Source organism: Pongo pygmaeus, chromosome 14, assembly GCF_028885625.2.
Source record: "Pongo pygmaeus isolate AG05252 chromosome 14, NHGRI_mPonPyg2-v2.0_pri, whole genome shotgun sequence".
NCBI lineage: Eukaryota > Metazoa > Chordata > Mammalia > Primates > Hominidae > Pongo > Pongo pygmaeus.
Genome location: NC_072387.2, coordinates 49,510,892 through 49,796,708, shown reverse-complemented (window position 1 = coordinate 49,796,708; position 285,817 = coordinate 49,510,892). Strand labels below are relative to the sequence as shown.

At 39.5% G+C, this 285,817-nt stretch overlaps 4 protein-coding genes, 2 non-coding genes and 2 pseudogenes across 11 annotated transcripts; 7 read left to right on the top strand and 1 right to left on the bottom strand.

Moving 5' to 3' along the window:
• The first annotated feature begins 21,399 nt into the window (after positions 1 to 21,399).
• On the top strand, positions 21,400 to 25,841 carry LOC129011524 (kelch repeat and BTB domain-containing protein 7). Its single transcript, XM_054446578.2, has one exon. The coding sequence runs from the start codon at positions 21,411 to 21,413 to the stop codon at positions 23,463 to 23,465; it is 2,055 nt and encodes a 684-aa protein (XP_054302553.1). The 5' UTR covers positions 21,400 to 21,410; the 3' UTR covers positions 23,466 to 25,841.
• A 9,961-nt stretch (positions 25,842 to 35,802) lies between these two features.
• Positions 35,803 to 35,909, top strand: LOC129012012 (small nucleolar RNA U13). The gene has a single exon (XR_008493520.1). It is a non-coding gene; the product is annotated as a small nucleolar RNA U13 (small nucleolar RNA).
• An 8,834-nt stretch (positions 35,910 to 44,743) lies between these two features.
• On the top strand, positions 44,744 to 45,323 carry LOC129011527 (calmodulin-1-like; annotated as a pseudogene).
• A 37,232-nt stretch (positions 45,324 to 82,555) lies between these two features.
• KBTBD6 (kelch repeat and BTB domain containing 6) lies at positions 82,556 to 87,904 on the top strand. The gene has a single exon (XM_054446579.1). The coding sequence runs from the start codon at positions 82,973 to 82,975 to the stop codon at positions 84,995 to 84,997; it is 2,025 nt and encodes a 674-aa protein (XP_054302554.1). The 5' UTR covers positions 82,556 to 82,972; the 3' UTR covers positions 84,998 to 87,904.
• A 45,782-nt stretch (positions 87,905 to 133,686) lies between these two features.
• WBP4 (WW domain binding protein 4) lies at positions 133,687 to 156,306 on the bottom strand. Its single transcript, XM_054446573.2, has 10 exons — positions 155,681 to 156,306; positions 154,638 to 154,710; positions 152,280 to 152,342; positions 152,071 to 152,194; positions 148,614 to 148,787; positions 145,806 to 145,852; positions 144,519 to 144,594; positions 141,455 to 141,648; positions 136,908 to 137,071; positions 133,687 to 134,998 (listed from the first exon to the last, which is right to left on the bottom strand). Coding segments are annotated over exons 1-10 (1,128 nt in total). The 5' UTR covers positions 155,683 to 156,306; the 3' UTR covers positions 133,687 to 134,787.
• On the top strand, positions 155,925 to 282,282 carry ELF1 (E74 like ETS transcription factor 1). Of its 6 annotated transcripts, XM_054446572.2 has the most exons (10): positions 197,953 to 198,053; positions 199,495 to 199,776; positions 234,958 to 235,257; positions 258,370 to 258,550; positions 262,893 to 263,000; positions 264,365 to 264,532; positions 270,406 to 270,489; positions 271,187 to 271,379; positions 272,958 to 273,407; positions 280,284 to 282,282. In XM_054446572.2, the coding sequence occupies exons 3-10, from the start codon at positions 235,186 to 235,188 to the stop codon at positions 280,885 to 280,887; spliced, it is 1,860 nt and encodes a 619-aa protein (XP_054302547.1). In that variant the 5' UTR covers positions 197,953 to 198,053; positions 199,495 to 199,776; positions 234,958 to 235,185; the 3' UTR covers positions 280,888 to 282,282. The 6 variants fall into 6 exon arrangements, with proteins under 6 accessions (XP_054302543.1, XP_054302542.1, XP_054302547.1 ...); XM_054446568.2 differs by lacking the exons at positions 197,953 to 198,053; positions 199,495 to 199,776 and adding an exon at positions 155,925 to 156,498; XM_054446567.2 differs by lacking the exon at positions 199,495 to 199,776 and having other exon boundaries at positions 197,909 to 198,053.
• On the top strand, positions 156,530 to 156,601 carry TRNAE-UUC (transfer RNA glutamic acid (anticodon UUC)). The gene has a single exon. It is a non-coding gene; the product is annotated as a tRNA-Glu (tRNA).
• On the top strand, positions 223,840 to 225,779 carry LOC129011520 (regulator of G-protein signaling 17-like; annotated as a pseudogene).
• Positions 282,283 to 285,817: the final 3,535 nt, after the last annotated feature.

Below are 285,817 nucleotides of genomic sequence, written 5' to 3'. Positions count from 1 at the left end.
CTAGTTAAGAGTTTTAAGGCCAATGGAATTGTTTGTATGTAAACATTAGAGAGGAATGTTTTCCCTAATTTTTATTTTGAAATATTCAAGCATAATGAAAAGTCTAAAATAAATTATTTATTTATTTATTTTTGAGATAGAGTCTCGCTCTGTCACCCAGGGTGGAGGGCAGTGGCATGATCTCGGCTCACTGCAACCTCCGCCTCCCGAGTTTAAGAAATTCTCTGCCTCAGCCTCCCGAATAGCTGAGATTACAGGCACGTGCCACCACGCCCAGTTAATTTTCTTGTATTTTTAGTAGAGATGAGGTTTCACCATCTTGGCCAGGCTGGTCTTGAACTCCTGACCTCGTGATCCACCCACCTCAGCCTCCCAAAGTGCTGGGATTACAGGTGTGAGCCACTGCGCCCAGCCAAATTATTTTTTTAGAGACAAGGTGACACTCTTGCCCAGGCTGGAGTGCAGTGGCATGATCATAGCTGACTGTAACCTTGAACTCCTGAGCTCAAGCAATCCTCCCACCTTAGCTTCCCAAGTAGCTGGGACTACAGGCATGCATCACCATGCCCAGATAATTTTTTTATTGTTGTAGAGATGGGGTCTTGCTATGTTACGCAGGCTGGTCTTGAACTCCTGGCCTTAAGTGATCATCCTGCCTCAGCCTTTCAAAGTGCTGGGATTACACATGTGAGCCTTTGTGCCCAGCCACAATAATTTTTAAGAAATAGTTCAATCAGGAGAGGCCTGAGCAAGATGGCTGAATGTAGAAACCTTTACCAATTGTCCCCCAATGCAGCAACACTGATTTAACAACTATTTACACATACAAAAAGCACCTTCATAAGAACCAAAAATCAGGTGAGCAATCACAGTACCTGATTTTAACTTCATATCACTGCAAGAAGGTAGGGAAGATAGTCTTGAATTGGTAACGCTGCTCCTTTCCCGTTCCCCTAGCAGCAGCAGGTGCTGTGCCCTTGAGAGAGGGAAAGCACAGCAATTGTGGGACCCTGCGTTGAACTCAGTGCTGCCTGGTCACAGCAGAAAGCAAAACTGAGTTAAACTCAGCAGATGCCCATCCACAGAGGGAGCATCTAGACCAGCCCTAGCCAGAGGGGAATTGCCCATCCCAGCGGTCAGAACCTGAGTTTCAGCAAGCCTCAACACTCTGCTAAAGTGTTCTAAGGTCCTAAATAAACTTGAAAGGCAGTCTAGGCCACAAGGACTGTAGTTCCTAGGTAAATCCTTGTTCTGTGCTGAGTGCAGAGCCAGTGGACATGGGACACCAGTTGGGTGGCTAAGGAAGGGCTTGTGCCACCCCTCCCCAACCCCAGGCAGTGCAGCTCACAGCAATAAAAGTGACTCCCTTCTGCTTGAGGAGAGGAGAGGGAAGAGTAAGGACTTTGTCTTGCATCTTGGATACCAGCTCAACCACAATAGGACAGGGCACCTGGCAGAATTGGGAGGCCCCCATCCTAGGCCCTAGCTCCCAGACAACATTTCTAGACACCCTGGGCCAGAAGGGAACCCTCTGCTTTGAAGGGAAGTACTCAGTCTTGCAGGTTTCATCACCTGCTGACTAAAGAGCCCATGGGCCCTGAGTAACCAACAGTGATGCACAGGCAGTATGCTGTGGGCCTTGAGTGAGACTCCGACATGCCAGCCTCAGGTATCAGCTTGGCTATAGTGGTGTAGAGCACCAACGGGCTCTTGGGGTCCCCAGGTCCAGGCTCTTGGATAGCATTTCTGGACCTGCACTGTGCCAGCGGGGATTTCACTACCCTGAGGGGTGAGTTACAGGCCTCGCAACATTTGTCACAGCTGACTGAAGAGCCCTTGGGCCTTAAGTGAACACTGGTGGTGGTCTGACGGAATTTGCCATGGGTCAGTGGTGGCAGAGGCCATAGGGAGAGGCCCCTCTGCTTGTGGAAAGGGGAGGGAAGAGTGTGAAGGATTTTGTCTTGTGGTTTGGATGCCAGCCTAGTCACAGTAGAATAAGACACAAGGTAGACTTGTAAGGTTTTTACTGCAATCCCTGGCTCCCAGACAGCATCTCTGGACCTGCCTGGGGCCTGGGAGAACTCATCATCCTGAAGAGGACACAAGCCTGGCTGGCTTCACCACCTGCTTATTGTAGAGCCTTACAGCCTGTGCAAACATAGGCAGTAGCCAGGTGGTGGTTACAATGGGCTTTGGGCAAGACCCAGTGCTATGCTGGTTTCAGGTCTGCCTCAGGGCAGTTACACTGGTGGTGGCCACATGGGTGTTTGCATCACCTCACCCCCAGTTCCAGGCGGCTCAGCACAGAGAGACTCTGTTTGGGAGAAAATAAGGAAGAAAACAAGAGTTTCTGCGTGGTAATCCAGAGAATTCTTCATAATCTTATCCAAGACCACCAAGGTAGGACTTCTATGAGTCTGCAAGAACCGTAGCATTACTGAGCTTGGGGCCCTAGTCCCTCTGTATACCAGGAAAGCCTTCTCAAGAAGGGCAGGCACAGATTGCAAAGCCCAGATGGCAAAGACTATAATAAATTCCTAACTCTTTATTGCCCAAACATCTACAAGCATCAGCACCAGCCAGGAAAACATGATCTCACCAAATGAACTAAATAAGGCACCAAGGACCAATCCCAAAGAAACAGAGATGTGACCCTTCAGACAGAGAATTCAAAACAGCTGTTTTGAGGAAACTCAAAGAAATTTGAGATAACACAGAGAAGGATTTCAGAATTCCGTGAGATAAACTTAACAAAGAGATTGAAATAATTAAAAAGAATCAAGCAGAAATTCTAGAGTCAAAAATGCAACTGACATACTGAAGAATGCATCAGAGTCCAGTCCCTTAATAGCAGAATTGAACAAACATGAATTAGTGAGACTGATAACAGTCTATTTGAAAATACACAGAGGAGGCCGGGCACTGTAGCTCATGCCTGTAATCCCAGCACTTTGGGAGGCCGAGGTGGGTGGGTCATCTGCAGTCAGGAGTTCAAGACCAGACTGACCAACTTGGTGAAACCCTGTCTCTCCTAAAAATACAAAAATTAGCCAAGTGTAGTGGCGCATGCCTGTAATCCCAGCTACTTGGGAGGCTGAGGCAGGAGAATCACTTGAACCCGGGAGGCAGAGGTTGCAGTGAGCCAAGATCACACCACTGCACTCTAGCCTGGGTAACAAGAGTGAAACTCTGTCACACACACACATACACACACAATACACAGAGGAGAGGAAAAAAGAATCAGAAAGAATGAAGCACAACTACAAGATCCAGAAAATAGCCTGAAAAGGGCAAATCTAAGAGTGGCCTTAAGGAGGAGGTAGAGAAAGAGATGGGGGTAGAAAGTTTCTTCAAAGCGATAATATCACAGAACTTCCCAAACCTAGAGGAAGATACTGATATTCAATACAAAAAGGCTATAGAACACCACGCCAATCTAACCCAAAGACGACTACCTCAAAGCATTTAATAACCAAACTTCCAAAGCTCAAGGATAAAGAAAGGATCTTAAAAGCAGCAAGAGAAAAGAAACAACATACAATGGAGCTCCAGTATGTCTGGCAGCAAACTTTTCAGTGGAAACTTTACAGACCAGAGAGAGAGTGGCATGACATATATAAAGTGCTGAAGGAAAAAACTTTTATTCTAGAATAGTATGTCCAGCAAAAATATCCTTCAAGCATGAAGGAAAAATAAAGACAGAAAAACAAAAGCCAAGAGATTTCATCAACACCAGACCTGTCCTAAAAAAAAAGCTAAAGGGAGTCCTTCAATCTGAAATAAAAGGAGGTTAATGGGGCCGGGCACGGTGGCTCATACCTGTAATCCCAGCACTTTGGGAGGCCAAGGCGCGCAGATCACCTGAGGTCAGGAGTTCAAGACCAGCCTGATCAACATGGAGAAACCCTGAATCTACTAAAAAAAATAAAAAATTAGCCAGGCATGGTAGCCCATGCCTATAATCCCAGCTATTTGGGAGGCTGAGGCAGGGGAATCACTTGAACCCAGGAGGCAGAGGTTGCGGTGAGCCGAGATTGCGCCATTGCACTACCGCCTGGGCAACAAGAATGAAACTTCGTCTCAAAAAAAAAAAATCATCTGAAGGTATAAATCTCACTGGCAATAGTAAACACATCAGAAAACACAGAATATTATAATGCTGTATTTGTGGGGTGTAAATTACTCAAGTAGAAAGACTAAATGATGAAGCAGTCAAAAATAATAACTACAACAACATTTCAAGACATAGTGCAATAGGACATAAAGAGAAACAAAAAAAAGTTGAAAAGTGAAGGAAGACAGGAAGGAAGGAAAGAAAGAAGGGAAGACCACAAAACACCAGAAAACAAATCACAAAATGGCAGAAGTAAGTCCTTACTTATTAATAATAACATTAAATATAAATGGCCTAAACTCTCCAACAAAAACACGTAGAGTGGCTAAATGTATGAAAAAATAAGACCCAATGATCTGTTGCCAACAAGAAGCACTTTTCACCTATAAAGATACATATAGACTGAAAATAAATGGATCCTATAAAGATACATATAGACTGAAAATAAATGGATGGAAAAAGATATTTCATACCAATTGAAACAAAAAAGAGCATGAATAGTCTGGGCGCGGTGGCTCACGTCTGTAATCCCAGCACTTTGGGAGGCTGAGGCAGGCAGATCACAAGGCCAGGAGATTGAGACCATCTTGGCTAACATGGTGAAACCCTGTCTACTAAAAATACAAAAAATTAGCCGGGCATGATGGCGGGTGCCTGTAGTCCCAGCTACTCAGGAGGCTAAGTCAGGAGAATGGTGTGAACCCAGGAGGCGGAGCTTGCAGTGAGCCGAGATCGTGCCACTGCACTCCAGCCTGGGCAACAAAGTGAGACTCCATCTCAAGAAAAAAAAAAAAAAAAAACCAGCATGAATAGTTATATCAGACAAAATAGATTTCAAGAAAAAAACTATAAGAAGAGACAAGGTTATATAATGATAAAGAAAGGGGTCAATTCAGCAAGAGGACATGATGATTGTAAATTTGTATGCATCCAACACTGGAGCACCCAGACATATAAAGCAAATATTATTAGAGCTAAAACGAGATAGAGGCTGGACATGGTGGCCCACACCTGTAATCCTAGCACTTTGGGAGACCAAGGCAGGAGGATCACTTGAGCCCAGGATTTCAAGAACAGCCTGGGCAATATAGCAAGACCCTGTCTTTACAAAGAAAAAAAATTTTAAGAGAGATAGACATCAATACAATAATAGCTGGAGACTTTAACACCCCACTTTAAGCATTAGACAAATCTTCCACACAGAAAACCAGCAAACATTAGACGTAATGCTTCAGTATGTCAGTTGCATTTTTCAACTCTAGAATTTCTGCTTGATTCATTTAGAAATAAATGGAACTAATAGATATTTACAGAGCCTTTCATATAATGGCTGAAGAATAGACATTCTTTTCCTCAGCACATGGATCATTCTCAAGGATAGACCGCGTATGTTAGGTCACAAAACAAGTCCTAAAACATTCAAAAAAAGAAGTGAAATAAAATCAAGCATCTTACCTCAATGGAATAAAACTGGAAATCAATAATGAGGAATTTTGGAAACTATACAAATGCATGGAAATTAATATGCTCCTGAATGACCAATGAGTCAATGAAGAAATTAAGAAAGTAATTGGAAAATATCTTGAAACAGATGATAATGGAAACACAGCATACCAAATCCTATGGGATACAGTGAAAACAGTACTAAGAGGGGATTTTATAGCTACAAGTACCTACACCATAAAAAAAGAAAAACTTCAAATAAATAACCTAGCGGGGCATCTTAAAGAACTAGAAAAGCAAGAGCAAACCAAACCCAAAATTAGTAGAAGAAAAGAAATAATAAAAATTAGAGCACAAATAAATGAAATTGAAATGAAGAAAACAATACAAAAGATTAATGAAATGAAACGTTGGTTTCTTGAAAAGATAAAATTGGACAGACCTTTAGCCAGACTAACTAAGACAAAAGAGAGAAGACCCAGATAAATAAAATCAGAGAATAAAACGGTCACATTACAACTGATACTGCAGAAATTCAAAGGATCATTACTGGTTACTATAAGCAACTATATGCCAGTAAGTTGGAAAATTTAGAGGAAATGGATAAATCCTTAAACACATACAATCTACTAAGATTGAACCATGAAGAAATCCAAAACCTCAACAGACCAATAACAAGTAACAAGATCAAAGCTGTAAAAAGAAAAAAAAAAGTCTCCCAGTAAAGAAAAGCCTGGGGCCTGATGGCTTCACCGCTGAATTCTACCAAACGTTTAAAGAATGGACACCAATCCTATTCAAACAATTCTGAAAAACAGAGGAGGAGGGAATACTTCCAAACTCATTCTGTGGGGCCAGTATTACCCTGATAACAAAATCAGACAAAGACACATTAAAAAAAAAAAAACAACACAGGCCAATATCCCTGATGAATATTGATGCAAGCATCCTCAACAAAATACTAACAAACTGGATTCAGCAACACATTTTAAAACATCATTCATCATGACCAAGTGAGACTTGTCCCAAGGATTCAAGGATAGTTCAACATATGCAAATCAATCAATGTGATACATCATATTAACAGAATGGAGGACAAAAAACATATGATCATTTCAATTAGTGCTGAAAAAGCATCAATAAAATTAATAAAATTCAACATCCCTTCATGTTAAAAAAAAAACCCTCAGAAAACTGGGTACAGAAGGAATATACCTCAACATAAAAGCCATGTATGACAGACCCACAGCTAGTATCATACTCAATGGGGAAAAACTGAAAGTCTTTCCTCTAAGATCTGGAGCACAACAAGGATGTCCACTGTCACCACTGTTATTCAACATAGTACTGGAAGTCCTGGCTAGAGCAGTCAGACAAGAGAAAGAAATAAAGGGCATCCAAATTAGAAAGGGAGAAGTCAAATTGTCCTTGTTTGCAGATATGATTTTATATATGGAAAAATGTAAAGACTTCACCAAAAAACTATTAGAACTGATAAAAAAAAATTCCGTAAAGTTGCAGGATACAAAATCAGTAGCATTTGTTTTTTTCTATTTCTGTGAAGAATACCACAAGTGAACAATCTGAAAAAGAAATCAAGAAAGTAATCCAATTTATAATGTCTACAAATAAAATATCTTGGAATTAACCAAAGCAGTAAAAGATCTCTATAATGAGAACTATAAAACACTGATGAAAGAAATTGAAGAGGACACCAAAAAAATGGAAACATATTCCATGTTCGTAGATTGAAAGAATGAATATTGTTAAAGTGGCCATACTACGCAAAGCAATCTACGGATTCAATGCAATCCCTATCACAATACCAGTGACATTCTTCACAGAAATAGAGAAAGCAATTCTAAACATTATATAGAACTACAAAAGACCCATAATAGCCAAAGCTATCCTGAGCCAAATGAACAAGACTGGAGGAATCACATTACCTGGCTTCAAATTATATTATAGAGCTATAGTAACCGAAACAGCATGGTACTGGCATAAAAGCAGACACATAGACCAATGGAGCAGAATAGAGAACCCAGAAACAAATCCATACATCTGTAGTGAACTTATTTTTGGCAATGGTGCGAAGAACATGCACTGGGGAAAAGACAGTCTCTTCGATAAACAGTGCTGGGAAAATTGGATATCCATATGCAGAAGAATGAAACTAGACTCCTACCTCTCATCATGTACAAAAATCATATCAAAATGGATTAAAGGCTTAAACCTAAGACCTCAAGCTATGAAACTAGAAAAAGAAAACATTGGGTAAACTCTCCAGGACATAGGAGTGGGCAAAGATTTATTGAGTAATACCCCATAAGCACAGGCAACCAAATAAAAAACTGATAAATGGGATTATATCAAGTTAAAAAGCTTCTGCAAAGCAAAGGAAACAACAAAGTGAAGAGAGAACCCACAGAATGGGAGAAAATATTTGCAAAATACCCATCTGACAAGGGATTAATAACCAGAATATATAAGGAGCTCACACAACTCTATAGGAAAAAAATGAATAGTCTAATTTAAAAATGAGCAAAAGATCTGAATAGACTTTTCTCAAAAGAAGACATATAAATGGCAAACAGGTATATGACAAAGTGCTCAACATCATTGATCATCAGAGAAATACAAAACAAAACCACAGTGAAATATCTCATCCCAGTTAAAATGGCTTTTATTCAAAAGACAGGCAATAACAAATGCTGGTGAGAGTATGGAGAAAAGGGAACCCTTGTACAGTGTTGTTGGGAATGTAAATTAGTACAACCACTATGGAGAACAGTGTCCAAAGTGTCCATCAACAGCTGAATGGACGAAGAAAATGTGGTACATATACACAATGGTGTATTCACCCATAAAAAAGAATGAGATTCAGTCACTCGCAACAACATGGATGGAACTGGAGATCATTATTTTAAGTGAAATAGGCCAGGCACAGAGACAAACTTATGTTCTCACTTACTTATGGGAGCTAAAAATTAAAACAATTGAACTCATGGAGATAGAAGAAGGATAATTACCTGGGAAGGGTAGTGGGGGTTAGGTGAGGGGAGTGGGGATGGTTAATGGGTACAAAAAATAGAGAGAATGAATAAGAAAAAGTATTTGATAGCAAAACAGAGTGACTACAGTCAATAATAATTGTAAATTTAAAAATAACTACAATAGTATAAATGGATTTTAACATGAAGGATAAGTGCTTGAGGCGATGGATATCCCATTTACCCTGATGTAATTATTATGCATTGCATGTGTGTATCAAAATGTCATGTGCCCCATAAATATATATACCTACTATGTACCCAGAAAAATTAAAAATTAATATTTCAATCAACACCATATACTCGAGATTCAACTACTATTCCCATTTTGCTGCATTTGGCTTTTTTCTGTCTGCACACACACACACTTCTGTGGTGGTGGTTGGATGATTGAAGAGTTAATTGCAGACCTCAGCAAAATATTTCAGAATGCATCTCCTAAGAATAAGGACATTCTCCTCCAAAACCAACACCATTATAACACCTAATAAAATTAACAATCATATAATAGACCTAATAGCTCTTATATATTAAAATTTCTTCAGTTTTCCCCCAATATGTCTTTTTTAGCTGTTTTTGTTTTGTCTAATTCAGGATCCAACTAAGATTCACACATTGCATTTGAATGTCTGTTTAGATTCTAGATTAATACCCTGTCTTAGTCTGTTTTCTGTTACTATAACAGACTATCTGAGAATAAGTAATTTATGAAAACACATTATTTCTTATAGTTCTGCAGGCTGGAAAGCTGAAGGGACTGGCACTGGCATCTGGTGAGGGCCTTCCTGCTGTGTCACAACATGGTGGAAGGCATCACATAGAGAACAAGAGCGTGTAGCTCAGGTCTCTCTTCCTCTTCATATAAAGCCACCAGTCCCATCATGGGGATCCCAACCTGATAACCTTATCTAATCCCAATTACCCCTCAAACACCCTACCTCCAAATGCAATCAACAGATGAATTTGGGAATTAGGTTTCCAACACATGAAATTTGGGGGACACATTTGAAGCGTAACATCCCCGTACCTTTTTTTCCCATGTGACGTTGACTTTTTGGAGTCCAACAAAGTTGTTTTGTAGAATGACCTATATTCTGGATTTGTCTGGCTATTTCCTTATGATATTGGTAACTTTCATCCATCCACTTAATTTAATGTATTTGGTTAAATCAATATACTTGTATTAGGCTGTTTTTGCATTGCTATAAGGAAATGCCTGAGGCTCAGTAATTTATAAAGAAAAGATGTTTAACTAGCTCACAGATCTGCAGGCTGTAAAAGGATGCCACTGGCATCTGCTTTTCTTCTTGGGAGGCCTCAGGGAGCTTTTTACTCATGGCACAGGTGAAGCAGAAACAGGGACATCTGAAGAGCAAGAGGCAGGGGAAGGGGTGCCACATAGTTTTAAACAACTAGATCTCCTGAGAACTCACTGTCGCAAAGACAGCACCAAGTTGGCTGGGTGTGGTAGCTCACACCTGTAATCCCAGCACTTTGAGAGGCCGAGGCGGGCGGATCATTACTGAGGTCAGGAGTTCGAGACTAGCCTGACCAACATGGAGAAACCCCGTCTCTACTAAAAATACAAAATTAGCTGGGTGTGGTGGTGCATGCCTGTAATCCCAGCTACTCGGGAGGCTGAGGCAGGAGAACCGCTTGAACCCGGGAGGCAGAAGTTGTAGTGAGCCGAGATTATGCCATTGCACTCTAGCCTGGGCAACAAGAGCAAAACTCCATCTCAAAAAAAAAAAAAAAAAAAAAAAAAGCACCAAGCCATGCAGGATTTGCCTCCATGACCCAAGCACCTCCCACCAGGCTCCACCTTTAACACTGGGGATTACATTTCAACATGAGATTTGTGGGGACAAATATCCAAACTACATCAGTACTATAAAGTAAAATTAAGTTTAAGACTAATGAAATTCAGATTAAACACACCTGGCAAGACTATCTTTTAGGTGATGTGAAATTCAAATTGCATCATATGAAGAGGTTCCACTATTAGTGATACTAAGTTTTGAGAACTGCAGAACTCTTGGCACATGACAGCTGCATACAAACCTCTGCACTAAGAGACTTGACCAAACTCTAGCACGGAACCTAGCAGCATGAGACTGGGTCCCTAGGATGACCCCCAACCCCTTTGTAAAATGCCTGTCTGAGAAAGCTCAATGTTGCCAGGAAAATGTACTATTTGTTCTGGCCAACACACATTTGACGATAGGCCCATGACCTCCCTTTCTTAGAGGATTTGTTATAAAGGGTTTGCAATTGTTATTGTGTATCTCTTGCAACTCAGAAGCATCTCTCTCAAGGATCTGAAAGTTAGTCCTTTGAAATAGAATCACCAGGAAGGATAGGCCCTCTATCTCCCCGTCTCTGGGAATCCTATCTTCGATAACTAGCAGCTAGTAGACTCAGCTGGCCTAAGCACATTACACTGACCAACCCTTTGTACTATTTCACTTCTCTGACTCTGCTGAGTCCCTGCACTCTCACCTCTCATCCTCCCTTTAAAACACCCAAATCACCGCTGTAAAAATCAGAAAGGAGCTACGCTCTTTCCGCTACTGTCAGATCACTAAATAAAATCTGTTTTCACCACTTTAACTAATGTCCAGCTGTGTTTATCTTTGACAGTATGGGTACTAATATAATGATACTAGTACATGTTCTCCTTAATAATTAGTATGAAATCTGTAGGGTAATACTTTGGCATCATATAAACATTGGTTCCTCATTGGGCTAGGCAGCTTCTGAGAGGACCCCAGTGATGCCCACTGCTGGCATTCATCTGCTGCTGTAATCTCCCTTTGAATGTGGACTGGATCTATCAACTCTTCTAACAAGTAGAATACAACAGAAGTGGTGGGATTGTCACCTCCAATATTAGGTTATAAAAATACTATTGTTTCTGGCTTGGCCTGTGTTTCTCCTTCTCACACTTGTGCTGGTGGAAGCAAGACTGATGTATCTCTATGGAGCGGCCTACATAGTGTGGCAAATCTGAGGCCCTTAGTCCAAAAGCCCTCAGAGAACTGAGGCCTGCCAAGAAGCACAAGTGAACTTGGAAGCAAATCACTCCACCCCAGTCATGTTTTGCAGCGACTTTGTCTCCGGCCAACAGTTTAACTGTAATTTTGTGGGGAGAGACCTTGAGCCAGCAGTAACTCCCTAAGCTGCTCCACGATAACCTGGACCCTTGGAAACTATGAGTTGATTAATGTTTGTTGTTTCCAGCTGCTAAATAGTTAGGCCACAATACATAACTGTTACACCTAATGAACTTTTATATCATGGATTTAACATCAATTAATGATTCTTGCTTTGCCTGAGTCAGCTGTTGTATTGGGAGTTACAAAATGGTGATGTTCTTGGTGTGGTGGTTCACGCCTATAATACCAACACTTTGGGAGGCCAAGGCGGGCGAATCACCTGAGATCAGGAGTTTGAGGCCAGTCTGGGCAACATAGTGAGATTCCATCTCCACAAAAAAATTTAAAAACCAGCTGGGTGTGATGGTGTGTCCCAGCTACTTGAGAGGCTGAGGTGGGAAGACCACTTGAGCCCAGAGGTTGAGGCTGCAGTGAGCTATGATGGCACCACTGCACTCCAGCTTGAGTGACAAAGTGGGACTCTGTATAAAAAAAAAAGGGCCAGGCGCGGTGGTGCACGCCTGTAATCCCAACACTTTGGGAGGTTGAGGCTGGTGGATCACGAGGTCAGGAGTTCAAGACCAGCTTGGCCAATATGGTGAAACCCCCATCTCTACTAAAAATACAAAAATTAGCCAGGCATGGTGGCATGTGCCTGGAATCCTAGCTACGCAGGAGGCTGAGGCAGGAGACTTGCTCAAACCCGGGAGGCGGAGGTTGCAGTGAGCTGAGATCATGCCATTGCAGCACTCCAGTCTGGGTGACAGAGCGAGACTCTGTGTCAAAAAAAAAAAAAAAAAGAAAGAAAGAAGCAGAATGAGAAAGAGATCTGGGGCCTGGCTGGGGTCTGTGATTCTGCATTTCTAACAAGCTCCCAGATAAGAGTGGATACTGCTGACCCACAAACAACACTTGGAGTAGCAAGAATCCAGGACATCTATTACTCAATTAGTACGTATTTTTAATTGTTCTACACGATTTCATACAGTGAAACTTGATTAAACGCATAATCCTGCTTCACTAAGATAGACCTATTAGTCTCCCAAAGTATGGAAATCAACTTGACATCTTTTAACTGTTAATAGAAAAATGTTAAGAAATGAAGTAGAAGCCAAAACTACGTCAGGATTCTTGTTAAAAATCTGGAAAGCCAAAATTTATTGTTTCTTATGCATAACATCTTTAGAATATCAAGGAATAACAAACTTTATATCAAAGTATACTTTAGATATATTTTAAATTGAATTTGAAATTGAGTCAAGCAACTTAGGATCAACAAACTACTACTGACAGTCAAAAAGTTAAAAGAAATTATTTTTTAAAGTGTGACTCTCATTTTGTGATGCACAATGGCAATTAGGGGCACTTGGGTTGGAGCTGGGGAAGTGGAGCCTCTGGGATGCTGATAATGTTCTATTTCTTGACCTGAGCGGAGGTTACACAGGTGTATTTATTTTGTGATAATTCACTGCATTTACAATTTTTATTTGTCCCATTTTCTGTGTATATACGTATGCTATACTTCATCTTTTTTTTCTTTTGAGACAGGGTCTCGCTTTGTTGCCCAGGCTAAAGTGCAGTGGCATGATCTCAGCTCACTGCAACCTCCGTCCCTCAGGCTCAAGCAATCCTCCCACCTCAGCCTCCTGAGTAGCTGGGACTAGAGGCCTGCGCCACCATGTCCAGATAGTGTATGCTATACTTCAATACAAGTTTTTAAATAATAAAATTAAAAGTTAAGAGGCTGAGGTGGGATAATCGCTTGAGTTCAGGAATTTGAGACCAGCCTGGGGAACATAATGAGACCCTATCTCTTAAAAAAAAAAAAAAAAAAAAAAAAGTCCGGGTGCAGTGGCTCACGCCCGTAATCCCAACACTTTGGGAGGCCGAGGCAGGCGGATTACGAGGTCGGGAGATGGAGACCATCCTGGCTAACACAGTGAAATGCCATCTCTACTAAAAATACAAAAAAAAAAAAAAACTAGCCGGGCATGGTGGCGGGCGCCTGTAGTCCCAGCTACTTGGGAGGCTGAGGCAGGAGAATGGCGTGAACCTGGGAGGTGGAGCTTGCAGTGAGCCAAGATAGCGCCGCTGCACTCCAGCCTGGGCGACAGAGCGAGACTCAGTCTCAAACAAACAAACAAAAATGGTGTATAACAGGTTTGAAACAAGTTAGCTGCTATGAAATAATGTGGAACAGAAGTCACTCCCTAAGGCAACCCGCTCACTAGGTACCCTCCAACTCAGGTAGGGGAGGGTGGACCCATAAAAACTCTCATGGTAGCCAATGACTAAAGGCAGTGTGGAGTTGTATTAGTCCATTTTCTCTTGCACATACCAGAATACCTGTAACTGGGTAACTTACCCAGAAAAGGAATTTGGCCAGGCGTGGTGGCTAATACCTGTAATCCCAGTACTTTGGGAGGCCGAGATGGGCAGATCACTTGAGGCCAGGAGTTCGAGACCAGACCGGTCAATATTGCGACATCTCTACTAAAAATACAAAAAATTAGCTGGGCATGGTGGTGCACCCCTGTAATCCCAGCTACTCAGGAGGCTGAGGCAGGACAATCGCTTGAACCCGTGAGGTGGAGGTTGCAGTGAGCCAAGATAACACCACTACACTCCAGCCTGGATGACAGAGCAAGGCTGTCTCAAAACAACAACAACAACAACAACAACAAGAAAAGGAATTTATTTCTTACAGTTCTGGAAGCTGAGAAATCCAAGGTCAAGGGGCCATGTTTGGTGAGGGCCTTCTTGCTGGTGGGTAATTTGCAAAGTCCCGAGGCAGTACAAGGTATCACATGAGAGGGGGAGTTGAGCCTGCTAGCTCAGGTCTCTCTTCTTATAAAGCCACCAGTTCCTTTCCCACAATAACTCATTAATCCATTAACCCATTATTCCATTAATCCATTAACCTGTTAACCCATTAATCCATGAGTGGATTAGTCCATTCACGAGGGCAGAGCCCTGTGATTCAATCACCTACTAAAGGCCCCATCTCTCAATACTGCCACATTGGGGATTATGTTTCAACATCAGTTTTGGAGGGGACAGTCAAACCATAGCAGAAATCATTTTGAATACAGAAATAAAAGCGTGAATAGTTTGTAGACTCTACTTAAAAATCAAAGTAAAAACAATACTGATGGGCCCAGGCTGTACAGCTGGCAGTGCCTGACAGCCTACCTGACGCTGAGTTGGTTGGGGTACAGCATAGGGAGCAGTATCTGGGCGAGGTAGGAGAAGGGAGTCGGGGTTATAACTTACAAATGGCACTGAAACCTAAACTCTGAAGTGAGTAGGTGCTGTGCTTTCATGGGCCTCTTTATGAAGCAAAGTATGTAAAAGTTGCCATCGAGGACAAACAAGTGAAATACTTTATACATTACGGTGGTTAGGATGAAAATTGGAATGAATGGGCTCCAAAAAGTAGAGTACTCAGGTACATGAACACCAATCTGTAGAAACAGGGAGAACTTTGAGAAGGAAATCAGGAACAAAATTCACAGGGGAAGAGGAGACGGGCTGCCCCAGCAAAGAAGACATCTGGTCTGCAAGGGAAAAATGTTGAAATCATGTGGAAATAGAAATGGAGCAGTACCAATGAGATACTTCAGCCTCCTCAGAGGAGCCCCAGTAGATGCCGCTGTTGAAAACATTCATGAAGAGAGTTGAAGTTAAAGATTTCTGAAGAATTAAAACCATGTTTTGTTGATGAGTGAGACATAATGACCAAACAAAAACAGCTTTATCTTCCTGCCAGGAAAAATGTGGATTCTATTGTAGAGGATTATGTAAATTAACAAGAAAACTTGAGGGACCACAGATAATAAGGAGTATGTTATTAATACAGTTGTGGCAACAATGGAAAATACTTGAATATAATGTTAGGCACTCAGATACTTTACAAATTTGAAAGACTGCAGCATGCTGAAATCCTTGATTACCCAGAGGTACTCAAGTTCAGGTGTATGGAAGACCACATCTGTTGATATAATTTGTATGAATTGGACCAATGTTGGCCCAAACACCTCTAGAGGAGAAGAACCTTGCTTTATGACTGAACTATCTTCATAATAACTTCCTGGTAAAGAATTCTGCAATTTTATTTAATGCCAACAATTATGAAGTGGCTGTTCCTGAGAGGATAATTACAGTACATAAAATGCACAGATCTGAAGAGTACAGTTTATTGAGTTCAGCAATTGCATTCACCCATGTAACCACCAGCCCAGTCTAGAAGAACACATTTGCATCAGCCCTAGACATTTCCTCATGTTCCTTTCTAGTCAGTCTAGCAATTTGCCACCTCCCCACTACCCCTTACCCAAGAGAGGAAGCCTGTATTATGATTTTTATTCATCAAAGCTTATTTTCAGCGTTCTGGAACTTCACACGAATGGTCATACAGTATGTACTCTTGTGTATCTGGCTTCTTTTGCTCAAATAAAATTTTTAAGAACCATTCACATTATTATATATCAGAGGTTGTTTCTTTCTTACTTCTGAGTACTTTTACACTGTAGGAATATGCCGATATGGTTTGGCTGTGTCCTCACCCAATTCTTATCTTGAATTGTAGCTCCCATAATTCCCACATGTTATAGGAGGTACCCGGTGGGAGATAATTGAATCATGGGGCAGTTTCCTCCATACTGTTGTTGTGGTAGTGAAAAAGTTTCATGAGATCTGATGGTTTTATAAGGGGTTTTCCCTTTTTGCTTGACCCACTATTTTTTCTCATTCTCTCTTGCCAGCTGCCATGTAAGATATGCCTTTCAACTTCTGCCACGATTGTGAGGCCTCCCTAGCCACGTGGAACTGTGAGTCCATTAAACCTTTTCTCTATAAATTACCCAGTCTTTATCAGCCGCATGAAATGTCTTTATCAGCCGCATGAAAACGAACTAATACATATACTACATTTTTTTTCATTCTCCTGTTGATGTATATTTGGATTGTTTCTACTTTTGGGTACTATGGATAAAGCTACTGTTACGCAGCATAATGCTTAGTGACCTAAGTGAATTTCTACTCTACCTTAACTCTGCTTATGCCTGAGATCAGAAGTTCCCCATTGTGACCAAACTGGCAAAGACTGGTGGGATCCAAGATGTCAGCTCACTTGACCTCTGAAGAACTTCTAACTTCGTTATGATCTAATCTCTATGTTAAATGACACTCCTGCCAGCTGCATGACAGTTGACAATCACCATGACAATGATCAGAAGAAACCATAAAAGGACAAAAAGTATTGTGGCACTCTGGTTTCCAAGTTCTTCACACATGCCAAGAAAAAACATGAATATTCCTCCCCTTGCTTTTTCTTTTTTGAGATGGAGTCTCACTCAGTCACCCAGGCTGGAGTCCAGTGGTGTGATCTGGGCTCACTGCAACCTCCGCCTCCCGGATTCAAGTGATTCTCCTTCCTCAGCCTCCTGAGTAGCTGGGATTACAGGTGTCCGTCAACACATCCAGCTAATTTTTGTATTTTAGTAGAGACAGGGTTTCACCATGTTCCCCAGGCTGATCTGGAACTCCTGGGCTCAAGCGATCTGTCTGCCTCGGCCTCCCCAAGTGCTGGAATTACAGGGGTAAGCCACTGTGCCCAGCCCCACCCCTTGCTTTTAATACCCATCCCCTTCATTAAAGATGCCCTATATCTGTGACTTCCCAGCTCTCAGAAGCTGAGAAATTGATTTGTGAGCCATGCTCCTGCTTCTCAAATCCATGGCCATGGAATAAAACCTGCACTGCTTGATGCTCACTTTCAGTTTCACGTCTTGGCTTCATGACATAGAACAGGGAAAAATCTCATCTTCACAGGACCAGCTTTGTCAGTAACAGTTATACAGGTGTTTTTGTGGATACATGTTTTCATTTCCCTGGGGCAACTGCCTGGGAGTGAAATTACAGGGCGTTTAACATTAAAAGAAACTACAAAAGAGTTTTCTAATGTGGTTATACCAATTTATATTCCTATTATTAGCATATGAGAGTTCCAATGGCTCAGTATCTCCACCATAGTATCATTGATGTTTTTAAATTTAGCCATTCTAGGGGGTAGTCAGTGTTTTCTTGTTGTGAATTTAATGTGCATTGGCCACCGGGTATACATGTTACCAATATTTTTTCCCAGTCTATGGTTTATCTTTTGTTGTTTTCACTGCCTTTCCACAGGCAGCAGCTTGTAATTTTGTTGAAATTCACTTTTTTTTTTTTTTATGATCTATGTTTTTGGTGTCCCAAGAAAACTTTGCCAACCGCAAAGCTATAGTCTTCTATGTTTTCTTCTCTTTTTTTTTTTTGAGATGGAGTCTCACTCTGTCGCCCAGGCTGGAGTGCAGTGGCGCGATCTTAGCTCACTGCAAGCTCCGCCTCCCAGATTCATGCCATTCTCCTGCCTTAGCCTCCCGAGTAGCTGGGACTACAGGCGTCCACCACCACGCCCAGCTAATTTTTTGTATTTTTAGTAGAGACAGGGTTTCACCGTGTTAGCGAGGATGGTCTCAATCTCCTGACCTCATGATCTGCCCGCCTCAGCCTCCCAAAGTGCTGGGATTAGAGGCGTGAGCCACAATGCCCAGCCCTATGTTTTCTTTTTGAAGCTTTATAGTTTCCACTTTTCCATTTAGTATTAAGAGAAATTTTGAATTAATTTTTTGCTTATGGTGTAAGGTAGGGGCAAGGGCAACTTTCTGTCTTACATTCTTGATCCATTTGTTCCAATAACATTTGTTGAAAAGAATTTTCTTTCTTCATTGAATTGCATTGGTATCATGCTGTATTTCTAAAATTTTAAATTTAAGTCCTCAGTTGCACTAGCCACATTTCACGTACCCAAGAGCTACATGTGGCTTCTGGCTACTGTATCAGCCAGCACAAATATAAAATATTGCCAAGTTTTATGGGACAGCACATAGTTCTAGACCTTAGGGAACAGTGCCTAATACATATCTTCAATTGTGTGACAGGTAACCTAAACCAAATTAACACAACAAGAGCAGATATATATGAGGTACCTAGAATAGTCAAAAGTCATAGAGACAAAGAGTAGAATGGCAGTTGCCAGAAGTAGGGGCTAGAGAGTTACTGTTTAATGGGTACAGAGCTTCAGTTTTGTGATAGTGGCAAAACCGTGTGAATATATTTAATGCTAAAGAACTATACATTGAAAATGTTTAAATGGTAAATTTATGTTATGTATATTTTACCAGTATTTTAAGAAGTTTTTTAAAATGGCCATTCCTGCGCTGGGCATGTGGCTCATGCCTGTAATTGCAGCAACTCAGAGGCTCAGGCAGGAAGAGTGCTTAACACCAAGATTTCCAGACCAGGCTGGCAACACAGTGAGACCCTGTCTATAATTTTTTTTTTAATTAACTGGGTGTGGTGGCGTGCATCTATAGCCCTAGTTACTTGGGAGGCTGAGGCCAAAGTATTGCTTGAGCACTGGAGTTTGAGGCTGCAGTGAGCTATTATGGTGCCACTGCGCTCCAGCCTGGTTGACAGCGCAAGACCCCATCTCAAAAAAGAAAACAAAAGAAAAAAAAAAGGCTTTTTTCCCCAGCTGGTATTCACTGCAAGTCAGGAAACAATCATTGTTACTGATAATGACTGACTTAATTCTCTCTGGTGTATCTGAGGGATATCTAACATCTCTTTTTATTTACAGAGGAGGTATTGGAGCCCAGAGGCTGAATTAATTTAATGTGTCTACCCTAGAGTATTTCCAGTGGACTTCAGCTGATAAGTTGAAGTTATCTTCAGCTGATAAGAGAAAAACAATTTGAAAGTTATTCTCTTGTAATGTGTTATCCATACATGCATGTAATACTGATGGTTTTCTTTATTAGGTTATGGTAACATAACAAACTAGCAGCAGGAGCAGTCACTGGTTTTGTAATAAAAGTTATCTGAAAAAGTCTGTTACTGGTGGAGGGTGTCCAGGTTCTTGGCAAAAAATTGGACAAAAAATTGGACAAAACACATAAAGCAAGGAAACAATGAAACAACAAAAGCAGAGATTTATTGAAAATGAAAGTACACTCCAGTGTGGGAGCAGGCCTGAGCATAGGGGCTCAAGGGCCCTGTTACAGAATTTCTGGAGGTTTAAATACCCTCTAGAGGATTCCACTGGTTACTTGGTGTACACCCTATGTAAATGAAGAGAATGAAGTAAAGTTACAAACTCATTTACTCAGCATACACCCTATGGAGAGGATATTTCCTGTTATAGCTAAAGTGTGAATCAGCCTTATGTTCCCTGCCTCAGACCCTATTTTCCTGCCTCAAATCTCCAATACTTGATTTTGATGATTTAATTGTTCCCAATGCAAATATAAAAGACTTTGTAAAGCATAGACTATACTATATATTAATTCAAGGAATGTCAGGGCATCTACTGATGCTGAATTCTGAGAATCATGTGCTTTTGTACAGAACAAAGTCTGTTTGTTGAAATATTTTGAGTTAAAATACTCCCTAAAACTCCTTAATAAAGGGAGTTACATAATCTGTTAATTGATTTGTGGAACGGCAGTGAAAGAGGCTGTATTAGACGACTTGAAAACACTTATACTTGGAGCTTAATGAAAATACTCCTGCTCCCCAGAGATGAAATGTTAGTGAGAGCAGCAAATAATCTATTTTTATATTCCCGATTTGCATATTTGAGGCCATCTATTAATACTGTTCTTTAGGACCTCAACCTAGTCGTCTAAGACATCCTTATTAAACGAGACCAATAGATATCATTTAATATTGAAAATATTGTTAATGCCCTTCAAAATCTTTCGAAGGAATAAACATTAAAAATTAGAAGTTCTTTGTAAAATTTTGCGGTTTAAAATAATACTCGGTTTCAATTTAGTGGGTGCCTCATTTATCATAAATTATAAAAGAGAATCTAACAATTATTGGCTACATTCTAGGCACGGGGTAACGCTTTATTATTATTCTAACCAAAAACATACATGTATCTAAGTATCCAATGTAAGGTAACATTCAACTGCACAAAACCCTATGAAATGCTGGCAGGGCGCGGTGGCTCACGCCTGTCATCCCAGCACATTGAGAGGCCGAGGCAGGAGGATAATTTGAGCCCTCAGGAGTTCAAGACCAGCGTAAGCAACAATAGTGAGACCTCGTCTCTTCACCATCAAATCCAGGAGAATTAATTTCTACTGTTAGAGCAGTCAACGAAAGGACAGCTCGCGATATTACACAAACTACTACTCCCGATATGCAAAGCGGTTTCTTTCCCTCTGTCCCCGCCCGGCCGTCCGAAAGCCCCAGCAGGCCTCGGGGCGCGAAAGGCAACCTGGGAACAGTAGTTCTCCTGGGCGCCTAGCGGGATCGCCAGCGCGGCAGTGGGGGCTTCCGCGGCTCCAAGCCAGCGGGTCCTGTGAGGGCGAGCGGAGGCGGAGAAAGGGCGCGGGAGTGAGAGAGGGTGAGTCAGCCACTGTCTACGCAATAAAGGGAGGCCTCACCGCGGGATAGGGCTGAATTCAGAAGTGCGGCCCGTGCCGCAGTCTGTTCCAGGACGCGGCTTGTCTTAGCGTCAGCGAGGGAAGGTTGAGGAGGAGCCAGAGCCTGGTCCTGCAGCCTTTCTCGCCGTCAGCGCCCGTCGCCATCTCCACCATGCAGTCCCGGGAAGACGCCCCGCGCTCTCGCCGCCTCGCCAGTCCCCGTGGTGGGAGGCGGCCCAAGAGGATTTCCAAGCCCTCGGTTTCGGCCTTTTTCACGGGTCCAGAGGAGTTAAAGGACACGGCCCATTCTGCAGCCCTGCTGGCACAGCTCAAGTCCTTCTACGACGCGCGGCTGCTGTGTGATGTGACCATCGAAGTGGTGACGCCTGGCAGCGGGCCTGGCACGGGTCGCCTCTTTTCCTGCAATCGCAACGTGCTAGCAGCTGCGTGTCCCTACTTCAAGAGCATGTTCACAGGTGGCATGTACGAGAGCCAGCAGGCCAGCGTGACCATGCACGATGTGGACGCCGAGTCCTTCGAGGTGTTGGTCGACTACTGCTACACGGGTCGTGTGTCTCTCAGTGAGGCCAATGTGCAGCGCCTATACGCGGCCTCCGACATGCTCCAGCTGGAATATGTGCGGGAAGCCTGTGCCTCCTTCTTAGCCCGACGTCTTGACCTGACCAACTGCACTGCCATCCTCAAGTTTGCAGACGCCTTCGACCATCACAAGCTTCGATCTCAGGCCCAGTCCTATATAGCTCACAACTTCAAGCAGCTCAGCCGAATGGGTTCAATTCGGGAGGAGACTCTAGCAGATCTAACCCTGGCCCAGCTGCTGGCTGTCCTACGCCTGGATAGTCTGGACATAGAGAGTGAGCGGACTGTATGCCATGTAGCTGTGCAGTGGCTGGAGGCCGCTCCCAAAGAGCGGGGTCCCAGTGCTGCAGAAGTCTTCAAGTGCGTGCGCTGGATGCACTTCACTGAAGAAGATCAGGACTACTTAGAAGGGCTGCTGACCAAGCCCATCGTGAAGAAGTACTGCCTGGACGTTATTGAAGGGGCCCTGCAGATGCGCTATGGTGACCTGTTGTACAAGTCTCTGGTGCCAGTGCCAAACAGCAGCAGCAGCAGTAGCAGCAGCAACTCTCTTGTATCTGCAGCAGAAAATCCACCCCAGAGACTGGGTATGTGTGCCAAGGAGATGGTGATCTTCTTTGGACACCCTAGAGATCCCTTTCTCTGCTATGACCCTTACTCAGGGGACATTTACACAATGCCATCACCTTTGACCAGCTTTGCTCACACTAAGACTGTCACCTCCTCAGCTGTCTGTGTCTCCCCAGACCATGACATCTATCTAGCTGCTCAGCCCAGGAAAGACCTCTGGGTGTATAAACCAGCTCAGAATAGTTGGCAGCAACTTGCAGATCGCTTGCTGTGTCGTGAGGGCATGGATGTGGCATATCTCAATGGCTACATCTACATTTTGGGAGGGCGAGACCCTATTACTGGAGTTAAGTTGAAGGAAGTGGAATGCTATAGTGTTCAGAGAAACCAGTGGGCATTGGTGGCTCCTGTCCCTCATTCCTTCTATTCCTTTGAACTCATAGTGGTTCAGAACTATCTTTATGCTGTTAACAGTAAGCGCATGCTTTGCTATGATCCTAGCCACAATATGTGGCTGAACTGTGCTTCTCTTAAACGTAGTGACTTTCAGGAAGCATGTGTCTTCAATGATGAAATCTATTGTATCTGTGACATCCCAGTCATGAAGGTCTACAACCCAGCTAGGGGAGAATGGAGGCGGATTAGTAATATTCCTTTGGATTCAGAGACCCACAACTACCAGATTGTCAATCATGACCAAAAGTTGCTTCTCATCACTTCTACAACCCCACAATGGAAAAAGAACCGAGTGACAGTGTATGAGTATGATACTAGGGAAGATCAGTGGATTAATATAGGTACCATGTTAGGCCTTTTGCAGTTTGACTCTGGCTTTATCTGCCTTTGTGCTCGTGTTTATCCTTCCTGCCTTGAACCTGGTCAGAGTTTTATTACTGAGGAAGATGATGCACGGAGTGAGTCTAGTACTGAATGGGACTTAGATGGATTCAGTGAGCTGGACTCTGAGTCAGGAAGTTCAAGTTCTTTTTCAGATGATGAAGTCTGGGTGCAGGTAGCACCTCAGCGAAATGCACAGGATCAGCAGGGTTCTTTGTAAATAGTATTTTGAGATACTAAGATGTTTCTACTGCTACGGAATGTATTTTAAACACATATCCTTTCTCTTTCTTGGAAAAAAAAAAAGTTGATTAGGACCACAGATTTGGTTTAGAAAGGGTAATATTTTGAAATACTACAAGGTTTAAACAGTCCATGAAATCGACCTGTGTAATAATTTAACATGCTGAAAGTCCAGAATTAAAATATGGAAGCAAGAACTATATAATTGATTGGGATGCTTGGTAGGTTTTTTTCATTGTTCAAATATTCATTGCACAGTGGATTGTTTTGATTAGTTAGTATGCTTTTTTTTTTATTATTAATTCAGTCTTCTGTTAAATTTTAAGTTTTGGTTAGTGCCACAAGGAATTTAACTTTTTAATTTGTATAATAGAAAACTGAACTAGGAATTGTTGGCGGGGTTTTGAAGGATGTGTACTTTCCTTCAAAATAAAGTGGTAGATTTTCAAAATTTTACTAGAATATAAAGAACTAGTCAGTTCTTTATATTCTAAGTTAAATGTAGTTTGTAAAATTATTTTGGTTTTCTTCTACAAAGGAAAAAATTGGATTTATATATATAATGATTTGAATAATGATTTCATTTTGATAATGTGCAGAATGGCCTCACAAGCTCACAGAAAGTAAAAAAAAAAAAAAAAAAAAATCAGGATTCCACTGTTTTAAAAGAAATCTCAGTTTTTATTTTGGAATATAAAATGTGTATTTGGTGTATGTGACCAATTTTCTATCCCAAAAAACACCCATTCTTAGTAATGTCATGAAGTAAACACCCTTCTAAACCAAAAAAAAAAAAAAAAGGTAACTTGCTTTTTACGTTTGTGTTTTTAATTTATGCCCAATACATGCTTTATTGACTCAGAGGAACAATTCCTGGACATATAATTGGGTAATGAAAATTTTTATCCACTGGTCATGACTTGTCTTAAAATGTTTACTTGCCTCCCTAAAATATTTTGGCTGTATAGGTTTGGTGTTTGTCCTAGAGGATTCTTCAACAGAAAGTGATTTATTCTTTACTGTTCTGTGAGGTAATATGGTTTAGAACATATGTATAAGCTAAAAACAGTATTTTACTCAGATCAGTAGTTATCGTGTCTATCAGCTATAAAAAAAATCAAGTGCCAGCCAAGAACTTTAAAACTTTAAGCTGTGTATTATAGAACCGTTTTGTGTAGCATTGGAATATTGTCCATTTTGTTAGTCACTGTGAATGTTCTTAATTATCAGCTTGAAGGTATTTTTGTATTAAAAGTTGACATTGAAGAACCTAAGTGGATGATGGGATTTGGGGCCAGTAGTGAAAGTATGTTTCCTCTAAGATATTTCCCTAAACAGTGGTATACATGGTTATTTTATTACGAGATTTGTATATGTTCTGTTTCTCTGTGAACCATGTTTCAGTCTCTCTGTCACCATATGTAAGGGAAAGTCCATAAATATAGACTAAATTGCACAAAACTAAAATTGTTAATTACAAGAAAATATAGGTGCTTACCTTTTGAAGGTTTATTAATACATATGGTTGTCACAATACGTATATATGATAAATGGTGTACATATACAGATGTTTATGGTGTATAAATTTTTCTATACCCAATTAGAATTATCTTCCTGATTCTTTATTCAATAACATGCTAATTCCTCTTCTATGTTTTGTAGTGACAGAATGCTAGCTTTTCTTATACCCTGGCAGAGGACAGAGGAGTTGGTCTAGGATGGGGAACTGAATTTTTGAACGAAAAGGAAAGAGAAAGGATAAAGAAACAAACAAACAAAAAAACGCACGATAATGTTTCTTAGTCATTTTGATTGGCCATTTGAACAGTCTACAAGTTTAACCTTATTTCTAGTGAAGTAAGATGCCTGCCCTAGCAATACATGTTTCTTCAAAAGGGTAAACATGCTTTAGTGACCTAAAGCTAAATTTTGTTCATTTGACATCAGGGATGTTATAAGTACTGCACTTAATACAAAGCTATTTCTCAATTGTGTTATTTTTGAGCCAAATTTTTCTTCACCATTAACTTCTTGTTGGTAGCTTTTTGTTTTGTAAAAATTGAGAGATGGCAATGCTTATCTCAACCAGATTATCCATCTGCAGAATTAAGGTATGCAACTGGTAAATAAAAGACAAATGTTCCAGTTTGTCTTTCTCAACCTTTGAGTTCTTAACCTTTGAGTTAAAACCTAGTCTAAATAGTGGGAATGTCTTGGTTTACAGTAAGGTTTTCTTGGGAAGGATCTTGGTTTTGTGATCTATTTGTGAATTAAGGAGTAGATGTTAACCATTATTTTATAGATAAGTGATTTGTACATGGTTAGTTATAAATAAAACTGGTACTAGAACCCAGGTTTCCTGACTTTCTAATTCAATGGTTCTGCTAAATGTACAAAATTCTTGCTGTGCAGTGAACTAGCAGTGTTGAAATATCTTCATGACAAGAACCCTTTTCTAAGTTTTCCAATTAATCAGCACATCGTTTAACAAATGCTTTCTATAATGTCATTTGTAGGACTGCCATTGGTAAGATTTAGTTTTATTTCATATGTTTTTAAATTCAAACAGTAAGTAATACTGGTGTTTTCAAAAAGGTAAAATAGAAGACTAATTTAGCAAATAACTTGTTTAAATTTAGTTTTAGGATTAAGTTATAATAGCCCCTCATATCTGCTCTAGTTGAGCAGTGTTGTTCTGTTTTGGTGCCTGGATCTTAATAGAGAATATGATGAAAACTTTTGACCCATTCTTCAGGAAAATGCATATGTTCATAATTTCATAATTTTAAGGGTATAATGACATTTCTGAAGTTCATCCACACACCCAGGGTAAAAACTCTTGTGACAAGGTCTCAAGAACATGTCTACAAAAGGAAATTTGCATTTTTCACAAGACACATAGCTCAAATGTTTGTAGGGTGAAAGAGTAATTCCCCAAATAGGGTGAAAGAAATAATATACGTCCAGGCGTGGTGGCTCACGCCTGTAATCCCAGCACTTTGGGAGGCCAAGGTGGGCAGATCACGAGGTCAAGAGATTGAGACCATCCTGGCCAACATGGTGAAACCCCGTCTCTACTAAAAATACAAAAATTAGCAGGGCATGGTGGCATGCGCCTGTAGTCCCAGCTACTTCGGAGGCTAAGGCAGGAGAATCACTTGAACCCGGGAGGCAGAGGTTGCAGTGAGCTGAGATCGTGCCACTGCACTCCAGCCTGGCGATAGAGCGAGACTCCATCTCCAAAAAAAAAAAAAAACAAATAAAAAAAGAAATAATATACATGATCATCTGAAAGAAATGTGAAAATCAGTACCTCAGAATGAAGGCAAAGTTCACATTTCTGAAATTCTAATTTCCTCATGATGAGTAATGCAAGAATGAGTAACGAAATGTAAACTATTCAAAGGATAAAGTGCACTAGTGTATATGAAAGCTTTGAAACTTAAGTGTTATACAAATGTAAGTGATACGATTATTGTCCAAGAAGGCTATGTATATATTAGGATTTAAAGCAAAATACGTGGTTCAGATGTTTCAAACTACTGGCACCATGGCTCATTACTAGAAATATATCTTAGTAGCAAAAGTTCATTGTCTCTTCATAAATAGGAAAACAAGTGGTTGGAAAAGTGCATCTACCTGAAAGGGATCTATAGTAAATGTAGTCAAAAAATATAATCAATCTGTTAAACCCCGCTCATTAAACCAGGAACCAGTGCTTTGCCTGATGTTGTTTTTACCAATTTGTGCTGAAGTGAAAAACTATAAAACACAATGAATGAGTTGTGAAGATAAAAATTATTCTATTATATTTGTTTTATTGTTCATTAATTGGAAATGTAAAAATTTTTCAGCCTTATATCAGTCCCCTAAACACTAAAAGAAAATTGACTGGTCTTTGAAATCCAAAAATCTGATAACCAGAATGTAAATATCCTTTCTTCAAATCTCTACTTCCCATATCTATTTGAAACTTCAACACTGTTTCATCTTTATATCTAATTTTAAAAGAATATTTGTTATAGCAAATATAATAAAGCAGAAAGTATTAGGAGGCAAAATTATAGAAAAGGTGACTAGCAATCCCAAGAGAATTAATTGATAATCTATTTGAGAACCATAGAGTTGATTATATACAAGACAGCTTTTAAATGAAAAACAACAACAAAAAGGTACCGTTCAGAGAAGTTGCCAAATTTTAGAGGAGTACCTTACAGGCAATAGGTTTTATGCCCTTTTCTTAACTCTGGGCTATTTTGTCACCTAGACCTTTGCCAACAGCTTCTGTTTCTCAGTTTACCCTTATGGACTCAACATGGTCCAAGGCACAGGGCAGGCAGGGAACAAATATTGTTGCATATTATTCTCTCCATATCTGAGACATTTTCTCCTACTCTGTGGGGAGTCTCTCCAATGGAGATCTTTCACACTGTCACTGCCAAAGCAATTTTGGCTACTTGGATCCACCATATTTTGTTTTTTTTTTTTTTTTGAGATGGAGTCTCACTCTGTCGCCCAGGCTGGAATGCAGTGGCATAATCTCGGCTCACTGCAACCTCTGCCTCCCAGGCTCAAGCAATTCTCCTGCCTCAGCCTCCCGAGTAGCTGGGACTACAGGCGCGGTGCCACCATGCCTGGCTAATTTTTTTAGTAGAGACGGGGTTTCACCATATTGGCCAGGCTGGTCTCGAACTCCTGACCTCGTAATCCACCCACCTCGGCCTCCCAAAGTGCTGGGATTACAGGCGTAAGCCACTGCACCCAGCCAGACCCACCATATCTTAATCAAGAATATTCTTTTAGGGACAAATTATTCGTTAATTTTGGGGAACCTAGCAAATAGCAATGGTTCTCACCTCAAGGCACAGCCTGATCCAGAGTGTCAATGTCTTCAAGGCTTTATTAGTACAGAGAATATGTCATAGGACGAGGTTTTCTCTCACTTTATACATTAGTTAGCACATAAGTTGGTTGTATGCAAGAGAGACCTTATAGATCTTTAAAAGGATTTCTCCTATAAAAGTCCAATCTTTTATGTGGATCCTGATCTATAAAGTTATCTGAGACCCAGGCTTGTTGTCTTCCTGTTCTACTGCCCTTGGGGTGTTACCCTGTTTCACATGGTCCAAGGTGGTTCACCCTCATGTCCATATTCCAGCCATCAGGATGGGAGTGTTGGAAGGGCATGACCCTGTTCTGTAAGGGAAATTGTACATATCACTTCTGGTCACATGACATTGGCCAGATGTTAACTACATGGCCACACCTAGCTGCAAGGAAAAGGTAGTCTTTATTCTGTCAACATGTATCCAGTTAAAATTCAGTGGTTCCTTCTTGAAGAATGCTGAGAAAGAACATTGGGATACAAACAGCAATCTCTACTACATCATCTATCAGGCTAGATTTTTATCACCTGACAGCTAAAATGACTGCCAGGAGTCCCAAGAACTGCAGTGTACCAACTTAGAAACCCCATTGGTATGCTTCTCTCTTTATATTAGTAATTTAGATAGTAATACTTTTTTTTAAAAACCCAGTGGAAAGCAGCAATATTTTATGTATTCTCTGGCAGAAAATTCCCTGTGGGTTCTAGAACTCTGACCACTTGTAAGAGATAAAGTTGGGAAATGTTGAGGAAAACCAATAGGTAAGCAAATAACCTCAATAAAGGTTATAGTTCCTATTGTGGCAGATTCTACAGAGACTGCAGAGTTGCAAAGGTGGGAATGTTCAGAGTACGGCATGTATTTTGATGTAACCTGATCCTAGGATGGAAGGGGAAGCTTGGCATAAGAACAAGCTGGAAAAGTTGGTAGGCATCAGCTCTTGAAGGTCTTATATGCCGTCAAGGAGTTTGGACTTTTTGATTTTTTTGCATACAATGTGAATTCATTGAGAATTTTAAAATAGGGATTTGACAAAATTGGATTTGTTTTATTGAGACCCTTCTGGATGTACTGACAGTGCAAGATTGTGGCAGCAAGAAGAACATTTAAAGGGATGTGTTGTTATAGTCCAGACAGTGACATAATGTGGTTCTCAACAGGGGGAGTAGTTATGGAATTGATGAGGAAGGAACAGATAAGTCAGTTAAATTGATCTGGACCTATAATTATATGTTTGGAGATGAGGGAGCTGTAGGGAGTACGACTAAAGTGATTTTCCATTTCTTGCTTGGATGTTGTGTTAGAGTACAGGCCAAACTTCCATATCAAAGAGGCCCTGGAATGTAAGGTAGAAACCTTTTTGTATACATTCAGTCCAGAAGTGAACAGCCAAGTGTTGCAGGCTAGTTCTGCCCCATGGGGTTGTTCACAGGCCCAGGTTCTTTTATCGTTTATCCTCCCAACCCCCAGTGAGTTGTCTGTCCTCATGAGCAAAGCACATTCACCAGAATTGTATCTGTGTTTTCAGCCTGTGAAAAAGGGGAAAGAGGAAATGGAAGGCAAAAAATCTTTTCATTTTAAAAGACTTTTACATCACTTTTGCTATTTTTTTTATTGGGGAGAACTTAATCATATCACCATGCCCAGTTGCAAGATGAACTGGGAAATATTGTCACTAAATGGATGTGCCTTGCTAAAACTCACGGAGCTCTATTAATAAATAGTGTTAATAAATGAATATATTTTAATATAAACGTGTTCAGTTTTCTGTATTCAAATGCAGGTGGTTCACAATGTCATGCAGGCGTTATTGTTATCATGGTCATTTCAGATATCCCTACAATTATCCTTCTACAATAAATTCACAGCCAAAAGTTAAATTTCATATCATGCTGAATAATGATTTTTTAATAAACAAATGGGCGCCTGCATACCTTTAACACAGAGAGACACAAACTTGCCTCATATTTTTGCTATTAGGTCTAGTATTCCTAGGAGTGGCAGAAATTAAGCCTCCAAGGTGCCCAGGGTTCTCTCCTTTAATCTCTAAACTTTTTCCAATCCCCTTGCTTTCTCCTCTAGGAACTTACTGGCTTAGCCTTCTCACTTATCCCATATCCCAAAAGCTCTATTACTAAAAGGAAGGAGAATGGATGAGGGCACAATTAGCAATCTCCATCACAGTTGACTAAATGGATGGTGCTGCTGTTTAATGGATTTGGGAACATGGGAATCTTGAATTTGGAGACATTAGTAGATGTATTTGGTGTCCCATATCACAGGCCTTTGGCCCACCTCTGATTTAAGCTGCAGCTATGGCAGAAGGGAAAGGTTGATGGAGATGAATTTCTGGGTATGGCTTTGGACTTCAGGTAGCTTATACCTCTAATGTTTTCTTTCTTTGAATTAGAATGCAAGAATTTCTGCTGAAAGGGGAGCCCCATGGGCAAGGGTGCTTGAAGAGAGGGTGAACCTACTAACTGGTAAGCTTCCTGAGATCAGGGGATAAGGTTTATTTCATCTTTTTAGCCCTCATAACACTAATCAAAGAGCCTTGAACAGAGTTGAAGAAACATTTAAGATTGGAAGTGTTACTGTAAAATAGAACCACTCATATTCTAGATCTTAACAATATAAGATATATATAATATAAATTTATGTTTTTACATAATCCTTTAGTGGCTTGAATTTCTGTGTATTGTTCTTCATCATAAGTTGATTCTTAATTTTTTGTCTGTTAGAATCATGAATAGTAGAAACCAATTTTCTTTTTTTTTTTTTTTAATTGAGACAGGGTCTCACTCTGTTGCCCAGGCTGGTGTCTAGTGGTGCGATCACAGCTCACTGAAGCCTCAACCTCCCTGGTAGAGCCCAGTTTTCCTATATAAACCCAAGGAACTTTAAATAATTTACCAAGGCTTGTACTGCTAGTTATTCATAAAACTGGAATTAGAACTGTGTTTCCTATCTCTTAAAGCACTTTCTAGTACACAATCTTGCCTGCTGAGTAGCACTACCTCAAACAGGACTCAGTAAAATCACTATTTTTCTTTTTTTTGTAGAGACAGGATTTTATCATGTTGCTCAGGCTGGTCTTGAACTCCTAAGCTCACGGGATCAGCCTGCCTTGGCCTCCCAAAGTGCTGGAATTACAGACGTGAGCCACCACGCCTGGACTATTGTTCTGCTTGAGATTTATTTGGTCCTCCAGTCTAGTCCTGATGCACCTTAGGGCATGTGGTCTGGAATTTCTGACTCCTTACTCAGAACTCTGAATCGAAAGAGGGACCAACTAAAAGTCATCTTAGAACAATGGAGAAAGAGTGTGAAAAATTGGCTTTAATTGAAAACAAAACCCAACCAAACCCTTCAGTGATGATAAGTTTTAAAGTATTAAAACACAGTATTATTTTTAGTATTATATTATGCTTATATTTTAGTATTCTATTTAGTACTTTTTTTTTTGTATTTTATTTTGACCATGTCAGTTCAGATAATCTCAATGAGAGCATTTAGCTAATTTAATAAATATTAAATTATTTTTATATTTAAATTCACAGTTATGATATAATTATATCAAGGTAATAATAAGATGTACCTTCCCAAATACTACCTATGTTCTGTGTATTCACTGAATAAGAATTGAATGAATGCTTAAGGAGCAATAAAATCATTTCTAAATCTAAACAATTTGCACAGCATTACAGTAAAAATTTAAAGATATCACATCATATTTATTTCAAAATGCAATGTAAATTTTTCAAAAGCCTTTTTGCGTTTAGTATCATGAGATATTTAATTATAGCTGGAATCAACCTTAAAGTTACCATGCTGATAATAACGCTTGAGATCTCTGAAATACCAAGGACTCTTAATACCTGTGTAGCCAGTTCACAATTTTCTAAGAACTTAAGTCCTCTCTTTTTCTCATGTCAGCTCTGTTTGTTAATGTTAAAGAAGGGAGAAATGTTGGGAGGCCAAGGTGGGTGGATTGCCTGAGGTCAGGAGTTCAAGACCAGCCTGGGCAACATGATGAAACCCTGTCTCTACTAAAATACAAAAAATTAGCCAGGTGTGGTGGCATGCGCCTGTAGTCCTTGCTACTCAGGAGGCTGAGACAGGAGAATTGCTTGAATCTGGGAAGAGGAGGTTGCAGTGAGCCAAGATCACGCCACTGCACTCCAGTCTGGATGACAGAGTGAGACTCCATCTCCAAAAAAAAAAAGAAGTGAGAAATGACAGAAAACTAGAATCAGCCAACTGTACAACTTGTCAGGAAACCCGGAAGATTTGGAAAGGGGAGGCATACCCTAGTGTTTAAAATGAGATCTGTGGAGGTGAGGCTTTAATGGATTTCACATCTTTTTGATGAAGACATACCAATAATATATCTAAAACAAGAATTCCTCTAAATATGTAAAGTCCTCAAATCTTACTATAGCTAAAACATTTTATCAACATAGAAGGGTTCCATTTTGCCTTGAAAGTAAATATGACAAAATTAAATTGAAGTCTTTGGAATAGCATGCTGGGGACACATTTTATGAGCGATACCTTGAAATTTCTTCAGATTAGATATTAGACACCAGAATATGCCATTTTTAGGCTGAGCACGGTGGCTTATGCCTGTAATCCCAGCACCTTGGGAGGCCTAGGCAGGATTGCTTGAGGTCAGGCATTCACGATAAGCCTCAGCAACATAGTGAGACCCTGCCTCTACAAAATAAAAATTAAAAAAAAAAATTAGGTATGGTTGTGCATACCTGTTGTCCTAGCTACTTGGGAGGCTGAGGAGAGATGATCACTTGAGCCCATGAGTTTGAGGCTGCAATGAGCTATGATCATGCCATTGCATTCCCGCCTGAGTGACAGAGTGAGACCCTGTCTCTAAAATATCTATCTATATCTATATATATAGATATATATATATATATTTATGAATTTTTTTTAGTTATATGAGGGATAAGAAATATACCATATTCAGTTTTAACTCAGTTCTAGCATGTTCCAAGCATCTTGGTGGAGCTTTGTCTTGTTTAGCTTACTACAGAATCATTCATGCCTGTACTTGTTGAAACACCTACGATTCTGCAATTCTATTTTAAATGAATCACACATATGAATGTTTTAGGAAGGGGCACCTCACCAAAGTTAGGCTACAGAGCATTTTCTGTGCCTGAATCATTTTTGCAGTGGCATATGGAGTAATCTACTTATCTGCCCTTCTATTGAAGCCCACCTCATTAGCCATAATAATCTATTCAGAACTTAGTTGCTCACTCAGTTCTTGTGCTGTCTTTATCTTAATCAGGGTATACTAGTATTAATACATTCAAGATATATTTACAGTATCATTTTGTGTGTTTATAAAAACCTCAAAACAGCTGCCAGAGAATATTTTGAATTGCTTCTCTCAACTATGTAATATAATTTTCCTTATATAATTTCTATTATGAGCTATGAGACTCCTTTTTCTGTTTTATAAACAAAAATTTGAGACTATTGTAAATTCACATGCAGTTGTAAGAAATAATAGAGAGATCCTGTATATCCTTCACTTGTTTTTCCCAATGGTAACACTTTGCACAACTATAGTAAAATATCACAACCAAGAAAATGACATTGATACAAATCATTAAAATTCACATTTTACCACTTTTACATGCATGCGTTTGGTGTGTGTATATTTAAATCTATGAAGTTTATTAACATGTAGATTCATGAGAACATCAACACAGTCAAGATATAAAATAGTTCTATTACAAATATCCCTCGTGCCATGCCTTTTTTTTTTTTTTTAGACGGAGTTTTGCTCTTGTTGCCCAGGCTGGAGTGCAATGGGGCAATCTCAGCTCACCGCAACCTCCAACTCCCGGGTTCAAGTGATTCTCCTGCCTCAGCCTCTCGAGTAGCTGGGATTACAGGCATGCTCCACCACGCCTGGCTAATTTTGTATTTTCAGTAGAGACAGAATTTCTCTGTGTTGGTCAGGCTGGTCTTGAACTTCCGACCTCAGGTGATCCGCCTGCCTTGGCCTCCCAAAGTGCTGAGATTATAGGCGTGAGCCACTGTGCCCAGCCAGTGCCTTGCTTTTATAGCCACAGGCTTTTCCCTCCTCATCTCCCTAGTCAACCCCTAATCTGTAATTCATCTCTGTAATTTTGTCATTTTAAATTTGTTATATAGGGTGGGCATGGTGACTTATGCCTGTAATCCCAGTGCTTTGGAAGGCTGAGGCAGGAGGATCATGTGTGGTCAGGAGTTTCAAACCAGCCTGGGCAGCATAGCAAGACCCCATCTCTACAAAAAAATTTTAAAATTAGCCAGGTGTGGTAGCTGTAGTTCTAGCTACTCGGGAGGTTGAGACAGAAGGATCACTTGAGCCCAGGAGTTTGAGATTACAGTGAGCTATGATTGTGCTGCTGCACTCCAGCCTGGGCAACAGAGCAAGACCCCGTCTCAAAGAAAAAAAAGTTATATAAATGGAATCATACTGTATTTAACCTTTTGAGATCATGTTTTCACTCAGCATAATTCTCTTGAGATTTATCCAAGTTATCATGTATATCAGTAGACATTCCGAATGGTACAGTAATGTCGCACCGAAAATCTGCTCCTCCATAAAAGCAATGAGGACATTAGCAAAAACTGTTGACATAAACTTATTAGAATTGTGGAAATTAACTAAAGGCTTGCCACATTCCAAGGAATGTTTACCTAAGAAAAATAGCTGAATCTCAGTAAGAACAGAAAGCCTATGGTGTTTTAACTTGCTCTAATCCTATACACCTCTCCCCAGCTCCATGGAAGCCTTGAAACTCAATAGCTTCACATTTATAGTACTTGTGGAAAGTACAGCTTAGCAGCCACTAGAGGGAAAAGCACAGATTTGAAGCCCAAAAAGGCTTAGTCCCAGAGAATTAGCACAAGTTGACTTAACAGCTCACTGAAAATCTCCATAATCAGGACTTCTTTTAATTTGACCTATTTCAGAGTACACTCTGCATACAGCTTGATGTACAGGGCGTTTATTTTTTAAAAAACAATCAGTAGTTCAACAAAAGAAATTAGACTTAACCAAAATTAAACTTTTGTGCTTCAAATTATAACATCAACATACATAATGTGAGTGAAAAAAAAAGTAAAAAAACAACTCACACACTGGGAGAAAATATTTGCAAATCATATATCTGATAAGTGACATGTGTCTAGAATATGTAAAGAACTGATACAATTCAACAATAAAAAGACAAATGACCCAACTGAAAAATTGAGAAAAGATTTGAACAGACATTGCTTCAAACAAGATAGACAAATGACCAACAAGCACATGAAAAGATACTCAACACATTAGGGAAATGCAAATGAAACCACAACGAAATACCACTTTACACCTACTTGGATGGCTATAATAAAAAACAAAAGCAGATCCTTTTGTAGTTTATAAGCGTGATGACTGGGGTTTCACGTGCATGTGTGAAATGTGCCTTCCCCAAGCCTTGTTACGACCTCATTGGAACATTACCCCTTTGACATGAAAATTCAAAAAAAGACAAAAGCAAGGATGGCAAGGATGTGGAAAAACTGAAATCCTCATACCTGCTGGTAGGAGTGTAAAATGGTACAATGGCTTTGGAAAACAGTTTTCTGTTCCTCAGAAAGTTAACAGAGATACCATATGACCCAGCAATTCCACTCCTAGGTACATAACCAGGAGAACTGGAAACATATGTACAGAAAAAACTGGTACACTAATGTTCATAGCAGCATTATTCATAACCGACAAAAAGGAGAAAAAACCCGAATGCTCATCAACTGACAAATAGTTGAGCAAAAGGTCAATATCAGTGCAATGGAATCTTATTTATCCATAAAAAAAATAGAGTTCTGATGCATGCTATAACAGAGATGACTGTTGAGTATATTAAGCTAAAGAAGCCAGAAACAGAAGGAAACATATGTATGATTCCATTTATATGAGAGATCCAGAATCAGCAAATCCATAGAGACAGAGTATAGATTAAGGGTTGCTTAGGTCTGGGGCGTGAACATATGGACAATAAGGTGGAAATGGGGAGTAACTGCTAATAGATATGGAGATTCTTTTGGGAGTAATGACAGTGTTTTGGAATTACTGGTGATTTTTGCACAATTATCTAAGTAGTGTTTGTATTGTCAGTGTTCTAAAAACAACTGAACTGTAAACTTTAAAAAGATGAACTTAATGGTATGTGAATTATATCTCAATAAAGCTTTTATTCTTTAAAAAAAGTTCATTTCCTTTTTATTGTCAGAGTATTCCATGGTATGTATATAACAGTTTGTTTAATCATTCATCCACTGAAGGACATTTGGTTTTATTTGCTTGTTTCCAGTTTTTGGCTATTATGAATAAAGCTGAAATAAAACAATACTTTTTTTTTTTTTTTTTCTGTCGCCCAGGCTGGAGTGCAGTGACGCAATCTCGGCTCACTGCAACCTCTGCCTCTTGGGTTAAAGCGATTGCCCTGCCTCAGCCCCCCGAGTAGCTGGGACTACAGTCATGTGCCACCACGCTCGACTAATTTTTGTATTTTTAGTAGAGACGGGGTTTCACCATGTTGGCCAGGCTGGTCTTGAACTCCTGACCTCAGATGATCCGCTTGCCTTGGCCTCCCGGCCTCCTAAAGTGTTGGGATTATAGGTGTGAGCCACCACGCCCAGCCCAAAACAATACTGTTTTAAAACACACAAATAACTCTTATTTTAATGTTGAATCCTAATTCAAGAATTCTGGGAATTTACGTGTTAAACCTTTCTAGTAAAAAATGATCATGCTTCAGTTAGCAGTTTCTTCCCTTAAATTATTTTTACTAATAAAGACTGTAAGACTCCATTCTTTTTTTCCTTCACTTTACTAGAGCTCATATAGCCTTAAAGGCAAGATTTATGATATGACCAGGTGCTTCTCCATGTCCCATACTGGAGCAACCCTTCTCTGCTTGTCCAGTTTCAGAGACCACTGCTTTCTCTACCGAAGGGCCTTAAACATGCTGAAATTATTCCGTTTATCTTTTTTTTTTTTTAACTCTTTATTATCGGTCTTCTCCATTAGATTGTTCACTCCATCACGGGAGGGACCATGTCTGTTTCACCAGTTCCTAGCATAGTGCCAGGCATGGAGTCAGTGCTCATGAAAGAAATAAATGAATGTATTTGGTTCTTGTTTGAATTCATATGACAAACACTTGCATCTGTAGCTCTCATCATTTAGTGAGTTCTCCAGCTTTCAGGGAGAGCTGTTATTACACCATTGTTTTTCTGGTTGTTATAGCAACCCACTGGCCTCTAAAACTACAAGTTAATTCTGATGTGCTCATTTTCCCAGACAATGAAACAGTATTTTCAATTATGAAATAATGTTATTATAAATCATGTTTCTCACACTATAGAGGGACGCTGAGAGGTCTTCTTATCTTTCATGAAGATGGCAGAGAATCAGCAAAGCAACAAATCTATTTGAACCAATAAATGCTAGGAAACAAAACCAAAGCAGTAGGACACACATATTCACTCCCAAATCTTTTTTATTTCTTTCAAATTCTCTAACCTTTCCACAGGCATCTGTAAATTCGACTGGGTTTGTCTGTCAAAGTTGTTAGGGAAGTTTTGAAAGGTGATTGTTGCAAAACAAAGAACTCTGAAGAGCTCTGTTACAGTCTAAGTATTTCCTCTATTTTTCCTCATTGCCGGTTGCTTAAATTTCATGTCAAATTAGCAAATGATAATAGTACAAAAATTGAGATTTCTACAGAAAAGGTCCAGTATAAGGTACTTTCCCAACTTTTCCCACCTCCCCATCCCCTCACATTGTAGGTACAGAAACTGAGAAGAGTTTTATCCAACTGAATTAGTCATTCTAAGGGTTACTTGTATATTACACTGCATTTTCTCTTCCGTAGGTTTTGCTCACAAGCACTACTAAGAGTCATGTTCCTGGCCAGGCATGGTGGCTCACACCTGTAATCCCAACACTTTGGGAGGCTGAGGCAGGTGGATCACGAGGTCAGGAGTTCAAGACCAGCCTGGCCAAGATGGTGAAACCCCGTCTCTACTAAAAATACAAAAATTAGCCAGGCGTGGTGGCGGGTGCCTATAATCCCAGCTACTTGGTAGGCTGAGGCAGAGAAGTGCTTGAACCCGGGAGGTGGAAGTTGCAGTGAGCCGAGATCACATCACTCCATTCCAGCCAGGGTGACACGGCGAGACTCTCCGTCTCAAAAAAAAAAAAAAAAAAAAAAAAGAGTCATGTTCCATGGCCTATCTTGGAATATGCCAGCTCCAAGATATATCCTATAATAAATAGTTTACTACACCTTCCCCTATGCAGTTCTGAATGCTTTTCTCATAAACAGGGTTGTGATACCCACCAGTTAACAGTCCCATAACCTTATGGTTATGGCTTTGACATTATAATGGCTTTGACATTATAAAAGCAGTATCTACTTCAATACATTCAGCCATCTTCACAAATATACAGTGGGGATACTGTCAAGAGAACAATAAAGAAGGGCATTATAGAGTGCAGTGTCAATATTGCAGATTTTCAGATGGGCATGGTGGCGTGCATCCGTAATTCCAGCTACTCAAGAGGCTGAGGTGGGAGGATCACGTGAGCCCAGTTCAAGTCCAGTCCGGGCAATATAGCGAGACCCTGTCTCTAAAAATAAGATTGAAGATGTTGGTGTCATAACTCCTGCTGTATTTTGATTTATGTACTTGTAAGAACTTCATTTTAATCTTATAAAAGTCTCCAAGCTTATTTATGTGTGTATGTATTTTTGCTTATTGCGAACCTGTCTTTGGACTTTTCTATTCTTTTAAATAAACACTGAATACTATACAACCCTAAGTCATATATCAAACATTTGAGACAGTTAAACCTAGATATCTGCCTACTGTTAAAAATTGAAAATGAAAAAAAATATTGATGATGATCCAATGAAATAGAATATTTGCCAGGGGAGAATCAGGTGTCCAGCCACACAGGTCTGGTAACAATTTCTTGGTAGAGTGACCATGTTCCAGGTTTATTTCTCTGCTTTAGAAGTTTAGATATTCAGGTATTGCTACACCTTGATGTGATGGGGTTTGGGTACTGAATCAGGTTAACCTGTTGCGGGAAGTCAGGGACCCCGAATAGAGGGACAGGCTGAAGGAATGGCAGAAGAACACAAATTGTGAAGATTTCATGGACATTTATTAGTTCCCCAAATTAATACTTTTATAATTTCTTATGCCTGTCTTTACTGCAATATCTGAACATAAATTGTGAAGATTTCATGGACATTTATCACTTCCCTAATCAATACTCTTATGATTTCCTATGCCTGTCTTTACTTTAATCTCTTAATCCCGTCATCTTCATAAGCTGAGGATGTACATCGCCTCAGGACCCTGTGATGATTGCGTTAACTGCACAAATTGTTTGTAAAGCGTGTGTGTTTAAACAATATGAAATCTGGGCACCTTGAAAAAAGAACAGGGTAACGGTGATGTTCAGGGAACAAGGGAGATAACCATTAGGTCTGACTGCCTGAGAGCTAGGTGGAACAAAGCCATATTTCTCTTCTTACAAAAGTGAACAGGAGAAATATTGCTGAATTCTTTTTCTCAGCAAGGAACAGCCCTGAGAAAGAGAATGCATTCCCAGTGGTAGGTCTCTAAAATGGCCACTCTGGGAGTGTCTGTCTTATACCGTTGTAGATAAGGGATGAAATAAGCCCTGGTCTCCTGTAGCACTCCCAGGCCTATTAGGACGAGGAAATTCCTGCCTAGTAAATTTTAGTCAGACCAGTTGTCTGCTCTCAAACCCTGTCTCCCGGTAAGATGTTATCAATGACAATGTGTGCTCAAAACTTCATTAGCAATTTTAATTTTGCCCCGGTCCTGTGATCTCGCTCTGCCCCCATTTGCCTTGTGATATTTTATTGCCTTGTGAAGCATGTGATCTCTGTGACCCACACCCTATTCATACACTCCCTCCTCTTTGAAAATCACTAATCAAAACTTGCTGGTTTTGCGGCTTGAGGGGCATCACGGAACCTGCCGACATGTGATGTCTCCCCTGGACACCCAGTTTTAAAATCTCTCTCTTTTGTACTCTTTCCCTTTATTTCTCAGACTGGCCGACACTTAGGGAAAATAGAAAAGAACCTATGTTGAATTATTGGGGGCTGGTTCCCCCAATATTAACCAAATCAGTAAGAATCAAATATACAAAAAATATGATACTGATACATTAATTTACAATTATAAAATAAAACTTTCATATCAATCAGCTAGATACTGGTGATCCCTGATTAGCACATATTCTTGTGGCCTAATTTTCATGAGAGATGAGTTACTGTCAGAAGCTTGCTGGGTGGACATGGACATAGGATTCACAGAGCAATTTGGATGACCTTAATGACCATTGTCAAGGTGGTGTGAGAAGCAGGTTCATTTGTCTTCACTGTAGGGGGAGACCCGAATGGACAGTTTTTCTGGACAGAGCCAGATCTAAAGGTCCATAATTGCATGGCCAAGTCTTTCCTAGGCTTCTGTGCTGGAGCTCCTCCTACCCTCCTCTGGTTGCTACATACTTTCTTGTACGCTTTTTTTTCCTTTGCATTATGTCTGTGGTTACATCATTTCTTCAATCAGATTAATATAAAGTGGAACCCATTTTTCCTTTTCAAGATTACATATCTCAGCTAGGCACAGTGGCTCATGTCTGCAATCCCAGCATTTTAGGAGTCCAAGGCAGGAGGATCACATGAGAAAGGAGTGCAAGAACAGCCTGGGCAATATAGCAAGACCCCATGTCTATAACAAAACTTAAAATTAGCTGGGCATGGTGGTGCATGCCTGTAGTCCCAACTAGTCTGGAGGCTGAGGTGGAAGGATCTCTTGACCCCAGGAGGTAGAGATTACACTGAACTATGATTCCATCACTGCACTCCAGTTTGGGCAACAGAGCAAGACCGTTTCTCTAGAAGAAAAAAAAGATTACATATCTGCTCTGATTTGTATTTATTTCCTTTGGAAATGAATTTTTTAAAGGCTGTCATACATATTCCAATGTTTAATTTTGTGTGTATTTGGTGGGGATCTGCATGTGCCTCTGGCCTCCGTGTGCTACTGTGTCTTTATTTATTTATTTTTTTTGAGACAGAGTTTCACTCTTATTGCCCAGGCTGGTGTGCAATGGCATGATCTCGGCTCACCACAATGTCCGCCTCCTGGGTTCAAGCGATTCTCCTGCCTGAGCCTCCCGAGTAGCTGGGATTACAGGCCTGCACCACCATGCCTGGCTAATTTTGTATTTTTAGTAGAGACAGGTTTTCTCCATGTTGGTCAGGCTGATCTCGAACTCCCAACCTCAGGTGATCCTCTCACCTCAGCCTCCCAAAGTGCTGGGATTATAGGCATGAGCCACCACGCCCAGCCCTACTGTGTCTTTAAACTGTCAGCATATCATTAACTATGTATCACTGGTGTGGATGTCTAAGTACTGTTCATTTTTATGAAATGACAATGTGCAGAGAGCACAGGAAGAGACATTTATGATGCGTTTATGATGAATTTCATAGATTTGAGGATGATCAACTATGTTATTTTTATTATAAATGTAATGAAATATTGAACATAATGTCTACTATAATATCATATATTACTTTCCAGATTTCATTTTGCTCAGTATTTCTCAAAGGCTCATAAGTTTCAGATGAGTATATTTTATTTAAAAAAAGAACTCAAGGAAAATAGACATGTGTGGCATTGCACCAAGTCAAACAATTCAGTAATGGATTCTGTCCTATACTTCTCATGCTTGGAACATGTAATTATTGAATGATTAACTAATATGCTCAGCTGTATATTAAATGGAAATCCTAAAACACACTGTTGGTAGAAAAGTGTAAACCAAAAATTATTATTTTTGTAGAAATGCAGTAATTGTGCAAATCTCAGCAAAATATATTTTCAGAGATCTTAGTTTCATTAAAATAATGTAAGATAGCACATAATACAATGTTTAGCATAAACTAGATGATCAAAAAAATTACTGTCTCCTAATATTACAAAGAAAATGTCCAACATATAATAAAAAGTATCAGTCATACCAAGAACCAAGAAAGTCACAACTTGAATGAGAAAAAGACAATCAACTGATACCAATACCGATGAATCAGGTATTGGAATTATTTGACAAGTACTTCAAAACAGCCTTCATAAAAATGCTTTAATAGCCTATTAAAAATTCTCTAAAAATGATGGGAAAAAAAGTGAAAAATCTCAGCAAATAAATTGAAGTAATAAAAAAGAACTAAGTGGAACCTATAACGCTGAAAAATAGAGCTGGGTGTGGTGGCATGCACCTGTGTCCTAGCTATTCAGGAGGCTGATGCAGGAGGATCATTTTAACCCAGGAGTTTGAAGCTGTAGTGTACTATAATCATGCCTGTGAATAGCCACTACACTCCAGCCTGGGCAACATAGTGAGACCTCATCTCTAAAACAAAAACAAAACCAGAAGATAAACTAACAAATAAATAGCAATAGTAGAATGGACAAAACAGAGGATAGCATCAGAGTCTTTCAGGACAATCAGTGGAATTCACTCAAATTGAACAACAGAGGGAAAAACAGACTGAGAGAAAAATGAACACAGGCTCAGAGACTTGTAGGATAATAACAAAATAGCCAACATTTGCATCACCAAAGTTCCACGAGAGTGGTGGTGGAAGAGAGTGAAACTGAAGGAATACTTGAAAAAATAATTGCTGAAACTTCCCAAATTTGTTGAAAAACAGAAAACTACAGATTCAAGAATCTGAGCAAATCCCAACAGGTTAAACCCAAAGAAATCCATTCCAAGACACATCAAAATTAACTTCTTGGCCGGGCGCGGTGGCTCATGCCTGTAATCCCAGCACTTTGGGAGGCCGAGGCGGGCAGATCACGAGGTCAGGAGATCAAGACCATCCTGGCTAACACGGTGAAACCCCGTCTCTACTAAAAATACAAAAAATTAGCTGGGCATGGTGGCGGGTGCCTGTAGTCCCAGCTACTCGGGAGGCTGAGGCAGGAGAATGGCATGAACCCAGGAGGCAGAGCTTGCAGTGGAGCCGAGATTCCACCACCGCACTCCAGCCTTGGCGACAGAGCGAGACTCCATCTCAAAAAAAAAAAAAAAAAAAAAAAAAATACTTCTTAAAAACTAAGTGCAAATTTAATCAGTCAAACTTCTTAAAGAAAAGATCTTAAAAACCAAAGAAAAATGACACATTATTTGTAGGGTAATATCTATTTGAATGACAGTTTCTCATCTGAAACCATGGAGACCAGAAGGAAGTGGCACAGCTATTTTTTTTTTTAAACAAAGTGGGTCTCACTCTGTCACCCAGGCTGGAGTGAAGTGGCTCAATCATGCCTCACTGCAGCCTCCAACTTCTGGGCTCAAGTGATCCTCCCACCTCAGCTTCCTGAGTAGCTGGGACTACAGGTGAGCACCACCATGCCCAACTAAGTTTCCCTCTCCCCCTCCTTGAGACGGGATCTTGCTATGTTGCACAGGCTGGCCTCAAACTCCTGGCCTTAAATGATTTTCCCACCTTGGACTGTGGAGTCACTGGGATTACAGGCCTGAGCCACCTCGCCCAGCTGGTACAGCATTTTTTAATTGCTAAAAGAAAATAACTTTCTACTGAAAAGTTCACATTTACCAAAATTATTCTCTAGGAATGAATTCTCAGATGAATGAAAAATAAAAGAATTTGTTGCTTGCAGACTTATCCTTAAAGATTGGCTACAGAAAGTTCTTTAAATAGAAAATAAATGATCAAATATCTCAGAGGATTAGGAAGGAAAAAGGAACAACAGAAAGAGCAGAAATACAAACATAAACAAAAGCATGTTTTATAAATCATACAATGGTATGTTTCATAAACCATGAATTTTATAAATCATATTTGATTATTGAAACAAAAATTATAGGCCAGGCATGGTGGCTCACGCCTATAATCCCAGCACTTTGGGAGGCTGAGGCAGGTGGATTACCTGAGGTCAGAGTTCGAGACCAACCTGACCAACCTGGTGAAACCCCATCTCTACTAAAAAAATACAAAATTAGCCTGGCATGATGGCACATGCCTGTAATCCCAGCTACTTGGGGAGGCTGAAGCAGGAGAATTGCTTGAACCTGAGAGGCAGAGATTGCAGTGAGCTGAGATTGCACCACTGCACTCCAGCCTGTGCAACAAGAGCAAAACTCCGACTCAAAAAAAAAAATGTATAGGAATTAGTCCGAGTGGAGCGAGCAAGTGAGCTGAGCGGCTGCGTGGTCACATCTCAGAAACCGGTAGCACTTGCAGCATGGCTGACCAACTGACTGAAAGGCAGATTGCAGAATTCAAAGAAGCTTTTTCACTATTTGACAAAGATGGTGATGGAACTGTAACAACAAGGAATCAGGAACTGTAATGAGGTCTCTTGGGCAGAATCCCACAGAAGCAGAGTTACAGGACATGATTAATGAAGTAGATGCTGATGGTAATGGCACAGTTGACTTCCCTAATTTCTGACAATGATGGCAAGAAAAATGAAAGACACAGACAGTGAAAAAGAAATTAGAGATGCATTCAGTGTGTTCAATAAGGATGGCAATGGCTATATTAGTGCAACAGAACTTCACCATGTGATGACAAGCCTTGGAGAGAATTTAACAGATGACGAGGTCGATGAAATGATCAGGTAATCAGATATTGATGGTGATGGTCAAATGATCTATGAAGAGTTGTACAAATGATGACGGCAAAGTGAACAACTTGTACAGAATGTGTTAAATTTCTTGTACAAAATTGTTTATTTGCCTTTTCTTTGTTTGTAATTTATCTGTAAAAGGTTTCTCCCTACTGTCTAAAAAATATGCAAGTGGTGGGGCTCGGTGGCTCACGCCTGTAATCCCAGCACTTTGGGAGGCCGAGGTGGGCGGATCACGAGGTCAGGAGTTCGAGACCAGCCTGGCCAATATGGTGAAAGCCCGTCTCTACTAAAAATACAAAAACTAGCTGGGCATGGTAGTGGGCACCTGTAGTCCCAGCTACTCGGGAGGCTGAGACAGGAGAATCGCTTGAACCCAGGAGGCAGAGGTTGCAGTGAGCCGAGATCACGCCACTGCACTCCAGCCTAGGAAACAGAGCAAGACTCCATCTCAAAAAAAAATTTAAAAATAGATAAATAAATAAATAAATAAAAGCAAAAAAAAAAAAAACCTACTAGAGATGACAGAGAGAGATAATACATGTTAATGAAAAGTTCAATTGACAAGGAAGACATAATGATCTCAAATGTGTATAAACCAAAAAACAGAGCCTTAAAATACATGAAGCAAAACTGATAGACTTAAAAGGAAAAACAGACAACTTCACAATTATTATTGGAAAATGCAACATGATCTCTCAGCAAGTGACAAAGCTACTAGACAGTAAATTAGCGAGAATGTAGAAGATCTGACTAATATAATCAACCAATCATGGAGTGACACATCACTCCACCCAATAAGCAGAGTACACTTTTTTTTTCAATTGTTCATGGAAGATTCATCAAGATAGACCATGTCCTGAGCCATAAAACAACTTCAACAAATGCAAAATAAATGAAAGTATATGTAGCATGTTTTCTGACAATACTGGAATCAAACAGGTAATCAATAACAAAGACAACAGGAAACTCTTTAAACACAAAGAAACTGAACAACATAAATTTTAAATAATTGTTGGGACAAAGAGGAAAATCTCAAGTTAAAAATGAAACTTAAGGAATATGAAAATACAACATACCAAAACATGTTGGATACAGCTAAAGGATTTCTGAGAGCAAAACTGTAGCACTAAATGTTTACATTAAACATGAGAAAAGGACTCAAGTCAATCTAAGCTCCTACCATAAGGCACTAGAGAAAGCAGAGGAAAATAAACCCAAAGCAATCAAGAAGGATGAGGTCAGGCTTGGTGGCTCACACCTATTATCCCAGCACTTATGAAAGCCAAGGCAGGGAGGATCACTTGAGCCAGGATTTCAAGACCAGCTTGGGCAGCATAGCGAGACCTCATTTCTACAAAACATTTTAAAAATTAGGCATGGTGGTGTGTCCTGTAGTCCCAGCTACTCTGAGATAGGAGAACTGCTTGAGCCCAGGAGTTCAAGACTGCAGTGAGCTATGATCGCACCACTGCACTCCAGCCTGGGTGACAGAGTGAGAGTCTCTCTTTCTTAAAAAAAAGGAAGGAAATACTATAGAGATCAGAACAATAATTAATAAAATTAGAAATAAGAAATAGCAGAGGAGAAAAATTTAATGAAATAACAGACTATTTCTTTCTTTTTTTTCTTTTTTTTTTTGAGACAGAGTCTTGCTCTGTCACCCATACTGGAATGGAGTGGCACGATCTTGGCTCACTGCAAGCTCCGCCTCCCAGGTTCACGCCATTCTCCTGCCTCAGCCTCCCGAGTAGCTGGGACTACAGGCGCCTGCCACCATGCCTGGCTAATTTTTTGTATTTTTAGTAGAGATGGGGTTTCACCGTGTTAGCCAGGATGGTCTTGATCTCCTGACCTCGTGATCCGCCCGCCTCGGCCTCCCAAAGTGCTGGGATTACAGGCGTGAGCCACCGCACCCGGCCTGTTTCTTTTTTAAATCAATAAAATGTATAAACTTCTTTCAAGAGTCACAAAAATTAAGAGAAAACAGATATCACCAATATGAGGAATAAAACAGGGGATGTCACTTCATATCCTGTAGCCACTAAGATAATAAGAAAATATTACACAAAGTTTTATACTCTAAAACAGTTTTTTACTGAAAACGCAGAAGTAATGAAGCATTTTGAGGAACCACAAACTACCAAACACAACCAAGATGAAACAGATAATTTAGGTAGCCCTATATTAACCATTAAAGAAACTGAATTTATTTTTAAAAATCTCCTAAAAAATCCCAGGCCCAGATGGTTTCACTGGAGAATTCTACAAAACATTTAAAGAGATAACAATGCATTTTCACAATCTTTTCCAGAAAGAGAGAACAGTCCCCAACTCATTGTGAGGCTAGTGTCCCCCGAATATCAAAACCAGTACAAAAAAATAAAAACAACAACAAAAAAACAAAAAACTACATACTAATAGCTTTCATGAACATAGATTCAAAGGTCCTCCACAAAATATTAGCAAACTGAATAAAATAACAAAACATTATGCACTGTGACTATCTTAATTCAGGCTGCTGTACAAGAATATCAAATGTTGGGTGACATAAAGAACAAACATTTATTTCTCATAGTTCTGGAGGTTGGGAAATTCAAGATCAAAGTGTTAGAAGTTCCAGTGTCTGGGGAGGGCACTCTTCTGGGTTTCAGATCACCCTCTTCTCACTGTATCCTCTCATGGCTGAAAGAGATATAAACTCTCTCATGTTTTGTCTTATAAGGGCACTATTCCCATTCATGAGGGCTCCACCCTCATTACCTCCCAAAGGTCCTACCTCCTAACACTGGGGAGTTAGAGTTTCAGCATATAAATTTTGAGGGGACACAAACATGCAGTTCATAGCCTTGACCAATAGGGATTTATTCCAGGCATCCAAGGCTAGTTCAACATTTGAGAAATCAATGTAATACACCAGCTCAACAAAGCTAAAAAGTCATATGATCATATCAGTTGACACAGATAAAGCATGTGACAAATTCCAACACACATTCATGGTTTTTAAAAAAGGGCGGGGTGCTGGCCGGGTGCAGTGGCTCACGCCCGTAATCCCAGAAATTTGGGAGGCCGAGGCGGGTGGATCACTTGAGGTCAGAAGTTTGAGATCAGCCTGGCCAACATGGCGAAACCCCATCTCTACTAAAAATACAAAAATTAGCCGGGTGTGGTGATGTATGCCTGTAGTCCCAGCTACTCGGGAGGTTGAGGCAGAAGAATCGCTTGAACCCCGGAGGCAGAGGTTGCAGTAAGCCGAGATCACACCACTGCACTCCAGCCTGGGAAACAGAGCTAGACTTTGTCAAAAAAAAAAGAAAGAAAGAAAAGGGTGTGGTCGGGGGTGGCATGGTGGCTCATGCCTGCAGTGGCCCAATCTCGGCTCTCTGCAGCCTCTGACTGCCGGGTTTCAGCAATTCTCCTGCCTCGGCCTCCCGAGTAGCTGGGATTACAGGTGCCGCCACCACACCCAGCTAATTTTTTTATTTTTAGTAGAGATGGGGTTTCACCATGTTGGCCAGGCTGGTCTCAAACTCCTGACCTCATGATCCGCCCGCCTCGGCCTCTCAAAGTGCTGGGATTACAGGCGTGAGCCACTGAGTCCGGCCTCCTATATCTTTATTTTCTAATTTCTTCTTTTTTTTTTAGACAGGTTCTCAATCTGTCAGCCAGGCTGGAGTGCAGTAGTAGCACAATCACAGCTCACTGCAGCCTCAAACCCCTGGGCTCAAGTGATCTTCTGACCTCAGCCTCCCAAGTAGCTGGGACTACAGGTACACACCACCATGTTCTGCTAATTTTTTTTTTTTTTTTTTTTTTTTTTTTGTAGAAATGGGGGTCTTGCTATGTTGCCTAGGCTGGACTTGAACTCCTGGCCTCAAGTGATCCTCCTGCTTTGGCCTCCCAAATTACTGGGATTGCAGTTGTAAGCCCAGTCTGTACCCTATTGTTTCCTATGTTATTTGAGAGACAAATGTAGAAAACAGTAATTATAAAGTATGCTAATGGGCACACAATGTATAAAAGATGCAATTTGTGACAATAACAAAGCTGTATAGGAATAGATTTTGTGTATGCTACTAAAACTTAGTTGATACCAATTCAAACTGTATTTTTATATATTTAGGATGTTTTTTGTAATCACCAGAGTACTCACAAAAAAATAATTAAAATATATACAGAAAAGACACTGAGGAAGGAATCAGAATCGTACACTTTAAAAAACATGAAAGACACAAACACAAAAAGACAGTATTTGGGGAACAAAAAGTGTATGAAACTTGTAGAAAACAATAGCAAATGATAGAAGTAATTGCTTTCTTATCAGTCATCACTTTTAATGTTAAAAAATTAAACTCACCATTAAAAGACAGAGATTGGCAGAATGGATTTAAAAAATACATTTTGAGTTCAAAAAGACAAATATATTGAAAGTAAAATATATTGAAATAAAATATATTGAAAGTAAAATAATGGAAAAAGATATTCCACACAAATGGTAACAAAAGGAGAACTGGGGTGGCTATGCTAATATCAGTCCAAATAGACTTTAAAATGAGGGATATTATTATATATTCATAAAAGGGTCAATTCACTACCAAGATGTAACAATTATAAATATATATTCACCAAACAGCAGAGCCCCATAATATGTGAAGAAAACATTAACAGAAATAAAGGAGAACTAGTTCTACAACAATCATTGGAGATTTTAATAACCCACTTTCAATAATAGATAGAACAAAACAAAAAAAGAAAAGTAAAAATAATAGAACATCTAAATAGCACATGAATAAGTAAATAGAGGACTTGAACACTGTAAATTAGACCTACTAGGCACATATAGAACACTCTACCAGCAGAGCAGAGTCCTCACTGTTCTCACACATGGAACATTCTACAGAATAGATCATACTTTAGGCCACAAAATAACTATAAATACACTTAAAATACTTAAATCATAGAAAGTATCTTCTCTGACCACGATGAAGTGAAGCTAGAAATCAACAACCAAAGGAAAATGGAAAATTCACAAATGTATGGAAATTAAACAACACACTCTTAAACAACCAATGGATCAAAGAAAAAAATCAACAAGGGAAATATGAAAGTACTATATAAATTAAATGCAAAACACAACCTACCAAAACTTACAGGATGCAGCAAAAGCAGTGCTCATAGGGAAATCATAGTTGTAACCGCCTACATTAAAAAAGAAGAAAGATCACAAATCAATAACCTAACCCTATTCCTTAAAGAACAGGGGAAAAAGAAAAGTAAACTAAGGACAAAACTGGTAGAAAGAACAGTCTCTTCAATAAAAGGTACAGGACAACTGGATATGCACATGCAAATGAATGGAATTAGACCCCCATCTCATACCATATACAAAAATTAAGTTGCAATGGCCAATGACCTAAATATAAGAACTAAAACTATAAACTCTCAGAAGAGTTAGGGGTAAATCTTCATAACTTTGAATTTGGCCATGGAGTCTTACATGTGACACTGAAAACACAAGCAACAAAATAAAAAATAAATTGGACTTTCTCAAAATTAAAAACTTTTGTTTGTCAAAGGATATTCTCAAGAAAGTGAAAAGACAACAACAGAATGGAAGAACATATTTGCAAATTATATATCTCATAAGGGTCTAACATCCAGAATATGTAAAGAATTCTTACAACTCAACAACAAAAAGACAACCCAATTTAAAAATGGGCAAAGGACTTAGACATTTTTCCAAAGATGATAAACAAATGGACAAGTACATGAAAAGATGCTCAAGATCATTAGTCATTGGGGAAATGTAAATCAAAACCACAATGAAATACAGCTTCATACCCACTAGAAATGGGTATAATTACACAACTATGGCTATTAAAAAGGATGAGATGGGGAAATAGCAAGTGTTGGTGAAGATGTCGAGAAATTCAAACCTTTGTACATTCCTGGTGGGAATGTAAAATGGTTCGGCCTCTAAGGAAAACAATTTGTTAGTTCCTCAGTAAATTATATATATATATAATTACCATATAATATACCATATATATATAATATACCATATAATATACCATATAATATATACCATATAATATACCATATATATATAATATACCATATATATATAATTACCATATAACCCAGCAATTTCACTTCTAAGTATATATCCCAAAGAATTGGCAACAGGTATTTTAACAAATACTTGTACACGAATGAATGTTCATAGCAGCCCTATTTGCAATAGCCAAAAGGAGGTGGAAACATCCCAAGTGACCATCAATTGATGAGTGAAAAAAAACAAAATGTGGCATATTTATTCCATAGAATATTATTCAGCCATAAAAACAAATGAAGTACTGATACACTCTACAACAAGGATTAACCTCAAAGGCAAATAAAATGTTCACTTCAAAATTGTTAATTTTACATTATGTGAAATTCACCTCAATCACCAGTTCCACACGGTGGAATTTCACAGTGAGCAAGCCTATGCAAACCAACCACTAAAATTCCAAGGAAGCTGAGAATTCAAAGAAAGAGCCTTACATATCCAGTTTCTCAGGAAGAAACTTTCCTTCCTTCCTTCCTTCCTCCCTTCCTTCCTTTTCTTTTTCTCCTTCTCCTTCTTCTCTCTCTCTTTCTTGTTTTTTGAGACAGAGTCTCACTCTGTCACCAGGCTGGAGTACAGTGGCATGATCTCAGCTCACTGCAACCTCCAATTCCCTAGTTCAAGCAATTCTCCTGCCTCAGCCTCCCGAGTAGCTGGGATTACAGGCATGTGCCACCACGCCCAGCTAATTTTTGTATTTTTTGTAGAGACGGGGTTGCACCATGTTGGCCAGTATGATCTCGATCTCCTGACCTCATGATCCACCCGCCTCGGCCTCCCAAAGTGCTGGGATTACAGGCATGAGCCACCATGCTCGGCCTCTTCCCTTCTCTTGTCATCTCTTCTCTTCTCTCTCTCTTTCTCTCTTTCTTTCCCTCCCTCCCTCCCTTCCTTCCCTCCTTCCTTCCTCTCTCTCTTTCTTTTCTTTCTTTCTCTCTTTCCTTCCAGACAGGGTCTCACTCTGTCACCTAGGCTGGAGTGCAGTGGCATGATCACAGCTCACTGCACCCTTGAACTCCTGGCTCAAGCAATCCTCATGCCTCAGCCTCTGCAGCTAGGACTAGAGACATGTGTCTCCATGCCCAGCTAACATTTTTGTGTTTTGTAAAGGGAGGAGGGGGGTCTCACTATGTTGCTCAGGCTGGTCTTGAACTCCTGGCCTCAAGTGTTCCTCCTGCTTTGCCTCCCAAAGTGCTGGGATTACAGGCGTGAGCCACTGCACCTGACAGAAATATTTAATAGTGACTTACGAATAGAAACCATGTCTGTGTCTCAGGTAGTGTCGAGACAGGTTGGTGGATCCCCACGCCATTACACCCAGAACCAAGGCTTATATACCATGGGGAAAGGGTATATGTGATACAGAAGTGATGTGTAGGACAATTATTCAAGGGCAGGACTTAAGGTAAGTACATGATCTTACACAAGGAACAGTAAGCAAAATAAATAATTAAAAAAAAACCTTAGAGGCCTTTTTGGAAATGGGGTTAATCAGAATTCAATATGGCAGATCAACATCCAAGATGGAGTTGCTTTAGCCCCCACACTCCATCCCTCTTAATCTCACACACCCTCCTCCTCTTCTGGGCCTTTAGGGAAAGTGCTTGATATTGTGCAACCTTAGCAGCAGTGGGTTGGCAGGGAAAACAGATCAGACCCAGTAGCATTCCAAATTAGGGAGATTCACAGGCTTTGTTTTGTCATCTCTAGTCATTGGAATACCGTGACTTTGGTTTTCTTGGAAGAAGTAAAAGGAGAGATATAACATTAATAATTTGAATAGTAGAAATATAATGCACACAAAGATTATAATCAAAAAGGGCATGAAGACAATTAAATCTCAGTTTTTCTTTAGAAATCTGTAGCCAAGAAATAATTCAGGGTTCAGTTTGAATTATAGGCAAATAATAAAACTCAGAAACGATGATTAAGGCTACAGTCTAATAATGAGCATACTATAGTTTTCTTCTGAAACATAGTTTTTCTCAACAGTTTTCCCATTTCTACTAAGGATAAATCAAAGTAGGACCAATTTACTTGTGAAATAAATTTAGTCTCATTAACTTGACCTGACTATTTGCATAAAGTGCAGGGATTGGCCATATTGGCTCCTTTTAAGATGGCTTCACTGGGACACTTTTCATAAGGAATCTCAGATTAGACTTCTATAAGCCCTGAGGCTAACCAAGTCAAGGATTCACTATCCGATTGTGCCTGTCATACCTGTATGAATGGGTGTATTCCTCTCTTCTTGAGGCCCAAAAATAACTTGAGGTTCCTGGGCCTGCCAGAAAGTGACATTTTTTACTTACCAGAGGTAGGCTGGCCTTTCCGTGGGGGTTTTATCAGCTCTACAACATCAACCTCATTTCCTCAAAGCAATGTGGTCATATCTGAAAATATGCCATTCCAGTCAAGGCCTTGATAAAAGAACCTGTGTCTCCAATTGTGTCCTGTTACAAAAGAAAACAGATTCTTACTGAACTTATGCAAATAACTGTATTCCCATATCATACGAATATATGAATAGTTTCCAGTTTTGGAGATATCAGGTAGAGAGACAGGTAAATTTTGTTCACAATAGTATACTTTACAATTAGAGTAGCAGCCTTCCAAACAGGATATTGTCCTTTCACCTTGGAACTGCCATCCACAAACCAAGCAGCTCTTTGTCAGTCAGGTGAGAGCTGTTTATTGGGCACTGTAGAATCCAGCAGCCCCTCACACAGTTTCAGAGTCACTCCTAGGGAAAAAGAGACTCCCTGCTCATATCTCCTCCTTGCATTCTTCAAATAGCATGATCCTACACAAACCATTCCCATTTTATTAGTGGAACCCTTTTGGGTGCTGCTATCCTCATTAAAGTGTTTCTCTGACATTCAGACATTATTATTTCAGGTGTCAAGGCCATTTTATGCCCTTCAATCATAGCAGTAGCTTCAGCTAACATCTAATTACAAGGCAGCAAATACCCCCAAATGAAAATTCTCTAGTGAAGGTGCTCATAGACTTTTGCCATAAGCCCCAATAAAAATTCTACAAGGAGCTATCCAGTGGATAATTTGTTCCCTACCAGCACTTCGGCTTCTACTCTACACTTTGTGGGCTTGGTCAGTCTTACTGGTTCCCACTGAGCATGTCCAATTAATATTGCTCAAAGGGAAGATTTACATGCTTTCTGCTTTACAGTACTAGGAAGGGGAATCATCCTCCAGTCATATACAATGTCCATTCCCAGAAAACATTTAGGTAAAGGAGACACAGCTACTTTACATAAAGCCTGTTCAAACATTTTAACTCTTAAAATCCTATCGACCCTTACATTTTATGTTGTAGTCCCAGGAAACTTTTTCTCCACCCCTAGACCATTTTACCCTTTCTTGTGAAAAAGGATTTGAGTTCCCAGCAGGGAGTTGAGCCAAGACACTTGGGCTCATTGGTCAATCTTTATCTTGATTAACTGCCTCAACATTGCCCCAGACAATTTTTGGTTGGCTTTCTCATTGTAATCTTTACCTTCTGATTTTTTTCTTAAATTTCACAAATCTGGGGCAAATACAGAAAACTGATTTGAGCTCTGTAATGTTTGTAGATAGGCAGGGCTCCCTCTGGTCTACCCAGTCTTTGATAGTGTTGTATTAAGACCTTTGTTTTAACCCCATCAATTTCTGTTTTATTTATCCCATTTTTAATAACTATTTAAACATGTTTACCCTGCTGGGTTGAGTCCCATGACTCTCCCCTTTCTTTTTCCTTTCAGTTTCACCCTTATCAATGCTCTCTGTATTCTTTTTTTTTTTTTTCTGACATGGAGTCTTGCTCTTGTCGCCCAGGCTGGAGTGCAATGACGTGATCTTGGCTCACTGCAACCTCCACCACCCGGGTTCAAGCGATTCTCCTGCCTCAGCCTCCTGAGTAGCTGGATTACAGGCGCCTGTCACCACGCCCGGCTAATTTTTGTATTTTTGTAGAGACGCGGTTTCGCCATGTTAGCCAGGCTGGTCTCTAACTCCTGACCTCGTGATCCACCTGCCTCAGCCTCCCAAAGTGCTGGGATTACAGGCGTGAGCCACTGTGCCCAGGCTATTCATCTTATTTCTTAATAAACATTTAAAAATTTACACCCTTCTGGGATAAGTCCTTTGACTCTGTCCTCTAACCTTCATCATGTTCTTGTTAATTAACCTAACTTTTTAAATTAATATCCGTAAGACTCATCAAGGAAAGCTGAGACAAGTTTGATAAGGCTTCTAGGACTCTTGTTCCATTTTTCAGGAGTGATGTCATTACATGTGGTACCCATGTAGAAGGGGTCCCCTTAACCACAGCATTTACCATAACCTGGGTAACAGGCATATTCAGTGGGTGAATATCCTGGTCCTCATAAAGCCAATCCCGCCTGGCTTGCACATGCTTCATCTGAATTACCCAACTTGGCATTTATAGGGGGAGTTGAACAGACCCCCTTTTCAGGGTAAAAAGATCTTACAGTGGCTTTTATCCAGTCCACCAGCCCAGTTCTTCTCTCAGGAATAACCTCCTATGTGTCTGGATCATATATATGAATCTGCAATTGTTCTATAGTGACCTGTGGGTCCTGCATCACCCAAACATGTTTTTCCACTGTGCAGCATTTCAAACCAAAGCCACTGCTTCCAAATTAGTTACTCTCACAATCCATTTTGGTAAAAGTTCCTCAGGGAGCTGCTGATACTGTTGTACAAAATGGGATGATTCTTTCATACTATACCCTATGGTTTCAACTGTTGCTTGCTTTTGCCCTTCTGCCACATTGACTACCCACAAGTATCACAGGTACTTTCTGTTGTGCTGGCATACTTTTTCTCCCTTGTGGGTAGATTTGAGGCTAAGAACCTGAGCTCAGACAGACCCGTATCTGAGGTTGGTCCAGGCTCAAGGCCCAACCAGGCACTCTCTTTTACTTTCATTTTAGCTTTTATAGATAACAATAACTAAAAGGAAAATAAAATCTTAAGTACCCCACATCACGATGCCAAAGGTAAATATAAAGCTTGGGAACAGATTCATGCAAAAATGGCCTTCCTTTTGTTCCTAAACAGAAAGCTGCAATGATAGAAGGCCACATCTCTCTCCAGGTGGCCTCCCTCACAAATTTCTCACAAGGAAATTCCTTGTGGGCCCCCAAATCGCTCAGAATAAATATCCCTTCAATAAATTAACCCTAAAACAATAAATTAACCCTAAAACCCTCAATGCCACACGAAGCACCTAAAAAAAAAAGTATCAAGTATCATAGGATAGAACATGGGCCTAGAACCCCTGTATGCTCACTGTTCAAGCTGGCCCTGCAGACTGGTCAGTTCTGCAGTTCGGACTATACCAAGTATCTGTTAAGACAAACTTTGCTGTGGACCCCTGAAATAAAAACTGGATGAGGTTTCCTTCTCATTTTGTTTTATGTCCTTGAAAGCTTGACTTTCTCACCAAGTGGGGGTACTCTCTTAGTCTCCACTATCTGGAGGGCAGGAATTTTCAGGTTCACATCAAGAAGCCAGTCTGCAAAGATTGGGAATCCAAGACATCTAATATTTTAAGCAGTACACTTTTTGTTTCAAATATGTCAACTTCTTAGGGAAGTTTTTTCTTAAAAGATCTTATCCCTATGGGGTTTTTGTCATCTTTTGCTGTCTTAAATCTATTTCTAAGAGTGAATTTTTAGGGATCATGGGGACTGCCTCCCTTCTGCCCTCTCCAGGAATGTAAAAACTTTTTCTAAGCCTAGAAAATTATGACCTGGGCTTTACACAGAGAGATTTTTGGATTGAGTTGCTAGGGAAAACCAAATTTTAAAAAGGACACATAACAGTGTCATGGCTAGTCTTGAGAATTCGCTTGAGCAAAATCTAACATAAAAAAAAGTTTAAAATCTTTAAAAGCTCAAAATTGCTCTAGATTCCCTCTAGGAAAAACAATGGAACACCACCCCATGCTGTAGTTCAGTAGCTAAGGTTCTTCCCTTTTCACCTTGGTGACCTGGGTTTGTTTTCCAGCCAGAGAATGAGTCCTTTCTGGTTTGATATTTGTATGACTTTTCAAATACCAGCTGTTTGTTATGGCAAAAATCTGGTGATAAGAGAGTTTAAAAGTTGTTTTTTTTTTTTAAAAAAAGAGCTCAATAGTCAAAAGTAGACTTAACTAAAACTGTTATCTAGGGTATATATGTACACACTCACACACACACACACACACACACACACACTAGTTTTAAGCTTCTGTCCTCTCTTTGTAAAAACTTTTTGTCGGCTAAATTGTTTCTCCGTTTACTTCTGCCTGTCCCTCCTTTCTCTTGCCACCTTCAATGCCACATGAAGCACCTAAAAAAAAAAAAAAAGAAGGAAAAATGGAATTTCTGACAGCCTGGGATCCACTGGGGAAACAGAAAAGGCACCAAAGACTTCTCTGTTTGAAAGAAATCTGTTTTTCTTCATGTCATCCCAGGAGTTGTAAGCAGACCAGTTCACTCACATCTAATAAAACTCTATTCTCTTTTGCATTGTGTTACCTGATTTTGTTTTACTTTTGGGGATACCTAAAATTACTTTGCATCATGAGAAAATAACTTTGGTGTATACAATAGGTAGATAAGAAATACACTTTTAGAAATGGCTGATGGCAGAGGCTTACAGTGAATAGTTATGACCACATTGTTTTACTCATTTCCTTGTGCATGTATATGAGAAAAGTGAGCTTTGGGGCATGTAGAAGCTGTGGAAACATCCCCACTCCTGACTGAGAGATAAGTCTCCTGTGGGGGATAAGATGATCACAGAGTCAGCCGACTGGCATTGGGTCACCCACCATCCTTGGGAGAACAGAATATCCTTGCAGCGAGGAGCACTGTAAAAGCTTTGAACTATCTTGTCCCATGGTGTTCCCCTCTCTTTGGGAACCACAGATGGAGTGTAAAAATGGTATCCTTGGTTTTGGAGGATCTGTTCTGCCTTCCAGCTATGCTTGCTTCACACGTATTTAAATATCAGGCCATAAAAACTGCGTATTTTCCTTCTCATATTCATTAAAGGGCTCCACCCTAAAGCCAATAATCTAATTGAGAACAAGTTAAGTTTAAAAAGCCAAAATACAACTTTCAGGCATGTAGCTGGCTATCTGAAAACTCTTTCATAAAGTAAATTTACATCTTCAAGGAAATTTGTATTTGTAATGGTATCTCCCTATGTACATTAGAAACTCTTCCCATTGCTTTAAATTCACAAGTCATACCTTTGTTTAAAGTACTTTTCCAGGCCATCTTAACTAAAATTTACTTACACCATTGTTTTTCCCTTGGCTTGAGCAAATGATGGTACAATATTTAGGCCTACTGTGTTAGCTCTGTGCTTTTAAAATGCAAACTGTCTATTTTGCTTCATCTAAGAGTTGTTTGTTTAGAAATGCAAATTTTGAGCTGTCTAGCTGACAATTGTCCAGGGCAATGAAACAGGTTATCAAGAGAACTGATAGTCTAAAGTTGGGGAGAGATATTTTGAAAGCTGACAAATGAACAATCATATAAATCTATAAGATCTGCTTCTGTCTATGTCTGCATGTCTGTGTGTTTACACAAGTCATGTGTATGTGATGTTTCACTACCAAAATATATAAAAGAGCTCTAATTAATTGGCCTAAAGAAAAAAGTAAGTGCTTAAATAAAATTTTTCACCAGAAAAATAGAAACTTTAACTCAAATGCCTTTTAGTTCATGTAACTTTAGCAATATTTGGTAAATAAAACTAGTTTTTAAATTATTGATAAAAACATCTCCAGAATTTAATTTAGACTTTTGATCTAAACTAGTTAGGCAGGTTAAATACTGTGCTAAATGCTTAAAGACATAAAACTTTGCTTCTACTTGTCTATAAACTTATGAACCTCCTAGGTTTATCACCAAAAATAAGAGTTACTAAGAGGTAACATTATAATTAATGTATTTAATTAAAACTACTAGATACATACAAAGTGTTTTAAAAGCAGAATATGTTTCGGTTAAAAATATGGTTTATAAGAAGGCATGGGAATGTGGATTTTTTAAGGGAACATAATTTTTGTCTAGAAGTTCTAAGGATGAATTTGTTTATAAGATTTTATTAAAAATAGCTTTTGCATTAATAATATCGTATGCAAAGGTAAAATTTGGTTTTCTCTTTTGAATAAGATTTTCATGTAATATTAAGATATAATGGGCTGGGCGCAGTGGCTTACACTTGTAATCCCAGCACTTTGGAAGGCCGGCGCGGGCGGATCACCTGAGGTCGGGAGTTCCAGACCAGCCTGACCAACGTGAAGAAACCCCGTTTCTACTAAAAATACAAAATTAGCCGGACGTGGTGGCACATGCCTGTAATCCCAGCTACTCGGGAAGCTGAGGCAGGAGAATAGTTTGAACCTGGGAGGTGGAGGTTGCGGTGAGCCAAGATCGCGCCATTGCACCCAGCCTGAGCAACAAGAGCAAAATTCCGTCTCAAAAAATAAAAAACAACAAAAAAAGATATAGTAAAATATTTTTGTTTGCCTTTTGAATAAACTGCAAAAGAAAAAAAAAGAGAGGGAGAGGAGAGCTAGATTCAGTTGGCCTCACGCTGACTTTACTAGGTCTTATTGTTTGAGAAACTGAGTCTCCTCTCTATCAGAGTAAAGGTTTTTGCTTTTTAAAAATCTTTGAATTATCATTTTGGCCAAATGAATGACTTATTTTACAGTAACCTAACATCCGGATTTGTAACATCATGTGTTTTTTTTGTTTTGTTTTGTTTTTGTTTTTTTTCTGAGATGGAGTCTTGCTCTGTCACCCAGGCTGGAGTGCAGTGGCGCGATCTCGGCTTACTGCAACCTCCACCTCCCAGATTCAAGCAATTCTCCTACCTCAGCCTCCTGAGTAGCTGGGATTACAGGCATGTGCCACCACGCCTGGCTAATTTTTTTGTATTTTTAGTAGAGACGGGGTTTCACCATATTGGCCAGGCTGGTCTCGAACTCCTGACCTTGTGATCCACCTGCCTCAACCTCCCAAAGTGCTGGGATTACAGGCATGAGCCACCACGCCCGGCCCTGACATCATGTGTTTTAAACCTTTGATATTTGACAAACTTTCCAAAATCAAGTTTCAAATTCAGTCATTAAACCTCATTTCTTTTTTGATATTAGGTCCCCTGCAGTCCAAAAGAGACATATCTGGCTTATTTGATATGTTCAATCACACAAGAACCATTGTCAAATATAAAGTGGTGTTTAATTTTCTTTGGGTTATGTTTATATAAATGTGTTATTAGTAAATGTTCCAAAAGTGTATGAGATTCCTATAATTCTGATATGTTTTAGTACATATTATCAATAATAATAATAATCATTATATGTAATTGTTGTATGCCATAGTACTAACCAAATATCTTGGTCAGTTGTGTCTTTAACCATGGCTGTTCTAAGACTTTTGTCATCCACAATTATTTGTTTCACCTTGATTCTTCTCAAAAAGTGGTTTCTAAAAAGCAACAATCTAAAATTTGCTTCTTGGCCTGGTGTAGTGACTCATGCCTATAATCCTAGCACTTTGGGAGGGCAAGGCAGGTGGATCACTTGAGGCCAGGTGTTAGAGACCAGCCTGGCAAACATGGCAAAACCCTGTCTCTACTGAAAATACAAAAATTAGGCACAGTGGCATGCACCTGTAGTCCCAGACACTTGGGAGGCTGAGGCACCAGAATCATTTGAACCCCGATGGCAGAAGTTGCCATGAGTCAAGATCATGCCACTGCACTCCAGCCTGGGTGAGTTTTAGCGAGACTCTGTTTTAGAAAAAAAAAAAAAAAAAAAAAAAAAGGTCATAAAACTTGCTTCTTTAAGGGAATTCATGGAAAGGACTGATGGGTGCTCTTAAATGGAAGTTTCAGATAACCTTGGAGACTGTGTCATTGTACTAAAGAATAAAAAACTTCCAGGACTCTCATTAAAAAGAGCTAATGTGTTCATGAGGATTGCTGACTCAGTATCAAGCAGGACAGGGGTTAACTGCATGGACTGAACTGATGGAAGGCTGAAATAATTTTTCAATGATTTTTTTGTTTGAAACATTGTTGATTTTTTTTATCAGAATCAAGAAAACTTTTTTTCTTTTGAGCTATTTACAGCTTTTAACAATTGAGTAAAGTACAGTCTTATAAGCAAAATTTGAAGCATATTTCTTTGTCTCTCCCTGATTTCTAAAAAAATTTGGAAGCTATCTGTGAATATTCTTAATTTGTGGCAATGCAGTTATTTGCATAAATTCAATGAGAATCTGTTTTCTCTTGTAACAGGACACAAATCATTCACCTCCTCGTTCACCCTTCCCCACTCTTCCCCTCCTTCCTCTGCTGCTTGCTCTTTTTCCTTTAAATATTGAAGTGCTCAAGACTCTAGAAAAAGCACAGGCCACAGATCCTACTGTGACTTGTGTCTTTTTTTTCCCTTGTGTGTCCTCAACATTTGCAAAATAAAGTTCTAAATTAATTGAGGTTTTTCTCAGACACTTTTTGGTTTACAATAACCAACAGATTTAATATTTCACATTTTGGTTATTAGTTTGCATTTCCTTATGTATCCATTGGCCCAACTCTCTAGGAGTTGAATTCATCTCTAAATTCCACTGGTAACTTTTACATTTAGTAACTGAATGCAGTGCAGCAGCTCTATGCCATGGGTGATCACATGGGCACCCGGGAATCAAAGTTTCCTCATTCCTCATCTATTTATCCTTTTCCTTTTTATGCATTAACTTTTATCTACATCATTTATTTCCTTCATTTTGAAACATTTAACCTCTAAATTAGACAAAATTAGTTCTCCTTTACCAAAACCGTATCTTCACGTCTTTTTAAAATAAACTTCCTGACCAAAACCACATATTTTTTATACACTCTGTATATAGAATTATTTTTCTTGTATCTAGTAGTTTTATTATTTTTTATTTTTATAAAAAATATTTTTATAAAATCATGGCTCACTGTAACCTCAATCTCCCAGACTTAAGCAATGCTTCCACCTCAGCCTCTTGAGTAGCTGGAACTACAGGCATGAGCCACCATACCCAGCTAATAGTAGTTTTTAATTACACATATTAACAACTATTCTAACTCTTAGTAACCCTAATTTCAGTGAAAAACCTAGGATTACTTAATTTAACATAATATGACTTTAAGATTTTAAATTACTGAAGAGAATTTTGAAATTGAAACCACTTTTATGAAATTTTAAAAGGCCACAAGATTAAAGTTATGGTGGGGGCTGAATTTTGTTAAGATATTTATCTTTCTCTCAGATCTCTTCCTCCTCCATGCATGATTGCTTGCACATAGTCATTTCAATAGACACTAATAATTTACTACCTCCTTGTCTTACCCCAGGCAGGCTGCTCACAAGATTAATGAAGTTTTTTCTTCAAAGACTAATGATCCTTAGATTATGCATATCCTCCCTATGGCTTCCAGAAGTTGGACTGACCAGAGAGAAGGCTGAGCAGCTTTGATCACCAGGGATTTCACCTTACGCAAACTTTTCTACTAAGCTATAGTCATGGTTAAATAATAATCCACCATTGTTTCCCAGCTTGCTTTTCCATAGTAACCAGCAGTCACAAACACTATTGTGAAACCTAAGACTGGTCTTTGAGATATTTTACAGACTTTGCCTCTAACAGCCTGGACCAACTGATGCCAACTGTACCTGTGGCCCATGAGGGTAACTAAGGAACTGACTTGACTTGTATTGTGACTTCTCCATGGCCGAATAACTGATTTAGCACATGAAGACAGCTCTGGCACCCCTATGGTTTCGTCCCAGACCAATTAGCAACACCCATCCCTTAACCCCCTTCCCACCAAATTATCCTTAAAACCCTAGCCTCTGAATTCTCAGGGAGGCAGCTTTGAGAAATCTCCCATTCTCCTTCCTCAGTTCCCTTGTGATAATTAAAGTCTTTCTTTACTACCACACCTGCTGTCTCAGTGTTTGGCTCTATCTCGGCAGTGGACAAGAACCTGGTTAAATGGTAACAAAACTAGTTTTATTTATCAATGATTACTAAAGTCATGTGAACTAAAAGTCATTTGAGTCTAGTGGCCAATGCCATTTGGCCCCTTGGAGGTTCATTGAAAAATCACTGACATGAGGTAGATGAATGGGAGAAAAGGCATATACATTTATTTAACATGTATACACAGGATCCTTCAGAATGAAGGCCCAACTCCCCAGTGAGTTTTACAAGCTTATATACCATCCTGGCAAAAACAAGTTAAGGAAGGGGAGAGAAAAGAAATGCTGTTGAGAGGATTACTAGGGAGAATGATTTACTTGTAAATAGTTCTTTTTGACAGTGAAAAGATCTGTTCAGGTGTGGTTGCATTCTTGGTCTTACAGGGAGGGAAGAAAAAAAATTTTTTTTTTACCATCATGCTTTATGTCCATGTAAAGAAAAAACAATTTTTTTCTCTGCTGGGTCTGGACTTTAGGCAGATAAAGGAACTTCAGCTTCTTTGAGAGAGACCGTGGGTGGTGGGGAGGTCAGAGAGGCCTTGATCAAGGTTTCTTCAGTTCAGCATGGCAATGCACCATATTTTGGGTATTTGTTTCTGAGCCCCAACATGAGCTAGCTTTTATTTTTCTGACAAAGTATTTTATTTAAGCACTTACTTTTCTATAAGCCAACTGATTAAAGCACTTTCATATATTTTGGTAGTGTAATATCTCATACAAGTGATACATACATATAGACATAAACACACACAGAGGCAGATCTTATAGATTTATAAGATTCTTCACTCATCAATTTTCAAATAGTTTCTTTCCCACTGTTAGACTATCAATCATTCTTAAAGACATGACTCAGGTGAAACAAGGTAGAAAATTTACATATCAAAGACCCAGAACTTAGACTTAAACACCATTATCTGAAGACAAGATTTTGAGGGAAAGTGTCTTTTCAACTTAGCTTGTTTCTTAACTAGATTACTGACTTGAGGTTGGAGCCTTTTAATGAATAGGGCAAAGAAAGCATGCAGTTTTTAGGGCCTAAACCTTGCTCTTCTCAAATGCCCAAAGAAATAAGTAGGCCCCTGTAGTAATAACCAGTTACTATAAGGAACTGTCTCTCAGCTACCTCTAATGCTGTAACTCTCACCTGTGACTCACCAGTCATTACACGTGGCAAGATCAAGTCCTCAAACTTAAAAAGTAATTTCTTGTATCCTCAAAATTCAAAGAGATCAAGTAATGCAATACAAAAGAGAACAGGGTTTTATACCTGAGAGGAATCTGTCTGCTTACAATTCTTGGGGTTCCATAAGAAAAAACAGAGGTTCAGCCCCAAAAAGAAGTCTTTGATACCTTTTCTGTTTTCCTTAAGTGATCCCAGATTGTTAGAAATCCTTTTAAGATCTACCCATGTGGCATCAAGGATGGCAAGGAGGGACAGACAGAAGTAAATGGACAAACACCGAGAAATCAGTCAACTGAGTTGTTTTACAAAGCGAGAGCAGAAGCGTTAAAAATGTATACATATGCATACACACATTGCCCAAAAAACAGGTTTAACCAAATATCAGGTTTAACCAATTTGACTATAGAGTCTTTGACTTTTGACTATAGAGGTCTTTTAAAAAATATATCTCTCCTAATGGTAATTCCTCCTCAAGCTGTTTTATTTTGCTTCTGCTGCTGAGAGAGGAGGAAGGAAGAAACTGGTCAGGCAGACAGTTAGGGTGTCTGCTTGGTTAAACTCCTTCAAAGAACAGCCTGAAAATCACTACAGGCCCCACATCCTTGAATGGAAATGTCTACTTTATGAAACAAGATGAACAAATTCCACTCGTTTTTTGGCTCTGACTTTTCACCTACTTTACATATGCCTACCTTTCTGTGATTGGCCACAGGCCAAGTCTTCATTTACATATGGCGAATCATCACTTCAGCCCCTGATTGGTCCTGGGCCAAGCCTTCACCTCTACCTCCAACTGGTTCTCCAAGACAGCCTACAGATCAGTCAGCACATTCCTCCCCTTCCAGTCCATAAAAACCTGGGACTCAGTCTCATAGCTGGCAACCCTCTCAGGTCCCACTCTCCACTGTGGAGAGCTTTCTTCTTTGGCTTTTTAAACTTTCGCTCCAACCTCACCACTGGTGTCCACGCTCCTTAATTTTATTGGTCATGAGACAAAGAACTCCGGGTAATACCTCAGACGAAAAGACTGCAACACTGCTAGGTGGGCTCCCCCATCACCAAACAGGCAGCCTATAGAAGCAGACATCTTACTGCAGTGGCTACTCACCACCCTTCCTTACAGCAGTATGATAGATGGTTATCAGTTAACAATTGCTCTAAACCCATCAGCGTTTTCAGGGCATCCTCATTCTCATGCAGTGGTCCACAAATGTCTAAAAGGTGATCCACACCACTCCATATGGAGTGGATGGCCATGCTGGGATTTCCCCCATGAATGCTACATACCTTTTTCCCATTTATTGATCTCTCAGCTTCTGGCCTGGCTCACCACATGTTCCATGGTGGGCAGATCTGTATAAATCTGCCCCCAATAGTCTAAGGACACTGAGAGGCTGAAGAAAAAGGCTAACATATCAGTTTTCTCAGAAAGAAACATTTAATAGGAACTTAGGAAAAGAAGTCATGTCTGTGCCTCAGGCAGCAGCAAGAAAAGATGGTGGGCCCCTGAACCATTACCCTCCATACCGCTAGGTTATATATCATAGGCAAAGAGTATATCTGATTCAAAAGGGATGTGTAGGACAATTGCTCAAGGGCAGGACTTATCGTAAGTACAATAATATCAAGATTCTTTTGGTCTAATGGCAGGATTTATGGTAAATACATGCTGTTACACAAGGAGTAGTAGACAAAATAGAAATCTTGGCAGCATTCCAGGGAGTGGGTTTAATTAGAAGTCAACAAGGCAGATTAAGCATCCAAGATGAAGTTGCTTTTCCCTCTACACTCAATTTTCTTAATGCAAAAGAAAAAGAAGAAAATGTTTAGCAAACTAGGATTAGAAGGGAATTATCTCAACTGGATGAATTTGATGAGCATCTACAACAAAATCCTACAGCTAACATTAGACTCAATGACAAAAGACTGAATGCTTTTCCTCTATGATCCTGAACAAGGAAGGGATGTTCTCTTTACTATCTTTCATCTTTTTTCTTTTTGAGACGGGGTCTCACTCTATTGCCCAGGCTGGAGTGCAGTGGTGAAAACACCACACACTGTAGCCTTGACTGTCATGGGAATCAGGAGACTGGAGAGACCAATAGGTGGAACAGGAGGATTTTTTTGAGTGCACTCAGACCCAGTGGATTTACAACCAAAATTCGGGCCCAGAACAAAGACAGCACTTGACTTTTACACACACTTCTAAAAGAGGGTGGGCTAGCTTGAAACAAGCTTACAGTGGCATGAAGCATAGTGGCATGAAAGCAAGGATACAGAGGCAGAACAAAGGCAGTTAATCAAATTGTGACAGGTGCATAACTCAGGATTACATGCAACTCTTGCTATGTGGCCCAGATGGCTGTTATCTAGGCTTGCTCTAGTGCCTTGCACGGGCTTATCTCATAACTCTCACTATGGCACCTAGATGGCTGCAGCCCAGGCCTGCTGAGGCATGTCTTATAAACTTCAATGTGCTGCTCAGATAAAAACAGAACACTTGAAGTTATTAGTTACAGAAAACAGGAATCTATAACATTATAAAACCTGCAGAGCAAGGTACAATCACAAGGAGGGGGGTAGGATTCAAGAGGGAAGTTTCCTTATACTAAATGAGAGAGGAAAATGTATTTTCCTTATCCTTATGTTGAGAGAGTGCTGAGAGAGTCTCCAGATCACATTCTTTTGAGCTCTGGCTTCTTAGATAATGTTATTGAGACTTCACCTGGGTCCAGGCTTTGCCTGTTACTGCCTTTAGGACGAGTCAGCCTAATATAGAAAGCTTGTTTTTCTCTTTTTAATTTTATTTTTCTTTCTTTAATTTCCTGCCTCATGACCTCCTGGGCTCAAGCAGTCCTTCTGTCTCAGCCTCCCAAGTAGCTGGGACCACAGGGGTGCATCAGAACACCTGGCTAGTTTTTTTAATTTTTATTTTTTGTAGAGATGGGGTCTTGCCTCAACATAGTACTGAAAGTTCTAACTACTGTAACAAATCAAGAAAAATAAATAAAGCATAAAGTTTGAAGTGCAGAAAATAAAACTATTTCCAGATGACATAATTATCTACATAGAAAATCTCTAGGCATCTTTAAAAATTTCCTAGAAGTAATAAATGAATTTAGCAAAGTCACACACAAAAATCAATCACATTTCTATCTACTAAAAATGGACAGGCAGAATCAAAATAAAAAACACAAAACTGTTATCATAATAGGTATATTGCAAGATGCCCACAGCAAGTCAATACACAAAGACACCAGGTGGCTTCTGAGAAAGAGGTTTAATCCTAGGGCTGCCAAATGAGAAGACGAGAGGAAATCTCAAATCTGTCTCCCTGGGGCGTATGGAGATAGGGTTCCTAAGGGTTTTGGAGTGGGACAAAGTGTGGAGATTGAAGAGTGCAGGGTGAGGTCATAGGACAGAGAGATGAAGAAACTGTGTTTTCATGCTGATTAGTTTCCTCTGTGGGGGTCTTCAAACTGGTTGGCATCAGCTGTTTTGCTGGAGTTTAGAATGTGAAAAACATCTTAAGCAACACTTAAACAAAAGCTTTATGATTCTAGGGTCAGAAATCCTATCTATAGGAACAATGGGGATGCAAATGGTCAGTGTCTAGTGACTTTCAGTTACAAGGAAGTGGGTCAAAGTACAGAGTGATTAATGCTTAATTATAACTATATTTCTGTCCAGAATTCTTGGTAACCCTGGCCAGGTGCAGTGGCTCACGCCTGTAATCTCAGCACTTTCGGAGGCCGAGGTGGGTGGATCACGAGGTCAGAAGTTTGAGACCAGCCTGGGCAACATGGTGAAACCCCATCTCTGCTAAAAATACAAAAATTAGCTGGGTGTGGTGGTGCACATCTGTAATCCCAGCTACTCAGGAGGCTGAGGCAGGAGAATTGCTTGAACCCAGGAGGCGGAGGTTGCAGTGAGCCGAGACAGCATCACTGCACTCCAGCCTGGGTGACGGTACGAGACCATCTCAAAAAAAAAAAAAAAAAAAAATTCTCGGTAATCCTGTGAGGATGGCTTCAAAGCCATTTACAATCGCTCCAAACAAAATAAAATACTTAAGTACAAGCTTAACAAAATATTTTAACTATGCTGAAAAGTACAAAATGGTAATGAAAGGAATTAAAGAAAACCAAAGTTAAATGGAAGGACATGCTGTGCTCATAGATTGGAAGACAATGTATTAAAGATTTCAATTCTCCCTAAGTTAATCTATAGTTTTAATGCAATGCCTATCAAAATGTGAGCAAGATTTTTTGAAGACATAAACAACCTTTATTCTAAAATTTGTATGGAAAGGCACATGCACTAAAATAGGTAAAACAATCTTGACAATGAAGAATAAAGTGGGAAGAATTACTCTGTTTGATTTTAAGGTTTATTTCATTGCTATGTAGTCAACCCAGTGTAGTACTGGAAAAGGAACAGACACATAGATCAATGGAACAGAAGAGAGATCCACAGAATGGAAACACATCCACATCAATATACTCAACTGGTTTTTGACAAAGCTTCAAATGCGACTGAGTAGAAGAACGATGGTCTTTTCACCAATTGGTGCTGGAGCAATTGGATACCTATCAGGAGAAAAAAAAAATGGACCTCAATCTAACCTTCACATCTTATACAATAATTAATCTGAAAATAATCAAAGACTTAAATGTAAAATGTAAAACTGTAATAATTTTAGCAAAAATAGGTAAAAATCTTTAGCATCTAGGGCTAGTGATATAATTCTTAGCCCTAACATGGAAAACACATGTCAAAAATGCAAAAATTGATAAATTTGACCTTATCAAAATTTAAAACTTTGCTCTGTGAAAGCTCACATGAAGAGAATTAAAAGACAAGTTATAGATGAGGGAAATATTTTAAAATCACGTATCTGACAAAGGACTAGTATCTAAAATATATAAAGAACTGTCAAGACTCAACAATGAGTCAAACAATCCAATTGACACAGAATTTTTGTTCCTTAGTTCAGCTGAAACTGTGTTCTTGTCATATGACAGGAAAGATTAAGCACATGGACACACTGAAAGGTGAGGGGAGCAGAATGTATTGGGCGAAAAGGAAAAAACAAAAAAAAAAAACTCAGCAAAGTGAGAAGAAGTCTTGTCAATAGGCTCCCACCTCACAGATTGGATACCAGGCCACCTCACAGACTGGATACCAGGCCACCTCACAGATTGGATACCAGGCCACCACACATGAGCTGAAGAGGCCAGGTTCCTCCCCACTGCACAGGGCGCAAACTTCCTATGGCTCCACCCCATCTTCCCAGTGCACAGGCGAGTACACAGACCATTGCGGGCATGCCCAGACAAAACGCTAGGCAGGTTCTCTCATCTGCACAAAAGCATCTGGTGTAAACACTTGTGGGGCAGGTGGGAGGGTCTCCCGGGACCTCCCTTATCTGTCTCCTGCATCTATGACAATTAGAAATGGGCAAAACATATGAAGAGACATTTCACCAGAGGTGATATACAGATGAAAATACCTTCAACATCATTAGCCAGCAGGGGAATGCAAATAGATATCACTATACATCTATCTGAATGGCTAAAATTTCACAACTGACAACATCAAATTTTGGCAAAGACGTGCAGAAACTGCATTACTTACACATTGCTGGTGGAATGTAAAATGATATAGCCACTCTGAAAAAATGTTTGGAATTTTCTTACAAAACTAAACATGTAATTACCATATAACCCAGCAAATGTACTCTTGATTATTTATCCCAGAGAAATAACAACTTAGGTTCACATTAAAAACTTGTACATGAATGTTATTTCATAATTTTTTGAGACAGAGTCAGGCTGGAATGCAGTGGTGTGATCTCAGCTCACTGCAACCTCCACCTCCTGGGTTCAAGCAATTCTTGTGCCTCAGCCTCCCAAGAAGCTGGGACTACAGACATGTGCCACCACATACAGCTAATTTTTGTATTTTCAGTAGAGATGGCTTTCACCATGTTGGCCAGGCTGGTCTTGAACTCCTGGACTCAAGTGATCCACTGGTCTTGGCCTCCCAAAGGATTACAGGTGTGAGCCACTGCACCCAGCCTGCAATTTTAAAATAATAGCTGAAAACTGGAACTAACTAGCCCAGATACCTTCAACAGCTGCTACTCATTCTCTGTTGGTCTCTGGTCTCTGTAGATAGATAAAACTAGTTTTTTAAAAAAGCATTTCTCAATTCATTCCACATGACCTGTGCACTGGATTACAACCATCTGTCCATCAAACTCTTTGTTGCCTCACCAAACGAAAATGAAGCTAGATCCACTTGTGAAAAAGGTACCAGGCAGGAGTAACTTTGGCAGAGAAGAGTGTTTTGTTGGACAAGTTCTTAGAGACAGACTGCAATTTTTCAACCACATAGAAATGATCCAGTCCTCCTCTAGTGTTCTGTTGACACCAAGCAATAGATGAAGGTCTCTTTTATTTAAAGTCATGATCCCAGGGAGGTTATCTGTACTCCGTGTGTGCTACTCCTGGAAGACACAAAAAGCTGGGGTGATACTACCACTAAAAGTCAAGTGCTGGCCAGGTGTGGTGGCTCACACCTGTAATCCCAGCACTTTGGGAGGCTGAGGTGGGCAGATCACCTGAGATCAGGAGTTCAAGACCAGCCTGGCCAACATGGTGAAACCCCATCTTTACTAAAAATACAAAAATGTGCTGGGCATGGTGGCTTGCACCTGTAATCCCAGCTACTTGGGAGGCTGAGGCAGAAGAATCACTTGAACCCGGGAGACAGAGGTTGCAGTGAGCCGAGATCTTGCCACTGCACTCCAGAATGGGCAACAAGAGCAAATCTCCACCTCAAAAAAAAAAAGTCGTGTCGGCATAAACAATATACTGACTATATATGTAATTATATATAATAATAAATATATAGTACATCAATATAGTAATACATTGTATATCAATGTTTTTATATCATTCTATTCTATTTATATTATATATTATATAATACATATAATTATATAAATCTATGATTTATGTTATACATATTGTATAATACTATATAATATTCTATTGCACAATATCATATATTGTATATATAATTTATTCACATGATAGATTGATCACACTATAATTAAATACATAATACTGAGTGATATATGAAGGCTCTGGTATTAATAGTTGGGAGGTTTACTGTTTAGTCAGGTTTTTTGAGCCCCTCCTGTGTACTATGTATTATAGGAACTATCATTTCTGCTTTGGGTTTATAGTGAAGTTGGAATTCCACCAGGTTTGGGTAATCAAACTACAAAAAACTGATTTAAAAAACAGACTGCTAATTTAAACAATTTAAGAAAGGGTATGATTTCATTTGTTCTTTTTGACCTTTTTATTTTGTATAAAGAGGCTCTACAAACAGAGAATCCTTTCCAAATTATCAGTTGTGTTCATTATATTAAAAACCCACATTATTATTAATCCTTTGTGGCTATAAAGTAGTAGCAGTTAAAAACATGAAATAAATATACACTTGTTTTTTTAATAGCTCTTTTGCCAGGAATTTTTTTTTTTTTTTTGTGGTGAGAAGCCACAAGGATCTGCTAGTTCAGAGACTTCTTCAATCAGCAGACAGAAGAAGCGATCGGTGAACTTCTAGATGACAACCTTAAATCCACGAAACAAAGCAAAGGAAATGGGCCTATACTAAGACCGAGGCATGGCAATCCTTACGAATTTTGATAAAGTGTAGCTAAAAGTAATAGGACTAGCAAGTATATTTTTTTGATGAATCAAACCACATTTCTTGACCTGAACAGTTTATGTTAGGTTTCCTGTAAAGGATAGTTCAACTCTCCAAACAGAAAATAAGCACATCCCATTGGAAAGAGAAACACAGTACTGACGATTGAGTTAGGACTGGTCACTTGATCCTTCTATGAGCCTTTTTAAAAAACCATACACAAATTAAATTAAACACTTTTTTTTTGGCCAGGCACAGTGGCTCACGCCTGTAATGCCAGCACTTTGGGAGGCTGAGACAGGCAGATCACCTGAGGTGAGGAGTTCAAGACCAGCCTGGCCAACATGGTGAAACCCCGTCTCTACTAAAAATACAAAAATTAGCCGGGCATGGTGGCAGGCGCCTGTAATCCCAGCTGCTTGGGAGGCTGAGGCAGGAGAATCACTTGAATCCAGGAAACAGAGGCTGCAGTGAGCCAAGACTGCACCATTGCACTCCAACCTGGGGGACAAGAGTGAGACTTCGTCTCAAAAAAAAAAAAAAAGTTAAACATTTTTTTCATCTACTACTTCAGAAAAATTGTAGTAAAACTGAGTGATGTAAGACTTATAAGTGACTTTAATATCCCTTGTTTAAAAACAAAGTATTATTAACCATGTGAAAGTTAGGACTGTGGGTGCTACTTTTATTTTTAAGCAAATGTGAATATTAAACTTTGTGCAAAACAGCGAAAAATGAAGACAGTCTATTCTCATAGTACGTCAAGAATAAGAACATACGTCATTGAAACAACTTTACCTTTCAAAAAGAAAGGTAGATCAAAAATCTGAAACAGTGAGACAGTGTTTTTCTCAAACTTTAGTATACACAGGAATCACCAGGAGCTCTTTTTAAAATGCAGATTTTGACTCAGTATTTCTGGGGCCATTTTTTTTAACTAGCTCCTAGGCAATGCCAGATGCTGCTGGTCCAGAGACCACACTTAAGTAGCAAGAATCTCAGACATCTATTATTCAACTAATTAAGTGATTTCATATGTTATACTCTTTGATACAATGAGATTCAATGAAACCACATCATTCAGCTAGACCTATTAGTCTCCCAAAGTACAAAGATAAATTTGACGGCTTTTAAATGTTAATGGAAAAATGTTAAGAAATGGACATATAAACTGAAAATATTTCAGGGTTTTTATAAAACTTCTGGAAAACCCAAGTTTATTACCTCATATACACAAAATCTTTAGAATAACAATGAAGAAAAAACTTTATTTCAAAAATATAATTTAGATTTAAAAAATTAAATTGAAATTGAGAGCACCATAGGATCAATAAAGTACCAACAGTCAAAAACAATTAAAAGGAATCATGAAAATAAATTCTTTTCAAAACTCTATGACAGGTTTTAAACAGGTGAGCTGCCACTAAATAATATGGAAAAGATGTCATTCAGCAGGCAGGCTCACTCACTAGGCACTCCAGCTGAGGGACAGAGGACCCATAAAAACTCTTGTGGTAGCCCATAAGTAAAGTGCAGACTATGGTGGGGATATTCACTTTGGCTATAGAGAAAGAGGACTGCCCAGTTTCAAGACTCGATTTAAAAATCAGATTATTGTAATCAAGACATCTTTCATATTTTGAAGGCTTCAGATGCTCATACTTACATGAGGTGTTTAGTATACTCAGTGAGATAGTCTGGATGTTTGTCCCTCCAAATCTCATGTTGAAATGTGATTCCCCATGCTGAAGGTGGGGCCTGGTGGGATGTGATTGGATCATGGGGGTGGATCCCTCATGAATGGCTTAGCACCATCTCCTTGGTGATGAGTGAGTTCTTGCTCAGTTAGCTCACAGGAGAGCTGGTTGTTTAAAAGAGTCGGGCCCTCCCCATCATTCTCTTGCTCCCACTCTAGCTATGTGACATGCTGGCTCCCCTTCACCTTCCACCATAATTGTAAGCTCACCAGGAGCTGAGCAGATGTTGGCACAGTGCTTCTCATACAGCCTGCAGAACTGTGCGCCAATTAAAACTCTTTTCTTTATAAATTACCCAGCCTCAGGTCTTCCTTTATAGTGATCCAATAATGTCCTAATACACATGTGTTCATGTCTCTAGTTTACATGTTGATTGCTCCAAACCAATGGTCTCACATATATGCATTAGTGTACTACCAATGAATAAAGTTTTATCATCAATTTAGAATTTTGTAAATTGGCATTTTTCATTTTTTCAGATATGTTCTTAACATATAAAATCATATTTTTAATTATCTATGTTATCTAAAATAGAACGCTGAAATGAGAAAAACTTTACTATACATTATGTATGGTTGTTATCACCATACTGTGGATATCCATGTCTACGGAAACAATGACACAAATGAATTCATCTAACCCTCTTTAAAAATATATAGTTTTCCATTTTAATACCACTAACTGTGGTACAGGATTTAGTTTACAGTGTTTGTAGGTCTGGGGAGGTATTAAGGACTCCACACTCAGATAATCAAACAGACTATTCAATTTAGATGGGACTTTGTATACCATCTCTAGATTATACACAGCCCTTGCTCTAAAACATATTAGGACAGAATGACATGCTTATTTCTATTCCTGGACCAGAGTTTCATTTTTAAGTGCAGAAAAGAAGAGGGAATTCAGAGTTTAAAAATTTGAGAGGTAGAGGGTAAGATCTAAACCAAAGTACTCAAATACCTTAGGCAGCAGATCAGTCAATAAGGCTTCTTGGTTGCACTTGGTTATTTCAGAGAAAATAGAACAGGTAGTATATATAGTTAATTTTGACTGTATGTGTAATCATAAAGGAAATAATTTACTAAAAACTCATTGTATGCCAGGCACTACTCCAAATAATTTCAATTTATTTCATTTAACCCTTTAATCACCCTGTGCACTAGGAATTGCTGTCATTTGCTATATGAAGAATAGTGTTGGCTTTAAATTCCTAATCACCCTAACAATATATATATTATAAACTATTGAGAAAAATAATAAAATTTACACTAAGAACAATTTTTGCAAATTGATGTATTCTTTTATTGAGGTATAATCTACAGTAAATAAAATGCATAGATATGAAGAATACATTTCAGTGGGTTTGGCAATTGTGTACACTATGTAACTGCCAGCCCAATTAAGAAAAGAACATTCCCATCACTTCTGAAAGTTTCCTCATGTTCCCTTCCAGTCGATCCAGCAATCCATCCCCCTACTTGCTGCCCCAATAGTGACAGACTCTATTATTATTTTTATTTACCGTACCTTATTTTCCCTGTTCTGAAATTTCACATACGTACAGTAAGTACTCTTGTACATCTGGCTTCTTTCGCTTAGTATAAAATGTTTGAAGCTCATTTACATTTCGTATGAGTCAAAAGTTCTTTCATTTTCTTTCTTAATAGTATTGTACTGCATGAATATACCACAATTTATTTATTCATTCTTCTGTTTATGGGTATTTAATAGTTTCCAGCTTCTAGCTATCATGAATAAAGCTACTGTGAACATTCTTGTATGAGTCATTTTATGGACATATATTTTTATTTTCTTTGGGCAAATCCTAAGGTTGAAATTGTTGACTAACTGTAAAAGAACTGCCAGGCCATTTTCTATTGTGAACATACCAATTATACTCTGACTATTAATGTACAAGAATTCCCGTTGCTTCACATAATCAAGTATTATTCACGTAATCAAGTATTATTCACATAATCAAGTAGTATTGTTAGTCTGTAAAATTTTCCCCATTCTAATGAGAGTGAAATGGTATTTCATTGTGATTTGAATTAGCTTTCCCCTGATGACTAACAATGTTGAGACCTTTTCATGTTTTTTAGCAGTGCATATATCTTCTTTGAGGAAATGTCTTTTCAAGTCTTTTGCCCATTTCACATGACAAATGGCTATTTGGAATACATATTTTAAATTATATATATTTATATATATTTAAAATATATATTATATTCTTTGAGGTAAAATATTTCAAAATAAATATTTCGGATAGTCATTTGTCATGTGCATATATAGAGTAAAAATTTTTCCCAGTCTGTCATTTATGTTTTCCTTTTATATCAGTGTCTTTTGATAGAAGATTTTAGTTCTGATGAAATTCAGTTTGTCAAGTTTTTTTCTCTTATGATTAGTGGTTTGTTGGTTTGTTTCCTACAGAATCTCTGCTTACCCTCAAGTCACAGAAATAGTATTCTGTGTTATCTTTTAGAAGCTTCACAGTTTTAGCTTTTCTGTTCAGTAGTTTTGGGAAAACCCTCAAACCATGTTTTTCCTCTGCTCGCATACCACAACAACAATCATCAACACAAAAGAAAACTTCTGTGACCAAATGTGTGGAGGTTTTCCCCCACACGCCAAGCAGCACACACCAGCTGGGTGTCCTCCAATTCAGTTCTGACACTGTCTACCTGGAGATAGTGTCACATCCCACAGGTTGAGGATCAGTCCTCAAGACTGCCTACTGCCAGCCCCTGCGACCCTCACTCCCGCCGCAAGTTCAGGCCTCTGGAACTTCTTTTTAATTAATTTATTTTTTTGAGACAGAGTCTCGCTCTGTCACCTAGGCTGGAGCGCAGTGGCGTGATCTTGGCTCACTGCAACCCCCATCTCCCAGGTTCCAGCGATTCTCATGCCTCAGCCTGGGATTACTCAGTAGCTGGGATTACTGGCATGCACTACCACGCCCCGCTAAGTTTTTGTTTTTTTTAGTAGAGATGGGGTTTCGCTATGTTGGCCAGGCTGGTCTCAAACTCCTGGCCTCAAGTGACCTGCCTGCTTCGGCCTCCCAAAGTGCTGGGATTACAGGCATGAGCCACTGTACCCGGCCTGGAACAGATCAGCTTCAAGTTGGGGTTCCCACGACCCTCTCTTTGGGTTCGGTTAATTTGCTGGAGCAGTTCACAAAACTCAGATAAACGCATTCAGTGGTTCATTATAAATGATATTACAAAGGATACAGTTGAAGAGACACGCAGAGCAAGGTACAAGGGAAGGGGCGCGGAGTTTCCATGCCCTCTCTAGGCAGGACACCCTCTAGGAACTTCCATGTGTTCAGCTACCTGGAAGCTCTCTGAACCCAGTCCTCTTGGGTTTTTATGGAAGCCTCATGACATCAGCATTTCTTCCCCCAGAGTACAAGGCAGGATTCTCTCTGGAATGAAGGTCTTATGACCCACAATCAGAAAGGTGAGGGAAAATTAGAGTCCTGCCTTGGGGCAGGTGAAAGGAAAGTTAGAGAAAGTCAGAGAGATTCTGTTTCCTGAGGCCTGCCCCTGAGGCCTAACACACTCAAGATTATAACAAAATCTGTAACAAGGGCTATGGAAGTTATGAACCAGGACCATGGATGAAAACATATATACGTATAATAACACCACAGTACTGATATTCACCTTGACTTAATTTTTGCATATGGTATAAAGTAAGCATTATCAACCAAACAAGCAAATAAATTGATTTTATTCAGGCTATTGCAATAAGGAGAGCACCCCACATTCAAAGATTAGAGTGCTTGGCAAGATGCTTTTACCTTATGGTTTATAGGGAGAAGTAGACTTGTTTTAAATGGAATGATTTCTAGTTGGGATTGTTTTTGTAAACAGGGGACATCTCAGTCAGCTGCACAGAAAATGTTTATCTCTCTGTCTAGATAGTTTGGGGTTGACGGGGGCATGTGGTGTACTAATAGCTCTAATTTCAGCTAATGATTCATGAGATAAATGACAGGAAGTGGGAGACTCGTGTCTGGTCTTGCCAGCAAGTTCAGGCAAAAATGAAAAGGCTGTGTTTGGCCTTTTCACAGGTAAACAAGGTAAGGAGGTCATCAGTGAGTCTTATGGTAGGCATGAGAAAAAGCAGACAGAAAGTCATCTACGTCATACAGGAAGGATGGTTCGTTGTGTAAGCCATTTCCCAGAGCACAAAAGAGTTGGGAGATTTAGGAAAACAAAACTTTGTGGAATTTAACTCCATGATCTTGATCTCCATGGGTAAAACTGTCAGTTCAGATTGAAATTCTGTCTGGGAAGTCAGTTGGAAGCAGAGTCACCCTTTGGTCTACCAGATCATGATACATTGTTGAATAATAATTTGTGAAGACAGATAGCTGTGTAGTAGTATTTAAGACTAGGCATGATGTACTGCCCAATTGCAAGGTATAAGACTACAAACAGGAAAATAATTAGTGTATTAGGCCATTCTTTCATTGCTATAAAGAAATACCCGAGACTGGGTAATTTATAAAGAAAAGAGGTTTAATTGGCTCACGGTTCTGCAGGCTTTACAGGAAGCATGGTACTGGTACCTGCTCAGTTTCTAGGGAAGCCTCAGGAAGCTTAAAATCATGGTGGAAGGTGAAGAGGAAGCAGGCATGTCACATGGTGAAAGCAGAAGCAAGAGAGGGAGGAAGAGAGAGTGAGAGAGAATGGGTGGAGGAGGTACCACATATTTTTAAACAAGCAGATCTTGTGGGAACTCAAAGCGGGAGCTCACTTATCACCAAGTGGACAGACAACACAAGTCATTCATGAGGGATCCGCCCCCATGATCCAAACACCTCCCACCAGGCCCCACCTCCAACACTGGGGATCACACTTCAACATGAGATTTGAGCGAGGACAAATATCCAAACTATGTCAATTGGTAATGTTTGTAATACAGCTCAAAACCGGGTCTTCTATTTCTAAATCTTGCCCAGGAGAACATGTCTCAGGCTATTTGAATTTACCTTAGAAAGCCAACTAGCCTTTTCCTTGAGTTTAGTAACTAAGCATCCACTTGTCCTGTTGTGTTTATTCAAGTGCAAAAAGAGATTTTGGCTATGGCACAGATACCTCCCTGTCTAGCTAGAAGGAAGTTGAAAGTTGTAGGATTGGCCATAACAATTTGGGCCTGTGCGTTTAAACTTATTTTCTGTACTTCTAGGGCCAAAGTGGTATAATTTTCTTCTTCTACAAAGGTTAAGGAGAGGCTTGAACTAACTTTTCTTTTTTTTTTGAACTACCCTTTTTAACTGTATTAATGCATAGTGGGTGTCAAGGACCCTCATGGTGCATATGAAAAGAGAATCATTGATATCCCTAGGAGGTTTTCCCCAATTCCCTGTAGTTGCCTCAATTTGGAGGTAATTCCAGAAGGACACACCATTGACAGGTGGGATAGCAGCTTTAAATATTTTGAAGTCCCAGACAATCAGTCCAAATGCCCTTGGGGAAGGCATGAAAAGTGGTATCCTATGGGGAAACAGGTGGGGTCTGAGGTATAGTAATTATTAACGATTACTAGGATTAACAACTGGGTAGATCCCTCAGAAGAGCAGAGTCTTTGTGTGGAACTGAACGCAGTTTGTAAGGCTGGTTAGGAAGTGGTGGAAGAGAAAATGGTTATTATTGGGGATAAAAGTGCTCCTACATTTTTTCCTACACTTGATCCTGAAAAAGTGGAGTCATTGAGTTTGGAGATTTCAAGAGACTCATTAATCATGTTAAGAATTAAGTTTCATTTAGTACATGCTGAGAAATTGGGGATAATAGAAGAGTCAGGCCATAAGGCATCAGACTCTGGGCAGGTTGAGTTCCTTAAAGAGTTTGGCTAGTTTGAATATAAGAGTACCACTGGCCTGCTTGTTTCATTTTTCCAGAGGACTGGTAAGGAGACTGCAGTTTTTGTAACATTGGAAGAACTTGTTGAAGATCCTGAATAACCTTATACTGAAGTGAGTTCCTCCACTGTTATTAAAAAAAACAGAGATCCCTAAGAGGAGAAAATTCTTTCTGGTATCAGGTTAAATTCAGTGGTGATAGTAGCTTGTTTACAGAGAAAAGCTTTTAACCATGCTGAAAACATGCCACCTATGGTTAGAACATATTTGTACCCATAAGACTTTGAGAGTTGATATATTTTCCAATGAAAACAAGGACTAGAGAGAGTTGACTCTCATGCTTGTCCCACTTTACATATTGACTAGGATTGTGTTTCTGGCAGATGGGGCAAGTTGAAGTTAACTGCTCAATATTAGGGCATCCCCAACAATATTTGTGGAGAAAGATTTTCTTTGCCATAATGTGTAATCTCATGGAGGCTGCAGAACAAATTTTGAGTGAGGGACCAAGAGAAATCAAACAGTTGTCTAGGTGTCTCCAAAGCCCATCTGAGTAGATAAAACATCCAGCTTGTTGCTTTTTTGCTTTTTCAGTCTCAGGTGCTAGCAGCTGTTATATCTTAAGTTTCTTAAGAGTTTCTGTCTTTAGAGTAGGTTGAGCAAGGAGAAGTATACACGTGATTCAGGAGGTGTTTTCTTGGGAAGCAGCAACCTTAGCATATTTTCAGCCAGTTAAGTTTCCTTTAGCTTTGTTAGTCCAGCCACTAGTGTGAGCTTTGATTTTTGAGAATAGCTAATTTCTGGATAGCTGTAAAGACTTAAATAGGGGGGCTGGGCGGTGGTTCACGCTTGTAATCCCAGCGCTGTGGGAGGCCGAGGCGGGTGGATTACCTGAGGTCAGGAGTTTGAGACCAGCCTGGCCAACATGGCAAAACCCCATCTCAACTAAAAGTAAAAAAAAAAAAAAAAAATTAGCCGGTCATGGTGGTGGGCGCCTGTAATCCTAGTTACTCAGGAGGCTGAGGCAGGAGAATTGCTTGAACCCGGGAGGCAGAGGTTGCAGTGAGCCAAGACTGCGCCACTGCAACTCCAGCCTGTGTGACAAGAGCGAGACTCCATCTCAAAAAAAAAAAAAAGACTTAAATAGGTTAGTGAGTTGGGTTCTGATTGGTACTCCTCAGTTGTCATAAACCTCTTTCTTTCCATAGCATACCAAAATAACGTACAATTCCAAAAGTAAACTGGCTGTCTGTATAAATGTTAGTTCCCTTATCTTGTGCTAACATGCAAGTTTGGGTGAGTGCTTAAGAATTCAATGATTTGGGCCACGTTAACTTAGGTGGAGATTTCAACTTAATAGGCTGTTGAAAATCTGCAATAGTGTATCCTGCTTAAAATTCCCCATTTGTACTCCTGAGGTAAGAATCATCTACAAAGAAGGTGATATCAAGGTCTCTGAGAGGAGTTCTGGTGATGTCAGAGTGAGGAAATGTGAATGACTGTGTGCCGGTGATTCAGTCACAAGGTTGTCCTTCAGAGGGAATGGGAAGAAGACTGGCTTGGTTGTTTTGACTACTGTGGACAGTGATGAGAGAGGAAGACAGTGGCAGGGTTTCACAGGAGGTGAGTCCAAAGTGGAAACGTGTTAGGTGTTCTCAGTGACTTCTAATGTTTGAACTGCATAGGTAAGTAAAGGTTGAGTGAATGACTAAAAATAAAGTCAGCTCTGATGGAGCAGCAACTTCATACAAGCAAGGGGAGAAATGCTTGAGCCATTGGGTCTAAAAGGATGCTAAATTACCAACCAGGCCTCTGGCTTCCATTGTGTTTTGGGGTGAGGACCCCCTAAAGCATGTCTCTTCTTTTGTGTAAAAAAGGGAAAGGGGTACTGAATATTGGAGAGACCAAGTGGGAGAAGTGGCTACAGAGGACTTCACGTCTGGAAGGAAAGTCTCAAAGTCAGGTGACTGGAGGTGGTCTCCTTTTAGTCATGGCAAGTAAGGACAGGCAATTGTGAAAAAGCCAGGGATCTAATTCCAGCAATAGCCAACCAATCCTACAAACCCTGAGTTATCTTTTGGTACCAGGGAGAGGCATAGTGAGTAAAAAAAAAAAAAAAAAAATCATTTCTAATGGATGCATACACTAATACAAGATGTTAATAATAAGGGAACTGTGAAGTGGGGAGAGATATATGCAAGTTCCCTGTCCCTGCTGCTCAATTTTTCCGTAAACCTAAAAATAAAATCTAGTTTACACACACACCCACACGCCCCTAAAAAGGGATCTCTACTGGAACTTGCAAGGTTTTCTGTTTTGGGGGGTTTTTTGTTTTCCTACAGGCTCATAATTTCAAATTAGTGATGCTTCCTTTTTTTTTTTTTTATAAAGGCTGGAAGAAAACTTATCGAACCTTTACATTCTAAGAACTGAGTAATTATTCTACAAACCAACAAATATTTATTAACAGCGTCCTATAACCAACTCATGTAATCTTCACACAATCCTATGAAATACTACTGTTCACATTTTACAAAAGAAGAAACAGTTCAAAGAGATAAGTCAAACAATACATACTAGAACGAGGCGACTACTCTGGATTCCAAAAACCACACTTCCAAACCACAAAATCGAATCTAGGAAAATTGGCGCTCTCGAGTGTCGTCAGCTAAAACAAGGAACACCAGAGAAGGATCGCGATATTACACCAACTACTACTCCCAACATGCAAAGCGGACTCTTTCCCTCGGTCTCCGCCCGGGAGTCTGAGAGCCCCAGCAGCCCTCGGGGCGCGAAAGGCAACCTGGGAGCGGGAGTTCTCCCGGGCGCCTAGTATTGTCGCCCACGCTGCAGTAGCGGCTTCTGCGGCTCCAAGCCAGCGGGTCTTGTGAAGGCGAGCAGACGCGGAGAAAGGACGCGGGAGTGAGAGAGGGTGAGTCAGCCACTGTCTAAACGATAAAGGGAGGCGGCTCCTCGGGGTAGGGCTGAATTCAGTAAATGGGCTCGTGCTGCGGTCTCTTCGGAGACGCTGCTATCTTAGCGTCAGCGAGGGAAGGTTGAGGAGGAGCCAGAGCCGGGTCCTGCAGCCTTTCTCGCCATCAGCGCCCGTCGCCATCTCCACCATGCAGTCCCGGGAAGACGCCCCGCGCTCTCGCCGCCTCGCCAGTCCCCGTGGTGGGAAGCGGCCCAAGAAGATTCACAAACCCACAGTTTCGGCCTTTTTCACGGGTCCAGAGGAATTAAAGGACACGGCCCATTCTGCAGCCCTGCTGGCACAGCTCAAGTCCTTCTATGATGCGCGGCTGCTGTGCGATGTGACCATCGAGGTGGTGACGCCTGGCAGCGGGCCTGGCACGGGTCGCCTGTTCCCCTGCAACCGCAATGTGCTGGCCGCGGCATGTCCCTACTTCAAGAGTATGTTCACAGGTGGCATGTACGAGAGCCAGCAGGCCAGCGTGACCATGCACGATGTGGACGCTGAGTCCTTCGAGGTATTGGTCGACTACTGCTACACGGGTCGTGTGTCTCTCAGTGAGGCCAACGTGGAGCGCCTATACGCGGCCTCCGACATGCTCCAGCTGGAATATGTGCGGGAAGCCTGTGCCTCCTTCTTAGCCCGACGTCTTGACCTGACCAACTGCACCGCCATCCTCAAGTTTGCAGACGCCTTTGGCCATCGCAAGCTGCGATCCCAGGCCCAGTCCTATATAGCTCAGAACTTCAAGCAACTCAGCCACATGGGTTCAATTCGGGAGGAGAGTCTAGCAGATCTGACCCTGGCCCAGCTGCTGGCTGTCCTGCGCTTGGATAGTCTGGACGTGGAGAGTGAGCAGACAGTGTGTCATGTGGCAGTGCAGTGGCTGGAGGCTGCTCCCAAAGAGCGGGGTCCCAGTGCTGCAGAAGTCTTCAAGTGCGTGCGCTGGATGCACTTCACTGAAGAAGATCAGGACTACTTAGAAGGGCTGCTGACCAAGCCCATCGTGAAGAAGTACTGCCTGGACGTTATTGAAGGGGCCCTGCAGATGCGCTATGGTGACCTGTTGTACAAGTCTCTGGCGCCAGTGCCAAACAGCAGCAGCAGCAGTAGCAGCAGCAACTCTCTTGTATCTGCAGCAGAAAATCCACCCCAGAGACTGGGTATGTGTGCCAAGGAGATGGTGATCTTCTTTGGACACCCCAGAGATCCCTTTCTGTGCTGTGATCCATACTCGGGGGACCTTTACAAAGTGCCGTCACCTTTGACCTGTCTGGCTCACACTAGGACTGTCACCACTTTAGCTGTCTGTATCTCTCCTGACCATGACATCTATCTAGCTGCTCAGCCCAGGACAGACCTCTGGGTGTACAAACCAGCTCAGAATAGTTGGCAGCAACTTGCAGATCGCTTGCTGTGTCGTGAGGGCATGGATGTGGCATATCTCAATGGCTACATCTACATTTTGGGGGGGCGAGACCCTATTACTGGAGTTAAGTTGAAGGAAGTGGAATGCTACAATGTTAAGAGAAACCAGTGGGCATTGGTGGCTCCACTGCCCCATTCTTTTTTATCCTTTGACCTAATGGTAATTCGAGACTATCTCTATGCTCTCAACAGTAAGCGCATGTTCTGTTATGATCCTAGCCATAATATGTGGCTGAAGTGCGTTTCTCTGAAGCGCAATGACTTTCAGGAAGCCTGTGTCTTCAATGAGGAGATCTATTGTATCTGTGATATCCCAGTCATGAAGGTCTACAACCCAGTTAGGGCAGAATGGAGGCAAATGAATAATATTCCCTTAGTCTCAGAGACCAACAACTACAGGATTATCAAGCATGGCCAAAAATTGTTGCTCATCACCTCTCGCACCCCACAGTGGAAAAAGAACCGGGTGACTGTGTATGAATACGATATTAGGGGAGACCAATGGATTAATATAGGTACCACATTAGGCCTCTTGCAGTTTGATTCTAACTTTTTTTGCCTCTCTGCTCGTGTTTATCCTTCCTGCCTTGAACCTGGTCAGAGTTTCCTCACTGAAGAAGAAGAAATACCAAGTGAGTCTAGCACTGAATGGGACTTAGGTGGATTCAGTGAGCCAGACTCTGAGTCAGGAAGTTCAAGTTCTCTTTCTGATGATGATTTTTGGGTGCGTGTAGCGCCTCAGTGAAATGCACAGGATCAACAGGGTTTGTTGTAACTAAATTGAAACACTAAGTTGTTTTTACTGTTTTGGAAAATATCTTAAATATCCTTTTTGTTCCTAAAGGAGAGGAAAAGTTGATTAACTTCTGGTTTGGTTTAGAAAAAGTAATGTTTGAAATACGAAGGTAATTTAATGTTACAAATTTTAACACTCAAATCAACCTTTTAATAATTTTCTGTGCTAAGGGTCCAGTATTTATTTTATTATTTAGTGTGTTTATGTTTCATGACACTAATTTAGTCTTTTGATAAATTTTACACTCTGTTTACTGCCACAAGCACTGTGGCAATAATTTTTCAATTTTAATTTTTATAATAGAAAAATGATTAGGAATTGCTAGATAGTGTTTTGAAAGCGTATCTTTTTCTTCAGGACAATGTAGATTTCCGAAATGGTTAACCTAAGGGGTCTTTACAAAATATGTTATAAGTTAAACATAATTTGGGAAGTTTTACTTTTGTTTTCTTCTATGAAGAAAAAAATGCAGGCTGGGCGCGGTGGCTCACGCCTGTAATCCTAGCACTTTGGGAGGCCGGGGCGGGTGGATCACCTGAGGTCAGGAGTTCAAGACCAGCCTGGCCAACATGGTGAAACCCCATCTCTACTAAAAATACAAAAATTAGCTGGGCATGGTGGCATGCGCCTGTAATCCCAGCTGCCCAGGAGGCCAAGGCAGGAGAATTGCTGAAACCCGGGAGTCAGAGGCTGCAGAGAGCCAAGATTGGGCCACTGCACTCCAGCCTGGATGACAGAGTGAGACTCCGTCTCAAAAAAAAAAAAAAAAAACAAGAAAAACAAACAAAAAAAAAAGCATATATGTATTAGGGTGACTGAGTGGTGATTTCATTTATAATAATACAGAGAATAGCTATAAGCTCATTGACAGTAAAAACAAACCAGGATTCTACTGGTTTCGTTTTAATTTTGGAATTTAGAATGTATATTTGCAAAGTCACCAATTTTCATCTAAAAGATTATATTCTAGTTGTGTCACCAAATTATCAAAAAACCTTAAAAAAGAAGTAACTTGCTTTGTAGGTTTGTATTGTTGATCTCAACCTGATACATGCTTCATTTAATCAGGAATAATTCTTTTTTCTGCTGGACATGTATAAATTTCACTGGATTGTATAAATTTTTATCTATTGCCTTAAACATTTATGTGATTCTCAATATGTTTTAGCTGCACAGTTTTGGTGTTCATCTTAGAGGATTCTTCAGCAGAAGTGATATTTCTTTACTGTTTTGTGAGGTAATAATGATTTTGAAAATATATATAAGCTAAAAACAGTATTTCGTTGATATCAGTAGTCGTTGTGTTAACTATAAAGTCAAGTGCCAGCAAAGAACTTTAAAACTGTAAAGCTGTGTATAGAACTGTTTTGTGTAGCATGGAAATATTCTGTCAGCTTTTTAAAGTCACTAAATGTTCTTGATTATCAGCTTGAAGGTATTTTTGTTTTACAAGTTGACAGTTGCTGGGTGTAGTGGCTCATGCCTGTAATCCTAGCAACTCAGGGGGCTGAGGTGGGAGGATTGCATCAGCCCAGGAGTTTGAGACCAGCCTGGGCAACATAGCAAAACCCCATGTCTACAAAAATAAAAAATATGTCTGGGCATGGTGGCCCAAGTCTGAGTCCCAGCTACTTGGGAGGATCACTTGAATGTAGGATCACTTCAGTCTAGGAGTTCGGGGCTGCAGCTGTCATCTGCAGCTATAATCATAGCTCGCTGCAGCTATGATCATGTCTCTGCACTCCAGCTTTGGCAACAGAACGAGATCCCATCTCTTAGAAAAACAAAGTTGATAGTTAAAGAACATAAGTGGATGATGGCATTTGAGGCCACTAGTGAAAGTATGTTTTCTCTAAAATATTTCTCTAATAGTGATATAAATGGCTATTTTATTATGATGTTTGTATGTGTTTTGTATTTCTCTGTTAAACCATGCTCCAGTCTTTTGTTTTTCTGTTACCGTAATGTAAGAGAAAGTCTTGGAATGGAGACTAAATCCCACGAAACTGACATTGTTAAACACACTAAAACAAAAGTACTTACCTCTTGAAGATTTAATATATAATGGTTGACATGATACATGTACATGATAAATGACCACATGCTTATGGTCTATATTTTCCTTTATCCTGTTAGTATTACCTTCCTTAATCTTTGTTCATTAACATGCTAATTCCTCTTCAGTGTTTATTTTCTAGTGACAGAATGCTAACATTTCTTACACCCTGGCAGAAGGGAGAGAAATGTGTTTTGGGGTGGGTAACTAAATTTTGGAGTGAAATATCATAAGATGAGAATGGAAAGAGGGAGACACAAAAAGAGTTATAACAAAAAAAAATGGTTTTTTTAGCCATTTGACTGGCTCTTTAAATAGTCTACAAGACATTCATGTTTAACATCACTTTCAGTGAAATAAAATGTGCCGTACTAGTATGTGCTTCAAAAGGGCAAATGTGCTTTAGTGCCCTAAGGCTAAATTTTGGTCATTTGACATCAGAGATGTTATAAGTATTGCACTTAATACACGCCTATTTCTCAATAGTGTTATTTTTTGGCTAGCATTTTCTTTACCATTATATTGTTGATAGCTTTTTGTTCTCTAAGGTTGAAACATGACAGTGCTTATCTCAAACAGATTACCCATCTGCAGAATTAAGGAAAGCAATTTATGTATGAAAGAAATTCTCGAATTCGTCATTCTCAACCTTTGAATTAAAGCTTAGACTAAATAGTAATATATCGTGGGAAGGATTTTGGTTTTGTGATATTTCTGTGAATTAAGGAATAGATGTTAACCATTATTTTGTAGAAAAGTGATTTGTATGTGGTTAATTATAAATAAAACTGGTACCAGAACTTATGCTTCCTGACTTTTTACTTCAGTGATTCCACTAAATGTATAAAACTTTTGCGTGTGCAGTTAATCAGGGGTCCCCAGCCCCCAGGCTGCAGACCTGTACCAGTCTGTGGCCTGTTAGGAACTGGACTCACACAGTGAGCTGCAGGCAAGCAAGCATTAGCTCTGCCTCCTATTAGATCAGCAGTGGCATTAGGTTCTCATAGGAGTGTAAACTCTATTGTGAACTGCATGTGCAAGGGATCTATGTTACATGTTCCTAATGAGAATCTAATTAATGCCTGATGATCTGAGGTGGGACAGTTTCATCCTGAAACTATCCCCTTACCCCTAGTCATGGAAACTGGTCCCTGGTGCCCAAAAAGGTTGGGGATCACTGTAGTGAATGATAAAACTAGCAGTGCTGAAATCCCTTCATGACAAGAAAATGTAACTGTCTAATTTTCCAATTAAGCCACACATATTTTAGCAAACGCTTAATAGAATGTCATTTGTCAGACTACCATCTGTAAGATTTAGAATGACATTAATTATCTTTTGTATTTATGTCCTTGTAGTCTGAAAAGCTGAGAACCCAAATTATTGCAAATTCTTTTAAATGCAAACGATAGGTAGTATTAGAGTTTTCAAAAGGATAAAATAGAAACAAATTTAGCCACTAACTGTTCTAAATATGGATTAAAGATTGAAATTAAGTTGTAATAGCTCTTTTTCATCATTTTTAATTGAGCAGGGATTTATTTTTTAATTTTTATATCTTGTTGAGAATCTGAGGAAAGCTTTTGATCCATTCCCAAGCAAAAGGCACATAATTTATAATTTCAAGGATGTTTCACTTTTCTGAAGCTCATCAGACCCAAGGTAAGAGCACTTGTAATAGGATCTCTTTTGCCATACCTGCTTAAAAATTTCAATACCCCTTTTATTATTCTAAATAACCTGATTTGTTTTGTTTTTAAATAGAGATAGGGTCTGTATTAGTCTGTTCTCATGCTGCTAATAAAGACACAAGAGACTGGGTAATTTATAAGGAAAAGGAGGTTTAATGGACTCACAGTTCCATGTGGCTGGGGAGGCCTCACAATCATGGTGGAAGGCAAAGGAAGAGCAAAGTCACGTCTTACAGGCCAAGCAAGGTGGCTAACACCTGTAATCCCAGCACTCTGGGAGGCCAGGGTGGGCAGGATCACATGAGAGCAGGAGTTCAAGACCAGCCTGGCCAACATGCAAAACCCTGTCTCTACTTAAAAAATACAAAAATTAGCTGGGCGTGATGACAGTCACCTATAGTCCCAGCTACTGTGGAGGCTGAGGCAGGAGAATTACTTGAACCCAGGAGGCAGAGGTTGCAGTGAGCTGAGGTCATACCACTGCACTCCAGCCTGGGCAACAGAGTGAGACTCTATTTCAAAAAAAAAAAAAAGGGTCACACCTTACATGGCGGCAGGCAAGAGAGAGCAAGTGCAGGGGAGCTCGCTTTATAAAACCATCAGATTTCATGAGACTTATTCACTATCAGGAGAACAACACAGAAAAGACTCACCCTCGTGATTCAATTACCTCCCACCGGGTCCCTCCCATGATGTGGGAATTATGGGAGCTACAATTTGAGATTTGGGTGGGGACACAGACAAACCATATTAGAGTCTCATTATTCTGCCTAGGCTGGAGTGCAGTGGCACAATCATAGCTCACTGTAAACTTGAACTCCTGGACTCAAGCCATCCTCCCACCTTAGCCTCCTGAGTAGCTAGGACTACAGGCACACACCACCATTACCAGCTAATTTGTTAAATTTTTTGTTGAAATGATAAACTCCTGGCCTCAAGTTTTATCCTCCAGCCTCAGCCTCCCAGAGTGCTGGGATTACATGTATAAGCCATGATGTCCAGCCTTATTTATTTTTATTTTTATTTTTATTGAGACAGAGTCTTGCTCTGTCTCCCAGGCTGGAATGCAGTGGTGCAATCTCAGCTCACTGCACACCCCCCCCCGCCCCCCCCACCACCCGGTTCCTGGGTTCAAGCAATTCTCCTGCTTCAGCCTCCTGAGTAGCTGGGATTATAGGCACCTGCCACTACACCCAGCTAATTTTGGGTTCAAGCAATTCTCCTGCTTCAGCCTCCTGAGTAGCTGGGATTATAGGCACCTGCCACTACACCCAGCTAATTTTTGTATTTTTAGTAGAGACGGTGTTTCACCATGTCGGCCAGACTGCTCTCTTTTAACCATGTAAGGTCTTCCACGGCTGCATCCCAAGTCTGCATTAAGATTTCAGATGCCCAGGTTGGTCTCAAAATCCTGGGCTCAAGCCATTCACCCGCCTCTGCCTCCCAAACTGCTGGGATTACAGGCATGAGCCACTGTGCCCAGTACCTTTAAGTTTATGGGAGATAAGTAGAAATGAAATATAGAATGGAGTCACATACTTGACAGAAGTAGTTATCCTAAATGTTTTCTGAAAGCTGTTTTGAAGTTTTCACAAACCGAAAAAAAATGACACTATATGTATATATTGACTAAAGCACAATTTACCTGAACTTAGTACAAGAAATGGGCAAGAAACTAAGTTTTGAATAAACTATTGTGGCTAATGGTCTGAACTTCAACAAAGGGGGAAATAAGTAGATTACTTTCACACTGCACTGCAAAGATGATTCAGGCACAGAAAATGCTGTAATGTTGCTAGATAGCCTAGTTAGCTGTAAGAAATTTCCAGTTTTCGGCCGGGTGCGGTGGCTGACGCCTGTAATTCCAGCACTTTGGGAGGCCAAGGCAGGCAGATTATGAGGTCAGGAGTTCAAGACCAGCCTGGCCAACATAGTGAAACCCATCTCTACTAAAAATACAAAAATTAGCCAGGCATGGTGGCATGCATCTGTAGTCCCAGCTGCTTGGGAGGCTGAGGCAGGAGAATCACTTGAACCCAGGAGGCAGAGGTTGTGGTGAGCCGAGATTGCACCACTGCACTCCAGCCTGGGCAGCAGAGTGAGACTCCATCTCAAAAAAATAAATAATTAAAAAATAATAATAATAAAAATAGCCTTTCTCCCCTATCCTACAAGGAGCAATGGCTAAATTCTAACTAGATACATGTTGATCCAGAATAGAGACTACCTCTCCCAGGCATCCCTGCAGCTAGATGTGGCCATGTAGTTAAGATCTGGCCAATTTCATGCGACCCGAAGCAATATGCACAACTTCTCTTACAGGGACAGTCATGCCCTCTCCTTCCCTTTCTTTCTTGATGGCTGGAACATGGACATGAGGATGAACCACCTTGGACCATGTGGGTCAGGGCAACACCCTAAGTAAGGATAGCAGAACAGGAAGACAGAAATGCCTGGGTCTCAGATGACTTCGTAGATTAGGATCCACACAACAGACTGGACTTTTATATAAGGAACTCATTTAAAGGACTAGGGAGTCTCAGCCTGAGCAACATAGTGAGACCTTATCTCTAATTAAAAAAAAAAAAAAAATTAAGGCCAGGTGTGGTGGCTCACGCCTGTAATCCCAGCACTTTGGGAGGCTGAGACAGGCGGATCACCTGAGGTCAGGAGTTCAAGACCAGCCTGACCAACATAGAGAAACCCTGTCTCTACTAAAAATACAAAACTAGCCGGGCGTGGTGGTGCATGCCTGTAATCCCAGCTACTTGGAAGGCTGAGACAGCAGAATCGCTTGAACCCGGGGGGCGGAGATTGCGGTAAACCAGAGCCGAGATCACGCCATTGCACTCCAGCCTGGGCAACCAAAGCAAAACTCCGTCCAAAAAAAAATTAACCAAGCATGGTGGTGCATGCCTATGGGCCAGCCACATGGAAGGCTGAGTTGGAAGGATCACCTGGGCCCAGGCGATTGAGGCTGCAGTGAGCTATGATCATGCCACTGCACTCCAGCCTGGGTGACAGAGATTCTGTATCTAAAAAAAGAAAAAAGAATTATAGGGTCTCTATTACATATGACCAACCTATGTGCTAACTAATGCATAAAGTGAGAGAAAACATTGTCCCATGATATAGTCTCTGTATTATATATATATTTATTTCTCTGTATACAGAGAAAGCCCTGTAAACATTGAGACTCTGGATTAGGCTGTGTTTGAAGTGAGTGCCATTGCTGGATTTTCTCATGATAGGCAAAAAATCCTATTTTGTTTTCTTAAGATTATCTAAATTAAGGTTCTGTTGCTTATAATTGAGATTCCTGACTCCTCTCCTTCTTTAAGGCATATTCGTTTTAGAAGAATATTTTGGCCCCACTTACAAAAATTGGATTTGGCTAGTTTTCCAAGAATTAAGGATTAGTTTGCCCCAAAAGAATATTCCTGATTGAGACATAGCAGTTCCAAGCAGCAATTTTAGCTTTGGAGGTAAGAATGTAAAAGCTTGACTCCATTGGAGAAAGGTGGCTCCATACTAACTACGGTTTTTTGTTGTTTTTTATGAGACAGGGTCTTGCTCTGAAACCCAGGCTGGAGTGCAGTAGCATGATCACAGCTCACTGTAGCCTTGACCTCCAGGATTCAAGCAATCCTCCCACTGCAGTCTTCCAAGTAAGCATGTGCAACCACACCCAGCTAATTTTTTTTTCAAATGAATCATAGCCAATTTATTCCAGTTCTTCAAAATGTATACTCAATATGTTGTTTTTAAAATGTACATCATCCTTTATATAATAGTTCTTTCTTTCTTTCTCTCCTTGTTTCGAGTCTTGTTTTGTCACCCAAGCTAGAGTGCAGTGGCGTGATTTCAGCTCACTGCAACCTCCGCCTCCTGGATTCAAGTGATTCTCCTGCCTCAGCACCCCAAGTAGCTGGGATTACAGGTGCCCGCCACCACACTCAGCTAATTTTTGTATTTTTAGTAGACGGGGTTTCGCCATGTTGGCTGGGCTGGTCTCAAACTCCTGACCTCAGGTGACCCACTCTGGCCTCCCAAAGTGCTGGGATTACAGGTGCGAGCCATCGCACCTGGCCTGTAGTTTTTTCTTCTTTTCTTTATAGTTCTTCAGTAGAAGCCAGAATCTTGAGTTGCCCAGTTAGGAGCCTGTGACCTGCTATTCTGATTAAGTTTCTTTTCAATATTCACGGACAACATCTGACTTCTAAAAGAAAAGCTTTTGGTCTTTTCAATCACTTGCTGATAGGGTGAGACTGCATTGTTATCCATACCTACATGATCTAATTTAGAATCAATCTTGGCATCCAGTCTTACATGTCTAATCAAATTTACAGTCCACCTTTCAGCTTCTTCTGGAGTCATGTTCAGTTTGTCTGCCAACATGTTAACGCTGATATACTGATAGCTGTGACAGAAAGTCTCAAATGTGAAGAGACGGGCATTATCAGTGAAATCCTCAAGACAAGCCACCAAGAAGAAGTCATTCACAAACACTGACTCACATTCCCTCAACTTGTAAAACCCTAGGGCAACTTGGTAAAACCCTACCTCTACAAAAAATAGGAAAATTAACCAGGAATAGTGGATGTGCCTGTGGTCCCAGCTACTTGGGAGGCTGAGGTAGGAGGATCACTTAAGCCTAGAAGGTCAAAGCTGCAGTGAGAGCCGTGATCATGCCACTGCACTCCAGCCTGGGTGACAGAGTGAGACCCTTTCTCAAAAAACAGAAAGTAGGGTCAGGTGTGGTGGCTCACGCCTGTAATCCCAGCACTTTGGGAGGCTGATCACCTGAGGTCAGGAGTTCGAGACCAGCCTGACCAACATGGTGAAGGCCTGTCTCAACTAAAAATACAAAAATTAGCCAGGTGTGTGGTGCACACCTGTAGTCCCAGTTCAGTTTAGTTTAAACTTAAAAGTTTTAATTTACACTTAAAAGTTTTTAACTTAAAAGTAAAAACTTAAAGACAATTTTTTTTTTTTTTGAGATGGAGTTTTGCTGTTGTCGCCTAGGCTGGAATACAGTGTCGCGACCTCAGCTCACTGCAACCTCCGCCTCCTGGGTTCAAGCGATTCTCCTGCCTCAGCCTTCCAAGTTGCTGGGATTACAGATGCCTGCCACCACGCTGGCAAATTTTTGTATTTTTAGTAGAGACGGTGTTTCCCATCATGGCCAGGCTGGTCTCCAACTCCTGACCTCAGGTGGTCCACTTGCCTCTACCTCCCAAAGTGCTGGGATTACAGGTGTGATTCACGGTGAAGACAAGATTTTTTATATATGCTATGACCGGACTCTTCTCCATATTTTACACTAGTTAGTACTTGTTTGGTATCATGATCCCATTGCTTGCTTTACGGTAGGGCTCTTCTCATGCTGCAAGCATTCAGTTTATCGATCTGTTCATTCTTTATTATGTGTCTCCTCCATTAGAGTATATACGAGGCTGGGCACAGTGGCTCATGCCTGTAAATCTCAGCACTTTGGGAGGCCAAGGCATTGGATGGCTTGAGTCCAGGAGTTCGAGACCAGCCTGGACAACATGGCAAAACCCTGTATCTACTAAAAATCCAAAAATTAGCCAAGCGTGTGGTGTGCACCTGTTGTCACCAAAAAAGAAGAATGTATATGCCGTCATGTCATGGACCATATTTATCTTTTTTGAAGTTCCTAGCAATAGGACCAGGTGCGGCATTGGCACTCAATGAATATTTGTTGAAATAAATGTGTTTGGTACTTGTTCACATTTATATGACAAACACCTACATTTATAGCTCTCATCTTTTTGTCAATTTTCCAGCTTTGCGGTAGAGCTATTATTAAACTGTTTTGTCTGGTTGTTATAGCAACCCAGAGGCTTCCAGAACTACAGGTTGTTTCTGATGTGCATATTCTACCAGACAACCAAACACACACAGTGTTTTCAATCATGGAATAATGATGTTATTATAAATCACATTTCTCTCACACTATATGTTTTTCTCTTTTATGAACATGGTGGAGAATTAGAATGGAAACCCAAATCTGTTTAAACGAATAAAAGCTAGGGGGAAAAACAAAGCAAAGTGACACACACCTCCACTCCCAACACATTGTTTCCTGCTAGTTTCTCCACCTTTCCACGAGCACGCGTGAGTTTAGTCAGGTTTTCTGTCCAAGTTGTTAAAGGAGTTTTGAAAGGTAATTGCTGCGGAACAAACTCTGAAAAGCTCTGTTACAGCCTAAACATTTCCTCTTTTTATCTTGTTTGCCTATTGCTTAAATTTCATATTAAATTAGCAAAATGGTAATAGTTTTCTAAAATTGAGACTTGCTCTGAAAAACCCCAAATCAGGTACTTGCCCACCCCTATCCCTCCACTCACATTTTAGGGGCAGGAACTAAGAAGAATTTTCTAGAAATTTTTTTTAATTAATTAAAAATATTTTTTACAGACAGAGTCTCACTCTGTTGCCCAGGCTGGAGTACAGTAGCACAATCGTAGCTCACTGCAGGCTTGAACTCCTGGACTCAGGGGATCCTCTCACCTCAGCCTCCCAAATAACTGGAACTACAGGTGCAGCCCACCATAGCCAGCTAACTTTGTTTTTTTTGTTTGTTTGTTTTTGTTTTTTTTTTTGGTAGAGACAGGGTCTCACTATGTTGCACAGGCTGGTCTCAAACTACTGTCTCAGCTTCCCACAGTACTGGGATCACATGTATGAGCTATCACGCTAAGCCTAATTGTTTTAAATTTTTTTTTTTAAGAGACTGGGTCTTGTGTTGCCTAGGCTGGAGTGCAGTGGCTATTCACAGGTGTGATTCCACTACTGATCAGCATGGGAGGTTTGACTTGCTCCATTTCCGTGCTGGGCCAGTTCACTCCTCCTTAGGCAACCTGGTGGTCTCCTGCTCTTGCAAGATCACCATATTGATGCCTAACTTAGTGCAGACACTCAATCAGCATAGTGCATTACCGCCCAGAACTCCTGGACTCAAGCGATCCTCCTGCCTCAACCTCCCAAGTGCTGGGACTACAGGTGCGTGTCACCGTGCTTAGCCAGAAGGGTTTTATTAAACTAGGTTAGGTTATCATAGAACACTCATCATTAGTTCAACTGACAAGGTTTATCTGAGCCAACCCATCAACCATGTATATAGTTTTTAAAAGGCAGAGTTTATTTTGTAATGGTAGATACCCTACGGGGAGTTTATGGAGTTTACATGAATTTTCTTTTCTGTAGGTTTGGGCCATGCATACAAAAGAAAGCCAGGCAGGCTGAGCACGGTGGCTCACACCTGTAATCCCAGCACTTTGGGAGGCTGAGGCAGGCGGATCACGAGGTCCGGAGATCAAAACCAGCCTGGCCAATATGGTGAAACTCTGTCTCTACTAAAAATACAAAAATTAGCCGGGCATGGTGGCAGGTGCCTGTAGTCCCAGCTACTCAGGAGGCTGAGGCAAGAGAATAGCTTAAACCCGGGAGGCAGAGGTTGTAGTAAGCTGAGATTGCGCCACTGCACTCCAGCCTGGGTGACAGAGCGAGACTCCGTCTCAAAAAAAAGAAAGTCAGGCACAACCCAGATTCAATACTCACCAGTGAACAGCCCCATAACCTTATCTAAAAGAAGTTATATTGCAATTAGCTTACTTGCTGGACAGTTTTGGCATTATAAAACTAGTATCCACTTCAGTACATCCAGCCATCTTCAATAATACACTGGTGGCACTCTCAAGAGGACAAAGTGAAAGATAAGAAGGGGCAATATAAAGAGTGGTATCAAGATTTCAGATTCCAATGTCAGAACCCCTGGCTATTTTGAGTTGTATATGTGTAAGAACTTCATTTTAGTCTTCTGGAAAACTCCATGCCTTTTTATTCTTTTAAGTAAGCACTGAATGCTACACAACACTAGGTCAGAAATCAAACTTTTGAGAAAGCTAAATCTAGATATCTGCTCACTGTTAGAGACTGAAAGTGGTCCAGGGAAATGGAAGGTTCGCCAGAGGAAGGTCAGGTGTCCAGCCCACAGATGTTGGAAAGATCTCCTGTCAGAGAGCCACTGTATCTCAGGTCTAGTTCTCTTCTTTAGAAGTTTGGATATCCAATTGCTACTACACCTTGATGTGGTTGGGTTCAAGTACAGAATCATATAAACCAAACCATCAAGAATCAAAAATATAAAAGCCATAATACTGATATATTAATTTACAGTTACAAAATACAACTTTTGGCCAGGCGGTGGCTCATGTCTGTAATCCCAGCACTTTGGGAGGCCAAGGTGGGTGGATCACTTCAGAGCAGGAGTCATGACCAGCCTGGCCAACATGGTGAAATCTGTCTCTACTAAAAATACAAAAATTACTAGGGCATGGTGGCACATGTTGTAATCCCAGCTACTCGGGAGGCAGAGGCACAAGAATCATTTGAACCCAAGAGGCAGAGGTTGCAGTGAGCCAAGATCATACCACTGCACTCTATCCCCAGGAATAAATAAAATAAAACTTTTCTTTTCTTTTTTTTTTTTGAGACAGAGTCTTGCTCTGTCGTCTAGGCTGGAGTGCAGTGACGCGGTCTCAGCTTACTGCAACCTCCGACTCCCAGGTTCAAGCAATTCTCCTGCCTCGACCTCTTGAATATCTGGGATTACAGGTGCATGCCACCACGCCTGGCTAATTTTTTTTGTATTTTTACTAGAGACAGGGTTTCACAGTGTTGGTCAGGCTGGTCTCGAACTCTTGACCTCATGATCTGCCCACTCCAGCCTCCCAAAGTGCTGGGATTACAGGCATGAGCCACCACGCCTGGCCAAAATAAAACTTTCAAACAGACTAAATACATGCTGGTTTTCCCTGATCATCACATATTCTTGTTGCCCAGTCTTCATAAAAGACAAAATCTCACATTTCCTGATATTAAAACTTATTACAAAACTATAGTAATCCAGATATTGTGGTACTAGCATAACCTCTTACTGTCATAAGAGGTTTCATGTAGACCAATAAACTAGAACTGTTAGTCCAGAAATAAACGCATAGATCTGTGGCCAGTTGATTTTGGTTAAGAGCGCCAGGGCATTCAATGGGGAAAAATAGTCTCCTCAGCAGATGGTGCTGGAATAACTGCATGTTCACATGCAAAAGAATGAAGGTGGGCCAGGCACGGTGGCTCATGCCTGTAATCTCAGCACTTTGGGAGGCCGAGGCGGGTGGATCACCTGAGGTCAGGAGTTCAAGACCAGCCTGACCAACATGGTGAAATCCCATCTCTACTAAAATACAAAAAATTAGCTGGAGGTGGTGGCGCTTTCCTGTAATCCCAGCTACTTGGGAGGCTGAGGCAGGAGAGTCGCTTGAATCCAGGAGATGGAGGTTGCAGTGAGCCAAGATCAAGCCACTGCACTCCAGCCTGGGCAACAAGAGTGAAACCCCATCTCAAAAAAAAAAGAGAGAGAATGAAGGTGGAGGCCGGGCACAGTGGCTCATGCCTATAATCCCATCACTTTAGGAAGCTGAGGCAGGTGGATCACTTGAGGTCAGGAGTTTGAGACCAGCCTGGCCAACATGGTGAAACCCTGTTTCTACTAAAAATACAAAAAAATTAGCTGGGCATGGTGGTACGTGTCTGTAATCCCAGCTATTCAGGAGGCTGAAGCAGAAGAATTGCTTGAACCCTGGAGGCAGAGGTTGAGGTGAGCTGAGATCATGCCACTGAATTCCATTCTGGGTGATAGAGCAAGACTCCATCTCAAAAAAAAGAAAAAAAAAAGAAAAAAAAAAAAGAATGAAGGTGGAAAAAATAACATTGGACACTGATTTAATAGTCTGTTTCTCCAAAGAAGATACACAAATGGCCAAGAAACACATGAAAAGATGCCCAACTCATCATTAGTCATTAGGGAAATGCAAATCAAAACCACAGTGAAATACCACTTTGTACCTACTAAGATCGCAGTAATAATAATAATAATAAAAGGAAAAGAGCATGTGTTGGTGAGGAATTAGAACCCTCATACGTTGTTGGGGGGAATGTAAAACAGTGCAGCTGCAGTGGCAAACAGTTTGGCAGATTGTATAAAAGCTAAACGTAATATTACCATATGTTAATATGGCAACTCCACTCCTAAGTATATGCCCGAAATAATTGAAAACAGGGACTCAGATACTAGTACTCCAATGCCCATTTCAGCAAATCACAATAGCCAAAAGATGCAAACAACCCCATGTCCATCAAATGGTGAACAGCTAAAGAAAACGTGGTATTTATGGGGCTGGGTGCAGTAATCCCAGCACTCTGGGAGGCCGAGGCAGGCGGATCACGTGACATCAGGAGTTTGAGACCAGCCTGCCAAACATGGTGAAACCTGGTCTCTACCAAAAAGTACAAAAATTAGCAGGGCATGGTGGCACATGCCTGTAGTCCCAGCTACTCAGGAGGCTGAGGTGGGAGGATCGCTTGAACCCAGGAGGTGAAAGGTGCAGTGAGCCAAGATCGTGCCACTCACTGCACTTCAGCCTGGGTGACAGAGTAAGACTCTGTCTCAAAAAATAAATAAATAAATAAAAATAAAGAAAACATGGTATATGTTCACAATGGACTATTATTCAGCTATAAGAAGAAATAAGGTACTGATACGTGCTAAAACATGGGTGAACTTTGTTGTGAGGGCTAAAGCAATTCCATCTTGAATGCCAATCCACCATGTGGACTTCTGATTAAACCCAATTCCTGGAATGCCTCTAAGATTTCTATTTTATGTACTGTTCCTTGTGTAAGAGCATGTACTTACCATAAATCCTACTGTTAGGTCGACAACCTTGATGTTATTATACTTACTACAAATTCTGCCCATAGGCAATTGTCTTATACATCCCTTCTGAGTCACCTATACCCTTTCCCTACCATAAGCCCTGGGTCTGGCGAGTAATGTCACAGGGATCCACCATCTTGTCTTGCTGCCCTTGGAGACTATGGCTTCTGTTTTTAAGTCCCTATTAAATGTTTCTTTCTGAGGAGCTGGTTATATCAGCCTCCATGGCCTCTCAGCTTTCTCAGACTTTGGGGGTAGGTTTGCTTAGCCCTGCCCACTGCAGAACACTTGTAATCATCATTCTGGGTGAAATAAGCCAGACACAAAAGGATAAATATTGTATGATTCCACTTGTATGAAATGGAGTCATATGACTATTGTTATGAATTATATGAATATCTAGAATAGGCAAATTCATAGAGACAAAGTAGATTAGAGGTTTTCAGGGGCTGGGGATAGGAAGGAATGGAAAGTTACTCCTCAAATGGTTATAGATCTTCTGTTTGCGGTAACAAAGATGTTTTGGAAATAGTAGTGATTGTTGTATAACACTGTAAATATAATTAATGCCACTAAATTTTAAGGGCATTATATGCCCTTAAATGCCTTTAAATGCCTTTATTATTATTATATTATATGCCCTTATATTATTAAGGGCATTATATGCCCTTAAATGCCTTTAAATGCCTTTATTATTATTATATTATATGCCCTTATATTATTAAGGGCATTATATGCCCTTAATAATAATATAGGCATTTAAATGCCTATATTATTTAAATGCCTTTATTATTATATTTAAATGCCTTCATATTTAAATGCCTTTATTATTATTATATTATATGCCCTTATATTATTAAGGGCATTATATGCCCTTAAATGCCTTTATATGCCCTTAAAATTGTTAAAATGGTCAATTTTATTGTTGGGTGCAGTGTGGTCCCAGCTACTCATGAGGCTGAGGTGAGAGGATTGCTTGAGCCTGGGAGTTGGAGTTCAGTCTAGGCAACATAGCAAGACCCCCATTTATAAGACAAATAAATAAATGAATAAATACAAATTTTTTAAAAATGGTAAATTTTATGTTATTTATATTTTACCACAAGAAAAATAAATAATTTGTCAAGTGGTAACTTTTAAATGAAGACTTTTTGTGTTTTTTAAAAGTCAGAGACGAAATAAGAGAAAATAGCTTCTTGGAATCAGTTAATAGAGTGCAATTTTTTGTTTTTTTAATTGAGACAGAGTCTCACTCTGTCATGTCACTGGAGTACAGTGAGGTGATCTCAGCTCACTTCAACCTCCACCTCCTGAGCTCAAGTGATCCTTCCACCTCAGCCTCCTGAGAACCTGGGACCACAGGTACACACCATCACACCCGGTAATTTTTTGTATTTTTGGTGGAGATGGGTTTTCGCCATGTTGCCTAGGCTGGTCTCCAGCTCTGTAGCTCAAGTAATCTGCCCTCCTCAGCCTTCCAAAGTGCTGGAATTATAGGCGTGAGCCACCACGCCTGGCCTATTTTTAAATTTTAGTTTTAAGCTTGGTAAGTATAACAGCACACATTATAAAAGTGCACATCATATGATCCCAAAGCACAGTATGTTACAAAGTACGTGTATAAAATGATTGTATAATTTTGTAGGTGAGCCCTGCATCTCTCTGGTGCTAGGAATCAACTCTCCTGGCTTTCCTCCTCCTTCTCTGATTCTGCTCCATCTCCAACATCTATTCTGCCTTCTAGTCAATCTTCTCTTCCCTTGAACGTTTCTGACCCTCTAGCTCCTGCTTTGGCCATCTTCTTTCTCTATATTTCTCCTTCTCTCTGTGCCACTGCATTAAAGCGTGGTTGATGTTGATGACTTCCAAATCTGTATCTCTAGTTCATCTTTTCTTCTGAGCTCCAGAACCATATATTCAGTTATCTTGTTCCACAGCTCTACCTGTACTAAGATTATTCCAAACAGATCTCTTTTTCTTCACCTAGTCTCACTTCCGAAAAGCTGCTTCTCTTTCCATGCTTGCTGTTGTGATGGAGGTCCACTCAGATACATGGCAGGAGCCCAGACATCATCTTTCCCTCCATCTGCCTCACTGTCCACATCCATTCAATTACTAAACTCTACTTACTTGGCTCCCAAAATACAGCTACATGTTCCCCACTTCTCTCTATCCCTGCTGTCTTCACGCTAGCCCACATATATTCTGGCTTGGGCTTCTATAATAACCTTCTATCTGGTTTCTTCTTTAATTCAGGGTTTATTACATGGAGTGTGAAGACCCCCCCCACACCAAAGAATGTAGGTAGAATTCAGAGAGCTCATGAACTTTGGTGAGAAAAAATATACATTTATTTTCACTAATCTATAACTAAAACTTAGTATTTCCTTTTTATGAATGTAAGCAATAAGCCACAATAATATTAGCACTACCTGTAACTTTACTAACAATAGAAATTATAAATATTTCAAGTCCGGGTGCAGTGGCTCACACCTGTAATCCCAGCACTTTGGGAGGCCGAGGTGGGTGGATCACTCGAGGTCAGGAGTTCAAGACCAGCCTGGCCAATATGGTGAAACCTCATCTCCACTAAAAATAGAAAAATTAGCTGGGTGTGGTGGCGGGTGCCTGTAGCACCCACCACCCTACTTGGGAAGCTGAGGCTGGAGAATTGCTTGAATCTGGGAGGGGGAGGCAGAGGCTGTAGTGAGCCGAGATCAAGCCACTGCACTCCAGCCTGGGTGAGAGTACGACTCCATCTCAAAAAAAAATGAAGAAATTGTAAATATTTTATATCATGTTGCAGTTGTTGCAAATATCTCAAATTATCATTTATACTCATTAGTTGTCTGAAATATGGTAGTTATTGATAAGACCTACTGCTAGATCTAGATCTTCCTGTGTATAAAGAAGCACATATAATACTATCTTTTTTTTTTTTTTTTTTTGAGACAGAGTTTCACTCTTTTTGCCCAGGCTGGAGTGCAATGGTGCGATGTTGGCTCATTGCAACCTCCACCTCCCAGGTTCAAGTGATTCTCCTTGCTCAGCCTCCCCAGTAGCTGGGATTACAAGCGCCCACCACCACGTCCAGCTAATATTTTGTATTTTTAGTAGAGATGGGATTTCACCATGTTGGCTGGGCTGGTTTTGAACTCCTGACCTCAGGTGATCCACCCGCCTCAGCCTCCCAAAGTGCTGGTATTACAGGCATGTAATCCCATGAGCCACCACTCCTGGCTCAATACTATCTTATGCTTTTAAAATATTTTAGGCTGGGCATGGTGGCTCATGTGTATAATCCCAGCAGTTTGGGAGGCCGAGGCAGGCAGATCACCTGAGGTCAGGAGTTCGAGACCAGCCTGGCCAATAAGGTGAAACCCCATCTCTACTAAAAAAATATATACAAAAAAAATTAACCAGGCCTAGTGGCGGGTGCCTATAATCCCAGCTACTTGGGAGGCTGAGGCAGGAGAATTGCTTGGAGGCAGAGGTTGCAGTGAGCCGAGATTGCACCATTGCACTCCAGCCTGGACAACAGAGTGGGACTCCATCTCAAAAAAAAAAATTTTTTTTGAAACCTGTATTTTAAAATAATTGGATTTGTTTGTAATCCTATGTATTTTTAATAGCTTTATTGAGATACAATTGACATATCATATAATTCCCCATTTAAAGTATATAGTTCAATGTTTTGTATATTCACAGAGTTGTACAACTATCACAACAATTAAACATTTTTTTCATCACTCCCAAAGAAACCCTGTACACATTAGCAGTCACCTCCCATTTCTTCTCAGCTTCACCCGTCTCCCTCAGACTGAAGCAACCACTAATCTACTCTTTGTCTCTATAGACATTTTATATAAGTTGAATTATAGAATATCATACAATATATGATCTTTTGTATCTGGCTTCTTTTACTTAGCATAATGTTTTCAAGGTTCATCTATGCTTTGGCATGTATCAATATTTCATTCCTTTGTATGGTCTAATATTCCATTGCATGGATATACCATATTTAATTTACACATCTTCGTTTGGTGGAAATGAAGGAAACTCTAACCCCAGTACAAATGTGACGGTATTAGGAGATACCTTTAAGGAGGTAATTAAGTTAAAATGAAGCCAGTAGGGTATCCTTATAAGAAGAGGAGGCCGGTCATGTTGGCTCACGCCTGTAATCCCAGCACTTTGGGAGGAGTTCAAGACCAACTGGCCAACATGGTGAAACCCCATCTCTACTAAAAACACAAAAATTAGCTGGGTGTGATGGTGGGCGCCTGTAATCCCAGCTACTCAGGAAGCTGAGGCAGAATTGCTTGAACTGGCAGAGCAGAGGTTGCGGTGAGCAGTGCGCCGCTTCACTCCAGCCTGGGCGAGAGAGGGAGACCCTGTTTCAAAAAAAAAAAAAAAAAAAAAAAAGAGGAGATTAGGACACACAAGAAACACCAAGAATGCACTGGCACAGAGGAAAGGCCATGTGAGAACACAGAGATAAGGTGGCCATCTGCAAGCCAAGGAGAAAGGCCTCAGAGGAAAACACACCTGCTGGTACCTTGGTCTTGGTCTTCTAGCTTCCAGAACTGTGAGGAAATAACTTTCTGTTATTTAGGCCATCCAGTCTGTGACATTTTGTTATGGCAGGCCCAGCTGACTAATACACTGTGCATTTTCACTTTCTTTATTGTATTCTTTGAAGCACAAACTTTTTTTATTTTGATGAAGTCCAATATATTTTGCTTTCATTGTTTGCACTTTTGGTGTCATGTCTCTCCTTTTTTAACTTTAATTTTTTTTCTTTTTTATGAGATAGCATCTTGCTCTGCCACCCAGGCTAGAGTGCAGCAGCACAATCATAGATCACTGTAACTCCAGACTCTTGGGCTAATGTGATCCTCCTGCCTCAGCCTCCCAAGTAGCTAGGTCTACAGTCATGCACCACCACACCAGGCTAATTAAAAAAAAAAAAAAAAATTATAGACACAAGCTCTCGCCATGTAGCTCAGGCTAGTCTCAAACTCCTGGCATCAAGCAATCATCCTGCTTTGGCCTCCCAATGCGCTGGGATTACATGCAGGAGATACAACACACAGCACATTGTCATGTCTTTCCCTAACATAGGTCATGGAGATTTTCTCCTACATCTTCTTCTCTGCATTTTCTAGTTTTACCTCTTACATTTAGGTCTATGATTCATTTTGAGTTAATTTCTGTGTATGGTGTTATGAAGGAGTCAAACTTCATTTCTTTTACATGTGGATATCTAGTTGTTCCAGGACCATTTGTTGAAAAGACTATTCTTTCCCCCATTGAATGGTCTTGGCACCTTTGCTAAAATTCAATTGACCATAAAAATAAAAGTTTATTTCTGGAGTCTCAATTCTATTCCATTAATTTATGTGTCTGCTCTTATCCTAAGCACCACAATGTTTTGATTACTGTAACTTTGTAGAAGTTTGAAATCAGGAAGTGTGACTTCTCTAAATTTGTGCTTTTATTTCAGGATTATTTTGACTTATTCTTCATCCCTTGCATTTCCATATGAATTTTAGGATCAAGTAGGATTTTGATCATGATTGTTTTGAATGTAGATCGATTTGGGGAATATTTCCATTTTAACAACATTGTCTTCCAATCTATGAACATGGTCTGTTCTTCATTAATTTAGGTATTCTTTAATTTCTTTCAACAATAATTTGTAATTTTCAGGGTACTAATTTTATTTTATTTATTTATTTGAGACAAGGTCTCACTCTGTCACCTAGGCTGGAGTGCAGTGGCACGATCTTGGCTCACTGCAGAATTAACCTCCTGGGCTTAGGCAATCCTCCTGCCTCAGCCTCCTGAGTAGCTGGGACTACAGGTGAATGCCACTACACCTGGCTATTTTTTTTGTTTTTCTGGTAGAGAGAAGGTCCCACTATGTTGCCCAGGCTGGCCTCAAGCACCTGGGCTCAATCAGTCCTCCCAGTTGACCTCCCAAATTGCTGGGATTATAGGCATGAACCACCGTGTTCAGCCAACAGTATGAATTTTATACTTCTTTTATTCCCAAGTATTTTCTTCTGTTTGAGGCTATTGTGAATAAAATTATTTTGCTAATTTCATTTTTTGTGTGTGTTCCTACACATTTTCTTTTAGGCATTTAAATAATTATTCAAGATGGGATCTGTAGGCTTTACCAGATCACCAACTATGTCCAAAGAACAATAATAAAAATATTTTAGACCCTGCTTTATGTTGCAGCTCGAGTGATCTTGATAAAATACAAATCTGATCATGTCTCTTCACTGATTAAAATCTTTAATTGGCTGGCCATAGCAATCAGGTGCAAGACCAATTTACTTAAAATAGCTTATAAATTTCTTTATACATTTTCACTGCTTGCCTTTCTGGCTCATCTTTATACCTGTGACTCATCCTCACGATTTTTTTTTTTTTTAACAGGATCCCAGCTCTGTTGCCGAGGCTGGAGTGCAGTGGCACAATCTCGGCTCACTGCAACCTCCCCATCTCAGGCTCAAGCAATCCTCCCAGCTCAGCTCCCTGAGTAGCTGGGACTACAGGTGCGTGCCTCCATGCCCAGCTAATTCTTTCTGTTTTGAGACGGAGTCTTGCTCTGTCACCCAGGCTGGAGTGAAGTGGCATGATCTCAGCTCACTGCAACCTCTGTCTCCTGGTTTCCAGTGATTCTCCTGCCTCAGCCTCCTGAGTAGCTGGGATTATAGGCACGTGCTACTGCGCCCAGCTAATTTTTGTATTTTTAGTAGACATGGGGTTTCACCATGTTGGCCAGGCTGGTCTCGAACTCCTGACCTCAGGCAATCCGCCCACCTTGGCCTCCCAAAGTGCTGGGATTACAGGCATGAGCCACCATGCCCGGCCGCCCAGCTAATTCTTTATGTATTTATTGTAGAGATAGGGTTTCACCATGTTGCTCAGGCTGGTCTCAAATTCCTGGACTCAGGGGATCCACCTGCCTCAGCCTTCATCCTCACATTTGATATATTAATATGGAACACGCTCTAAGATCAGAAGCAGTTTATATAGTATGCAGTCATTTTGTAAAAATAAATAAATAAATAAATAAAAACAGAAGAAGGAGAAAGACATGCATACTTCAATCACAGCAAATTATTTTCAGATTCTGGAAAATACACAGTTTCTTCTTCACTGTCAGACCTTTTCTCATTGTACCTTGTGGCCTCACTAATGCCCACTCACTCTGCAGGTTCCAGATTAGATATCACTTTCTCCAGGAAGACTTCCTTTACACTGACATCTGGTTGGTGCTCCTTGGATGGGCTCCCATGGTTCCCAGAGCTTCCACTGACAATGTGTGTGCTATAATTGCCTGTCTACTTATTTGTATCCTCACTAGATTATAATCTTGATGACAGCAGGGTCTCTGTCTTGTTTTCTCGGGTTTCTCCTGGACTCTGCAGGCAGGAAAAGAACTTGGTCTGAAAGACATTTTTGTTTTTTTGCTTACAGCTGTGTTGCTCAGGCTGTAGTGTAGTGGCACAATCATAACTCACTACAGCCTTGAAATCCTGGGTTCAAGCAATGCTCCCCCAACAGCCTCCTGAGTAGCTAGGACTACAGGTGCTTACCACCACACCTGGCTAATTTTTAAATTTTTTGTAGAGATGGACTCTCACTGTGTTGCCCAGGCTGGTCTTTTTTTTTTTTGAGACAGAGTCTCACTCTGTCACCCAGGCTGGAGTGCAATGGAGTGATCTCGGCTCACTGCAACCTCTGCCTCCCAGGTTCAAGTGATTCTCCTGCCTCTCCTGAGTAGCTGGGATTACAGGCACATGCCACCATGCCTGGCTAATTTTTGTATTTTTAGTAGAGACGGGGTTTCACCATGTTGGTCATGCTGGTCTTGAACTCCTGACCTCGTGATCTGCCTGCCTCGGCCTCCCAAAGTGCTGGGATTACAGGCGTGAGCCACCGCGCCCAGCCCACCCAGGTTAGTCTTAAACTCCTGGCCTCAAGCAATTCTTCCACCTTGGCCTTCGAAACCCCTGAGATTCAAGGGGTAAGCTACCATGCTTGGCCCATTGTATTAGTCCGTTTTCACACTGCTACAAAGAATACCTGAGACTGGAAAATTTATAAAGAAAAGAGATTTGACTCACCATTCTGAATGGCTGGGGAGTCCTCAGGCAACATAAAATCATGGTGGAAGGTCAAGGGGAAGCAGGGCACATATTACATGGCAGTGGTGGTGGAGGAACTGCCAAATACTTTTAAACCATCAGATCTCGTGAGAACTCACTACTGTGAGAACAGTGGAAACTGTGAGAACATGAGGGGAAAACACGCCCCCATGATCTAATCACTTCCCGCCAGGTCCCTCCCTCAATACATGGGGATTACAATTTGAGATGAGATTTGGGTGGGGACACAAAACCAAAGCATATCACCCATGGAAAGACATTTCTAACTCTGATGGGTTTTAGGTCTGCTTCAGGGTCCAGATGATTCTCTAGTTTTTGGAATTTCCTCGTTTTAATATATAGTCATGTACCACATGTTTCAGTTAACAATGGACTGCATGTATGATAGTGTTCAGAGCAACGGGCTATACAGTACAGCCTAGGGGTGTAGTAGGCTGTACTATATAGATTTGTGTAAGTAAAATCTATGATGTTCACATAATGATGAAATAACCTGACGATGCATTTCTCAAAATGTATTTCTGTCATTAAGTGACATGTGGTTGTATAACACCAAGCTTACTCCACATTTTAGTCTAAAAAATTGAGATTTTTTTTTTTTTTTTAATTTTGAAACAGGGTCTCACTCTGTTGCCCAGGCTGGAGTATAGTGATGCGATCATGGCTCACTGCAACCTCCACCTCCTGGGTTCAAGTGATTCTCCTGCCTCAGCCTCCTGAGTAGTTGGGACTATAGGCGCATGCTACCACGCTTGGCTAATTTTTGTATTTTTAGTAGAAACGGGCTTTCACTATGTTGGCCAGGCTGGTCTTGAACTCCTGACCTCAGGTGATCTGCCTGCCTCAGCCTCCCAAAGTGTTGGGATTACAGGCGTGAGCCACTGCGCCTGGCAAAAATTAGGATTTTCATGTTTATTTTACTTTATCACTTAGTTGCAGTTAGTCATCAAGGTAAATTGAATTATTTTCCATATTTTATTTCAAGTTATTGTCTGGCTCTACTTGTGGACACCCAGAATGATAGAATTGGAAATTACCCAAAAATCAAACAACCAGTTTTGCCAGTTACATGGCATTTTTGACAAATGGCCATTCATATTCTGCTTGAATATCACCAGTAATCGAGTTCTTTATTTTACGCCTCCAAATTTGTTGCACATTGCTCAGATTAGAAAGGGAAAAATGATTTTTTAAGTTGAACAAGGAGGTCTCAAAAAAAAAAAAGAAAGAAAAAGGAGATGGAGTCTAGGATTTAGGATACCACTGTTATGGGATCTCTGGGTTATCAACTTTGGCTGGAAACCTCTGTGGCCATGGCGCCTTTGCCCGAGTTCTTGTCCTGTATCCAGGAAGAATGAGGTATGCAGACAAGTGAAAGGTAAAGAAGAGTTTTGTTTTTTGTTGTTGTTTTTTTTGAGACGGAGTCTAGCACTGTTGCCCAGGCTGGACTGCAGTGGCGCGATCTCGGCTCACTGCAACATCCGCCTCCTGGACTTAAGTGATTCTCTTGTCTCAGCCTCCAGAGTAGCTGGGATTACAGGCAGGCGCCACCACAACTGACTAATTTTTGTATTTTTAGTAAAGATGGCGTTTCCCTATGTGGGTCAGGCTGGTCTCGAACTCCTCACCTCGTGATCCGCCCGCCTCAGCCTCCCAAAGTGCTGAGATTACAGGCATGAGCCACTGTGCCTGGTCAAAGAAGAATAGTTTTATTTAGTGTTAGAACAGGTCAGAGGAGTGGGTAGCTCCTCTCTGTAGGCAGGTCGTCCTGTGGAGTGTTCAGCTCTCAGCAGAGAGGAGGCCCTGGAGAGGGTGCCTCCTCTCTGCAGGCAAGTAATTTGGACGTCTCCGCAGGTCTCTGAAGCTCTTAGCAGAGAGGGTAGCTCCAATCTGCCGGCAGGTCGTTTCTGCAGCTCTCAATAGAGAAGGTACTCCTCTTTGCAGCTAGTTGCTCCCTCTCTGCGCCCTCTATGTCATCTGGCCGTTGTCTGCCCTGCGCTTGCTGAGCCCAGGGCTTTTATGGACCTCCGTGGGGAGGAAGTGCATGCTGATTGGTCCATGGGCAGCCATGGGTGGGCCTAGAAGAGTCACCACGAATTCCCACTCCCGCCAGAGAAAATGGCAGCCCAGCCCTCAGCCTTCAGGTGCTCCCTGGCCTGAGGGTGAGGCCTTACTGGGGACCCTGTCCCATTCCGCCCAGGACTCTATCTTCCTCCTGCAGCCATTCATGGTCCTGGGGCTTGGTTCCAACCCTGCTCCGAGATCAGAGAGGGTGTGGGGAGTGGAGAGAGGCCAGGCAGTGAGAGCAGACACCCCTGAGCCTGCAGGGACAGGTGGTGGGGGTTGGTGGGGGGTAGGGATGTGTGGGGTGGGGCTCCCGCTTGTCCATGGCTCCTGCCTGTTCCTGGAGCCGGAGGCCCAGATCTGCAGCTGCGGGGGTCGCAGCTGCAGCTACACCTGGGAGGGCAGATCCTACCTGTTCCCAGCTCCCCCAAGAGCACAGGGAGGCTGGGATCCGTTGCTGCATTTTGGGCGGCTGTAGCCCTGCCCAGGAGGGTGGGGCTCCAGCCTGCTCGGTGGAGTAGAGCAGGAAGCCTGGATCTGCAGGTGCGTTTTGGGCAGCTGCAGCTGCACAGGGAGCTCACATCCCCACTTAGAAAGGGCCGGGCTCCCACTTGCTCCATGGAGTGTGCAACCCCAGCTGCACTTCCCTGCTGCAGCCGGCATGATGGCAGCAGCCCCTGCCATCACCACCGTACACATGAGGTCATTTACCCGTCTGGATTTAGGTTTACCATCTGTTACTTGCAGAATTTCAGACTATGCTCCAATCTACCTACCTTTTCATTGTTTGTTTTACACAAGGGATACTGTTGATGTCCTCTACTAGAAAATATGCAGATATGAGCCACACCATCTATTGGAAAAATCAGGTCAGCAAAGATTTCATGAAACAGTTGCATTTGATACTGCTTTTTCAATTTTAAGACTTCCTTTGTCTGTATTTTAAACAGTAGAACAATGATAAGCCTTAACGTAAATAAGAACACGATAATACTGATAGGCTATTTGTGATAATTGAGCATTCAGGTTAGGCCCAGGTCTAGCACAGGAGCCAATAAAGTAGTAAAAATATTGTGCTTTGCAATAAAACAAATATTGTTGCATCAGAACAAGTTAGAATAATTAATAATTTTATATAACAGTTTGTTTATTTGTTGTTTTTTTTTTTTTTTTTTTTTGACGGAGTCTTGCTCTGTCGCCCAGGCTGGAGTTCAGTGGCAGTATCTCGGCTCACTGCAAGCTCCACCTCCCGGGTTCACGCCATTCTCCTGCCTCAGCCTCCCGAGTAGCTGGGATTACAGGTGCCTGCCACCACTCCCGGCTAATTTTTGTATTTTTTTTAGTAGAGATGGGGTTTCACCCTGTCAGCCAGGATGGTCTTGATCTCCTAACCTCGTGATCCTCCCGCCTCGGCCTCCCAAAGGGCTGGGATTACAGGCGTGAGCCACCGCACCCAGCCTGTTTTGTTTTGTTTTTTGAAACGGAGTTTCGCTCTTGTTGCCCAGGCTCGAGTGCAATGGCACAGTCTTGGCTCACCGCAACCTCTGCCTCCTGAGTTCAAACAATTCTCCTGCCTCAGCCTCCCAAGTAGCTGGGATTACAGGCATGTGCCACCACACCCAGCTAATTTTGTATTTTTAGTAGAGACGGGGTTTCTCCATGTTGGTCAGGCTGGTCTCAAACTCCCAAACTCAGGTGATCCACCTGCCTCGGCCTCCCAAAGTGCTGGGATTACAGGCATAAGCCACCGCACCTGGCCTATATAACAGTTTTCAACTTATTTTTTAATGCTATACTTGAGGGAAAGATGGGTTTAATTTCAAGAAAATGAAGAGGTCTTGTAATTTAGAAATATATAAATTCTTCTTGGAGTAACGAGTTATAATATACTTTTAAATTTTAGCCATGATTAGGATTTTTTAATTTTGTTTTATTTCTTTATTTATTGTGAGATGGACTCTTGCCTGTCACCCAGGCTGGAGTGCAGTGGCGCGATCTCTGCTCACTGCAACCTCTGCCTCCAAGGTTCAAGTGATTCTCCTGCCTCAGGCTCCCAAGTAGCTGGGATTATAGGTGCTTGCCACTATGCCCACCTAATTTTTTGTATTTTTTTTTTTTTAGTAGAGAGGGGGTTTCACCATGTTGGCCAGGCTGGTCTTGAACCCCCGGACCTCATGATTCACCCACCTCAGCCTCCCAAAGTGCTGGGATTACAGGCGTGAGCCACTGCCCCCGGCCGATTAGGATTATTTTTATGTATAGTAGGAAAATACTCAAAGACAATAAAGTTTTATCTATCAAAGCAAAATGTTCTTTCATATAAACAAATATCTAGTAAACAAACATTTATACTACAGAGTCTTATGCTGCCATTAAAAAGAATGAGATGGATCTGTGTGTATTTATATAAAAAGATGTTCCCACAGAATTTGTTGTTATATGGATTGTGTGGCATCCGAAATCCCTTTGTATACTGGGACAACCTTATATTGGGCGTGTCTCCTTGTGACCAGGGATTATCTGCAGAAGGAAAAGCAGGCACTCCTGGCAGGGAGGCTGTGGAAATGAGTTGTGAACACGTGTGGTCTTTTCCAGGATTTTGAATCTCAACAAGTAACACAAAGAAGAAAGGTATTTAGAATTCATTCTGGTGGTGGCAGCAGTAGTAACATCCATGTTCTGGAGCTGCATTAGAAGTGTATTAACAAATTAACAATAATTTTTTTTTTTTTGGAGACAGAGTCTCACTCTGTTGCCCAGGCTAGAGTGCAGTGGCGTAATCTCAGCTCACTACAACCTACGCCTCCCAGGTTCAAGCGATTCTCCTGCCTCAGCACCCCCAGTAGCTGAGATTACAGGCCTGTGCCACCACACCCAGCTAGATTTTGTATTTTTAGTACAGATGGGGTTTCACCATGTTGGCCAGGCTGGTCTCGAACCCCTGACCTCAAGTGATCATCCACACACCTTGGCCTCCCAAAGTGCTGGGATTATAGGCGTGAACCACCATGCCCGGCCAATTAACAAGAATCTTTAATGTGACTTTTTACTGACTTTTTGAATTGGTATTACATACAGTTGGTTCAAAATCCAAAGCATATAAAGAACATACAGTAAAAGGTCTCTCCTGTCCATCTTATCCCTGTTTTTCGTTTTTTTTTTTTTAGACAGAGTCTCACTCTGTTGCCCAGGCTGGAGTACAGTAGCGTGATCTCGGCTCACTGCAACCTCTGCCTCCCTGGTTCAAGCGACTCTTCTGCCTCAGCCTCCTGAGTAACTGGGACTACAGGCACACACCATCACACCCAGCTAATTTTTCTATTTTTAGTAGAGATGGGGTTTCTGGCCAGGCTGGTCTCGAACTCCTGACCTCGTGATCCACCTGCCTCAGCCTCCCAAAGTGCTGGGATTACAGGTGTGAGCCACGGTGCCTGGCCCCCCGTTTCTTAAACACCTTGTGATAGTTAATATTACGCATCAGCTTAATTGAATTAAGGAATACTGAGAGTACTGGTAAAGCATTATTTCTGGGTGTTTCCAGAGGAGATTGGCAGGTAAATCTGATTGAATTGGAAGATCTCCCCTCAATGTGGGCAGGCACAGTCCAATTAGCCAGATGGAAAAAAAAGGCAGAAGAAGGGTAATTTCTGCTCTCTGCTAAAGCTGGGATGCTCTGCTCCGATCCTTAGACATCAGAACTCCAGGCTCTTTGGACTCCAGGACTGATGCAGGCAGCCCCCTGCCTTCTCAGGCTGAGAGTTGAGTTACACCATCAGCTCCCCTGGTTTGAGACATTCAGACTTGGACTGAGCCACATGCCCAGGATCCCAGACTTTCCAGCTGCAGTGGGACTTCACAGCCTCCATAATCTCATGAGCCAGTTCCCCTAATAAGGGGAGTTCCCTAATAAGCCAGTTCCACTCATCTATCTGTCTGTCTATCTATCTATCTATCTATCTATCTATCTATCTATCTATCTATCTGTCATCTATCTATCTATCAATCATCTGTGTGTCTATCTATCTATCCATCTATCCAGCCATCCTATTGGTTCTGTCTCTCTGGAAGTCCTTGATGAATATACTCCTAGTTTTCTTTTCCAGTGTTATCAATTTTGTGTGTATCCTTTCAGGCTTATTTTATGCATATACATGACAGTATGCATATCTTTTCGCCCCATGTTTTGTTTTACTAAAACTGCAGCATACTATATGTCAACAGAAAAAACCACTGGGTGCAGTGGCTCACACCTGTAATCCCAGCACTTTGGGAGGCCGAGGTGGTTGAATTGCTTGAGCTCATGAGTTCAAGACCAGCCTGGGCAACATGGAGAAACCCCGTCTCTACAAAAAAAATACTAAAATTAGCCTGGCATGGTGGCATGTGCCTATAGTCCCAGCTACTTGGGAGGCTGAGGTGGGAGGATGGCCTGCGCCTAGGAGGCAGAGGTTGCAGTGAGCCAAGATGGCACCACTGTACTCCAGCCTGGGGTATAGAGCCAGACCTAAAATCAAACAAACTGTAAAATATTGTATTTTATTTTTGAGAGTCAGAATCTCACTCTGTCACCCAGGCTGGAGTGCAGTGGCATGATCATGGCTCACTGCAGCCTCAGACTCTCAGACTCCTGGGCTCACATGACCCTCCCACCTCAGCCTCCTGTAGCTGGGACTGCTGACACACACCACCACACCAGCCTAATTTTTAAATTTTTTTTTTTTTTTTTAGACAGAGTCTCACTCTGTCACCCAGGCTGGAGTACAGTGGTGTGATCTTGGCTCACTGCAACCTCCGCCTCCTGGGTTCAAGCGATTCTTCTGCCTCAGCCTCCCGAGCAGCTGGGACTACAGGCATGTGCCACCACACCCGGCTAATTTTTGTATTTTTAGTAGAGATGGGGTTTCACCATATTGGCCAGGCTGGTCTTGAAATCTGACCTTGTGATCTGCCCACTTCAGCCTCCCAAAGTGCTGGGATTACAGGCGTGAGCCACTGTGCCTGGCTTATATGTCTATATATATATATACACACACACACACATATTTTTTTTTTTTTTTTTTTTTTAAGAGATGGAATCTCACTATGTTGCCTAGGCTGGTCTCAAATTCCTGGGCTCAAGCAATTCTCCCACCTTGGCCTCCCAAAGTGCTGGGATCATAGGCTTGAGCCACCGTGCCTGGCCCTGTGAAGTATTTTAGAGGTTTATTCTGAGCCAGTATGAGTGATGGAGGCCCAGGGAAAACACAAACCCAAGAAGCCTTGAGTAAGTGGTCCTGAGGCAGTCTATGGCCGTGAGTGGTGGCTCAAGCCTATACTCCCAGCACTATGGGAGGCCTAGGGAGGCGGATCACTTGAGATCAGGAGTTCAAGAATGTAACTTTGTTTTATACATTTTAGGGAAGCAAAAGTTACAGCCAAAACCATAAATCAATACATGGAGGTTATACACTAGTTTAGCCCAAAAACATGGGATATCTTGAAGCAGGGGCCTACAGGTCATAGTGGGTTCAGAGATTTTTGAAATTTGCAATGGGTTAAAGGAACAAAAAGCTTTGTCTAAAAACTTGGAGTTAGCAGAAAGGAATGTTGAAATTAGAATAAGGATGCTGTGTCAGAGTCCGGTTGTGAGAGCAAGCTTCAATATACTGGGTCAAAATGACCTACTTATCAAGACAGATGGCCTGCAGGTGTGACCTAAACCTTGTTTTGCATGGCTTTAGGTCCTGTTTATAATTTGGTGTTTTATTGCCCCAGAGTTTGTTCTGTCAGTCTTTTGATCTCTATTGTAACATTATTGCTAGTCAGTTGTGTCTAAATTCCAAAAGGGAGGGGATGTCATGAGGCCTGTCTGACCTCCTTTCCTGTCATGGCCAGGAACTCATTTTTAAGGTTTCTCTGGTGTCTTCTTGGCTAAGAGGGGGTCCATTTAGTCATTTGAGGGCTTATAATTTTATTTTTCATTTACATGTGTGTATTTTTGTACATATATAAAATACATATATATTTTACATATATAAACTGCTTCTAATGCTATGTAGCATGTCCCATATCAGTACATCAAGGACCTGCTCACTCTTTTTTTTTTTTTAATCTTCAGAGTAGACATTGTAAAAATGTATCATAATCCACCAAGTTTCCACTGGTGGACATTTAAGTGACTTATAATCTTTTGCCATTACAGTGCTGTTGTGAATACTCTTCTACTTCTATTATTTCACATCTAAGCCAAAATATTTTTAGAAGCAATTTCTCAAAAGGTGTGTACATTTGGCATTTGGAATTTTGACAAGGTATTACAAAAGTGCCTTCTGGAGCAGTTATGCCCATTTATGCTACCACCAGCAATATATAATGGTGCCATTTCACCCATCCCTCCTAGAAATGTGTTATCAGACTTATTGATATTTGCACTGACTTGAGTTTTGCTTTAGTTCTGGCTGCCAGAGAAATATTTGTTCTTTCACATTTTCTGAGCTGGTTGTTTGCCCTTCCAATCAATTTTGCATGTGGCGTCCTTTCAACAATTTCTTTTTTTTTTTTTTTTTTTTTTTTTTTTTTTAGAAATAGGGTCTCTCACAGACAAACACACATATGAACTAATGTGTAAAATAAATGTTTTTGTTCCTCCTCATTGATGACAAAATGATGGAACAATGCTTAAAGATCATGAGTTCTACAGTCAGACAGCCTGAGTTGGAGGCTCATCTTCACTTCTTGCTGTGTGACCCTGGGCCAGTGACTTAACTTCTCTATGCCATTTTCTTATCTGCAAAAGGAGGGTAATACTAGTATCTGTCTCATAGGGTTGTAGTAAATTGCGTATTAATTGCTATATGAATATTCATGGAAAACATAAATAGCTCATATTTCTTTTAGCAGACAGTTTTTGACATGGACATGTTTTTGACGTGGACATAGGTTCTCATGATTCTCATATTGTGTACATATAATGTAGTCTTGTGAATTAAGTAGATGTTTCTCAAGGGACACTATAACACTTAGAGGCTCTGTCATTTGAATAAATTTGAGCCCACCAATGTAAAACATGCAGAAAATCTTGAGTCATATGTTCAGTCTCTGTTCTGTATCTTGCCAGCTTTTTAACCTCATGCAAGTTGCCTAATATTTCAATCTCAAATTTTTAATCTGTAAAATGAGTTACTTATATTTATGTAACTTCCAGAATTTTTCAGTGCTCAAATAAAATATTACAAAATATGAAGCCAAAAAAAGAGGGAAAGAAACAGGGTCTCATTCTGTCTCTGAGGCTGAAGTGCAGTGGCATGATCATAGCTCACTGCAGTCTCCAACACCTGAGGTCAAGCAACCCTCCTGCCTCAGCCTTCCAGTAGCCAGGACCACAAGCACACACTGCCACATCTAGCTAATTTTTTTTTTTGTAGTGACAAGGTATCAATATTTTGCCCAGGGTGGCCTCAAACTCCTGGCCTCAAGCACTCCTCCTATTACGGAAGCAGGAGCCTAGGAGAGCCAGTGACACCATTTAAAAATCAACCCCATCTTAAAACTAGCAAGGCACATTCCTTGCCAGTGATGACCCATGGTCTTCAGATGTTTACAATTAAGAAAGCAGCTTGATAATGCCTGTAAGGACAAACTCCTACAACAACGGAAAGTCCAGATGTCCTGATCCCCATAATAATATATCCTTTTACATAATTATAGTTGTGCTTTAATGTACTTACACACTGAAAGGTCAAGCATAGTTTTCATTAAATCAGTAAAATAAGAAATTTTGTCATGCTGTCTGCCCGTCTGCACATACATACAACTGAGCTTAGTCTTTACATTGACAAGAACCCTATATAAGAAAAACGTGGCTGGCTGGCCAGGCGCGGTGGCTCATGATTGTAATCCCAGCACTTTGGGAGGCCAAGGCAGGTGGATCACTAGAGGTCAGGGGTTCAGGCCACCCTGGCCAACATGGTGAAACCCCTTCTCTACTAAAAAAATACAAAAAAGGCCAGGCGCAGTGGCTCATGCGTGTAATCCCAGCACTTTGGGAGGCCAAGGCGGGCAGATCACGAGGTCAGGAGATCGAGACCATCCTGGCTAACACGGTGAAACCCCGTCTCTACTAAAAATACAAAAAAAAAAAAAAAATTAGCCGGGTGTAGTGGCGGGCACCTGTAGTCCCAGCTACTCAGGAGGCTGAGACAGGAGAATGGCATGAACCCGGGAGGCAGAGCTGGTAGTGAGCCGAGATCACGGCACTGCACTCCAGCCTGGGCGACAGAGCGAGACTCCGTCTCAAAAAAAAAAAAAAAACTCTCTCTCTCTCTCTCTCTCTCTATATATATATATATTTGTATATATATATATATATTTGTGTATATATATAGAAAAAAAATTAGCTGGGCGTTGTGGTACACTCCTATAGTCCCAGCTCCTCGTGAGGCAGAGGCAAGAGAATTGCTTGAGCTTGGGAGGTGGAGTTTGCAGTGAGCCAAGATCGTGCCACTGCACTCCAGCCTGGGCGTCAGGACAAGACTCTGTGTAAAAACAAACAAACAAACAAAAAAAAAACTTGTGACTCCGTGTAAAAAAAAAAACAAAAAAACAAAACCCAAAAACTTGTGATTCCAGCACTTTGGTAGACTCCACCCACCTAACAATTGTTTGGGACACCCAACAGTTCTGGATTAACTTCATTTATCCAAATTGCACTAATTCCATTAGCATATTATGGCAACAGCATTCCTGGATACATCAAAATTGGCCACCCAAAAGACTCGAATGCAACCTCATTGGAAAAATTGAAGCTGTGCTAGGTATACTGGGGCACGGTGAGTCTATAGCTAATGTAATGTAGGAATGTAGAGAGGCATTCCTTAGAGAAAAATTCCACGTAAAAAATAGGCCACATAAAAGGAATGCTATTCCAAGACAAGGGAAAAGGATGGGAAGCTGCCTTAAAAAGATAATCTAGTACTCATCAAATGGATAGAAGAAACCAGACTAAACATGAAAACTTACTCCCAAATGCAAAGGTGGGAACAATCATGTACTCTAACCCAAAAGGGCTCATGTCTATGTTTTTACAAGTGGAATCTTAGGTAGCTATGAAGCAGTGACCTGCAATCCTCAGTGCTAAGGCACAGTCCAAACACCTATAGAGAGTATGTGGTCCCTCAAATGTATGGAAATTTTTGGATGGTAAATGTGACCTCAAATACTGCATTCTCAAAGCACATGCACCAAAGTTGAATAAGGCTTAAAAGTATTCTGTTGTCTAAGTGGCAGGCATTGGGATTGTTGTAAATAATGCAAGAATACTCCTCATGGGAAATAGGTGGACTATTTTAGCTAACGATAATGTTACTGGTTGGTATCTGAGTTATCAGCAGTAAATCCCTATGTGGCTACAGCAACCTCAATCTTGCCTCCTCAGAAGAAAGCATTCAACTGAGGGGCATAAGGCAGAAAAAGAGACTGAGGCAAGTTTCAGAGCAGGAGTGGAAGTTTATTTTAAAAGCCTTTAGAAGGTGAAAGCATTCCCTTTGAAAACCAGCACAAGACAAGGATGCCTTCTCTTACCACCCCTATTCAACATAGTATTAGAAGTCATGGCCAGGGCAATCATGTAAGAGGAATAAATAAAGGGCATTCAAATAGGAAGAGAGGAAGTCAAATTATCTTTGTTTGCAGATGGCATGATCTTATATCTAGAAAGCCCCATAGTCTTAGCCCAAAAGCTTCTTAAGCTGATAAACAACTTCAACAAAGTCTCAGGATATAAAGTTAATGCACAAAAATCACTAGCATTCCTATACGCCAACAACAGGCAAGCAGAGAGCCAAATCATAAATGAACTCCCATTCGCAATTGCTACAAAAAGAATAAAATACCTAGGAATACAGCTAACAAGGAAGTGAAGAACCTCTTTGAGGAGAACTACAAACCACTGCTCAGATAAATCAGAGGGGATAAAAACAAATGGAGAAAAATTCCATGGTCATGGATAGGAAGAATCAATATGAAAATGGCCATATGCTCAAAGTAATTTATAGATTCAATGCTATTCCCATTAAACTACCATTGACATTCTTCACAGAATTAGAAAAAACTATTTTAAAATTCATATGGAACCAAAAAAAAAAAAAAAAAAACCTGAATAACCAAGCCAATCCTAAGCAAAGAGAACAAAGCTGGAGCATTATGCTACCTGATTTCAAACTATACTACAAGGCTACAGTAACCAAAGCAGCATAGTACTGGTACAAGAACAGACAGGTCAATGGAACAGAATAGAGAACCCAGAAATAAGACCCCACACCTACAGCAATCTGATCTTCAACAAACCTGACCAAAACAAGCAATGGGAAAGGATTCCCTATTTAATAAATGGTGCTGGGAGAACTGGCTAGTCATATGCAGAAAATTGAAACTGGAACCCTTCCTTACACCATATACAAAAATTAACTCAAGATGGATTAAAGACTTAAATGTAAAACCCAAAACTATAAAAACCCCAGAAAAAAATCTAGGCAACATCATTCAGGATATAGGCATGGGCAAAAATTTCATTACAAAAACACCAAAAATAATTGTAACAAAAGGAAAAAATGACAAATGAGATCTAGTTAAACTAAAGAGCTTCTGCATAGCAAAAGAAAGGATCACCAGAGTGAACAGACAACCTACAGAATGAGAGAAAATTTTTTGCAATCTATCCATCTGATAAAGGTCTAATATCCGGAGTCTACAAGGGACTTAAACAAATTTACAAAAAAAAAAAAATCCCATTAAAAAGTGGACAAAGGGCCAGGTGTGGTGGCTCATGCCTGTAATCCCAACACTTTGGGAGGCCGAGTTGGGCAGATCACCTGAGGTCAGGAGTTTGAGACCACCCTGGCCAACATGACAAAACCCCGTCCCTACTAAAAATACAAAAATTAGCTGGGCATGGTGGCGCATGCCTGTAATCCCAGCTACTTGGGAGGCTGAGGCAGGAGAATTGCTTGAACCCAGGAGGCGGAGGTTGCAGTGAGCCAAGATCACACCACTGCACTCCAACCTGGTAACAGATTGAGACTCCATCTCAAAAAAAAAAAAAAAAAAAAAAAAAGAAAGAAAACAAAAAGGACGGCTGGGTGTGGTGGCTCACGCCTGTAATCCCAGCACTTTGGGAGGCTGAGGCAGGCGGATCACGAGGTCAGGAGATCGAGACCATCCTGGCTAACATGGTGAAACCCAGTCTCTACTAAAAATAAAAAAAATTAGCCGGGCGTGGTGGCGGGCTACTTGTAGTCCTAGCTACTTGGGAGGCTGAGGCAGGAGAATGGTGTGAACCCAGGAGGCAGAGCTTGCAGTGAGCTGAGATTGCGCCACTGCACTCCAGCCTGGGCGACAGAGCGAGACTCCATCTCAAGAAAAAAAAAAGGGGGGGATGCAAAGGACATGAAATGACACTTCTGAAAAGAAGACATCCATGCAGCCAACAAACATGAAGAAAAGCTCAACGTCACTGATCTTTAGAGAAATGCAAATCAAAACCACAGTGAGATACCATCTCACACCCGTCAGAATGGTGATTATTAAAAAGTCAAGAAACAACAGATGCTGGCAAGGCTATAGAGAAATAGGAACACTTTTACACTGTTGGTGGGAATATAAATTAAGTCAACTATTGTGGAAGACAGTGTGGTGATTCCTCAAAGACCTAGAGGCAGAAATACCATTTGACCCAGCAACCCCATTACTGGGTATATACTCAAAAGACTATAAATTATTCTATTACAAAGATACATGCACACATATGTTCATTGCAGCACTATTTACAATAGCAAAGTCATGGAATCAACCCAAATGCCCATCAATGATAGACTGGCTAAAGAAAATGTGGTACATATACACCATGGAATACTATGCAGCCATAAAAAGGAATGAGATCATGTTCTTTGCAGGGACATGGATGGAGTTGGAAGCCATTATTCTCAGCAAACTAACACAGGAACAGAAAACCAAACACCACATATTCTCACTTGTAAGTGGGAGCTGATTGATGAGAAGACATGGACACATGGGGGAAACAACACACACTGGGCACCTGTTGGGGAGGATTGTGGGGAGGGAGATCATCAGGAAGAACAGCTAATGGATGTTGGGCTTAATACCTGGGTTACGGTGGCCAGGCGCCGTGGCTTAAGCCTGTAATCCCAGCACTTTGGGAGGCCAAGGTGGGCGGATCATGAGGTCAGGAGATCAAGACCATTCTGGCCAATATGGTGAAACCCCGTCTCTACTAAAAACACAAAAATTAGCTGGGCATGGTAGCTCATGCCTGTAATCCCAGCTACTTGGGAGGCTGAGGCAGGAGAATCGCTTGAACCATGGACTCGGAGGTTGCAGTGAGCCGAGATTGTGCCACTGCACTCCGGCCTGGCAACAGAGTGAGACTCCATCTCAAAAACAAAAACAAAGACAAAAAACCCTGGGTTATGGGATGATATGTGCAGTAAATCACCATGGCACATGTTTACCTATGTAACAAACCACATCCTGTACATGTACTCCTGAAGTTAAAATGAAAGTTGAAAGAAAAGAGTGAAAAGAGAAAGGCTTTAGAACAGGAAAGAAAGTACACATAGAAGAGACCCAAGCAGGCAACTTGAAGGACAAGTGTGGTGTTTAACTGTGATCCTAGGACTTTATAGCGTGGCCCACTTCCCATGATTCTTCCCTTAGGGTGGGCTGCACACAGGTGCAGTGCCCTCTTTACCCTTGGGAAGTGAGCATGTGCAGTGTATTTAGGAAGTTATATGTATGCTCATCTGAGGCTTTCTTCCCTTTTCCGGTGGAGGTTCCCTAAAAGTCATACTCCGCTATTTTGCCTCTTAATGTGCATGACTGGGAAGTTGCCTCTCCCTGGCACCTGCATTCAATTAACACTTTACCGTGGCAGCTGTGGAACATCAGGAGCTTGTCTCTCCCTGGTGCCAGCTGCCAAATTATCATTTTAGAGAGGGAATGTGATAATTTTCAAGCCATCACTGATGATCGCCTGACATTCCTGCTGAGTGGAGGAGATCCCTTTTCTGCCCCACTCATGCCTGTCTCTAACTACCTATAACAGTAACACATGGCATCACAGCTCCCTCTCAGATTGTGAGAACAGAAAAAAAGAGTGCCTTCAAACCACTTGAAACCTTGATTTTTCCCAAACTTCACCACTAATATCCATCTCCATGGGACATAACATTTGGTATATGGAAAGAGCCATTTTTGTTGAGAGGAACAAAATGACACCATAGAATTATATGACCTCCTGTAAAAAAACTCCTTTTGTCTCCCAAATACCAATGGGGCAATACAGAAGTGGTGGGAGAAAACAATTTGTCTATTAACAAGTCTTATGACAATTTAGACATTAAGGACCAGATGCTTCTCAAATTTGATTTATACTATCCTCAGGATGTTATACCTATGGAGACTGTATTAGTCCACTCTCACACTGCTATAAAGAAATACCTGGCTGGGCACGGTGGCTCACACCTGTAGTCCCAGAACTTTGGGAGGCCAAGGCAGGTGGATCATTTGAGCTCAGGAGTTCAAGGCCAGCCTGATCAATATGGTGAAACCCCGTCTCTACTAAAAATACAAAAATTAGCTGGGCATGGTGGTGGGTGCCTGTAATCCCAGCTACTCAGGAGGCTGAGGCAGGAGAATCGCTTGAACCCAGGAGGCAGAGATTTCAGTGAACCAAGATCGTGCCATTGCATTCCAGCCTGGGCAACAAAGCAAGACTCTGTCTCAAAAAATAAATAAATACATACCTGAGACTGGGTAATTTATTAAAAAAAAAAAAAAAAAAGGAGGTTTAGGCCAGGTACAGTGGCTCACACGTGGAATCCCAGCACTTTGGGAGGCCGAGGTGGGTGGATCACCAGAGGTCAGGAATTCGATACCAGCCTGGCCAACATAGTGAAACCCCATCTCTACTAAAAATACAAAAATTAGCCAAGCATGGTGGTGTGCGCCTGAAATCTCAACTACTCAAGAGGCTGAGGCAGGAGAATCGCTTGAACCCGGGAGACAGAGGTTGCAGTGAGCCGAGATCGTGCCACTGCACTTCAGCCTGGGCAACAAAAGCGAAACTCTGTCTCTAAATAAATAAATAAATACAACTAAAAAAATAAAGAAAGGTGGTTTAATTGGCTTACTGTTCCACAGGCTGTACAGGAAGCATGGCTGGGGAAGCCTCGGGAAATTTATAATCATTGTGGAAGGCAAAAGGGAAGCAGGCACATCTTACATGGCTAGAGCAGGAGGAAGAGATAGAAGAGGAGGTGCTACGTACTTTTAAACAAGCAGATCTTATGGCAACTCACTCACTAGCACAAGAAGAGCAATAAAGGGGAAATCCACCGCCATTACCCAATCAACTCCCAGCATGCCCCAACTCCAACACTGGGGATCACAATTTGACATGAGATTTGGGTGGAGACACATACCTAAACTATATCAGAGACCAGTTGGCCAGAAGAGAAATTAAATCTATTGGGTTGTGATTTGATGTTGGTCCTATGATCCTCAAATAAGATTGATTTATCATAAGGTTTAAGTGGCCCTCGATAAGAAGGGTAAAGACATTGTCAGTCTGATCAAAAAGCATGATGATGCATGCAGGAGACTTTTTGGCTGGTTAGGTGGTTTACTGCCCTATGATTCTACCTATAACTCTCTTGGATGACTAATCTTCACCATTTTTATGATGCTTGTTGCTATATTATTTTTGTTTGTTTGTTTGTTTTTTGAGATGGAGTCTCGCTCTGTCGTCCAGGCTGGAGTGCAGTGGCGTGATCTCGGCTCACTGCCAGCTCCGCCTCCTGGGGGTTCATGCCATTCTCCTGCCTCAGCCTCCCGAGTAGCTGGGACTACAGGTGTCTGCCACCATGACTGGCTAATTTTTTTCTTTTTTTTTTTTTGTATTTTTAGTAGAGACAGGGTTTCACTGTGTTAGCCAGGATGGTCTCGATCTCCTGACCTCATGATCCACCCGCCTCGGCCTCCCAAAGTGCTGGGATTACAGGTGTGAACCACAGCGTCCGGCCATCTTCATGATTCTTATCTTAACCCAGACAGTCCCTTCTATTGGTTCTAGGTCTTTAGACAATAACTTAACTCTTTCAACCAATTACTAATCAGAAAATTCTTAAATCCACATATGACCTGGAAGCTCCACGTATGACCTGGAAGGCGGAGGCTGCAGTGAGCAGAGATTGCGCCACTGCACTCCAGCAGGGACAGAGCAAGACTCTGTCTCAAAAAAAAAAAAAAAGTTAAATATCTCCACAGATAGTTATTCTATGTTCACCTTATCTCATGTAAAGTGCCGATTTACTGAGCGTGTGATGAATAATACATAATTGACTATTCCCCTGCCTGCTCCTTTTCTCTTGCAACATGTGGATTCAGTAATGTGATCACACCCTCCCTCTTTCCCCTCCAGCCTGCTTTTCCGCTTTAAATATTGAAGCCCTCAAAATCATCTTTGGAGAAAGGCACTGACCACAGACTTTCTGTGGTTCCGTGTTTGTTTCTTCCAGGCACATTCTTAACCTTGGCAAAATAAACTTCTAAACTAATTGAGACCTGTCTCAGATACTTTTTGGTTTACAGTGTCTTGCAGAATTATCCTTCAAAAGTGAAGGAGAGGCCAGGCACGGTGGCTTATTCCTGTAATCCCAGCATTTTGGGAGGCCAAGGTGGGGGGATCACTTGAACCCTGGAGTTCGAGACCTTGTCTCTACTGAAAATCAAAAAAATTAGCTGGGCATGGTGGCATGGACCTGTAGTGCCAACTACTTGGGAAGCTGAGGTGGGAGGATCGCTTGAGCCCTGGAGGTCCAGCTGCAGTGAGCCATGATGGCACCACTGCACTCCAGCCTTGGTGACAGAGTGACCTTGTCTCTAAAATAAATAAAGAGAAGTATTTTCTTAGACAAACACTGAGGGAATTTCTCACAGTAGACCTGCCTTACAAGAAATGTTTAAAAGAAGTTCTTCAGAGAGATGAAAAATGGCTGGGTGCGGTACCTCATGCCTGTAATCCCAGCACTTTGGGAGGCCGAGGTGGGTGGATCACGAGGTCAGGAGTTTGAGACCAGCCTGGCCAATATGTTGAAACCCTGTCTCTACTAAAAATACAAAAATTAGCTGGGCGTGGTGGCGTATGCCTGTACTCCCAGCTACTTGGGAGGCTGAGGCAGAAGAATTGCTTGAACCCAGAAGGCAGGGTTGCAGTGAGCCGAGATCATGCCACTGTACTCCAGCCTGGGCAACAGAATGAGACTCCATCTCGAAAAAAAAAAAAGAGGAAAAATGATATAGGTCAGGAACTTGGATGTACATAAAGACAGGAAGAATATCAGAGTAGGAATAAATGTAAAATACATTTTTTAATGATTTTTTTTCAATAGTTTTTTTGGGGAACAGGTGGTTTGGTTACATGGAGAGCTCTTCAGTGGTGATTTCAGAGATTTTGGTGCACCCATCACCCAAGCAGTGCACTGTACCCAATGTGCAGTCTGTTATCCCTCACCCCCCTCCTACCCTTCCCCACTGAATCCCCAAAGTCCATTATATCATTCTTATGCCTTTGTGTCCTCATAGCTTAGCTCCCACTTATAAGCGAGAACACCCGGTATGGTATTTGGTTTTCCATTCCTGAGTTACTTCACTTAGAATAGTGGACTCCAGCTCCATCCAGGTTACTGCAAATGCCATTATTTTGTTCCTTTTAAATTAATTAATTAATTAATTAATTTTTTTTTGAGACAGAGTCTCACTCTGTCACCCAGGCTGGAATACAGTGGCATGATCTTGGCTCGCTGCAACCTCCACCTCCCAGGGTCAAAAGATTCTCCTGCCTCAGCCTCCTGAGTAGCTGAGTAGGACTTTCACTCTCTTGCCCAGGTTGTTGTTGATCTCCTGGGCTGAAGCAATCCTTCTGCCTCAGCTTCCCAAGTAACTGGGACTACCAGTGGGGACCAGTGCACCTGGCAAACTATTTTGATTATTCTTAATTGATATAGCAGACAAATGTTCACAGTAATAATTGCAACAATGTAATGGGTGATTTTAGTGTATGGATAAGTAAAATCAATGGCAACAATGTTCTAAGAGATGGGAGGAATTGTGAAGTGGTATAGGTATTTGAAAAAGGATTTAGATTTGCTGATTTAGATTGAAAACTCTAGGGTAACCACTAAAGAAATTTTAAGACCGGGTGTGGTAGCTCACACCTGTAATCCCAGCACTTTGGGAGGCCAAGGCAGGTGGATCATCTGAGGTCAGGAGTTCGAGACCAGCCTGGCCAACATGGTGAAACCCTGTCTCTACTAAAAAATACAAAAATTAGCCGGGCGTGGTGGCATGTGCCTGTAATCCCAGCTACTTGCGAGGCAGAGGCAGGAGAATCATTTGAACCCAGGAGGCAGAGGTTGCAGTGAGCCAAGATAAAGCCATGGCACTCAAACCTGGGGGACAAGAGTGACACTTCTCTCAAAAAAAAAAAAAAAAAGGCCAGGCGCGGTGGCTTATGCCTATAATCCCAGCACTTTGGGAGGCCGAGGCGGGTGGATCACGAGGTCAGGAGATCGAGACCATCCTGGCTAACATGGTGAAACCCCATCTCTACTAAAAATACAAAAAGTTAGCTGGGCGTGGTGGTGGGCGCCTGTAGTCCCAGCTACTCGGGAGGCTGAGGCAGGAGAATGGCGTGAACCCGGGAGGTGGAGCTTGCAGTGAGCCAAGATTGCGCCACTGCACTCCAGCCTGGGTGACGAGGAAGACTCCGTCTCAAAAAAAAAAAAAAAGAAATTTTAAAATGAGCCATAATTGATATGCTAAGAGAGGAGAGCAAATGGACTCATATAAAATACACTTCAATACCCTCTAATCAGTAATTGACAGATCCAACAGGCAGAAAATCATAAGAACATAGCTAAACTGAATAGCACCATCAGTTAACTGGATCTAATTGATACTTTAAAGTACTTCATCTAACAACAGCAGAATACTCATTCTTCTCAGATTCACGTTGGACATTTATCAAAATATGCCACATTCTGGGCTATGAAACGCACCTTAACAAATTTCAAAGAATAGAAATCATATAAAGCATGCTTTCAGATCACAATGGAATTACATTAGAAATCCTAACAGAAAGCTGAAAATTCCCAAATATTTGGGAACTTCTAAATAACACATGGGTAAAAAAAGAAGTCTCAAGAAATTTTAAAATGTTCTGGATCAAACAAAAATGAAAATACAACTTAAGACTCGTGGGATGCAGTGAAAGCAGTCCTTAAAGGGAAATTTAAAGCATTGAATGAATGTGCTAGAAAAAAAGAAAAGACCTAAAATCAATCATTTAAACTTCTAACTTAGGAACTAGAGAAACAATAGAAACCTAAAACAAGCAGAAGAATAGAAAAAAATTAGAGCAGAAATCAATGAAATTAAAAATAGGAAATCAAGAGCATGTCTACAAAACCAAAGCTTGTTCTTTGTAAAGTTCAATCAAATTGATAAGCCTCATGCAAGCTAACCATAAAAAAGAAACAAATTACTAATATTTTATTAGCAATAAAAGAGAGGTCGTCAGTACTACCCATGGACATTAAAAGGACAATAAAGCAGTATTATAAACAACTCTATGCACACAAACTTGATAACGTAGATGAAATGGACCAATTCTTTGAGGCACCAATTACCAAAACTTATATAGATCCTCTGAATAGGCCTATATCTATTAATGAAATTGAATCAATAATTAGTAATCTTCCAAAAAAAAAGCACCAGACCATATGCTCCCCTGATGAATTTTACCAGTTAATGGGGATATATGATTCCCATTTATGTCATCCTTCTTTTAAAAAAATATTTTCGTCATCCTTCTTTTAAAAAAATATTTTCATCATAAGTTTGCTATAATTAGAATGTAATGTTTTCAGAGGTCAGGAGTTTGAGAACAGCCTAGCCAACATGGTGAAACCCTGTCTGCACTAAAAATACAAAAATTAGCCAAGCATGATGGTGCGTGCCTATAGTCCCAGCTGCTTGGGAGGCTGTGGCAGGAGAATTGCTCGAACCTGGGAGGCTGAGGTTGCAGAGAGCTGAGATCATGCCACTGCACTCCAGCCTGGGGAACAGAGTGAGACTTTCTCTCAAAAAACAAACACACAAACAAAAAGAATGTAATGTTTTCAACGTAGAAATAACCAATTAAAAGACAGATAAGTAGCCTGTTTTGAAAAATGAGATGGAAGTCTTAAATGCTGATAGATTTGATATATTGAGATTAGTAGAGAAGGGAAATTTGTGGAGGTTTACCATGGAAGATTATTCTGTTGGTTCTGTGAAGGATGAGCTAGAATAGCAAAAATTGGGAGTGCAATAGTATTCTAGGCTTGAAGTGAAGATGGCTTAAACTAGGCTAGTGAGTTTACCATTAAAAAAAAAAAAGTACTAGGCTGGGCGCAGTGGCTCATGCATATAATCCCAGCATTTTTGGAGGCTGAGGCAGGAGGATTGCTTTAGCTCAGAAGTTCGAGACCAGCCTGGGCAACATAGTGAGACACTCGTCTCTACAGAAAAAAAAAAAAAGAAGAACCAGCCAGGTGTGGTGGCATGCCTGTTTGCCTGTAGTCCCAGTTACTTAGGAGGTGGAGGTAGGAAAATCACTTGAGCCCAGCAGGTCGAGGTTGCAGGGAGCTCTGATGACGCCGCTATACTCTGGCCTGGGTGAGAGTAAGATCCTGTCTCAAAAACAAAAAATATTGAATAAATACAGGAGGTTGGCAGAAATAAGTTTCTACAAACTCTTTTACGATTTAGGAAGGCCGAAATGATGTTTACAATACAATGTGAAATTGAATGCTGGTTTTTTTTTTTGGTGGTAAAATATACATCAAATTAACTACTTTATATATATATGCATACACATACATGCATATAAATATATATGTATGGGTATATAAAAATATATAAATATATTTTATATAGATTTAATATTAATATATCTACTATCAATTTAATATTAATTTAACATTAATTTTAAATTATTAATTTTAATATTATAAATATTTATATATTTATATAAAAATATAAATAATATATAATATATAAATATATGTTCATATATATTTATGTATTAAAACTATATATATATGTATTTCTTTTTTGGTAGAGACAGGGTCTTGCTATGTTGCCCAGGCTGGTCGTGAACTCCTAAACTAAAGCGATTCTCCCACCTCAGCCTTCCCAAATGCTGGGATTACAGGCATGAGCCACTGTGCCTGGCCTTAACAATTTTTAAGTGTACTGTCGAGTGACATTAAGTACATTCACACTGTTGTATAACCATCACATCATCCATCTCCAATGAATTAATTTTACGCTATTTTAGCCTGAGAATCAAAAATCAAGAGCTTTGTTTGATTTACAAAAGAAACCACACAGAATACATCAAGCCATTTAGAGAATATCTAAATTGCAATAATTGGCCTTTGGAGTTGTGTAAGATGAGAGTATTGGGAAGAGAAAAAGGAATGAGTCACGGTGCTAATGGCTAGAAAGTAGATGCTGTTTAGTGTTTTTATTTTACATTTTGTCTATTTTTTTTTTTTACATAAATGATACCAAGATTTTGAGTTGTTGCTATGTTACAATGCCTGTCACATAGCAACAACTCAAAATCTTAGCTAGTATCATTATAAACCAGTGCTTTAAATACACATTAAGTCATTCACTCCTTAAAACAAAACTGGGAGGTAGGTACACTTACTGTTTTACAAATAAGAAAAGGAAGACATACAGAGATGGAATAACTTGCCCAATCTTACAAGCTATTAGGTAGCAAAAGAGGGAATGGCAATGATTGGTACTAGAACTTCTGTTCTAACCAATGCACAATTTTTACCTTTCTGGAGTTTGCTTCTTTGACCTAACAATGTATCCTGGAGATCAATCCATGTAAGTACATATAAAGTTCCTTTAACAGCTGTACACCATTGCACTGACTAGATCTAGCATAATTAATGTAACCAGTTTTGCACTGATAGCCCTTAAGGTTGTTTCCAATTTGATTTAGAAATAATGTCACATTTATTAGTCTTACATATCATCTCTTACATGTGTGAGAGTATCTATAGGAAATATTTCTCCAAGTGGTATTGCAAGGTCAACAGACAGGTGCTTTTAAATTTTGATCTATTGAAAAATTGCTCTCTAAAGAGGTTATATCAATTTATACTGTTCTAAGAAAGTAAACGTTGGATATGGTATGGTAAAGTCAGTTTGGCCCCCAAAGGAGATGATATTGAGGCTTGGAAGGAAGAACTCTATTATACTCACAGGTCCTAAAGAAGGGGTCATCATGTGCCATGCAGGGCCTCAGAGGAAGCACCAGGTTTTGGTTAGGTAGTGTAAGACAGGATAGAGGGGAAAGTCTAGCCCAGAGCCTTCATTGTGGTTTCCATGGGAAAGTCAAAGCAGGGCAAAGTAAACTGTTTAGGATTGGTTAATATAATTCTGGCAGGCTTTGGGCTGGCTATAGGAGTGGTTGCTAGTTGCCTGGTATCTGGCCCTGGGATGATTTAGGGCAGAAGAAATACTGGCCTGATGTGTGAATTAGACCAGGTGGGTGTGGCTACAGATTAGGGATTAGTTGGTTTGCATAAGAAAGAGTGCTCTAGGTAGCCCTCAGTTATCTCTAAGAAGGGGCTAGCCCTGGGAGAGGCATCCACTTCCTGGCCAACAAGATTTTTAAGATGTCAAAACATCAAAGTACAGGAAATTAAGTGAACAAAACAAAGCTCTTGCCCTCAGGGAGTTTACTTTTTTTTTTGTTTGAGATGGAGTCTGGCTCTGTCACCCAGGTCAGTCAGTGGCATGATCTCTGCTCACTGCAACCTCCGCCTCCTGGGTTGAAGTGATTTTCCTGCTTCAGCCTCCTGAGTAGCTGGGACTACGGGCGCGTGCCACCATGCCTGGCTAATTTTTGTATTTTTAGTAGAAATGGGGTTTCACCATATTGGCCAGGTTGGTCTCGAACTCCTGACCTCGTGATCCACCACCTCAGCCTCCCAAAGTGTTGGGATTACAGGCGTGAGCCACTACGCCTTGCCCTGGGAGCTTACATTTCAAGTAATGTTCAGGGCCCATATGGAGAAAACTACATAACTTCGGAAAGACATGAAAGAACTGACTAAATGAAAAGACACACATGCTGATAGATAAGAAGAATCAATGTCAGAAAGATTGCAATTATTATCAACTCAATTAAGTTTAGCACAAAATCACAAGGAGTTCTTTTGAGGCGAGTAGGGAAGACAACTTGACAAAAAGTTATTTGATATAATGAGTGGATATTTCTATGAATATCTTGAAAAAGTAGTTCAAAGTATGAAGTAACATAAGGATATGTGCTGTACCAGAAGTTAAAACAGACTATAAAAACACGGTAATTAAATCAGTATGATACTGGCACAATAAAAGAAATCCAGAAACAAACTCTAGTTTATATATAATGTGCATAAATGTGGCAAGTATTTTATTTTTAAGACAAGAGTCTCCCTCTTGCTGCCCAGGCTGGAGTGCAGTGGCATGTTCATGACTTACTGTAGCCTTGACTTCCTGGGACCAGGTGATTCTCCCTCAGTCTCCTGAGTAGCTGGGACCACAGGCGCATGCCACCATGTCCAGCTAACTTTTTCTATTTTTCGTAGTAGAGATGGGGTTTTCCCCTATTGCCCAGGCTGGTCTCGAACTCCTGGACTCAAGCAATCTGCCTGCCTTGGTCTTCCAAAGTTCTGGGATTACAGGTACGAGCCACCATTCCCAGCCTTTACTGTATCTTATAGATTTTTAATTCATAAATATCTGGTAGGGCTGATTCCCCTAGTACAGTTCTTGGAATGTATTAAAAACTGCATTAAAAAAACAAAAACTACTTTTGGTTGTTTGGATCATGTTTCTTTGAATATGGTTTCATTCAGATAGTGGACCTCATGGGTCCAGATGTCATAAGGGTTACCCATATATGCCCAGTGTTAACATGTTGAGAAAAATGGAAAACCCCATAGTGGTCATGGAAAGGGGATGACAGATTACTGAGATTTTCTAAAATCTTATTTCTCTATTATTTGGATTTTTATATTTATTAAAAAATTACTTTCATTATCTATCTATCTATCTATCTATCTATCTATCGATCGATCGAAAGGTAATAGTGGAAATGATATCAAATACTTATGAAAACATCCAAGTAAGTTAAAAGCTGTTATGTTCTCTATTCCTCCAAAGCAGATGGAATATTACTATTTTTCATGACTCGATTTACTAAAATATTCGTGTTTGTTATTATCAAGTCTTTTCTGAGCAATCCTTATAACCATACTGTTTACAGAGATTTACCTTGCTTTCAGTTTTTGAGAATACTACTTTCAAAAGTAAAGGAGATTGTTTTAAAAATCATCAAAGAGAAACTTTACATGAGGTCTAATCTTAAAAATGCCTTCAATTTTGTATTTTTTAAGAGCTAAATGTGGGTAAAGTATAGCACCACTGCATTTACAATCCATTATTTTTTCCACCTGAGAAGAGTGAAGCACCAGAATGCACTGCTCAGCTAGATGACGAATGGGCTATCAAGAATTATAAAGTATCTCTTCCCAATGAAGGGGAAAGTTTAGGCTTTCACACTCATAAAATACCCAAAAAGTAGACAGAAAAAAATGCAAAGACAAATCTCCAAATACTATCTCACCAATGCTAAGGTGATTCTGACTGGAATTAGAATAATAACAATATTTAACTTATTCTTTGATCAAGTTTTTAATAAGCTATTTTTTTACATGTACACTAGTAATCTTAAAAAGACAAATATTAACTATTATAAGTTAAATACTATACAATTTATGAGAAATGTAATTTTGTGAATTTGAAAAGTAAAAGGGAGGTAACTACTAAATGGATTAAAGAAGAAAATTCTACTTTTTAAGACATTTTAACCAGACAGAAAGTGAGAAATTACTAATTTAAGTAAACACTAAAAACTTTTACTGAAGTTGGAGACCTTATACTATTTTAGATCAAGCCTTCATCTACACAGCTTTAAATAAACTTTAAAAAATCTTTTCTAGTACATATAAGGCTGCTAAAAAGAGTGCATGACTGGGGGGAAAAAGGCATATGCTAGAATGTGAACTCCTGAAGAACAGAAATACATTTCATTCATCTTTATCCCTGGATTCCTAACACAATGCCTGGTTCAAACTCAAATGCTTAAACAAGGTTTGCTGCTTTGAAGTGAACTGGGGCAAATACACCTTTCCACCTCTGGTCCAGTTTTCACTCCATATTAAGCACATCTGAAGTACCTGAGCTGCCCCTGGCTGTTGGCTTTTGACTTTAAATTGAGTAAGGTAAGCGAATATGCATACATTTTTTACATCAGCTTTCTCACATCAGCCTCAGAACCAAATCATCACTGGGCTGTGAATATTCTCATGTACTCCGATACTTATTTGTTGGACAACAGTTAATATCAATGTGCAAAAGTAATGCATTTTCAATGCAGGATAAATATGCTCATATGAATATGAATGGAATAAAGGCCCTGTTTCTCCATGTTTTAAATAACAGATACATAGCATCTTAAATTATGACTTAATTAGCAGTTTTTAGACACTGAACATAATACACTGTATTACAATGCAATGTGGTAGGCTTCCATTTTAGGAACCGAAATAAATTTCACATGAAAAAATATTTATTTTAATTCACATCAAATACATTTAGAATAAATCTAAATTTTTAGCATCAAAATACTTACAAACAAACACAGATAAACTTTGGATGTATAAGTCTCCATTCTGTCCTAAATGCATATACAAAAAGCTCTCCTACAACTATTGATCATCACCTCGTTGCCTTAAATTTCTAGATTTTCCATTTTCAGTTCTTCTCTTTTTGAAGACTGGGGCCACTCCATCTGCCATAACTCCAAGGGAAGTGACTGTTTTTTCTTTAAATACCACTTTGGGTTCTCCACCACCATCAGCTTCTGAAGTTGATACATACTCATTTTCAGTGCTTGGAAGTTCCAAATCTACCTCCTCACTGGAAATAGAGTTAAAATAAAACTCTATTTGACAGGGTAAGACAACGTTTTCATATAACCAATGCCCCCAAGATCAGCTTTCTAATGACAATACATTAGAAGTTGCTCATTTTGGAGTAGGAACTACTTTAAAATACTGACTTTACAATATTATTTAAGATACTGAGCACTTATTCAGGTGGATAAATGCTGGGAGAAGTTCTATGTATTAATTTATTCCTGTTGCACAAAGGATGCATTATCTAAGAAAATGCTTGGGCTTATACATAAGCAGTACAAGTAAAGAGATAAGGGGGTTGGGTGCGGGGGCTCAAGCTTGTAATCCCAGCACTTTGAGAGGCCGAGGCAGGAGGATCACTTGAGCTCAGGAGTTTCGAGATGTGCCTAGGTAACATGGCGAAACCCCACTGCTACAAAAAATACAAAAATTATCTGGGCATGGTGTCATGTGCCTACAGTTCCAGCTACTCGAGAGGCTGAGGTGAGAGGATCACTTCAGCCTGGGAGGCAGAGGCTGCAGCCAGTCGAGATCTCATTTTCCTTGTGTAGAAGACTGAATGGAACTGTATGCCTAGCACTCCTTTTCTAAGAACTAGCCCTTCAACCATCCACATGATTAATTATAAATAATCAGTTGAGTGGTCCTGGTATCAGCACCTGATTAAAAAGAGCCTATCACAGTACCGTACTCCCTAGATAGTCAACTGGTCTGTGAAAGAGTAAATTAGTCACATCACACCCATCAGTCCCATCTATGAGATTCTGGAACATGGACCAGAAAGATCATTATGTTTAAGTAGCTGAGAGCATAAAACCTGTTGAAAAACACACATCATCCTATTTGGAGAATGGAGCTCTGCAGAAGGCAGTCTATTCCGAGGATTTTTTCTTTTTAGGAGAGTCTTGCTCTGTCTCCCAGGCTGGAGTGAGTGGTGCCATCATAGCTCACAGCAGCCTCCAACTCCTGGACTCAAGTGAACCTCCTGCCTTAGCCTCCCAAGGTACTGGGATTATAGGCGTGGGCCACTGCACCTGCCTGGCCAGCAAGGACCTTCTTTGCTATCAGTTATCATAGGCTGTTTTAAGTTATAAAACTAAATAGCAACACTGAATCCTATAGAAATGTACTTTGCTGAGTAATACTTGAGTTGCTGCAATATTTGCTTATCTATTTAGTTTTTACTTTTTTTTTTTTTTTTTTTTGAGACAAGGTCCTACTCTGTTGCCCAGGCTGGAGTGAAGTGGTGTGAACATGGCTCACTGCAGTCTCAACCTCCTGGGCTCAAGTAATCCTCCCACCTCAGCCTCTCAAGTAGCTGGGAACATGACGTGTGCCACTATTCCCTGCTAAGTTTTTTTTTTTTTTGGTAGAGAGAAAGTTTTGCCATGTTGGCCAGGCTGGTCTCGAACTCCTGACCTCAGTTGATCTGCCTGCCTTGGCCTCCTGAAGTGCTGGGATTACAGGCGTGAGCCACCTCATCCAGCCAAGCTATACTTTTTTTTCTTTCTTTTTTGAGATGGAGTCTTGCTCTGCCACCAGGCTGGAGTCCAGTGGCGCAATCTCAGCTCACTGCAACCTCCACCTCCTGGGTTCAAGCGATTCTCCTGCCTCCACCTCCTGAGTAGGTGGGATCACAGTTACGTGCCACCACACCCAACTAATTTTTGTATTTTTAGTAGAGACAGGGTTTCACCATGTTGGCCAGGATGGTCTCATCTCTTGACCTCGTGATCCGCCCACCTCAGCCTCCCAAAGTGCTGGGATTACAGGGGTGAGCCACCGCACCTGGCCTCAAGCTATACTTTTAATAAGCACAGCATCCTTGAAATTACTTACTGCAATTTAGGGAAGTACTAGGATGTAAAATCACTTGTAATAACAGTGGAATTAAAGCTCCAGGTACTTACTGAGACTCAACCTCTTGTTTAATTTCTTGCCATTCTCCATATGGGTTTGATTTCTTAAGAGTTTTCGATTTTTCTTCATTTGAACCTAATGAATTCTGTTTCTGAATACTTTTTTCTTTCTGTGTTTCTGAGTCACTTCCTCCATCACTATTTTTATTTTTTTCCTGAAATGTAAAAGCCAAGAAATAATACAGTTCAAGCAAAACTACCAAGACAAAAATAAAATTTAAGGCTTTTAAAGGTATTGTTATAGATTTATAAACAATAACTCACTAACTCAAATTTGCACATAACACAATAAATATACATAGAAGAACTTTACTGCTTGATTAGGTTTTCCATGTCTGAAATGTTGATATACCATGACAAAGGCTCCTTAAAGCATCACCTTAATGTCTTAAGTTCTACAATTAAGGACATATAAACAGGGCTCTCTTAACTTCTCTTTTCTGCTTTCTTGCTTTACTTGCATATCCAACAGTGACTCCCTTTATAATTGTTGACTCTGTTGAATTTTTCTGGGAAGTGGCAAGATTATAGGGAGTTTGTCCTTGTTTACCTGTATTTTGTAATTTTTTTCCTTTTCCTATAATTTATCTTTTAAAAAATAACTTAGGGGGCACAAATGCGTATTTCTTACACGTATATATTATGTCACGGTGAAGTATGGGCTTTTAGTATATCTATCACCTGAACAGTGAACAAACCCAATAGATACATTTTCAACTCACCTCCCTCCCACCCTCCCACCTTTTATGGTCTCCACTGTCTATTAGTCCATTCTGTATGTCCACGTGCACCCACTGTTTAGCTCCCACTTATAAGTGAGAACATGTAATATTTGACTTTGAGTTATTTCACTTAGGTTAATGGCCTCCAGTTCCATTCACATAGCTGCAAAAGCTATCATTTCATTTTTTATGGCTGAGTAGTATTCCACGGTGTGTGTGTATATACCACATTTTTTTTATCCAATCCTCCACTGACAGACACTTAGGTTGATTTACTTTTTGCTATTGTGAACAATGCTGGTACAAACATATGAGTGCAAGTATCTTTTTTGTTTAATGATTTCTTTTCCTTTGGGTAGATACTCAGAAGTGGGACTGCTGGATTGAATAACAGTTCTGCTTTTAGTTCTCTGAGAAATGTTTTCTATAAAGGTTATACTAACATACATTCTCAGTAACAGTGTATAAGTGTTTCCCTTTCTCTGCATCCTTGCCAGTATCTGTTGTTTTCTGATTTTTTTTTTTTTGAGACAGAGTCTTGCTCTGTCACCCAGGTTGGAGGGCAGTGGCATGATCTTGGCTTACTGCAACCTCCGCCTCCCAGGTTCAAGCAATTCTCCTGGCATGTGCCACCATGCCTGGCTAATTTCTTTTGCATTTTTAGTAGAGATGAGGTTTCACCATGTTGTTTAGGCTGGTCTTGAACTTCTGACCTCAAACGATCTGCCAGCCTCAGCCTCCCAAAGTGTTGGGATTACAGGTGTGAGCCATTGCATCCAGCCATTTTCTGACTTTTTAATTACAGCCTTCTGACTGGTATAAGATGGTATCTCCTTGTGATTTTCATTTGCATTTCTCTGACCATCAGTGATGTTGAGCATTATTCATGTGTTTTGGCCACCTGTGTGTCTTTTGAAACATGCCTGTTCATGTCCTTTTCCCCCTTTTCAACGGAGTTGTTTTTTTCTTGAGTCCCTTGCGGATTCTGGATATTAGTCCTGTGTTGGATGCATAGTTTGCAAATAGTTTTTCCCAATATGTGGGCTGTTTATTTACTCTGTTAATTGTTTCTTTTGCTGTGCATAAGCTTTTTAATTAAGTCCCTCCCATTTGTCTATTTTTATTTTTGTGTTTACTTTTGAAGACTTTGTCGTAAATTCTTTACTTAGGTCAATGACCAGATGAGTTTTTCCTAGATTTCCTTCTAGGATTTTTTTTTTCTTTCTTTTTTTTTTTTTTTTGAGACAGTTTCACTCTTGTTGCCCAGGCTGGAATGCAACGGGACGATCCTAGCTCACTGCAACCTCCGCCTCCCAGGTTCAAGCAATTCTCCTGCCTCAGCCTCCCGAGTAGCTGGGGTTACAGGCATGCGCCAGGACGCCCAGCTAATTTTCTATTTTTAGTAGAGATGGGGTTTCTCCATGTTGGTCAGGCTGGTCTTTAACTCTCGACCTCAGGTGATCCGCCCACCTCGGCCTCCCAAAGTGCTGGGATTACAGGTGTGAGCCACCATGCCTGGCCTCCTTCTAGGGTTTTTATAGTTTCAGATCTTTAAACATTTAAGTCTTTAATCCATCTTAACTTTTGTACATGGTTAGAGGTAGGGGTCCAGTTTCATTCTTCTGCATATAGCTAGCCAGTTTTCCCAGGATCATTTCTTGAATGGGGTATCCCTTCCCCAGTGTATATTTTTGTTGATTTTGTTAAAGATCAGTTGGTTGTAGGTATGTGGCTTTATTTCTGGGTTCTCTATTCTGTTCCATCAATCTATGTGTCTATCTTTATACCAGTACTGCGCTGTTTTGGTTACGACAGCCTTGGAGTATAGTCTGAGGTCAAGTAATGGGATGCCTCCACCTTTGCTCTTTTTGCTTAAGACTGCTATGGTTATTGAGGCTCATTTTTGGTTCCACATAAATTTTAGAATTGGCTTTTCTAATTCTGTAAAAAAATGAAGTTGGTGATTTGATAGGGATTGTGTTGAATCTGTAGATTGGTTTGGCCAGTATGTCATTTTAGTGATATTGATTCTTCCAATCCATAAGCATGAGATGTTTTTTCATTTGTGTGTATCATCTATGATTTCTTTAATCAGTGTTTTGTAGTTCATTTTGTAGGGATCTTTCACTTCCTCGGTTAAATGTATTCCGAGATTTTTTTTTTGTAGTTATCACAAATGGGATTGAGTTTTTTATTTGGTTCTCAGTTTTCCCATTATTATATAGATATAGGTATACAGAAATGCTACTGATTTTTGTACAGTGATTTTGTATCCTGAAACATGACTAAAGTCACTTATCAAATCCAGGTGTGTTTTGGAGGGGTCTTTAGGGTTTTCTAGGTATTAAGATCATTTAATCAGCAAATAGAGACAGTTTGACTTCCTCTTTTCCAATTTGGATGCCTTTTCTTTCTTTCTCTTGCCTAACTGCTCAGGCTAGCACTTCCAATATTATGTTGAAAAGGAGTGGTTAAAGTGAGCATCCTTGCTTTGTTTCATTTCTTAGGGAGAATACTTTCAATGCTTCCCCATTCAGTATAACGTTGGCTGTGTGTTTATCATACATGGCTCTTTTTTGAGACAGAGTCTTGGTCTGTCACCCAGCATGGAGTGCAGTGGCACTATCTCAGCTCACTGCAAACTCTGCCTCCCAGGTTCAATTGATTCTCCTGCCTCAGCCTCCCAAAGTGCTGAGATTACAGGCATGAGGCACCGCACTCGGCCTCATATATGGCTTTTATTATTATGAGGTATGTTCCTTCTGTGCCTAGTTTGCTGAAGGTTTTTATCATGAAAGGATGCTGAATTTTAACAAATGCTTTTTATCTACTGAGCTGATTAAATGGTTGTTTTTAATTGTTTATGTGGTGAATCACATTTATTGATTTGCATACTTTGAACCATCCTTTCATCTCTGGAATAAAGCATCCCTTTATCATGGTGTATTAATCTTTCTGATGTACTGCTGGATTCAGTTTGCCAGTATTTTGTTGAAGGTTTTTGCATCTATGTTCAGCAGGGTTATTGGCCTGTATTTTTTTTTTTGTTGGAACACATTCATTTTGACGAAAGAAATTAATCATTTCTATCCTAAGTTGGATACTGGATTACCTAAATCTGGCTGGCTATAATCATTGTGAGATGGCAACTACAATGAAGGCTTTGCTGTTGCTCCTCCGTAAACTGGACATAACCCTTACTCTAAGTTCCATCAAGATTTGTGAAGTTGGTAGAGAAACTGCAGGCAATGACAAGATCCTAGGTGTAGCCTAGGTATTTAGGAACTCTGATTTTCCTACATTTCTCAGGCCAACAATTGCAACCATTGCTCAATGCTAATAATGTGTCTTCTCTGCTTTGACTCATGGGCTCCTGAGTGTTCCCGGTTTTATTTATCCAGTTGCCAAAATATGTCTTAATTTCTATGTTGTATCAGAAGACTTAAGGTCTGTAGAGCTTTTCAAAAACTGATGTCAGCTGGGCGTGGTGGCTCACGCCTGTAATCCCAGCACTTTGGGAGGCCGAGGAAAGTAGATCACGAGGTCAGGAGATCAAGACCATCCTGGTTATCAACATGGTGAAACCCTGTCTCTACTAACAAAAAAAATTAGCCCGGTTTGGTGGCACACGCCTGTAGTCCCAGCTACTCGGGAGGCTAAGGCAGGAGAATCGCTTGAACCCGGGAGGTGGAGGTTGCAGTGAGCCAAGACAGTGCCACTGTACTCCAGCCTGGGGACAGAGCAAGACTCCAACTCAAAAAAAAAAAAAAAAAAAAAAAAAAAAATTGATGTGAAGAGTAAAATTTAAAAACCTACCTTAAACTTTATTTTTGGCTTTTCTGTCTCTGTAGAGACCTCTCCTTCTTCTGCTTCCTGTTCCCCATCAGAATCACTATGCGAATCTGATGATTTGGATTCATCTAGGGTGCCAAGTGAATTTTCATTGACCTTACTAGAAGGCAGATCACTAGTGTGTGGAATGAAATCATCAGGTTTCTCCCATCTGGATTCTGCTCAACACATTTTAAAGTCATGTTATTTAGTTATTAATTCTATTCAGATGTAATTGCAACATTTATCACTTACAATTATTAAATGACAATACTGTATGTATTTCATACTATCTCTTGATAAAGAAGATAACAGAGTTCCTAAACCTCTTGCTCTTGTATCTTTCAGAAACTGATTTCAAACAGCCTGGATTTACTAGATGTGTAAACTATAACTCCAATGGAATGAGAGACCTAAGAACTGGGTGATATTTCTAACGGTTCACAATTTATCTGACACCAATTTCAGGAAACATATTGATAATGAGCAAACAAGAGATTTCCTGAAACTTACTTATCACAGAGATTTCCTTTCCTGGCCCCACTGTGGTGGCTTATGCTTGTAATTCCAACACTTTGAAAAGGCGAGGTAGGAGGACTGCTTGAACTCAGGAGTTTGAGACCAGCCTGGGCAACATAGCGAGACCCTGTCTCTACAAAAAATTAAAAAGTTAGCAGGCATCATGCCATGTTCCTGAAGTATCCACTACTCAGGAGGCTGAGGTGGGAAGACTGCTTGAGCCCAGGAAATAAGAGGCTGCAGTGAATCATGATTGTGCCACTGCACTCCAGTCTGGGCGACAGAGCAAGACCTTGTCTCAATTTAAAAAAAGAAAAAATTCCTAAGATTTTCATGAAGTGAAATTACATTGTGAAGCACTAAGTGAATATTAAATTCTCATTTTTATTATGGTGGTTTGGTGGGGGGGCAGCAATGGGAATCTCAATTGACTGAACTCTACTGCCATCCAGTGGTTCATTGGGCTTTTAGTAAAACAACAGTATTTCTAATTACCTTGTAATTAATTCCCTATTTTCAACTGGGAGAGTTTTAAGAGTGAAAGGGGCTGCCGTTAATAATTATTCTGGTCCAGGAATAAACCAAAATCATTCAAGGCAAATCAATATATACAGCACCTTAATTAATACAGAGTTCTTAGCAGGATTAATGAAAAACATTACTTTTCCTAATCCACATTTCACACAAGTAACAACAGAACTTTCAAGAATTTATTTATTTTATTTTTATTTATTTATTTGGCGTGATCTCAGCTCACTGTAACCTCCACCTCCCCGGTTCAAGCGATTCTCCTGCTTCAGCCTCCCGAGTAGCTGGGACCACAGGCAAGCGCCACCACGCCCAGCTAATTTTTGTATTTTTAGTAGAGACGGGATTTCACCATGTTACCCAGGCTGGTCACGAGCTCCTGACCTCAAGTGATCCACCTGCCTCAACTTCCCAAAGTTCTGGGACTACAGGTGTGAGCCACCACGCCAGTTCAGGAAGTAATTTATTTAGCACCTATTATGTGCCAAGCACTGTTATTGGAACTTTATGACATATGACATTCATGACCTTACAGAGCACATATATTTATTCTATTTCACTGAAAAGTGACTATAGGCTCAGTAACTTGCCCACAGTCACATCACTGGTAAGGAAAGAAGCTGTGCATTGAACTCAGATCTGTCTAACTCTAAAGCTATATCACTATACTATTTTATATGTATAAAAATCCCAACCTTCAATTGTACTGGAATATAAACATTGCTATAACTGGGCAGGCTAAATATCTACTTGGAGGTTAAAAGGGCCTTTTCTTCCTAAAAGATTTAACGCTATGCAATGAGCTAACAATAACAGGAATTAAAAAAACAAAAACAAGCCTCTCCTAAAGTTACATTAATGTTATAGCTATTCTGATAAATTCAACTGTTTATGATGTTAAATTAGATGAAACATTAATTTGAAAGTTTTAGATAACAATTAGTATTTATGCATGCTTCATAAGTATTTATGCAACTGAAACATTGTTAAATTTTCACTTTTACTAATTTGTTAGACACTACTAAATAGCTTCATAGCTTCAGTTTTATTTTTTATTTTATTTTGAGACAGTCTTGCTCTGTTGCCCAGACTGGAGTGCAGTGGTGCGATCTTGGCTCACTGCAACCTCTGCCTCCTGAGTTCAAGCGATTCTCTGCCTCAGCCTCCTGAGTAGCTGGGACCACATGTGCCCACCACCACGCCCAGGTAATTTTTTAGTAGAGAAGGGGTTTCACCATGTTGGTCAGGCTGGTCTCAAACTCCTGACCTCAGATGATCCACCTGCCTTGGCCTTCCAAACTGCTGAGATTACAGGCGTGAGCCACTGTGCCTGGCCTAGTTTTTTTTTTTTTTGAGACAGAGTTTTGCTCGTTGCCCAGGCTGGAGTGCAATGGCACGATCTCGGGTCACTGCAACCTCCGCCTCCCAGGTACAAGATTCTCCTGTCTCAGCCTCCCAAATAGCTTGGATTACAGGCATGCATCACCACACCCGGCTAATTTGTTTGTATTTAACAGAGACAGGGTTTCACCATGTTAGTCAGGCTGGTCGCTTAACTCCTGATCTCAGGTGATCCACCTGTCTTGGCCTCCCAAACTGCTGGGATTACAGGCATGTGCCACCGTGCCCGGCCACAGTTTTATTTTTAAAAAGGAAAAGGCAAGTTGAGCTAGATGATCTCTAAGCTACCTTCCAAGGTAATGACTGTATTTCTAAAATAATTATAAAAATAGTAACGTCAGAGAAAGCTAAAATGATTCTATTTTTAAGTTTGTGAATGCAGTATCAACTGAGAATAACATTGGTGAACAGCACAATACGAATAGGAATCTTTTTGCTTTTCCACTGTATTGTTTTTAAATTACAAAAAATAATTCATGCTTACTACACAAATATGTTTATCGTATACTAAAATTTCCAAGTTCAGATGATTAATCAGCAGGCCAATAAGCAATTCCAGGTACAATTTTAAACAGTTAAGATAATCAAAGGTAATACTTACCTCCTGTTTCTGTATTATAATAATAGGTAAAACCATCTTCACTTAAACCTTCTACCCAAACGGTCTTCACTGCTGTCTAACAGGAGAAAAAAAACCCAGCATAAACTGAGGATAACCATGATTTTCTATTGAATAACTCAGACAGAGTCAGCCACCCTTGCCTCTCCTCCTGACACCTGGTGATATCATCTCGATCTGCATCCCCACCCAAATCTCATGTAGAATTGTAATCCTCCAAGTTGGAGATGGGGCCTTGTGGGAGGTGACTGCATCACAGGAGTGGTTCCTCATGGTTTCAACACCATCCACCTTTGGTGCTGTTGTTGAAATAGTGAGCAAGCTACCCTGAGATCTGGTCATTGAAAAGTGTGTGGCACCTCCCCGCTAACCCCTTGCTCCTGGTCTGGCCATGTAAGATGTGACTGTTTTCCCTTGGCCTTCTGCTGTGATTTTAAGTTTCCTGAAGCCTCTCCAGAAGCTCATGCCACCATGCTTCCTATACAGCCTGCATAACTGTGAGTCAATTAAACCTCTTTTCTTGATAAATTACCTAGTTTCAGAAGTATTTCTTTATAGCAATGCAAGAACTGACTAATACACCTGGGTATTAGGGGTGGTAGTACTAATCATGGCCAGGAAGCTTGGTTTTTGCTAATAAAGAACCAACTTTCAAGCAGTGAATGTCTCACCTTTGAAAGCCAGGAACAATTCTTTCCAAATGGACAGGAACATGTGAATGGCAACCGACGGCAAACCAACTAATATTTGGCCTGAATGCAGTTTTTGGATAGATATCAGTACTTTTTTTTTTTTTTTGAGATGGAGTCTTACTTTGTTATCCAGGCTGGTGTGCAGTGGTGCAATCTTGGCTCACTGTAACCTCTGCCGCCCCAGGTCCCAGTGATTCCCCTGACTCAGCCTCCTGAGTAGCTGGGATTACAGGCAACTGCCACTGCACCTGGCTAATTTTTTTGCAGTTTTTAGTAGAGATGGGGTTTCACCATCTTGGCCAGGCTGGTCTTTAACTCCTGACCTCGTGATTCACCTGCCTCAGCCTCCCAAAGTGCTGGGATTACAGGCATGAGCCACTGCACCTGGCCAGATATCACTATTTCATCTCCATCCAGCCTTCTAACAAAAGCATTATGGGAAAAAAAAGGACACAGTTTGGGGGTGGAGGGAGTAGAGTATTTGTAAGTAAAGTTGCTTAACGAAACTCTACAAAAACCCAAGAAACGAATCACTTTAAAGAATAAAACAAAAACACTATTAATATGCTTCAGTTACCTTTTTTAAGTTTCCTTGAAATCCTTCAGGTTTCTCCCACTGAGATGCTTAAAGCAAAATATATTGCATTTATAAAATCTTTTTGCTTTAAAAAAATACTTTCCAAAAAATTTGGACAAAATTTACAGTCATTATGTACAAAACACTACAGGTCTACAATTTAAAACATATTTGAAAAATAAAACAGAACATACATCCCAGTACTGTGCAGAGAATATATGTGAATGCTATGTAACCAAGAAAGGACAGAACGAGGGATTAGAAGTTACTGGAACTTCCAAAGGAATTTTAGAGCCAGGCAGGGTTTCTCGTAAAGGTTTCACAGAATTCAGGTTTGATAAGTTTCAAAGGGCTTTTGATATCTTGGGGCAAGGGAGAGTGAGAGATAAATTGAATAAGGACTCAGAAGAGGAACAACTAGTATGCAGAAATTAAAAACATGTATCATGGAGAGGAAGAGTATATAAAGTAGGATGCTGAAAAAAAGAAGCAAGCAATAAGCATTGGAAGGGAGAAAAGAAATAATAGTTTGTAAGTAAATTTGAGAAAGACTTCTAATTGCTAGTACATAAACATTTATGGTATCTTCATTGCTAAACTACAATATGCATGTCACTTAAAGCTCAGTGCAAACTCTAACAGATTAATATTTCTACATAGTCCAAAGACAATTATGATCCTAATGATAATAGTCATTACAGTAAGATTGTTAGCCCAAGGATTTCTTCATGATTAACTCTCTGATCTTATTTCCTACCTTCCTAGCATTCTTAACCTTCTTTTGCTGGCTTTTCTTCTATCCATTCCTTTAATATATGTAACACTCACCTTCTTTACTTCTTGCTCTATTCTCTCTGCTTGTGATCTCATATACTCCTAAAGGTTAACATATTATCTACATCCCCAGACTCAATTTTGCTCAACTCCACACTGTAACCATCAATTAGCTACCAAAAGTTGTCATATGAATATTCTGTAGGTACCTCAAATTCAACATATCTAATTCATTATTGTCCCCATTAAACTTATTTTCAGTTCCTTATCTCATATCTAAGTAAATGGTGCCATCATTCTCTCAGCCCTCCATAAGATGGCCCCAATCTACCTTCCAGTCTAACTCTACTAAGACGTCTTCAAAGAACTGCATGTTTTACCTCGACCACTATTTCCCAATACTTTCAAACCTTTTTTGGGGTTCATATTGTTCTGTGTGGATTCTGTACCTCTTAATAATCTGCTGAAATCTTCTTTAATCAAAACACAGAGTGTCTGCACTGTGCTAGGCACTATATTAGGCGCTACGGATACAATGGTGAGTAAGGCATCATTCCTGATGTCCCTATCTTAATTTAGAGATCAGCTCAAAAGTAATTCCTATGATAATCTCTCAAAGCTACATAATCACAATGAATTCAACACTATGAGTTCCCGTATAATCTTAATTACACTTCTATTACAGCACTTTAAAATGCCTCCTTTTATCAAGCTATTTGTCGCTAAATTTTATGACTCTGGAGATTAAGATGCTACATAAATGTAGAATAAATGTATTAACTTATTCCAAAATGTATACAGAATAAAAACCCCAAATACATTTAGTTTTTAGGAAAAACAAAAAGATATTTTTGATATTGTTACTGTAAAACGACACTGTGTTTTTTCTTTCTTTTTTTCTTTTTTGAGATGGACTTTCGCTCTTGTTGCCCAGGCAGGAGTGAAATGGCGTGATCTCGGCTCACTGCAAACTCCATCTTCTGGGTTCAATTGATTCTCCTGCCTCAGCCTCCCAGGTAGCTGGGATTACAGGCATGAGCCACCTCGCTTGGCTACTTTTTTTTTTTTTTTTGAGGCAGAGTCTCGCTCTGTCGCCCAGGCTGGAGTACAGTGGCCCAATCTACGCTCACCGCAAGCTCCGCCTCCTGGGTTCAGTGCCCCAATCTCGGCTCACTGCAAGCTCCGCCTCCTGGGTTCACGCCATTCTCCTGCCTCAGCCTCCCACGTAGCTGGGACTACAGGCACCCACCACCACGACCGGCTAATTTTTTGTTTTTTTAGTAGAGACGGGGTTTCACCATGTTAGCCAGGATGGTTTTGATCTCCTGACCTCATGATCCGCCCATCTCAGCCTCCCAAAGTGCTGGGATTACAGGTGTGAGCCACAGTGCCCAGCCTAATTTTGTATTTTTAGTAGAGACGGGGTTTCACCATGTTGGTCAGGCTGGTCTTGAACTCCTGACCTCAAGTGATCTACCCTCCTCAGCCCCTCAAAGTCCTGGGATTACAGGCATGAGCCACCGCATCTGGCCATGGCACTGTGTATTTTTCTGTTGGGTATCAGTTTCCAGTAAAATACACAGTGCCATTTTTCAGTAACAATATCAAATCAATCAAGGCAGCTACAGAAAAAAGAAATCAGTTACTGGCTCCCAGAAGAAAATCTCTACTGTAGAATATTTTATTTCAAGTACCCCTACAATTTGTGAAGTGGATTTGAAATTCCTTATTTCTATGCAAAATTCTTTATTTCCATGTATACTTACAGAAGTTTCTATTGAGAAAACATAAAGCTATAGTTTATATGTAAGAAAGTCATTATCAAAGGCTTTGACTAAGTATGACACTTAGTCACTACGAGAAGGGTACCTTTTTAAAGGGCACATAGTTTTCTTACCTTTGGGGCAAAAATGAAAAACTGGTCTTTCATTATTTAAAATGCTCCAATATTAGATAAAAATCCTAACATAAAATAAATTGTTCTATTCTACTAGTGACACTGTTCTTTACCAGTTTTATGCCTAAATGACTTACCTCCCGAGATAAGATCATAATAGTAATGGTAACCCTCAGAGGTTATGCCTTCTACCCATCTGCCCTTTGAAGGATCTTTTTTTCTTTTCTTTTCTTTCTTTTCTTTCTGTTGATTTGATGTCGAGGTAGGTGGGATAGTGCTGGTTACTGGTGTTATGCTTGGCTCCAAAATTTCTAAAGAGATGAGAGAAGGGTAAAGCAGCTATAGTAACTACTATTTTTTATTGTTGCTGGCATAAAACATTAATGTTATTCCAATCAAAAACCTGGTAAGATTCTTTTGAGAACTTAACACATTATTATAAAGTTCATTCGGAAAAATAAACATGTAAGGGCAGGAAAACTGTGATAAAAAGAAAAAGGAGACTTTAGTTCTACCAGGTATTAAAACTTATTCTAAAACTATGGGTTAAAAAAACAGCCAGCAGTGTGGAACTGACATAGAAATAGGCAAGCATATAATTGAAACAAAATAGTCCAGATACAGAGCCAACTTCAGGTTGGCTGGTATTCCATATCAGAGGATAAAATCATTAAAAAAAGAGGGTTTCAAATTACCTACTGGGTACAACATTCACTATTCGGGCAATGGGTATACTAAAAGTCCAGATTCCATCACTATGCAATATATGCATATGAGAAATCTGCACTTGTACTCCCTACATCTATTTAAAAAAAAAAAAAAAAAGAAATAAAGAAAGCATGCTTAAAAAGAAAGTTTTTAGATTAACTGGTTAATTATTTGGGAAAAAAGTACAGCTGTTCTCCACTCCCTGCTCCCTTCCCCCTTTTTTATTAAATACTAGGTCAAAGATAGTTACAAAAAGAACACCAAGTAAAATAATGTTAAATTTGACTACATAAAAACTAAGATATTCTGTATGACAAAAATAAAAAGAAAAAACATATATAAGACAAATTAAAAAATATTTACGGTAAATATGGCAAAGGGTTAATATTCCTAACAAAGATCCTTTACAAATCAAACATTCTAATAGAAAAATGGACAACAATTACAAAGACAATTCAGATAATTAACATTTACTTTTTTTTTCTTATGTTGCCCAGGCTGGAGTGCAGTGGCGAAATCATAGCCCACAGTAGTAGCCTTGAACTTGTCAGCTCAAGCAATCCTCCCACTTTAGCATCCCAAGTAGCTGGGACTACAGGTGTGTACCACCAAGCCCAGTTAATTTTTTATTTTTATATTGTAGTAGAGGTGGGGTCTCACCATCTTGCTAGGTTGGTCTTGAACTCCTAGGCTCAAACAATCCTTCCACTCCGGCCTCCTAAACTGCTAGGATTACAGGCATGAGCCACGGCACCCAGCCAATTAACATTTACTTTTGCTAATATTCAAAGAAATGTTTTGTTGTTGTTTTGCAGAAGATCAATAAGTAGTGAAAAGAATGACCAAATCCAGTATTAGTTTGATAGATCAGGTATTTACATTGGTTTGAAAAAATGGGTAGTTTTGGTGGGGGACAGTGGCTCATGCTTGTAATCCCAGCACTTTGGGAAGCCCAGGCAGGTGGACTGCTTGAGGCCAGGAGTTCCAGGTCAGCCTGGGCAACATGGCAAGACCCCGTCTCTACCAAAAAATAGCTGAGACTGGTGGCGAGCTGAGGTAGGAGGACCACTGGAGCCCGGGAGGTCGAGGCTACAGTGAGCCATGATTCTGCCACTGCACTCCAACCAGGTGACAGAGAGAGACCTGTCTTCAAAAAAAAAAAGAGAAAAATAGTTTTTATGGCTTTACTTTCCAAAGGATTGGCTAGTTACTCCTAAAATGGGTTAATAAACTTATTTTTGTTCTAATGAAAATGTAAATCAGTCCATTTCTGGAGACAATGTGGTATTAGCTATCAATATAAAATATATTCACACTTTGATACTGTAACTTCCAGAAACTGAACCTACAGAGAAAAATAAGTGTAAAAAGATACATGCATAAAGATGCTTAAGGCCGCACTCTTTACGACAGTGAAAAATGTTAAGCAACCTAAATGTTAACCAGGAAAAGATTAAATAAATTATAGTACAGAGACAAAATAACAGTGGCTACCATTTATTCACCATTTGTTATGTGTGGTCATGTAATAAGCAATTTATACCATAATGTTTCTTAGTTTTAATAAAAATCAAAAATCATAACTAGCAAGAGGAAATTCTGTTTGACTCCAAAGTCTGCTCCTACCATATAAAAATGATACATCTCCCTAATTATTTAAAAGAAAAAATACATTTGATATATCACTGAGGGAAAAAATAAAACAACCAGCAAATAGACCACAGCACAAAATATGTAATTTAAAAAAACATCTAAAGAAGAGGTCTGCAAAAAATCTTAACAGTTAGTGAGTTTTTAAAAACTCTTTTCTTTGTACTGCCTTGTTGCATGTTTAAAGGAATATATATCCTATTTGGAAAAACAAGGCTATAGTAATATTTAATAGGAAAAATCCATTTAAATATAAAATGGCAAAATTTATTTGCTCAAAGGGCAGCATAATGGAATGTCTCAATGCATATAATTGATAATAGTTGGACTCTCATCTACTCCTAATTCCCCAGGAATGCCTAAATCCTTTTTCCTTTCAAAATGAACATATGGCTTTATCCTCAAGGAACCAAACAACTTTCACAACTTTCCCACCTTTTAATTACCAATGTCCAGGATAACAAAGTCTGGCTACAACTGTTCTTATTTAATGAACACAATGCCAATTAACTGGTACTCTGCTTAAAACTTTAATTGAAAGCTGTTTTTATTAGAGGAATACCATGACATGTTGATGACTGCAACCACTACGTAAGATCAACAACTGAGATCTGCTATATGCCTGGCTTAAGGAAAATGGATTTGATATGGAAGAATTATTCACAAAATCCTCCCAGTTTAAAGCCTAAATTCAATGACAAGATAGATGCAGTCTAGTTAAACAAGGTCTTTCTTCTGGAACTTCCTTCTAGTAGTAAATATCTGCCTTCTAATAGTAAAATCTGCTAGTTGTCCACAAAAGGCTAATTCACTACATATTCACTCATATAAATATACAAGACTCATAATTTTGACCATATGGACACAGTTAATTGTAATTATAATGCAAGGCCTATTTTTAAATGAATAGTGTCTTTTAGCCAAATAACTAGAATACTTAAAAAACTCAAAGTGTCTCTGAAATGAACCACTTAGCTAGGAAAGAGCTAGGATTAGGTGACCACAAAAGTAGTATGGCTGCTATGAATGAAGGTGTTAAAAGATAAAACATTAAAAGTACAACAAAAGGGCATGAGCAAACTTCCACAGTCTAAACAGGGCTATTATGCATAATAAAAGCACAGAGAGTATACTGAGTTTATAACCTCTTTATGGAAACAATCAAAGCTTACTTAGCATGACCTCTGATGTTACTTTTAAAACATGCTGGCTGCTTTTTTTTTTTTTTTTTTTTACCTGACTCTAAGCCAAGTCTTTTCAAATCCTCTTGGTATGCTTTCAGGGCAGCTGCCTCCATTGCAGCAAACTCCTTTGATGCCTTTTCTTCTTCCTTTGCCTTATCCAGGCTTTTCTGTTTAATCTATGTAAGACACACATAACAGTGAAATTGAGATAAAGGACTGACATTTGCATAGAAAAATTAGCAAATAAACAATCTAAATTACCTCACTGATTCTTTTTGCCACATTTTCCTTATGATTCTTTCCTCTTTCATGAAATTCAACGCTCTTGAAAATCAAAAGAGAAAATAGAAAACTACATAAACATCATAAAATTCATAGTAAACATAATAAACAATTTTCTCATAAACATGAGAAAATTAAAATTAAAATGAATGGCAGAAAAGATGAAAACATTAATTTAATGCAAATTGGCCCTTTTAATCAAATGATGCTAGGGAACTACATTGTTTATTATTATGTCCTCTGACTAGGTTTCCTTTGGTTCTTAAAATAAACCATGATGACCTTATTAATGGAGAAAAATACAAGGTACACTTGATGACTAATCCAGTGACTATGATTGTAATGAGGACTCAAACATGACACGAAGCTTTTAAAGACTGGGGAAAAAATCTTAAACAACTTTCAACATCAAAAGCCTTTAGAATTTTATTGCTCTATTTGTCATAAGGAGGGACATAGAGAACAATGATTTTATTGCTTTATTCCTCAAAATTAGGAGAAAAGTATGTATTTTAAGATTCCTCGTAATAAGCAAACACTTTTATACCATGTGGTAATGGTTCAAAATGTACAACTTCCATGGAGGATAACTTGGCAATATCTATCAAGACTACAAATACATTTACCCTTTGACACAGCAATTTCATTTCTGGTAATTTATCCTATAGATATATCTGCACATGTACAAAATCATGATATATACAAGCTTACTGACTGCAGCACTTGTTTGCAATAACAATACGGTATCCATCTCTAAGGGACTGACCGGTTAAACTATGGTACATTCTCATAGTCTACTGTAACAGAGAAAAAGAAGCTCTTTATGTATGGATACAAAGGGAGCTCCAGTTACATACTGTTCAATTTTTTAAAACTATAGTGCAGAATAATATATACAGTACATTACCTTTTATGTATGCTGGAATAAGAACTTGTGTCTACATGCATGTAGAAACAATGGAAGGATAGGCAAGAAAATGAAAAAAAAAATGATAACCTATGGGGAGTGATGGCAACTGGATGACTGGGGACAGGGCGGGTGAGTGAGCGCAATTATCTATTTAAATAATCAGAAATGCTCCCTAAATTACAAGTTTCTAGTTAAATGCAGTAAGAAATTCCTGGCAAGCTCTGCAAAATAAGTTCTGTCAATCAAATCTTACATGATGCATTAACTGAGCTACTCTAAAATACTACCATGAATTGATCTTTAAAGTGTGACTTTGTAAAGCAGATAATTCTCCTGTTTTTCATATATTGGGTTTCCTAAAGTTGATTACACTACACAAAGAATACAATATTAAAGGACCATTCAAAATTAAATTAATTTTGTTTCTAATTAAAGGTTAAATCAATGTGTATTACCAATTCAAGAAGATGAAGACACACTACACTGGAAGGGATTACTTACTCTAGATAACTCACAATTCATTTTACAGCCTAGGTACCTCCAAGAAAGAGAGACTTTAAGTGATCTGTGTGGTTTTAAAAATTCATGGTATTTATTTATAAGGATAGCCTAGGTAAAATAGTGAAGAACTTTAGCAACTATCCAAAAAGACCAAAACATCAAAAAAAAATCCAAATCCTAAACACCTTGCAGGTAACAGGAAGTAAATGTCTACAGAAGAAATCCACAGCATTGTTAAAATATGAGACTACTATTCTTTGTGCATCCAACTTTGCCAAGTAAAAACGGTATCAACATAAAATATATTTAACAGATACCCTAGTGTTTATGTGGTATGTACATAGTATTTTGACATGCAAGAGGGGAGAAAAATCAGTGGTGTGCTTTTTGCTTTACATCTTCAAAACTGGCTCTCAACTATGAGACAGACTAACAACATACCTAAGACTTGTTACTTTGTTTCATGAGAAAGGAAATAATGGTGTTCTTTCAAATCTAAGCATCTAAAGATACACAGCTCTGCATTAAATACACTTATTTCTAGAGCAGAAAATATACAAGAAAAACTAAAAACGTTGCTTTTATTTTTTAAGGGCTTTCCACAATTCTTCGTGTATGACAGTATTATGAACACCACCATTATAATACAGGTGCTTCATAACATGAATGAGATGACCTACTCATCGCCCATTTCCCAAAAGGCCACAGAGAAATAATTTCACTTAATATACAATCAAAGTTAGGTTGATGAAAAGGAAGAAGGCTCACAGCTTTCATAGGGGACTGAGAAGACAGAAATCTTCTGATGTTTTGAAAACACAAGAGCAATGTACATAAAAATGCTTTGTAAATTGAGTTTACATCAAAAAGGAGCACTTCATTCAACACAATTATTATTAGAATCTCTAACAGCGGAATTATCATACAGGCCTATTGTCTGCTATCCAGCACTTGCAGTAATCACAGAATTTCTTTGGCTGTGACTTCCAGTAGTCCGCCCTGAAAAAGAGAGAAAACAAGGCTAAGCTCATGTAAAACTTAAAAAAGGTTAAATTCTGCATGCTTTACATTTTTTAAAGTTTGAAATATATGCCCCTGCTACTGAATCTTGTCTTGTTATATATAGTCGTTTTATTATTTATCTGGTTGGAGCAGTCAATTGAAATTCTGTTGCCAGCAGAGTAGGAAAAGTCTGTATCTGATTCATTACAAAACTCCCTTTAATAAAATGGCTTTCAAAAATTCCTCACTTGTTATCGTCATCGTTATGAAAAACTAAGGAACATCTTAGAGAACATTTATCCTTTCTGGCTTTGGGGGAGGTTGCTGTAATGGAGACCCGAGGAAACTCATAAAGTTTGCTTTAAATCAAGTCATTCCCACCAAAAGAACAACGTACAAGACTACTCCGGGGGAAAACTGTAGTTCCTCCGAGACTATCAGTTAAAACAAACTGTTCTTGAGCCTCAAGGCAAGAAAGAACTGGAAAAGCCATGGGACTTCGTAGACGGCCGACCAAAAAAAAAAAAAAACAAAAAAAACAAAAAACCATTACGCTATCCAGGGCTGGCCGCTTCCAGTGGGCGGGGGAAGCCGCAGCCCAGCCCTAGTTTCACAATACCCTAGGGTTCAGTGGCTTCGGAGCCCCAAGGGGCGCGTGCGACCCCCGACAGCGTCGTGGAGAGAGCACAGCGTCGCTTCACCCACGGCCGTCCAACCAGCCCCCTGAACCGGCCGCCGGCCTCCCCCTAGAGCCCGTGCCCCATACCCCAGGGCGTTCGGCGGGGTAAGATTTCTACCCCGCCCTGAGAACCGGCCCTGCAGGTCTGGGGCCGGTCCCGAGCGAGTTAAGAACGCGTCCGTCACGCCCCCGGCCGAAGGGCGGGAGGAGAGGAGGGGAAGACCCGGGCGAGAAAGGGCCGCCCAGAGAAACAACGCCTCGTTGTTTAGGGCCTGAGACCCAACTCACATGACTGCGCCAGCCGCTCTGCAAGTCGTCCAGGGTTCCACTCAGACTTGCGCTTTCCCAGCGGGACAAGTCGGGCTCTTCCAGCCGCCCGAGGCCCACCCGAACCTCCCTCCGACCCGGACACCTTACTCAGTCCCCGGGACCAGCGTTCCGCAGTTCCCAACTACGGGTGCCCAGACGACCCAATCCGCGTTCGAAATCGCCTCCTCTCCCCTCCCCCTACAGGGGCGGTACTCCCGGCTCCAAAGAGGTGGGGTCGGTATAAAGGGGTTGAGGTCACCGGGAAGGGGTAAAAGCGCGACGGGACCTGAGCTGAAGGACGGGATCTCAAGCCTCAAGTCCCCGCGCCATCCCGCCGTCTCTGTGTCCTCCCCTGGGGCCCAGAACCTCCATCCTCCTTCTAGGCTCGCTGGCTCGAGGCCAAGGAGCTCGCGCGCCGCCTCCGCCCCGAACGCAAACAGCTGTTCCCAGAGACGTCGCCGCTCTCAACTTTGCCAACTAGTCCGCACGCACTTTGACCAGCGGAGCAACCGGGATCTGTGGGTCGGGGTCCTCTGGCGGAGTTAAAAAAAAAAGAGGTGAAGCTGCGGAACCAGCACTGCGAGTCGCTAGGCTTCGCCTCAAACTTTGCTGTTGCAGCGGAGCGGCCCCGCCCCGCCCCTCCTCTCCCCTACGACGCCCGCGAGCTCGGACGGGGCTTGTTCCCTAGCTCGGGAGCGCGTGGGCAGCAGCAGCAGCAGCGGCGGCGGCTTCAGTAGCTCAGAGGCGGCGGTGGCGAGAGGCACGGCGGAGGAGGCAGAAGCCCTTATGCTTGTCAGGTGGGTCAGGGCAGTTTCTCGTAGCAGCACTTCCCATATGGTCTAGCGGTTAGGATTCCTGGTTTTCACCCAGGCGGCCCGGGTTCGACTCCCGGTATGGGAACGCTGTCTTTTCTTTTTTTCCAACTATTGGTTTGGAGGGCTGACTTTTTAAATCTTGTGTTCTGGCTCCTTTCTTGTCCCCCTGTCTGGGTGAGTTTGTAGAAAATGAGCATTACTGTAGTTAGTGGCGCCAGGAGCTGGGCTGCGGCTTTTGGAGCCTCGAGTGCCGCGCGGTGCCTGCTGGAGAAGCGAATGCGCTCCGGATCCTTCTCCCTCCCGCCTCCGGCTCGCGGGGCTGGTGGGCCCCTAGGGAGTTTCACTTTCCCCTGGGCTGTTCCCCCGCCCCTCCGGCCCGTAGTTTTCCAGACGCCCGGGAGGTGATGATTAACTCCGGCCTTGCGTTATCTCCTCCCAGCGCCCCCCTCCGGCCCACACCCTCTTCGGCCGCTCTTGCGACTCTTCCGATGCAGGAAGGGCTGACCCCCTACCCTGGGCGCCCCGGAGCCCGCGCCCGGGCCGGTAGCTCTAGTGGTTCTCTGGCCACAGGGTATTTACGAGGCCCCACGGAACACAGTGTGCTTTCCGCGCCCTCCCGGGGGGGCGCGCTTTCCCGGCCGCGCAGCCGCCCGGCGCCCCTTTCCGCCGCGTGTGCGCTCGCGTCTCCACCCGCGGCCCCTGAGCAAGCGCGAGGCCGGCCCGCGAGGTCTTCCCAACTTGACATATTAGGGGCGCTGGTCGCAGTCACGGAAAGTACCCTCGAAAAAAGGCCTTTGGGAACGAGAATCTTTTTTCTTTCCCTTTAAAAACACACACCACGAGCTATGGAGAAGAAAAATACCACTCTGATGAGATGGCTTTAAATAAGTAAATCGACTTTCCAAAGGGTCTAACATGTTGAGCGCCGTTGATTTAAAGAAAAAAATTGATTAAAACAACAACAAAACATCCTGGGGTGGAGGTGGGGCTTGGGAAAGAGAAAACTGGCTGGAGACTGGGAAGGGGACGTTAAAACAAAGTTTCACTGTATTTTTAAATATAGAAGCCCTGTGTTTATTACAAAGAAGGGGCAGCTGTGTCAGCAGCATGTGAGCTGTAAATGAAACAAAAGCGTTATCTTAAATGCAAGCTGAAATTAGAAAATAGGGTCGGCTATAATGTTTATTGGGCCTCTGGGAACAAACGAAGAAGGAAAAAGTGACTCTTGTAGATGGGTTTCTGGTCAGTGCCATTACTGAGAGCAGATGTTTTGGTTGTTAGTATGTGTGTTCCCAGACTATTTTGTAGCTTTAACTGCACAGTAAATTTGTTAATGTGATCTGCGTGATTAAGGATTAATTAGGCTTACCTTGTTAAAAAGAAAGAAAAAGCCTAAGTATTTAAAATCATCTTCATTAATTCAAATATTTGTGTGTTTGCTACACACCAAGCACCACCAGATGCTTTCGAAGTTACTGATGTTTGTATTCTTTATGTTCGCTAGTGGATAGAATACTGAATGGAATAATATTTTGGTCTTTGTGATTAGCTGTGTGATGAGACTTTTCACCTTCTCTGTTCTCTGGCTTTAGAGCCATACATTTTTGACAGCACGTATCACTCACAAATTTTAAATAGAGTTACAAGAATTGTTGCGCGATTCCTGAATAGATAATGAAAGTGGAAGTTTCATTTAAATAGGTAATAGTGTGTCATTATTAAGAAGCAGTTCCTAAAGAATTACAGTAGTTGAAAATTTGGAAAGAAGGCAAGATAACTCGGATAACTCTGCCTTAATTTCCCCCAGAGAGGGCTTAACTTTTGACTTTTGTTGTTGTTGTTGTTGTTGCTGTTGTTGAGACGGAGTCTCGCTCTGTAACCCAGGCTGGAGTGCATTGGCGCGATCTCAGCTCACTGCAACCTCGGCCTCCCGGATTCAAGCTATTCTCGTGCCTCAGCCTCCCCAGTAGCTGGGACTACAGACACCCGCCACCACGCGTGGCCAATTTTTGTATTTTGAGTAGAGACAATGTTTCACCATGTTGGCCAGGCTGGTCTCGAACCCCTGACCTCAGGTGATCCACCCACCTCGGCAGCCCAAAGTGCTAGGATTACAGGCGTGAGCCGCCACGCCAGGCCTTGACCTTGTATTTTGTAATAAGTTTACAACATTGTACCAAATGGTGCTAAAATGGATGTTATTTTCAACTGTGCACTCAGTAATTGCAAATAGTTGTACTATATACCTGCGGGTGAACACAAAGAAAGTAGTTGCGTCATCTCTGTATAAAACACAGATTTATCTTTCGTGTAGTTGTGCATTACGTAGAATATGGTAAGGCAACATCTGAGTTGTAGAAGTGCTACTGGAGTAACAGAGGTGAGGAATCGGTTCTGCTCAAGGGAGAGGACTGGAGAAGATACCTTGAGGGGAGAGTGGACCTTGAAGAACTGATTGGATTTCTCCTAGTGGGGAATGTGACTCATAAAGCTGAGGTAGGGGGAACAAGTATGAGGCTGGCAAGTAGTCGGTTTGGCAGGAGCACAGAGTGCCTGCAGGGAGGGCCATGGGAGATCAAGCTGGGAATGTAGAAAGGAATTTTAACTTGATAAATTTTGACTAGGTAACAGGTTCTTTTATCAAGGAGTGACATTTTATGTCACAAAAATTTTTAAACCATTTTCTGTCTCTTGGAAAACCCAAAGATAGCAGTGGCGTGTGAAAAATTCTTGTTTTAAAAGATTCAAACAATAAAGAAACGTAGAATATTTTGTGTCTGTAGATTTTATGTTTAGGGGTTGAATATTAATTTGTAGTTAATAGAATGGAGAAAAGCAATCAGTTAATTAGAATTCACTTTATAGGAATGAAATCTAGGCTTAAAGTGTGAGAATAATCTGTCTTGCTTTGTTGAAAGTGACCTTGGGATTCGAAGACAGAGCTGCTCATTACTGTCAGTAAGACGTATATCTTAAATTGATTAAGGCTAGGTAATCAATTTGTGAGGATTCATTCTTACGCTTGTGCCATTGGCAGGCATATTTTAGGTGCTCTCTCGGGCCATAAATTAGCGACACTAAGTGCTGTGGATTTACCCAAATAACCTCTTTAATATTTGCTACTGTTAGGTGTAATTAGAAGATACATGAAAGAGGCAGGGTGTGGTGGCTCATGCCTGTAATCCTAGCACTTTGGGAGGCTGAGGCAGGTGGATCAACATGGCGAAATCCCATCTCTACCAAAAATACAAAAAATTAGCCAGGCGTGGTGGCACCCGCTGCACCTGTATCAGCTATTCAGGAGGCCAAGGTGGGAGGATCGCTTGAGCCCTGGAGGCAGAGATTGCAGTAAGCCAGGATCTCAGGATCGTGCCACTGCACTCCAGCCTTGGAGACAGAGGGAGACTCCACCTCAGGGGGAAAAAAAAGAAAAAAGAAAAAAAGTGAGAGAGCCTGGACAACATAACAAGAGCCTGTCTCTACAAAAATAAAATTAAAAAAAAATTAGCCAGGTGTGATGCCACATGCCTGTAGTCCTAGCTACTTGCAAGCCTAAGGTGGGAGGATCCATTGAGCCCAGGAGTTCAAGGCTGCAGTGAGCTGTGATGGTGCCACTACACTCCAGGTGACAGAGCAAGACCCTAAGACCTTATCTCTTAAAAAAAAAAAAAAAAAAAAAGACGTGAAAGTTCAGTAAATGTTTGCAGAGCTGAACGCTGGTATTTAAAGAAGTAGAAGGGATTTTAAAGCAATTACTGCATTTCAGCTAAAATCCGAAGACCTTATCATGGTCTTGTAGGTCCAACAGTATCTGGACCTTACCCACCTAACCTCAGGTCGACTACGTTATCTACCACTTCATTGTATCTTGGCTACGTAGGCTTCCTTTTTGCCATGCCAAACTTATCCTTGTCTCGGAGTTTTGTTACTTGCCTTTTTCCTTTGCCTAGAATATTCCCCCTGTAGCTCTGCACATCTCAGGTCAACATTACCTTCTCAGAGAGATCTTTTGTGACCACTTTAGCTTGAGACTTCCTCTTCCTTGGTTACTTTCTGGTTACTTTCTGACATTTTTTTCATTTTCTTAGTATCTGAAATTAACCTGTTTATTTGTTTCTGTTTATTTCTTGTCTTATTCTGTCAATATAAGTTCCCTGAAGGCAAGGTATCATATAATGAGATCGTTCTTGTTCTGTATGTAGTAAAGATTCAAACAATAGTAAAGAAGTTGGAACCCTCATACGGTGCTGCTGGAAATGTATAATGGTGCAGTTTCTTTGGAAAACAGTTTGGCAGTTTCTCAAAATGTTAAACAGTTACCATATGATCCAGTATTTCCACCCCTAGGTATGTACCCAGTAGAAATGAAAACATGCCCACACCAAACCTTGTACACAAATGTTTATAGCAGCATTATTCATAAGCAAAAAGTAGAAACAACCTGAATGTCCCTCAACTGATGAGTGAATAGGTAAAATGTAGTGTATCCACACAATGGAATATTTGGGAATAAAAAGGGGTGAGGTACTCAATCACAAGAACATTACACTAAGGAGCCAGGCATGAAAGACCACATTTTTATTCCATTTATATGAAATATCCAAAATAGGAAAATCTATAGAGAAAGAGGGTAGATTAGTGGTTTCCTTGGATTAGAGGGGATAGGGAGGTTTGGGGTGAGGTGACTGCCAGTGTGGATAGTAAATTTAGGGTGATTGAAAGTCTTAAAATAGATTACGGTGATAGTTCTATAACTCTATAAATGCACTAAATAATGTTGAATTGTACACTTTAAATAGATAAACTTCATGATATGTAAGTTTTATCTCGACTAAACTCTTAAAAAGGATTGAAGCAATAAAAAGTATATAGAATATTTTCTCTCTTGATTTTACATTTATCATTTGGATATTATCTGTTTTAAAATAATAGCAGCCTGGGCAACATGGTGAAACTTCATCTCTACCAAGGAAAAAAAAAACAAAAATTAGCTGGTGTGGTGGTGCATGCCTGTAGTCCCAGCTCCTCAGGAGGCTGAGGTAGTAGGATTGCTTGAACCTGGGCGGTTGAGGCTGCAGTGAGCTGTGATTGCACCACTGAACTCCAGCCTGGGCAACAGGGTGAGACCCTCTCTCTAGAAAATAAAAATTAAAATAATAATGGAATAATTTAATGGGGAAACTTCAGCTCCTAGTTAGTTCCACACATGTGGCAAGTGCTCATTAAATAACTGATGGAGGAGGTTAGGTAAGTATACAGATAATTATGATACAATACATAGTTTGATAAATGCTCAGAGGGGACTAAGCCAGGGGTCATAAGTGTTTGATAGTGTTCAAAGTCCATATCTGAGTTTGTGTGAGGGGAATGAGGAAAGGCCTCCTGTAGGAGGCAGCATTCGAGATAAGCTTTGAAGGCTGGTTAGGCTTTTGCTGGTAGAGACAGGGATGGGGACAAGGCATTGAGAGGAAGCAAGCAGGAGCAGAGGCACGCCAACAGTTACTAGCACATGGGTGCAGGTAGGATAGGAATGGGAAATAAGCTGCAAAAATAGATTAGGGTCTGTAGTGGGCAATGTGTTTTTACTATCCTCCTGATGCCTAGTGTGCCTCCAATGGCTCATACTTAGGAAGAACGATACCTCTTACCTGCAGAGAGCTGGAAGTGTCTGGGGACGTATCCTCCTCCCGCTCACAGACTGTCCTGTCAGGAGTGTAACTTCGGAGCAGGGGCTTTGACTTGTTTCCCTCTGTATCATCAGACTTGAAGCAGGGCTCGGCACCTGGTAAACATTCAGAAAACTTTTGAATGAATGAATGAAAATCAAGAAGTGGCAAGGTCTATTTAAAGCAAAGCAAAGTTTATTTTACGAAGCCCCTTGACAAGGAGATTTTGGAAGCCTCTTGGATTTGGAGCTAAGGAGTTTAGTTAGGAAAAGAGATTTCTGGTAATACGAGGAATGTTTTAATGAAACGAATTTGGTAGTAATGTGCAGGTTGAACTGGAGGATGGAAGGATTATGTCTGTGCTCTCCATCTCCACTGTCCCTTTCCTGTTCCCACTCCATTAGGCCTTGACAAAGGTCAAGGACTTCCGGCAGTCCAATAATAACCTCCTAACATCTCTCCTTGCTTCGACTCTCTCCCTAAATAGGGTGGTGGCAGCAGAATAGAAAGGATCAGATACAAGAGATAACACTGAAGGAAAAAATCTACGACTTCAGAAAGTAAATATTTCTAAAAGAAATAGAGAAGTTATGAAACACAGATTTTATTGCAGGGGACTGGCAGTTTTTACTCTTAGGGTTGGCCAGCTAGTAAATTTACTGCATACCTGCATGTGTCTGTGGCTTTCAAACTCTGAAATTGTGCATTGACTCCATGAACAAGTTAATACTGTGAGACTGCCACCCTGTGGACAAAATATCAGGACTAAAACCATCAAGAATTAAAGTTTCATTCATTTGTGATTTACTGTTTTAGAACTGGCTTTGGTTTTTCCATGTTGGTGCATGCAGTGATGCTCATTAAATAGAAAGCTTGAAATTAATTTGTTCTCTGAACTTTTTCTGAGGCTTTTAAATAAAGGGAATCTAAAATGGAACCAGTAGTTTTAAAAAGCTGCAATGATTCAAGAGTGCTTTTTAGATGGTACTTCTTTGCTCCAGAAATTTCATATGAAAGGGTTGGTTTTTTAAAATATTGTGGCATGTAGGCCTGTTGTGAAATGGTCTTTTATCCCTTTTGTTGTACTGATTTTTTTCATCCCATTTTATAAGACATATGATATTATCCTTGAGAGTTATATTTTTTGAGAAATATATCAAACATCCCCCCACACCCTTTTTTTGCTAAGTGAAAGTGGCCTTCTTGCCTTTTTTGTGGATTTGGTTTTAGTTGTTAAAAGTTCTCTATGTTTTGGATGGATTGCCTTAATTGTATTTATACAAATGAGTTTGGTTTATATTATGCTACTTATTTAGAAGGACACTCTGCTCACAAATTATACTAGTTTGGTAGTTTCATAAACTAGCTTGAATCAAAATAAAATGGTGGTTGTGAAATACTTATTTGCTCACTGCAACTCAGGAAATGTTTCAGTTTTGGACTCACGACCAAATAAAACTTTCCCGAGAGATGAACTGTTTACAGCCAATAATGTTATAAATGTCTTACACACTTGAATTCCCAGAGGTGTCAGAAGGGGTGGGGTAGCCATTTAGGGCTTGAAATTTGTGTCACCAGTAAAGCAGAAGTGGGTTGAAGCAGCCATCGGAGGTCAGCAATTGTGCCTTGTTTAAGAAGGTGATATCCACACTGAGGAGAATGGATGAATCATTGATTGACCCCCTTGCCACTGATACTTCACCATAGGGACCTGGTACTTTACCATAAGGACCTTACGTTTTGGTAATGTACTAATGGTCAACTATAATGTTAATGATCTTAATTTTTTTTTTTTTTTTTTTTGAGACGGAGTCTCAGTCTGTCACCCAGGCTGGAGTGCAGTAGCATGATCTCGGCTCACTGCAAGCTCTGTCTCCCGGGTTCAAGCAATTCTCATGCCTCAGCCTCATGAGTAGCCGGGATTCCAGGCGTGCACCACCATGCCCGGCTAATTTTTGTATTTTTAGTAGAGATGGAATTTCACCGTATTGGCCAGGCTGGTCTGGAACTCTTGACCTCAAGTGATCCTCCTGCCTCAGCCTCCCAAAGTGCTGAGATTACAGGCGTGAGCCACTGTGCCTGGCGATTTTAATTATTTAAATATTTCTCTGAGTCAGTTATGAAAAATGTAGTGTGACAAACGCAATAAACTTTAAGTGTTTGGTTTTATTTAACTTTTTCAAAGTAAATATATGGAGTTGTGGGTAACTTTTCAAAATTATTTTTTGCTAACACGTATGTCTTACATTCTACAAACAGTGCTGTGTAATTGTAAGTGAAGTAGACTATGATGAAAGTGCATGTTTATGTAGGTCTACAAGGTAAATTGCCATATAATGTAGATTATTTAGATTAGGTTAGTATTATTTAGATACAGTTTAAGAAATGTGACTTACTTTCTTAAATTTATTTTTAAGTATTTACTCATTTATTTATTTATTGAGACAGGGAGTCTCTCTGTCTCCCAGGCTGGAGTGCTGTGTCATGATCATGGCTCACTGCAACCTCTAAATGCTGGGTTCAGGTGATCCTCCCATCTTGGCTTTCTAAAGTGCTGGGATTACAGGCGTGAGCGACTGTGCCCGGCCAAGGAAGGTAACTTTCAAAATACTTGGTGATCTATTTACTCTTCACCTAGGTATTGAATGAAGAGTCAATAAACTTAAAGATATATTTGTTTTCTAGTCTTCTTTAATGGTTTTGCTATGATATCCTTTTTAAAATTGTAAATGACAATGAACTTATATAAATAAATTTTTAGTTTAACATTTCACCAACACTTAAGAAACTTTATCACACAATATCTTTCTACATTTTTATGCTATAATGGTTACTATTTCAAGATTAATGGAAGTGTTCACTGCTGAGTTCATTTCACAAATTTAAATACTAAAACATTTTGTTCTTTGAAAAGTAATTCTGGCCAGGTGCAGTGTCTCACGCCTATAATCCCAGCACTTGGGGAGGCTGAGGTGGGCAGATCACTTGAGGTCAGGAGTTCAAGACCAGCCTGGCCAATGTGATGAAACCTCATCTCTACTAAAAATACAAAAATTAGCTGGGCATGGTGGTGCACACCTGTAATCTCAGCTACTTGGAGGGTGTGTCAGGAGAATCACTTGAACCTGGGAAGTGGAGGTTGCAGTGAGTCGATATCATGCCATTGCACTCTAGCCTGGGCGACAGACTGAGTGAGACTCTGTCTCAAAAAAAAAAAAAAGAGAAAAAGAAAGAAAGAAAAGTAATTCTAATATAGATGACTTGAACTTTGAAAAAACAATAACTATTGTGTAAATTTTGTGTGTATGCAAACTTTAAAACATCTTTTATTTTTGAATGCACACTAATCACTATTGAATACACACCTTTGATTTAAAACATTTTTGTGCTTCATTTTAAATTTGTGGGAAGATGCCTAGCCTAGTGACTTTTTGATCCAGAGAGTCATTCTAGATTGTCGTAAATCTTTATTTGCAGTTTAATCTTACTACTTAAAGTTTTTTGAATTTAGAGTCCAGAGACCAAGATACATTTCTGATTTAGAATGTGTTGATATATTGCTCTATATGAAACTTTTTTATCCGTTTTCGGGTGTGTGTGTGTGTGTTTTTCATTTTCAGCTCTAATCAAACATTTAATTCAACTTTTCAAGGTTGTAATGGGATTCATTTTACCTCAGCTGTTCAAACATCTGTGTTTATCATCGATACCCTCTAATGCCAAGGTGCACAGAGCTGAAATAGAAAGGAAGGGTACAGCCACAGGCAAAGAGAATGGGATAAGGTGTCCCAGCGCGTGAATCGGGGGCAGTAGTGAAGGAGGAATATCCTGAAGGGAGGCAAAACACAGAAGCTTAAGGAATTCGGAGCTCCAGGCAGGCAGGTGGCATCAGAGAATTTCAGATATGAGTGGGAATGCCTTTCATTTGTTTTTTTTTCCCTTTGTTTTTGTGCCATTTCACATGAACTACAATATTACTGTCCCTTAAAATGCTACTTTTAAAAACTTTTTTCTTTTGCATTGCCATTACCTTCTAGAAGGTTGTTTGTTTATGGAAAATATTTTTAGATGGCTTTTTGCCACAAATGTGTAGGAAATGAAGGCACATAAAGTTTATATGAAAGCAGTCACAACCTGATACTCATTAGGATGGGTCCTATTAAAACAAAACAAAACAGAATATAATAGGTATTGGCAAGGATGTGAAGAAATTGAAACTCTTGTTCAAGAATTCCTGTGTTGGTGGGGATGTAAAATGTTCTGGCCACAATGGAAAACAGGATGGCACTTTCTAAAAAATCTGAAAGAGGCCGGGCGTGGTGGCTCATGCCTGTAATCCCAGCACTTTGGGAGGCTTAGGCAAGTGGATCACAAGGTCAGGAGTTCGAGACCAGCCTGGCAAATATGGTGAAATCCTGTCTCTACTAAAAATACAAAAACTAGCCGGGCGTGGTGGCAGGTGCCTGTAGTCCCAGCTACTTGGGAGGCTGAAGCAGAAGAATCGCTTGAACCTGGGAGGTTGCAGCGAGCCGAGATTGTGCCACTGCACTCCAGACTGGGTGACAGAGCGAGACTCCGTCTCAAAAAAAAATTTTTTTTGAAAGAGAATTATCATAATCCAGCAATTCTGCTTCTTGATATATACTCAAAATAATTGAAAGCAAGGTCTCAGAGATATTTGTATGTTCTTAGCAGCGTTACAATATTATTATTTATGTTACTAAAAGGTGGAAGCAACCCAAAGATCAATCAGTGGATGAATGGTTAAATAAAGTGTGGTGTGTACATACAGTGAAATGTGATTCAGCCTTAAAAAGGAAGGAAATTCTGACACATGCTACATAACCTTGAGGACATTATGCTAAGTGAAATAAGCCAGTCACAAAGAAGATATACTGCATGATTCACCTTATATGAGGTACCTAGAATAGTCTCATAGAGACTTAAGTAGAATGGTGGTTGCCAGGAACTGGGGGTAAGGGAGAATGGGGGGTTATTGTTTAATGGATATAGAGAGAGTTTCAGCTTTGAAAGATGAAGAGTTTTGTTGCACCACAATGTGAATGTACTAAAGACTATTGAACTGTATACTTAAAAAGGATTAAGATAATACGTTTTGTTCTACTTTACCCCAATTAAATAATTTTAAAAAGCAAATTTCAGTTTGTATGTGGATACTCTATGCACATTATTTATGAATGTAAGAAGCATCTGTAATAATGAAGTTTCTTATTTCACCAATATGTGAGTGTTAGATGCTGGGATAAAACAATGATAAAAGCTGACAAGATCCTCATGAAGCTTACAGTTTAGTGGGAGAGACAGACATTGATTGAACAAGTAAAAAGTGTGCTTAAGTGTACACACATGGCAGGGAGACCCCTAACATAGTGTGGGAAAGGGCTGGATTGAGAAGGCTTCCCTAAGGACATGACGTTTCTGCAGAGATCCAAAGGATGGCTAAGCCTTATGTAAGAGAGGGAGAAAAGGGAAGAGAGAGTAGATTGAGGGAGTAGCATTTTGCAAATGGTCTGCAAGGAAGAAAGGGTGTACTTTGGGAGATGAAAGGCCTGGTGGGCTGTCATGTAGAAAGTGAGATGCGATGGGAGATGAGGCTGCAAGGTATCAAATCATATAAGACATTCTAGGCCATGTTAAATATTTTGAATTTTATCTTCAGCAGAGTGGGCAGATATTGATGGGTTTTAAATGAGGGATTATGGAGGTGGAATGGCATAGGAGCAAGAAAAGTGATGTACTTTTTTGTACACTTGGTCTTTAACTGTAAACTACCTGTTTGGTATGGTGCTTGAATGTTGGAGGGGATTATATATTGGCCGCCATTGTGGGCTGTTCGTATGGTAAAGTGTACTTAAAGGGTGAACTTAAGAGAATTTTCAAGGGTAATTGAAGATAAATGATTTTCACCTTGATACTGTGACTTGGTAGTTTGAAGCCCTAGAAATTGATATTTGTCTTGGGAGAGTCTGGAGTAAGAAGACGACTTTGAGCTTTTAGGACTTCTAGTGGTAAGTGGTGAGGAGGTGGGGCAGAGAAAACCGAGAAAGAGTAGTCCAGAATTGGCGCAAAATCAGGAGAGTGTTATCACAGAAGCCAAAGAAGTGTTTAAAGTGATAGGTCTAACACAACAAGTTCTGAAAGTGTTCATTGGATTTAGCCCTGGGAGGTCATTAACTTTAGTTAGATTTAGTGGCATAATAGGGGCAGAATTAAGTTAGATTAGGCTGGTTTGAAGAATGAGCGGGAGATGAAGAAATGAGTAGGTAAGGACAGTATATACACATCTTTTGAGGAAGTTTGGCTGTGAAAAGCAGGGAGTGAGAATGAATAGTAGTTGTAGTTGGGGTTGCGGTGTGTGACAGGGTGCCAATTTGGGTTTTCTTTTTTTTTTTTAAAGGAAAAACTTGAATTAAAAAAATACCTTCGGCTAGGCATGGTAGCTCACACCTGTAATCCCAGCACTTTAGCAGGCTGAGGTGGGCGGCTTGCTTGAGCCCAGAATTTTAGACTAGCTGGGGTAACATACTGGTATCCTGTCACTACAAAATATTTAAAAATTAGCTGGGCGTGGTGGTGTGCCCATAATCCCAGCTACTCAGGAGGCTGAGGTGAGATCACTTGAGCCCTGGAGGGCAAGGCTGCAGTAAGCTGTGTTTGCACCACTGCACTCCAGCCTGAGTGACAAATGGAGACCTTGTCTCAAAGAAAAGGCTGTAGGCAGTTCCAAGATGGCCAAATAGGAACAGCTCCAGTCTACAGCTCCCAGCGTGAGCGACGCAGAAGACGGGTGATTTCTGCATTTCCAACTGAGGTACCGGGTTCATCTCACTGGGGCTTGTCGGACAGTGGGTGCAGGCCACTGAGCGTGAGCTGAAGCAGGGCGAGGCATCGCCTCACCCGGAAGCGCAAGGGGTCGGGGAATTCCCTTTCCTAGCCAAGGGAAGCTGTGACAGACGGCACCTAGAAAATCAGGTCACTCCCACCCTAATACTGTGCTTTTCCAATGGTCTTAGCAAATGGCACAACAGGAGATTATATCCCGCACCTGGCTTGGAGGGCCTCATGCCCACAGACCCTCGCTCATTGCTAACACAGCAGTCTGAGATCAAACTGCAAGGTGGCAGTGAGGCTGGGGAAGGGGCACTCGCCATTGCTGAGGCTTGAGTAGGTAAACAAAGTGGCCTGAAGCTCGAACTGGGTGGAGCCCATTGCAGCTGAAGGAGGCCTGCCTGCCTCTGTAGACTCCATCTCTGGGGGCAGGGCATAGCCAAACAAAAGGTAGCAGAAACCTCTGCAGACTTAAATGTCCCTGTCTGACAGCTTTGAAGAGACTAGTGGTTTTTCCCACCACAGAGTTTGAGATCTGAGAACGGTCAGACTGCCTCCTCAAGTGGGTCCCTGACCCCCAAGTAGCCTAACTGGGAGGCACCCCCCAGTAGGGGCAGACTGACACCTCACATGGTCAGGTACCCCTCTGAGATGAAGCTTCCAGAGGAATGATTAGGCAGCAACATTTGCTGTTCAGCAATATTTGCTGTTCTGCAGCCTCTGCTGCTGATACCCGGGCACACAGGGTCTGGAGTGGACCTCCAGCAAACTCCAACAGACCTGCAGCTGAGGGTCCTGACTCTTAGAAGGAAAACTAACAAACAGAAAGGACATCCACACCAAAAGCCCATCTGTATGTCACCATCATCAAAGACCAAAGGTAGATAAAATCACAAAGATGGGGAAAAAACAGAGCAGAAAAACTGAAAATTCTAAAAATCAGAGCATTTCTCCCCCTCTAAAGGAACGCAGCTCCTCGCCAGCAACGGAACAAAGCTGGACGGAGAATGACTTTGACGAGTTGAGAGAAGAAGGCTTCAGACGATCAAACTTCTCTGAGCTAAAGCAGGAAGTTTGAACCCATGGCAAAGAAGCTAACAACCTTGAAAAAAGATTAGGCAAATGGCTACCTAGAATAACCAGTGTAGAGAAGTCCTTAAATGACCTGATGGAGCTGAAAACCATGGCACGAGAACTACGTGACGAATGCACAAGCTTCAGTAGCCAATTTGATCAACTGGAAGAAAGGGTATCAGTGATTGAAGATCAAATAAATGAAGCGAGAAGAGAAGTTGAGAGAAAAAAGTAAAAAGAAATGAACAAAGCCTCCAAGAAATATGGGACTATGTGAAAAGACCAAATCTGCGTCTAATTGGTGTACCTGAAAGTGACGGGGAGAATGGAACCAAGTTGGAAAACACTTTTCAGGATATAATCCGGGAGAACTTCCCCAATCTGGCAAGGCAGGCCAACATTCAAATTCAGGAAATACAGAGAACACCACAAAGATACTCCTTGAGAAGAGCAACTCTAAGACACATAATCGTCAGATTCACCAAAGTTGAAATGAAGGAAAAACTGTTAAGGGCAGCCAGAGAAAAAGGTCAGGTTACCCACAAAGGGAAGCCCATCAGACTAACAGCAGATCTCTCAGCAGAAACTCTACAAGCCAGAAGAGAGTGGGGGCCGATATTCAACCTTCTGAAAGAAAAGAATTTTCAACCCAGAATTTCATATCCAGCCAAACTAAGCTTCATAAGTGAAGGAGAAATAAAATCCTTTACAGACAAGCAAATGCTGAGAGATTTTGTCACCACCAGGCCTGCCCTGCAAGAGCTCCTGAAAGAAGCACTAAAAGTGGAAAGAAACAACCGGTACCAGCCACTGCAAAAACATGCCAAATTGTAAAGACCATTGATGCTAGGAAGAAACTGCATCAACTAACGAGCAAAATAACCAACTAACGTCATAATGACAGGATCAAATTCACACATAACAATATTAACCTTAAGTGTAAATGGGCTAAATGCTCCAATTAAAAGACACAGATTGGCAAATTGGATAAAGAGTCAAGACCCATCAGTGTGCTGTATTCAGGAGACCCATCTCACATGCAGAGACACACATAGGCTCAAAATAAAGGGATGGAGGAAGATCTACCAAGCAAATGGAAAACAAAAAAAGGTAGGGGTTGCAATCCTAGTCTCTGATAAAACAGACTTTAAACCAACAAAGATCAAAAGAGACAAAGAAGGCCATTACATAATGGTAAAGGGATCAATTCAACAAGAAGAGCTAACTATCCTAAATATATATGCACCCAATACAGGAGCCCCCAGATTCATGAAGCAAGTCCTTAGAGACCTACAAAGAGACTTAGACTCCCACACAATAATAATGGGAGACTTTAACACCCCACTGTCAACATTAGACAGATCAACGAGACAGAAAGTTAATAAGGAAGGATATCCAGGAATTGAACTCATCTCTGCACCAAGTGGACCTAATAGACATCTACAGAACTCTCCACCCCAAATCAACAGAATATACATTCTTCTCAGCACCATATCACACTTATTCCAAAATTGACCACATAGTTGGAAGTAAAGCACTCCTCGGCAAATGTAAAAGAACAGAAATTATAACAAACTACCTGTCAGACCACAGTGCAATCAAACTAGAACTCAGGATTAAGAAACTCACTGAAAACTACATGGAAACTGAACAACCTGCTCCTGAATGACTGCTGGGTACATAACGAAATGAAGGCAGAAATAAAGATGTTCTTGAAACCAATGAGAACAAAGACACAACATACCAGAATCTCTGGGACACATTTAAAGCAGTGTGTAGTGGGAAATTTGTGGCACTAAATGCCCAAAAGAGAAAGCAAGAAAGATCTAAAATTGACACCCTAACATCACAATTAAAAGAACTAGAGAAGCAAGAGCAAACACGTTCAAAAGCTAGCAGAAGGCAAGAAATAAGAGCAGAACTGAAGGAGATGCAGACATAAAAACTCTTTAAAAAAATCAGTGAATCCATGAGCTGTTTTTTTTTAAAAGATCAACAAAATTGATAGACCACTAGCAAGACTAATAAAGAAGAAAAGAGAGAAGAATCAAATAGACGCAATAAAAAATGATAAAGGGGATATCACAACCGATCTCACAGAAATACACACTACTATCAGAGAATAGTATAAACACCTCTATGCAAATAAACTAGAAAATCTAGAAGAAATGGATAAATTCCTTGACACATACACCCTCCCAAGACTAAACCAGGAAGAAGTTGAATCCCTGAATAGACCAATAACAGGCTCTGAAATTGAGGAAATAATTAATAGCCTACCAACCAAAAAAAGGCCAGGACCAGACGGATTCACAGCCAAATTCTACCAGAGGTACAAGGAGGAGCTGGTACCATTCCTTCTGAAACTATTCCAATAAATAGGAAAAGAGGGAATCTTTCCTAACTCATTTTATGAGGCCAGCACCGTCCTGAAACCAAAGCCTGGCAGAGACACAACAAAAAAAGAGAATTTTAGGTCAATATCCCTGATGAACATCAATGCAAAAATCCTCAGTAAAATACTGGCAAACAATCCAGCAGCACATCAAAAAGCTTATCCACCATGATCAAGTGGGCTTCATCCCGGAATGCAAGGCTGGTTCAACATATGCAAATCAATAAACGTAATCCATCATATAAACAGAACCAAAGACAAAAACCACATGATTATCTCAATAGATGCAGAAAAGGCCTTTGACAAAATTCAACAGCCCTTCATGCTAAAAACTCTTAATAAATTCTGTATCGATGGGACGTATCTCAAAATAATAAGAGCTATTTATGACAAACCCACAGCCAATATCATACTGAATGGGCAAAAACTGGAAGCATTCCCTTTGAAAACTGGCACAAGACAGGGATGCCCTCTCTCACCACTCCTATTCAACATAGTGTTGGAAGTTCTGGCCAGGGCAATCAGGCAGGGGAAAGAAATAAAGGGTATTCAGTTAGGAAAAGAGGAAATCAAATTGGCCCTCTTTGCAGATGACATGATTGTATGTCTAGAAAACCCCATCGTCTTAGCCCAAAATATCCTTAAGCTGATAAGCAACTTTAGCAAAGTCTCAGGATACAAAATCCATGTGCAAAAATCACAAGCATTCTTATACACCAATAACAGACAGAGAACCAAATCATGAGTGAACTCCCATTCACAATTGCTTCAAAGAGAGTAAAATACCTAGGAATCCAACTTAAGGGATGTGAAGGACATCTTCAAGGAGAACTACAAACCACTGCTCAATGAAATAAAAGAGGACACAAACAAATGGAAGAACATTCCATGCTCATGGATAGGCAGAATCAATATTGTGAAAATGGCCATACTGCCCAAGGTAATTTACAGATTCAGTGCCATCCCCATCAAGCTACCAATGACTTCACAGAATTGGAAAAAACTACTTTAAAGTTCATATGGAACCAAAAAAGAGCCCACATTGCCAAGTCAATCCTAAGCCAGAAGAACAAAGCTGGAGGCATCATGCTACCTGACTGTACTACAAGGCTACAGTAAGCAAAACAGCATGGTACAGGTACCAAAACAGATATAGACCAATGGAACAGAACAGAGCCCTCAGAAATAACACCACACATCTACAACCATCTGATCTTTGAAAAACCTCACAAAAACAAGAAATGGGGAAAGGATTCCCTATTTAATAAATGGTGCTGGGAAAACTGGCTAGCCATATGTAGAAAGCTGAAACTGGATCCCTGTCTTATACCTTATAAAAAATTAATTAAAGATGGATTAAAGACTTAAATGTTAGATCTAAAACCATAAAAACCCTAGAAGAAAACCTAGGCAATACCATTCAGGACATAGGCATGGGCAAGGACTTCATGTCTAAAACACCAAAAGCAATGGCAACAAAAGCCAAAATTGACAAATGGGATCTAATTAAACTAAAGAGCTTCTTCACAGCAAAGGAAATTACCATCAGAGTGAACAGGCAACCTACAGAATGGGAGAAAATTTTTGCAATCTACTCATCTGACAAAGGGCTAATATCCAGAATCTACAAAGAACTCAAAACAAATTTACAAGAAAAAAACAACCACATCAAAACGCGGGTGAAGGATATGAACAGACACTTCTCAAAAGAAGACGTTTTTGCAGCCAACAGGCACATGAAAAAATGCTCATCATCACTGGCCATCAGAGAAATGCAAATCAAAACCACAATGAGATACCATCTCACACCAGTTAGAATGGTGATCATTAAAAAGTCAGGAAACAACAGGCTGGAGAGGATGTGGAGAAATAGGAACGCTTTTACACTGTTGGTGGGACTGTAAACTGGTTCAACCATTGTGGAAGACAGTGTGGCAATTCCTCAGGGATCCAGAACTAGAAATACCATTTGACCCAGCCATCCCATTACTGGGTATATATACCCAAAGGAGTATAAATCATGCTGCTATAAAGGCGCATGCACACGTATGTTTATTGTGGCACTATTCACAATAGCAAAGACTTGGAACCAAGCCAAATATCCATCAATGATAGACTGGATTAAGAAAATGTGGCACATATACACCATGGAATACTATGCAGCCATAAAAAAAGGATGAGTTCATGTCCTTTGTAGGGACATGGATGAAGCTGGAAACCATCATTCTCAGCAAACTATCGCAAGGACAAAAAAACAAACACCGCATGTTCTCACTCATAGATGGGAATTGAACAATGAGAACACTCGGACACAGGAAGGGGAACATCACACACTGGGGCCTGTTGTGGGGTCGGGGGAGTGGGAAGGGATAGCATTAGGACACATGCCAAATGTAAATGCGAGTTAATGGGTGTAGCACACCAACATGGCACATGTATACATATGTGACAATCCTGCACGTTGTGCACATGTATGCCAGAACTTAAAGTATAATAATAATAATAAAAAAAAGAAAAAAAGAAAAAGCTGTAACCCCAGCACTTTGGGAGGCCCAGGCAGGCGAATTACTTGAGGTCAGGAGTTAAAACTGGGCAAAGTGAAACTTTGTCTTTACTAAAAATACAAAAATTAGCCGGGTGTGGTGGCATGCAGCTGTAATCCTAGGTACTCAGGAGGCTGAGGTAGGAGGATCCCTTGAACCTGGGAGGCGGAGGTTGCAGTGAGCCTAGATCGTGCCACTGCACTCCAGCCTGTGTGACAGAACAAGACTGTCTGAAAAAATATAAATACGTAAGTAAATAAATAAATAATATCTCCTATAGAGTTTAGGAAATATTTGAAAAATACACACTTTGCTTAAACAGGACCTACTGAATACAAATGTGACCTTCCCACTGACTTAGTCTAAATATGGTATTCCGGGATTGTGTACACACAGATATTGAGGTGTGATGGTCTGTATGTTACTATACTAACTTCTGATCATCTGGAAAGTAAAAAATAGAGAATCTTGGGTCCACCTAAGACCTACAGTTGAATCTTTAGGTGTAGGACTCAGGAGTGTGTGCATCTTTAGATGATTCTGGTGCATCTGATCTATGGACTGGCTTTTTGAAGTCTTCTGGATGCCCTTTTTTTTCCCCCTGGAAACAGGGTCTCACTCTGTTGCTCAGGCTGGAGTGCAGTGGCGCAATAATGGCTCACTGCACCCTCTGCCTCCTTAGCTCAAGTGATCCTCCCTTCTTAACCTCCGAAGTAGGTGGGACTACAGGTGCGCGTCACCACACCCAGCTAATCTTTTTGTGTTGTTTGTAGAGACAAGGTTTCTCCATGTTGCCCAGGCTCGTCTCCTGAGCTCCAGTGATTTTCCTGCCTCAGCCTCCCAAAGTGCTGGGGTTACAGTCATGAACCACTGCACCTGGCCCTGGATGATTTTTAATAGTTCTGTCTTGAGGATTAAATGAGATGTGTATGTCAAGGACTTAGCAAAGAAAGCCTTTGAAAATGTTGTCTGCTTATACAGTTAGGATGGTGTAATAGGTTTTTTTTTTTTTTTTTTTTTTGATGAAACCAGCTTGATCCTTTTTTTCTTACTGTAAAAGTGCTGCATGCTCTGTATAGGTTCTTCTCTAGCTGCTTTTCGTACTTCTTCCCTCTCCTCTTTGCATTCTAGCCATGATGCTTCCTCCTACTCCACTGCCTTTGTTTTTGCCTATAATTTTCTCTCCTGATGGTATGCTTCCTCAGCCTCTTTACATGACTGGCTGCTTAACATTCAGGTTTCATATCCACAGTCACCTTTTCAGAAAGGCCATCCCTAATCACTCTATCTAAAATAGGTTTTCCTGATCATTCTTTGTCACTTGTTGATTTCCTTCAAATGGGGACAGGGACCATGTTTGAATTGTTTACTTTAGTTTGCAGAACAGTGCTTGGCTCATAGTAACTACTTAAATACCAGGTAACAAATACGAGTCATAGAAATCTTACTAGCCAGAGTAAGTACTGTTAACTTTTTGTGCAGGGATCCCCAGCCCCCTCAGGCCTGCAGACCTGTACCCATCTGTGGCCTGTTAGGAACCAGGCGGCACGGCAAGAGATGAGCGGCAGATGAGCGAGCATTACTGTCTGAGCTCCACCTCCTGTCAGATCAGCAGCAGCATTAGATTCTCATAGGAGTATGAACCCTATTGTGAACTGTACATGTGAGGGATCTAGGTTGCCTGTTTCTTAAGAGAATCTAATGCCTGATGATCTGAGGAGGAACAGTTTCATCCCAAAACCATCCTCCCCAACCCCTGCCCCCCATCCGTGAGAAAATTGTCTTCCACAAAACTGTCCCTGGTACCGAAATGGTTGGGCACTGCTGTTTTAGTTGACCATCATTGCATATACTGAAATGTAGATCATGCATATGTAAGTATTATGTGATCACATACTGTTTTGTAACTTTTATATTTCACTTAAATATATCCTGGAGATTTTTCCATATCTGTACCATTTTATTTAGACAATAGCAGTACGGTACATTCCATATAATGGGATATAGTTTCTGTGACATTTCCCGATTTACATAATAGTTTGTTTCTAGTTTCTTACTACTTTGAACAATATTGTGTTGAATATATATCTACATCTTTGCGTATGTATTTATTTTGTTAGAATAAATCCCAAGGACTGAAACTGCTAGACAAAAAGATAGAGGCATTAAAGTCTTTTGGTTGTGAAGTTGCCTTCTAGAATGATACTCTTTGAATTCTCATAAATAAAATATGAAAACATTTTTTTCCATGTACCCTCTCTAATCATTTGAATCTTCGCTAATTTAATTTAGTAGGTGAAAAATGGCATTGTTTTTCTGCTCTGAGGTTGTGAGAATGAACATGTTTTCCTGTATTTGACTACATTTCTTCTGTGAAGTGCCTATTCATGCCTTATGCCTGTTTTTCTATTAGGGTATTTGTTTCAATTAACAATAGCTTTTTCCCTCCATATTTTATTATGAAAGTTTTAAAACACACAGCAAAGTTGAAATTTTATAATGAGTACTCATATACTCACTACCTAGATTTTTATTAAATTGCAGGTATTAGTACATTTTCACTTAAATATTTTAGCATGCATGTCATTGAACAGTGTTTTAGTATTTTAGTTTTTTTCTTTTGAGATAAAAAACTTACTTAGAACTAAATACATGTATCTCTTTACCTTAAACACTTTATTTTAACTTAAAACATAGAATTGGATGTTAATTGATCAATCTTTTGATGAAGGGTCCAAGACCATTTTCTTTGAGAATGAGCCCACTGTTGCAGTTCTGTATTTATCGTCTTAACTGCACATCCACAATATATTGCCTAAGATTTCTAGTTTTAATTTTTTAAGTGAAGCAAGAGATTTATTTTGGAAAGCATTTGCTGAGTTTTGACAAATGTATTTGCCTGTGTAAGCTAAACTTAAGAATAGATTTTTTTTTTTTTTTAAAAAAGGACTTTTTGTCATATTTTTCCCTAGTTTGTTCTTAGCCTTAGCTTTGGTTATGGTAATTTTAAAAATTATTTATTTACTTACTTATTTATTTTTTAAGGTGGGGTATTGCCATGTTACCCAGGCTGGTCTCAATCTCCTGGGCTCAAGTGATCCACCTACCTCGGCCTTCCAAAGTGCTGGGATTACAGACGTGAGCCACTGTACCTGACCTAGGTTATAGTGCATTTACATTTTTATGTAGTAAAATGTCATCCTTTTCCTTTACTTTTTTTTGTGCCTTTTTGTCATACATAGAAAGTCTTTTTTTTTTTTTTTTTTTTTTGACAAAGTCTCTGTCACCCAGACTGGAGTGCAGTGGCGCAATCTGGGTTCACTGCAACCTCTGCCTCCTAGGTTCAGGCGATTCTCCTGCCTCAGCCTCCCAAGTAGCTGGGATAACAGGTGTCTACCACCATGTGTGGCTTATTTTTGTATTTTTAGTAGAGACAGGGTTTCACCATGTTGGCCAGGCTGGTTTTGAACTCCTGACCACAAGTGATCCACCGCCTCTGCCTCCCAAAGTGCTGGGATTACAGGCGTGAGCCACTGTGCCCGGCCAGAAAGTCATTCTTTATGAATTAGTGTATAAATGTTTATCCATATTTTATTCCGTACTTTTACATTTAAATGTCTAGTTGGAATAATGTGATATAGGGACTTAAAAATTTTTGGCAGTGCTTTTAAATTGTTAGCTAATGCCATTTGATGAACAAACTTCCTTGCTGTGAATTTTTTCAGACAAGATAGAATCTAATGTTTTTATGGATACCTTTTCTTTGAGACGGGGTCTCGCTGTCACCCAGGCTGGAGAGCAGTGGTGCCATCTCAGCTCATTGCAACCTCGATCTCCTGGGCTCAAGCAGTCCTCCTGCCTCAGCCTCCCCAGTAGCTGGGACCATAGGCGTGAGCCACCATGCATGGCTAATTTTTGTATTTTTTGTAGAGATGGGGTTTCAACATGTTGCCAGGTTGGTCTCTAACTCCTGGGCTCATGTTGTCTGTCCACCTTGGTGGCCTGATACCATTTTTATTATCATCACTGCCCAAAGTGCTAGGATTACAGGCATGAGCCACCTCACCTGGCCTGATTCCATTTTTATTATCTAAGTTTATATGTAATATCAGATCTTTTTATTTTACATCCTGTCCTATTTATTCCTGTACTTAGCTGCTTGAGGTAATTTGTGGCATATTCCTCCTCACTATTCCTTTTTTTTTTTCTTTTTTTTAAAGTTTCTTCACTTTGCTAACATAGTCTTTCTTTGGGTGAACTTTAGCAGAGCCTTGAGGGATGGGGAGAAAAAATATAGTGGGGAGACAGTAGCAAGAGTGAAAGTAGGTTGGTAAACTCTGGAGATTTACCTCAATAACTTGTAATTGAATTCTTAGTCTGTGTAGCACATTATACATGCATATTTTTGTATCCTTAAATTTGGGAAATGTCTGTTGAGGATGTTCAAACTAATTTCTTTTTTCTATTTTTTTTTTTTTTTGAGACGGAGTCTCGCTTAGTCACCCAGGCTGGAGTGCAGTGGTGTGATCTCGGCTCACTGCAACCTCCGCCTCCCAGGTTCCAGCAGTTCTCCTGTCTCAGCCTCCCGAGTAGCTGGGACTACAGGCATGTGCCACCATGCCCGGCTAATTTTTATATTTTTTAGTAGAGATGGGGTTTCACCATATTGGCCAGGTGGTCTCAAACTCCTGACCTTGTGATCCATCTGCCTCGGTCTCCCAAAGTGCTGGGATTACAGGCATGAGCCACCGCGCCCAGCCTCAAACTAATTTCTAAAGTTCAAAATATTTTTGAGGTTTGAGGTTTGAGGTTTGGGATGTTATAGAAAGGGCATAGGATTCTGGAGTGCAAATGGATTTAAATGTTGGCTTTAAGTTTACTAACCATGTGGCCATGGGCAAGTCGTAATTTTTGACCAAATGTATGTATCACAGATATTATTTCTCATTATTCTGTTACTTGACCGGGTGATTCTTGAGATCTAGGCTGACCCATCTTGGCCTAAAGGCTTAATCGCCTTCAGGAGAGAGACTTGGAGACAGAAACTTGAGAACATTAAAAACGCTTAGCACATTTTATATGACGCTTAGCACATTGTATGTGCCAAAGAAACATTTCCTAAAATGAACGTAAGTCTAAAATACTTTTAAGTTTTTTTTCTATAGATATGTATTTTATTATACTTTAAGTTCTAGGGTACATGTGCACAACGTGCAGGTTTGTTACATATGTATACATGTGCCATGTTGGTGTGCTGCACCCATTAACTCATCATTTACATTAGGTATATCTCCTAATGCTATCCCTCCCCCCTCTCCCCACCCCACAACAGGCCCCGGTGTGTGATGTTCCCCTTCCTGTGTCCACGTGTTCTCATTGTTCAATTCCCACCTATGAGTGAGAACATGCGGTGTTTGGTTTCTTGTCCTTGGAATAGTTTGCTGAGAATGATGGTTTCCAGCTTCATCCATGACCCTACAAAGGACATGAACTCATCATTTTTTATGGCTGCATAGTATTCCATGGTGTATATGTGCCACATTTTCTTAATCCAGTCTATCATTGATGGACATTTGGCTTGGTTCCAAGTCTTTGCTATTGTGAATAGTGCTGCAGTAAACATACGTGTGCATGCGTCTTTATAGCAGCATGATTTATAATCCTTTGGGTATATACCCAATAATGGGATGGCTGGGTCAAATGGTATTTCTAGTTCTGGATCCCTGAGGAATTGCCACACTGTCTTCCACAATGGTTGAACTAGTTTAAAGTCCCACCAACGGTGTAAAAGTGTTCCTGTTTCTCCACTTTTAAGTTTTAAAGTGTCATTTGTGTCAGTGATTTGACTTCAAGTATGGAGGGAGAGAAGCAGAGCAGTTTAGCTATAGCCAAAATGTTTCATTTGTCATGATAGTAAAACACGAGTTCAAAGAAAGTATTAATTGTTCATCTATATGGCATTAAGAAATATGAATAAATAAAGCCAGAGTCTAAAATCTTATTTGAGCATTCCTTTTTACTGAAACTTAGCTGCTTGCTTCTAATTAGAAAAAAAATTTTTTTTGGCCGGCCATGGTGGCTCATGCCTGTAATCCCAGCACTTTGGGAGGCCGAGACGGGTGGATCCACGGGATCAGGAGTTCAAAACCATCCTGGCTAACACGGTGAGACCCTGTCTCTACTAAAAATACCAAAAAAAACAAAAAACAAAAAAATTAGCTGGGCGTGGTGGCGGGCATCTGTGGTCCCAGCTACTTGGGAGGCTGAGGCAGGACAATGGCATGAACCCAGAAAGTGGAGCTTGCAGTGAGCCGAGATTGCGCCACTGCACTGCACTTCAGCATGGGCGACAGAGCAAGACTCCGTCTCAAAAAAAAAGAAAAGGTTTTTTGTTGTCATCAATTTTTGTTGTTGTTGTTGTTGTTTTTGTTTGTTTGTTTTTTTCCTTAGCAAGAAGTTGTGTAAGTAAAGGCCTGAAAGTGACAGAAGACAAAAGTCAAAGGGAAGGGCCACTTTACCCTAATCTTTTGGGAGTTTTCCTTTTTTTTTCTTTTTGTTCTTTTCCTCATCTCTGTATCTCTTTCTCTCTGAAGTATTATTTTTTACCTATTAATGTATGGGGGTGTTGAGGTATAGACCCTGGGTCAAATCCAGAAGCTATTCTCTCTTTACAGATGCAGAGCTTTACTGCTGTAGACTTGATTCCCAAACAGGGCTACCATACCCATCCTAACCCAGCTGTTCATAGAATTTAGATTAAGTCAGGAAAGTGAGAAAGTGGCCTTGGCTTTTCGTGTACTTTAGACCTATACAGTGGTCTAAATGACCTGAGAATGGTTCAATTGGGTGGAAAAGGGAAAAAAAAAAAAAGGTTTATCATTGAGCCAATAATTAGTTCAATTTATGAATGTTTCATTTAGCAGATATTTATCAAATAACTACTGTGGGACAGGCATGCTATCATGCTGAAATAAATGACCAATGAGGCGTGTAAACAAATGATACAGAATATAATGTTCTTTACCAGGTATTCTAGCAGAGTAGGAAGAGTATTCCAGTAGGAAGAGTTCTGAAGGAAATCTGTTCATCCTTGAGTGCTCAAAATGCAAAGAGTGCTTTGCACATAGCAGTAACCGTGTGTGTACGAATGAATAAACATGATTCAAACAATATGATTAGATCATTTACAAAATACTGTGAGAGCACAAAGGAGGAAGTGACCAGTTCTTCCTTTTAATGACACAGTGAGGAGAGAAAGGCTCTTGGGAGATTCAGTAGGTGGAGAAGGCCTGAAAAGGTAGAGTGAAAAAGCATGACAACGCTCTGAACTAGCAAGTTCAGATGTAGAGTATATGCTGGGCGGGTGGAATGCCCAGAAGTAAGGCATGATAAGGTAGACTGAAGTCAAGATGGATAAATGTTTTATATTGGAATTTATTCTGTGGGTGCTGATAGGCCAGTGAAGGTTTTTTTTTTTTTAATAGGGATATTAAGGGGTAGAATTTGAGACATTCCTTTAAAAATAAATTATTCTTGAATTGGGAAATCAAATGATAGAATTGTAAAAGTTATAAGCATATATGTTGGCAATGAGTATGGCTAATAAGTCGTATAATATATGGTGGAATCTGTTTTATCCCTTTCAGACAACATATAATCTTAGGTAAAACCATTTTAATCAAAATACGCATGATGGCATCAGTTTGTTTTTGAAAGAAATTTATTTTTGCTTTGTGAAATTTTTACAGACTTTATTCTTTCTTAAAGATTCTGGCTTTTTTTAAAAAACTTATTTTGAAATGATTTTAAGTTTAGAAAAGAGTTTCTTAAATAGCACAAAGATGTCCTGTATATTTTTTATTCAGTGTCCACTGATGTTAACGTCTTAATGCAGTCATAGTATAGTGATGAAAACTAAAAAACTAACATTGGTACAGTGCTATTAGCTGTAGACTTTATTAAGATTTTCCCAGCTTTCCCACTAATGTCCTTTTTCTGTTCCAGGATCTAGTCCAAGATATACCACACTGCACTTAATTGTTATCTCTCTTATCCCCCCAAATCTCTTTTTTGACCTTGACCCTTTGGAAGAGTACCAGTCAGGTATTTTGTAGAATGTCCCTCAATTTGATTGTATCTCTTGTTTTCTTGTGATTATGGCCTGAAGTAATGAGTTTTGGGGCTATTGGAGGTTTTTAAAAATTTCATTTATTTTTCAAATTATCATAAATTAAAGTTGACTTTTTTGTGTACAGCTCTGAATTTTGACACGTCTAGGTTTGTGTAACCATCACCATAATCAGGATATAGAACAATTCATCACTTCCCAAAATCGTCATGCTCTCTCAGTAGTCACACCCTCCCCAAAATCTGTATCCCTGGCAACCACTGATCTGTTCTCCATCAATGTAGTTTTGTCTCTTCAAGAAATGTAATATAAAATGGAATCATACAGTATTCAGTGGTCCCTAACCTTTTTGGCACCAGTGACCAGTTTCATGGAAGACAATTTTTCCACAGAAGTTGGTGGGATGGTTTCAGGATGAAACTGTTTCACCCCAAATCGTTGGGCATTAGATTCTCATAAGGAGCGAGTAACCTAGATAGTTTGCATGCACAGTTCACAATAGGGTTTCCTCTCCTATGAGAGTCTAATTCTCTGGCTGCTCTGACAGGAGGCGGAGCTCAGGTGGTGATGCTTGCCTGCCTTGGGGTTGAGGACCCCTGCAGTATGTAACCCTTTGACACTGGCTTCTTTCACTCAGCATAATGCTTTTGATTGTCATCTAAGTTGTATTTATCAATAGTTAGCTCCATTTTATTGCTAAGTATGGATGTACTGCAGCTTGTTTATCTGCCTCTTTTCGTTATGTATTTGAGAACATACTATGTGTCCTGGCACTATAACAAGTAATTTAAGTGAATTATTTTGTGAAATAAGGATTGTAACTGTCCCTTTCACAGATGTGGAAACAGAGGCTTAGAGAGTTTAAGTAGCTCTAAGTTAAAAACTAGTCAGTAGTAGAATTAGGACTCAGCCTGGGTCACCCACTCCAAACCCCATGTTCTTAATCATGAGGCTACACGGCTAGTTGCTAATGTTAGTTTCCTCATTTCTCTGTTTTGACCAGAAGTGTAACTAAGAGAAGTTAAAGTTCACATTTCTTTAATGTGTCCTAAAATTCCCTTTCTTTTCTCTTTTACCAAAGAGAAAATAATAATAATAGCAGGGGTAATTTTTTAAAAAATCATTTTGGGGGCTAAGGGTTCTGTGATTCAGGCCTAAAGCAAAAGGTTAAGCCAAGTCAGTCATCAGTCCGTAGGACATTATGACTTAACATTTAACATTGAGTGCTTCTGTTTATGAGCATTGTAACCATAGTACTAAGTTTTTTCTTTGCTTTGTTTTTTTTTTAGAAACAAGATCTTGCTCTGTCACCCAGGGTGGGTGCAGTGGTACAACTGTAGCTCACTGTGACCTCAAACTCCTGGGCTCAGGAGAATCTTCTGCTTTGGTCTCCTAAGTAGCTGGGACTACAGGCTTGCACCACCATACCAGGCTAATTGTTTTATTTTTTGTAGAGACAGGGTCTCACTGTGTTGCCCAGGCTGGTCTTGAACTCCTGGCCTCAAGTGATCCTCTCACCTCAGTGCTGGGATTATAGGCACGAGACACTGTGCCCGGCCCTGTTTTTTCTTAATCTCCTTATAAATAGAATCTTTGTTTTACAGATAATTAATAAATATCGCTGGGCACAGGGGCTCACGCCTGTAGTTCCAGCACTTTAGGAGGCTGAGGTAGGAGGATCACCTGAGGTCAGGAGTTCGAGACCAGCCTGGCCAACATGGTAAAACCCTGTCGCTACTAAAAATACAAAAATTAGCTGGGCATGGTGGTGCATGCCTGTAATCCCAGCTCGGGAGGCTGAGGCAGGAGAATCACTTGAACCCGGGAGGCTCAGAGGTTGCAGTGAGCAAGATCGCACCATTGCATTCCAGCCTGGGCAACGAGAGCAAAACTCCATCTCAAAAAAAAAAAAAAAAAAGTAAATAAATAAATGTTAAATAAAAATAGAGAGGCATTCTAAATCAGCCTGGTTTAAAATAAGAGGGTTGCCTTCTATGATATTGCTTTAAATTTTACTAATGGCAAAGGTAGTTCTCTTTTTTTTTTTAAGAACTGAAATTTTGGTGTATTTAAGATGACCCTTTTTGAACTTGTGTGCTAACAGCCCATTTGCTGAAATATTCTACTGCTATAAGATAAAAAGAATGTTTCTAGAATGTTTGTGTAGTATTTCTACATTTTATTAGTGAAGTATGGTATGTATAATTACATTTTCGTGGATTTTATAAAACTTCTATGTTATTCTGGATATCTGGTAACTTTATGTGTTGCCTTATTAGCAAATTATATAACAATTCGATGAGGAGACTTTTTTTTTTTTTTTTTTTTTGACACGGAGTCTTGCTCTGTTGCCCAGGCTGGAGTGCAGTGGCGCAATCTTGACTCACTGCAACCTCTGCCTCCTGGGTTCAAGCAATTCTCTGCCTTAGCCTCCCTAGTAGCTGGGATTACAGGCACCCACCACCACCCCTGGCTAATTTTTTTGTATTTTTAGTAGAGACGGGGTTTCACCATCTTGGCCAGGCTGGTTTTGAACTCCCAACCTCGTGATCCACCCACCTCAGCCTCCCAAAGTGCTGGGATTACAGTCATGAGCCACTGCGCCTGGCCGAGGAGACTTGTTTTAAGTGTAGCCTCAGTTTGATTTTTCGTTCTCAGTTCTGTAGATACTATTCTGAGAACCTGGAGAGGCTGTAAAATCAAATGTCAGAATTGGAATGGATCTTCAAAATTATCAGCTCTCTAGAGCTTTTACAAAAGCTTTTACAAAAAGCTTTTACAAAAGTTTCCTTTTACAAAAAAGGAAACCGAAATCCCGTAGTAGTGTGAAATAACTTGTCCACACTTAACAGTTAGTTGTAGAAGCTGCACGATACAGTTCCTGCTGTCAGGTACATTACTGGTTAATCAGTGTAGAAACAGACTTGTACAAAACTGACAGTAATACAAAATGGAATGTTCTAGATAGCAAAGGTACTGCTTTTCTTTTCTTTTTTTTTTTTTCTTTCTTTCTTTCTTTTTTTTTTTTTTAAATGGGGTCTCACTCTTTCACCCAGGCTGTAGAGCAATGATGCCATTATGGCTTACTACAGCCTCAACCTCTTGGCTTCAATCCTCCCACATTAGCCACTTGAGTAGCTGGGACCCCAGGCGTGCACCACCATGCCTGGCTCATTTCTTTTATTTTTTTGTAGAAATGGGGTTTCATCATGTTGCCCAGGCTACTGTTGAACTCCTAGGCTCAAGTGATTCATCTGCCTCAGTTCCCCGAAGTGCTAGGATTATAGGCGTGAGCCACCATGCCTGGCCAGATACAACTTTTCTTAAACAGTCTTGTCACCTCCCCGCTGCGCCCCCCCCCCCAAAAAAAAAACAACCCAAATCAACAAAGCTTTCTCTTGACCCTTTCACAACAAAATTACTTTCTTTTTGTTTGTGAGACAGAGTCTCACTCCTACCCGGGCTGGAGTAAAGTGGCATGAGCATGGTTCACTGCAGCCTCAATCTCCTGGGCTCAAGCAATCTTCCCACCTCAGCCTCTCCAGTAGCTGGGACCACAGGCACACACCACCAAGTCTGGCTAATTTTTATTTATTTTTATTTTTTGTAGAGACAGGTTCTCACTGTGTTGCCCAGGCTGGTCTTAAACTTCTGGGCTCAAGTGATCCTCCTACCTTAGTCTCCCAAAATGTTGGGTTTACAGATGTGAGCCACCACACCTGACCCAAAATTACTTTCTGTTTTCATTTTTTCATCTCTTATTCTCTCTTAAACTTTACCTAATCAGGTTTTTTTGTTTGTTTTTACCTTTGCTGTACCATGAAAACTTTCCTTTCAAAACCAATAGTGACCTCCATGTTGCCAAATTCAACTGTCATTTTTTTCTCAGACCTTATCTAACTTGGTCTGCCATTAGCATTTGGCACAGTTGCTCATTCCTTATTCTTGGAAACACACATGCCTTGTTTTCTTCCTACATTTCTGAGTACTCCTTTTAGCCTTCTTCGTTGTTATGCCTCATCTTTTCTACTTCTAAATGATGGAGTGTCCCAAGAGTCTGTCATTGTTACTTTTCTAACCTATAGCTTTAATATTATATACATGTTAATGTAATATAAATATAAATATATATGGTAATTATTCCCAAGTTTATGATCTCTAGCCCATACCTCTAACCTGGGCTTTAGGACTGTATATTCAACTCCAGGACTGCATATTTAATTTGGTGTCTCTAGTCTGATAATTAATGAGCATCTGAAGCTTAATGTGTTCAGAACTGAACTCTGATATTCCTCTACCTCAAACCGTTGCCATTTGTCCTCTTTCCTGTCTCAGTTTTGGTAACTGCAGTCTTTCCAGTTGCTGGAGAAGAAGGGTGCCCCAGCTCCAAGAAAGAGAGAATTTGCCTTTCTATCTAGGTCCTTAGCCAATTGATGGTGCCCACCCACATTGGTTGAGGGCAGATCTTCCTTATGGAGTCCACTGATTGAAATGCTAATCTCCCTGGGCACTTTGGCTCACGCCTGTAATCCTTGCACTTTGGGAGGCTGAGGCGGGTGGTTCACTTGAGCCCAGGAGTTCAGGACCAGCCTGGGCAACATGGCAAAACCTCGTCTCTCCAGAAAACATAAAAATTAGCCAGGCATGGTGGTGCGTGCTTGTAGTCCCAGCTACTCGGGAGGCTGAGGTGAGAGGATCTTCTGAGCCTGGGAGGTTGAGGCTGTGATCAGGCCACTGCAGTCAGGCCTGGGCAACAGAACAGGACTGTTTCAAAAAAAATAAGAAAGAAATGCCAGTCTCTCTGGAAACACCCTCATCCTCCCAGACATACCCAAAAATAATACTATACCAGTTATCTGGGTATCTCTTAATTCAGTTAAGTTGACACCTGAAATTAACCATCACAGTTCCACCCCTTGTCAACTTGGCACCCATGTGGCACCCATGTGCACCTACTTAAACCATATTTAATCTCCCAATAGAGACAATTATGAAATTGTAGTTTTGCCTAAAATGATACAACTACCCTGCATACAATTGAAAATGCACTGATTTATCCTCAGAAGAGGAGGTAAAGCTCTTGAATGTTGTTCTCTTATATCCCACAATTTAATTATATGATGTAAAATTAACAATACTTGGCCGGGCATGGTGGCTCACACCTGTAATCCCAGCACTTTGGGAGGCCAAGGCAGGCAGATCACGAGGTCAGGAGTTTGAGACCAGCCTGGCCAATATGGTGAAACCCCATCTCTAAAAATACAATAATAAAAATGGAAAAATTAGCCAGGCATGGTGGTGTGCACTTGTAGTCCCAGCTGCTCGGGAGGCTGAGGCATAAGAATCGCTTGAACCTGGAAGGCAGAGGTTGCAGTGAACCAAGATCGTGCCACTTCACTCCAGCCTGGGCAACAGAGTGAGACTCCATCTCAAAAAGATAAAAAATAAATTAACAATACTTAAATACTGATATAAAGTAAATACATCTTATATTACATAGTAAAGGAATAGGAGGAAAGAACACAAAGATATTTGCTTTGTTATATCTATGTATATATACACACAAATGTATTCTGAACAAATAGGGAGAACATAGTCATGACAGTTAAAATCCTCATTTCCCTAACTGGTCAGGTGGTTATAGCTGGCATTGATTACTGCCTTTTTGTACTACACATTCTGTATTCTGTTTGCCTTCAGCAAACGCCTTAACTGGTCGTGGTTCTTTATTTGGTGGGGTGACCCAAAGCTTCATTCTTAAAGGGTCTGGGCTATTAGTAGACCTTCCTGGATTGGGTTGTTGTAGTTTCCCGTTGACTTATTTAAAGGGCATGATAATACAAAGAGATGCCCCAAGGGATCTCCTGTATTCCAGACATACTCTTCTTTACCTGCACTGTGAGTTAGTAGTCCAGCTTCCCATTCCTAGTTTAATCACCCCCAGCTATGTTGACTCAGAGGCATGAGGAGCCCAAAGTGACTGGATGGTAGTTTTGACTCCAGTTCCATGGAATCATTGTTGTGTTTCCTGGTGGAAGTATTCCTCTCTCTGGAACTAAGACTTCTAGGCCACAAGAGCATAAAGTTACGGGAACAGGAAGCAAAAATTTTGCTAGTGGGTAATGGTGAGTAGTGCCATTCCTATTTGTATTCCTTGGTTCAGGAAACAAGGAATATTGACTCCTGGCTGTGGGAAAAACAGTACCATGTAGTGGATGCTAACTCAGAATGTATACAGCCTTCTGGAGAACCTAGTGCTAGACCTGCAAGGTATTACCACCTAGCTGGCACTGTAACTGAATCTTCTAAGGGCCATTTCACCATCCTGTCAAGCTAGCTGCTTCAGGATGGCAGGGAACATGGTAAGACCAATGAATTCCATGAGCTTGAGCCCATTACCCCACTTTTGTGACTGAGATAAGTTCCATGGTCAGAAGCAATGCTGTGTAGAATGCCATAATGGTAGATAAGGCGTTCTGTGAGTCCATGGATGGTAGTTTTGGGAGAAGCATTGTGTGCAGGAAAGGCAAATTTGTATCTAGAGTGTCTATTGTGGTAAGAACAAACTGCTGCCCCTTCTGTGATGGAAGCAGCCACCAGGTAGCTGGCAGATCACCCTAGGGAATGGTGCCGTACTGGGGGCTCATTGCTGGTCTCTGCTGCTAGCAGATTGGGCACTCAGCAGTGGCTATACCCAGGTGAGCTGTAGTGAGTGGAAATCCATGTTGCTGAGCCCGTGAATAACCTCTATCCCTGCCACCATGTCCAGGATGAGCCCCCTGGGCAATGACAGGTGGCTGGGGAAAATGGCTGAATGTTACCCATAAAAGAGGTCATGCTATCCACTTGATTATTAAAGCCCTCCTCTGCTGAGGTCACCCTTTGGTGAGCATTCACATGAGACAAATATCTTCACATCCTTTGCCCAGTTAAGAGAGATCTGTTCTGCCCCAAATTTCTTTGTCACCAATTTTCTAGTTATGTTCCTTCGAAGTCCCTGAGCATCCTGCGAAACCATTGTCTGTTGCCTATGCATTGATTTATAATCACACGTCTGGCCATTTCTCCTTCACAGCAAAGTGTGTAACTGGGTGTGCTGCCCTAAGTTCTGCCTACTGGGAAGATTTCCTGACTGGGAAGATTTCATGACTGGATGTTCCAGAAAAAGGGCTGTAGCACTGCAGCTGTCCGCTTTTGGGTGGTGCTCGCATGTCGTGCAGAACCATCTGTAAACAAGGCTCTGTCAGCTGATTGTAGAATATTCCTCATGAGGCCAGAGGTACAATCTGGGTGAGAAAAGACAGTGTAGCACCAGGAACCATGGGCATTTGGGCCATTTCATGTAACTTGTGCCTTTAGGACCTACACAGGCCCAATCACGTGTATGTTACCTCCACCTGATGATTTTCATGGTGCTGTGCACGCCCAGCTTTGTGGCTTGGAGTGGGTCAGGTAACACCCACTTACAAGTAGATTGCATGGTAACTTGGTGGCCCATGGTGAATGTTCAGTTTCTACTAAGGTCCAGTAGCAGGTCAAGAGCTGTCTCTCAAAAGGGAAGTATTATCTGCAGTTGATGGCAAGGTCTTGCTCCAAAATCCTACAGGCCTGTGCTGTGATTTACCTATAGAGAGAGGCCTGCCAACTGCTGATACCTCAAGTACCATTGGATCTGCTGGGTCATATGGCCCAAGTGGCAGAACAGCTTGCAGAGCAGATTTGTTACAGATTTGTTACAGAGCCTTCTATTCTGGGCCCCCCTCAAAACTAGCAGGTTTTCTGGTCACTTGGTAATTGGGCTGGAGTAACACTCAAATGAGGAATGTGTTGCCTCCAAAATCTAAATAAAGGAGTTAAGTGTTGTGCCTTTTTCTTGGTAGTAGGAGGGGCCAGATGCAACAATTTATCCTTTACCCTAGAAGAGATATCATGACATGCCTCACACCAGTAGACCCCTAGACATTACACTGAAGGAGAAGGCCCTTGAATTTTAGTCAGATTTATTTCCCAACCTCTGACAATGCTATGTGTTATCATTAAGCCTAGAGTAGTTGCTACTCGTTGCTCATTAGGTCCAATGAGCATAATGTCATTGATATAATGGACTAATATGTTACCTTGAGGGGAAAGGTGATCAAGATCCCTGTGAACATAGGTCTAGGGGGTTGATATATCCCTGAGTTAGGACAGTGAAGGTATTTTTGGCCTTGCCATTTGAAAGGAAACTGCTTCTGGTGGGCCTCATGGACAGGTATGGGGGAAAAAGGCATTTGCCAGGTTGATAGCTATATGTAACAGATACCAGGAGATCTGTTGAGGCTAAAGAATGAGCTCACATCTGGTACAGCAGCTGCAATCGGAGTCACCACTTGGTTAAGCTTATGATAATCCACCGTGATTCTCCTAGATTCATCTGTCTTCTGCACAGGCCAAATAGGGTTTATTTATCAGCAGTATGTCTCTTTTGTTTGCTGTATAGCAAGGGGCTAGAACAGTACCTGGCACATAGTAAGTGCTGAGTAAATATTTGTTAAATGAATGACAAAGAGTTCCTCAAATCAGTCACTAACTTGACATTGGGAAGTCACTTTGTACAGACCTCTTATCTCTATTTTTAAAATGAGATTGGATTGGATTCGTGTTTTAAGCTGTCCTACAGTGAAGACTTAAATGTATGGAGTGTCAAGGTTCCTTGAAGCCTTTATAAAAATTCAGCTGCTTAAGTAAAAAGTTTAGAAACCACTGGACTGGATAAAGTATCTCTAAGGTCTCTTTCAGTTCTGCGATAATCAGTTCTCACAGTAATTGTAAGTGGGGCTGTTGAGGAGATCCTTCTGTAGAGGAGGCATTGAAATTGAGACTTGATGGATGGATGTTCGTTAGGCAGAGGTCGGGCATAGGATGGGAAATAAGGTAAGTGCTTTTAAGGCCCAGGGAACAGTGATAAGGAAGTGAGACAAATAGGAATGGAGCAATTCAGGAAATTTCTATACAGCTGTCAGGGGCTGGGGAGTGAGGGGGAGTCAGGAAGATAGGGCTGGAAAAGTTAGGGAAATTAAAGTCAGATTGTGAAAGCCTTGAACACCATAGTAGTCTGGCTTTTAATTTTGCTTCTAAGAAATCAGTTATTTTATTTCTTTTTGTTTTTTGGGCAGTAAGTGATAATCATTTCACTCAGAGTTGTTCTTTAAGAGGACTTCTGTAATAGCAGAGTGGTGGGTGAATTTAAAGTAGGCAGTTGGTGGTAGAGAAAGATTCTGTCACTTAGGAGGAGACTGTGATATTATTTTTCCTGTGATGTGATGAGTACTCTTTTACCTGAAGAGTAGCAAAGGAGGAGCTTAAGTTTCACTTTAAACTCAGTATAAAAATTAGATTTCCTCTCTGCAACATTTAGAGATCATTGAATAGTAGGTTAACAAATGTCTTTGAGTGGCTGCTGTGTGAAGAGCAGTAACTACAGTAGATGCTAGGGCTACATAGAAACAGAGCAGTGGTGGCCATGTGTGGTTGTTCATGCCTGTAATCCAAGCACATCGGGAGGCTGAGGTGGGCGGATCGCTTGAGCTCAGGAGTTTGAGACCAGCCTTGGCAACATGGCAAAACCCTGCCTCTACAAAAAAATACAAAAATTAGCCAGACATTGTGGTGCATGCCTGTAGTCCCAGCTACTCAGGCGGCTGAGGTGGGAGGATCACCTAGGAGGCAGAAATTGCTGTAAGCTGAGGTGCCAAGGTCCTGCCACTGCACTCCAGCCTGGGTGACAGAGCAAAACTCTGTCTCAAAAAACAAAAACAGCCACCCCCCCCAAAACAAACAAACAAACAAACAAAAACAGCAGTGGTTCTCATAAGTCTGACTTCCACCTGCACTACTGAATCCATTTCCAGGAGTTGGCATGTGTCTTCATAAAGCTCCTTCAGGGGTGCATTCCTGGTTACAGGCTACTGAAGTAAAAGATGCATTATTTTTAATATTGGATTTAAAATTTAATTATGAGAGATAAAATATGTCTCTACAAACAGCTTGAGATTGCAGTCAGCATATTACCTGGGAGCTTTATAAAGAATATAATCATACCATCAATTCTTGGTTATTTTTAATATCAGAGGAAACAGTAACACCCAGAATAATACCTGCAATAGAACCTTGAATTTATCTATATCAAGTCATAGGGGCCAAGTCATGTCTTTAAAGATATTTCAATGTTTACTAAAATCCTGATATGCTACATTTTTCCCCTCAGTGAGCAGTTTTAGGAAAGTCACTCATTCATGTCTCTGAGTTTCTGCTGAGTTTTGGGCCTTGTCCTAGGTGATGAGAATATAGTGCAGACAAAAGCCATGGCCCCTTTTGCCTTTGATAAGCCCCTGAAAATACATAGACTGTTGCCTAAGAGGCCTGCTTTCTGTGGGTGGTAAAAAGTACCACCTAGTTACCTGTCCGTGCAGAAGTGGGAAAGAGGATTTGGTTTAACAAAGCTAGTGACAGAGCATAGAAAATTAACTATATTTTATGTTTAAGCTCACATGTGGAAATTCTACACAGTTCTTGGAACCTGGGATTATACTTTTGAGAGGCATTAGCATCAACAAAATAAATTCTGCATGATTGAAAGATTCATAACACTCATTGTCCGTCTTCTGAATTTTATTTTTCTATTTAAATAGTGGGGAACATTGATTTTGGTCATTTGCCATTTTAATGGTGTGATCTTTTCTTTTTCCATCTCTGATAGTCATAGCATTTTAGCTCCTGACCTATGGGGCGAATTCAAACAAAGCTTTTTTTAGCCCAAGTTTCCTAGATATGGAAATTAGAGTATTCTATATTTTTGTACTAGAAGTTTTCAGATTTGAGTTCAAAGGGAAGAGGTAAGTAGAAAGGAAAAATGAGCCCTAGCACAATAAATTCTTTTTATAAATTCTGTTTTGGTGGAGGAAATAAATAGTATCTGAAATTTAGTTGGCATTTAAATTCATTCAGTTGACTCAATCTCTGTCAGCTAATAGTTCAAATATACATGTTGACAATTCCATGAGCAGCCATGAAAGCTTTATATAAGGTATATACTGACTTGATCCATATCTAATTTTATAAATAAACATACCCACAGTATGTACATTTCATATGCCTAAACTAGATTTATTTCTTCCTTCCTCTCCTCCTCCCTTTCTTTCTTTCTGTTCTGGGGTACATGTGCAGAACTTGGATATTTGTTAAAAATGTGGAGGTCTGACACAGAGTCTTGCTTGGTCACCCAGGCTGGAGTGCAGTGGTGCAATCTTGGCTCACTGCAACCTCCGCCTCCCAGGTTCAAGTGATTCTCCTGCCTCAGCCTCCTGAGTAGCTGAGATTACAAGTGTCTGCCACCACACCTGGCTAATATCTGTATTTTTAGTAGAGACGGTTTCACCATGTTGGCCAGCCTGGTCTCGAACTCCTGAACTTCAGTGATCCGCCTGCCTTGGCCTCCCAAAGTGCTGGGATTACAGGCGTGAGCTAACATGCTTGGCCTAGATTTCTTTTTTTAAAGTCAGTTTTATTGAGGTATGGTTTATATGCAGTACAATTTGCCCTATTTAGTTTTATAGCTCTATGAATTTTGACAGTGTACATAAGTCATATACCGGTACCACAGTCAAGGTGCAGAATATTTCCGTCACCCTAAACAGTTCCTTGTCTTCCTTTGTAGTCAACCCCCTCCCCTCATTTCCAGCCCCTAGCACTGATAGGATTTCTGTGCCTTCTGTTTTGCCTTTTCCATTATGTCACATATAAATGGAATCATACAGAGTCATAGAGTCAGTCTTATTTTGTTCAGCCTAATGCTTTTAGGTTCATCCATGTTGTCACATATATCAGAAATTCATACCTTTTTTGTTGCTGAGTAGCATTCCATTATATGGATATAGTATACCATTCCATTCCATGGATTTATCCATTCACCCATTGATGGACATTATTTGGGTTTTCAGTATTTGGTGAATGATAAAACTGCTATATATATTTGCATAGAAGTTTTAAAACAGACATGTATCTTCATTTCTCTTGGGTAAATGCCTAGGAATGGGATTACTGGATCATGTGATAAATGTATGTTTATAGAAACTGCTAAACTATCTTCCAAAGTGGCTAAACTTTTGCATTCCCACCAGCAATATATGAGAGTTGTAGTTGCTCCATGTTCTCATCAACACTTGGTATTATCGGTGGTTTTTGTTTTGTTTTGTTGTGGTATTGTCACATTAATTTGCATTTCCCTATGGAGTATTGATGTTGAGATATTTTCATGTACTTTTTTTGTCATCTCTATCACTTCTTTAGTGAAGTGTCTATTCAGATTTGACCATTCAAAAAACTGGATTGTTTTCCCATTTTTGAGTTGTGAAAGTGCTTTATGTAGTCTGGATAGCAGTATGTGGACTTATTTTAATCCTCATAATCTGTGTGGTAGATAGTATTAGGCTAAATGATAGATAAATAAGTTATGATGCAGGATTGTTAAGTAATTGCCCAAGATTACATAGCTAATAAGTAGCAGAGCTGGGATTCAAACCCAAGTGGATTGACTAGAACCTGTCAAACTGTTTGCCTTTTTTTTCTCTTTGATCCTCTCATATGCAGAGATTGACTTATTGGGGCTGTAAATAAAACAAGGATCCAGTTCCTGTAGGTGATAGAATAATGCTAATAGGGACACCCCTGGGCGGAGGGATAATATATTGTAATGGCAGCTCTGGAGTCATCTCCTTAGGAACAGCTAAGATATTTGTTTCTGTTGAAGAGGTGTAATTATTTTCACTTTAATTCTCTTCACATTACTGGTGGCCAGAGTACTTCCTTTAAATTATGTTTGGAATATTTACTGTTATTAAGTAATGAGGTGCTTTATATAAATGGATTTTCTCAATAGCGGAAACTTATCCTTTTAGATATCTGTTCTTCATAAAACATCTCACACACTTGATGTTACACACTTTGGCTTTCGAAGGCCTTGTCTTAAACTAATGCTGACTTGGAGACACTTAGTGTATGGTAATATACTTAGGGAATATTACAACTTACTGACCTTATATAATGGCTTCATATCTGAATACTTTTAAAGTTATGTTTATTTTTAGTTTTATAAGGTGGGGTTTTTTTATGTCATTATCAGCTCTTTCACTTTTTCTGACATCCTTTTATAATACTGTTGCCCTCTTTTACCTGTTACAATTTTTATTTCTAATTAGCCAAAAGAAGATAATCAAATTGTTAGGTTTACATTCATATTATCTAAAATAAATTTCAGATATGGAAAATTACTTGGGGGGAACTTTCCAGGGAACAAGTGAATCTCCCGTGACTGCTCAGCGGACCTTGTTTCTTGGTGCATGGGCTCTGAATAGTCATTTTGTGTAAGTGAACTAAAGTAAGCTAAATATAACATTTGACAGGAGAAAACATGGTCTATATTTCTTTTTAACAAATTTTTAATTAACAGTTTGTAAAACCATGGAGATTATTTTTCAGTAAAAGGATAAACCAAGCAATCTTCAGTGTAAGGAATAAATAGACAATAGGCAGAAAGTTGGTTCGCAATCATTGCTGTTTTGCAGCATTTTGTAAAGTTCCTAAGTCAGTGACAGCTTGTGCTCTTGTCTATGCCTCTGGTAAGCCAGAATAAACTCCCAACTAATTAACTAAAGGGAGAAAACCTTGCTAAATCCTATTTACTTTTTGTAAGATACCAGGACGAAGGCTATCTATATTGAGTTGCATTTATCATTTCAAGCGCTTTGGAAGTACTTAGTGCTTTCAAGCCATTTTGATTAATTTAAGCTCTTAGAATAAATTAATAGGTATTCACCCAGAGGCCAGGATAAGTAGGTGTAGTAATATTTCAGTGGCTTGGGCACTTTGTCGGATGTATTCTGACTTGGAAGGCAGAGCTTCACTGGCCACAGTTGTCCCCTTAGGCTGGCCTTGCCACAATTGCAGTGGAGCTGTTGCAGGGTGCCTCGCACAAGAGGCTTGAAATACATGTAGAAAATTTTGCTTGAAAGGTAAATCAAACTGTGGCTATCATTTGGAAGTAGTAGAGTTATGAACTATGATCGTACCAATACTTTTTAAAAAGGGTTTTGTCAAGCTTGCAGTTTATTTAAAAGCATTTTGCTTTGTTGGACTTTAAATTCCTAACACTGGGGTGTGGGTTTTTTAAAATTCTGTAAACCAGTTTAATTCACACTTATTTTTCCACTGAACTTTGAATTTTCTAGTGGATTTTATCTGTTTAGTGAACTTACAGATCTGCATCTGGCTTTGTAGTTTGCTAGCCTTTCCAGACTACATAGCAATATATCTCTTTCATATGAGGGTTAATGAGTAGCCAGATTACACTCACCAGTCCATTGTTACATTAAGAGCCACAGAGTTTGCTATCTCCCTTCCATCCCCTTTCATACTTTTTTCCTTTCACAGTTTTATTTGATATAGTAAAGTAACTTTTAAAAATTGAGATTTTTGTATTTTAAAACAATATGTAGTTTTTAATTTTGCTCCCTTGTAGGTTCTTACTCTATTGTTAGTTTTAAATTATGGCAATTAATATGAGCTTAGTAATGGTCTAATGAAGGTAGATCTTGCTCCTTGCCTCTTCTTCCCCACTTTCCTATACCGTTTTTACCTGCAGATTTGCATGTTTGACCTAGCAGAATAATTGGGTCCACAGCAACATGGGCGTGCCTCCCTTAGAAACACTTGGTTTCATGTATGACTCATAAGCTGAAGCACAGACACCACTTCCCCAATCTACAGGAGCCATTTTAACAGCTAAAACTTGTCGGATTGCTTTTTATTTTCAAGCTCAAAAGACGATAGAGAAAGAATACTTGAAGGTAACTTGTTGCGATTTTCTATGTTTGCTTCTGGCATTTTCTTGAGCTGATAAACAGAGGGTGGTTCTTACCTGTTGAAGAACATGGCTGAATGTGTTCTTTAACCCTCTGATAAAATGTGTGTGGTCAGTCACATGCCTGATTGAGCTTAATTGCTAGGGGGAAACAAAGCACTGAAATTCTGGAAAGTTTTAGATCTTCTTGTTAAAGCATTTTGTATGTCTTTGTGATTTTTTTTTCCTATGTAATTTAAGAATAAAAGAGGCTTTTTGTTTGTTTATTTTTAAGTACCACAAAGCAAGGTAAGGTCAAATTTTAATTTAAAAAATCTAATTGTATTTTTTGGGGTAGTTGAAGTTACAGTTAAGTAAACCGTATTATTCCCGTGTGATATGGATGTTAAAAATCCAGGGGCAGTGGCTTTGTTTTGGCATTTTAGCTAAGGGTGAAGTTTTGGGACAACTCAGCCATAGGTGTTGCTTATTGACTGTTATTTATTTTTTTCTCCCTCTCTGTTTTTTAAAGTTAATGAAATTATATTAAATGTTTCATTTTGGAAACCCAATAGAAATTTAAATGAATTGTTATTTAGATAATAAGTAAAAATGAATATTAGATTATTTAGATAACAAGTAAAAGTGAATATTAAATAAAGAGGAAGAAAGACTAGAATGATTCATTTACTATTAGAAAAAAATAAAGTTTTATAATTCACACTGAAAACTTGTTCTGAGTAACAACCTTAGAAGTAAAGCTGTCTTCTAAGGAAACATAGTTATTTCAATTTTGTGTAAAGAGAAAAAGTGATGAGTATTGGCCTTCCTTTTGTATTACTGTTCTTAAAATTTGCCTGCCTTGAATTAAAAACCTTCTGTAAATGAAAAGATTGCTCAGTCTTTTCCTGAAGTACTTGTCATTGTAGTTATGAGATTTTGGCTGGCGAGTATACATCCTGCTGTGCCTTAAAGTTCTAGGTACTCTGTAAAGATGAGTGCAAGTAGTATTTTATTTCTGAAACATATTTATGAAGATAAAATTGGAATATGCAGTGATTCCAAAAAATAAAGTTTTTGGATATAAAACTTGCCAAATCATTTCTTGTTGACCAAAATGATATTTAGCTAGTTCTTTGAGAATTTGCTATGCACTTTGTAAGTGCTTGAAGGCCTGTCAGATTAAAGGGAAGAGAGAAAGTCAATCAGTTATTATTTCTTACTCTTTTGTAAGGATTGTTGATATTAACAGATCTCAATTTTGCAGTCTTACAAGAAAGACACAGCAGACATTTTACCAATTCATCTGAGCCATTTGCTATCATATTTGTTTGCATATTGCTGGTTTAGTCAGCCTTTGAGTAAGCAAAAGCTGTATTTACTTCTAGTCTGGTCTATGTGAAAAATCTAATGAAGACTTTTCTATTTTTTTTCTTAACTTTTTTAAGGTGGTGATCCATAAGAGAAAAATCAAGAGGCACACAAATAAGCGGCATAATTAAGATCTTATTTATTAAAGAGAAGTAGAGGAATTTGGTTTCTTAAATTTAAGAAGCTGGTACAGTTTAAGTAAAATAGACATTGTTTATGTATTTTCTTATGTGATAAAGACTGAAGTGGAGCTTCAAGGAGAAGGGAGAAGGGGGGAAAAAAAGAAGAGAACCAAGAAAAGACCAGAACAGTTTATTAAGTAGTTCCCTCTCCACGTTTTTCCTTCCATAAGATTGAATGTAAGTTTGAACTGACCCATAAGAATTAAATTTAGAATTACTGATTTATAGAACTTTAGTGCTGAAAGTGACTGAAGATTGTCCAACTGCCTTACTTTTATAGATGAAGAAACAGTGGCCCACAGAGGTCCTGTGATTTGCTTGAGGTCATGCAGTACCTAATGGCAGGGCTTCGCAGTCTGGAACTGCTCGTGCCAGTCACAACAAGTGATGCTTTGTTTGAAATGCTCTATATTTCCTTAACAGTAAATAAAACCTTAATTAAGATGTTTGGTGATAATCTTGGTGACAAGTTGCAACCAAATGGATCAACCAATGATTTTGAAAATGTAGTTTTCTTTTTCATCAGAAAGATGATGCATTCATTTTATTTCTACAACTTTTTGTTTCTCACTGTTAGAATTTTTTTGTTCATGACATTGCTTGTTTTAAGATGGCTTTAGATGGAAATATAAAGAGGTGGGAATTAAATTTGAACTTCTAGATACAAAGACAGTTTTATTTCTGCTTTAGTTTTACCTCATATTCTTTTTTTTTTTTTTTTTTTTTGAGACGGAGTTTCACTCTTGTTGCCCAGGCTGGAGTGCAATGGTGCAATCTCAGCTCACCGCAACTTCCGCCTCCCGGATTTAAGTGATTCTCCTGCCTCAGCCTCCCAAGTAGCTGGGATTACGGGCAGGCACCACCACGCCCAGCTAATTTGGTATTTTTAGTAGAGACAGGGTTTCTCCATGTTGGTTAGGCTGATCCTGAACTCCCGACCTCTGGTGATCCACTCCCCTCGGCCTCCCAAAGTCCTGTGATTACAGGCACAAGCCACTGTGCCCGTCCTTGCCTCATATTCTTTTCGGAGGGCAAATATTGTTTAATGTGATACCTTGTTATACTAAAGTATGTGTACGTGTAAAACTTTGCATGTGAATTTACAAAATCCAGAGGTGTCTAAGCTTTAACATTATACTTATCTTAAATTTGACCTTATTATAAGATAGTAATCTCATTTTATTTATCTTTGTCACATCTTCTCCTCCTCCTTTGAAATAAGAGAATTGTTTGGTATATACAAAATCTTTTGTCTGTTAACTTTTTGGTGTGTTTTATTGGGGTGGTTGGAAATTCTCTAGGTCTGAAATTCAGATTTTTAATAGTTTATGCATAACTGCTGAATAATTTCTGAGTGCCCTAACTCAATTCAGTGTGAAATCGTCCACAGTGTGGCCATCATTATCCTAAACAACAAAAAGCACAAAAGGCTAGGAACATGGGCTTTATCTTCATAAAGTTAAATTCTTGTTGGGAAAACAGGGCTTGTTAACAAGTGAAATAAAGAATAGAACCAACCACTGACTAGGTAAATTCAGGTTCAGATTGCCTAGAGATAAAAGATGACTGAAAGAATACTCAGGAGAGTTTATCTTGAAGGAATGATGAATGTTGAAGGTTGAATAGCATTTACCTATGTTAAGAAGAGTGTCTTCGTCAATAAGAGTAAGAATATATGCTGTTTGAGAGGAGAAAGGTTTTATTCTGTTTTTCTGTCTTTTTCAACCTTTGACAAAGTACCAAGCACATATGAGTAGACAGGTATTATTTGTTGTATTAAACCTTTGGCTACTCTTTTTTGCCATCTTATGTGACAAATTCAGTTGGCCATCTTGCTGAAGTTAAAGATGGCACATCTTTAAAAAGCATGTGGCCCTCAGCTTAATCTCTGAGTGGTGTCTGCGTGTTGTAGGTAATACTGTCTGATAGTATTACCTTTAAAGCTGTAATTGTTAACCTTTGGTGTAACAAAGAATCACCCAGTTTTAACTCAGAAATTCTGATTCATTAGGCCTAGGATTTGCTTAAACAACCAGCATTTTTTACTGTGTACCCTAAATGATTAAGATGTAGGTGTTTATATGCCACATTTTCAGAAAGAGAGTTTACAGGTTTAAGGCTATGAAGAGGAATTAGCTATTTTGCATTTAAATATTTGAAGTTTTAGGCAGCAATGCTATTTTGAAGCCCATAGCCTCTAGTAAGGAAGGAAAGCAACTAGGGTACTTTATTATCAGTATTAGAACCCATTTAGGCTCCTTTCCCATCCCAGTTATCCCTTTCTGTAGTCCATTTTTTTTGCTGTGCTATATGTTGTTCAGCTATGAGGCTATCCCTCTTTCCTTTTCTCTGATCCACCCCTGAAACCTACTGCCATATTGGCCATAATAAATAATCTTTGCTTTTTAACATAATTAACCTATTTTTTATTTCTCGGTGAACTCTTCCAGTGTTAGTTGTTTTGGTTCCAATTGTTGCTTCTTGGTTTCCCTCTCCATACTCTTACTCCTGGGGCTTTAGAAAAAACACCCCCTTACTGATTTAGGGTGGCATTTACAGCCTTTTGAAAGCTCTTCTCTCTTGAGAAATACACTATTATTATTTGTAATATTTTTGTTTTCTTTTTGTGGGGGGGCAGGGGCGACTTAAAGACTAGTACAATAGTATGTACTTGAGTCTGGGAGGAAGTAACTTTTTTTTAACCCTGTAATGCTTGGATATGATTTTTGAAGCTTCTTCAGATATTTAACTGCATCTTTGATTGCATATTTGTAGGTTTTGCCTAACATTACATCTCATCTAATGGGACATTGGCAGGTATTCACTGACTTGGATAAATTAGAAGAAAATTCCTCTCATTTGAATTGTTTGAAGATAATCATTGCTTCCGTAAATTAGCCAGAATATTTTGCTCCTTTACTTAGGAGCTGCTTCATATAAATGGTTGAAATTAAGTTAGTAACATTATTGAGTCAACTCCAATGATTAGGACGGTTTCCAACTATCTGAACAATCTTTCTTCCATTAGTATGGAGAACCTACAAAAGAGTTTTTTGTGTCTTGTCAAATGAGCTGTATACTATAATAAAAGTGGCTGTTGAGCAGTACTACAAATGTCTTTTCTGGTCATGGTTCTAAGCACCTTAAGTTATTATATGAGAAAAATAACTCATTGTGTGCTGTTTGCTTTGTTGACAGAGAGGGAGAAATTATGCAGCTGAGCTTTGGATATATAAATTTCTATGCAGAAATGTTTTGATTCCTTCTCTTCCAGGTATTAACATCATCCTCATTGTCAGAGCCCTCTTGCCTTCTATAGTTTGTATGAAGATTGGCTTAACAATTTTTATATTAAAAGCTATCAAAGTGATATATGCACACCATTCAAAATTTAATTCAGAGGTCTATAATGAAAAGGAGCCTCCCTCCTCTGCCCCTTCTCACTCTCAGTCCTGCTGTCCAAAGGTAATCACTTAGAGAAGTTGTTTTTATTTTTTAGGTTTGTGTTTTCACGTGATTTGTCCTCATCCTGTGTTCTACTCTATATGTTAGAAGCTCTTCAAAGTAGCAGGCACCAGTATGACTTTACATGCTGCAGTATCTACATGATAGATGCCCAGTCATGTAGTGATCATTATGTCTGTGCTGTTACATGGTACAATTTTAAAAATCTAAATGTAACTAAAGAAAATTAGTTTCTGGGTTTAGAAAACAATCCCATAAATAGTAAAACTATAAAATTTTATAATAAAAATATTAAAATGAAGTGTAACAATTTATGTACATCTTATTTTTTATATCAAAATACTAAATGGAAGTTTAATATTGTAATGGGGCAATTCATTATTTTTTCTTTAAAAATGAAATGTGCATGTAGGAGAATATATATAAAACATAGTTTAAATAAAATTATAAAGTGTTAGAACATGGGTAAACATTTTGTAATTTTATTTAAACAGTTTTGCCCCATATTTATAAGTATCTTGAGAAACAACCCATGTTGAGAAATATAGAGTATGTCTATTACCCTAGAAGGCCCCCACTCCTATTCATGTTTGTTTCCTTTAAAAAATAACTACTATGCTGACTTTTGTGATAATCTTTTCTTTATAGTTTTACCTCTTTGAACTTTATACACATGAATCATACCATATATTCTGTAGTGACTTTGCTTCTTTCATTCAGCTTTGTTACTTTTGTTACTTTTGTTACTTTTGCAATGAAAAGTTACTTATGTTACTTTTCATTGCAATATAGTATTCCATTGTTTGTCTGTACCAGAATGTATTTATTCTCTCTTGTTGATGGCATTAGATTATTTTCAGCTTGGGAACACTTGTACATGGTTCCCTGGGACATAAATGTAGAAGTTCTGTAGAGCAGTATCTTCACATTGAGGGATGTGAAGGCTTTGCAGAGTATAGATAGTTTAATGTAATTTAGAGTTCTTTATTATCTTTCCTAGGATCAGATATCTGCCAATGATGACTTCTAACCCATTCAGAATCTTTCTATAGTATATTGCCCTGGGGTGTAAAATCCTCCAGGACCCTAAACAGATGGACAGTTGATGCATTTCAGAGTAAGCTGTAGACAACAATATATTTGACCCCTAAAACAATTCAGTATGCTTGTCATTTGTTAACTAGAGTTATTTCAAACATAATTTTGAATAAAAAATAAATTTTAATAAATACATGTTCCCAATTATGCATATAAAAGCAATCCTACTATATTGATTTATATGTAGTAAAGTTATAAAAATATATAACAGGGAAGATATCAATTTTGGAATAGTTGACGAGTGGGCACTGTAGCTTATGCCTATAATTTGAGCACTTTGGAAAGCCTAAGTGGGAGGATCACTTGAGGTCAGGAATTCGAGACCAGCCTGGGCAACATAGCAAGACCCTGTCTCTACGAGTAGAAAAAAAAAATTTTTTTTTTTTTTTTAAATTAGCCAGGCATGGTGTCACACTCCTGTAGCTCCAGCGACTCGAGAAGCTGAGGCAGGAGGATTGCTTGAGCCCAGGAGTTAATGCTGCAGTGAAATAGGATTGCACCACTGTACTTCAGCCTGGGTGACAAAACAAGAATCTGTCTCTTAAGAAAAGAAAAGAAAATCAAACTTAGAATAGTCAAAGAAGGAATAAAATGAGACTGGAGAGGAATATTAGAGGAGGCTTTAACTGTAGATGACCTTTTTTTCTTAGAAACAAAACAGAAAAACAAAAACAGAAACAAGCTATGGTAAAATATAAAGCTAGGTGGTAGATAGATGAATCCTCTTTGGTTTAGCTGTTTCATAAAACTTTTTTTTTTTTTTTTTGAGACAGAGTCTTGCTCTGTCGCTCAGGCTGGAGTGCAGTGGCACAATCTCGGCTCTCTGCAACCTCCGGCTCCTGGGTTCAAATGATCCTCCTGCCTCAGCCTCCCAAGTAGCTGAGATTACAGGTGCCCACCATGGCGCCCAGCTAATTTATCTTTGTATTTTTTTAGTAGAGATGAGGTTTTGCCATGTTGGCCAGGCTGGTCTTGAATTCCTGACCTCAAGTGATCCGCCTACCGTAGCCTCCCGAAGTGCTGGGATTACAGGTGGGAGCTACTGCACCTGGCCTCATAATACATTTTTATCTGTAAGCTATAGTTTATTTTTGCCTCACATTTATAAGTATCTTGAGGAATAATGTTTAATTTGACCGGTAGTAAAAGTTGACTTAAAAAAAAATGTGGCAATAAACTTTGCATCAGAGCCAGGGGCACTGAGATGCACCTGTAGTCCCAGCTACTTGGGAACTTGAAGTTGAAGGAATGCATGACCCCAGGAGTTTGAGACCTGAGCAACATAGTGAGACCCTCCTATTTCAAAAAAATGAAAACTCTGCATCGTTAAAAATGGGATCAGGCACGGTGGCTCAAGCCTGTAATCCCAGCACTTTGAGAGGCCAAGGCAGGTGGATCACTTGGGCCCAGGAGTTTGAGACCAGCCTTCAAAATATGATGAAACCCCTTCTCTACTAAAAATACAAAAATAAGCCAAGCATGATGGTGAGTGACTGTAGTCCCAGCCACTTGGGGAGCTGAGGTGGGAGGATCACTTGTGCCCAGGAGGTCAAGGCTTCAGTGAGGCATGTTCGTGCCGTTATACTCCAACCTGGGCAACAAAGTAAGACCTTGTCTCAAAAAAAAAGTTAACTGCCTATTTCAGTGAAAGGGATTGGGTAGATTCAGATGTTAAGTGTTATAAGACTGTGTGTCTGTCCCAAATAACTAAGAAGATCTAGGCATAATTCTGGATGGATAAATAGTAATTTCCAGTTGAGATCCATTAACAAATTGGAGCTTTGGTTACCTAGAAGTAATTTAGTTAGGTTTCATCTTCAGAATTATTCCACGTTCAAATACTTCTCAAAAACACATTTCAAAACAAAAACATTCATAAAATAATTAGTATAGTATTAACATCCATGAACTTTCAAGTAGCTAATAGATTGTTGCATCTAACCAGATTTACTGGCATATTCAGTGTTTCGTCTTGCTTCCTGATCAGTGTTTCATGTAGCTTCCTTAGAATTCTTACTGTAATGGTAGCAATTTCTGAATCTTTAGTGATTTTTGTTGTTGTCGTTATAAACTAGATATACACTCTTCAGGTAAAGCTTTCAAAATTTAACAATGTAAACGTGGGAACTGCTATAGAAAGTGAAAACATAGATCTTAACCCAGGTTTTTACTTTCATCATCCCTTGGCTCTCTTTCCTGAAATACTTCCCACAGTGTATGTATAAGCGGTGGCATGGACAAAGAACAAATGGAAATAGAAGTCATAAGATTTCATTGTCTGAGGGTTCCTATAAAGTCATGTAGTTAGAGGTCTCTTAAATTTTTATTATATACCTTTTGATCTATATTATTATTGATTCATTCAACAATTATTGCCTGTTACATGTTATTCTTGATGTTGGGATATGGCAATGAACAAAACATAAAAACTATTCATAAATTATGTGCATATATTGTACTAATTAACCTTCATTTAAAATGTATTGTAATGTATATAAAGATTAGAGAAACTTATAGATAAACTAGATTAGTTTTCGATGTGCTACATGTGATCTAAGGCAAGGAAAGTGTGCACACACACCACACACACACACACACCTCATACCTATATGTATTTTTTTGGGGGGTGGTGGGGAGATAGGGGTGTAGCCCTCTCGCCTAGGCTGGAGTACCGTGGTGCAATCATAGCTTGCTGCAGCCTCAAACTCCTGGGCTTGAGCAATCCTCCACCCAGCCTCCCATGTAGAAATACAAGTGCATACCACTATGCCATGCAAATTTCTTTCTGTTTTTTTTTTTTTTTTATTGGTAGATACGCGGTCTGGCTATGTTGTCCAGGCTGGTCTCAAACTCCTGGGCTCAATTGATCCTCTTATCTTGGCCTCCCAAAATATTGGGATTACAGGCATGAGCCACCATGCTTGGCCCAAAGCATGTATATTTAACAGCATTATTTATAATCAAGGAAAAAAAAACTATCCCAGAGAGTTTTTTTTTTTTCAATATGCTATTCTGAGAAAAGACTCCTTTAAAGGGCATATAATAAGTAATAATATCCTGTAAGTAAAAAACATATATTGATAAATATGACCTAGGAAAACAAAAGCTCTTTGTGGTCCTCAATACCTTTTAAGAATATAAAGGGATCTTGACACCAAAAAGTTTGAAAACTGCTGCGCTATTGCAACTAGTAATTTAAATATCATTCTTAGAGTTTTACATTATTAAATTGAAGTTTAAAAAAACACAAGCTTTCTAAACCAGAACAACTAAAGTAAAAACATTAATTTGAAGTTTTTTTTCCCAATGAGAAAAATCATAGACTGTCACCTTTACCATTTATTTACTTGTGTCTCCTAGCCCTTTCCACAAAGAATAACCAATTCTTTAAAATTGGGAAGTATATTAAAGTATTACATTTAAAATTAAAATATATTAAACTTTCTAGCAAAGGAATGCAAATTAAAGTCAAATAACCCCCCCCTGTGTTTTTATCCATCATATTGACAATAGTTCAAGTATTGTGGGTTGTTGCAAATGACATTAAATGTCCATGCAGGTATTCTGTTGCTAACAGTATAAACTGAAAAAATCTTCTGCAGGGCAGTTGGCATTATGATATCAAATGCTTTGAAAGTCTATGTGCCTTTTGATAGAATTCAGTTCTTGGTAGGTATCCTAAAGAAAATTTAAGGATAGGACCAAAGATTCAGTTGTAAGGATATTTGAATCATTGGTTGTGATTGCGTAGCAGTTCTCAAACCTTATACTTTTTTTTTCAAGCTTTATGATCTTTATATCATCTTTATACTATTAAAATTGAGGCTGCCAAAGAGCTTTGGTTCATGTGGGTTACATTTACCAATATTAACCAATGTTAGCAATTAAAACAAACTTGAAAAATATTAATATATTTATTTAAAAATAATACGCCCATTACATGTTAACATAATTATTTTTATAAAGGACAAGTTTGAGCCAGGTGTGGTGACCCAAGCCTATAGTCCAGCTACTTGAGAACCTGAGGCAGGAGGATTGCTTGAGCCCAGGAGTTCAAGTCTAACTCGGGCAACATAGCAGGACCCTGTTTTTTTAAAAAAACACGGTGCAAAAAAAGACAAATATGTTTTCCAAAACAAAAGCTGTACCGAGAAGGGTGTAAATCTTTTAGCTTTGACTTCACAGAAGGCAGCTATATTCTCATATTTGCTTTTGCATGAAATCTGTTGGAATATGTTGCTTTTGTTGAAGAATATGAAGAAAATTCAGCCTCACACAGATGTCTAGTCACAAAAAGTAGATGTATTTTAATGGCCACTTCAGATAATTGTGGATATTCTTTGATACTACACCAAAGCTCATCAACAAATGTTAGTTTTTTAAAGGTTAGAACAATGAGATTCTGAAAACCTATGAATGAACTTTTTGTCCCCTGTAACATTAAAATCCATAGGTCTGTCTTGTACTTTGAATGGATTGATTTTTTTTTTTTAACCTAAGCAAGATTTTGTAACATCATGCGTGAGTCATTTGGGTATTGCAAATGTTGACATAATATCAAAATCACACCAGTCTCATCAGAAAAGCCTTTTAAGTGTATTGAGAAGCCAACAGAGTCAAAGTGGTAGATACATACAAGTTTTCCAAAATTCTGATTTTCAGTTGAAAGCTTGCATTTTATAATTGGTGACAATTGCTGTTGTTTTCCTTGAAGTGATGGGCATGCTTTATTCATTTTTGGAAAAATTTCTGCCAGATATCCAATTCTGAATAATAATTAGTTCTTTTAAGTAAAAATTACATTTCATGAAAGCAGCAGCTATTTTGGCTCACGGGACGAAGAATAATAGCATAAATGCTTTTTCTCAAGACAGCAAAGCTATTTCTGTTTATGCCAGAAGTAGTACTTTATTTGTACCTCCCATTTTATCACTCAGAATATTAAAAACATATGTATTTAATGGTTGAGATTCAAGAAAATCATTTTTACTCTTCTTCAAAGACATTCTTAAGTGAAGTCGCCTTTTTAAAATGTGAGTGCCCGGTGGTAAGGAGTAGACTCGTGGCTTGAGGGTGCAGCCTTGGTCAAGTCAGAGGCACTTGCAGTTTCATCCTGCTTTGCTTTTGCATCATCAGGGCAAGTGTCAACACAGTGGAAAAGCCAAATAATACCTTGCCATTATTATGAAAAGAGTTGTGATCTCAGGAGCCCCCTGAAAGGGTCTCTGGATCCTTTGTGGGTCTGAGGATTACATTTTGTGAATCACTGTGAATAGTGCAGCATTAGAAATAATACAAATGTCTAAAAATTAGGGGTTGATTAAATAAATGTTATATGGAAGAAATATACTTTTATTAAAGTTAATAATGTTAAATACAAGCTTATAACACGTATTTTTCTGTTTTTGGCACCTCTCTAATGAGGAAATCAACATTCGTCAAAGAAAGTGAAGGCGTTGTTTCTGAGTCTCAGTGCTTCCATTTAGTTGATGCCTTTGTGATTAAGAAAAGGGAAGTTGAAAAGCAGGAGGTGGCAGTTACTGGCTTCTCCAGTAGGCTAAGGGATGTTTGTATAGCAACCTTATTTTTACAGCAAAAGGAATTGGCAGTGGTATCAATCATTTTTAGATACTTAGTAATAATATGTGGAATGTGCCTTCAAATGAAGTTCCTCCAGTAGACTCAATTTATCTTTAGGCATTTTCTGATTTACATTTTCCCATTGTGTTTTTCTTAATTGAAAGAGCTTTCAGTTGCTGCATATTATTTAACTTAAGACTGAATTAAAGAAATGAGTTATAAGCAGGTTAGAAGGATACTGTTGAGTTGAGCCCCTTGAGCTTCCTGCTAAGACCTCCACACAGGGCGTTCCTGAGGTGTATTATCTGTACTTTGCAGCAGGGAGGAACACTTTTTGTGAGCGGCATCATTGAAGATAGCCTGCCTTGTGCATCTGAGATATTTCTCTTTGTTATAATGGAAGCCTAATAATAATAATGATGACTTGTCTTGAGTAAGGTTTAAGATTTTCCTAAGCACCAAGTTCTAAGGAGGGTTTGATGTTTAAAATTCCTTTCCAAATAGCCATTGTGTTTATTCAAAATTTTATGTCTTAGATAAACTTGTTAAAGTATGCTGGAAGAATATATACAGCATGCTATGTACATTAAAGTTTAAAATATACTATACAAAATGTACGTATGTACTAAATTATAAGGAAAAATAACATGAAGATTTTAGATTTAACTTTGAATAATTAATTCAAATTAATGTTACATGTGTTTTAGTTTGAAGGGCAACTTAAAAAGTTTTTATTTAGTCATAAGGTATATTGTGTAAATTATTTTATTCAGAATGTTTTCATGGTATGAACGTTGCAAACTAGACATCGTGCCTGATCCTTTCATCTGTAGATCAGAGAAAAACTTGCATATTGTTATAGGATAATTTACAACCTGTTAGTCTTAAGAATAAACTGAAAGGAAGATGTAATACTTACCTGCCCTTGGTAGAACAGAACAGTTACACATCGTTAACTGTGTTTGATTGTTGGGTAGGTGATGGACACTAGGTTCTCTGCAGCTGCTCTGAGACTCTCCCCCACTCACTCCCCGTCCTGCCCCCCAGTTAGGGTTATTTCACTAAGCATCAGAGCCAGAGGATAGAGGACGGGAGCTAATGTGTAAGGAAATGGGTGATGTTCTTCTTCCTTCATTCTTCCTTCATGCTTTGGGGAACACTTACTCCTTATTCCCTAGATATCGGGGACAATTTAGCTAATACATTTACAAGTGAGAGCAGAGATATACTAAAGATATGCTAGGAAGGCACTAGTAATTCTTAGACTCCTATAAAGAATGAGCTAGATTCTTCTGGTTGAAAAATAATGGGTAAAAAGGAAATCGTTTTTCAAAGCCACTCATTTAAGAAATTTTACTTCAGGAGCCTACTACCATGCTTACAGCTGATTATTAGGTATATGTGAAGTTCTGTTTAGGAAAGAGAGGTCACCGGAAGCTGAAGATGGACTTCTGTGCAGTAAAATATGAAGAGTGGTTTTGGACATTGACCTAGAATGGGATAGCGCTAAACCCTGGTGGAATTGTAATTGTGGCAACTTATGCTTATTATAGCATAGGTAAATATTGACCAATATGAATGGAAAAGATAGCTGCATTATGCCCAAGTTTATGATACAGAATATGAATCATATGAGTAATGAATTGAATTCATTCTTAAGGATTATTAGTTTGGGAGGGAGCTTGGCATGATAAAAAGTGAGCACCCCTTAGTTACAATTAACTGGAAGTTTGGTTAACATGACTTGAAGCAGGCAGGATTCACCTATGGAGAACAGAGTTCTATTTGGTTGTATATAGTTGAATATATATGAGTAAATAACATGAGCCAAGTTTGGGATATACAGGAAGTGAGAAGGGAGTAGAGATAGTTTGGTAGAGGGATATAAATTGTAATACAGGAGAGTGCTGATAAGAAGCCATGGTAAAAATGACCAAAGATCAAAGATGCAAGTTATCAGTCCTGCTTTGTTGATAGTCAGTTGCTTAAAGGTTTTTTTTTTTTTTTTTGATAGGTATAGCAGGGGTTGAGGGGGGGTCATATATCAAGGTGGTCAAGTGTTACTTATGTAAACAGTTGGGTAAAATAGTTTGAGGGCCTGTTCTGTTGTTTAGACACTTGGTTTTTTACTCAGTCATTGTGGTTTTCAAATCTTAATTTGTGTGGTGTTTGCTCCTAAGAATACTTCTTCAAAAGACTATAAATGAGTCTTTGCGTGCATATTGAATCTTAGATCCCAAGACCAAAATACATTTTTATTGGCTCTGTTTGCATAAACACTCTTCACCATTTATATGTTTCTGCTACTGTACTCTCATATATTTTCACACAAACTATTGGACTATTTATAAAACAAGACATAAAGATGTAACAGACAAGGCAGGAAATGCTTGACATTTGTGTGCCATATCTTACTCTGTGCTTCCTGTCAGTTAAACCACGATGAGAGGAACAGAGACACAGATGTACAATTGCTGCTTTAATTTGCCACTGGGGAGACCAGTTAAGCATAAAGCTAGTTTCATTAAACTTTTGTCACTTGTTGATTCGAGGGACGTTGTAGGCTTGTTTGGTATTATATGGATTGTATGCATCATGTGGTGGCAATTAGATGTTTGCTACAGCACCTAATAGGAACATATATCTTTTACATATTTAAAAGATATTTACTTTTGTGACATTTTTTAGGCCGTAAAAACTTGGCATTTGAATTCGTATATTTGATATAAATTCACTATGAAATATTAGGCTAATATTTTGATCTTGAAATTTTAGTATCTAATTATTAACTTTTATGTATTAGTATATCAGGATTCTGTAAAACTTTCAAAGCATTTTGTAGTTTACAAAGTAAATTCTTACTTGGTACAACTTCAAGATGAAAGATGAAATGGAAAGTTATAGAGGTTGACTTATCTAAGAAAATACAGTTAGTAAATAATGTTCAACTACAACTTGAATGCAGGTGTTCTGATGGTAGATCCTGTATCCCTAATGTTAGGGAAAAGGTTTGTTTTCATTAAATTCCTATTCTACCTATTTCTCAGTGATTTTAACTTTTAGGGTCACCTTTGCTTATTCTTCCTAGAATATCCCCCACCCCCTTTCCTCTCATGTTCTCTCTCCTTGGAAAAAAATAGATGTTAACTTATTTCTAAAGAAATAGCCCACATGTTACTTCCTTATGAAATTTTTTCAGGTTCTCACAGGTATTTACCCCTCTCTATTCTGTCATCTTTTAGTTGACTTGTTTGTTTACATTGTTTTGTAATTATCTGTTTACATTTTTTTTCTTTTTAGATGTTGAACCACTTTGGGACAAGGATCATATCTTATTTATCTTTATTTTTGTATACCCAGTAAATAGCATATAGTAGATTTCATAAATACTTGTTGGGGGAATAAATACATGCCTGATATTTATTTTCTTTTTTCTAGAATCATAAACTGGTTAAAGAACTATAATGTGGATCATTTCTACAAGTTGCCTTTATGGTTTATTTCTAAGAAATAATTTTATTGTAAAAGTTATTTCCTACTTCAGCTCCACCCACCCCTGGTTCGTTTTTGTTTTTGCTGTTTATGGAAATGAGATATCTTAGTGAAATTATTAGTGTTTTCATCTTAGTTAAAAGTGGAGATAACATATTGGTCCATTAAAAAATGTGGCTGAAGAGCTTAATTATTTTAGCTTGCTAAGCATCAAAAATATCTACTTTTGGCTTTAATTTGGAAAAAATGTCTAGCCCTTCATTGTGGCCCTGATATGTCCACTGAGTAAATGGAAACAATAATTCTCTTTATTACTTTCTGCTTCTCCCTGTATTATTTTCTGTTGTCACCAAGTTTTTTGTGCCTCAGTGATTGGAGGGTTATAAATTGCAGTTGTCTTGTCAACAGAGCAATAATTTTCACAAATAGGACTTTAGCTTAGATCTGGCCATTCTAGGAATGTCTTATGAAGTTTATATATTAACAGTTTTTCCAGCCAAAAATTGATAGAAGTTAGTATGTCTTTTTAAATAATAAATCTAAATGATCAAAATCAAATTAAAGATTTAATTTTTAAAGACTGAAGGAAAAATTTTGAAGCTATATGAGTTTAATTTTTAAGGAGTTTTAGAAGAACCAAATGGCTATTTTGTTTATTAAAACTTAGGTAGACATATGGAAAATAGTTTATAGGGTTTTTGAGTGTCCTTTTACATGTGAGACCTCCCTTTTTCGTGCTCTTTGTTGGGGGGTGTTGATGTATTTCTGAGTTTGGATCAGAAAAATACATGTATATATGTCACTTTGACAATAGTCAGTGAAGCTTAGCTTACCACCAGTTGGTTCTGGGAAGCAAGTGCATGCATCATGTGAAATTCTGTAGAATGCTAAAACAAACATATGAAAACACTAATCTTTTACTGTCTTAATGAAGAATTTTAGTAAGTAAATATTAAGAAAATAAAATGTCCTTTGATCTTGACCTAGTTTGACTTTTTAACATACACTGTACTTAATATTCTTTTGAATTGTGTTTATTAATAACATATAGAAAAATTTATTATATGACTTTTCAAGTAGCTTATAATCTTAAGAGATGGGACATAGTAAATAATTACTGAATTACATGGGCGAATGAACTTTGCCCACTTCTGCTATAGCATACATATAACTGTGGTTTGCATTTGCCTTAGTTGATAGATTATAATCGCCTGTAGGGAAAGTCTTCTTAGCTACTTGTTGCTTTCCTACCCTTCTCCCTTACCCACAAGTGTCTCGCAGATAGGTCCCTAAAGAGTGCTTGTCCAAAAGAATATAGACGACACTGATTTATTTATTTATTTATTTATTTGAGATGGGACTTGCCTTTTTTTTTTTTTTTTTTTTTTTTTAAGATAAGGTCTTGCTCTGTGGAGTGCAGTGGCGGCATCATGGCTCTCACCTCAGCCTCTGAAGTAGCTGGGACCACCAGCTCATGCCACCATGCCCATCTAATTTTTAATTTGTGTAGAGATGGGTTCTCGCCATGTTGCTCAGGCTGGTCTCAAACTCTTGGCCTCCCAAAGTGCTGGGATTACAGGCATGAGCCACTGCACCTTGCCCTGATATGATTTCTGCAGGCCATCTACTATTAATATATAGGCAAAGACAGTATAGAAAGAATTATTTCTTCTTCTCCAAGGTATTTCTATTTATAAAGGGGATGTTTTTAAAAGTCCCAGTACACAGTGTCACATTTCAGTTGGCTCAAAGTCAAATTAAATCAAAATGAAGGCTTTGAGGTTGCCCCTAAATAACAGCTTTACCTGGAACAGTCTCCTTTTGGATTTATCTGTACCTATTTCCCCCCCAGATTTTCCCTTCCCATCGCCTTATATACTCGCAGATTGTCTCTGAAAGATAAAAAAAAAACTTCTCCCCACAACTCATTCCTCCACTTAGTGTAGGAGACATCACATTTTCTCTGTCCAGTTGTCAGGGGTTGGATTGTAACTAGGAGTTAGATACTGAACGAGAGAGACAGGAGTTTCTATTCATGGGTTTTAAAATAAAAGCCTATATTGCCTGACAATCCCCATTTTTTTTTTCTTTGAAACAAGGTCTTGCTGTTTTGCCCCGGCTGGAGTAAGTGGCTGTCTATAGGTGTGATCACAGTGCACGGCAACCTTGAACTGTTGGGCTGGAGTGATCTTCCTGCTTCAGCCCCCTGCTATGGGAGTGTGCAACTGCATCTGGCTTTACATTTTTAAAGCAGAATATTTTGTGGGGGAACAGAATGTTGTGATTAAGATCACTAGATTCTAAGCCCTATAAGGGCACAAATTTTGGTCGGTTTGCTCACTGCTGTATTCCCAGCACTTAGAACAGGGTCTCGCACATTGTATGTCCGTTCTTATGCCAACCATGCTATTTTGGTTATTATAGCTTTATATTCTATTTTGAAGACTTGTAGTGTGGTGCTTCCAGCTTTGTTATTTGCTATTTGAGATCTTTTGTGGTTCCACAAAAGATGGATGTGGTTCTCTTTTTAAAAAAGATAGACGGGGTCTCGCCATGTTGCCTGGGTTGGTCTCAAACTCCTGGGCTCAAGTGATCCTCCTGTCTTGGCATCTCAAAGTGCCGGGATTACAGGCATGAGCCACCATGCCCAGCCTCCATAGAAATAATAATTTAAAAAAAAAAATGTTGGCCAGGCACAGTGGCTCACGCCTGTAATCCCAGCACTTTGGGAGGCCGAGGCGGGTGGATCATGAGGTCATGAGTTCAAGACCAGCCTGGCCAACATGGTGAAACTCCATCTCTACTAAAAATACAAAAATTAGCCAGGTGTGGTGGTAGGCACCTGTAATCCCAGCTACTTGGGAGGCTGAGGCAGGAGAATCGCTTGAACCCGGGAGGTGGAGGTTGCAGTGAGCCAAGACTACGCCATTGCACTCCAGCCTGGGCGACAGAGTCAGACTCTGTCTCAGGGAAAAAAAACAAAACAAAACAGTGTTTTTCCTATTTCTGTGAACAATGTCGTTGGTATGTTGATACAGATTGCATTGAATCTGTAGATTTCTTTGAGTTGTATCTAATTATTTATTTTATGATTTATTTTTGTCATCTCCTTCCTAATCTCCTTGAGGACGTGTCAGATTTTTGTATCTATGCAGAGATATTATAGTTATTAGAAACGTTTAAGGATTAAATAAAAAGCAGTATACTGTATATGTTTTGCTTTGTAAACCATAAAGAACTTATTAGACATTAGGTATTGCTAGCAAATAATAATATAAGTAAACCTTATTGTGATATTGTACAATTCCTGGATGTGTCTTTATAGTAAAGTATTTTTTTAAATCTAGTAAGTGCCCATTACATCTACTGAGACAACTTTGAATTCTTGAACTTTCCAAGAGTACAACAAAGCTGTTAAAGCAGAAAACACCTCTGATAAAGACCCAGGTTCGGCCTGGCATGGTGGCTCACACCTGTAATCCCAGCACTTTGGGAGGCCGAGGCAAGCAGATCAATTAAGGTCAGGAGTTCAAGACCAGCCTGGCCAATGTGGCGAAATCCCGTCTCTACTAAAAATACAAAAATTAGCCGGGTGTGGTGGTGTGCCTGTAGTTCCAGCTACTCCAGAGGCTGAGGCAGCAGGAGAAATGCTGGAGATAATGACACTGTGCTTTAGCCTGGCAAACAGAGTGAGACTGTCTCAAAAAAAAAAAAAAAAAAAAAAAAAAGCCAGGTTCAATGCAGCCTCATTTGGTCAACTAATTATTTTTACAAAAGCATCTTCTGAATGTCACCTTGTAAGAAAATGAAGATTTTGTGAATGCTGATGATAGGAGTTTGTATTTCAGTGACAAAGAAAGGAGGATCTGTTATTTATATCACATATTTCTTCATTGAATAACTAAGTCAGCATCATCTATTCAGAATATTTAATACTGACAAAATACAGTCATCCAAAGATGCAACAGTTCATATATTTCAAAGTTACACTGGTGTTCAAGTGAATGATGGGTAGTTTTGATGTTCAGTTGAATAATAAGAAGGATTATGTGGTAATTAGTCATACGTTTTTGAAAATCTTATTTTCCTATTTCTCCCCTCTTCCAATTCTTAGGTGAAGAACAAAAACATGGAGTAAATTAAGTGATTTAAAGAGTTTTGCCACACCCTGAGCAGAATAAAAAGCACTGTTGAGAATCGCTATTTTAAGTAATTAATGAAGAATTTAAGGAGGGCAGTATACACATTGGTGATGGGAAGTTTTCAATGTAGCAGTCAAGCTGTGGAATGTCTGTTTAAATTGTCCTCATCAGTTTTGGATGGTGGTTGCCACATCCCACTTACATGACTTGCATTGGGCTTTGTAGTCATAGACCACCATCTGTTGTTGCAACCCAGTTGATAACCTCCAGCAACTTTTTTACTTCTTCTCAAATCATGCCTAAATTCTACCGCCTGACTTTCTGTTTCCCATTGTGAACTCTTAGCTCTTATCAGGCTGTTAACTATCTCTAAACTTTGGTCATTTTTGAGTCTCTGCATTCTTTTGTGTCGATATTCACGTACGCATGCACGCACACACACAATATATTTTACTATCTTTTCCTTTCCCCTTTAGTCTCTCCAACTCCTACCTTCCTTCTGAGGTTCAGTTTAGTTCCCACATTATCTGTGAAGTGTTTTCTTTACCTGTTTGACTGTCTCCTCTTCTAAAATACTGCATTTATGCATTTAGTTGCTTCTCTTGGTCTTGTTGCAGAAAACAAGTTTCATGGGAACAAGGGCCATGCATTATCTTTATATTTTCCACAGTGCTGAGTGTAAGGGAAATTCAATAAATACTTAACAGTATTTTACCATGAACTCCATCAATAATAGCACAGGTGCCTCTAAAATTAGATATTTGGGATCTTTTGATTAGTTCTGGATGCATCAAATAAGCATAACTAAACTATTCCTTTTTTTGTTTTATTTTTGAGACGGAGTCTTGCTCTGTCACCCGGGCTGAAGTGCCGCAGCTTTCCAAGTACCTGGGACTACATGTGTGCACCACCATGCCCGGCTAATTTTTGTATTTTTTAGTAGAGATGGGATTTCACCATGTTGGCCAGGCTAGTCTTGAACTCCTGGCCTCAAGTGATCTGCGTGCCTTGGCCTCCGTAAAATAGTTTCCTATTAGAGAAAACCTAATGCCAGGGTATTTGATACACTTTAGTTAACAGTAACTGAAATGGATTCAACTGATTTAAAAATTGAGAAATTATATTATGAAAGATGAAGGTCTAAATCTTTAATTATTCTGTATATGTTTTACTTATTAATGATATTTAAAGTTTGCTTCTATCTAAGATTTGTACAATAGTAAAATATAAAGTTAATGTATAATTTATAAATACCAAATACAGGCATACCTCAGTTAATAACTGGGATACATTCTGAGAAATGGATCATTAGGTGATTTCGTCCTTTTGCAAAAAATCACAGAATGTACCTACACAAACCTAGATGGTATAGCCTTCTACACACCTAGGCTATATGGTATAGCCTGTTGCTCCTAGGCCACAAACCTGTACAGTATGTTACTGTACTGAATAGTATAGGTAATTTTAACACGGTGGCAAGTATTTGTGTATTTAAACAAACATAGAAAAGGTGCAGTAAATACATGGTATTATCATCTTAGGGGACTACCGTTGTATATCTGCTCCATTGTTCACCAGAATGTTGTTATGTTGCAAATGACTGTATATATCTTACAGTACTAAGCCCATGGCCTTCCATATTTTCATTTCTCATCTTGTGGTTTTGCTGCTTCTTTTGTTTTGTTTTTTTGAGACAGGATCTCTGTCTTCCAGGCTGGAGTACAGTGATGCTATCTCAGCTCACTGCAACCTCCACCTCCTGGGCTGAAGTGATCCTCCCACCTCAACCTCATGAGTAAGCTGAGACTGCAGGCTCACACCACCACACCCAGCTAATTTGTGTATTTTTGTAGAGATGAGGTTTCACCTTTTTGCCCAGGCTGGTCTCAAACTCCTGGCTTCAAGTGATCTGACCACCTCGGCCTCCCAAAGTGCTGGGATTTTGTGCATGAGCCACTGTGCCCGGCCTGCTTCTTGTTTTTTGGGTTCATTTGAGTTTAGAAGCTTAGGTGATTGCCAGACAGTTGCAAAGATGATTGTAGGAAGAATCTCATTTTAAAGATCCTGACATGAAACATCAGAACTCTTTGATGACATCCAAGCTGATTTAAAATCGTTTTATGTAATTTAAAGAAGAAAAGAGGATATTGGTGGCTCACATCTGTAATCCCAGCACTTTGGGAGGCCAAGGTGGGAGGAACGCTTGAGCCTGGGAGTTTGAGACCAGCTTGGGCAACATATCAAGACTCCATCTCTTAAAGAAAAGGCAAAAAGATGGCCGGGTGCAGTGGCTCACACCTGTAATTCCAGCACTTGGGGAGGCCGAGGCGGGTGGATCACAAGGTCAGGAGTTTGAGACCAGCCTGGCCAATATTGTGAAACCCTGTCTCTACTAAAAATACAAAAATTAGCCTGGCGTGGTGGCGGGTGCCTGTAGTCCCAGCTATTCGGGAGGCAGAGGCAGAAGAATTGCTTGAACCTGGGAGGCGGAGGTTGCAGTGAACCGAGATCGTGCCACTGCACTCCAGCCTGGGCAACAGAGTGAGACTCTGTCTCAAAAGAAAAAGAAAAAGATTAAAATAATAAATGAAGAATAAAAGAGGTAGACTTTGAAAACAGATCATTCAGGGTTTTTTTCACACACACATGGGGAGCAGGAAGTTTTGTGCACAAGGAATCTTAAAGTCTTTCAAATGTGTTGGTAACTTGGGAAAAGATGGAAATGTTTATTTCTCTGGAGATTATGTCCTTAAACCTGGTTGTACTGTGACTTGAAAGAGGATCCTAAAATATCAGAGGGACAAAAGGTTGTGATTGTCAGAGAGTAGTTGGAAAGGTCTGTATTCGGTGGCAGTGAGTACAGACAGAAAGCCTGGAAAGAGGTAGTATATATTGGGTTCTTGGTGGGATTAAGGCAGGGCTGACTTCGGCTTCTTTAATAGTGGGATGGGGAAGTTGGGGAACTATAAAATGCAGAAATGCTGGAGTGTTGTTTTTGAGATGATAGTGAAGAGTATTAAGATTGTGTTGGAGCTATACTTTAAAAAAAAAAAAAAAAGACTTTATTTTTTAGAGCCGTTTTAGATTCACAGTAAAATTGAGAGGAAAGTACAGATTTCCCATATACCTCCTGCCCCTGCACATGCATAGCCTCCCCGTTATCAGCCTCTCGCTAATCAGCACCTGCACCAGAGTGGTGCACTTGTTACAGTTGATGAACCTACACTGACACTTTGTCACTTGAAGTTCATAGTTTACATTAGGGTTCACTTATGGTGGTATACATTTTATGGGTTTGGGCAAATGTCACTTAGTAATAAGCATTTAAGTTTCCACATGTCTTTTTGTGGCTTGATAGCTTATTTCTCTTTAGTGCTGAATAATATTTCATTATGTGGATGCACTACAGTTTATTAATTCACCTACTGAAGGACATCTTGGTTGCTTACAAGTTTTGGCAATTACGAATAAAGCTGCTATAAACATCCATGTTCAGGTTTTGTGTGGACATAAGTTTTTACTTCCTTCGGGTAAATACCAAGGAGCACAGCTCTATGGTGTAAGAATATGTTTAGTTTTGTAAGAAACTGCCAAACTGTCTTCCAAAGTGTACCATTTTGCATTCCTACCAGCAGTGAATGAGAATTCCTATTGTTCCACATCCTTGCCAGCTTTTGGTGTTGTCAGTGTTCCGGATTTTGGCCATTCTAATAGGTTTGTAGTGGCACCTCATTGTCATTTTAGTTTGCATTTCCCCAATGACATACGGCATGGGGCTTCTTTTCATATGCTAATCTGTATATCTTCTTTGCTGATGTGTCTGTTAAGGTCTTTGGCCCATTTTAAAATCAGGCTATTTTCTCTGAGTTTTGAGAGGTCCTTGCATATTTTAGATAACAGTCCTTTAATCTGTGGTTTGTCTTTTCATTCTCTTGACATTCTCTTGCACAGAGCAAAAATTTTTAATTTTAATGAAGTCCAGCTTATCAATTCTTTCTTTGATAAATCCTGCATTTGGTATCTATAAAAAGTCATCACCAAACCCACATTCATCTAGATTTTTCTCCTATGCTATGTTCTAGGAGTTTTATTGTTTCCTATTTTTCATTTAGGTTTGCGATGCATTTTGAGTTAATATTTGGGAAGGGTATAAGGTCTGTGTCTAGATTCTTTTTTTTTTTGTATGTGGATATCCAGTTTTTCTACCACTGTTGGTTGAAAAAACTCTTTTCTTTATTGTATTGCCTTTGTCCTTTGACAAAGATGGTTGACTTTATTTATGTGGTGCCATTAACCGTGCTCTCTGTTCTGTCCCATTGATCTATTTTGTTCTTTCACCAGTACCTCACTGTCTTGATTACTATAGGTTATAGGTGTACTTTTAAGCTCAATCCATAGAATATTTCCATTCACTTCTCGAGTCCAGGTATTCAGACATCCTGTCTTACAAATCTGACTACCATTTCCTCACACCTTCCACATCATGAGGAGCTATTTTATCATTGTTAATACATTTGGAGTTTTGCCTGTAGGTGATGGAAGCCATTAATTGTCAGAGAAGTAAGTTGATCATATTTTCACTTTTGGTAAATGACTCCTACTCCAGGCTGAAGAGCCACTGGAGTGGGGCTACAATAGAGGTAGTAAGGGCCTATCAAATAAATATATGAAAGAGCATTTCACCTAATAATGAGCATGAAGTGATTTAGATGACCTTTAAATCTTGCTTTCAGTTGTTGGTGTGCCTCCGTGTAAGAGTGAAACTTCTTATAACAGAATACAGTTTCTACCAGAAGAGAGTTATGCTGTGTGGGAATTGGAGGTGGGGGAGGCATGTCATGTAGCAAAATCTCCTGGGGAACTTTGAAACAACATATCCCTGGCTTTTCACCCCCAATCAGTGCCAGCATCAAACAGTTGCTAATGGGAATCTGCTGGATTCTCAGGGGGGAACCATTGCACTAGGGCATGTCTTTTCTAAGAAAATGGAAATATTAACTGGGAGAATAAAGGGTCACAGAAATGAAACAGTTTACTTGCAAGTTAAATCTTGTTTGTTGGAGAGAGAAATTTTTTTAACTGCCTAAACAGGTTTTGCTGATGAGGACGTTTTAGCATGTTTATGTTTTCTTTTTAATGAACAGAATTAAAACAGTATCTCATAACTGTTAGATATTTCTCTTGTTTGTTTATTTATTTCTTTTTGAGACTGAGTCTTGCTCTATTGCCCAGGCTGGAGGGCAGTGGTGCGATCTCAGCTCACTGCAATCTCCACCTCCCAGGTTCAAGTGATTCTCATGCCTCAGCCTCCAAGTACCTGGGATTACAGGCACCCCCGCCCCCCGCCCCCACGCCTGGGTAATTTTTGTATTTTTAGTAGAGATGAGGTTTCACCATGTAGGCCAGGCTGGTCTTGAACTCCTGACCCCAAGTGATCTGCCCTCCTGGGCTTCCCAAAGTCCTGGGATTACAGGCATGAGCCACTGCACCTGGCTGATATTTCTCTTTTGATTTTGAGTTCTCTTTGTTTTCAGAACATGCTCAAAAAAAGAGTTAAACTTGAGACCACAGGTATGGACAGGTCTAGGTATTCAGTCTGTTTGGCTGTTTTGCAGGGTGCTAGAAATGCTGCCCTGGTATCAGTGTATTCTGATACCAGGTTAGCCCAAGTGGCCAATGATGGGAAGTGAAGAACTATGTGAAAGAACTGGAATTTCAGGTTTGGGTAGTGAGTAATTGTGGCCCTGCCTTCAGAGTCCTGGAACTTTTCACCTGGTTGTCAGCAAAAAGGCAAACACACAGAGAAGTCAGTCTGTTTAGTTTGATCATATTGATTTTTTTTTTTTTATTAGCATGGTTGAAGCTAAGGTGACCTTGATCAAGTTGCCAAAACCTGTGTCAGGTTTGGTTAAGTCACCAGAAGTTTGATTGAGACATCCTATACAAAAAAAATCGATTTGTGCTTTATTTACATAAAAATAAAACTATACTTTTGATAACGTCCTGGGCATTTCCGTCTGCTTACTCCCCCTCAATTAAAAAATGCCTAATTTAAATTAAAGAACCCGGCCAGGTGCAGTGTTTCATGCCTATAATCCCAGCACTTTGGGAGGCCTAGACCGGAGGATTGCTTGAGCTCAGAAGTTTGAGATCAGCCTCGACAAGATGATAAGACCCCTTCTCTACAAAAGAAATTATAAAAAATTAGCCAGGTGTGGTAGTACACACCTATAGCCCCAGCTACTCAAGAGGCTGAAGCGGGAGGATCACTTGAGGCCAGGAGTTTGAGGCCATAGTGAGCAAGGATCATGCCACTGCATTCCAGCCTGGGCAACAACGAGACCCTGTCTCTAAAACATAAATAAAAATTAGTTCCTCGCCCGATGGGTGCTTAAGTTGGGCGGATAGTAGCAAACGGGATCCGCTAGAGGACAGAGCCACCCAGCCCCGCTCCCCCCGTACCCATCGGTGCGCTGCTCACACCTCCAGGCAACTGGCCAATTGGGTCCTGAAGTAGCTGAAATGTGAAAAAGGCAGCAGTCCCAAAATGAAGGAACGCCTGCTGTGTCTCAAGCGCCTGGAAACCAGAGGCCCAGCAACATCTGTTGCTTTTGTTGGTGCTGTTGTTGCAGCTGCTCCTGCCTCACTGTTAGGAATGAAGAAAGAGGGGAAAATGCAGGAAGAACCACACACACTACAAAAATGGAGAGTATCCAGGTCCTAGAGGAATGCCAGAACCCCACTGCAGAGGAAGTCTTGCCCTGGTCTCAAAATTTTGACAAGATGATGAAGGCCCCAGCAGCAAGAAACCTCTGAACAGAATACAACGAAGAGAACCTACTTTTCTGGCTTGCCTGTGAAGACTTAAAGAAAGAACAGAACAAAAAAGTAATCAAAGAAAAGAGAAAAGGCTAGAATGATATATGAAGATTACATTTCTGTACTGTCACCAAAAGAGGTCAGTCTTGATTCTCAAGCTAGAGAATTCTTGAGTTAGAGAGGTGATCAATAGAAATTTGTTGGATCCTAATCCTCACATGTATAGTTCTCTCCAGCCCCAAGTAACATCTTTTCAGATGAATTCAAGGGGATGTTCAAAGCTTTGACTCTAATGAAAACACTACAAAAGGCAAAATGTTGCCCTAACTGATAGAAGGTCCCAGTTTGGGAATTGATTTTATTCCTATGACAAAAGCTCTAAGATGAGTAGGGAAAAGGAACACTGTCAAGCATTGATGACAATAACCAAATGTAATATTTTTAATTATGTCATATGTGCTATGTGAAATTCATTCTTCATTATTTCTCATATTAAATCTCATTTCAGAAATTTTAGATTTTTAAAACTGTTGACTTATACCTAAATGCTGTCACTGCGTAACAGCTTTTAAACAGTTAGAAATAAACATTTTAGAATAATAAACAGATTGTGTTTCTGTCCTAAGCTTGGATACGTTTCCTTTCTAAAGATGTAGCTCTTATTGCTGTATTAAAAGAATGCCACCTACAATGCTTACTAATGGAAATGTGTGTCCATAGATGCACTTAGGGAGCATAGTGTAAAAACATCAGGAACTTAAAATTACAAATTTGATTTCAAGTTACATTTCTGTCTCGTGACTTTGGGCAAATCGTTTATCTTCTCTGAGTTCATTTTCTCATCTGCAAATGACAAATAAAATACTTAATTATCAGGATGGCTATGAGCATTAAATAAAACAAACATGGAAAGAATAAAATGTGACATTATTTTATCAGAGTTCTTCAACTCAATAATTGTTATTTTATGCTTGTATTAAATGTCATTTTAATGCACTTCCCCTATTTTTTTCCAAAACGTACATTAAACATCTGATTTAGCTATTCATCAAAACATACAATCATATTTTAAGATGGAACACTATGTCAGTGTTATTGCTTTGCTCAATAATGTGATCCCAAATCACTACTTTCAGTTCACCATCACCTCAAATCTATAGAAATGTTTCATGACATAGATACATAGATAGATAGATAGATATACAATTGTAGGTTAAAATTAAAGTTTAAATAAGAGAAGTCATTTGAAAATTTTATTTCCAAAGGAAATAAAACAACATTCCCAAGGACAGAAATAATACCAAGTTATTTGCTAAATATATAAATGAGCTATAGGCCTAAGACTAAGATATAAGAGACTGACAATTAGAAAACACTTTTTAATATTAAGGTAGTATGATTTTCTTTAACAATTTTACAATGAAAATAAAAACTTAATAAAAGGTGGTAACGGGCTGGGCATGGTGGCTCACGCCTGTAACCCCAGCACTTTGGGAGGCTAAGGCAAGAGGATCACTTGAGCCCAGGAGTTCCACATCTGTCTGTGCAACAAAGTGAGACCCTAACTCTAAGAAAAAATAAAAATGTTTACAATAAAAATAAAATTTAAAATAATAATGTGTCCATGAAAACTTTAATTTTAGAGTAGTTTTATATTTACAGAAAAACTGTAAATAGAAAGGTCCCTTACAGACCTATGGGACATCTGTCAAAATTAATAAACCAGTATTGGTCATTAAGTTCATACTTTATTCAGATTTCCTTAGTTTTAACCGGAGGTCCCTTTTCTGTCCCAGGATCCCATTCAGGATACCACATTATATTTAGTTGTCATGTTTCCTTAGGCTTCTCTTAGTTGTGACAGTTCTGAAACCTTCCTTGTTTTTGATGACTGTTTTGAGAAAGAAACTGGTATTTCGTGGAATGTCCCTCTGTGGAGATTTGTCTGATGTTTTTCTCATGACTAGACATGGGTTTTTGGTTTTTGGAAGAACGCAAAGGTAAAGTGCCATGCTTATCACATGATATCAAAGGTACATGCCATCATCAGGACTCCTCTTAGCTGTGACAGTCTCTCAAACTTTAGGCTACTCTTAGCTGTTGATGCTAACTTTGATCACTTAGCTGAGTTAGCATCTATTATGTTTCTCCACTGTAAAGTAACACATTTTTTTTTTTGAGACGGAGTCTCGCTTTGTCACCAGGTTGGAGTACAGTGGCGCGATCTCAGCTCACTGCAACCTCTGTCTCCCGGGTTCAAGCCATTCTCCTGCCCCAGCCTCCCGAGTAGCTGGGACTACAGGCACATGCCACGAAGCCCGGCTAATTTTTGTATTTTTAGTAGAGACGGGATTTCACTATGTTGCCCAGGCTGGTCTCGAACTCCTGAGCTCAGGCATTCCACCTACCTCAGCCTCCAAAGTGCTGGGATTACAGGTGTGAGCCACTGCACCTGGCCAAAGTAATACATTTTTAAAGAGATTATATTGAAGGTAAAATTTCTGGACATTTACACTGAGCTAAACAAATTCTGAGCAGATTCTTCAACCCTGATATTAGGTTGCATTAAGTGATTACTAATACATGCTATAAAGAAAATACAGTAAAGTAGAAAAATAAAAGTCCAAAAGTCTTAGCCTGAATATTCACCTAATAGAGGTGAAAGTGAATTTTTCCCTTGAACTGTCTGTGTAAATAATTACAATAATCCTCCATATACTTTCAATATTAAATATCTTAGTCTTACTAATTGTCATAAGAGGTAACTTAAATTTAAACTGGCAGTTTTGCTTACTGCATTTCTATATTGCCCTCCACTAGTCAGTGAACACTGAATATTGAAATAATGTAAAAGACCTGATGTATTTCCTGCCGGCTTTAACCGATTTGTCATAAATATGTTTCTTGTATATGATTTTTAAATGTTTGCTAAATAATGTGTTCGGTTTTGTAAAATTATGTATCGAATGGGTATAAATTTTTACTACCATGTTCATCATACTTAATCTATAACCATATATTGTACTCTACCAATATTTATTAGTGGACAATAAAGAAGTTCTAAATGCATGAATACAACTTAAGAGACACCACACTTGGTTATTTTGCAATGCCAGAATAACAGTGGGTACTCAATAAATTGAATAGTTAATCCAGATTATGTTTCCTCCAATTTAAGCTTTTCTGTTTTTTTTTAATTCCCCCTTCCTAGAATCAGTTTTATCATTTTACCTATGTACAATAATATACTACTGGAAAATGCTAGAATTTTCACCATGTAGTAGAATTTGAGCATGACAATAATGTAAAAAAATTCAGAAGTCTCAAACTAGGTAGCTTTCTTTGAGTTTTCAAAGTAAATCAGAATAGAGCTGTTTTCATTTTACTATATTGTGGAAATCTATGGATGTTAGTGTAAAATGCATGTGCATTACACTGACTTAAAATATTTTGAATTAATAAAGAATTCAACAATGAAAAAATTAATTAAAAAATAAAAGAATGCTTAATTTTAAGTAGTTATCTTGCATACCTACCTAAAATATATTCATAGTAAATACATGGTACCTGTTTAGATTGCAAAAACATAGTTTTAAACTTTCTCTCAACTTTCTTAAATTCATTGAGTATTTGAAAAAATTTAAATGAAAAGTTGGGTATAGAAACATATTCTTTTTCAATTATGAGAACACTGAGTGCAGTGAAATGATTTGTTTGCCTTGTGACATTAACTTGTGTTTTTTCCCTTCAATTTTGTGTGTAGAGTACCTGGTTTAGAGAAAGCAGGAACTGAGAAAGTATGACTATTCTTTTTTGGGAAAGTTCAAATCTGGTTTCTTAACTATACCTGCATTTTGGGATGTTTCTTTATTGTTTTTTCCATATTCGCATATTTTAATGCAAATTCTAGCAATAATACTGTATTTAAAATAGCTAGAAAGGCTAGGTGTAGTGGCTCATGCCTATAATCCCAGCACTTTGGGAGGCTGAGGTGGGCAGGTCACTTGAGCTCAGGAGTTTGAGACCACCTTGGGCAACATAGTGAGACACCATCTCTACTGAAATTACAAAAATTAGCCAGACGTGGTGGTGCACACCTGTAGTCCCAGCTACTTGGGAGGCTGAGGCATGAGAATCACTTGAACCCGGGCAGAGGTTGCAGTGAGCCGAGATTGTGCCACTGCACTTCAGCCTAAGCGATAGAGCAAGATTCTGTCTCAAAAAGAAAAAAAAGAACTAGAGAGAAAAATATCAGTACACATCTATTTTGAAGTATTTTAATGAGTTACTAAATTGTGGTAGCCTTCTAAAAAGGCTTATACATGTTTCCTTTTTACTTTTTAGGCTCAGTGAAAATGTAAGGCAAGATGATATGATATAGTAAACTTCGGAGATAGTAAAACTCTAAGATTTGAAGTAGTAAATAGGGAAATCTACAAACCCTCTGCACCAGTTGTTTCAGTTAAAAATATGGTTGAAAATGATTTATCCCAAATATCAAGAGATTGCATAATATATAAAAGCATTTTAATTGACAGCTATACTGGGGTATGGTAAGGTACTTTTGCTAGGTATTTGTCTAGGAGATTTCTTATTTTTCCAGATATTCTGCTAAGGAAAAAATATTAATGAAGTTCTATTAATATAGATATAAAGGTACCCGTAGGAAATCTGGGCTTTTCTTGCTTTCTTTGCCACTAACTGGCTGTGTGTCCTTGGACACATCAGAATGCTCTAGGCCTAAATTCTTTATCTTTTCGGTGAATATGTTGTCCTAGGTAATCCTTAGATCTTTTTCAGCTCCAATATCCTGTGATTTCACACTTTTTAGATTGAGAATTGGCAACCTTTGGAAGACTGTGTGCAATTTATCTTCATACCACTGACTTAATTTCTGCTGGGAGCTAATATAGAGCCTTCTACCATATTATAATAGAAAACAGATTTTTTAAAAGGCCAAACTATGGTCCATCACACAGGAATTCAGTCATTACAGATTATGGGTTTATTGCTTGCTTCTCATTTCTACTTTGTATAACTTCACTTCTTTTCTCTCACTTTCTTACTCTGTTTTCTTTCATTTCTGTTATATTTTTTCAATAGTTTTTCCAAATATTGCATTTCTTATCATGACTATCTGTATATATTGAAAAGAGCCCTTTATTAGGTTACCACATCTTGTGAAAGTTCTTTCTGTTCAATTACTTGGTGTCTAGAGTTACTGTAGCATTCCAGTTTTTTAGATACTGCCAGCCTACAAACATGCCATATGTACATAAACAGACACAGTCTGAATTACATACTTTATTAGAGAAGTCATTCAACCACGTCATTGCTTTAAGCTGGTATATTTCACCTCCTTTATCCCGGAATTGTCTGATCTAAAACCTTTTTGCTTGTTTGATTGATTCTCTTTATATATTAATTTTCTTTCTTTTTTTTTTTTTTTTTTTGAGGTGGAGTCTTGCTCTGTTGCCCCAGGCTAGAGGACAGTGGCACGCCGTGGCTCACCACAGCTTCTGCCTCCTGGGTTCAAGCAATTCTCCTGCCTCAGTCTCCCAAGTAGCTGGGATTACAGGCGCTCACCACCATGCCTGGCTAATTTTTTTGTGTTTTTGGTAGGGACGGGGTTTCACCATGTTGGTCAGGCTGGTCTCGAACTCCTTACCTCAGGTAATCTACCCGCCTTGGCCTCCCAAAGTGCTGGGATACAGGCGTGAGCCATGGCACTGGACTATTTATTAATTTTCACCATAAACAGTTGGTACCATAGTAACTTAAAAGGAGAGCAGTGATTTTCGGCCAGGTGCTGTGGCTCACGCCTGTAATCCCAGCACTTTGGGAGGCTGAGGCTGGTGGATCATGAGGTCAGGAGATCGAGACCATCCTGGCTAACACAGTGAAACCCCGTCTCTACTAAAAAAAACAAAAAATTAGCCGGGCGCGGTGGTGGGCGCCTGTGGTCCCAGCTACTCAGGAGGCTGAGGCAGGAGAATGGCGTGAACCCGGGAGGTGGAGCTTGCAGTGAGCCGAGATGGCGCCACTGCACTCCAGCCTGGGCGACAGAGCGAGACTCGGTCTCAAAAAAAAAAAAAAAGAAAAGGAGAGCAATGATTTTCTAAAAATATATTTATGAATTCATGGGTTTAATATCCTTGTGTCTAAAAACCTTTCTGAAGGAATCTTAAATTTACATTCAATCAGTGATCAATTTTGACTATCATTTTTTTTTAGTACCTGAAGTCTTCTGTAATAAATTAAACAAGTAACCATTTGAATTGGTTATAGTAGCTAGTAGTGTGGTTGAGGGTTTTGTGTTTACCATCAGTGAAGTCATTTTGTTTGGAATGAGGCATAATGGGACTCTGTGTTAGGGAAGCTTGCCAGACAGAGTGAAGTCCTAGCCTTGAAGCAACAGGATTTGTTAAAAAGACGCCAAACTTTTAAGCACTGGAATAGAATTACAGTTTTGTTGATAATGGGCTATAATGTTCTTTTTCTGGAGTCTAGCAAATAGCTATGGTAATGGAGACTTCCAGGGAGTACAGAAATGAGACTTAAGGAATTATTAGTTACCTAGCACGCACCTGTTACATGTTTCTTGGATATACTTAGAGCGCTAAAGAAGCTAATGTTAATTCAGTGCATGTTATGTGCCAAGTATTCTGCACATGCATTTTTGCATCTACACAACAGCTCTAGGTTTTGGTATTACTTACCCGTTTTACAGAAGGAGGAAACTTGAGACTGATACCTATTTTATAGAAAGAGGAGACTGAGACACCAAGCAAGTAACTTGGCCAAGGTCACACTGCAGAAGATTGGCACCCAATTGGTCTGACTCCAGAGCCTGTTCTCTGAACTGCTTTGTGTTACTATTTTACTTTAACTCCAAAGCTTATTTTGGGGATGAGAGGTTAGGAACCTTGTTGCTAAGTATTCCTGTGGCATGTCTCCTTGGAGAATAAGAATATGGTCCTCACCCAATTAAGAGACATCTGAGCCAGCCTAAGATTTTTTATTATCTGGTAGATGTCTGCCTGGATGCCCTCTGAAAACTGTGCAAATAAGTTGACTGCTTATGTCTGTGTGATGAAGAAGTAGTTTCACTTATGTTTTTTCTTGTTACTTTATAAAGACTGACACTTTGAAAAAACATGTTTGAGAACTATTAATACAGCAGAGTGCTTCCTGACTATAATAGATAATTAAGGATGGGTAAATTTAAACAAGTTTTAAATTTACTGAGGACCTTTCAATTTGTTAGGTTAGAACAGAAGCCTTTTTTCTAATCTGAGTGCCCATATTTTTTTTTCCATCTAAGAGCCTATTTGAGGAATTAGATGATGCATTTAGTTTTGGACATGTTTTTTACACACTGACTTCAAGGGGCACTGATGTAGACTTGTCTGATAGTTTAGTGACTGGATTTGGAGCTCAGAAGCTGAACCTAGAGATGGAGATTTAAAAAATTTTTGACATATGCGTTTGCTTAATCTGTGTTATAAACTGTTATAGCAGAAACGACTTTGGTGGATTTTAGAGGCCCAGCTGTATATTACAGTTTTAGAGAGAGTCCTGATTTAGGAAACAAGAATTTTAGTTTTAGTTGTGTTTTGCTTGTAGACTGTGAGAACTTGACCACCCCAGTTTACTAATTAAAAATGGAATCATTGATTTAGCTCTTCAGTCTTGTCTATTACTGAAAAAATTGTAAGATACCCGGGCTTTGTAATCAAAGATTATAAGGATCTTTTATATCTGTAGGTACTCCCTCTGGATCAGATATCAGAAAATGTATTCTCAAGAATCACCTTGATGCAGAAGGGTGTATAGGTACACAGGGGAGAGGAAGAGGAGCAGGAAAGATGACAGAGAATCAAAGACATGATTAAGCCAGTAAAATGCTTTTCTTTACTTATACATTTTCAGTTTATGGACTTCTCTATAGAAATAAGCAAAAGCTACATGCCAGAGCAAAAGTGTCTTTTTCTGCCGTAATAAGTGGCTTAGTGATTGTGGAGAGCCATTTCAGTTTTGATTTATTAGTGTTAGTTGTTAGTATGTACTATAAGGTGTGGGTATGTTGATTGCTTATCCTGATTTTTTAGATTTCTGAAAGGCAACTGTTAAAGCACAGTAGCAGTGTGGAAGTGCTGGTACGAAAAGGTACATGAGAGCAGTGGAAAAGAAAGTGAAACTTAAATTTACCTAGACGTATTCACACTGGCCACTGGCACAATGTCATTTTGCATTTATGAACAAATGGGTTTTGAAATAGCCTTCTGGAACCTAATCTTTTACAGAGAAACTTCTGTATCAGCAAACATCCCTTGATTCTGGTTATATTTTCTTACTCTGGTTTTTCAAACTTATGATAATAGTTTCCTCTTTATCAGGAGTACGTCAGTTATTCTTTTTTAAGTAAAGGATATTTGTAGAAATAGCTTAAATATGTAATGATATTTATTTATTGAACACAGGGTCTCATTCTGTAATGCAAGCTGGAGTACAGTGGCAATCATGGCTCACTACGGCCTTGAACTCCCGGGCTCAAGCGATCCTCCTGCCTCAGCCTCCTGAGTAGCTAGGATCACAAATGCACACACACCAACACAGCCAGCTAACTTTTTATTTTTTGTAAAGATGAGGTCTTGCTATGTTGCCCCGGCTGGTCTTCAACTTGCAGTCTCAAGTGACTCCTTCCCCACCAGCCTCCTAAAATGCTGGTGTTACAGGTGTAAGCCACCATGCCTGGCCTGATAAGATATTTAAAACAGTATTTGTCATCAATATAATCCTTTTTGTCATCACTGTGGGCACACAGGTTTGGGAGGTGCAGAAGAAATTTTAGACAATGGTTATTTCCCCAGAAGAGGTTTTGCTTCAGTTGTCTTGGTGCCTGGCACATTGCCTTGCAAATAATTGGTACTCAAACCTGTATTCAGTTGAATTAAGGGGACACAGTTTTCAAATGTAAGACAGTGTACTACAATTCATGCTAAATTGGTTCTACGGGCAGTAATTGCTGTGTTTTTGAAGGGAGCAGTCCTTGTAGTTTGAGGCATAGATGTTGGAAGGCTGTGTGAAATAAATGGGGCTTGAGTGTTGAATGGAAAAGATGGGATTGAATGCTGGCAAGTAGAAGATGGGTGTGTCGCAGGCATGGGAAATAACAGAAGTTGAGAAAAGAGGCAAGATTGAATAGTTTGTGTGGAGGAACATAAGACAGGTCTACTATAGAGGAATTGGGTTGGATAATAATTTAAGGAAAAAGGTATTATAAATAATAATAAGTACAAGGCCAAATGTATCTATCTGTGATCAATTTAAATCAAAACACTTTTTTTTTCTCTTCTAGATATGATACATTGCTCAAAAACCACCTGAATGTACTCAAAAATACTTTCCCAGTGTTGGAGTTAAACTTCCTGTTAAAAGGGACTAGATGAGAGTGGGAAATTTCCTGGGTTGGAATTTAGTGTAGTGAGTAGAAATATCATCTGAACTGGATTCTTAATTCTTCTTTTGAGTTCTTGCTAGGAAAATCACAGTCATCCGTGATGACCCCAAAGCCCAGAACACATAGGGACTTGGCTTTACAGAAATTAGGAAACCGATTAAGTGATTTGGTTGGCACATACTAGCTGGATTTACGTTTTCAGGGAAACTGATTCACTAGGTCAGCTTCATCCCCAGACTTGTCTCTTTAAAATTATGAGGAAATTACTGGCCATCCTTTCCTTGGAGTCAACTTCTTTTTTAAAGTGTTTGTATTAAAACTGTAAATGCTAATTCAAAGAACTAGATGTTATTTAATGTAATTATTTTTGTATCTTTCTTTTCAGGCCACATTTATGGCCATAATCATTTGATGAAAATGTAGTAAGATTGTGATAAACACCTAAATAATTTTTTCCTTTTGTTAGTATTGATAACTTTTTTTTTAAATAGGCAAACATCTTTGGCAGACATTTTAAAAGCCTTTGTCCCTTCGCTGTGAAATTGTTTTCACTGCTAAGTTGCGTTTCTGTTTTTCTACTATTGTAAAGTGCAGTTCTTTGCATGTTCTAATTTGCCATGACGTGGTCAAGTGCTGTTTCCTTCCTGTTGCTTGCAAGCCTATGCTAGAGATAAGGATACATTTCGGTGCATTAAAAAAGAAGCCACTGAAGACAGCCTTAAGCATGGTAATTTTTAAAACATTTTACTTATCAGAAGCCTTTTTAAAGAACAGAAAGAGTGGGCTTTAATTTCTGCTTATTTTTAAAAGATGTAAAAATAGTTCTTACTAAACTTTAAATGTATTTGATTTTAAATCCTTATATAAATCCTCTTAAAGGTGAAAATATATACGTTATGAAATTACTCATTGGGTGGCAGTTTCTATTTATGTGTTTTGCTGAGTTGGTGAAAAGAAGGAAATTGTTTATATATCCTTTATTGCGATTACAACCCTCATTGCTGGGGTTTTTTGACCTTTTTTTTTTTTTTTTTTTTAAATATTGAGTACTTTAACAGTAGTTTAACTGGAGAGTGGGGGAGAGGCATAATTTTCAGTACAGATGATCTTAGCAGGAGCAAACTCTTCAAAGAAAATATGTAACTTTTTAAAAAGAGCGTATGTTCATTAGTCGTGTCGATTTTATTTAAAAACGTTAATAATAAAAAAATGCTTTGGCGATACTGCCCTCTGTATCAGTTATTATATCCTAAGTGGGTGATTGCTTTTTCATAACTAATCTAAGCTTTTGTTTTTTAGGCCAAGAAGCTTGAGAGAAGAAAAATTTCAGAAAAATTGTCTCAATTTGACTAGAATATCAGTGAACCAGGAAAACTGAAGCACCTTCCCTAAAGAAAACTTGGGTATACAGTTACTCCACAGACAGAGCTGAGGGTTTTTTACCCAAATCAGTCACTGGATTTTGCTGCCTGATACATGAATCTGTTTGGAATTTTTCTCATGTGGATCTAAGGGGAATGCTTTATTATGGCTGCTGTTGTCCAACAGAACGACCTAGTATTTGAATTTGCTAGTAACGTCATGGAGGATGAACGACAGGTATGAGATCCAGAGAAAATTTCATTTTAATGACTTTATTATGATTTTTCTTTCATATCAGAAAATTATTTCCTTTAAAAGACAATGAGAGAAACTTTATTAAAAGTAATTTATAAATGAAATATTTGGAGGAAATATGATACTATGTTTTAAGCACCAGTTAATTCATTAAGAATAAGTCTTATCCTTAGCTTTGATATGGTAACAAGGAAGTAATACCTTTGGGATTCAGCTTGTTTTTTTGTAAAATGAGACTTAACACTAAATGCCTTAAGTAATTATTTTTAAGTACTTTGAAAAGTTCTAGAGAATATACTGCCTTTTAATGTATGTGGTTAATTAATGTTTGTAATTGTGGGCTACTTCTTCAAGTAGACGAGACAACGTTAGCGGTCCCATAATCATACATCATTTCAGTCCAGAGCATGTGACTCTGAGGAAGTTACTTAACTTCTCTAGATCTAGATTTCATCATCTGCAGAATGAGGGGATTGAACTGAAGAATTTCTAAATCGGCTTTCAGTGAATTTATATAAGATGTGCAAGTTACTGTTGTCAGTATATAAAAAAGATCTAGGAGATACTGAGTAAAGGATCTAAGATTAATTTTAGTCTCCTTCCCCCCTCCCCACAACACACACACACAAAAGAACTGGTACGAGGCTAGAGTTTCTTGGGACTTTACAATTAATTTGATTTTAAACAAGTTATATAGGGAATGTAAGACATGATATGGGAGAAATAGTGTACGTGTTGGAGAGACTCAGACAGACAGGGTACTAGAAAAAATATTTTGAGAACCAACCTAAAGTTGATTTATCACTGAAATAAGCCTAATGCTAAACACCTAATTTTAATAGGCCAATTATAATATGTAATGCCTTTATTCTGGAAACATAGTTACTACAAATAATAAAATTCTTACTTTTGGCAGAGTGAATTTAATGATTTTTATAAAATTAAAATTTTTTTAGCTGTGTTGTCCATTGAAGTGACAGAACAAAAAGTTTATAAATAAACCTACAAAAGGTGAGGATTTAGATTAAGTTGCCTTAACATCAGGATGAGCTTTGACTAGGGAGGATAAAAGGTTCAGGGAGAGAATTGCTTAGTCTTGATTAAAAATATATTAATAGTGATATGGATTTAATCTAGAGACAATAGAAAAGATATTTTAGGAAGAAAGATGTTTTGAATTTGGTTTAAGACAGGATGTTTGTGTGTATATTAAGGTTTGAAACAGTGTGTTTACTATGCAGCCCTCTTAAATGAAAGATGCTGTTATAGATGCTAGGCTTGATGTGGTCAGGTTTGATCTCGGGATGTAGCAGCAGAGGACAAAGCCCTAAGCCACTCACTAATATGCTCTAGTTATAGTGGATTTGACACTCTTTGGAACATGAGAGAAGTGAATTTTACATTGTGGTACCATATTCATGCATGCGTCTACATAGCCTAAAAAAAAGTTTTGCAAAACAACACTTATACACTTACTATGTATGATATACTTTGTTTTGCAGAGGTTATTTATGTTTTTGGAAAGGGAGATGGTACTGTTAGCTTAACATCAGCATGTACATATATGTATTTTCTTAAGTTATTTATTTTTGTCTAACAAAATGAATCTATATTTTGTGCAGGTATTATAAGGATTTTATAAGTATTAACCATGTAAGGTAAATACTAATCCCCATTTTATAATGAGGAAATTGAGATATCAAGAGGTTAAGTCACTTTCCTGGAATCATACAGCCAGTAAATAGTAGAGCCACAATTTGAACTCAGCCAGTTTGATTCTCACTAATGATGTTTTATATATTCTTGCAATAATGTGTGACAATCTTACTGTGTTATAATCAGCATCAAGATGTTTACAACTCTTGGTGAGTTTTGGCGTCTTCAGTCTGTGGCCATCAGCATAGCAAATGTAACTGCTTTGCAGGGGGTAGATCCAGTGCTGTTGCTGATATTAGCATCTTGTCTAACCTGGGGCTCTACCTCCCTGTTTGCTTATTAGGTTAATTTGTTTTTAATGGAAAAGCAATAACGTGCCATTTGTATTAATAAAAGAAGTCACCTAATACAAAGATACATAAAATAACTAGTGAAAAATTTCTCTTCACCCTTACTCCTAATCTTGTTTTCCTTCCCAGAAGAAACTAGTATTAAGTATTAATATTTTGTGTGTAATTTTTTAGAAAAATGTCTGAACAAATGAACATACATATATACAAAACTGCATACAGAGGTTGCTTTTAAGACACAAATGAAGTTATGCTAAATCTTTTTTGTGTCTCATTTGTTTTCACTTAATGTATTATAAATATTTGTGTGTATGTTGATTCTACATCATTTACTATTTTACATCATGAGCCGCACATTATTTATTTTACAGTTCCTGATCATGGCTGTTACCAGCATTTTGCTATGATGTACAATATCGCAGTGAACATACTTGTTTGGAAGGCAGTAGATCTACCTAGTAGTAGCGGTGGTTAAGAGCTCAGGTACTGAAGTTGAAATGTCTGGGTTGAATCTTGGCTCCGCTGCTTATTATCTCTGTGACTTTGGGCAAGTTACTCAACCTTTCTGTGCCTTGGTTTCCTCATCTGCAAAATGGGGATGAAAATAATAGAACCTAAATTATAGGATTGCTGTGAGAATTAAATGAGTTGATGTTTCTAAAGCTTTTAGAACTATGTCTGGCTCATAGCTAATATTTACTGAGCACCGTAATTTTGTCATTACGTGTGTGTGTGTGTGTGTGTGTGTGTGTAGTGTATCTTTGTACACTTATGTGATTATATCTGTAGGGTTATTAAAAACAGAATTACTGAGCTTACTAAAAATATAAATACAAATAATTCTTTTAAAAGGCTGTGTTACATGGACATAAAGATGGAAATAGACATTGGGGACTACTAGGTGGGGGAAGGAAGGAAGCAGGCAAGGGTTGAAAAACTAACTGTTGGGTGCTGTGCTCACTGCCTGGGTGATAGGATCAATCATACCTCAAATCTCAGCCTCGCCCATGTAACAAGCAATATACTTATGTAACAAACCTGCACATATACCCCCTGAATCTAAAATAAAAGTTGCGGGGCGGGGGAAGAGGAGCTGTGTTAATTTCTGCTACTACTAATAGTGTATTTCCCAAACCATTATCAACAGAAGTCCTTTTTTTTTTTTTTGGCCAGTCTTTAGGGTGGAAATGACATTTACTATTTTAATTTGCATTTCCTTGACTACTAGTGGTGAAGTGGTTTATTTGTAAATTTTATTTATTGTCAATTAGAATTTTCTTTGATTTACTTATTAATATATCCTTTCGCCCAGTGGGAATTCTTTAAATATTATGGTCATTACATTAGAATCATTGATATTTTCTCTCAGTTTAGTATTGTCTTTTAACAATGTGATATCTTGTGCGCTATAGAAATTTTAAATGTTTTTAATAAAATATATCAATGTTACAAATTAATAATATTAGTTTTGGGGGCTTTTCTTGCCTTCTGCTTAGGAAAGCTTTCTTCACTCCTGTCACTCCTAAAATTAGTATGTACTCTCTTTACATTTTCTTTTCTTTTTTTTTTTTCTGTGAGTCTCACCTCGTCACCCAGGCTGGAGTGCCGTGGCGTGATCTCGACTCACTGCAACCTCCGCCTCCCAGGTTCAAGCAATTCTCCTGCCTCAGCTTCCCAAGTAGCTGGGGCTACAGACACGCGCCACCACGCCCAGCTAATTTTTGTATTTTTAGTAAAGACAGGCTTTCACCACGTTGCCCAGGATGGTCTCCATCTCTTGACCTCGGGATCTGCCTGCCTCGGCCTCCCAAAGTGCTGGGATTTCAGGCGTGAGCCACTGCCCCCGGCCTACATTTTCTTCTAGTATCTTTCATATGTTTGGCTCCTCAGTCCATCTGCAGTTTATTTTTGTATGATGTGAGGTATTCATGATGTGAAGATTCCTCCCCCACTCCCACAAATAGTGGTGTTAGCCCTTCACCATTTATTGAATGTTTTATGTTTTTCACACTTAAACTGCCACCTTTGTTAATACTAAATTACCATGTGTACAGGCTTCAGTTTTGAACTTCTAGTGTATTCTCATTCATTGAACTGTTTTTATATTGTGCCAGTATCACATTGTTTTCATTAGAATCATTTTATAGATTTGATATCCGATAGGATATCCTCCTCCCCCCAAATTGGAATAGGATTTTGAATGAATTTTAGAGTTAGCTTGTTAAGCTACATTAAAACCCTGCTGGGATTTTAACTTTTTAAAGTTAAAAAGTATTTATGACTTTTAAAATAATGTATTCTGTTTTGGCTGTTTATAAAATCACTGAAGGCACCAGATTAGAATATATTTTTTGTTTTCAGTTATGATCTAGGTTATAAATATATATTAGTCTAAAGAAACTGACACTATTAATATGGTTGCCAGCATTTTGATCATCTTCCCTTATTCAGTTTGTATTTTCCAGAATTGCTTGGCACTCTTGAGTGGAGATGGCAGGGGTCATGGCGGGGGTGTTGGAAAGGAAATATCAATGCTGTTGATGCTGACAATTTAAAACTCTGCTCTTGCTGTCTGTTCTAAACTGGGAATATTTGTAGCTGAGAATGAAGCACTTCTATGGGAGAGCAACCCCATCAGTATTGAGTGCAATATCCCTTTATGCAATGGTGCTTTGGTTTGATCTTAACAAGCGTGTTAGCATGGTGAATGTATGAGAAGAAGAAACAAGCAGAAGTCTATGGATACAAGTTTCTAAAGAGAAGGAGACCTGTTTACTTAAATGTTCCAGGAGTTAATGAAGAACAGCCAGTATAGTTTAATGCTTTTTATAATTTTGATATATTATATGAAAAAAACACTATGTTTTTTTTCAGTCATTGGTTTTAAAAGTAGAATTTCTGGCAAATCATATTTATGTTTATAGACTTAAGTCACTAGAGAGAAGTCTGGTGACATGGAAAAAATGAACATGTGGAACAACATTTTTATAGAATCTCATCACAATATAAGAAGGTAGTCTTAGCACTTTCCTCTCTAGGGTGTAAATTGGCTTCCTCCGACCGCTAATTCCTGGAGGTTTAAGAGTAACAGTGCTGGGCGTGGTGGCTCATGCCTGTAATCCCAGCACTTTGGGAGGCCAAGGCGGGTGGTGTATCACATGAGAGCAGGAGTTCGAGACCAGCCTGACCAACATGGAGAAACCCCGTCTCTACTAAAAATACAAAATTAGCAGGCGTGATGGCGCATGCCTGTAATCTCAGCTATTCAGGAGGCTGAGGCAGGAGAACTGCTTGAACCCGGGAGGCGAAGGTTGCAGTGAGCTGAGATCGCACCATTGCACTCCAGCCTGGGCAACAAGAGTGAAACTCCGTCTAAAGAAAAACAAACAAAAAAAAGAATAACAGTGCCTTGCTGTCTTTTATACAAGCTGCCCAGTGATTTTTTCATGCTGCAGTGTTTGGGAAACACTATTCAATGTAACACAGATAAATGCAAAGTGTTGTGGATACTGAGAATGGAGCCATTGACTGCACTGCAACTTTGGGACTGCTTCACCATGGAAGTTGAACTGGATCTCAAAGGAGGATCTAGTTTATCTGACAGATGAAGAAGAGGAGGTGTTCTAGAGCAGCAGAGTGTACCAAAACTTTTAACGGATTCTCTTGACTTCATTATCAGTCCAAACATCTTAAGTTATGGTTAGAAGCTTTTCACAGTGTGCCTGACTGTTTCACACTATGTAATTTTCCAAAATGCTTTCCTGCTTCCCCACTGTTTGCTCAGAAATGATCTCGCACATTCATACCTGTTGCATATTTAAGTCTAATAATCTTTCAAGATTTTAGAACAAAGCATACTTTTTCCAGGAACTCATCCTAAAATAATTCCTTCAGGAATTAACAACTTTATTGTTATTTCTGTATTGCTTATTATCAGTCTCACATGTTTGCCATGTTAAATTTTCATATACACATTACTAACTTTTTCAAATAAGTGTTAAATTATTTGAAGTAAGACATTGTCTTTTTTCCCCTTAATATTACCAAAGCCTTTAATATCATTGAGTCCTCTTAAAGATTTTTTTTTCCTTTTTAAAATCTGTTGAATAAGTGATCTCTTCTGTAAAATAGATAAAACTTACCTGTTGCTAGATGATCTGGGATATATATGTGTTCGGTTATGGTTCTTATCATATCAGAGGATCTCTGAATGATGAGAGGGTGATACCTTGCCCACAGCTCTCTTGACCACAGAATACATTTTCCCGGGACCTATTGTCCACATTCTCATTTGGTGCAGGGACAGTGTAGCCATGTCACTACAGTTCTAAGACCAGAAACAGATGCTCATGGAATCTTTTTTCTGAAGTATTTGGAAAGTATACTTTTTTCTGAAGTATTTGGAACTATTCTTTTTTCTTTGGAACTATTCTTATTTCTTTTCTGAAGTATTTGGAACTAATCTTTTTTCTGAAGTATTTGGAACTATTCTGTTGTACATTTAGTGGAAAACACTTCAAATAACTTTTGAAGTTTGTCATTGACAAAGATTGTCATTGAAATTGTAAATAAATACAATGCGTTAAATGACAGTTGTTCACATTTATTAAATCTGGTTGTGGGCATGTGGATGCTTTTGTTTTTCCCTCTGTTATATATTAAAATTGTTTTTCAAAAAAAAAATCAGAGAAACTAACATTCATATAGAGCTTTCCTTTTCCCTTATATACTATTTCCTGTATGTAAGAGGATAAGTCACACCAACCTGCCATTTTTCAACTGGAATGGCAAGATTCTGTTAGGTCAGAGATTAGGTGTACCTCATAAAGTAAGGTAGAAGGAATGAGTTGATAGTGTTTAATGTGTAACTTACTCAGCACCAGTGATGTGAAGGGCAGGAAGCTGGAGTGTTGCCACTGATCTGTACATGGACTTAGTGGATCCTCTGTTATTTACCTAAAATTCCAGGTTCTATCTGCTTTGGTTGCCTTCTTTTTAAATCTTGTCGTATCAAACTTAAGAAATCCATTAAAAGCTTGGCCATTTATGAAAGTAATATACAGAGTTTGCTTGTTTCTTTTCGGTACACTTGGAAAAGTCTTTATCAAAGGAGTTATGTCTTAGAGCCCCCAGGTACAAGCCTGATTGCCTTCTGGGGGAGATCTGACTTTGCGTAAGGGCTGAGGCCCTCTTCAGGTTAAGTGAAGGAACAACCCTGCCTGTGGTCTAACATTTGGCTTATCTCTTTGCCCATTCTTGGCAGCAAGGAAGCTGATAGTTGTTATGAAAGAGGAGTCAGTGTGGAGAGTAGGAACTCATTACTCTTTTTTGCAAAATCTTCTTTTAACTGCCCCCTAGCCATCCCACAGAGGCCCAGGGATAACGTCCTGAAATGAATAAGATGAGATCATTGTATAGGGTAGAACATGGACTAGATGGGCTCCAGAAACTTTCAGTGGTGAATTTTAGTAGCTAGTGTTTAGTGAGCATCTTGCCCCATGCACTGTGCTTTACAGGGATTATCCTATTTAATTCTTAAAACAATCCTAAGGAGTAGGTGCTCCTAATTCTCACTACAAAAGAGTCAAGTGAGGCTCAGCGAAGGGAAGCAACTTGCCTGTAATTTCGTATCTACTAAGTGATAAAGCTAGGAATTGTAACCCAGCCTGTGCCTTTAACCACTAATTGAATAATGCCACTGCAACATGTAAGTGGTGAAAAGTAGTTTAAAATATGGAAGAATTATTATATTCTGCATTTATGATTTTAGCAAAAAACTGTTACTAATTCTAGCTAATTAGTATAATTACAGGTAGATGGTTCTTATGCCTGGCATACCTGTATATGTACCTTTAAAGAAAAACAGCTTTATTGCAATGTAATTCACATACCATATAATCCATCTACTTAAAGTGTACAAATCAGTGGTTTTAAGTTTATACAGAATTGTATGTCTGTCTCCATAATCAATTTTAGGACATGTTTATCACCCCAAAGGGAAATCTGTACCTGTTAGCAGTCATGACCTATTCTTCCCCACTCTTCCTAGCTCCTGGGAACTACTAATCTACTTTCTGTCTCTGTATGTTTGCCTATTCTGGACAATTCAATTATAGTAAATGGAATCATAGAATATGTGCTGTCTTGCGACTGGCTTCTTTTACTTTGGCATCCTGTTATCAAAGTTCATCTGTGTTGTGCCATGTATCATTATTCCATTCTTTTTACTACTGAATAATATTATATCATATGGATATACCACATTTTATTTATCCATTCTGTACACGTTTTCAAAGAACACTTTTTAAAATGAGGTTTGTGTTGGTCAGTTTCTTGTCAGAAATAGGGTTGGCAACGTCTTCTCCCAGAAAATACTCAATCACCTAGAATAGCCTTCCTGGGTTAAAAAAAAAAAAAAAAAGGAAATTAGCACCTCTGTTGCTTCTAAAAATAACTTAAAAAAAATTTCCCCTAACATTTGACACCTTTGATATGTCTTAGTTTTGCTATGTGATCTTGAAAATTTTTGTCTCCTTTCCATTTCAGTGAACACATAGCACATAAAAGATAGGCAGTTATATAAACAGATAGTGTAACTGGCCTTTTTTAAAAAAGAGGGTCATTTTCAACATATTTAGAGAGTACTGATGAAAATAATTGTGAGTGTGTGTTTTAGAAATAGTAACCAAAATTCCCAATATTAGAGCCATTCTTCTTTTGGAAAATTGCTAAGGAATTGTTAGAAATGCTACATTATAATATTTTGACTGGTAAAACATTTGTAAGCTGACCCATTTAACCTATTCCCACTAAATGTGATGTTGAAAGTACTGAAGATATGAGACCAGGAAACTTATCAGCAGGATGATGCGCAGATTAAAGTTAGGAAAGAAGCTTCCCTCCTAAAAGGTGATCTTTTAGGTGACAGTTTAATGATTTATTATATTTTATGGTTTTACATGATTTCTGCATTTGCCCCATTCTACTTTATTTTGTGGCATATGCAAAATAAAAACAAGAATATTTAGAACAAAATTCCATTGTTCTGTTGGAAAGGAGCTACTGGGAAGCCCAGCTATCTGTAATCTCCTCCCTCCCCTTTCCTACCTCAACGCACACATTTGGAAATAATGTGTTATTTAAAGACTTAAGTGGGAGATGATTTTTTAAACAGTGATTGATTAGTGTGTGTTCAGTCCACTGCCTACAACTTTGACATAACATTTAATCATGAAAACTGATGTTTGTCAATCAAGAGTCTGTGTGATATGGCATTAAAAAAATATCAATTTGGGAGCCTGGCTCTAGCTGTGTAACTTTAGACAAGTTTTTACATATCATTGAGCTTTATTTCTTTCAAAAAAATAACAGAATTACCTCCCAAGGTTATGAGCATTAAATGTTTATGCAGTGCATTTACCTATAGCATGGCACATGGAAGTTGTCAATAAATGTAGCAATTGCTGTTGGTCCCACAGTCCTCATATTAATGACCTGAGATAAATCAAGAAAAAGCTTTAATAGCTCTTGTCTTACACTGGATAATCTCTATTATCCAACTGGGTAAGTGAGGTGATGAAAGTGATTTTTGTGACTTGCATACCAGTTACACAAATTCATTCAGATTGTTTTGTTTTGTTCTTTTGTCACATTTTTCCTTTGATAATCCAGAATGGCTGGCTTGATTCTAGAATAAGCCAATAAACTTGTGACTCGGGATTTTAAAAATCTGGTAGACTTATGCTGTAAGGGAGCATTTTCCTTTAACATTTGTTTCGACATAGTTTGCCCTGGTGTTGTTCAGTTTTTTTGGAGTACCACTAATTTCTTCCATACCTATGAGCAGGTAGCATGAATTTTCCATTCTGGGAGAGGCTCTATTGTAGCTAAACTGCCTATATTCAAGGATGCCTTACCTCATTTTATTCTTTGCTGTGTACATATTGTATAAGATTCTTGTCAAAGTCCATCTTTTCATAGCAGAAATTGCCCCTTTATGATTTTTTAAAATTCTTTGAGTTATATGGAATCTGCATGTTTAAACACTTACCAGTCTGGTAGTGACTACTCTGATATTTATTAATCTACTTAGTTTGTAAGTAAAGTAAACATTTAAATCTGGTTAAAATTTACTATACCCCCCCAAAAAAACCTCCTGTTTGTTTACCTCATAACTGATTCTGTTTACATATACCCACACATACACAACCCACCAATACTATTAAGCTTTTAATGTGGACATTCCAATAAGAAAACAGATCATTCTCATTGACTCTTACTTTTTGAGATGTATGGCCAAATTGTAATTTATCCTGGCTATAAAAAGAAAAATCTAGGCAAAGACTAAAGAAAGCCAATTGTCATGACACAGTTACACTAGGATTAGACTTTGTTAAAAAACAACTCCACAAGGATTTGCAATGGAATTTCAAACATTATCTTGGGGAATTCTGGAGAAAAGACCATTTTACTTAGACCTTTATGTTTTTGATGGTGCTGTGCAAGAGAGAAGCCAGGATTTTTTCAGAAACACTCAAATACTGGCCAGACGCAGTGGCTCATGCCTGTAATCACAACACTCTGGGAAGCCAAGGCGGAAAGATCGCTTGAGCCCAAGAGTTTGAGACTAGCCTGGGCAACATAGGGAGACCCCATTTCTATTAAAAAAAAAAAAATAGCCGGGTGTTGTGGTGCCTGCCTGTGGTCCCATCTACTCAGGAGGCTGAGGTGGGAAGATCAATTGAGCCTGGGAGGTGGGGGCTGCAGTGAGTTGTGATCTTGCCACTGCACTGTAGCCTGGGTGACAGAGTAAGACCCTGTCTCAAAAAAAGAAAAATAAAACAAACTTGTTTCAGCTATAGGTCTAATACAGTGATCATTTAGAAGGTAACTAGCAATCTATATATAATATACATTTTTTATCCAAGCGTTAATTGAAATGAGACTTTCATTATGACTTAGTAATGAATTCTAAGTGTTTATCTATAGGATCCTGTACTGGTAGTGGTTAAACTTGTGGACTCTAGAGTCAGATTGCCTGGGTTCAGATTTCAGCTTTTCCTGGCTGGTTGACTAGTAAGTGTCAATAATATATAGCCTAGTGTTGTGGGGATTAAGTGGATAAAGCCATATGACGTCCTTAGTAGCTGCTTCCGTCATCACTACATTAGGGGTACCACTGTATTCTATTTTACAGTTTATTATATTGAAAGACTCCCAGAAACAGAGACTAGAGAACACTTTTTACACAGTGCTGCAGTGAGTTTTTTTAGTTGAAAGTACATTGACCAGACACTTGAATCCTTTTTTCCCCTTAATTAAACCACATGTTTATCTATGTGACATTTATAGCAGGTACATAATCCATAAAAATGAGGATATTAGAGAACAAACGCCATTGGGAAGTGTAAGGAGGCTAATAGAGACAAGTATGTTTTTTTGGCACGGAGGTTAACATCCAAACATACTTGGCATGAAGATTAACATCCAAAGCAGCATCTTTGGATGTTAGTCTTGAATACTTGCCTTAGTCTTGAATACAATGTAAAGATAACACTGCCTAACATCTTGTACAGCTCTTTGTAGTTTACAGTCTTTTCTGTCTACACTTGGATTCTTACAAGTCACTGTATGATAGAGATCGTATTCTTCCCGATTTCTATAGTATAATGTTGTCTTGAATTTATTACTAAGTAACTAGGAGACCTGTATTAGAATCTTTCACCTGTGATAGATTTGTAGGGCAGGGTTACAAAGGCATCCAGAGTAATTACTGTTCAAAGTAACCTAGCTGAATTACTAAATAAGTCTAGATTCCAGTTCTGATTTACTAACACTCTTTTAGAGTATCAACTAGAGGATAATTTGTCTTTTAGCTGTTCATTAATTTCCTCATTAATCTTGACGATACTTGATTTGTTTGTTTATATTTTAAGGGATGATGGGATAATGCAGAACAGTATAAGGATTTGCTATATCATTTGAGCTAATACGTTGAAATATTTTAAGTTTTTGGAATGGTAATAATGTAGATTTTTTTTTTCTTTGAAAATGTGCCAGTAACAATGAAAGAAACTGACGAAATTGCCAGGGAACAATCCCCACATGCACAAAACGAGTAGGCCCAGATAGTTTTGTGAGTAAGTTATTTTCAACTTTACCAGCCCGGGCAACATAGTAAGACTCTACCCCTACAAAAAAATTTAAAAATTAGCATGATGTGGCAGCCTGTACCTCTGATCTCAGCTGCTTGGGAAGCGGAAGTGGGAGGATCTCAAGCCTAGGAGGTAGAGGCTACAGTGAGCCATGATTGTGCCACTGCACTCTAGCCTGGAGTCTCACTGACAGAGACCCTGTCTTAAAAATTTAATGAACTAATTTAAACAGTTTCAGTTCAGAGAGAGTTTCCTAATTCATTTTTACAAAACTGACGTAACACTGATACCAAAACCTGGCAGAATTTGCATACACACATATAAACACTAGGCTAATCTAAAAATTGATGTGTTGTTTAATAATTAATGAACACTTATTGTCTCTTACCCTTACCAGGCCCTGCACGTGATAAGCATTTTATATTTTCATCTTTAAAAGCCTGTATGGTGTGACAACTCTTGTTATCCCCATTTTACAAGTAAGGAAAACATGTATAATGAGGAATCTCAAAGAGGTTGAAGGAATGCATGTTACCCAGAAACACACAGCTGTAAAGTGCCACTTGTATTGAAATTGACTGACCTGAGAGAGCCCAAACTCTTAACCATTATGCTAGGGTATAAGAGAGAAAAAGAACCATAAAGGAAAAAGAGAATATGGAAGACTATTAAGTAAATTGTCTTTTATACTGATTATATCTAGGATTAGTGCGATTTTTTACTTTTTCCCAAATACATTTATCTATTACATTTTTAAGAACTAGACTCATGTACTACACCTGTAGTCAGTAAAACTATGATGTTCTTATAATTTAGACCAATGTATTGAGCAGTGGGTACTACAACTACATAAACTTTTCTGCCTGGTTGCTAAAACTGCTTTTTATTTTATAATAAAGAATAGGACCCTGGGCGCAGTGGCTCATGTTTGTAATCCCAGCACTTTGGGAGGCTGAGGCGGATGGATTGCTTAAGCCCAGGAGTTTGAGACCAGCCTGGGCAACATGACAAAACCCCATCTCTACAAAAAACACAAAAATTAGCTGGGTGTGGTGGCACATGCCTGTTCTCCCAGCTATTCATGTCGCTGAGGTGGAAAGATTGCTTGAGCCCCAGAGGTAAAGGCTGCAGTGAGCTGTGATTGTGCCACTGTACTCCAGCCTGGGCAAGAGAGCAAGACCCTGTCTGAAAAAAAAAAAAGAATATAGAAAGTGTTTACAGGGAGCTTGAGTTAATCAACAGAAATATTTGGAGCTGTTTTAGTGGCATATTTTTTTAAAGTATGTGGAGAATTTGGCTATGAAGAAGTCTTCACAGAAAACTTTGTACTGGGCTTTGGAAATCTATTGCACAATCCTAGCTTGCTTTGTGTAATACATCAATTCCTGAAATCATTTAAAATACACTTTGGAATTTAGAAATAGTGGAAGCCATTGAGGAGAGGGGTACTGTATGGAAAGGAAGCAATGATGTTTCATACTCTTGGAATATAAATATGTTCTGTATTATTTATTCCCAAAGATAATTATTAAAAATGTGCCTTGGGGATTTGTTGAAAGGATTTCAACTTTTCACTTTGTTCACCAGTCACCCTAATTTTTTGTGTGTGTTTATCCATGTAGATGTACTGTGTGTAGAGATTTCCTTTAATTTTGTCATGGTTTATATGAGGTAATGAAGGAATACCATCATAGTATTTTGAAGATGTTTTGAAGTTTTGTTTCTCCCATCAGATGGACCTCTGCTTTTTAAACTTCTTATTGAAGTGTAGCATTAATACAAAAATGTACATCAGTAATAAGCATGCAGTTTATGAATTTTCACAAAGTGAACACACATATGTATCAACATTTGCTTTTAGTTGAAGCTAAATGTTGTTGCTAAGTGTGGGTGATTGAGGTTTGTTCACCTATGTTTTGAAAAGACTATTCTCATTAAAAATAAAACAAAATCAAATCCCAACAAAGCTTAAAGGTTAAAGAAAGCAAAAGAAATAATAAATAAAGCAAAAAATAATTAATAAACAAAAGGACAAGGCATGGTGGCTCACACGTATAATCCCAGCACTTTGGGAGGCCAAGGCAGGAGAGGATTGCTTGAGCCTAGGAGTTTGCGACCAGCCTGGGCAACATAGAGAGACCTCATTTCTAAAAAAAAAAAAAAAAAAAAAAAAAAAAAAAATTAGCCAGACATGGTGGCATACGCCTATAGTCCCAGCTACTTGGGAGGCTGAGGCAGGAGGATTGCATGAGCCCAGGAGTTCACAGATGCGGTGAGCTGTAATCACGCCACTGCACTCCAGCGAGGCGACAGAGCAAGACCCTGTCTCAAAAAAATAAAAACAAAACCGTGCCTGTCCATGTGAGATTGTAGTAAGTCGGTTTTTGAGAGTGTTTATTTCTATCCGTATCAAATGTTGAAGGGCTTTAATCATCAAAACATTTTATTTATTGCTTACTATATGCCATGCATTATCACAAATGATTTATTTACACATTATTCTTACAACAATTCTAGAAGATACTATTATTCTTATTTTGGATAGACGTAGAAACTAAAGCTTAGAGAGGCTGGATAACTTGCATGAGTTCAAATACCCAGGCCATGGTGGAGTCCTACCTTAAATAAGAACCTGAGTTTTTACTGTTACACCCTGTTCACCATGTGTGTATGTAGTGCATTTGCTGCATGGTAAAGTATTGTCAGATCGTGTTGTAATAGAGTGAGGTGCTGGGTTTTTGTTTTTTAAATCAAATGTAAAAGGAAGTGATTTCAAGAATAGTTCAGAAGTCCTCAAAGCAGTGTCTTCATAGGATAAGGCTTTGGGGCCTCAGTCTGATTCAAAGGCTGGGCACAGGGATTTGTCTCAAAGATTTGTTTTCATAGCAAGTGCAGCGTTTAATTTGTGTGCTTATTGGAGAGGCTTTGGAGTCAGGGGAGCTATTGAAGACTGTGGGAGGAGTAAGGCACCAGACCCCTCTTGGTGTTTTCTTGCCTTGATGCAGAGACATTGCGTGAACTGCTCGAAGGTGGGCTCGTTTTGCACCTGTCTTTGAAAAGTAGTGTCTGCTTTGGAAAAATGCTAAAGACTAAATTTAACTTGCTTTTTGTTTTGGGAAAATATTTTGTAGGTATTTCATTTTAAGCTATTTTAGAGAGGATTTTGATGGGATGTTTCACAATCACCATATACCAGATTGAGTTCTGCTATTAGAGAAACTTGGTAAACAAGTTATATGAAAGTTCTTGTGCTTTTTGATACCCAAAAACCTGATGAACAAAATTATTAATAAAGTTGGAATAATGATTCATGGTTTCTGAAATATCCACATAGGACCTTGGATTGTAGTATATGGAACAAGCAAGCCTACTTAGGGGAGTCTCATATTGTCCTGCTTACATTGGTCACTTTCCTTCTCTTTTTAACTTGATGGTATTGCCACATATGTGATCAACCACAAGTGGAAACTATATCGTGGACAATGTTGAAATTTGGGGAACTGTGACTCTCTTCTGCTAAAACTTGGTTTGATTTTATTATTGCTGCAAAAATGTTTGCTGAAATTTTGCTTTCAACATATATCCTAAATGTATCTATAATTAATAGAAAGGGGAAATCTCTTTGGAGCTGTTAAGACCGTCAAGAAAGTTATGAAACAATTGCAAATTACTTTATCACTGCAGTAATTTGCTTCTAGATATTGAAGCTTTGGAAACCCTGGTCTTTGATAGATTTTAATTCCAGGAGATCTTCCCTCTCTTTTCCCCATTGTTTGTGGTTTATTTTAGTTCTGTTCAAAAACCAAAGGGGAAAATAATCTGCAAGTGACAAATAGCAAAAGATCTAATAATATAAAAATGTAATTGTTTGAATTACTAATATCCCAGATCTTGGCAAGAATAATTAGAGCTGACTCAACTTAGGGAATGCAGTTTTGAATGTTGTCGTTCTTCAGAGCAGTGGTCCTGAAGCCTGGATGCAAATTGGACCCACATGGGGAGCTTTAATATTAGGCTCTGGTCACACCCCCCCCAGATAGTCTGATTTATTTTATCCCATGTGGGGTCAAATAGTGATATTCTTAAATGTTTCCCACTGTACAGCGAAAATTGATAGCACCAGTAGAATTTAATTAGATTTCATGATGCAAATAAAAGATGGAAAAGATGCTTAATATAATTATTTAAATGAGAGTTTTTAGAAGTGTTTGGAAGGTTTGGAAGGTCATTTTTTAAAGTAGCAGCCAGTCAAGTGGAATGTAATGTTTTTGTTAAGGCATCAAAGAAGCATTGAAACCTTCACTTCTTTTTTTTTCTTTGAGATGAAATCTCGCTCTATCACCCAGGCTGGAGTGCAGTGGCATAATCTGGGCTCATTGCAGCCTCTGCCTACCAGGTTCAAGCTTCTCATGCTTCAGGCTCCTGAGTAGCTAGGATTACAGGTGCACACCACCACACCCAGCTAATTTTTTTATTTTTTAGTAGAGATGAGGTTTCTTCATATTGGCCAGGCTGGTCTCGAACTCCTGACCTCAGGTGATCCACCCGCTTCAGCCTCCCAAAGTGCTGGGATTACAGGCGTGAGCCACTGCACCCGGCCAACACCTTCATTTCTTAAAAGTAGGTAACATCTTATTGCTTACTATTAGGAGTGTGGCTATTTCATGAATATCTGCTATCTTCCTGAAGCCCATCTTTTAAATAAATCTTGGGAAAGGGTCTGTTTGAAATGGTGTGGAAAAAACTGAGGTGGGTAAGATTTGATGATCTTCAGCAAAGAAACCTGAAGAGTAATATCCAATCTCAATTTAGAAACGATGAAAAGACTAGTTTATACAAGTTATTTTGGGCAGAGGGAACAAATTGTTAAATGACAGACTTAAAACTAAATTAAATTAAGTCCTATTATTGGTTGAATTGTGCCTGTATGCACACCCACACACAAATTCATATATTGAAGTTCTAACCTCTAGTACCTCAGAGTGTAACCTTATTTGGTTGTTGGAAATAGGGTCATGGCAGATGTAATTAGTAAAGAAGTTACACTACAGTAGAGAGGAGCCCTTACTCCACTACCTGGTGTCCTTATAAAAAAGAGGAAATTTGGGCTGGGTGCGGTGGCTCACACCTGTAATCCCAACACTTTGGGAGGCCGAGTTGGGTGGATCGCTTGAGCTCAGGAGTTCGAGACCAGCCTGGGGAACGTGGAGAAACCCCATCTGTGCAAAAGATCCAAAAATTAGCCAGGCGTAATGGTGCATGCCTGTAGTTGCAGCTACTTGGGAGGCTGAGGTGAGAGGATCGCTTGAGACCGGGAGGCAGAGGTTATGGTGAGCTGAGATTGCACCACTGCCCTCCAGCCTAGGTGACAGAGGGAGAGCGGAGATCATGCCACTGCACTCCATCCTGTCTCAATTAAAAAAAAGTCGGGGGATGAGTGGAGTTGGATTTGGACACAGAGCCCATGTAAACATGAAGACCAGCCATCTATAAGTCAGAGAGAGCCTGGAACAGTTCCTTCCCCCACAGTCTGCAAAAGGAGCCAGCCCTGCCAAGACTTTGATTTCAGACTTTTAGCCTCCAGAACTGTGAGAGAATAAATTTCTTCTAAGGGACCCAGTTTGTAGTACTTTGTTGCAGCAGCCGTAGCAAACTAATATAAGTCCCAATATTTTATTTGTTTTGAAAATCTAAACCTAGGAAAATTCAGCATTTGAAATTTTACTATTTCTTTAAAAGGTAGGGAACCAGTTCTCTAGAAGGAATTGTAGAATGTGTGGTTCTAGAGTTCTTAGGTTCTTGATGACTCATACTTTAGCCAGTCACTAGTCAATCCAGTTTACAAAGCAGTTTATCATGAGCCCAGATCAGCAGCTGGAGTTTCAGGAGTGTGCAATTTTTTTCTATTTATGGTAGTAGAGTGGGAAGAATCTTTCTAGTCACCTGAGAGGTGTTTCCTAAATGTATTTTGTATATACAGATTCAAGCCTCTTACCTGACTTATTCATAGTCTTTCTTTTTTTTTTTCTTTTTGAGATAGAGTCTCGCTCTGTCACCCAAGCTGGAGTGCAGTGGTGCGATCTTGGCTCACTGCAACCTCCGCCTCCTGGGTTAAGTGATTCTCCTGCCTCATCCTCCTGAGTAGCTGGGACTGTAGGCTCATGCCACCATGCCCAGCTAATTTTTGTATTTTTAGTAGTGGCGGGGTTTTACCATGTTGGCCAGGATGGTCTCGATCTCTTGACCTCGTGATCCGCCCGCCTCGGCCTCCCAAAGTGCTGGGATTACAGGCGTGAGCCACCGCGCCCAGCACCTAACTATTCATATTCTTATGAAAATCTGAAGTTAGTCTCTTTTTTATATATGGATTAATAGCCCCCCGGGGAAACTAGAGATGAACAGCTTTGAATATACATCCCATGTCAGTGGACTAGAAAAGAATGGACCATGCCTTTCATGATAAAAGCAAGTACCTCAGAAGGAGAAGGCTGTAGAACTAAATTAGGAGTGATCCTGGGAAGTGCCCTGCTGACCAAGAAGAACTGGCTATTCCCATGAGAAATTTTGTTATAGACTCTGATTGGTGAAGCCTTGGAAATAATATTGAAACTCATACCTCCACCTCAAACACAGCTCCTTAATTATTCTGGTTTTCTAAACAGAGCCAAGTAAGTATGCCAGCAGAACAAATCTACCATGTTTAAAGCTGACTACAATAGTGTGTAAGTAAAGGACATGGACCCTGGAGTCAGTTCAAGTTAGGTTTATGACTTGGAGTAGATTATTTCCCTTGCCTCTGTTTTCTCATGTGTAAAATGGGTAGTCCAGTGTGTCTCCATCATAGCATTTTGTGATGATTAAATAGAGTGATAATTCACGTAAAGCAATGTGCAAAATGTCTTGTGCATATTAAGTACTAAAAAATGTTGGTTAATAGCAATGGCAGCAGCTATGTGGCCACGGTGCATGCTACTCCTCTCCCATTTTAGTGCATAAGAGCGAATAATCTCTTCTCGTGAAATGTTATAAGCTCAGACAGTAGAATCCATGAATTCAAAATATCAACAAAGCAAAACCTGGAAGGGCCTGTAGGATCAACTGGTGCTCTTCATTCATTTAAAGGTTCAGAAAATAAGGTCATGAAATCAGGGTTGGAGAAGGCCCTAGGTCTCCTGGTTCCCAGTTTTTCTTTTCTGCTACATGTTGCTGCCTTCTAAATCACAGAACCATGTGTCTCTTTTCATTCTTCTTCTTCTTTTTTTTTTTTTTTTTTTGAGACAATCTTCTTCACCCAGGCCAGAGTGCAGTGGTGCGACCTTGGTTCACTGCAACCTCTGCCTCCCAGGTTCAAGCCATTCCCCTGCCTCACCCTCCTAAGTAGCTGGGATTGCAGGTGCCCGTCACCATGACTGGCTCATTTTTTTTTTTTTTTTTTTCAGTAAAGACAAGGTTTTACCGTGTTGGCCAGGCTGGTCTCGAACTCCTGACCTCAAGTGATCCACCCGCCTTGCCCTCCCAAAGTGCTGGGATTGCAGACATGAGCCACCATGCCTGGCCACTCTTTTTTTAATCCCAAAGACTTCAAAACTACTTTTCATTCTTAATAAACCTTTTGCTTCAAAGGAAACATTTTTTTCTCTTGACGTTTGTGTGTTTGAAATTTTTCTTATTAAATAGTTTAAAAATTATTAAATTTAAACTGAATTTAATTATGATTGTTTAAAGCAATTTGGAGTATGCCTGACTGTACATTTACTGTCTGTTATGGAACAAAGAAATTGGTAGCAGTGATTGCCTCTGGGAAGGGCACTGTGGTAGAAGTGACATGGATTATAAAGGAGAATTCTGGAGAATAGAGTAACTACTGGTTAGTAGAACAGGACAAGGAATAAACTAGTAATAAATATCTGTGGTTAACCAAAACTCAAGAACTGTATAGATTCAAAAATTTGGAAGTATCCCTTGTTATGTACACATTAGCACTCTCTACCCAAGCTACAGGAGCCAAATAGATTTGGATAGGGAAGAATACTTTGGTTTCATTTGGGTGAGAACTGCTCCTTTGAATTGCATTTTACACGCCTGTCTCTGACTTATCAGTGGATGAAGTGATGAGCTCTGTTCCTACCTTGTACATGGGTTTTTGCAGCATAAAAGTGCTTAACTCTGGACTAAGCCTTGTTAGAAGACCAGGAGCTTAATTGAGCTTTTAGAAGAGAAGAAAAGGAAAAGTGTTTTAACAAGTCCATGTTCATGCTAGGTAGGATTGCATGTCTACAATTTACCTGTCAAAAAAGGGAAAGGGAAGGCTAGCTACACTTCTCTTTAAGGTGTGTGAAGTGTATTTGTGTGAGTTACAGTATAATTTTTTTCTTTCTTTTTTTTTTCAGTGACAGGGTTTTGCTGTGTTGCCCAGGCTGAAGTACAGTAGGTATTCACAGATGGGATTGTAGCGCAGTACAGCCTTGAACTCCTGGGCTCAAGCCATACTCCTGTTTCAGCCTTCCAGGTAGCTGGGACTACAGGCACATGCCACCAGGCCTGGCTTCTATAGTATAATTTTTGAGCCTCCTAGTTTCTGTTTTAAAATTTGTTTTACTATTTGAAGAGTCGGTTACTTTTCTAGCTAGCTTCCTCTTTTCTGAAACAGGAAGAAACATTTTGAAATAAAACGATCCAAATGTGTTTTAGGATTATTAACCATAAATTTCAGAACATAGCATTCTCGAAGGCAAGCATATTATCTATTTAGCACCTACGATACATATTTAATTTAGGCAATTAAATTATTATGAGAGAAGTAATGTCTAACCTCAGTGTGTAGTTCTGTAAATAATTTTAAAAGATTGAGGCTGCTTAGTTGTAATGAAACCATAAATAATATTTTGAATATAGCAGACTTACTTAAGGAAGATAGCAAGGTGCCTGGCATTATTATCTATGAGCAGGAACTTTTTCTTACATTTAAGAAGATAGCTTGAACCTGGGAGGTGGAGGTTGCAGTGAGCCAAGATCGCCACACTGCACTCTAGCTTGGGCGGCAAAGCGAGACTCCATCTCAAAGAAAAAGAGAAGATTCTTTATAGAGAAGTGTTTAGTTAAGAAACATAAAATTTACCTAGTTTTGAGTCATCTTCCCACAAGATACTTATTAGTAACTTAATAATAGAGAAACCTGGTAGATACTACCTTAACTAAGTGATGAAAATTAATCTAGGCATGGAGATATGCCCTTGTAGTCCCAGCTATTTGGGAGGCAGAGGTGGGAGGATCACTTGAACCCAGGAGTTTGAGTCCAGCCTGGGCAACAGAGCAAGACCCTGTCTCAATAATATGAGCATAAATATATATTAAAAATTAATATCCCCAGCAATGGGGGGACAAATAGGTATTTTGGACCCCCTGACATGATATATTTGAAAGGACATAACATTATTTCTTTGGTATTCCTACCAAAAATGCAAACTGAATCTAATCATAAGGAAATATACAAACCCAAATTGGTAGACATTCTACAAAACAGATGACCTGTACTCTTCAAAAGTGTCAAGATTGTGAAAGACAAAGATCAAAGCACTTCTCAGATTAAAGGAAAAGAAATTGTTCCAGGTTAAAGGAGTTATTAAGAAACATGATATTTGCTAAAGGAAACCTATAATCAAAAAAGATTTTTTTTTAACTTTTTAAAAGGACATCAGTGGGACAATTAGAAATTTGGATAATGTCTAAAGATTAGATAATAGTACTGTATTAATGTTATTTTCCTAGTTTTGATAATTATGCTGTCTTTTTATTAGACAGTATTTTTATATTTAGGAAATTAACACAAAGTAGGGTTAAGAAGCAGTATGTCCAACACTTTCAAACACATCAGAAAACAATATAGGTAGAGAATGATAAATAGAAGTGGTTAAATGTTAGAACTGAGGGAATATGGGTGAAAGTTGTATGGGAATTATTTGTGCTGTTTTTGCAACTTTTATAAGTCTGTGATTATCTCAAAATGGTAAAGGAAGTAGTAGCTTAATGAGGTTTGCCGCTAATTAACTGAGTTTTTAGTAGGTTGTTAAAAACCCTCTCTGGGTCAGTTTCCTCATCTATAAAATGAGTTAGCTGACTTACATTAAATTGTATGGGTCCTTTCCATTCTAAAATTCTGTGATATTATAACTAGACATTAGGAGTAATAATTTATACTCTTAATATAGCCATACTTGAAAAGAACAATAATAGAAAATGAGGGTTAATTTTCCCACTTAAGTCAAAAGCTGTTGTTAAAACACGGCCTTTGTGCCAAGCGACAGTGTAATATTAAGCTCACAGATTTTTTTTGTTTTGCCAAAAAACTTTTATTGAGATTTTATTTAATTAACATTTTATTTGTGTGTCACTTCTTGGTTCATGCTTATACATTAATGATATCTTATTATTATTTATTTATTTATTTTTTTTTTTGAGACGGAGCCTCACTCTGTCACCCAGGCTGGAGTGCAGTGGTGCGATCTCGGCTCACTGCAACCTCTGCCTCCCAGGTTCAAGTGATTCTCCTGCCTCAGCCTCCCTAGTAGCTGGGACTACAGGCGCGTGCCACCGTGCCCAGATAATTTTTATATTTTTAGTAGAGATGGGGTTTCACCATGTTAGCCAGGATGGTCTTGATCTCCTGACCCTTGTGATCTGCCCGCCTCGGCCTCCCAGAGTGCTGGGATTACAGGCGTAAGTCACCGCGCCCGGCCTTCATTTTTAAATTTTAATGCCATTATTTGGTTGTAATAGATACAAATTACCTAATGCCTAGAAAGATTGTAGAGATACAGCCTGATGATCTAAAAATTAAATTGATGGCTGGTATAAAATAGTTTTGAGCAGTATTTAACAAAAGCAAAACTGTGTTAATCCTTTGTTTTCATTTTCCTCTCCCTAACCCTTCCCAGCTTGGTGATCCAGCTATTTTTCCTGCCGTAATTGTGGAACATGTTCCTGGTGCTGATATTCTCAATAGTTATGCCGGTCTAGCCTGTGTGGAAGAGCCCAATGACATGATTACTGAGAGTTCACTGGATGTTGCTGAAGAAGAAATCATAGACGATGATGATGATGACATCACCCTTACAGGTGCGTGTGTCTCCATCCAGTAGGACCTTGCTGCAGCACAGCTTTAGGCAGTGTCCTAATCCTGAGGATGTGGGGTATAAAATGCCCCTAACTTGGTTTTAAACTGTATTACCTTCAGAAGCTAGAGCCCCACATGGAGAAGAAAATTACATTTTCTGTTTCATCTGCTGGATTTAGTACTGTTTTGTCATCTCCCATTTCTCCTTTCCTAAATATATTGAGATGAATGTGACAAAATAAGAGGCATTTAAAAGGAACCAAACCTACTAAATTCATCAAGTCTTCACTGAGCAGTTTTGTTTTTTTTTTTTTAAAGAGATGGGGTCTTACTGTATTGCCCAGCCTAGACTTGGACTTCTGGGCTCAAGTGATCCTCCTGCCTTAGCCTCCTGAGTAACTGGGACAACAGTCATGCACCACCCCACCCAGCTCACTGAGTACTTTCTTATATGCCTTCCTCCATATTCCTGTGAACAAAATGAGTTGTTGTGTAGGGAAAGAGAGAGGAATGTTATTTTCTTACCACTGCCACAGGAAGCAAAATGGTGGGCCATGATCCAAATGTACGATAAGGTCCTGGGATTTATAGATTTCTTTTCTGGTTCAGTCAGAACTAGAAAGATATTTTAAATTTGAAGATTAGGCTACATAAATGTGAGATTGTAGTAATAATACTTTCATCACTTAGTTTGAGAAAAGTGTTTGGAAGTAAATATTTGCATCTTTATTCATAAAAGGAAGTTTATCAGAAATAGGCATGATGAGGTATATCTGTAGATTTCATAGTGGCAAGTACTGGGGCTGCCTTGTTCTCAGCTTTACCTTAGCATGTAGCACAATGCCTTAAAACTGAATAGTAAGTCTAAAGGCGGGTTCTGATCTATTTAGGAAGTTAACATATGATACAGTAACGTTTTAAATCGGGGAAAGGTAGAAGAATGACTGTATCCATCTGGTGGGGGAGGGGCCCCACTGTTAACATTGGTTGTCAATACCTCATCTTTGTGTTGTCCTCTGTTTTAGTCACTTCTCACATTGCTATAAAGAACTACCTGAGACTGGGTAATACTTATAAAGAAAAGAAGTTTAATTGGCTCATGGTTCTGCAGGCTGTACAGGAAGCATGGCTGGGGAGACCTCAGGAAACTTAAAATCATGGTGGAAGTCGAAGGGGAAGCAGGCACATCCAAATGGCTGGAGCAGGAGGAACAGAAGGCAGGGTGGTAGGGGGTGCTACACACTTTCAGACCACCAGATCTCGTGAGAACTCATTCAGTGTCACAAGAACAGCAAGGGGAAAATCCATCTCCACCATCCAGTCACCTCCCACCAGGCCCCTCCTCCAACATTGGAGTTTACAATTCAACATGAGATTTGGGCGGGGACAAATCCAAGCCATATCACTCCCTTTTTTTTAACAAAGCATTTTTTGCATATATTCACATTTTTTATTCAGAACAAACCAATAAAAGTTTTTTGTTGAATCTAGAGTTACTTTTCCCTTACCAGTAAGAGAATTGGACTAATCAGGTTAAAAGTTTCTGTTCATTGCCGTCTGATCTGTTTGTGTAACAGAATAAACACCACTATGCATGTGTCTGGGTTTGTAGTTAGTGGGGGTTTAGCAGTGTATTCTGATGTAACTTCTAAAGCCTTAGGATAAGGCTACAGTCTTTGTAAGTTGAGGACCAATGTCTTTCCGGAAGGAGTGTTTCTTCCTAGTTCTAGTCATCAGGGAAGGCATTAGTCCTCAGAGAGGAAATTGAATCTAGGAAAGCAGGTATTGGATCGTTAGGAGAAGGAACTGCTTCTTCCCTTCAGTGCGTCACTCCCTTGCATTTAGACCTGAAGACAGCAGATGACAAGATGTAGACAGGCTGTTTCCTAGAAAATAGAACTGATGTGGAATGGGTCTAGAAGGCAAGCCAGATCTTGAAAACCAGATTCTCTGTTTGTGTTTTGTCTTCCCTTTCCCTTACCTCCCAACTTAACAAAGTTTTGTTTAACTCTTCCATCCTTTTCTGAGCAATGTCATGAAAAAGGGAAGAACCTTGTAATCTTCGTTATTCCACAGTGGGGGTGACGGGGAGCCTTTGAGAAGCTCTAGGGGAAGAAAGAGGTAAGGATAGGACATTTTTGTTCTTACACGTGTTAGGTGGCACTTCAGATGATGTGTTAGTTTGCTAGGACTGCCATAAGAAAGTACCATAGACTGGATGGCTCAAATGAGAAATTTATTTTCTCACAGTTCTGGAAGCTAGAAGTCTGAGATCAAGGTATTGGTAGAGTTAGTTCCTTCTGAGGCTGGACTTATAGGTGACTGTCTTCCAGTGTCTTCACATGGTCTTCCGTTTTGTACCTGCCTGTGTTCATATTTCATCTTAGAGGGACACTAACCATATTGGATTAGGGCCTACACTAATAACCTCATTTTAACTCAGTTATCTCTTTAAAGACATTCTGAGGTACTGGGGGTTAGCATGTCAACATAGAATTTTGGGGGATACCATTCAGCCTATAATAGATGATATTAAAGAATTACTGTGGGCCGGGCACGGTGGCTGACACCTGTAATCCCAGCACTTTGGGAGGCCAAGGCGGGCAGATCACCTGAGGTCGGGAGTTCAAGACCAGCCTGACCAACATGGAGAACTCCTGTCTCTACTGAAAATACAGAATTAGCCGGGCATGGTGGCGCATGCCTGTAATCCCAGCTACTCGAGAGGCTGAGGCAGGAGAATCGCTTGAATCTGGGAGGCAGAGGTTGCGGTGAGCCAAGATCACACCATTGCACTCCAGCCTGGGCAACAAGATTGAAACTTTGTCTCAAAAAAAAAAAAAACAAATTATTGTTAGTATATTTAAGATATGATAGTAGTATTGTGTTAGACATCTTTTAGATACACATGCTAAAGTATTTAGAGATAAAATATGGTATCTTAGATTCCTTCAAAATAATCCTGTACAGAGGGTAAGACTTGAGGGCAGTGAGTGGGGTGTGGATGAAAGAAGATTGGCCATTTGGTGATAATAGTTGAAGCTGGGAATGGGCACCTGGGGATTCATTATATATACTATACTCCACAATTTTTATTTTGTTTAAAATTTTCATAATAAAGATATTTGAACAGATGCAGCGGCTCACACCTGTAATCCCAGAACTTTGGGAGGCCAAGGAGGGAGGATCACTTGAGCCCAGGAATTCAAGGCCAGTGAGCAACATAGCGGGACCCTGTCTCTACAAAAAATTTTAAAAATTAGCCGGGCATGGTGGCCTGAGCCTGTACTCCTGTCTACTCGGGAGGCTGAGGTGGTAGGATTGCTTGAGCCTAGGAGTTTATGGTTGCAGTGAGCTATAATTGAGCCACTGCACTCTAGCCTGGGAGACCTTGTCTCAAAAAAAAAAAAAAAAAGCAAAACCAAAAAGATTTAATGATTTTATGAAATTTGAGGCTTAGATCATATTTTGAGCTGTCATCAAAATACATAAATTTTTTTTTAGTCTTGCCAAAAAAAATTAAAGTTGAATTTCATCAAGCCTCCAGATATGACTACTCAGTTAGAGGGGGCATAGAAAAACATGTTAAGCTACACAATAGGAATATAGTTGGCAAAATCCAAACTATGGGAAATTCTACATGAATAAACAGCCTGATTTCTTCAACAAATAAATTGCAAAGTAAAAAAAGCTAGACAGATGAATGGCAACTCAGAAATGTAAAGAAAGTTAAGAAATGTATCAGTCAATTGCAATATGCAGACTTAATTTGATTTAAGCAAAAAACTGTCTTGTCTTTCCTTGCACTGCCACCATTTATGATTTTTTAACATAGTTGAACATTTGAATGCTGGTTGGCTATTTAATATTAAGGAAATATTGATTTTTTAATGTAATAGTTTTTGGTTTTGTTTTTGAGACGGAGTCTCACTCTGTCCCCCAGGCTGGAGTGCAGTGGTTTAGTCTCAGCTCACTGAAACCTCCACCTTCTGGGTTCAAGTGATTCTCCTATCTCACTCTCCTGAGTAGCTGGGACTACAGGTGCATGCCACCACGCCCAGCTAATTTTTTGTATTTTTAGTAGAAACAGGGTTTCTCCATGTTAGCAAGTCTCAGACTCCTGACCTCAAGCAATCTGCTTGCCTCGGCCTCCCAAAGTGCGGGATTACAGGAATGAGCCACTGCGCCGGCCAGGTTTGGTATGATTTTGTGTGTTTATAGTTTATATATATATAAACTAAAATATTAAATGATGTATTCTGGTTCTAGAGACAAGTGGTGTATGACTTTCAGAGTAACAGATGTCTTGTAGCTAATTTAATTTTCTCTTTAAATGTGTTGCAGTTGAAGCTTCTTGTCATGACGGGGATGAAACAATTGAAACTATTGAGGCTGCTGAGGCACTCCTCAATATGGATTCTCCTGGCCCTATGCTGGATGAAAAACGAATAAGTGAGTGGTTATGATTGTTTGTGTTTATGTACTTTGTTAAGTTACTCTTGCCATCTTTCTTTATTAGTAAAATCAAGAGATTAGAAATGATGTTATATATTTTTTGTTACAATCACATTTTAAGGTATAGTAGGAATTGAGGTGCCTTTGTAAAAATGTAGAGTTAAAGGTGACATTCTAATTTGAGAATGAAGCCTTTGGGAACAAAAAAATGTCATTTATTACTTACCAAATAGAAGATCATGCAGAATTTCTTCTCTTAACATATTGGTGAGAGTATTAGGGTGTCAAGGGCCCAAATGATTATAATTTAGTCATCTCTGTAGTTATTTATCAGCAAATAGGCAACAATCTATTGAAAATTTTACTGACACATCATGGCATAAAATTCACTGCCACATTATTGATCTGCTTTAAAATTCATGTTCTCCTTTGGGCTTTTCTGACAAGCAATCAAATTCATAAAGTAAATTATTACTAAATCAGTCCAAAATATTTATTGAATATTTGCTATATTCACAGCAGCAATAATTAGGCAATAACATGAGATACAAATGAGCAGATATTGTTCCTTTCCTCAAGCTTACAGTTTAATTTTGAAGACAGTTACTTATGTAAATAACTACAAAGCCAAGAATAAAGGCCACAAGAGTGATAGCAAATTGCTCTAGTAGCAGTGGGTATTCTAGCTGAGAATATCAGAGACTGGCTTCATTGAAGGAGTATTCTGACCTGGGCTGTAAGTGACAAGCTTTTAATAGGTAGAAGAGACATGAAAGGTCATTCAAGCTGGAGGGAATGGAGTTAAAGATACAAGACACAGATCTGTTAAAAAAAAAAAAAAAAAAAGTGAAATCTTTGAGATCAGGATGTTTTGGTGTGGTTGGAGTGTAAGCTTCATGGTGGGTGGGAAATGAGATTGGAAAGGTAGGTTTGGAACTGGATTACAGAAGCTTTGTAAGGCATGCTATAGAGATGGGTTGTGATTTTTTTTGTTTGTTTTTTGTTTTTCCTATGAACTATGGAAAGATATGTCAGTTTTGTTTTTTATTCCCCTAATTTTATGGTCAGGTTAGACTTAGGTTTCAGAAAATAACTCTCACAGCAATGTGAATAATCAAGAGGAGAGACGAGACAGACTGGTGATAGGAAGTCAAGTAAGAAAGACATTGAAATAACTCGCCGTGCCTGGACTGGTTTAGGGTTATTTGATTTTGGGAAGGGGAAATTAAAAGCAGGAATAGATTTCAAGATTTTATTTCTATTTTAATCTTCTAGGCATAATAGAAACAAGAAATTTTATCAATCGTTTTTTAACTTATAATACACAGTGGACTATAATTAGTTGATTTTATTTTCATTAGATAATAATATATTTAGTTCACCTGAAGATGACATGGTTGTTGCCCCAGTCACCCATGTGTCCGTCACATTAGATGGGATTCCTGAAGTGATGGAAACACAGCAGGTGCAAGAAAAATACGCAGACTCACCGGGAGCCTCATCACCAGAACAGCCTAAGAGGAAAAAAGGTAGGTGGGTTACTTTGTTTAGGGCGCATAGTCAAGTCTTGATGTGAAATCTAGATATCATTTTTATTCTACATAGTTCTTTCCTACTGCAGTTAAAACTTATGTAAGAAAAACATTGAAGGCACAAAATGGAAATTACGAGGTATTTCTTGGCCAGGCACGGAGATTCATGCCTGTAATCCCAGCACTTTAGGAGGCCGAGGCAGGAAGATTGCTTGAGGCCAGGAGTTTGAGACCAGCCTGAGCAACAAAGCAAGACCTCATCTCTACAAAAAATTTTAAGAATTAGCTGGGCACGGTAGGCACCTGTAGTTCTAGATACTTGGGAGGCCAAGGTGGAGGATCCCTTGAGCTCAGAAGTTACAGGTTTCAGTGACCTAAGATCATGCCACTGCACTCCAGCCTGGGCAACAGAGTGAGACCCTATCTCTAAGAAATAAAATAAAATAAAAATAAATAAATAAGAAAAAGAGGTATTTCTTCATAGTAGAATCATTTCTTTTAGAAAATTAAAGTATTGGGCCAGGTGCGGTGGCTCACGCCTTTAATCCCAGCACTTTGGGAGGTAGAGGTGGGTGGATAACCTGAGGTCAGGAGTTTGAGACCAGCCTGGCCAATAAGGTGAAACCCTGCCTCTACTAAAAATACGAAAATTAGCCGGGCATGATGACAGGTGCCTGTAATCCCAGCTACTTGGGAAGCTGAGGCAGGAGAATCACTTGAACCCAGGAGGTGGAGGTTGCAGTGAGCTGAGACCACAACATTGAACTCTAGCCTGGGCAACAAGAGCAAAACTCCATCTCAAAAAAATAATGATAATAATTAAATTATTTTATACTTTTAAAATGTTTGGTCTATCTTACAGAAAAGGGATTTTCCAACTTTTTAAAGCCTCAAATTTTTATCTAAACCCTTTTATCCTTGGGTAAGGGCTAGTCAGCTTCCTTCCCAGGGGTTATTGTTTGAAAGCCTCCAGTCTGTACTGGTGATTCCAGTATAAGACTCCAGTTGGAAAAATACAATGGGTTGGAAATCAGCAGGTAAGTAACTGAAGAGGAGTATGTTAGGATGTGTTGAATGGGAATTTTTAACTTTTTGCCAGTTAGGATTGGCACTTGCATTCTAAAGTCTGACACCTTTTCCATTTTCTGCCTTCTGATTCTATTCATGCTTGCTTAGTATTTTGAGTATAATGTCTTGATTATTAGCATCACCACCCACCCAATAACCTAAGTTCATGTGAAAGTCAGGGAAATTCCAAGAGCCGAAAATGAAGAGGAAAATAAAAATAGTAAACATGAGCTGACACTGCAGCAGCTCAGAAGGGCTGAGAAGGATATGCCAAGGGACTCTGGTTTTATTGTCCATGTTGAGGCAGAAGCTTAGGTCTTGGGCTACGCAAGATGGGGTATCGGACAGAGACCTCAGCATGTAACTGGGACCCTTGAAGGGGTATACCCTCTTGGGGGAAAGAAATCCACCCGTTGGCACAGACGGATGTCAAGGAAGCTTGGGTCCCATTCAGCCAGGCCTCTGAGTGGAGAAATTCTGGTTTAATTTGGGTAAATACTTAGTAGTGGAATGGCTGGATCACATGTTAAGTGTACATTAAATATTTTTCAGAAACACAAACTGCTTTCCAAAAAATTTTTTCTCCATGTATTAAGGTGGGGCAGTCATAGGATTTGTCTCATTTATTTCCTGTCTCTCAGGGATCACTGGCTTTTGTTGACCGATGTCCAATTTCTTTAGTACCATTGTTTCATACCTTTTTTTCTGTGTTGTTAATTGTTTCAGGTGGGAAGATAAATCCGTGTTCTGTTATTCCATCTTGACTAGAAGAGGAAGTTCCCACCTAGTCTTTTTTAATAGCCTTATTCTTTGACCATATTTTTTGTTCTTTTGCTTTAAAAACTCTAATCATACTATGTAAAGTTTCTATTTAATAATTCTGTTCTGTGTGATTCTTAGAGAACTAATCCTAGGGTTTCCTAGTCTGCTGCTTCTCACTCAGAAAGTGTCTTCCTCATGTATTCTGTGATACCAAAATTTGAGTTCACCTTCAACAGGGCTTTATCTGAGGAAATCTTGTATGGCCTAGGTTGAATGTATAATACCACCTGAGCAATTCTATAAGAGCTTCTGCCTGGTGCCCTATAGTTATTACAGTCCTGGGGCTACGTCTGTGTTAATTACTTGGCTGGCAATTCCTAATGTTAGTGGTAGTTTAAAATCTATTTGTAAACCCAGGTTAAGACAGGCCCAGGATTAACTATGTTTATAGAAAAATTTGTACATAAATGGCTGATCTCAACTCACTGCATCCTCCACCTCTTGGGTTCAGGTGATTCTCCTGCCTCTGCCTTCCAGGTAGCTGGGATTAAAGGCATGTGCCACCACACCTGGCTAATTTTTGTATTTTTAGTAGAGACAAGGTTTCACCATGTTGGCCAGGCTGGTCTTGAACTCCTGACCTCAAGTGACCCACCGCCTCGACCTCCCAAGTGCTGGGATTACATGGATGAGCCACCCCCGTGTGGCCATTTATGTACAAATTTTTCTTAAATATGTAGTATATGTTTACCCAGTCAGCAGTTAATGAGATTTGGGTTGTTTCCATTTGGGGCAACTGCAAATAATGCTGCTAAGAACATTTGTGTATCTTTTTTTTTTTTGAGATGGAGTCTCATTCTCTCACCCAGGCTGGAATGCAGTGGCACTTTTATCAACACAGTAAAAATACCACTCAACAATAAAACAGTATACGATTGGTACATTCAACAAAAATGGATGAATCTCTCAAAATAATTGTGCTAAAAGAGGGAAGCCAGAAGAAAAAATGTGTTTCTACAGTTTACCCCCAAACAATGTGGGGGTTAGGGCCGTCAGCCTCTGCAGCCAAAAATCCATGTAAAACTACAGGCGAGCCCCACCATACCCAGCTAGTTTTTAATTTTAATTTTTGTAGAGGTGGGTCTTGCTATGTTGCCTAGCTTGGTCTTAAACTTCTAGGCTCCAAGCATTCCTCCTGGTTTGGCTTTCCCAAATGCTGGGATTACAGGTGTGAGCCACCATGCCTGGCCGAAGGTCTTCATTCTTGTGTTTATGTTGGCCAAGCTGAGGAGGGAGGAGGAAGAAAAGGGTTTGGTCTTGCTGTCTCAGGAGTAGCAGAGGTGGAAGAGATGGAGGAAGTGGAAGGGAGGCAGGAGACACAGGCACATTTGATGTAACTTTTATTGAAAAAAGATCCCTATATAAGTGGGCCTGTGCAGTTCAAAGCTGTGTTTTGTTTGAGGGTCAGTTTTATATTTATATAAAGCTCTAGAAACTACAAACTAATCTATAATGACAGGAAACAGATGAGTGGTTGCCTGTGGATTGGGCAGGGTGAGGAAGGGCGAGATGTAGGGATTACAAAAGGGCACAAAGTACTTTTGGGGTGATGAATATATTCATTGTGTTGAATGTAGTGGTGGTGTTAGTATACATAGTCAAAACTTGTCAAATTGTAAACATCAAACATATGTAGTTTATTATATGTCAGTTATACCTCAATAAAGCTGCTTAAAAAATAAAAGACTAATATCCTACTTAGTGTTGAAAAACTATTAGTATGATAAAGAACCAAATGGAATTTATAGAAATAAGAAATGAAATTGGGCCATGCTCAGTGGCTCATGCTTGTAATCCCAACACTTTGGGAATCTGAGACGGGCAGACAACCTGAGGTCGGGAATTCGAGAGCAACATGGTGAAACCCAGTCTCTGCTAAAAATATGGAAAAAAATTAGCCAGGCATGGTGGTACGTGCCTGTAATCCCAGCTATTTGGGAGGCTGAGGCACGAGAATCACTTGAACCCAGGAGGTGGAGGTTGCAGTGAGCCAAGATTGCACCACTGCCTTCTACCCTGAGCGACAGAGCGAGACTGTGTCTCAAAAACAAAAAAATGAAATGAAATTGAAAACATCATGTGTGGATTAAAACATAGACTAGTCACTGCTTAAGAAAGAATTAGTAAACTCCAATAGATTTAGTGTGAATTAAAAAATATGAAAGAGTTACAGACATGGAGAATTAAATGAAAAGGTCTACATGTTTAATCAAAGTTCCAGAAGCAGAGAATATAAAAAGTGAGGAAGAGACAATATTCAAGAGATAGTGACTAAGAATTTTCCAGAATCACATTAATCCTCAGCATTGTGAATCCTGAGTAGTTCAGCTACAATAAATCTAGGCCTAAATGCATTGTTGGTAAAAATGCAGAACACCAAAGACCTCTCTTCAAGTTCTCCCTCCTCCCAAAAAAAAAAAAAAGAAGCCAACCGGGGAGAAAGTACATTACTTCAAGAGGATTGATTTTTTTTAGACTGGCAGTTTAGAAGCTCTCAGGAGAGGCTGGAAGAATTAGACATTTTCAAAGGGCTGAGAAGAAACCACTGTCAAACAAAAATTCTATATCTAACCAAGCTGTAATTCACCTGAAGCTTTGTACATTGCCACCTTGAATGATTAGGAAGATGTCGGAGATGATGGATACTGGGTTGGGAGTTTTTACTGGCAGCGTCTTTTGTGACTAAAGCTAGTGGAGGAAAGTAGTGGAAATAAAGACGATATCTATTTTTTTTAAGCTAGTATATATTAATAGCATAAAATAAGGTGGAGGTTACTGAAGTCTTGGCTTCTAATACTTGTTGTCATGAACATAGCCAGAAGAATCTCTCTCATGAAGGGTTCTCTGCAGATGTCTGCAGTGATGAAAGTCGAGATACCTGGCTGACTAGCATACATTTGGCAGTCTTAGAGACTGAAGAGCGGGCTTTTTGACACTTTTCTCCCTTCCTTTCATTCACCCAAATGACTTCAGAAACGTTTTCCTATTCCATTTCTTGGGATAAATTGTCACTGACCTTGTGATTTATTTTTTAGCTGTAAAATTCTGCTTTTCTAAGTTATTGCCCTGCCCTATGTTATATTTACTTACAATTCACCACAGTAACCTAAACCAGAGCGGCAGCCTCAAGAATGTTGGGGTAGGAGGTAGTAACTCTTCATTGTTTCTCACATATAGAATGGTATGTTCAGACAGCATGATCATGATCTCAACCTAAATACAAGGCAGTGGTGCTACTAGGCCATCGTTCTAGATACTTGGCAAAAGAAGATCACAAATACAGCTTTAGAATAGTTTATCGACCCCACTCTGAGGCTATTGGGATGGACTTATTTAGACGTTGATGGTGGGTAAGGTAACTATGAAGTTTGTTGTGAATTGAAAGGTACAGAAGAACGAGATGTTTTTAGAAATACACAGGAGAGCATTTAACTATGTGGTTCACCAAAATTTTGCCTCACATATTTTCTATATTTCTAGAGTTTGGGAAGTTTCTTATACTTGAGAACTAACTGTATACAGAAATTATTTAATAGAGAAAAAAGCTAAAAATCCACTTCTCCTACCTTAAAAAGCTTGTATAATCAATAGGCAGGCAAACCTGTGTGGCTTATTTTTGGAGCCCATGTTCTACCAATGTCAAGAGCATTCTCCAAAAGTTTAAGAAAGCACTACCAGTATGGGTACTTCAAAGGCAAGCTATAGTAATTTAAATTAACTTCATTTTTACAGATATAAACTGAGGTGTCAAAGGTGTCATTTCTTACATAAGTGTGTTTATGGTTTAACCTGCATTAATGTCCAAGTTTTATTAAAGTTGTTTTCCTCTTAGTAAACAGCATTTTAAGAGACCAGTATATGTGACCCATGCATAAAAACATTTGGCACTTGAAATTTAGGATAAATGACAAAATAGCTGAATTGTCCATTTTCTCTCACTTTTGAAGGCAAATATTTATGCAGAGCTGTTTTTATTTCAGGAAGAAAAACTAAACCAGCACGACCAGATTCCCCAGCCACTACGCCAAATATATCTGTGAAGAAGAAAAACAAAGATGGAAAGGGTACTACTGTGTAATACTTATAGGTCAAATAACACTCAGATTGCTTTATAGTGCCTACCTATTATAACTAGAAACCACCAGCTTTCTTGATATACTGCAATGGATCTTATTGCTGCCACATGCTTATTAGATACATTTGCCAAATTCTTAAAACTGATAGTAAAGTAGACCAAGAAACTCGTTTCAGTGATTTTCACTTACCTGTCAAAATAATCTATTCTTTTCATTTAATAATGAGACTCTTGGAAGAATTTAACCAGGTTAGATTTTCAGTTCATAGACCCTTCAATATGTTGTCTTGAAATTCAAGCATTTGTATAACTGTTGCCCAAATTTGAAGAAAACTGTTATGGCTGACCTGCTGGCTCTAATCTGAAGAGAACTACTGTTGAGAGAGTTCACAAAGAGGCAGAAAAAAGTCATCTCAAAGTACTTTCTCCTAAATCATCACAAATCTTATGACAAGATTGCTTTGTTCACATATTTTATATGGGAGTAACAAAAAGATCTTTATTAGATGCTAAAAATTATGACCATTATATCACCCATACTAACTAAATTATGTCACCAGTACTAACTGAATTATGTAATATTTTTGTATAAATATAAATGGCACTTCTAAGACTTTTAGTTGTCTTTTTTGAGGTTCTTTTAAATGAAATTTTGGTCATTTAGAAAGAAATTGTTTTTGTTTCAGGAAACACAATTTATCTTTGGGAGTTTTTACTAGCACTGCTCCAGGACAAGGCTACTTGTCCTAAATACATCAAGTGGACCCAGCGAGAGAAAGGCATTTTTAAATTGGTGGATTCTAAAGCAGTGTCCAGGTTGTGGGGGAAGCACAAAAACAAACCTGATATGAATTATGAGACCATGGGAAGAGCACTCAGGTATGCAAAGTTTTGGTATTTTATTGTGTTAAGAATATCATTTTCTAAATCCTAAAAAAAAATATTAAGCTTAAGTTCAGCAAAGCACCAATAGTGGTAATGCAAATACATAATAAGAGGGTACATTTTCAGTTGGGTGCGGTGGCTCATGCCTGTAATCCCAACACTTTGGGAGGCTGAGGCCGGTGGATTGCTTGAGTCCAGGAGTTTAAGACCAGCCTGGGCAACATGGCAAAACCCTGTCTCTACTAAAAATACAAAAAATTGCCAGGCGTGGAGGTGTGCACCTGTGGTCCCAGCTACTCGGCAGGCTGAGGTGGGAGAATCACCTGAGCCCGGGAGGTTGAGACTGCAGTGATCCAGATTGCACCACTGAACTCCAGCTTGGGCAACCGGAGTGAGACCCTGTCTCAAAAAAAAAGAGGGTGCATTCTCAAACATGAATTGCAAGTATGATATGTTAGTTATTATAGTAGAATAAATTAGTGCTTCAGGAGTACTACTAGACATCATGAGAATTTTGAACAAGGGTAACATTCTTAAGCTAAGTTTTAGTTCATTTTTCGGTGACTCTGTCATTTATTCTTCAAGATATGCATGTATTTGAGAAAGATGTATTAGAAATAAGAACGATCTGAGTGACTTAGGGGATAGACAGATATAGATATAAAATTTAGCAGTCTTAAACTAAAACTCTTTAATTACAGTTTTTGGGTTTTTTAACATATATTTTTTAAGTTCTTGATTTTGTTAGATGACAAAAGTTGGATCACTTCTATTGCATATCGTTAAATTTTATACACAAAAGTCAATTAAATTTACTGACTCAAATTTAAACTGATATATTTGCCAATTTAAATTTATTGAATCAAATTTAAACTGATGAAATTTGCCAAGTAGGAACATTTCTAGAAAGCTGTGGAGGAGAAACAATTTCTTGAGGCTTTTCGTAGTTTTGATTATCCTGGCAAGTTGGCAGAAAGGGGCTGAGTGTGGTGGCTCGCTTCTATAATCCCAGCATTTTGAGAGCCTGAGAAGGAAGGATCGTTTCAGCCTGGGAGTTCCAGATCAGCCTGGGCAATATGGCAAAACCCAGTCTCTGCCAAAAAATGCAAAAATTAGCCGCATGTGGTAGCATGCGCCTGTGGTCCCAGCTACTTGGGAGGCTGACGTGGAAAGATTGCTTAAGGCCAGGAGTTCAAGGCTGCAGTGAGCTGTGATCATGCCACTGCACTCCAGCCTGGGCAACAGAGCAAGACTCTGTCTCTAAATAAATAAGTAAATAAGTTAGCACAAAGATAGAGGAAGAAAAGTGAAAGACCGGAAGATTCCACATACTTTATCAACAACCCCCCAATCGGCATTAGTTTTAGATTTAGTTGGTAATAAGAACTTATCTCTCTATCTGTGCGTAAATGTATGTTTATCTTATATAAAATAACAGCCCTTTATTTAGAAATTCTTTTCTCATTAGTTTGATTCCAAGTTTAAAGTTCTGTTTATGATTAGGGAAATTTGATTTCGTTGAATATTTCAACTGATGTTTGATTGATTGATGAAATTGTCTGCTTTGAATAGGTACTATTACCAAAGGGGTATTCTGGCAAAAGTGGAAGGTCAGCGCTTGGTGTATCAGTTTAAAGAAATGCCAAAAGATCTTATATATATAAATGATGAGGATCCAAGTTCCAGCATAGAGTCTTCAGATCCATCACTATCTTCATCAGCCACTTCAAATAGGAATCAAACCAGCCGGTCAAGAGTATCTTCAAGTCCAGGGGTAAAAGGAGGAGCCACTACAGTTCTAAAACCAGGAAATTCTAAAGCTGCAAAACCCAAAGATCCTGTGGAAGTTGCACAACCATCAGAAGTTTTGAGGACAGTGCAGCCCACGCAGTCTCCATATCCTACCCAGCTCTTCCGGACTGTTCATGTAGTACAGCCAGTACAGGCTGTCCCAGAGGGAGAAGCAGCTAGAACCAGTACCATGCAGGATGAAACATTAAATTCTTCCGTTCAGAGTATTAGGTGAGAAAACCAAACTACTGATGCTTATCACTTCAATATGTTTCTGACCAGAGACGTTATTTGTTAAGTGGGTCAAGATTCAGAAATGAAAATAAAAGTATAAAGGTTTCAAGCTAGAACTCTTGGTTACCAGATTTTTCAGGAGCAGTATATATTACGTCAGTCCTCTGATTATGCCACTGGTTCCTTTATTTACATTTTGACATTACTGGCATTATTCTGTCAATTTAAGTATAGTTCACTATACCTTTGTATAACTGGATTGATCCATATAAGAAGTTATCTAGGTGTGAGAAAATCCAGGGTTTCAAATCTTTATTCAGGCCAAGTCAGAAGCTTCAAAAATTCAACATAAATTGACATATTAGGACATTGAGAGTGCATAGAGTTCCAAGCAATAAATGTTATTCCTGGGAAGATCCTATCTTCGAACAATTCTAAAGTTCATATAGAAAGGGAGGCCAAGAATCTAAGGTCCTCTTTTAGAGTGGCAGAAGTTGAAAAAGTAGGTGTTTTTTTTTTTTCAGTTAAATCAGATTTGCCTCAGAGCCCCAGGATAAGATGCTAAACAACAAATTGAGAGAACCTGTCTGCCTTAGACTGATCTTCTGCAGAAATTTGAGACTAGTCTCAGCTGATTTAGAATGGGAGTATGGGAGGAAGGCAGAAAATGATATGGATATTTGTAGCATTTTTCTGTTTATACTGTCATGAATTTCTAGAACATGAATTATAATAAAATCTAGCAGCCCTTTCAAAGCCAATAAAAATTATTTAATTACTTTTATTAGCAAACTTCAGTCTTACATTTTTATATTCCAGAATATAAATGTGGAGGTTTTGCTCAATTGATCTTGAAGTAAGGTAACATTACCTGGAATCAAGGCAGACTTAGATGATTCAGTCTTCTTTGTATAGACAATTTAAAATGTTTAACCTTGTGAAAATATTCTCTTAAGTCTTCACTTGATTTGCAAGGAGTACAAAGATGACCTTTACATTTTTAATTGGGTGCTACATCTTTAACTGTTATTAAAGGAGTATATCTTGAATAGCCCTTATCCGAAATGCCTGGGACCACAAATATTTTGGATTTAGAATTGTTTCAGATTTTAAATCGTTGCGTTATACTTACCCGACACAGCATCCCAAATCCAAAAATCTGAGATCCAAAATGCTCCCGTGAGCATTTCCTTTGAGCATCATATTGGTGCTCAAAAAGTTTCATATTTTGGATTTCAGATTTTCGGATTTGGGATGCTCAGTGGGTGCTTATTTAACTCTTACTGTCTGTATTCTCACCTTAATGTTTTATATTTCCCTGGGCCCTGTGGGTTACAGGTGATGACTGGGTGTCTGGTTGGGAGTGTGTGGTTCCTCCCATTGGTTTCTAGGCTGTTTGTTGTTTGTATTTGTGTTGATAGGAGACCTACAGTGGCCACAGCTGATTCCGTGGGATTTTTTTAGCATCTGTATTCAAAATACTCTTTTTAGACTGTGAGAATAAAACCAAAACAAAAAACTCTAGCTTTGAAAGATACTAAATTGTAGATATTATAGAGTAGGTTTTTGTTTTGTTTTGTTTTGTTTTTTTGAGACAAAGTCTAGCTAGCTTTGTTGCCTAGGCTGGAGTGTAATGACACCATTATAGCTCACTGCATCCTACTTCCAGGACTCAAGCAGTCCTCTCACCTCAGCGTTCCTCATAGCTGGGACTACAGGCATGTCCAGCTAATTTTTTAATTTTTTGTGGAAATGGGGTTTTACTTTGTTGGTCTTGAACCAAGACCAACCAAGCGATCCTGCCACCTCGGCCTCCTGAAGTGCTGGGATTATAAGGGTGAGCCACTGTATCTGGCCTAGAATGATTTTTTATTAGGACAAGTTCTGGTTTTGTTATTTCTTATATTTTTTGTTTGCATTTTTGTAATTACCCAACCTTTTACTATGAAAAATTTCCAAGTATGGAAAAATTCAGCTAGTACTATGAACACTTATTTACTATCCACCTAAATTCACAAATTGATAGCATTTTGCATTATTTGTTTTCTCTATTTATTTATACCCTTTTTTCTCTTTGACTATATCTTTATTGATTTTTGATGACTTATTAATAAAATCAGAGGCTTTTAACTTTTTTCCCTGTGGTTGAGAGAAGATGGAATGTATATGATTATATATATAATTAGATAAATTATTAATATAACAACAAGAGCTGACACTTACAGAGCACTCTTTGTATTTCATACACTTTACATATAGTGAGGCATAGAATCCTCATAGCTCAATGAAGAATAGATAATATCCTCGTTTTATAGATGTGGAAACTGAAGCAAGGAGAGACCAGGGAACTTGGTCACATGTAGCAGATGGTGGAGATAGTATTTTAATGCTAGCTGTTTAGCTGCAAGCATTGAAGTTAATGACGTGCTACACTGCCTACCGATTTATATAAATCACAGGAATTGTCAGTTATTTACAGTAAAACAGCAACATCTTAATTTTGTCCTTCACTCATTTCTTTTTATTTCATGTGATTGCATGTATCTATGTTGATTCAGTTAAGCTTTTCTTAATTGGTGTGCAGTATATATGCTCAGTTTTTACAAATTTACAAAAAGAAGCCAGTTTGATTCTGGCTTCATGGTAGTCAAAGAAACAACAACAGAAATAAACTGCTGGTAAACTATTTTCTGAAAATTGCCCCTTGGTAAACATTGGAGACCATTTTACCTAGCATAACTTTTATTTATCCAAGCATTAATAATTTTTCTTAGGATCTTTTAAATAAATTATCCTGGCCAGGTGCAGTTACTCACACCTGTAATCCCAACACTTTGGGAGGCCGAGGCGAGTGGATCACCTGAGGTCGGGAGTTTTAAACCAGCCTGGCCAATATGGCAAAACCCCGTCTCTACTAAAAATACAAAAATTAGCTGGGCATGGTGGCAGGCACCTGTAATCCTAGCTACTCAGGAGGCTGAGGCAGGAGAATAACTTGAACCTAGGAGGAGCAGAGGTTGCAGTGAGCCAAGGTTGCATCCCTGCACTCCAGCCTGGGCAACAGAATGAGACTCCATCTCAAATAAGTAAGTAAGTAAATAAATAAATAAACCTGTGAAAATGTATAATGCGTAGGTTATCTTAAAAGCATATAGAAGCTGGGTGCGGTGGCTCATGCCTGTAATCCCAGCACTGTGGGAGGCCGAGGTGGGTGAATCACGAGGTCAGGAGTCCGAGACCAGCCTTCCCAACGTGGTGAAAACCCGACTCTACTAAAAATACAAAAAATTAGCTAGGCGTAGTGGCGGGCGCCTGTAATCCCAGCTACTCGGGAGGCTGAGACAGAAGAATCGTTTGAACCTGGGAGGCGGAGGTTGCAGTGAGCTGAGATCGTGCCACTGCACTCCAGCCCAAGTGACAGGGTGAGACTCCGTCTCAAAAAAAAAAAAAAAAAAAAAAAAAACTTTTCAGCTCTTCAGACTTGCCAATTATTAGATGTGAAATTGAATCACGTTAATTATTTTGAGTCTGTTTCCTTATCTATAAAGCACAGATGATAATATTTAACCTTCTACTTGGCAGTGACAAATGACACCTGACACCTGAGTAGATCCTCAACAAAAGCTAAATGTTATATGGTCTGTGTTAGTTTCAGAAATTTTGATAAATTGTAAATTACCAATATTTTTCCAGTTTACAAGCAGCTTAGGAGATTTTTAAAAAGTAGTCAGCTGTAATAGAATCTGTATTACATGATACAACCAGACGCAACTGACAGTTTAATCATTAACTAAGAAAAAAGTAATTTTAAAATTCTGTGGTTGGCAAAGACTTAATAATATTTAATCTCTGAATTTGTATTATTGAAAATTGTTTTAGAATTTGTTCCAATAAGCCAATATATTTGCATTGTAGATGGTATAGATAAGTTTATGTATTTTCTGACAGATGGCAGTCAGGTGTCTCAAGAAAAAGACTTTTTTTTTTTTTTTTTTGAGACTGAGTCTCGCTCTGTAGCCCAGGCTGGAGTGCAGTGGCACGATCTCGCTCACTGCTCCCTTCGCCTCCCAGCTCCTGGTTCAAGCAATTCTCCTGCCTCAGCCTCCCGAGTAGCTGGGATTATAGGCACGCGCCACCATGCCCAGCTAATTTTTTTTTTCTTTTTTTGAGATGGAGTCTTGCTCTGTCAGCCAGGCTGGAGTGCGGTGGCGCGATCTTGGCTCACTGCAAGCTCCGTCTCCCAGGTTCACGCCATTCTCCTGCCTCAGCCTCCCCAGCAGCTGGGACTACAGGTGCCCGCCACCATGCCCGGCTATGCCCAGCTAATTTTTGTATTTTTAATAGAGATGGGGTTTCACCATGTTGGCCAGGCTGTCTTGAACTCTGTATCTCATGATCCACCCACCTTGGACTCCCAAAGGGCTGGGATTACAGGTGTGAGCCAAGAAAAGGACATCTTTTTCTAATTTAAACAGAAGCAGCGAAGTCCTAGTGGTAGCCCTGATTAGCAATATGGAAAATTTCCAAGTACATTATTGCTTGTGTCATACCTTACAGAAGGAAAGAAGAATGAGAGAGGCATATGTTAGAGAGTTTTAACTGTCTATTGTTTAAGGATACAATAGTAAATACTCATCTTTAGTATTTACTAAAGATGAAGTTGCTCAGGACTTAAGTGGCGGCAGTCTGTTGTAATGGTTAGGCGGCACATCGGCTCTGCAGTCAGATGGCCTCTCTTCTCTAACTGGTCACCTTATGCAAGCTGTTGCAACCTCTTTGTGTATCAATGTTTTCATATGTAAGATGGGGATAATATTTGTAGGGTGGCAAGGTTATACATATTATAAGGTTATGCATATTGATGTAATCTGTGTGCTAACTATATGCCAAGTACTATTTTATCTATGTGTATGTTATGTAAACTCTTGTCATGGGAAGCCCTTGGGCCTTTTTTATTTAAAAATGGTATGTGGGCTGGGCACGGTGGCTCACGTGATGCCCATGATGTCAGGAGTTCAAGACCAGCCTGGCCAACGTGGTGAAACCCTGTTCCTACTAAAAATACAAAAAAATTAGCCGGGCATGGTGGCGGGTGCCTGTAATCCCAGCTACTCGGGTGGCTGAGGCAGAGAATTGCTTGAACCTGGAAGGTGGAGGTTGCAGTGAGCTGAGATCGCACCACTGCACTCCAGCCTGGGCGACAGAGCGAGACTCCATCTCAAAAAAAAAAAAAGGTATCTGGCTATAGCGTCAGGTACTGTACCCAGGCTCCCATCTCACCCCAGATTTCCCTGAATCAAATGGGCAAGAGAGAATCAAATGGGCCACCCAAGGGTGGCCATTTAAGTTTGGTAATCTGTATCCTGCATGAATGGGCGGGCTCTAGTCATCCTGTGTCTTTATTCCCACTTCTTTTGAACCTGTCCTGAATTGCTCTGGGTCTTTGTTTTATCTTTCCACCAAGCCAATTTGTTTTTCTCCTCCACTATTTTATTTCTCATATGTGAGAAACAGACTGCATAACTAACTTTCAAAATGTAGCTTTAATAATCTAGTGGTAATATTTAATGCTTGGTTTATGGAGACTAGCTGTGAGCTGTTTGAAAATAGCAAGTATCTTTCATTAAATAACTTTACAGAATTCAAAGGAAACAGTTGACATCCAGATGCTGAGATTTTTCAATGGCATTTGTTTTATACTATATTAACAATAACCATAACTATAAATTTCAGAGCTGTGAACTTTTTAAATTAGATTGACTCATAATATCATTTATGTAACTTTCTCTTCAATGAGTGGGATTAACAACCTACATAAACTAGATTTTGCATTAAAGGATTTTTTGTTAAACTGTAGCTTTATGACCAAAATTTGTGAAAATTATTTGAACCTGGAAAACTGCTAAAACATGCTTCTATGTATTTTTCCAAAGCTTAGCCATATTTTCTCTGCCAGTCCAAGAGCACTGACAGGTTAATTATAATCATGGCTTGTGTCATCTAAATATGACATGAAATGTGAGCTATTAAAATTCTAAGAATTCTGTCATATGGTTAAGACTGAGGTAGGTTTTTTGTTTAGGTTAATTAAGCACTTCTCCCTTTATATGTAAAAACAGGTTGAATACAATTATATGAATTTTGGTAATTATTGTGGATGAGCATGTTGATAACATTATCTCTAAAATATTAAAATAGCAGGCCGAGCACAGTGGCTCATGCCTATAATCCCAGCACTTTGGGAGGCTGAGGGGGGTGGATCAACTGAGGTCAGGACTTTGAGACCAGCCTGACCAACATAGAAAACCCCGTCTCAATTAAAAATACAAAAATTAGCCGGGCGTGGTGGCACATGACTATAATCCCAGCTACTCGGGAGGCTGACAGGAGAATGGCTTGAACCCAGGAGGCGGAGGTTACAGTGAGCCAAGATCACGCCACTGTACTCCAGCCTGGGCAACAAGAGTGAAACTCCATCTAAAAAAAAAAAAGCAGGAATGAATCAAACAGATTTGCTTTTAAATTCCTTGTTTTAAGAAGCTCATGCAAACTTCTTGCTAAGCATTTTAACATCCTCCTCCTTCCCCAACAAGCTCCTCATTTGTGTTAATGTGGCCCTATGCACAGACCTTTCTTCCGTAACACTCAGCAGATGGTATCACAGTTAATGGCCGGAGAGTTTTGTGTTAGGCATCTCTGTATGTAGTGTTTAATACAAAGTCTGGCATGATATTGGTATGCTCTGTTGAAAATATGGGAAGCAGCATTTTGAAACACATAACTGGTATTTTGTAAAATGACTTGTCAAGTGTTAAAGTTTTAAATGATGTAGAATATGCTAATTGTCTCACTTCAATTTCATCATCTCAATAGGACTATACAGGCTCCAACCCAAGTTCCAGTGGTTGTGTCTCCTAGGAATCAGCAGTTGCATACAGTAACACTCCAAACAGTGCCACTCACAACAGTTATAGCCAGCACAGATCCATCAGCAGGTACTGGATCTCAGAAGTTTATTTTACAAGCCATTCCATCATCACAGCCCATGACAGTACTGAAAGAAAATGTCATGCTGCAGTCACAAAAGGCGGGCTCTCCTCCTTCAATTGTCTTGGGCCCTGCCCAGGTTCAGCAGGTCCTTACTAGCAATGTTCAGACCATTTGCAATGGAACCGTCAGTGTGGCTTCCTCTCCATCCTTCAGTGCTACTGCACCTGTGGTGACCTTTTCTCCTCGCAGTTCACAGCTGGTTGCTCACCCACCTGGCACTGTAATCACTTCAGTTATCAAAACTCAAGAAACAAAAACTCTTACACAGGAAGTAGAGAAAAAGGAGTCTGAAGATCATTTGAAAGAGAACACTGAGAAAACGGAGCCGCAGCCACAGCCTTATGTGATGGTAGTGTCCAGTTCCAATGGATTTACTTCTCAGGTAGCTATGAAACAAAACGAACTGCTGGAACCCAACTCTTTTTAGTTAATATACCAAAGCTTATATGAATAATTGTTTGTTAATTGAACACTTTCAATTATATGCAGACTGATTGATTCTAAGATAAATTCTAAGGAGGTTTCTAATTTTGTAATTGTTAAAAATAGAGTTAATTTGGACTTTGTTAGACGAGGGAGGAAAACTCAACTGTTTCTCTTTGTTATCTAAATGTTTCAGAATTCAATCGTGAAGGAACAGGCATTTTACACTATGAAGACATTCTTTTGAGATTTTTTTTTCAGTTGCTATATCATAAGCATTTTTAAAGTTTCTTTTCTAATTTTACATTGTATTAGATTTTCTGATTCTTTTGTAAATACAGAACTTAAATAGAAGGCAACAGGAAATTTATGTAGGAACTATTTTCATTCCACTTGTGTAAGTTAAGTCTTGACCCTTTCAAATGCAAAAAACCTATTTTATGCTTTGTTAAAATTATGGTGTCACTTAGATTGACTTTAGTTGGCCGCACTATATAATATAGAACTATGAATATGTAGAATAACATGAAAAATTGGAGGTGCTGGTGGTATGGCTGACCCTGTTTCAGAAGCAGGATAGTATAAAAGCATCAGCCTAAGAATGGCACTGCCACTAACTAGCTATGTAATCTTGACCTCTTTGGGCTTTAGTTCTTCTCATAAAAGGAAGAGATGTATTGGACTAGACTAGATGATCACCACTTTCTCTTCTAGTTCTAATTTTTTTAATTGTAATACCTATATTTTCAAGTTATGTCAATTAAATCATTATCAGGTTATTTCCTAATGTAAGAATAGCTAAAATGTTGCAGAGAAATAAGTGACCCAACAAAATTTATTCATCTATTATGGGTAAGATCTGCCATAAATTCTTCCTAAATAATTTGTTTACTAACTCTTTAGGCCACTGTGCTTTGCGGTCCATTAGTAAACTTGTGTTGCTAAGTGCTAAACAGAATACTGCTATTTTGAGAGAGTTAAGACTCTTTCTTAAGGGCCAAGAAAGCAACTTGAGCCTTAGGCTAATCTGGCTGAGTAGTCAGTTATAAAAGCATAATTGCTTTATATTTTGGATAATTTTTTATTGGGGGCGGACTTGGGGGGTTGCATACAAAGATAACATATATATCCAAGTTTCTGAAATGAAATGTTTTTAGATTACTTTTTCAACTGTAAATAATGTACATTTAATGTCACAAGAAAAAATGTCTTCTGCAAATTTTCTAGTATAACAGAAATTTTTGTAGATGAAAAAATCATTATGTTTAGAGGTCTAATGCTATGTTTTCATATTACAGAGTGAATTTGTATTTAAACAAAAATTTAAATTTTGGAATCCTCTAAACATTTTTGTATCTTTAATTGGTTTATTATTAAATAAATCATATAAAAATTCTCAGTGTTTCTGTTTTCAGGCAAAAGTTTCTTAATAAGTGTACAGGGAATATTACTAGAACATTAGCATTACTTAATGTTTATAAATAAACTCCATTAGTCAGAATTGCAGAATATCATCCTTTCACTTTTCCTTTCTAGCAGGCCAAATGGCAATTTCTAAACATCACGCAATGGATTACCAAGTTGTAAAAATTAGACAACAATAAAATATTCCCAGCAATAATATTAAACACACTTTTATTTTGTTTTGTTTTTGAGACAGAGTCTTAGCTTTGTCGCCCAGGCTGGAGTATAGTGGCATGACCTTGGCTCACTGCAACCTCCGCCTCCCAGGTTCAAGCTATTCTCCTGCCTCAGCCTCTCAGGTAGCTGGGATTACAGGTGCCCACCACCACACCCAGCTAATTTTTTGTATTTTTAGTAGAGACAGGGTTTCACCATGTTGGCCAGGCTGGTCTTGAACTCCTGATCTCTGGTGATCCGCTCGCCTCGGCCTCCCAGGGTGCTGGGATTACAGGCGTAAGCCACCATGCCCCACCTAAGCACACTTTTGAAAACAAGTTTTCTAGTTAGAAACTAGGTCAGTTAATAGTTAAACTTGGAAAACATAGAAAAATTTTCTTATGAAAATTAAAATCTCTGTAATCCAATACCCCATATCCAGAAGTAACTTTCACTTACTCATTTTTTCATGTTTGTGAATATTCTTCCAAAATGTGATTTTAAAGGCCGTGTAATATTATATTAGTATACCAAAATCCAGTTAAATAAATCCTTTTTAACTAGATAAGTTAGTTTTATGGTTTTTTAACCACATAGATAGTGAATATCAGTGTCTTAGTTCATTTTCTTCATTGCTGCTATAACAATACCTGAGACTGGGTAATTTATAATGAACAGAAATTTATTTGCCCACAGTTCTGGAGTCTGGGAAGTCTGATATCAATGCACCAGCAGGTTTGACGGTTCTCATTCCAAACAGTGCCTGGACACCGTGTCCTCTGGAGGGAAAGAAGGCTTCATCTTCAAATGGCAAAGACAGAAAAGCAAAGACAGCCCACTTCCACTTCCAAAAGACTTTTTATTTATTTATTTATTTATTTTTTTTGAGACAGATTTTTGCTCTTGATGCCCAGGCTGGAGTGAAATGGCGTGATCTCAGCTCACCTCAACTTCCGTCTCCCAGGTTCAAGTGATTCTTCTACCTCAACCTCCCAAGTAGCTGGGATTACAGGCATGTGCCACCACAGCCGGCTAATTTTCTATTTTTAGTAGAGGCGGGGTTTCTCCATGTTGGTCAAGCTGGTCTTGAACTCCCAACCTCAGGTGATCCATCTGCCTCAGCCTCCCAAAGTGCTGGGATTACAGGCATGAGCCACTGCACCCAGCCAAGCCTTTTTATGAAGGCATTAAACCCATCCATGAAGGTGGAGCCCTCCTGGTCTAATCACTGCTTAAAGGCCCCACCTCCCAATACCTTTACTTTGGCAATTAAATTTCTACATGAGTTTTGGAGGGAACAAACATTCCAGCCATAGCATACAGTACATAATGGTTTTTTAAAAATTAAGGATCTTGCATTATTTTTGAGTCAGTTATCCTTATAGGAGATACCAGATAAACTCTATAATAGTAACACCATTTAAATTGTGTATAGGTTTTTATTACTTTAAGAGGTATAGTATAAGAATTTTTAGAGACACTATTATTTAAGGTTATTGGAATAGTGTACAATTACCATGAATACTGAAATTTTAAAGATGGGAAAAGAAGTCCGGGTGCAGTGTCTATCACCTGTCATCTCAGCACTTCGGGAGGCCGAGGTGGGAGGACCACTTGAGCCCAGGAGTTTAAGACCAGCCTGGGCAACATAGTGAGATGTCATCTTTACAAAAATTCAAAAAATTAGCCAGGTGTAGTGATGCACTCCCGTGGTCCCAGCTACTTGGGAGGCCAAGGCAAGAGGATCAGTTGAGGCAGGGAGGTGGAGGCTGCCGTGAGCCATGATCATGCCACCACGCTCCAGCCTAAGTGACAGAGGGTGACCCTGTATTTAAAAAAAAAAAAAAAAAAAAAAAAGGAGAAGAAAGTCATATAGTAAGAACCTTAAAACTTCAAAAGCTTAGTCTTTTGGTTTTAACTAAGTACCAGCTACTAAGGAACCTGTTTTTCCCCCATTAGAGTGTCTTATGTATCCATATATTCCTTTTTTATATCTATAGCTATCATCCTAGTTGTAGTCTTTTCTGTTATTCTTGCCACATTTTATCCACTTAAACCATATATGAGTGTGTATTTTGTGGCAGGCAGTATTCTCTGGAATATGTGCTGGAGATAGGTCAGTGAACACAACAGACAATAGCCTCCCAAGTGACTTCCTGCTTGTGAACTCTTAGTTTATCAATATGAACTGTTTTTACTCACACTTCTGACACCAAAAGCTTGGGATTTTTTTCACACCCATACCCAGTTCTGACACCAACTGGGTGTCTTTGTCCTACAATTCAGTTCAATTCTGACCCTAACCACTTGGAGTTAACACAGACCCCACAGGTTAAGGGGCTTAGTCTCTCAAAACTGCCCCTCCTTCAGATGCCCATTGCAGGTCCCAGGTTTCCACTTGTACTTCTGACCAGCTGGCTATAAATCAGGGGTTCCCATGACCCTCACCTGCTTAGGTTGGATAATTTGCTAAAAGAGCACACAAAACTCAGGGAACCAATTTACTGGTTTACATTTATGTCAGTTTATTATAAAGAATACAACTCATGAACAGCCAAATGAAAGAAATGCATAAAGCAATGAATAGGAGGAAGTGAACAGAGCTGCTCTCCCGTCTCACGATGTGCCACCCGCCTAGCACCTCAAAGTGTTTACCAACCTAGATGTTTTCCAGACACCATCATTTTAAGAGTTTTTAAATGAAGCTTTTATTACATAGGCATGCCTGATTAAATCATTGACCATTGGTGATTGAACTCAATCTCTACACCCTCTCCCCTCCCTGGGGATGGGACTGAAAGTTCCAACTCTAATTACATGGTTGGTTCCTCTGGAAATCATTTCCCATCCTGAAACTATCTGGGGACCCATGAAGTGTCCACCTTATTAGCATAAACTTAGGTATGGTTGAAAGGAGCTTGTTATGAATAACAAAAGATGCTCTTATCCTTTCTAAATGCCAAAGGTTTCAGAAGCTAGGGTGTTAGGAACCTAGGGATAAAAGCCAAATAAAATGTTTTTATTGTATCACAATCATGCACCTACTTACAGAATAGTCTTTCTAAAATATCCCTTGGCAGTTTGGGCAACATAGTGAGACCCCATCTCCAGAAAAAGTAAAAATACTCAGTGCATGGTGGCAAGAGCCTGTAGTCCCAGCTATTCAGGAGGCTGAAGTGGGAGATCTGTTGAGCCTGGGAGGTTGAGGCTGCAGTGAGCTGTGATTACAGCACTGCACTCCAGCCTGGGTGACAGAATGAGACCCTGTCTCAAAAAAATCAAATAAAAATATCCCTTGGGAATACAAAGTCTGG

What these genes read in the sequence shown, in the direction of transcription:
- LOC129011524 (XM_054446578.2), top strand. Translation starts at nt 21,411, where the DNA reads ATGCAGTCCCGGGAAGACGCCCCGCGCTCTCGCCGCCTCGCCAGTCCC.
- KBTBD6 (XM_054446579.1), top strand. Translation starts at nt 82,973, where the DNA reads ATGCAGTCCCGGGAAGACGCCCCGCGCTCTCGCCGCCTCGCCAGTCCC.
- WBP4 (XM_054446573.2), bottom strand. An exon ending in TTATAATACAGAAACAGGAG is followed by an intron (nt 141,649 to 144,518) that starts GTAAGTATTACC and finishes TGTGTTGAGCAG; the next exon opens with AATCCAGATGGGAGAAACCT. An exon ending in AAACAAGAGGTTGAGTCTCA is followed by an intron (nt 134,999 to 136,907) that starts GTAAGTACCTGG and finishes CTCTATTTCCAG; the next exon opens with TGAGGAGGTAGATTTGGAAC.
- ELF1 (XM_054446568.2), top strand. Translation starts at nt 235,186, where the DNA reads ATGGCTGCTGTTGTCCAACAGAACGACCTAGTATTTGAATTTGCTAGT. An exon ending in TCATGGAGGATGAACGACAG is followed by an intron (nt 235,258 to 258,369) that starts GTATGAGATCCA and finishes AACCCTTCCCAG; the next exon opens with CTTGGTGATCCAGCTATTTT. An exon ending in TCTTCCGTTCAGAGTATTAG is followed by an intron (nt 273,408 to 280,283) that starts GTGAGAAAACCA and finishes TCATCTCAATAG; the next exon opens with GACTATACAGGCTCCAACCC.